Source organism: Periophthalmus magnuspinnatus, chromosome 15, assembly GCF_009829125.3.
Source record: "Periophthalmus magnuspinnatus isolate fPerMag1 chromosome 15, fPerMag1.2.pri, whole genome shotgun sequence".
Lineage (NCBI taxonomy): Eukaryota > Metazoa > Chordata > Actinopteri > Gobiiformes > Gobiidae > Periophthalmus > Periophthalmus magnuspinnatus.
The window spans coordinates 7,508,241-7,796,598 of NC_047140.1; the positions used below are offsets into that span (position 1 = coordinate 7,508,241).

The 288,358-nt window shown below is 39.1% G+C and overlaps 3 protein-coding genes and 1 long non-coding RNA gene across 4 annotated transcripts in view; all 4 read right to left on the reverse strand.

Annotated features, from left to right (window-relative positions):
* bean1 (brain expressed, associated with NEDD4, 1) overlaps positions 1-37,046 on the reverse strand; it is a 69,939-nt gene extending 32,893 nt beyond the window's left edge. The window contains exons 1-2 of the mRNA XM_055227258.1: positions 36,985-37,046; positions 19,620-19,749 (exon numbers count right to left, since the gene is read on the reverse strand). Coding sequence (XP_055083233.1) covers positions 19,620-19,644 — 25 coding nt within the window. The 5' untranslated portion in view covers positions 19,645-19,749; positions 36,985-37,046. The remainder of the gene's footprint in view (positions 1-19,619; positions 19,750-36,984) is intronic.
* Positions 37,047-54,487: 17,441 nt separating this feature from the next.
* On the reverse strand, positions 54,488-81,557 carry LOC117382892 (SID1 transmembrane family member 2-like). The gene is made up of 20 exons (XM_055227469.1): positions 81,288-81,557; positions 79,906-80,027; positions 78,747-78,902; positions 78,089-78,134; positions 75,442-75,543; positions 74,291-74,374; positions 72,477-72,626; positions 68,425-68,463; positions 66,519-66,647; positions 66,372-66,445; positions 62,631-62,754; positions 62,064-62,181; positions 60,455-60,591; positions 60,276-60,381; positions 59,942-59,976; positions 59,798-59,844; positions 58,242-58,347; positions 58,054-58,164; positions 55,602-55,715; positions 54,488-54,660 (listed from the first exon to the last, which is right to left on the reverse strand). Exons 1-20 carry the CDS (start codon positions 81,489-81,491, stop codon positions 54,598-54,600), a joined length of 2,067 nt encoding a protein of 688 aa, XP_055083444.1. The 5' UTR covers positions 81,492-81,557; the 3' UTR covers positions 54,488-54,597.
* A 2,324-nt stretch (positions 81,558-83,881) lies between these two features.
* On the reverse strand, positions 83,882-192,426 carry cdh5 (cadherin 5). Its single transcript, XM_033980261.2, has 15 exons — positions 191,695-192,426; positions 159,919-160,125; positions 156,884-157,163; positions 152,412-152,531; positions 150,766-150,933; positions 149,906-150,084; positions 145,748-145,855; positions 144,657-144,799; positions 143,230-143,363; positions 138,495-138,604; positions 134,473-134,575; positions 111,383-111,513; positions 110,494-110,608; positions 97,758-97,890; positions 83,882-92,233 (listed from the first exon to the last, which is right to left on the reverse strand). The coding sequence occupies exons 2-15, from the start codon at positions 160,123-160,125 to the stop codon at positions 91,852-91,854; spliced, it is 2,313 nt and encodes a 770-aa protein (XP_033836152.2). The 5' UTR covers positions 191,695-192,426; the 3' UTR covers positions 83,882-91,851.
* Positions 83,882-222,449, reverse strand: LOC129456861 (uncharacterized). The gene is made up of 2 exons (XR_008648985.1): positions 222,419-222,449; positions 83,882-85,566 (listed from the first exon to the last, which is right to left on the reverse strand). It is a non-coding gene; the product is annotated as an uncharacterized LOC129456861 (long non-coding RNA).
* Positions 222,450-288,358: the final 65,909 nt, after the last annotated feature.

Sequence of the window (288,358 nt, forward strand, 5' to 3'; positions counted from 1 at the left end):
AGTAGAGTGTCTGCAATTCTTGTTTCCATGGAGATGTTACTCTTTTGCCTGAAATGTTCCACAGTATCAGGTCAGATCTGTGGAAGGACAACACCACTAAAGTATTTTAAATTTTTTTGTCAATGATAATAATAATAAATAAATAAATTAATTAATAGTAAATAAATAAAAGTAATAATAATAATAATAATAATAATAATAATAATAATAATAATAATAATAATAATAATAATAATAATAATAATAATAATAATAATAATAATAATAATAATAATAATAAATACAAATTGGAAAAATGCAAGCCAGATGGACATTTCTTCAACTTGGAATATGTGTTTTATTCTAATTTGTGATAAAATGAACTGAAATGTAATAACTTGCAATATTAATGTAAATCCGCTAGCCTCCTGTTTAAATAGGCCACAAATAGAAAGCACAGGCCTCTAGTCCTGCCCCTCTCTCACACCTCCCTCTGCTCCACCTGGCTGACCAGCAGGTTACACAAGACCGGGTCAGACCAGGGGAGCGTTTGACCCTCTGCGAGGACAGAATCAACATAACCATCCATTAGTACTGCACACAGAGCCTTCTGCTGTCCACTGCTCTGGAACAATGTCCACAATTTGATTATGTCACAATAGTGTTAGTGTGTGTAATTATGATATTAAAATTTCAAACTCAAATTCAATATAAAGGAATATAAAGGAATAGTCTCCACAATGATAAAAAAAAAACCCAACATAATTTCTTTAAACAAACGTGTGACTTTCAGCATTAAAGGGATGATATTATATTGTTTTCTGATCTATGTTATAATATTTCCTCATCACAAACAGACCTGGAGTTGTGCTTTGTTTCATTCACAGTTAACTGAGTTCTTCTCTCAAACAGAAAAACAGTTGTCCAGGTAGGTTCCATAGTGGTCCATGGGTCTGTGTGTCTTATACTTGTTCTAATACAAACAACCACCCAAAGTTTTTGTAACAGCATTATAACTGTTATCGCTAAAAGCTATATTTATCTGCTCATGGAATTTAAAATGAAAATCTTACAGACAATTCCTTTAGGTCAACCAGATGTCTCTATTGTTTTGAGCCATGTGTTTCATGTGTTTCATGTTCCAGCAGATTTATCCAAAACCATTGATTTGTCTCAGTTTTACACAAGAGCAGTAAAGAAGGGAATATATTGTCATGTGTTTAGTTAAAATACAAAAACTGAAAAAAACCTGAAAAAAAACGAAAAGAAAAATGCACCAACATAAGTCCCTCTTCATTATTTTCACAATTTTATTTATACCAACCATCCCAACCCGGGTGTGTCCCACTTCTGAATTATTGAAAATCTGGTCTCTCTACTTTAAACTATCAGACAAATGAGTTTCATGTAAATGGTCCCTGCATTTTGAATAAAATTTTAACTCACCATGTCATCTTTTATTGTTTTGAAAATGCTATATTTTATAAGTTTCACTTTTGTTTTTGACGCTCTGATTTCTCTGCTCTCTTCCCTAAGTCACTCCCCCCACAGAGCGCTATCACGACACAATCAGCGTGTAATGAAACTACTGCACAACACGTCAGGTTTGTGAAGTTGTCGTGTACAGTTTTATATTGTGTTTTTGAATATTTATGTGGAATTGTGGTGTGGGAGCATGAGTGACGTCATCTTGTGGGCGGAGCCTTGCACAGAATCTTAAAGATAACCATAAGGAGGGTTCGAATAAGGCCTAGGAGAGATCACTAAAATACTCAAACAAGCATGGATGACATCTAAAACCTCTTCATGTTTTTGATGATGGAACAATGTTATAACATGGTAGAAAGCTAAAAAAAAAAAAAAAAAAAAAGAAGCATGAAGCATTTAGCATAATACCGCCTCTTTAATTTTAAACTGAGGGATTCATTACTGTTGTGATGTCACCTATAAGAGAATAATCTATGTGCTCTGTGTGTGTGAGTTATCAGCACTCTGGATGTAGGTCAGAATACATCACAGTTCACAGTAATCTGGGTGTCCCTCCCCAGTGGGACGGAGAGCACGCCTCCTGGCCCACATAGCAGCGCCTCACCACTTTAATCATCCAGCGCTCGCATTCATTCATATGTTTGTACAGGCCGAGGATACTGCGCAGCGCTCGGGTACAACAGCTGCTAGCATAAATGGGTTGCTGACAATTAGCGGCAAGGGTGACGAAGGATTAGCTTTGGGTGTTGTCATATTTGAATTCTTATGAGCAAATGATCCATATTAAAATATTTTAATGAGTACTGCTGGGTTTCAGATGACATCGCAACATTCTGTAGACCCATTATATTTAAAGCAGACCTGTTACGCAAAATCAGCTTTTTAGAGCTTTTAACCAGTGGTGGATGAAGTACTTCATTTTGTAACTTAATGAAAAGTACAGATACTCAAGCAAAAGTATCACATGAACAAATCTACTTAAGTAAAAGTATTTAAGTACTTGTTTAAAAATGTACTTTAGGAATAAAAACAGTGTTAAATGTAGTGATATAAATAAAAAATGATACATATTTTGGTCAACGGTAACAATACAAATCAGTTTCTTAATTTTCCTCATGAATTTTGTGTATTTATTTTTGTTTGCTCAAACCTGAAGCTGAACTCAAAAACTTAAATCAAGATGTTACCACAAACATGGTAAAAATAACTTCTCAAATAATATGAAAATTGCTTTTTACTTTTCTGTCCTGTTAAAAAATAGTAGAAAGTAGAAAGTACAGATACTGCTCTAAAATGTAGTGAAGTAAAAATAAAAAGTACCCACTGTAAAACATACTTAAGTAAAGTACAGATACCTAAAAAATTTCTACGGTGCTTTGCAATCTTGTACTTTGTTACCTTGTACCACAGCATTTAACCATGTTATAGTAGTTTCGTCTCACTATTTACTCACCTAAAGTTGTATTTGGAGTGATTTGTGAATGTTTGAGAAATCTTTAATCACTTATATTTACCGCCACATACTTTGTTGTGATGACGTTTACGGCGATATCAGTTCTCATTGGTGTCAGGGGACTTGTTTCTTTTATTAAATCGTTTTAGATGAATATTGTGACGTAAAATGTCCAAATTATAACATCATGATCCACGGGTGTCTGAGATTATAAGTATAGAGCAGACACAAGCACGATAGATCATCTTTAAAACTAAGAGATAAGATAGATGACATAAAATAACAACACAATCCTACAATGAATTTCCAAAAGTAGCGTCATTGCAAAAGTTAATTTCAAGGAAACAACAACACTGCAAATAGTCCAACCCCGATTTGAACTTTTAAGAATCACCCACTTTCCTCCTGCATTCTATTCTTATGCACGTGGACATAAATAACCACGTCCCACCTCACGTTGACAGTGTTTATGCAGGTGCACATGGTCAGACTATGTTTACCCCCTCGGACACTTTTAGAAGCCCCGGCTCTATTCTCGGTTTGTCCATTGGAATCGGCACAGCTGCCTCAAACCTGGTGAGAGTCCAGCACAGGGAAGCCTAAAGAACAGGTGCAGTAGAGGCTCCTGGATACTCCTTGTTCTAATTGTGTCAGTGTAGTCGCGCAAGGCCTAGTTTTGTGTGTGATCGACTAGAAAAGCTCAATATGGCAAGAATCATAGAAATTAAACGGGCTGTTTTGTTTCTATGGGGTTTTAACCGCTAACACATAACATATTTAGATCACCATGTTAGCTTGTACTGTTTAGAAAACGCTATATTTGCCCAAAACAACATATTAACATGTTTAATGTTTAGTTTTATTTTTTGATGCTCTCTGTGTTAAGTCACTTCCCCTTCAGAGCACTATCACAACATAGCACATCACATCCGGTTTGTGAAGTTGTAGTGTACAGTTTTGCATCATGTTTTTGTATATTTATGGAGAATTGTCATGTGGAAGCATGGGTGACGTAGGCTTGTGGGCAGAGCCTTACACAGAATCTAACAGCTAACCGTAAAGAGGGGTCGAATAAGGCCTGTAAGAGATCGCTAGATTATTCAAACATTCAGGCATGTTTTTGACGAGGTAACAACATTATAACATGGTAGAAAGCTCAAGAAAATAGATTCTTAGCACAATACTCCCTCTTTAAAGTGAAAAATACATCTTGTGATAAGAGGTGCAGTTTGCTCATGTACATTTACTTGCGTAACTTTAAAAAATGTACTCAAAATAGTTTTCTGACACTACAACTCTACTCCTACTTGAATATATTTGACAGTGTAATGGGCTCGACGTCGCTCGCTCTCCGTTTATTTTCAATGGTCCCTGTGTGACACTGTGAAAATCGCTCATCTCTCTCACCTCCGTGACAAGCAAAAGTCGTGCACGTGAAAACCTCGCGCTCCTCGCGGGCCTGCGACGCGACTAATGAAAGTTGAAAAATGTTCTACTTTTATCGCTGTCGCCTGCACAACAGCCAATCAGCGAGAGTTTGATTGACGAGCCAATGCACTGTCCACTTCAGAAACATCATGGAGGAGAAAATGAGACTCACGGTGTCGGATTTCCCAATTCTTTTTGTCATCTCAAAGAGACGACCGAGATATATCAAAAAAAGCAGCTGCCTGGGAACTCGTTGGTGCCAGGGTGAATATGAGGGGTAAGTTAACATGCACAAATTTGTTAATTCAGATACATTTATGGAGGCTAATAACCAAATGTATTAAAGACTGATTCAACATTTAAAAAATATATTTATTTAAGGTTTTTACATTAAACAGAAACTTTACGAGATTTCATTTTAGCGTCTTTTCCCATCTACCGCTATTAACCTCAAAATTCCCTCCAAATAAACAGCCAATCAGACGTGTAGGAGGCTCGCGATCTGCTCTGAAACAGAGCGCGACGTGACAAGCTGCCGCTAGTCGCTGCAGTTTGTCGCTGCCCGTGTGTTCGATTTTAAAGCCTCTGCGATGAGTGTCACTGCACACTGTCGTTAGTCGCTCCCCGTGTGTCGAGCCCATAACACTCTTACTCAGTTAAAGAAGTTTTTAAAGTTTTAGTCACTCTTGCCACTACTAATAAGTCTACAGCTGACTGTATTAAATGATTTGAACATTTGTGTTTTTTATATGATTTTTATTTTTCAAACCTTTCAGAATTTCAGTATTTGGTGCATTATTTAATGTTTTGTGTTTACAATTTTTAACTTAACTTTGTGGACTTTGTACTTTTACTTAAAGGGCAAATATTGCGCTAGACAGTTTCATTATTCAAAGTCCCACAACACATAAATACCAAGATGAAGGCGTTGGAAGTAGCCAGAATAATGCATGATATAGGACCTTTAAATTATAAGCCTCTTAGCGTAGCAGTATGTTTGATGTCCTTCACTCTGCCACAACTGGCTGAACAATAGAAACCTTTTTGTCCGTCCTCTCTCTGCTCTATTTTATCTGCACTTCGGTCCGTCCTTTGAAGAAGACGATATGGAGGGAAAAATAGACCGCGCTTCACGGGGAATTACCGATGAGAGGAGAAGAAAGGCCCGGATCTCCCAGGGTCAGTGAAGTAGACGCCATGTGTTTAATGTTAGAAAGGCAAAGGCCTGTGATATAATGATATAATGTGCTCTAATGCGTTATTTATGGGCTCCAGCCTCTCCGTCTGACCCGGCGCAGCGGTGAGCAGGGGGGGAAAAACATCATTGAAGCCTGGTATGTAAGAATAATGCAATAAAACAAGGCAATGCAATTTCAAAGTTATAAATTGTACTGTGAAGAGCAAAGTAACTTTTTATATCGGCAGTCGAACTCTATGATAGGTTGCTGGTTTGAAATCCGCTTGTCCGCATGTGCACACAGTACTGGTGTTGTGTCCATAGGCAAAACACTTCATAATCTACTATGAGTATCAGTTTCAGGTGGAGTAGGCGAGAACTTTATTCATGTAGAAGTACTGTTACACTATCAAATATATTACTCAAGCGGGCATGAAAGTATGATGTCTGAAAACGAATCCTATTGCAAAGTGACTTAAATAAATGTGCTTAAGCAGGTCTGACTATTAGGATGCTGGTTGTGAGAGGAAGGGCATCTGATGTAAAAATCTGCCAGACGCTATGTCTCTTCTTGAGTATGGAAACAAATGGTACGTCTTGGATAAGGTTTCTGGGGACTATAAACATTATTATCAGACACAAAAATAACCCACATATAATTGCTAATCTCCGTAGCTGAAGATAATTCCATTTACTGCAATTAACCTCGGAGTTGTCCTTGTATTTTTCATTAAGTGATCAGTTTGCCTGGTGGAGTACGGGTGTGAGTTGTGCAGGGACTATATGGGCAGGGTGTGGGACTGGGGATCAGAGAAGAGGCCTCTAGATGTGAGTCATTTTGTCCCTAAGTACAGCTTCGGTGGTCTCAACATGCACCCGCGCTAGCAGTGCAAAAAGCAATCAGGACGGCTGCGTGTCACGGGGAATAGTTTGGTGTGAATATAGCTACTTACGATGTACTCCACTACAGTAATACTGCCACCAATGATTAAACATGTGGTCATTTAGGTTAGTTAAGTTAAGAAGTTTATGTTTATTAGCAGAGAACAGCACTGTGTTTGAAGTAGTCTGTAAGGGACTACTTCAAACACTGCCAGAATACCTCACCTGCTTGTTAATCATTGATATTGGAACATTTAATACCAGATCACATGACTGCATAAGGCTAAGGACGAGCTGCACCAAAACTGTGAAGGAAAAGAGGCTTTTAGCTGTTTTACTTCACAAAAATAGAATACACTCCAAGGACTAGCAAAACTGGATACTTCGACACTTTAATAATCTGGTAACAAACTTTTATGCACACACATGCATCTGTTTTTAATGTTTTTATGGACTGTTTTTCTGCTTGTATTGTATTTTAAACAGGACGCCCAAGAAAAAGAGAGCTCAAGTGCTCTCATTGGGTTCCCCGGTATAAATAAAGATAAAGAAATGAGAAAGAAAGAAGAGAAAAAATAAAATTGGGAATCCCTCAAGGGTGTGTTAACTCCCCTTTACTTTTTACACTGCACAATCTGCCTGATAAACACATTATGAAGTTTAAGTGACATAAAATTTGTGTAAATTTAAGATTTATTTAGGCATCAGATCTAGCTTTTTAGTTGTTGATGCTGGACATTTTTTCCCCAATATCAGCTGATTTAATTATCCAAAAAGCAGATCATATTACAGTTTCCAATACTTAACTTGCTGATTTTTAAATTTGATGTTTTTAATTAATCTAGCCCTGATACCTAAATTAAATAAAACTAATTGAGACATTGTAACTAATCACTGTTGAAAAGTCCTGTACGTGATTTTTATTGTTATTTAAAATGTGAACTAAAAATAGCTAATTTTAAACAGTTTACAGTGGCCCAAAGTTATTCCTCAAAGTTATTCCTACCTTATGAGCATTCTAATTATTTACCACAACAGCAACTACCATGCTACCACACACTTCCTGATTACCTGACAATAACACGTTGTACGATTAGACGCAGACAGTACACAGACATACCTCAAGAGCTGCTTATAAAATATATAAATCTGTACTGGGGCGAGACACATTTTGCTCAAATACAATCACGCATAATGTTCTAGACCTGTCCCAGACCACACATCTTTGTAAAGTATAAGGAAAGCTGGTAAGTCTTGGCTCTCCAGGCTATGAATTTTTTTTTGTGTGCATTTATTACAACCCAGAGTTACAGAAGAACATAATGCAATACGTAGTTGTCCCACTCTCTCAGACTGAAGTATGCAGAGGTCTGGCTTGCTCAGACAGATTAATATGAGCGCTCTGGAGCAGGTGGTTGGTGCATATTAGGGACATGAGCTTCCTGTTTTTAGTGCCCTCCAAACCCCAGTGCATCATGGGCTTAGAGAACATAGCAGCTGGATCCAGATATTTCCTATTAGAATGCTCTTTAGAGGAAAATCTTTTAATGTACCAAGACAATGTTGTTACCTAACCCTACTATTGGAAAAACACTGGTGCATTTGTCTACCCTGAGCAACAGCTGGGAGATTTTTAGAGATTTACACCCAAATTGTATGTTCAAGGTAATTTATAATGACGAATGCACCATCTCAGTCACATGTTCTGCTTGTGTTTTGGTAAGGTACTACAGTTTTCCTCATAAACCTAAAATGTGCAGGGTTTTTTGAAAAGAGATTGATTAAAAATAGTAATAGGTAAGTTTACTTCTATGTGAACAACTTCAGCTGACCAAAGTGCTCCACATAAAAGTCAGCAAAAATAAATACGCAGATAATACGATGCATAGAAAACACCAATAAAACACAAAGATGTCCTGTGTAGCTCGTATTAAATGCCAGGGAGAAGAGGTGGGTTTTTAGTGTAGTCTTAAACTGTGTTAAAGACTGAGAGAATCTGAAAGGCAGAGGTGAACAGTGTCAATATAGTGGTTTTATTTAGTCTATAATCTTTATTATTGGAAGAATTGTGACGATGAAAACGAAACTAAAATATTTATTGTACAACCACTTGGGCTGGCAAATAAAAATTGTGATCTGCTCGGCCTTTAGAAAAAAATAAAATGTACTGAAGGGAAAATAGATTCTTTGAAGATGTTTGGGTTTTTTCAGTTTGTTATGGTACAGTGTTGTATGTTTATGTTTTATGGATTTGTTTTACATTTGGAAATAATAATAATAAAAAACTCTGATTTCATCTCTGTGTAAATGTGCTTTTTGTAACATTAATTTATACTTACTGCAGCTCTACGCTCAAATACAGACATTTTCCTCAACGACTCCTCCTGTAGTTCAGTCTTGTTCATGCTCTGAGTGAATGACAGGTGGATTTAACCAATCACAGTGAAGTATGAAGTCCCTGAAGCAGCAGATAGCCTTAGGTACTTCTTAATAACGTATAGTTAAAAAATAACAACTTGAATCAAAATTATGATTTTTGCTCTGGAAAATCCTGCCTACCCCTAGTTCCCTCAAGTACCACAAGAAACGTAATGTCACTTATTTACGAAAAAATGAGATGTTCTGTAGGATTTATCAAACTGTACTGCACATATTTCAAACAGTCCAGTCTGGATGGGTTCGTGAGGCGGCTCCATCCTCCATGCGCTGGTTCCAGGAGGGGGCAGGGGTTTGGAGAGTATACTATTCTGCAGTATGTCCGGGCGGGTCGGCTGTCCTGCCTTCCGTACCCTTGGGCTCGGCTGGTTCTAAGGTGGAGCAAAGATCCAGACTGAAGCGCGGATCCTTTCTGGTTCATTATACCTCATTATGAGCTACTTGTCCCTGGAGAAGCGCTGCTCGGGACATGAATACTTTGGGGCGTTGATTTTCAAGGGTCACATTTACCACCAATGAATTTACCACCGTGAAACATATATACTGTACACATGTTTTTATCTTAGAACAACAATCTCCATCTCTGAAAGTCAAAAGCTGCTATAGTTCCACAATATATCTTACCCATGCACAATGCTACCTCTCCACCGGCGTGTCCCTGCACTCCCACTCCACAGCCCTCCCCACGGCTCATTTGCGTCTCCATCTCCCCTCTCTCTGCTCTGTGCCCACCCACCCACGCCTCATCACCTCCGCCTCATAGATTTCCCATTGACCGACCGTCCGGCAGATAAGATGGAGCTCTCCCGTACTTTGTTTTCAGCGCACCTTTGCTCCCCTTTAATTCGCCCTGCCCCGATGGAGAGGTTAGCCAGGCGGAACAACCTTGGTATTTTCCTGACCCTCGCAATCACAGTTTCAATAGATTCAAATGAACGGGATAGATTGGGTTATGGTTACGGTGATAGGCGGATTCACTGTAACAACAGCTGTGAAAATCAGGTCTTTTTCTCCCGTAACTTTCCATACTGAGGTGATTGATGGCGCGGAGATGGGAAGGCGAGAGATGCATAGATGATGTGGGCAGTCATGGGGAGCAAGGCAGATCCTATTTCAGATGGCAAATATGGAGATTGTGTCGCTTTTATCTTTTGCATGCATATGAAAGGGGCGGGGCCTAAGACATATATGCTATAGGCTCTTCAGTACGCGGCGAGGCGGTTGAATTGAATGGATATGGATTGCGTATGCTAGGTTGGTGTTTTGTTATTGTTGACAGAAATGAGTTCAGCAGCAAATAAAGATGCAGTTTGTTGACAGAAATGTTTTAATTTGAAACGTTTGGGCATGAAAATGAATAAAATTCTCTTTTCAAATCAAAGGTCTTAATGTATTTCATAAGAGAGCCAAAAATATGTATAGGAAAAGCATAACCTGTCTTGTTTGTTTGCTAATTTGCCGCATTTTCTGCTTATGAAGGTCTCCAACAATGTCCAATTTAAAGGGCCTATGTTACACAGTAGTTTACTCGTCGAAAACATACATGGAGTTGTGTTTTGTTTCATTCACACATGTTTAACACACAGACCCTGCACATTTAGTTCTTCTCTCAAATAGAAAACACTCTGTTCCACCTTGTGATGTCATCTGATAATACAGGAAGTGCTCCACTGTGTTTTAAACTCCATACACCTTCATTAGAACCATTTGGATAATTTTAGCCCTGGAATTTCCAATCAACTGGACAAAAAGTAAAATGTAGCTGTTAATTTGAAAACTACTGCTGCATGACATCACAAGGTGGAACAGAGCATTTTGAGCTTTGGAGGTGTAGATGTAGATGACTGATAAAACAGGGTTACTCAAATATGAGTCAGTTGAAACAAAACACAACTCCAGGTCTGTTTTTAATAAAGTAACAGCTTTAAGATGGCTTTCATATATAGACTCGCTTTAGTAAAATAAAAGTAAAGAATTTAAGCCACCAGTTTAAATGGATAATTCTCTGTAGAGTCTGTTTAAGATCTTCCCTGACAGGCTGCATTAACACTGTAGGATGGGTCAATGCAGATGTCAGTTTATGCTATGGCATTGAAGCCTATCACAAGTTTAGTTAAGCAACAAATTATAATTGTAATAGTTCTGCTCTTCTGAAGTTACCACAGAATGATGATACATCTCCTGCCTATAAAGTCTGTGTACTGGCCTCACAGACCCCTGTCTCTACTGTCCAGGAAATACACACCTCCACACAATAAGTCACTGACGCCAGGATGGATTTAGACTGTTGTTTAAATGGCAGGTGTGAAATTAGAAGTCTTGCAGAGAAATACAGGGAACCATATTTTAATATGCTAATGCTAACTCAATGCACTGTAGTAACTCAACACAAGTTAGCATGCAAATTAGTTTGAAAATTGTTTGTTTTTTTGTACACCTTAACTGCTTAAACACGTTATTTATGTATACCTTTAGCATTTAAGTTACTGTATACTTACAGGGAATGCCTTCCATTAACTTATTACAGAGTAATTAACATATCTCAGCCAGCAGAGATTTTTCTGCTTTACTGCATGCACTACCGCACATGACCTGTAGGGACAATGTCCGTTTTTTTTTTTGTTTTTTTTTTGTAAAGCGACAAAAGAGAGACTGACACAGACAATAGACAGGTCAGAACAGTCTGATATGAACTACTAAGTCAATCGTATCTAAGCAGTTGAAGTAAATGATGGGGTCTTGTTCAAGACTTGTTTATAATAAAAAAATAATACATTCACTTTTATTTATATTGATCTCCACTCAGGTTGGCACACATTGTGGCGCAGATGTTCCCGTGATTACATAATTTCCAAACATACTGTACGCCAGATGATGTTTGTGTGAGCATATGGACGCTCACTCCCATTTTAGCCTTCAGGCTTCTTCAGTCATATGTCACCTTAAAGTCATTTTAAACTCACCTTAAACTCATCTTAAAGTCAGACAGCAGCCAGACTGGAATGACATAATCAGTGTATATTCAAAGTCAATCTATATTTTGCTTTTATTCAAACAGACATATTGTGCTTGTGTTTATTATACAGTTAGAATCTATGACACCTGTAGATAATTATGTTATAATTTGGATATTATTAATTAGATATTAATAATTAAGAAACAAGTCTGCAGACTTCAGGGTTGAAAAATATACTATGTGACGCTGCCAAATCCTACATGTATCACAAATTAATAAAATTAAATTGGAGAACAAAATAAGTACACCTCAGTGGTCGTGTACTGGTGGAGGTGATAATGGGGGGAGATCGGAGCAGACGTCTTGAATACAGAAGAATAAAGATTACTCAAAGATGCATAAATACAACTTTAAGAGAAACAATTATAACATGGCTAAAAGCTTTGAAAAGTGATTTTACACATTATGTCTCCTTTAACATATGAACTTATCTGCATGTGATCTCTTTGGTTGCCTGTTTTGCCGTTCTAAAGCACAGCGTCAAATGTCAGCCTATGCCAGCCCCCTGCAGAGACAGCCTGACATATCCACATAGAGCCTTATCTTTCTCTTCTTTTATTCATCACTTTATATCTTATCCCACATGGATGTCGGATTGTCAGAGGGACCATGAATGCACCATGGCAGAAGAGGGGTTTGAGAAGGAAAAAGTCTGTGTAGAATGAATACAAAGGCAAGTAAATATTGGACGATAAAAAATCCAACCAACGAAGAGGAAGTTTCAGCTATTTGTAAGTGTCAGCCAATCACAGCCCGCTACCTTCACCCCTCAACCAATCACCTTTAAGGTTAATCATATAAATGCACCCCTCCTTTATCACTTCTATGTTGTAACCCACCTATGATCAAGGACAGCAGTTACAACAGCTAATCTGGAGCTAAAGTCCATATGTGGAAATCTGGGAGTGCAATGAAAAAGCCAATCAGGAGCGAGGTTATTGAAAACGCGCATCCCTTCCCGCCTGATATGATAGCCGTCAATCAAATCTGCTGCTAACGCTAACAGGAGCAACCTTGGGGAAAGAAGGCATCTGATTTATTTATATTATATTTATATTTTGATTTACTGGTACAATCATGAAATGAAAACAGCAGGATCATGTAGAGCGGGTTAATACGAACAGCTAAGGTCAGAAAGAGCAGCAGTTACAGAGAAAAGGACAACAGTTTTTCAATAGAAAGTGAATTGGTGCCAAAGTTGATGGAGCTAAATGTGACTTGGTTAGCATTTTATCAAGATCATTCTGTATTGCTTATAATATTTTAGAACTGATTGACTAAAGTTTGAATCATTTACTTTCCTGAAATTTAGAAAGAACCTACAATATATTTGTCAAACTACCCATTCTGAATTCAAATCAATATACATTTTGTCTCCAGTGCACAAAGAAGAACATGACGTGATGTTTTCTTAAAAGATGAGTGTGATGTGACAAAGACACATCTATGAAAGTGTTGAACTTATCCGACCAAGCTCCCTCCATCTGTCTGTCTCTATTTGGTCTCTGTCTCTGTTCTGTTTCTGTCTCTATTGTCTCTATTCTGTCTCTGTCTCTGTTCTGTCTCTGTCTCTATTCTGTCTCTGTCTCTAGTCTGTTTGCTGTCTCTATTCTGCCTGCTGTCTCTATTCTGTCTCCGTCTCTATTCTGTCTCTTTTGTCTCTATTCTGTCTGCTGTCTCTATTCTGTCTCCGTCTCTATTCTGTCTCTTTTGTCTCTATTCTGTCTGCTGTCTCTATTCTGTCTCCGTCTCTATTCTGTCTCTTTTGTCTCTATTCTGTCTCTATTCTGTCTCTGTCTCTATTCTGTCGCTGTCTCTATTCTGTCTCCGTCTCTATTCTGTCTCTTTTGTCTCTATTCTGTCTCTATTCTGTCTCTGTCTCTATTCTGTCGCTGTCTCTATTCTGTCTCTGTCTCTGTTCTGTCTCTGTCTCTATTCTTCTCTCTCCCTCTCTCTCCATGTGTGCTCTCTCCTCTCTCTCCCTCTCTCTCCATGTGTGCTGTCTCTTCTCTCTCTCTCCATGTACGCTCTCTCTCTTCTCTCTCTCCGTGTGTGCTCTCTCTCCTCTCCTCTCTGCCTCTTTCTCTTCTCTCTCTGTCTCTCTCTCCATGTGTGCTCTCTCTTCTCTCTCCCTCTCTCTCCATGTGTGCTCTCTCTCATCTCTCTCCATGTATGCTCTCTCTCTTCCCTCTCTCTGTGTGTGCTCTCTCTCCTCTCCTCTATGCCTCTTTCTCTTGTCTCTCTTCTCTCTCTGTGTGTGTGTGCTTGCGTAACATCTTTTAGTGTGATTCCATAAATACATGTTGAGAGGCCAAACAGTGACCTGCTAAAAATACACTGAGGGAACCCTGGCCACAATAATGGACAGAACAAACAGAGGAGAGGAGTGTCTGAGGGAGGGGCTCAGATGATCATAACCACTTTACGACTGCACTGTAATTAGCCTTAATAAAACATGCACAAAGACCCAACTCATAATGAACAAACTGTTAATTACGAAGGATTCAGGCTCAGCATGTAACTACTTTATTAAGTGTTAAAGGTTATTGTTTGGAAAATGCTATATGCGCACACAACAACTTATTAACATGTTTTATCATTTTCAGTTTTGTTTTTTAATGCTCTGAGTCTTTGCTCTCCTTGCTAAGTCACTCCCCCTTCAGTGCACAATCACAACACAATCAGCGTGCATCCTGCTAATGAAACTGCTGCAAATCGATTCAGGTTTGTGAAGTTGTAGTGCATTCTTTTGTATCATGCTTTTATATATTTATGGAGAATTGTCATGCGGGAGCATGGGTGACATAAGCTTGTGGGCGGAGCTTTGGACAGAAACGTACTGCTAACCGTGAGCTTTCAACATATAACACTGTCCCCCTCATCAAAGGTTTAGTTATTTATTAAAGGCGATAAAAAGATTTGACTTGTTCATAACTCCAACAAACAGAAAGAAAAGTACACCAGAATGATGATACCAGTTTTTTTGGCTATTTCAAATTATGTCTGTGTCTCTCAGTTGTCCAGGTCTGATCCATAGTAAAAGGCAAAGTTAAATCTGTCAACTTTAACGTTGACAGATTTAACGTTGGCTTGTACTATACTTAAAATTATTAATGTTATAAATTAAAAATGTAGAATCTATAGAAGCCCTAATGTGTTCTGTAAGTATTCAGTAAAAACTTCAATGATACAAGCAACAAGAGGGAGTACAACTACAATGTTGATACAGTATGTAGAGATAGACTGACATATCGGTTGGCCTTAAATCTCCAGCACAGGCCGATATTTTGTTTTGGTCAATTTGCTGTTTAGAACATACACACAAAGTTTTATACTAACATTTTAATATGAAAAGATGCACAAAACATGACCACACAGCTCTCTCTCTCTCATCTTACTGACCTTATTCAGCCCTGACACTTTTTCAATAAATGCAACTAAACCGTGTTTTCTTTCGGTGAAAAGAATTCTTATGCGGGGATCTTGTTCCTTTCAATGGCCAATTTGGGAATAGTTTTGACACTAAAATGTTCTATAAAGTACTGTTGATTTGTGTCAAATGTTCAATGCTTATGTACAAGAACAAGCCAACACTGCACTGATTCTCTGGGAAGCTTCAAAACGACTCTGTAATCCATATACAACTTATTTACTGTCAAGATCGGCAGACTCATGCAAAATAATACAACCTGAATGACGATAGTGGCGCCCACGGCAACTTCCAGAAAAAGGTGAATAGGTTTGTGGTAAAAAAAAAGGCTTGAGGGGTGAGTTTGTAGCAAATTTAAAGGGCACAATTTAGGGAAAATAATTAAAATCGGCCTTACAACAATCTTTGCCGACATCAACCATGAAAAAAAATGTATCGGTCGATCTCTGTTTATATGGTGCAAATACATGTTTCTTGCCCTTGGACACAATAGTACACACAACCTGTACAAGTGTATACCTGAGCCCCTCAACACTAAAATCCCCCACAAGAAACCATGTATTAAACATGCCACACGCTCCCAAGTACATCAGCCTGTCTTTTTTTTAACAATATTGTAAATTTAAAATAGTTTTTGTGGTGTAAATCTACTGTTGTGTTTCGTGTCAGTGGCATAAATTAGTTTCACTATTATCGTTTATTGTCTATATTTACTATATCGTACTTCACAATGTGTTATCGTGACAGACCTAGAAACGAGGCATGGCACGATATTGAAATTTAGTGTCACGATTATCATGCCCAAAATAATTGCAATTAACGATTATATCACGATAATTATTAAAGTTGCTGACAGTTTAAAATGTTATGGATATGAGTAATTGTAATTTTAATCTTATGAAGACGTTCCATGTTTAAAGAACTTTTATAATGTTGTACTTTGCCATCAATAAAAACAACTACAAGTGGAGAATATTCTGGATGAGCAGGGCCGTCAACTCAAATTTAGGGGCCCGGGGCAGGAAGTCTCACATTGGCCCCCCTCGAATACAATTTAAAAGGAAGACAGTTCAATTCCAGGCCCCTAAACCCCCGGACAACAGACCCGTTTGTCCCTCCCGTCGACTCCCCTTGGATAAGTGTTTTTTTTTTAATCTTTCTTATCTTTGTTGGTGATTATCATGATTATATAAATGTCCCACGAACTATTATTGTCAATGCTTTTTATCACGATAAACGATATTACAGTTTATTGTCCCTAATAGTAAACAACTACAAACTCCGCCCACGCCAGCTACACCAGACGCTTATCAAGAAACTGTGATCAGGTACGCCGCTGCCTCTAGACGCTATTCAAGTTTTAGCCAAGGGCGTCTCACACGCACCAACACAGAACACCAACCTCTTTAATACGAAAGTCAAATCTAATCTAAATTGTAGCGTAACCTTTAAGAGCTTTGTAACATAATAATAAGTTGTGTTGTGGAGTTGTGTTTTGTTTTATTCACACATATTTAACACACAAACTCTGCATATTTAGGCTGAGTTCTTCTCTTAAACTGAAAACACTCTGTTCCATCTCATGATGTCATCTGATAATACAGGAAGTGCTCCACTGTGTTTTTAAACTCCACACATCTTCTATAGAATTATTTGGATTATTTAATCCCAGGAAATGCCAATTATTACTGAACAAAAGGTAAAAAAAGTAGCTGTCATCTTGAAAACCTGAGTTTCATGACATCACAAGGAGGAACAGAGCATTTTGAGCTTTGGAGATGATAATAAATTTACTCAAAACAATGAAACAAAACACAACTCCAGGTATATTTTTGGTGAGGTAACAACATTATAACGAGGCTTAAAGCTCACAAGAGTCACTTTTGTGTACTATAGGACCTTTAAAGAGAATATGTGATGACACTATTTGCCTTGATTAACAAGCCAAGGATATGCACAATCGTTCTAAATGAGAGGGTACAATAGGAAAACACTTGACAATGCTGTGCCCAAGGTCAGAACAACAGACCACAAGGACTTTTCCTGCAAACAGCAAAAGCACCAACAGCCCCAAAGGACATTATCATATGACATTAGACACATAAGGCCTTTCTTTTCCTATGGGAGGGCACAGACACTTAAAGAGGTCCTATATTACACAAACATAACTCTTGAGAGCGTTTAGCCATGTTATAATGTTGTTACATCATCAAAAACCTATCTGGAGTTGTGTTTGTTTTAACGCTTTATTATTAGTCTGTCTACATCTCCAAACCTCAAAATGCTCTGTTCCGCCTTGTGATGTCATGAAGTGGTAGTTTTCAAGTTAACAGCTACATTTTACCTTTACTTCAGTAGAGATAGTTAATTCCAAGGCTGAAATCATCCAAATGATTTGAGTGAAGGAGTGTGGAGTTTAAAAACATAGTAAGGCACTTCCTGTATTACCACATGACATCACAAGGGGGAACAGAGTGTTTTCAGTTTGAGAGAAGAACTCAGCCTAAATATGCAGGATTTGTGTGTTAAATATGTGTGAATGAAACAAAACACATCTCCAGGTCTGTTTGTGACGAGGAAATAACATTATAACAGATCAGAAAATAGTGTAATATGGGCCCTTTAAACATCACCTGGTCTGGAGCACCTCACCTCCATAAAAAGTCGTTAGCTCCAAAATGTTCAGTTGAGTTAACAGCGTCGTATGCAGACTTGAACATAAATCTGCCTTAGAACTGACATACTTTATCTAGTGGCAAAACATTACAAATCAGTCGACCACAGCTGCCCTAACTTTCCCGGGGCCATGATGATCGAGGTCATGTCTCAGGACCCCAGAGGAGGAGACAGAGCGCCAAAGAGAAACACTCTGGATTCTAAACAATCGGTAACGACATTGGCCATAAAAAAAACCAAAAAAACATATCGATTGATCTCTTACAGCGCTGTTAACGTCATATTTTTTGGTGATGATGTGTGCTGTGTAACCTAAGGGAGGGATATATTGTTGACTACACTCCAGTCGATACAGAGCAGTTCTTATCTATTGTGTTTTAGGGAGCCATTTTGTCAGTATACTTTGATTTATCTGTATATATGTGTATAAAGGTCCAGTTTGTAATCGTATGATGACTCCTATAGGGCGACACCTCGTGAAGGTTCAGTGCGCCTCTGCCATTTTTGTAAGTTTGGATCATAGACTGTATAAAGAAGTGGACTGAGTGAGTGTGACGTCACCCATAGTGTTCAGCTCCAGTCAAATGAAGCGCATCGAGGCTAGAGCAGTTATAGCGGCGAATTTGGACCTATTTCCGACCGCGAGTATCATAGCAACAAAAGAGCCAATCAGGAGCGAGACTGTTGAAGGTAACGCCTCTTCCCGCCCGTACCACAGGCTTAGAAGGTAGCAAATGCTTAACAACGCTGTCAATCAAAGCTGCTGCTAACGCTAACGGAAGCGACCTCAGGGAAAGAAGACGCCTGATTCATCTGTTATTAATGTTCATATCTTGAGCTACGGACACAAAAGTAAAATAAAATCACCAGGATCATGTAGAGCGGGTCAATAGGAACATTTTAAGACCAAAATCACAGAGAGAAGGGCTACAGTTTTTCAATGTAAAGTGGATTGGAGTCAGAGTCAATAAAGCAGGACGCGAGACCATGATCACTACCTACCAACGCGGCGGCTAGCAGGTTAGCTACGTCCATTTATATGTACAGTTAACAGGTTTTAATCCAGTGCAGCACTCCAGTATCACTTTTTTTTTTTAAACTACCGGTAAGCAGACCTATTCGTGCAATTAAACAAAACGCAAATATTTCTGTTAAGTGGTAAGTTAAACATTACATCACACCGGAAATAAACAAAATTTTGACCTAGTGTAGTTTGAATTGTGTTGTAGAGTCTGACTTATATTCCCTAGTAGCAAAATAAATCTTGGGCATGTGCTGCTGATCGATTGGCTCTGAAAACTGTTACGTGTCTGTGTGTATCTGACTCAAACTGCACTGACAAGGCTAAACCTGCAGGGGGAGTTCATGCAAAAACTACTATATATGCAGAAACTAGTACTAGGAAACAACATATTTATATAAACACAGATTAAACTTGTGAATCATGAATTTAATCTGCCTTTTTACAATATAAATAACAAAAATTAGCAAATTTGCTGTTGTCCGTTTAATCCACTAATACAAGATTTGACACATTAATGAAACAACTAAAGGCCAACAGCCCCAGTATTCACACATAAAATACAAAATAAAACATAAAAAGTATAGACAGGTCAAATAGATAAAAGCACAAGTTAAATGTTGTGTTCCTTACCCGAGCAGATCAGTTTCATCAGCATCAACCCCCGTGTGTGAAACGCTCCTACAGGCACATCTCAGCGGACCACACGCACACGGCTCCTTCTGCTCCTCTGCTCCTCTGCATGAGCTCTTATAGTCCAGAGCTGTGGAGAGAGAGAGAGAGGGAGACGTGAGAGAGGGAGCAAGAGAGAGAGAGAGGGAGACATGAGAGAGGGAGAGACGTGAGAGAGGGAGCAAGAGAGAGAGGGAAGGATGAGAGAGGGGGTCTACTGCTCCTCTGCATAAGCTCTTTTAGTCCAGAGCTGTGGAGAGAGAGAGAGAGAGGGAGGGAGATGTGAGAGAGGGAGCAAGAGAGAGAGAGAGAAATGTGAGAGAGGGAGTAAGAGAGAGAGAGAGAGATGTGAGAGAGGGAGAGACGTGAGAGAGGGAGCAAGAGAGAGAGGGAAGGATGAGAGAGGGGGTCTACTGCTCCTCTGCATGAGCTCTTATAGTCCGGAGCTGTGGAGAAAGAGAGAGAGGGAGACGTGAGAGAGGGAGCAAGAGAGAGAGAGAGACTACTGCTCTTCTGCATGAGCTCTTATATTCCGGGACTGTGGAGAGACAGTGAGAGACAGAGAGTGAGTGAGAGGGAGGGAGGAGGGAGGAAAGAGGGATTCTATTGCTCCTCTGCATCTGTGTAAGGGTTAGTCTGGGACTGTGTGGAGAGAGAGGTGAGTGAGTGAGGGAGGGAGTGAGGGAGGAATGAGAGAGAGAGAGAGAAAGAAAGACAGAGACAAAGAGAGAGAAGGCAGTAGCGGTGGGGGGTGGCGGGGCTTCTGCTGCTCCTCTGCATGTGCTCTTATAGTCCGGGCCAGGGGGTAGAGAGATGTCGAGGTAAGTGTGAGGGAGCGAGAGAAATGGAGCGAGGTAAGTGAGAGAGGGAGAGACTGAGAGAGCAGGAGAGAGGGGGAAGGAGAGAGAGAGATCCTGAATCTGAGAACAGAGAGGGAAGCGGGACCTGCGACTGTCTAAAACACGTTTTATAAAGCAGGAGTTCAGACGTCCTCACATACACAAAAAAACAAAACACACCAGGACTGTCCCTGATTGGCTAAAGCACCTGTCAATCATCCCCATCTCAACAATAATGGTGATAATAGTGAACAATACAACTGATTCACCACTGACCACACTCAAGTTTTTAAATACTGGAAAAGAGTGAGAGACAGAGACAGAAAGTGAGAAGAGAGGAAGAGAAGAGAGAGAGAGAGAGACAGAAAGTGAGAAGAGAGGAAGAGAAGAGAGAGAGAGAGCGGGAGACAGAAAAAGAGAGGAGAGGAAGAGAAGAGGGAGAGACAGAAAAAGAGAAGAGAGTAAAAGAAGAAAGAGAGACAGAAAAAGAGAAGAGAGGAAGAGAAGAGAGAGGGAGACAGAAAAAGAGAAGAGACGAAGAGAAGAGAGAGAGAGGGAGACAAAAAAAGAGAAGAGAGAAAGAGAAGAGAGTGGGAGAGAGACAGAAAAAGACAGAGAGGGAGAGAGATGAAGAGAGAAAGGAAGAGAGAAAGGGGGACAGAGAGAAAGGAAGAGAGAAAGAGTGAGAGAGGAAGAGTGAAAAATAGAGAGAGAGAGAGGGAGAGAGGAAGACAGAGAGAGAGAGAAGAAGAGAGAGCGGGAGTGAGAGAGAGGGAGTGAGAAATAGAGAGCGGGCAGAGTAATAGAGTTGCTGGTTGGACGCCCGCGGCCCTCTGTTTGTGTTACATCTGTTGCATCCACTACATCTGTCTCCATGGCGACAGCTTGGTGTTGGGGGGAGGGGTCAAATGGCACAACACAATTTTTCTTTCTCCAAATTGTGATGCAGTGATAAAAATCCAACCACCACCAAGTTATTTCCAAACAGAGTTCATGCAGTTAATCACATTTGGATGAAATTCAAATTCTTTTAAATATTTGGAGGAAGAAATGTGGCTGTTTTTTGTGTTAAACTGATCTGATTAAAAGTATGTGTAGTTTATGTACAGGAAATTAAGTCAAAGCCATTTTTATTAGTTTAATGGGACAGAAAAAAATAGAAAAGTCATATTGCCCTGGTTAATATTTTAATTTATTTATTTTAGCATGGTGAATAATTAGGATGTTCAGAATGCATAAGGTAAGTGAGGAGTAACTTTAAAACACTGCAAACTGTTTAAAATGAACTAGTTCTGATTTTCACATCTTTATGATGGTAAAAATCAGGTACAGGGCCATTATTTAATACATTTTTTTACTTAATTGTCAAAAATATGTTTCAACTGTTAATTAACAACCAAGCTCAATAAAAACAAGCAGCTTTTCCCTCCTTATCCTCCTTTATATTGACGTGTTTAGATCGGACCATCCTCTGTCCTCCATTAAGTGTAATGAATGTGTGGGTGGGTATTTATCACAGTGTGGGGACTAAACTCTATAAACACACACGTGCATCATGAGGAGACTTGAACACTGATTGTCTGTACTGTGGCTGAATGTTTTTTAAACTTAAGGATGCCGTCGTAGACCCGCTACAACATATTAATCATAAACAATGTATTAACAAGTTTTATAAGCTTCATTTCAATTTTGATGTTCTGAAGTGTCCCCTTGCTCTCTACGTTGAGTCACTCCCCCTTCAGAGCACTATTACAACACAGTTAGCTGCATCTCGCTAATGAATCTACTGCACATCACATCAGGTTTGTGAAGTTGTTGTGTACAGTTTTATACAATGTTTTTGTGTATTTATGGAGAATTCTCATGTGGGAGCATGTGTGATGGGTTTGAACAGGGCCCAGGAGAGATCACTATATTACTGAAACATGCATGGATGACATTTGAAACCTCCTCATGTTTTTGATCAGGGAACAACATTGGCAGAAAGACTGAAAATTTTTGCATACTACCCCCTCTTTAAAATTCTGATATGGGTTAAAATATGTTAAAGTTTGGGTTTAGGTTCATGTTTAGGTTAGTTAGGGTCAGAATCTGTCTCCAGGAAATGAATGTAAGTCAATGTCCCCACATTTGTGCATCTGTGTGTGCGCAAGAGTGTATATATGTGTGGGGGGGGGTGTATATGTGTGGTTGTATATGTAGGGGTGTGTGTGTATATGTGTATATGAGTGTTTTTATGTGTGCAGGTGTGTGTGTGTGTTGTGTGTGTATGTATGTATGTATGTATGTATGTATGTATGTATGTATGTATGTATGTATGTATGTGTATGTATATATATATATATATATATATATATATATATATATATATATATATATATATATATATATATATATATATATATATATGTGTGTGTGTGTGTGTGTGGGGGGGGGGTGTATACGAGTGTGTGCATGTGTGTATATATATGTTTGGGTGTAAATATGTGTGTGTCTATGTGTGTGTGTGTGTATATATGTGTGTAGGGGTGTGGGGGTGTGTGTGTGTGTGTGTGTGTGTGAGGTAATATTGAGTAGAGGAGCAGAGGCCTGGGGTCATGTCCCTCCAGAGCCATAACACACAATCAGAGCAGTGTGGGTGGACACAAGACACATGCAGCACTCTGTGTCCTCTGCCTCTGTTAACAGCTCTACTGCAGCACCTCAGCAGCACACAGAGACAGGACGCTCTTTATTCTGACATTTTTACTCATGTCTGTGCAAACATGTAGTGCACCTTTACTTTTTGTTTTCTCTGTGAAATAATGGGTATTGTGCTATATTCCATGTATTGTCCCTGTTGTGATCTCATTTCCAAAATGAGTGTTTCATGATGTACCCTGTCTGTCATTAACACACACTGTCCCAATCACATAAATACATCAATAAACACAAAGTGCCCCCTGTTGTTGACGGTCAACCTATGGATTGTTTTTTCCATTTGTGGCTATGGGACACATGTAAATGAACACATGTAACAGTCTTAATTAATAAAGCCCCACTGCGTAGTGTTAAAAAAAAAAATGGAAACAAGCTTGTTTGACTATAAAATTTATCTATCTCCATGGAGAATGTTCCAAAGTATGGCTTTAACTTTCTATGTAATTGATAACATGCCACCTCCAGAAATGTATGTACTGTTGCTATTATTAACCTATTCTTTTTAAAGCTCAACAAAAACATACCTGGAGTTGAGTTTTGTTTCAATTATGCATGTTTGAGTAATCTTACATATAGTAAGTCTCTCAAGACCTCTCCAAAACATTCCAGTCCACCTTGTGACGTCATTAGAAAGTGCCCTTCATGTTTTTAGCCCACACCTTCAGTGAAAAAGCTTTTACATTAACAGCTACTATGTTTAACCTGATTTGAACTGTTCATTGTTTATCTTCCTCAAAATTCCCCATCCGCGCTCTTATGACTCTTATGTCCTATTGCCTGACTGGGTTGATTATTCTTCAAAACACGAGTTGTCTGGACACTTGTGAATAAGCTGTCAGGTACACTGTCACTGTCAAACCCAGGCGAGAAATCACAGCGTACTTCCTGTTTTTGGACCAATTATATTACGAGTCAGAATCCTTACTTCCTGCTCACACTTTTGGACATTTGGCGTGTGCGTGTGACTCATGGTGCACAGATCCTGGTTGTGTTCTTACATAACTCTCCTCTCTCCTCTCACAGATGTACAGTTAAGTTTCACTGTTTTATTGTAGGCAAGAGATTAAACTGCATTTAAGAGGAACCAAAACTGATTTAATCTTTAAAGGACATAGAAAATGTTTAAATCATGTGATAAATGCTCTCCTCGAGATAAACGCACCTGAAGCATTCATTAATCCTTGTTTAAATCTATTACCATGGGGACAATCAAGCAATGCCATCAGGCCATGGTACTGTAGTCAGATCTGTGGAGAGGCGCTAATGTGTATGTTTCATTAATCAACGACTATAGACCAGCAGTCCTACTTAAAATGATTCTTATTTTGAATACACACTTTTGGTATACGTATTTAGTTACTTGTAAATACTTTTAAATTGGGGTTGTATTGAAAATCAAATACTAATTTATATTTACTTGAATATCAAAACTAGATAATTTGAGCTGATATCACAAATTCTCATTCACAGGACAGAAATGAACCTTTGAATTTCTCTTTGAATGATCTTGAGCTGTATCAGAACAAATATAAGGCTCATAGACTAGTACACACCCCTGGACCACTATGGTAATATAAGTACTTTGATTTAATGTGCTGTTGTCTAAAGAATGTGTGTTTTTATTATCAGTGTGGTATCAGAATCAGTATTGAGTCTATTCCTAAGTATCATGGTCAAGTTTGAAATTTTAGTATCATGACAATACCGAAGTTTTGACTTTCTCTTTTTATTAAACAATGACATGCAGCACCACAAGGGGGCAGTATGACATTGTAAAATTATTGCATTAAAAACACTCCCACTTAATTTTACAGTAACATTTATTTTGTGAAAAACCTTTCTTATATATATACTGTGAGCACACATATTTACAACAACTAAACTGCACACAGCTCAGTCTCTTCTCTGAGATGCTCAAATTTTTTCTTAGGGGAGGGTTTTATCAGAATATCTGCACTTGTATAATCTGTTACATATGTTGACATACTGCAGCTGTATTTGTCCATTTTGCACATGTTCACAAATGTAGTGATAGCGACTGTCTATGAGTTTGGTTCTTGCATGATTAACAGGCTTCTTTGCTCTTGTGATGACTTCTTGATTGTCCTCCAGGATCACAGTTGGTGTCGTCTCTATTCCAAAGTCAGTTAGTACACGTCTCAGCCAAGTTCCTTCCTGTGCAGCTTGGCTTAGTACAACATACTCAGCTTCTGCAGTTGAAAGTACTACAGTGGCTTGTTTCTTACTCAGCCAACACACTGCTCCTCCAGTAAGTACAAAGATGCTTCCTGTAGTCGAGTGTCGATTGTCCTCATCACCGGCCCGGTCTGCATCTGAGAGTCCAACCAAGGTTTTGTGTCTCAAGATTCTTTTGACATCGTCCTTTTGAAACTTGACATGTGTTTCAGCTGGTGTTGCCGCTGCCTTGGCTCTGTCCATTCTGTATTTCTGTGTTTTGAGATACACTCTTTGTCTTTGTCTTGAACAGCAGAGATGCCCAGGATGTAGCACAGCTCATCCATGTTCTTCATTTTTTTCAAAAGTCTCATCATAGTCCTCACCATAAAACTTGGAGTCGCCCTTAGCAACGAGTCTACGCTTGTACCTTTCCCCTCGTCCGTCACTGTGATGCTTGACTTTAAACACTCACTTTGATCCTAGTGCTTTGTGATCCTTTGGTAACTCAACCAAGTCCCATGTGTCAATTTCCATCATCGATTCATATTTCAAATCAGCCGCTTCCTCCCGGTCCTTTGCATTTGGACTTACCATGGCTCAGAACCTTACTTTTTTCTTTCATTAAGTAAATCTGTCTCTGAAAACTGTTAGTAATGTTGAAGTCTTATACTGTACATATAGATGGACAAAGCTAACCTGCTAAGTGCCACGTTCCAAAAAGTAAGTGAGCATGGGCTCGCTTCCAGCTCCATCGATTCTGGCTCCAATTCACTTTACACTGAAAAATTGTCACCCATCTGTCTGTAACTGAAGCAGTGACACTCATCATTTTGGTCTTAAAATGTTCGTATTGACCTGCTCTGTATAATCCTGGTGTTTTTCTTTTGCTAATGTGTCCGTAAATTAAGATATGAACATCAATAAAAGACAAATCAGGTGCCTTCTTTCGCCGAGGTCAGGTTTGGCTCTTTGGTTGCTATGAGACTGACTCATTGTTTGAGTCAGTCTCCTTTTTGTAACTCACCGTCACTTGAGTCATTTACCACAAAAGAACCTCCACATGATCCTTGTGCATCGTACGTTGGGTTTGTTGTTTTAAACCTGGACAGTCACGTGTGAGATGTCCTTCTTTCCAACATTTGTAACATCTCCAGGTGTTGGGACTATCTGCTCCCACTGCTCTTGACTTGTCCTGCAAATTTCCACGCACTTGTATTGACATGACTGATGCACCACCTCACACCGGGATCAGGCCTGTCACGATAATGACTTCTCGTTCAAAATATGAAATCTTGAACAATATATTTTGGGCCTCAGCATTTATAGTATTTTTTCTTTGCCAAAATTAGGAGATTTTAGTGGCAATACGAAAAGATTTGAGCTGTAGAGGGTTGAATAAGTCACTCTTATGACTAACTATTGGCTCATTTAGCTATTTATTTGTTGCAGCTCAGGTCTTTTAATGAAAAAGTCTGTTTAAAAATGGTTTGCTGGGATTATCTTGCTTTATTTTAGTCTTAATCAATAACATAAAGTAGTTTCAACATTATCGTTTATTGTAACAATAACACATTATCTTCAAAATGTGTGACAAGTTTAGCCACGTTTAGCACATGTTTCTCCATCTCTTTGTTGTAAAAAGTAGTTTAAAGCCTCCAGTCATCGTCACCTCGACGGGCTGAACGACACTGAGCGTGCACGCCCTTCATGTGTGCGTTCTTGTTATGTTTAAATTTGACCTTTTTCATTTGTTTGAGAGATTTAGTCAGTTTCTCAATGTCGTGGCAGAGTTTTATTTCAAAACTCGTATCATCTTTTCATCTCCTTTGTGCACAATGGTTTGCGTTGCTTCGCCAATGAATGATGATTATGACTGCACTGCATTTTGGCCTCTGCTATTAACAACTACAGGAGATATAAAGAGCTTTTATTTAAAACTGCTAAACATTTGTTCTTGAATTCTATACTGTAACTAGCAAAGGATGGAAGTTTGTTTATTCTCAGCCCCTGTGGGATCATTTCGTCTCGTCAGTAACCTGAAGCTCGAATTTTTTCTCTTTTCCCGTCAGTTTCTTCAGCTCTGTGTTTAAAATGTGTAAATCGCTGGTAGCACTTGAGACATTGACATTGAGACATCAGAAGTTAAACAGTTTTTGAAGAGTTTTTTCCACTTATTTGGTTTTATACGTTGAACACTGACATTCTTCTCCGTCTCCACTTCAGCTCTCCTCCTTCTCCATAAGATCAGAGCAGTCGCTGGACCATGTTTTCAGCCTAGTTATGGGTTTCATCTACCTGTTATACGCAACATTACAAGGACTTTTTCCCATTCAAAGACCATATTTTGTTTTATATTGTTAATTGCTATGGAAACAGTCCTAATTTTTCATCATTCTGAAGTCCACGGATGTACAGTGAATGATTTTAAAGTACATGCACTTCCATACAAGATAATAGATTGGTGTCTACATCACCCATAGCGTTTGCCAAATGAAGCTTGTTGAGGCTAGAGGTTATATCGGCGAATTTAGAGCTGAGTTCCATATTAGGAATTAAAACTGTGAGTATCATAGCAACCAAAGAGCCAATCCGGAGAGATGCTGTTGAAGGTAACGTCCCTTCCCCATCTCCTACACCGCTGGTTTAGCAGGCGGCAAGCTCTTATCAAACCTGTTGCTAATGCTAACGGGAGTGACCTAGAGGAAAGAAAGCGCCTGATTTGTGTCTTATTAACGTTCATGTCTTGATTTAGCGAGCAAAATAAAAATACCGGGATCATGTAAAGTGGGTTAATATGAATTTTAAGACCAAAATGACCTGACAGCAACAGTTGCAGAGACAGTTTTCTAATGTAAAGTGAATTGGAGCCAGAGTCGATGGATCCACTCACTTCCTATTTGAAATGTGGCGTGCCTGGTGGAAAGCTTTAAAATTAACCAGTTCTTCCACAGCACCTTGTAAATACACCCCCATCTGGCACAACCCTGACTTTCACATGAATAGTTCCCCACTTCACTATCACACATGGGAACAAAAAGGCATCGCTCACCTTCACCACTTATTCCACAACAATAAATTCATAACATTTAGACAACTTATGGAACAGTTCGAAATCAACAACAATAATCGCTTTCAATATTTACAAATCAAATCCATTATCCTGGATCCTCCTCAACTATTAGAAAACATAAAGAATATCAAGAAACCAAAGAAACTCATTTCCAAACTATACAAACTTATCCATTCAGACAATATAATACATACACCACAACACAAATGGAACACAGATATAGATACACCACCTACATACGAACTCTGGACAGAAATTTGCAAAAATACGTTCTCAATGACATCGAACACTAATCTACAACTTATCCAATACAAAGTTATCCACAGGACACACATCACCCAATACAAGAAATTCAAAATGGGACTAACAGACACAGACACCTGTTCACAATGCACCATGGGAGTCACAGACACTTATTTACATGCACTCTGGGAATGTTCACCAGTTCAGGGTTTTTGGAACACAGTCACACATAAACTCACAGACATCCTGAGCTGCAGAATTCCTCCCTCCCCATCTCTATGTTTAATTGGCATTATTACAACTTTCACCATACCACCTAAATATAAAAACAGTTTGTTCACATCTCTAACTATCGCCAAGAAAATAATTCTACAAAACTGGAAATCAAAACACTCTATAAACATCAAACACTGGTCTAACTCTCTCATCCATCACATTTCAACCTCTCACATGACAGCATACTTTTGAGGATGACATACTTTACTCTTACTCTTTCATGGAAACCTGGACACCATTCATAAACCACTTCAATATTGTTTTCAATCAGTCATCAATATCAACAATATAAACTCCACCATTAGACTATTATAACACCATTAACATTGTAATTATGAGAATGCCACGCACATTCCTATACACACCCCCATTCCTACAAAGACACACACACACACACACGCCACACACACACGACATTATCTAAACTTTATTACAATAATTGCAATCATACCACCACTATTGCTGTATACCACTATTATTGTTGTGTTATTGTTTTCATTGTATGTACATGTTTCTATTGTTGCTGTCACTATTATTATTGTCATTATTACTATTCCCTCATTCATTAACTAATTTATTTATTGAATTAATTTGTGGTTCTGATGGAGATAAATAAATGAATGAATATAAACACACATATTAAATATAAAAATAAATAACATGAATTATTAAATAATAATTGATATATATATATATATATATATATATATATATATATATATATATATATATATATATATATATATATATATATATATACAATAATAATAATAATTATTAATAATAATAAATTAATTATTAATCAATAATAATATATAATTGACAACAAATACATAAAAAGATTAGGGCTAGCAAGGAATGGGCCTGTTGCTAGGGGGTACTGCCCCTTGAGTGCGGGCTCACCAAAACCTTGCCTCTTTTAATGCATTGTACAGGACATGCACACACACACATCATACATTTAAATCTAAATAACCAATACCACCATTAGGACCACAAAACTAACATAGAGCAATATTGACCAACCATTGAACACTGAGTATGACAATAATAATAAAACCTGTTATTGTTATTTTTACTTTTATTATTAGTATTATTTTATCTCCACTCACACACTCACACACATATTTACAAAGAAAACCAAGACAGAATAATGCAGGTACAACACTTTCACACAACAACACAACTTTCTCTGTAAATAGTAAGCTGTAAATATTGTATGTTTTTCTAGGTCACTGGGTGTTCTTCAATAAAAAAAAAAAAATGAAATGTGGTGTTAGCTAGCAGGTTAGCAAAGTCTATTTATGTATACAGTCTACGGTGGACACGTTTGCAATAACTCTACATCCAGTCCAAATTTCCCGCTGTCCCCGGTAGAATAACAAATACAGACTTTGAGAAACTGCCCTACCATTATTCCGGTGTATTGCTTGGAGAAATATTTAGACAGAGAGAAAGAGGAGGCCCGGAGCTGAGGTCACGAGCAGGTTTGCCGAAGACATCCACCCTGAAAGCAGCCTCCCGTCCCCTCCTCTGTCCTGAGGGGGTCCTCCTTAGCCCTCCACCCCCCCTCACCGTACCCCGCTGTCCCCACTCTCATCCATCTCCCCCTCCCCTCCTCTGACAGCCTATTTGGCCCACACCACCTACTCATCTATCCACCCTGTCACTCCTATGGCAGGGCCGCGCAGACACACAGCAGAACCCGGCTCTCCGTGCACGCCCGTGGGTCCCGATCCCTAATGGTTCGGTCATAGACTGGCCGGTACATCCAGGAGGTCGGAGGTGGGCCACGGTGCTGCGCGGATGTCGTTTTGCTATTTTTAAAGATGCGAGCGTGCGCAGAGGGAGGTCCAGGTAACTGTTGCAGCGCCAATTGACCATCTTTTCATGGTTAGTGTCAGGATGAAATATAGCCTACATGCTATTTTAAGACAGCACTGTTCCGCCTACTTTAAATGTGATTTGAGCAAAACATTGTATTGATTTGCTGAGAATATTTTGCATTTGGAAAGTTGGTAATATTTGCTCTGTTTTTTTTTATACAGATTGATATCAGTCCCCATGTCCCGTTGTGTCTCAAGCCTGGTCAAATGTGATCGTGCAATCAAATGTATTTTTTATTTTCATTATTTTTCAGTGAGCCCATTGTGTTATTTAAAATGCAAAAAATGAAAGAAAAATATTGACTAATATCAGTTATTGGCTCAAACCTTCCCAAAATATCAGTATTGGCCTCAAATTTCCATATCAGTGCGTTTGAGAGAAGAACTTTAAATATGCAGAGTTTGTGCGTTAAACATGTGTGAATTAAACAAAACACAACTCCAGGTCTGTTTTTAATGAGTAAACAACATTATAACACAGATCAGAGAGTAACGTAATATGTGCTCTTTAAAATCTCAAATCATTGCTGTGCCTTACGGACTTTCAGCGGAACATTTTGATATTCTAGCCTTTATTTATATGATATTCTTTTCTTGAGTATTTTTAAAATGGGAATGATGTAATTTCTCCACAGACTTGTAAGGCTCTGAAATCTAACTTTACTGCCAAATCCTCCCATGGCCCTCAGAGGTTTGAGCTGCTACACTGAACGATACACTTTTGTTTCAAGCTCTCCTCATTATTTCACTAAATATATTTTAAATAAAACTGCGACCGCTCATACAAATACATGAGGTTCTAAATGTGAAGTTTCGCCTCAGGCCTCTTGTTGTAATTACTGTACAACATGTGACTTTATAGTGTTTTTTTCAGGCAAAAGAGGCAGTTCAAGTCAGTATTAAACGTCTGTGAAACACTATTTTAAGTAGGAATAGACTTGATACTCAATACTGATTCAGATCCCACAATGATAATAAATAAACTCTTTAGATAGTAGAAGATAGATATATGTGTAATCCCTCAGTCGTCCAGGTAGGTTCCATAGTGGTCCATGGGTATAAACCATAGACTGGATATACAAATGGACATAGCTAACGCGCTAGACACCATGTTCCAAATAAGACGTGAGCATGGACGTACTTCCAGCTCTATCAACTCTGGCTCCAGTTCACTTTACATTGAAAAATTGTCAAAATATTTGTTTAACCAACTCAACATGATCCTGATATTTTTATGTGGGTATTTTGTCTGTAAATGATGATATGAACATTAATAACAGATGGGATTGGCTTTGGCTATGATACTCGTGGTCGGAATTCCAAACATGGATCTCTGCTCCAAAATGGCCCCTATAACTGCTCTGGCCTCGATGAGCTTCATTTGACTGGGGCAGAACGTTATGGGTGACGTCACACTCACTTAGTCCTCTTCTTTATACAGTGTATGGGTCTATACCACTCTATTTGTCTTATACTTGTTCTGTTAAAGCTCAAGATCATTCTACAGATATTCAGGAAAGGTTCATTTCTGTTGATAGTTCAAATGAGTATCTAGTTTCGGTACTAGTTTTGAATTGATATTTTATTCGGTCATTACATTCAAAATCAAACATTATTCAACTCGTATAAGGTTGTACGTAACATAACTACCAACTATCATGACTGAAAGTAAAATTTACTTATAATGCCTCACCCTATTTAATAATAACACACAAAAATTCCAAGAAAAGCAGCATCAGTTCTACAACATATGACTCAATATGTATGAAAAAGAAAAAAATCCAAACCACGGCAGTTCACATGAATCACTCTTGAGTCCCGTAATTTTCAAAAAGTAGTGTTTACCTCTTTTTAAATGCCTCTATTGTGGAGGAGCTTTAGTATTGATTAGTATCTGATTTTCTATGTTTGCCAGCCCTAATTGTAAGCATATCAGGAACACCATATGTATGTCACCATCTGTCTGCGTTCCCCCATCATTCCTCAAACATATACACTACGTAACTTTTCTATTGGAGGGTCTGTCTGTCACCTGCTTGTCTCCAGAGTGACATAGAAGTAGTTTACATTCCCACACAGACCACTTCAAAATTAGGACTAAACCAGGCTTAGCACAGGGCCAAAGCAAGTCTACATCAGGATTAAACAAGGCTCAATCTAATAAAAGTCACTCGTATTTTCACACCTTTTTGTCCTGTTTTTGGTCCCACTGTGGACTCATTGTTGAAATATTAAAGTTAGACCTGTCACAATAATCACTACATCGACTTACCATTCACTATGAAAGCTGGAACTACATATTTTGGGGCTCAGTTCTTATCGTGGATACTTTTTCTTTGCAATAGTGGAGAGATTTTTGCCATTTTTATGTAATAATGTAAATTTGAGCTGTAGAGAGTAGAATAAATAACTGCTGTGGCTGTAAACAGTTCATTCTGCCATTTATTTGTTGCAGCTAAGGCTTTTTAATGAGACCGTCTATTTAAAAATGAGTTCACTGGGATTATCCTGCTGTGCGTTAGTGGCATAAAATAGTTACAATATTATCGTTTATCACAGTGTTCGTCAGTAGCGATATATCGTGCTTCAAAACTTCATGACAGGCGTAATTGTAGTAGCTTCATTTGGTGCAGATCAGGTTCTCACCACATGTCAGGTCAACTGAAGGGCTAAACGTGTTGGGAAAAACATCTCATTGTCTATGCATGTATAGTTTGACTCTAAATAGTTGATAACTGCTGATGGTAAAACAAAATATATTTCAATGTATTCTGATGTTGTAAATGACACCATTATTTCTCACTTTAATCATACACTGCCCCTCTCCTGCCCCTCTCCTGCCCCTCTCTGCTGCTGACGCGGCCTGCACCTGCGTAGGGTCCCTCTCCTCTTTTATATTACACATGGGAGCAGATCACATGGAGCTTAGTGATGGAGTGGAGGCCTATTAAAAACACTGCACTGGCCTGGATCCTGCACTTCACAGAGGGGACTAGTGTAGTGTGTAGGAGGCAGCACGAGCACTACCCAAACTCACTCTGCTTCTGAGGGCTGATGGGAGAATACACAGGGGTAGAGAGTCCTCCTTTTGGTCACATTTCAAAGCAAATATCATCAGACAGAGAGGGTATGGCTTTCTACAGCTGCTCACAACACAACGCCAGACCTCTTCAGCCTAAATGTAGTTCTTTATAAATAGTTGCATGGATTAGTCTCAAAAACTTTAGTGTCATTTCATTCATCATTCATATTTTCATTTGCCTAAACAGATCCATAATTCTCCACAGCCCTGATATGCAGATATGTCTCTCACTTTCTTACTTTAATTTAATTAGAAATGTTTTAAAATGTTTCTAAAGCTTTTACTGTTGACCTATTTAAACTTCTACAAACTTGAATTTGATATATTTCACTCCTTTTCACAATATTCAATTCATCTTTATCCCAGTAACTCCACATCATAAACTGTATATAGAAGTGGACTGAGTGAGTGTGACGTCCACAGGCTCCGGTCAAATGAAGCTCATCGAGGCTAGAGAAGTTATAGAGGCCAATTTGATGCGGAGTTACAAATCTGGAATGCCGACCGCGAGTATCATAGCAACCAGAGAGCCAATCCAGAGCGAGGCTGTTGATGGTAACACCCCTTCTCGTTCACACCACTGGTTTTAACAAGGAGCGGGCACGTAGCAACACTGTCAATCAAACCTGTTGCTAACGCTAGCGGGAACGACCTAGGGGAAAAAAGGCACCTGATTTGTTTGTTATTAATGTTCATATCTTAATTTACGAACACAATAGCGAAATAAAAATACCAGGGTCGTGTAAAGTGGGTTAATATGAACATTTAAGACTAAAATGACGAGTCTGACAGCAGCAGTTGCAGAGAGATGGGCGACACTTTATCAATAGACAGTGAATTGGAATCAGAAGCGCACCCATGATCACTTCCTGTTTGGAATGCAGTAGAAGAGTATTGCACTAAATCTTCTGTTTGTTAATGACATTATAATTTCATTTTCTGACTTAAGCCTGCAAATAAATCTGTACATTAAAGTCCTTAGTAGGTTGAAAAGTGTTCACTTAAAGCATCTCAGTGTCACTTTTCAAGAACGCACATAAAGAAAAAAAACACCCACAAAAAGTCATAAGCCCCCGGCAGCCAGTGAGTCCAGAGGAGTGTACAGATCTGTAACATAAGATTTAAACAATATCAGCTTTACACCATCAGGACAAGAACCAAACTTTATACCATCAGGACAAGAACCAAACTTTACACCAACAGGACAAGAACCAAACTTTACACCATCAGGACAAGAACCAAACTTTACAACAACAGGACAAGAACCAAACTTTACACCAACAGGACAATAACCAAACTTTACACCACCAGGATAAGAACCAAACTTTACAACAACAGGACAAGAACTAAACTTTACACCATCAGGATAAGAACCAAACTTTACAACAATAGGAAAAGAACTAAACTTTACACCATCAGGATAAGAACCAAACTTTACACCATCAGGGCAAGAACTAAACTTTACACCAACAGGATAAGAACCAAACTTTACACCATCAGGACAAGAACTAAACTTTACATCAACAGGATAAGAACCAAACTTTACACCATCAGGACAAGAACCAAACTTTACACCACCAGGATAAGAACCAAACTTTACACCATCAGGACAAGAACCAAACTTTATACCATCAGGACAAGAACCAAACTTTACACCATCAGGACAAGAACTAAACTTTACACCATCAGGACAAGGACCAAACATGCAAGAGTCTTTACCTGAGCAAACAATTTCACTTCTGTGCAACACATTACAGCTGAAGTAAAACTTGAGTGAGCACAAAAAACAACTTTAAACCAAAAGCTCAAACCTTATGTACACCTTAGAAACCTCTGTAACACATACCACAAGATGTTTACGCTAACAGCTTCAGCTAACAGAAAAATGATTGTACAAATTGTTTTTTGATCATTTTCATAATTATTTCTTTACTTATAAATGTTTAAAAATCCTTTAGTCTGCATATTTATTTTAACCTTTGTTGTTATAGGTGTATTTAGATAAATCTCAGTGTATAATTGAAATAATAGTTTGACTAGACAACAAAATAAACAAATACATAAATACAAATAATAATACATCACTCCACTACTGTATGTTTGTCCTTATGGGCGTACACAGTATATCTCAGCCTCCTAATACTACAGACATGTTTAAACACATGATGGAAGCTCATAGTTTATCTGAGTATTATAACTGTGATAATCTGTTATTAATAATGCACAAGATACTGCTTAGAAACTATGTGACAATACAATGTGGATGTGACAGGTGCTAAAAACTCTCCTAACTCATCCATCTGCTCCAGACCACATGTTTTTACAGAGAGAGGCCTGGCTGTAGACCTCTCCATTAAAAACACAAAGCCCATCACTGACAGTTAGAAATGACTCTGTATCGATGCAAATGTGCTTAACAACACAGCTCTACGAAAAAAACATCTAAAAGCACATAATAATAAGTTATGTTTTGTATTTGTATAGCCTATTTTCAGTTATTTCCAACAGGTGTTAGTTTGAAATGAGAACTGCACTGTGCTTTCTGTGGGGAGGGCATCAGAGGGCACCATACTGATACTAAACTTTATCTTTCATAAACTATTCCAAATGATTATTCCCAATTCATTCGTGTTTTTTTAGACTGATACGTCGAGAGCCATTCCCAACACCCTATTCCCGTTTCCCAGGTCACATCCCAACACCGAAACGAGTCCCTGATTAACCTGGCACAGTGCGCACTCATCTTCATTACAGCGGTGTGTGCCAAACGTGACCATCTTTACGCACACGCCACCTGGCATAACCCTGCACTGCACAAGTTCCCCAAACTGCAGCAGTCCCGGCATCCTCTCCTCTGCCAGTGCACCACTTTCCCTCCGCTAATATCATTATGTAACCGCGCGTCCACACCGAGAGACGCTTTTCTTTTGCACCGTAGCCCATCCTGCAGCCAACATCATCCTCCACAACGCGTCTGAACCAAATAACTAACATTTACAACGCTATAAACGCGCATCTAATCACACAAACGCTGCTACAGATCGGTGCTTACTTGCTCCGGTGGAAGTCAGTGTCCTTCTCCATGCCTCCTCGCATCCTCTCCTCCTCGCCTCGGTCTCGGACACTTCTCGCCTCCTCCTCCTCCTCCTCCTCCTCCTCCCTTCTTTCCTTCCCTCGGCTGCTCTGGGGACTTGGCTCAGTGTGGTGTAATAAAGGCTAGAGGACACATAGTGCATCTGGTGCCGTGGCGTTTGGAGCGGCCATCTTGTGAGTGTAAGAGCAGCACATTAAAGTAAGCGGCTAAAACAGTGTCAGGATGTGAAGAAATAAAAGGGTTTAAAATGAGCGGTACATTGGAGGAGCTAAGTAGATACTCCATAACTGTGGTGAGAGCTCCTCTGGACCTCAGTCTGCTGTACATCTCCCATCTCAAAGCCACTAACCACTCCTTTGAAGACAGTGAAGTTCAGATCTTAGCCAGAGAAAAGAAATGGTTTGAGAGAGGAGTTAAAGAAGATACTTTTTTTTCTTTCCCCCATCTATAACTCCACCCTTAGACCCAAAGCAAACAAAGGGAACAAAGAGAACAATAGAGCTGCCAGGATGGTGTAGCTCGATAGACCGAGCCTAAATACAGAAACTGTAAATGAAAGTTGTTTACAGTTTCAGTGTGGTTAGCCTCTCCCTTCAGATATAAGGCAGTGTCCACCAGTATTCTGACCAGAACTGAAGTGTCTTGGATGATCAGTGAAACGTCTTCACTCCTACAACGATTTGTCCAGTTGACAGATTTAACTTTGGGCTTTAATGAAAGGGTTTAAACTGATAATTGTATATTTTGGTCATTCTTACAGTGCATGATCTGTACCTGTCTCTGTCTGAATGTTCACCCTGAATAAACAGTGTTGTCAGGGTGGTGTCCTGGGCCACATGCAGAGTTACATTGCGGCAAGAGACTACACCGTATGAACACAAACAACTACTAAGCATTAAGCCTGCTATAAAGGAAGAATATATGACCTGAAATGGAAGATATTTTTTCAATATTTTCTCCACATGTGCATGGTGGAGCTCGGGCTTTAGATAAAATAGGCTAATAGCTATGGACAAGTCTAACCATTTCATGAAAAAAGAAAGGTAAAATTATACTTTGAAACATTCTTCATGGAGACAGAGAAAATACTCAAGTAAAAGTAAAAGTATCACATGAAAAAATCTACTTAACTATTGAAGTGCCTGTTTAAAAATGTACTGTAAGAGTAAAAAGTAAATAAGTGTTTCACACAGATTTTGAGTCCGATTTATTGATTTTGATAAAGATTTGTGCTGAATTTTGTTCAGTAGAAACAATTAAATGCATTGTTTTCCTGGGGTGTTTCTATTTGTATATTTTTCATCTTTCAAACCATGAACAAAAATAAACCTTTCCAGTAGGTCTCAAATAATAATAAAATATTTTTACTTTTCAGTTCAAACAAGTTTTGCCCCATGTAACAAACTAAACAATAAACTAAATACATTTAAATGAAAGATGTTATTAAATCTGTCTCTAATTAAAAGTACTTCTCTGTTAGTGTGAGTTCTTATCACAGCCAGAACATGGCGCTGCACCTGGACGTGTGTGTACAGGTTGCCATGGCGATGGTTTCTCTAGACTCTATTATAGCTCAGCCCTGTGGCCCACCGTCCTCAGAATAGCACCGTGCTTCAACGTCCCGTCACGCGCACCATGTCTCTGCTCCTGGGGTCAGCTCGTGATAGTTTTGGGGGTGAGTCTGGAGTGCGCGAGGACCGGCGGGGACAGTGAGGAGCACAGCCCGGGAGAAGTGTGTCGTGATCGGAGCAGGGCGCACGGGTGAAGGAGGGGGTCCCGGGTGCTCGGGGAGGACAGGAGCAGGGCGCATGGGTGAAAGAGGGGGTCCCGGTGGCAGATGTGACAGTTGCAGAGGAGAGCAACATGATGTAACTCCAAACTGAAACTCTGCCGGTCCAGTGGATGCAGTAAAGTGCATTATTGATACTTTGCAGCTTATGTAATCAACAATCCCTGAGGGTGTGATGCTAACTGAAGGCTCTGCTCTGTCTGAAGCTCTGTTACTCAAGTTAGACTTTAATCTGAGTTTTGCTTTAACACAAACCAGAAAGAACTGACTTAGCTGTTATTACAGCAGGTGATCTGGTTTGTGCTGTTAAATAAGTCCCTCTCAAATAACATCACAGTCACAGCTGCATCAGACAACAGTCCTTCAGTCACTCTCACCTTGTAGTTGAAGTTCAAACTCCTAAACAGGACCACGCCCATGTTTATCACAGGCTCCTGAAAATGTGTTGTTTAAATCAATTTATTTATTTATTTATTTTATTTAACCTTTATTTTACAAGGCAAAACATTAAGAACAAGTTCTTATTTACAATGTTGGCCTGGGCCAGAGCAGCCAAAGGAAGGGGAAGGGGAGTTAACACAATTAGACACTCAACATCATTTCATTAAAACACACAACAAACATTTACATTTGTTTCTAAAAATCTCCTTTCGTATCATTAATTTAGTAGTTTTTCTTTAGTTTTCAGACAATCTTAAAACTTTTTTGACAGTGCTAATGTACGCATTGTCTCACCATGGGAACTGCTGAACATTCTGTCATAGACATCCTGGCAGAACGCCCCCACTGCGATGTCACTCCAAAGTATCAATATAGTCCCAGCCTAATAAAAGTGGAGTTATGCAAATGACACAAACTGAACGTACAAAATTAAAGTTGCTTTGTGTAACTTTTCAGATGGAGGATCCACCATCGTCTCCTTGTGTCCATGTTATTACCGCGCCTAGAGTGTTCCACAGTATGGCACTACTAGGCCACGCTACAGGTCAGATCAGTGGAGAAGGGAGCTCACTCTCAGAATGCATGTTTTTCAACTGTACAATATAACCCCCTGTCAGTCAGAGGTTTAAACACTGCTGTAAGTGCACGCTGTTACTGGCAAGACACTTAAACCAAAGACGGAAAGAAGTTTACAAGTTTACAAGGCGTTCCCAGACCAGCCAAGAGACATGGTCCCTCCAGCAGGTCCACCCCCGGGACACCTCCCTTGGGGACCTGTCCAGGAGGCATCCTGAACAACTGGCTCCTCTCGACGTGGAGGAGCAGCAGATTTACTCTTTTGGCTCAGCTCCTTCACCACAACAGTCCAAACAGCGACTGCATCACTGCAGATGCTGCACCGATCCGCCTGTCAATCTCACACTCCATCCTTCCCTCACTAGTGAACAAGACCGGAGAGGGCAAACCACCTATTACCGGTCGAGAGTCATGGTCTCGGATTTGGAGGAGCTGATTCTCATCCCGCTTCACACTCAGCTGCAAACTGCCCCAGTGCTGCAGGTCCCTGCTCGATGAAGCCATCAGGACAAGATCATCTGCAAACAGCAGAGATGAGATAATATTTAAATATTATATGACATATTTAATTTACTGATAACATGTGTACAAATATATTTAACCTGTAACAGCCTACATTTTGTGTTTGGATCTCAATTTGATTGTCCAATCAGAAAGCAGAATGAGCTCCTCACTTTTAGTTGAGAGATCCAACAATTAAAACCAGTTTACACTAAACCCCAAGTGATTTTTGATGCTGTTTCCTTGTGTATGACAGCTGAGGGCATCCCAGCTTCAGCTGTGACTAAACCAGCAGGAGCACACGGGGTTTTCTCCTTCATGTATTTTTTTCTCTGAGTTAGCCGCTACAGCACAAGAGCACAGGATCTGTGGTGTCCTACAGGGACTGGTGTTTCTAAGCAGTGTAAATGAGCAGGGACAGAGCACTTTAGTGATGGAGTCTCCTGGGGACATTACTACATCCATGTCCAGGCCTGTCCTCATGTCCCCTGGGTTATGATATTATAATGAAGAAATGTGCTGTTCACATAGAGCAGAATGTTTGGTTTATTTAAACAACTCATCTTTCTTGCAACTATTTGACATGGTGCCAATATCAGGGGTGTCTCTGTCTCTCCAGTGGTCTGGTGTGGAGCTCAACAGGCTGCTAAACCTTTGATAATTTTACCATTCATTTTCCCCATAGATTTTCCAAAAATACTGATATTAAAAGTTTGAACTCTTGCTCAGGGATAATCAGCTACATGGTAACTAATGACCAAAAGACCTAGAATACACATTTACAAAAATATGAGTCTGATCAGTGAATTGCCCTGTTTTCAAATGAGTGTGATTGACAGGTGGATTAGCCAATCAGAGACACTGACACGCACTGCTGACACGGTCTCCGCGCACAGAAAATCTGTGCTGCGCACAAAAAAATCTAACCGGAGTTGAAAATAAAATAAACACACAACAATTCATTCTGCGCTATTTTTCAGTGTGAGTCAGTGAGTGTGACCGGTGACGAGCTGCTCCAGACAATTATGTGATTCACATACATATTTGCGCAGCTTATCCACGTCATTGACAGGCTCCTCATGCGCCGCTACCAGAGGCCGTGTCTCAATTTGCCAAATGCACCTTTTGAAGGGTCCCTTCGAAGTACTCCTCAAAGTGTAGTTTGAAGGTTCCGGACGAGAATGTGTCCTCCTCAGTGTAGCCGCCATCTTGCTGAAGTGGGACAGGCCTATACCACGGACCGCACTTCCACGGCTGTCTTTGAGCGTACGATACGTACATTACGTACGTTATTTTTAATGATTTATTATTTAATAGAAGAAAAGTCAAGATGTCGTCGCCATAGCCGTTTCTTTTTTTAGATTGAATATCAATAGGCAAATATAACGTTCAAGGTGATTTTTTTCTCATTTGTAGCTACTTCATAACTTTAAAGGGTTAAGAAAATATACCTTGTGAAAACTTAATAACAGAGACAGAGGTAAAAATATAATTTTCACATTCATAGTCCATAAACTAGAGAACACTGATTAGTTACATATAGTGGGATATTGCAGTTTAACAATTGGTATTTTGGCCAGTGGCTACACTCTAATAACAGCAGAGGGCGCTGTTTCCCTTTTATGCCACGCCAGTTATTTTCATCTTATTATTGTAAAGTATTTTCTAGCAGTGCAGCGCTACATCAAGCTCGTATCTTGATTTACTAACACAAAGGTAAATGACACGTGCCCACCAGGGGCGCAGACCTATGGAATGTACCGGAACTCATGAAGATTTTGTGCACGTCTCAGGACTCTCTTCTGTCCTTTCTGGAGAGACCGTTGCTTCATTGTTCACATTATCTGTGTGGAACTCATTAAACCTTCTGACTTTATGTTTCAGTCTCTTGGTTTTTGACGCTTACAATAGAAACGAACCAACTGGTACCAACTGGAGGTCAGATCTGTGGAGAGGTGACCCTACTCACAGTGCAAGGTGTTTTTGAGCAATAAAAACATATGCAAATGAATAAATGTTTGATAGATATGTTTAATGCCCAGCTGTGTAACATTGATGGCATAGTACATAATAACAAGCAAAATCAAAGCTAAATACTACTACTACTACTACTACTATTACTACTACTACTACTACTACTACTACTACTACTACTACTACTACTAATAATAATAATAATAATAATAATAAGTACATAAATAAATACATAAATAAATAACTCATGTTTGCTTGTAAACTTTATTCATGTATGTATTTGACAGTGCATGTTACTGGACAGACATGATACAACATGTAAACACACTAGATCATAGCTCCCCTTCCCCCAAAGTAATAATAATAAAATCTATATGTGATATAGACGACTCATGTTCTGGCACATCTGGATTTGTGTGAAAAAAGTGAGATTTTAACTTGGCTGCAGTAGATATTTTGACCACATGGGGGCGACACAACACTGCTGTCCATTGTGACTATTACACGGGACACTATTATTTAGTTTATGGGATGATATAATAATCTCACTCACACAGGCTGAAGTGCAGTCATGTATGTTCTGTAAACAAATATGTGACATTTCATGAAGGACATTCTCTAATGTTTATGTTTCATTTCACCTGTGTAGTAATGAATGTAGGACTCACAGTATGATCTCACCATCTGTTCTGTATGTACTATATATGTAGACCGACTTAAGTAAAGCACCATTAAAATAAAATTAGCATAATGTATAATGTATCAAATATACACAAGAGTAGAAATGTCTTGAAAGAAAAAAAGTGCAATCATGGACAAATCCAGGTATTATCTTAAAGTGGGGATATTATGCAAAATGGACTTTATTGATCATTGTTCCCTCACCAAATCTCTCTCTCTCTCTCTCTCTCTCTCTCTCTATATATATATATATATATATATATATATATATATATATATATATATATATGTATGTATGTATGTATGTATGTATGTATGTATGTATGTATATATATATATATATATATATATATATATATATATATATATATATATGTATGTATGTATGTATGTATGTATATATGTATGTATGTATGTATGTATGTATGTATATATACATACATACATATGTATATATATATATATATATATATATATATATATATATATATATATATATATATATATATATATATATATATATATATATATTCACTCTTGTTTGATTGAGTCCTATTGACTAAGTATTCAAATAACAATCTAATTTTAATTTATCAAGATTGTAAACAAATGTCTGGAGGTCTCCTGTGCTGTTTTGCTGTTTTCAGGTCCATAAATCAAAATGTGAGGATTTCTGCCATCAAATTGTATTCCTTAGAACTTGCTTGCTCGCACGCTTCTGTTAGCAGGAAAAGGTGGCCAACCCTATCTGCTGTGTTTTTTTCAAAGGTAATTCCACCTAACCCTAGTCCCACTATTGTCCCAACAACAATACAAATAATGTATAGTATTTGTTCTTTAAAGTGGGGGTTTACTTCTATGGGAGATAGTTGCTGAAAACCACATATTAATACATTTTAGAAGTTTCATTTTAGTTTAGTCATGCTCTGAGTCAGAAGTCACTCCCTTTTCACAGCACTATCTCATTACAATTGGTGAGCGTTGTGCTAATGAGAATACTGCACATCAGGTTTGTGAAGCTGTAGTTTATTTTTTTGTATCATGCTTTTGTATATTTATGGAGAAATGTCAGGTGGGATCATGGGTGTCGTTGGCGTTGGACAAATCTTACAGCGAACCATGAGGAGGATTTGGATAGGGCCCTTGAGAGATCACTAAATTACTCAAACATGCATGGATGACACATATGAGCACTTCAGACAACGTTATAACATGGTAGAAATCTTTAAAGAAAACTCTAAAAACATCACTCATCCAACTTGAACATTGTAAACATAAAGCTTTTGTCACACATGCTAAATAACCAAAACTTCAAACAACGTACACTCTAAAAATACACATTTATACACACATTTTTGCGTAGTACTATTCCATACCTCTGCCTCCACAGCTTGTCTAACCCAGTACCTCTAATTCGGCTGACCCACATATGTGCCTGAGTGATCCGGGACGTGTCTGGGGTCTGCTCACATGTTTGGTTATTGTAGCGGTGGGTTTGAAGGCCCTTTGTGATGGTTGAGTGGCGTTCTGTGCATACCGTTTATATATTGGACATATACTGTATATAAACGCTATGTGAACGTGGGCACAGTTCCAGTGGGCACCATACTGCAGTGTTTGGTTAAGGCTGCTAGCGTGACTTACACTCCGGGAATTGAACCAGCAAATGTGACAATGGCACGCTGTCACACAGACATACCAAAGTGTGAAGACAGAGATAGATTGTTTTAACTACGAACATGTTTTGTACTGTAGAAACAATAGTTATTGTTTCTGTTTTAAAGAAAATAATCCTTCACATACTTTACCAGAGACATTGAAAGAAAAGTTGTGGAGTGATAAAAAGAAATATGTTTTATATTAGGATTATGTCCAAGTAATGTGCAACTTTCAACATGTCTTTTAGTTCCACCTTCAAACTACTCACTATAGACTACAAGGCCCTGTTCATGTTTAACATTTAAAGCTTCAGTATGTAACTTTCTGGTCATCTTTCATGTCCTCTCCATGATCCCATTGAAATAGAAAACTAAAGCCATACTTTCTCCACAGAGATACATGTGTTTTATGCCATACTGTGGAATATTATAGCCAAAAGAAAAAGAGTCAGGTTTGTGGAGATGCAAGCCCCGCTCACAGTAAGGAGGCATGTTTTTTTCATTGCAATAAAAAAACAACCAAAATCAAAGAAACATTTATTTTAATTTATTTTCTGGGTAAGAATCTACGCAGTGTGACTTTAATTTTTTTTCTTTGGTTATACAGGAGGAGGTTGTTCATGTTGCTTAGATATTACTGGAAAAGACAAAATAGAGTTGTTGCTCAGTATAACAACAACTGTCAGACTTCCCTCTCCACAGACGCTTCTTTCAGCTCCTCCGGTGGGACCCCAAGGCCTCCCCGTCCAATAGACATAGTCCCTCCAGTGTGGACACAACAGCATCAGTGTACTTTACGATTACATTCATAAGTAAGGTGTGTGAAGTGTCTTGATCAAGGACACAATGGCAGAATGTACTTCAGGGCAGGAGTGGAACTGCCAACCTACGAGATGGTGGAGGAGCACTCTACCCTTTGAGCTGCTGTCACTCTCAGAATGGTCTGCACAAAAGAATAATGTACAATCTATTTTTTGAAAGAGCACGTATGATGCATTATTTGTACAGTTGTTGGCCTTTAAACACGCTTTTTGCTTTGATATTTCATGATTTAGAACTTTTAGAACACCTTATTTCTATAGATGTGCGTCGTATACTGGGGTTACAGTGCCATCTACTGGTAACGGAGAGAATTAGTATTGGATAAAGAAGATGCTCTTTTAATATACCATTTCTTAGTACATTTTGTTTACATAGTAGGTTTTGCATGAACTCATTTGCAGCTGTAGTTTTGTGATAGATAATTAGTCAGATCGTAGATACTGAAAAACTTTTGCCACACCCCGTTTTAGTCAAATAACACTGGTCAACACTAAATTTATTGTCTAAGATTTTTTAGCTGATTTAGGATAATTTTGATGTGCTGAATCCAAAAATCACATTGGTTTTGCTCAATCAGGTCAACTTTCTGAACTAAGCTACATATTTGTTTTTGGATGATTTTGTTTACATGTATGAGTATTTTCACATCATATGATGCAAAATTCTGTTATATTTCTCGCTATAAACAAATTCTGAAGATTTTGCATGTGCCAATTTATGACTAATTGTTTTTTTTATATTACAAGTGAATGAAATGGCTTCGACTGGAAGATCTTGCAAAAATAAGCCTGACATATTCTGTGGTGAATACACCAATGTTCCTAACAGGAATCAAGTCACAAGTTTCATAAAGCGTGCTTACCATGCTTATTTTGGTATTAAACTTGGTGACCAAGATAAAGCTTGGGCGCCACACTCGGTGCACGCAACTCATGCACCGTGTATCTGCGTCAGTGGACTAAAGGCAAGAAGAGTTGTCTGAAGTTTGGAATTCCCATGGTTTGGAGGGAGCCGACATCAATAGCTACTTCTGGGCTATTGATGTGACTGGGATCAACAGAAAGAACCGAAGCAGCCTCAAGTATCCTGACCATGAATCAGCACGTCGTCCTGTAGCTCACTGTGATGAAATTCCAGTACCTGTCTTTGTAGAAGTTCCTGACATCAGTGACAAAGATTCCTCCAGTGTGGTTTTAATGATGATGCTCCACGTCCTTTTTCCCAAAAGGAGCTAAATGTTCAGGTTTCCTGAGAATCTGGGATCACTGAGTGATGAGCAGGTGGAGAGATTCCATCAGCACATAAAAGAGATGGAGACCAGGTATCAGGGACGCTGGGATGCAGTCATGATGGCTGATTACTGTTGGACTCTGAAGAGAGACATCCCTGCTGCTGAGCATTCAAGGGGTTCATAGAAACAGAAGTTCATGTCCTGAATTGATAATGATGATGACGTAACGTTCCAATTTACATGTACTTACCTTTATCAATTAACACAACGTAACATTTAATTAATACATTCTGTTAGAAAACTATTTTTTATCTCCTAAAACATTTTTTGGATGAGAAATATTAAAGAAAATCAACTGATAATGTCACAAAATTGTAATCAATTTAGTCAGAAGATCGGATTTTTCAAAATCAAATTAGCATAAAAACCTGACCTGACTGAGAAAAATGGATATCATTTTTGGATTCAGCGGTGCAAAATGGTACTAATTCAGTTGAAAAAACACAGACAGCTTTCAAAAATGTTTTTTTTGTAACCCAGTGTAATCAATCAGCAGACTGACCTAGACTTACAGGTCCTATATTACGCAAACTTGACTCCTGTGAGCTTTAAGTCATGTTAGAATGCTGTTGCCTCATCAAAAACAGACCTGGAGTTGTGTTTTTGTTTCATTCACACATGTTTGAGTAACATTTTATTATTTATTATTAGTCTGTTACATCTCTAAAGCTCAAAATGCTCTGCTCCACCTTGTGATGTCTTGAAGTGGTAGTAAAAAGGTTAATAGCTACTTTTGCCTTTTGTTCAGTAAATGTTGGCAATTGCAAGAGCTTAAATTATCCAAATTATTCAAGTGCAGATGTGTGGAGTTTACAAACACAGTGGAGCACTTCCTGTATTACCACATGACATCACAAGGTGGAACAGAGAGTTTTCTGTTTGAGAGAACTCAGCCTAAATATGCAGGGTTTGTGTGTTAAGTATGTGTGAATGAAACAAAACACAACTTCAGGTCTGTTTGTGATGAGGAAACAACATTATAGTAGACATAGTGTAATATGGGCCCTTTAACTGTGACGTAACTGTCCTGGAATATTCCAAATTGCGTATCACTTGAGTGTTCAGAGGCAGCGACCATAAACTAAACAAGGTTCATCAAACAAGCATGATTAAGCTGAATACAACTCCAGGTATGTCTAAAAGCTCAACGATTTTGTCAATTTTGCATAATAATTAGATTTTTAAAAAATAATGTACGATAATAGCCTTGAGGTCGGAAATGAACACGCTGATCTGAAATGCTGGATTTGAAACCTGAACACTGAATAATATTTTCTCCACACATCCTGCACTCTGCTCATTATTTTTACACAAACATAAATAAATGTGTGCAGAAAGCCTCCAGAGAAGTGATTTATTCTGATGGCGCCATTAGCATTAGCACGGACATGTAAACTGGTCTTTCTGTTAGCATCACTCACACATGTTGAGAGTCAAACATGTCAAATAAAAGCTCTGAACTACAGTAAATGTACCAAAGACTGACAGAACATTTGTATAAAACCTATCAAATTTACAAATGTGGAACAGACTGAGGACGCAGACGCTGTACAAGCTAAAAGAGCATATATCGTACTTGACAAACTGGACAGACATCGCAAATTGAAAACTAATTTGTAGCGTGCAACCATAAAACATTTATAGGATTGATTCAAATCTTCACATCAAAACCTTTTACTGTGGGCTACAAATCAGATATGTTCTCATGGCTCAGTCTTCTTACACTATCAGTCAAAAGTTTGAACCATAGACTGTATAAAGAAGTGGACTAAGTGAGTGTGACGTCACCCACAGCGTTCAGCTCCGGTCAAATGAAGCTCATCGAGGCTAGCGGTTATGGGGCGGATTTGGATAATGTTCATATCTTGATTTACGGACACAATAGTGAAATAAAAACATTAGGATTATGTAGAGCAGGCCAATACGAACATTTTAAGACCATAATGACGAGGCTCAGCAGTTACAAAGAGAATGCTGACAGTTTCTTAATGTAAAGTGAATTGGAGCCAGAGTCGATGGAGCCGGAAGCACATGATCACTTCCTATGTGGAACGCGGCGACGAGCAGGTTAGCTACGTCCATTTATATATACAGTCGATGGTTTGGACACACTTTTTCATTTCACTTCATTCATGTTCAAGTGCTTATGACAGCTTAGATTTCTCATTTCATTTTAGCATAATTACCTTCATGTAAGACATTGCTTTAAAGAATAAAAAAAATAAATAAATAAATAAATAAATAAATAAATAAATAAATAAATAAATAATAATAATAATAATAATAATAATAATAATAATAATAATAATAATAATAATAATAATAATAATAATAATAATAATAATAATAATAATAATTTTGGTTAAATTTATGATTTCACTTCCTCCTTGTCCTGGTTCATGGTGTGTAGCATATTCCCGGTGTTAGTGGCCTTCATGACAATACTATACAATATAATTCATTAGAGGAGAGATGAAGATCGTACTGAGTTTTTTTTTTTTTACTATAATAGGACCAGTTTTTGAGGTTGACTGTATGTTTGAGCTTGTGTAAAGGTGAACTGTGTAATTTTTCTAATGGAAGGTCCATCGCTTGCTTGTCTCTATGGCGATGTTATAGTTTTCCTGGGACGTTTCACAGTATTGGATTAAATTTGTCTATCTCAATGGAGACAAGCAGGTGATACCACTAGACCAAATTACAAGTTAGATCTGTGCAGAGGCATCCCCACACGCAGTTTTTCAAGGTATTTTTTTAAAACAATAAAAACACCTGTAATTGAATAAATGCAAAGTTGATTAAATGCCAAACTGTGGAGCATTCCTGGCAAAGCTTGTTTTCTTTTTTTTCCTTCAGATTTCTAGATTGTAATGATGTCATACTACCAGATTGAAGGCACTTTAGCATGAAACACCAAAAAAGCTTACGTTGAAGCTGATCTTTTCTATTAGTGACTAGACCCAAGAACGTATATGCCTCCAGAACGCTGTCATGTCTTTCAAAATCCAGCCATAATAGCATCTCCACGGAGACAAGCAGGTGGCTGTCAGACCCTCCACCAGAGAAGTTACATGGTGCATCTTTGAACATCTCATACATAAACAGATATAGATATCCTCTGCCTGCTCTGCTCCACGTTTCTCTCCACACTCTAACTGTTTGTGACTCTAACCAGATTACTCCCATGGTCCATGTAAACAGCTCCCGTATCAGGTCCTCACCATTGTAAACACAACAGTACAGACCTGCTTTGATCAGCCTTCAAAGCCCTCCATTGGCACACTGCATGTAATCGTATTGGACCATATAAACCTCTTTAATGGAGACTAGCTTGTGGAATTTGAGCGATTCGTGATGTCGTGCGTGTTGCCGCCAGCTGGGTCCGATCGTTCTCCTCACAAGTGCAGTTTTTTTCTCCAACGCGATCTGGAAAAGGTTGGACGAACTTTTTTGCTTTTAGCTGTATGTTAAAGACAAGGACGGACCCTGGAAGTTGCTATTCCATGAAAAAAAATAGATGACTGACAACAACCCGTCTGAATGCACGTTAGCGACAGTAAACTAAGACAGATTTTAAGATGGCAGCTGCTTGGGTCACGTTCACTCAAGAGTCTTGCGTGTTTGTCCTCTGATGATCCGAAGGTTGCCGGTTCAAATCCTGCTCTAGACATAAACATCATCGGTGTGATTCCAGCTCACACAGATGAATCGCGTCATTGTATCTTTGGGCAAGACACTTAACCCAACTCACACCCAGTGACTGTGTACACTGCATTGATGCGTGAGTAAAAGTTCTATGTTTTGAGCAAATCGAGCTGTGCGAATCAAGTGTAGACGTGAATGGACCAAACGGGCAGATGACTGAAGCAGAGAATATGTCAGAGTTGAAACTTTTGAACTTTCTGCGCCTAACCAATCAGGGATCATGTGAATAGTATGGTTTGCAGGTTTGAAATAAATCATATCATTTAGGTAAATATCTGTCCTTTGGGACTGGTATATTGTGAAATCGTAATTTATTTTTTTGGGTAGTGTACAAAAAAACCCTTATATACAATTAAACATTATAAAATTTTGTCAAATCAGCACTTATGAATCAGCACAATCCAGCAATTAAAAAGAGATGACATCTAACTTAACCCACTGGAGAGCGCCGTATGACTCCTGTGGTCTTCGACTCTACTGACACAGCTCGGTTCATTTACGTAAACTCTAAAATTAATATTTTTAAATATACACATATGTATTAAATGACCAATGTGCGAAGGTCAAGTAAAAAATGATGTTTGCTGAATGTAGTCCAAACCCGCCATTTTTCAAAATGAAAATGGATGCATTGCGCTGCTGCAGTTGATCTTTCTGGAATGTAGAGAGCGTACAGAGCCAAGTTACTCACGCAACCAAATTCACAAACTTGAGTGTCTTTGATGCGTGAATGAAGTGAGTGACTTAAAAAGTGTTCAAGTAGGGCCGTTTGACGCTCTTGGACCAGCTGGTTACTGTGGTCCAGAGTGTGACCGTTTGGTTCACACTGGCCCAAGCACCGCTCTCGGACTGAATGTTCTTTTACATTGACCTCATTAGTAGTAGTGCGAAAACGACCTTACTTCTGCTTTACTGTTTTGAAATGCTGACATTTTAAAAATGTAAGTAAATAACATATTTCAGAATGAACTATAATCATCATTGTTTCCCTGTGGCTCTCATGCAACAATATCTGTGATTGGATAAAATTGTCTGACAAGTCTTTTATTTTTCATAAATACGTTGGTGCTTTTACAATCTACTGCAAAAGTTTTGTTTTTTTCCTGAACTAGCAGTTATAAAAGTTAGGCAGAGGCCCTTTAATGTTGATATACAAGTGCTCTCATTGAGCCAGACACATTTCAGAGGTACATACTAATTTACTACAATATAATATAATAATTATCTGCAGTGGTGGAAAGAGCAAAAAGTAAAATAGAGTCACATGCCAAAACATGTACTCAATTAAAATTACAAGAACTGCTGCCAAAATTGTACTTAAGATAAAGTATAGAGTAAAAAAAAAAAAAAAACTACTCAATGTACAAGTTGCTAGAGTTACCTTTTAGCACAAAACGTTTTCTCAGTAACTTATTTAGTTAATAGAGGTTGGAATATTGCACTTGCTAATGTACTTTATTTAAGCCATGTTCGCTACTATTGGTATCACTGATATGGTGTCTCTGGGCAAGACACTTCATCCTACCTGAGTTAATGTGTCTGGATTCTGTTTAATGGTGATTATTTCACTTGCAGAAAGGCAGCCGTGATTTTATCAGTCTGCCCTAGGTCAGCTGTGGCTTGTAAACTTCCCAGTCTGATAATATCTTGAGACGTTTCATTTTATTAATTTACCTTCAAACTAAAGACTAAGATTCTAGATTTGCCTTTGGGTCCTTTTTTTTTTTTTTTCATCGCTTCCATGTGGCTGAGGTCATGCACGTTTCTCTGTAAAACGATCCTCAGCTCTGATCCTTGACACCTCAATCCCTCAATACTGCAGCCAAGTGTGAACTCATCACGGGGGGGACATATAGGTGGGGGTCAAGCATCCTGATGCCCGTGATCACATCCATATGAGACCTGCTGGTATGTTCAACACCGGCAGAAAACATATTAGAAATAGCTTTGATTTTAGTAATGTTGTTTATGGAAGTGGTGCAATTAGACCAGTCAGGGAAGTAACGCAAGACCGAGGTTGAGCCTGGTTTCAAGTCCGTATCACTTAACCATAGTCTGTATAAAGAAGTGGACTAAGGGAGTGAGATGTCACTCATAGCGTTCCTCACATCGCAGCAGTCACCTTCAACACCTGACACTTAACGGGTGTAAAACTATGATATATAATTACCATGGATACTATCCCACCAAACCAAGTCATAATTATAAAGCTGTGATTATATAAAGCTAAATTCTTCTAGCTTTAATTGGCATTTAATCATGCTTTTGATCAATATTGGTATAGCACCCTTTCTAATCTTAAGGACATGTATTATACAAAATTTGAATTGTTATATTGTTGGCCCCCTCATCAAAAACACGTGGAGTTGCATTTTGCTTCATTCATGTTTGTTTCATTAATCCATTAATCTAATGTGGTCTTCTCTAAGCACTCAAAAATGTTCTGTTCAGATGCCCAGATTGTTGCGTCATAGGTAAAAATCCAAACTTCTTCTGCCAAGTTTTTAAATCCATAAACCATCGGTGGACTCATTCTATGGTCAAACTGTGTTTGCAACAAATGTATGGCTCTATTAGCATAGCATTCGCGGGGGATAAGGACTTCAATGGTTAATTTTCAAATGATTCATTCTCATTGCTGACAGCAGAGGGTGCTCAAACACTTAAATACCTCATTGGAAATGGAGGTGTAGTTTATTAAGTGTATTTTCCAAAAGCAGACAATACTTATCCCAAGGTGTTAAAACATTGTTCCCTCATCAAAAACATGCCTAATGAGATTGTACATGTCATCCATGTATGTTTGTGTAATCTAGTGATCTCTCCTGGACTCTGTTCAAACCCTCCTGATGCTTAGCTGTACAATTCTGCCCAAAACCCACAAGCTTGGCTCCTGCACAACAATTTGTTATATACAATATACAAAAGCAGGATACAAAACACTACACTACAACTTCACAAACCTGATGCAGTGTGTGGGAGTTTTATTCACAGGATGCATGCTGATTGTGTTGTGACAGTGCTCTGAAGGGAGAGTTACAGAGTGTAGAGAGCAAAGGGAGGCAGGGTTTAGAGCGTCAAAAACAAAACTCAAACTTATTGAACACATTAAAGCAAGGCAAGGCAAGTTTATTTGTACAGCACAATTCGTACAAAAATACAATAAACCAATCAATCAAAATCAATCAAAATTAAGAGTGCAGAATAAAATCCTTTCAGTCATATGCACAGCTAAACAGAACTGTTTTGAGCCTGGATTTAAACATTGTCAAAGTAGAGGCCTGTCTCACATCTTCAGAAAGACTGTTCCAGGTTTTAGCCGCATAAAACACAAGTCAGGGACATTTTATTTGAGACACATTTTTCTAATTTCAAAAAAGTACTCCCTGTCTTCTAAATAGTACTTGAACCAGTTTAGTGCCCTACCAGAGATGCCCACCTAGTCTCTCCCTTGTTCTACTTAAACTGTGGTTGTACATGTGCATCTTTTCTCTGTAAATCTCATAATGAACCTGGAGCTTTGACTTGCTTTATTCCCGCTCGGCCCTCCGGCACTCACTTTTCTGTGCCCTGACCGAGTCATCATTCCTCCACTTTTTGCTTATCTTTAACCATTTTAATCTTCATCGGGGCAATGGTGTTCAGAACATTCCAAACACTTGAAGTTACAGAACATGGGGCATTTTCAAAGTGTATCATTTCCATGAACAGTGCACCTGTTTTATCATTTACGTGTCTCCTTCGAACAACTGCAGGACCAACCGCTGGTTTGGGAATAACAGACAGGTCAACAAAGACACAGAAAGGCTCAGACAGAGCAAAATTCATCACATTGACATTTGAAATATTTACGCCTTTTGTGATGAGCAGGTCCAGAGTGTGTCCTCTGTTGTGGGTGGGCTCGCTGACATGCTGAGTCAGATCAAAGGTTTCAAGGACAGAACTGAGCTCTTTAGTGTTTCTGTCAAACACATTATCCACATGTGCATTAACAGCACCTGTAATGACTAAACCATCAATGTCTGTGCATATGACTGAAAGCATCTCAGTAAAATCATCAATAAATTTTAAAATAATAATTAGAATTCTCTGAATGCATAAGGTAAGTGTGGAATAACTGAAAGGAGGTCACTTCAGAAAACGGGGATATTGTCTCTTTTGACCGTGTCGAGGTCATCGTCTACGGTCAGCAGGACCTATGAATGAAGACAGAACACACTTAATCATTTATATTACATGAATTCAATATCTCAAATGGAGAATCATTCCTCAATTTAAGTGCAGTCGAGAGATGTGGGTAGAGTAGACAAAAATTGTACTCAAGTAAGAGGAAGGTTACTTCAAGATAATATTACTCAAGTAAAAGTACAAAAAGTGGCCCAAGAAATTACGCAACTAGGAATAAGAATGTATTTGCGAAAAGTACTACTCAAGTAAGAGTAACCTAATGAGTAACTGTCAGGACTTAACATTTGATTTAGAATTTAGGATTTAGGACAAAACACTAAGTAATGGATACATGCAAAAATGAGACAAACTTAATCATGTGTAAAGAAGCGGAGCAGAAGTGTTCAAATCATTTCATTACTCACTTGTAGAATTACTCAGTGGGAAGAGTCACCAAAACGTTTACTCAAGTAATAGTACTGTTAGTTCAATAAAAAATATTACTCAAGTAGAAACAAAAGTATGCTGCTAGAAAAGTACTCTGAAAAGTAATATTTCTGTCAAAAGTTACTCAGGTAAATGTAACTGAGTACATCCCACCTCCAGCAGTCGGGGGTTCATGTTTGCTCTTTTTAGCATTAAAAAAAAAAATCTCAAAGTTTATATTTAGGAAGTAGTAGGCTAGGCAAAAGTATTGAAAACATATATAATTCCAGTGGTGGCTGAAATACTCTAAGATTCTGGAGCAGAAGATTACTCAATTAAAAGTACCACATGAATAAATCATAAATCTAAAAACTACAACTATACAACTTAGCAACACTGTCAATCAAGCCTGTTGTTAACGCTAGCTTTTCTGATGGAGGGTTGACCACCTGCTTGTGTCTGTGGAAATGCTTTGCCTGTAATGTTCCACAGTATGTCATGGAGACAAACAATACATTGTACTAAGTGTTTTGTAAGTTCATACCATAAATGATCCAAACATGGCGATGGAGGATAGGAAGTGCCAGATGTCATGATCATCGAAGAAAGACAATAGGATGCAGTCTTTGTTATTTTCACGTGACTCTGCTGGAGTTTTCTGAATGGGGAAAGAAGAAATGCATTAAAGAAGACATATTGTGCTTGTGTCTATCTAGTGATAATATTTAACACCCGTGGATCATTATATTATAATTTAATATAACATTTCAAATTGCAACATAACATTTCAAATTGCAACTCTGATCTGCATCCATCTTCTTCCGCTCATCTGGGGCCGAGTTGTGGGGGCAGCAGCCTAAGCAAGGACTCCCAGACTTCCCCCACCCCAAACACTTCCTTCAGCTCCTCTGGGGGGACCCCAATGTGTTCCCAGACCAGCCGAGAGACATAGTGTCATTAATGTGTACTGGGTCTTACCTGGGGTTTCCTTCTTGTGGAACATCTCCCCACCTCTTTCCAGCTTCCTCCTCTGTCAGAGGATCCAGCTCACCACCAACTGACCGTGGTGATCAGTTGACATCTCAGCCCCTCTCTTCACCCAGGTCTCCAAGAAATGTGGCCGAAGGTCAGATGACACAATAACAGTCATCGTGCTTCATCGAGGGTGTCCTGGTTCCACATGCACTGATGGACACCCTTGTTCTTAAACATGATGTTCATTATGGACAAACTGTGACTAACACAGAAGTCCAAAAACAGAACACCGCTCGGGTTCAGATCAGGCCGTTCCTCATCACCCTTCTACAGGTGCCACTGTCACGTCACATGGGCATTGAAGTCCCCCAGTAAAACAACCAAATCCCTGGATGGTGCACTGTCTAGTACCCCTCACAAGGACTCCAAGAAGACCAGATACTCTGCACTGCAGTGTGGCCCATAGGCTGACACAACAGTGAGAGACCTGTCCCCGATTCAAAGGCACAAGGACACACCCCTCTTGTTCACTGCTGTACACTCCAACACAATGCCCAAGGGGAGAGGCAGCAAGCTCATCTCAGCCATTTCTCCCCGTGGGCATCTCCATAAACCTGGCGAGCCCAATCCCCCTAGAGGAGTCACTTTCCAGAGCCCAAGACATGGAGGTGAGGCAGACTCTATCCAGTCGGTAATGCTCAACCTTCCACACAAGCTCAGGCTACTTCCCTCCAGTGAGATGACATTACAAGTCCCTAGAGCCAGTTTTTGTGCCCAGAGATCCGGTCACCAAGTCCTCCACCTTAAACTGCCATCCAGATTTCTCTGCACCGGCCCCTTACGGATCTTTCTGCAGGTTGTGGATCCATGGGAGGATGACTCCATGTCGATCCTGTGGCCTGTCACCTATGACCTGTTTTCCATGGGTGACCCTACCACTGAGTGCTCAAACCCTTCCATCACATTAAGGTGGCAGTTCAAGGAGGGAGCAATATGATCTAAATTGACTTAATAAAAGAGACAAGTCCACTGATTTCTGGGTTGAAAATTTGCAGAGCTCAGTGAGAGCAGACATCGCAGTAAACAATGGGCCATACTGTTGGCACATCCTATAAATAGATAAACTGACTTTTCTGAGTGTTTAACCGTGTTATGAATGTATTTTCCCTTCATTCATGCATGTTTGAGTAATCCTGTAATGTCCTGCATTTAAAACTTGAGAGGCCTTATCCCTGCCCACTGCTCTGTATTTACCAAAAAAAATACAAATGTAGGTTTCAAAAATGTCACAAAGCCATTTTTTTAACAATAAAACACAGAGTAAATGGAAGTTTAGTCTAGGTGTTTTTTTAATTTATTTTTGTATTTAATGTATTTTACTAGGGCTACTGCGGCTTTCATTCATGTTGTCTTTATTCTATTCTATTCTTGAGTTTGCTAGTAGTCTATTACTATGATGAAATGTCACTATAAAATTAAATTAATTATTTCCTATAAAAATATCATTATGTAACCCATTAACATTTATGAAGAGTTTTGTAGAGCACGTGGTCTATTTTGTCAAACACACTTTCCAGAGCACAGTGTCAGCCTCAGCCTGTCCCAGCGCTCTCAGTATGGGCCACTGTTACAGCCCTGCACCTGGTCACAAGTATTTCTCATTTAATGTAATGTCTACATTTGGAAAACACATATACAAACTACACCTCTGTTTCCAATGAGGCATTTAGATGCTGGAGCTCCCTCTGCTGTCAGCAACAGGAATGAACAATGGCAAAGGAAACACATGAGGTCCTTATCCTGTGTGCCTGCTATGCTAATAGAGCCATGGGTTTGTTGTGAATACAGTTTGACCACAGAATGAGTCGGGTGATGGGTTATGGCCTTAAAAGCTGCGTAGGAGAAGTCCAGATTTTTACCTGTGACCCAGCTAAACTGACAAAATGCAAATAAAGCATTTTTGAGGCTTGGAGAACACGACTTTGGATTAAAAGGTCAATTTTTTTGGGTAAGAAACTAACCTGCCACGTGGTGAGACCTTGGAGGAAAAAGGAGATCGCACACCCCCAAAAGATCAGGGTGAGGACAATACAGACGATGGCCAGCCTGGTGATCCTCTCTCCATTCCACAACTGAAAATACACCAAAAATACAGTGTTTGCCCAGTATCACACCATAGACCATAGGAAGCATTCAAAATCACATTTACCTTCATGAATATGTAATAAAAGAGATACAACAGCAGGTTACAGATGGCGATGGCCAACAGGTGCGTGTCAAAGTCATTTGGTCTCTTAATGACTCCATAGCCAGCTCTGTCACAACAGTTAGAATGAAAGAATACAGTTTTTGTCTCATGTTGTCAGTCAAAACTTCAGTCAGTCACTTTGTTTACATGCACACCAGGAAAACTGGCCCAGTCCAATATAAATAAATGTTTCAAAATACATGTAAACCTGACAACTACAACTGAGGTGTTGTATGTTGAATCTTAAAGATCTTAATAACACATATAGAGAAGCCAATACATATGTGGATGCCCACTGCAGGTAACAGCGCAGTTCGATTTACATTAGATGCAGAGGCATTCAACTGTATGAGGTAAGAAACAGTCAGGAAAGTATTAATTATGTGTTTGCACATCATTTCAGTCAGTACTCATTTGTTTTGGGTCAGCAGTGATGACTATAATACCTGTACTGCAGACAAGCACATGTTTCATTGTTTGCTACGTTTGACTACGTTAAAGATAAAGTGAAAACTTACCTGAGCTTCAAAGTTCAACGTAAATGTCAAATGTGAAGTTTTATTAGCAATATTAGCAGCAAAGTTTTAGTGCTCAGGTTTAATTACTAGACACCCCTGAATGTCTCATAGCCGTTCACACCTATTCCATCCTTTGACCTGCTATAGACTTTGACAAGAGTGGTCTGACCAGGTTTTATTGCAAAGACGATTTGAATTGGGTTGTTTAGCACACTCGGAGTTCTCTTTGCATGTAAACTTAGTAACTGTAAAGACAGCTGCCCGGGTCCTGACTTGAACCAGGAAGTACTTCACACATATGTCCTGTGCTCCGGTCTCTGGCTCCTGTGGCTCAGAGAATAGACTTTACAGCATCTCTGCTTCTGAACAAGACAAGTTTGTACAAATGCACAAATGTATAGAATTGTACAGAATAAGAAAGGTGTTAAAGTCATAATACAAACAAATCAAAAATATAAATAATCATCATAAAATTGACATTAAACGAGAAAAATGCAGAATAAAAACCTTTCAGTCATATGCACAGATAAACCGAACTGTTTTGAACCTGGATTAAAACATGGTCAAAGTAGAGGTCTGTCTCACATTTTCGGGAAAACTGTTACAGGTTTTAGCTGCATAAAACTGAAACACTGATTCCCCATGTTTAGTCCTGACTCTGGAGGCTGGACCTGAATTAGGACTAAACCAGGACCACAGCAGTGTTCTGGATCTGCAGCTGTCTTACTGCTTGTATGGAGAGACCAGTGAACAGGCTGTTTAAGTGTCTCCATGGCCTAGCACCAAGTACATCTCCAACCTGTTAGTGCCACATGAAACATCTCACACTCTGAGGACTTCACCGGCCTCGTGCTTTAGTCCTGTGATTACAGCAGGATTGTGATTTTAATGTCTTTCTTATTCTGTAAAGCACTTTCAACTTCTTTGTGTATGGATTGTGCTACACATATAAACCTGCCTTACTTTAAACCTGAGGATTATAAAAAGAAATCTACTTACAGACAGAAGTTGCCAACATTTGCCACCACAAGGAAAACCAATCGATGCTAAAAGAGACAGCACAGTATTCCAGACAGTGGCATTAGGAGATAAGGAGTCCATTTCATTAAAAGCAATGAATATTATTCATTTCAGTCCACTTACTATGTATATGGGGCAGGTACACTGTCTGATACAACCTGTGTAAATATATAGTCAATACAGCCATCAGTGCAACAGAATACAACATCAGAGAAAAAGAACTGTGCTATTGTAATGTTACATGGCCTTTATGTTTTACTTTATTAGACCTGTACAATAAGAGATTTCTACTCAAAAACAACTATAAAAACAAATGGTGTGCTGGACCTTTTAATGTATTATTTTCTTTTAAAGACTTTAATAATTGGACTTTTTAAAGGACACATGCAAAATAGCATAATCCCAGTTCTTTAAAGTTTTCATGATTTTGAGTACACAATAATATTAAGTATTGTACCTCTCCATGTGTCTGTGTAGTAGAGCTGTGCACTCAGAAAGAGAGAGGCCAAAATGTGAATGAGTGAGAAAATAATCCAAAATGTTATGCTGTCCTTTCCCAAAACCTGCCAATGTAAAGCAGCACATTCAGAAGGAGTCCATGTACTTGATGTGCTACAAGTGTAATAGTGGACTGACCACTCCGATTACAGAGACGAAGACGACCAGAGCCAGGCAGCAGTACGCAGCATGAGCGTTTTCACTGATGTCCGGGTGTCTCTTCTGGTACAGCTGGAGCATACTCAGCCCAGCGATCATGTACATGAAGGACGTGTCTGCAAACACAAGGACAGCATCACATACAGCTGAAGCCACAAGTTTACATACACTACTACTACTACTACTACTTTTTTTTCTCACTGTCTGACATGAAATCAGACTAAACCTTTCCTGTTTTAGGCCAATTAGGATTACCAAAATTATTTCTATTTGCTTAATGCCAGAATAATTTTTCATTACTTTCTTCAAAGTCAGATATTTACATACATTTCATTGGTATTTTGTACTATTGCCTTTAAACTGTATGACTTGGGTCAAACGTTTTGGATATCCTTCTACAAGCTTCTCACAATAGTTAGCAGGAATTTTGGCCCATTCCTCCTGACAGAACTGATGTAACTGAGCCAAGTCTGTAGGCCACCTTGCTCACACATGCCTTTTCAAATCTGCCCATAAATGTTCAATAGGATTGAGATCAGGGCTTTGTGATGACCGCTCCAAAACACTGACTTTGTTATCCTTAAGCCACTTTGTAACCAGTTTGCAGTATGCTTCGAGTTATTGTCCATGTGGAAGACCAATTTGTGCCCAAGCTTTAACTTCCTGGCCAATGTCTTGAAATGTTGCTTCAGTATTTCCACATAATATTCTTTCATCATGATGCCATCTATTTTGTGAAGTGCACCCGTCTCTCCTGCAGCAAAACAACCCCACACCATGATGCTGCCATCCCCATATTTCACAGTTGGACCAAAAGTGGCCAAAATCCTTCTCTCATTATTCTGGCATTTAGGAAATGGAAATAATCTTGGTAATCCTAATCCTAATTGACCTAAAACAGTAAAAGTTTAGTCTGATTACATGTGAGACAGTGAGAGAAAAAAGCATATCTGTCTTTTTATATAGTGTATGTAAATTTCTGGTTTCACATGTAAGTAAAACAACTACTGTCATCATTTCAAGAATTAAGATATAAAGTCCTTAAGAACAGTTGTTTCTTCATTTGCCTGCACTGAAACAGAGCAAAGGATCATAGCCATGGTCCCTCTGCATTTAACTGTTGCTGCAATAAAACAATGTGTTTAAACGAAGGAGCTTTTATTTCATTTATGTTGTGCCATACCATAGTATTGTTCTGAGACGTTTGACAATACAATATCCCAATATTTCTGTGTGCAGTCGGTGTTTTCACTGTTCTAAAAGAGGGGCTACAATCAAACCCGTGTGTCCAGAGCCTAAACCTGCAGATAGAGGACACAGACACATTTTTCATTCTCACTTTATGAACAGACCCCATGTGAAGCTCAGAAACTCCAGAATTCATTCACTGAGCTGCAGAGGCTGCACTAGCACTGACTCATGATCAGGTGCTGGGGTTTAAGTAGTGACCGTTCAGATCACAGAGAGTCCATTTGGGTTTAACCCAACTGGATTTCAGCATTGGAACAGGAAACCGGCAACCCACATTCCTGTAATGTAACAGCCCTACTGCATAGTGTAACATAGTGTAGTGTAGTGAAAGTCTTACCAAACTGAAAGTTGGTGTAGTTGGGGCAGACGTGGTAGCAGCCACTGAGCACACCCTCCATCATGAGAGCCATGCCCAGAGCGTAGAACAGGCCAAAGTGTTTTTGGATACCGTTCTCCTGTAAGAAAGATAGAGCTAAGATAAAGGAGCATTGTGTCAATTTTCAGATGGCGGGACCACTGCCTGTTGGTCTCCATGGAGATACTAATGCCTTGACTGGAATGTTCCGCAGTATTCATGGGCTTCAGACTCCTGTTATATGCATTTTGAGGACTTCTTCCCATTCAAATTCTCAATTAATTTAATTTTAAATATGGCAATGGTCCTAATTTCCCTGAAACCCATGGACTGCATTAATCATCTATTTTATTGCTCAAAAACACCTTGAAAAACATGCATTCTTCAGTTAAGTGTTAAAAATCAAATTAAACATTAAAGTCTAACTTGAGTCATAGAACATCAGACATCAACCCCCCATGTTGATGACACCAGCTGCAAAGTATCAATATATGAGACAATACTTCTTGTTAATTGATAATAAATATGAAAATTCAAATGTTTTCTTACCAAAGCGTTCCTGTCCTTGCAGACCAGAGCTTGCCTGTGTGTGATGGCTCTCTTAAACACAATACAGAGGAATAAGAAACCCAACAGTCCATACCCGAGATTACTCAGGATGTTGTTGAAAGAGCTGAGAAGTGAAAACATGCTTTCATTAGTACTTAGCACAGATTTTTATGGCTGTCGACTAAAGAAATTCTTGTTGGACTAAAGACATGTTCTGTCAATCGATTGGTGATTCAGGATCAGGCAAAAGCTCTCAAAACTATTACGTATCTCTGTATCTAACCCAAACTGTACTCACAAAACTACACCATGCAAAAACAACTATTTATGCAAAAAAGTACTAGGAAACAATGTTTTTTATATAAAGACAGATTCAACTTGGAATCTAATCTGCCTTTTTACAAACAGATACCAAATCTTAAACTCACTCACTTCTCTCTGCTGTTGTCCCATATAAATCCTTATGATCTAAATAAAATGACTAATCAACTAATACAAAATTTGTTAGACTAAGACTACATCAGCTGATTAATCGACTAAAGGCACAGAGGTGTACACATGTTAGATCAAGTTAAAGGTGCACTCTGGAGCACTTCTGATGGAGGGTATGCCACCTGCTTGGCTCAGTGGAGATGTTAGTGCTTTGCCTGGAATGTTCTACATTATGGCATTCTGCTTATCTCTTCTTCATCTCCATGGAGGCAACAAGGTGGCGCAGCTGGGCCAAGTTACAGGTCTTATCTGTGAAGAGGTGACCCCTCAACCAGTAAGAAAGTGTATGATACAGAGTTTCCTTTAAGGCATAAAAACACTATAATTGAATAAACTCAGATAGATGCATTTGTAACTCAGTAAGCAAAGCCATGACATCTCCATGGAGACCAGCAGGTAGTGGACATGTGTTTAAGCACAAGTTGTCTTGCCCCAGCACAGAAATATTGTATAAGCAGCGCTTAAGGTCAAAATAAGTCTACTGTGTAAGTTATAAAGTTATATAGCTTTTGTCCAATAATCAGGAAGTGCGCTATTAGAATGCTAGTGGTTGTTAGATTTACCCTAATGGTGAAAAGCACTCATCATGGTGAATACAGTGGTCCCACACTATATTGCTGTTCACCTTTCTCGGTCTCGCTGTTTCACAGAATTTTTTTTGATGCATGCTTTTTTTTACGACGTATGAACGTGCATTGTGTTCTGAGTCCTGATTGGGTAAGGGACTCTAGACCATTGTCAATCAATCTCCTCCGTGCAGTGTTTCAAGTACAGTACAAAATGTGTTCAGCCATATTTATGTAACCTTTGATTTCTTTGACGTATATTATTTACAGTGGCGGGCTATGCATTTGACCCTTGGGCCTTCAGCGACGTCCCACTTACACATTAGTGCAGTTTTAACTGAGGTGACTTCAATGCGTCACGCTATTATTAACATTATAAACTCACTTTCACTGTGGAGCTCTGGCTCCCTGCGTGTCACTGAGCTGCTCCAGTGTCTCCAAACTTTTTTAAATGCACTGTAGCTTTCAGTGCCCAGCCGCACAAAAACAGTACAATTTGCAGCTTTTCTCAGAAGGTGTGACTACGGGTAAGGTCATGGTTGCTCGTCTGGAAATGACGGACAAACCCTCTTCCTTGCTGGGACACGTTAGTTAGAGCAGGAGTTGGCCGACCTCTTCTCATAATATCCAGCTTTTATTGAAAATGACATGGAAAGTATATCTGCAACCAGATCAATCTCTTCTCCTCCTTCAGTCATTATGGGTTATAAATACAGCAATAGCTGTTGGATCTCCAGGTTTAGTTTGACATTCTGCAAACTGCCACCTTTCACACTATATCCAATGTGTATGCATATGTGTATCCAATCACAGGCCACGTGCATGTCCAGTTTGTGTAAGGCCTTCAAGCTGACCCTGAAATGCAGAATCATGATCTGATTGGCTATTGAAACTGACTGTGTCTGTGTCTTACAGTGGACAGGGCGTGCTCTGTTTACTCTGAAGGCCCCAGGAAAATGAACTTTACCTGACAACATAAGCAGCTGAAATATAATTGGATAAAAACTCTCCCACAATAAACATCATTGGAAGCCACTCAACTAAGTGGATATAATATGACATAAAGGGAACAAGGAATATTTTTGTTTACATATTTATGAAAATAAAACAAAATACATTCACTTTTTCTGAGCATGTTTATGCCAGCAGAGAAAGCCTTACTGGCCCTGATGGCCCACCACTTTTTTGTATTAACATTTATTTGGGTCATTAGTATTTTGTTTATTACTTTGTACTTATTTTATTAACAATGAATATTATTTATTATATTATGTTGGATACATTATTTACTTTGTTCATAATATTGGTTCCTACTTATTTTTGGGGTACAGCACATTTGAGGAGCGCTGTCATGATCCCTGTACTCCTGTTCCATGTTTTACCTCCTGTTCTGCTCCTTCCCCCCCTCACCTGCCTGAGTCTGGAGCTGGGCGGAGTTCCTGGCTCCTCCCGCACGCACCTGAATCCCATCAGTGCAATCATCGCCACCTACCAGGGATAAGAGGAGCCAGGACCAGACACTCGGGGCCAGATCGTCCGCGTGTCCACATCCTGTTTCCTGGACCGTCCCAGCTCTCTCGCTCCCAGCTCTGCTCCGACCCTGCGTCCCAGCCCCGGTGCTGTCTTTTCTTGTCTTGTCTCTGCACTCCACGTCACTGGACCCTGCCTTGCACCCTGCTCCTCGTCCTGGCTCTGATCACCGTGTCTGCGTCCCTGCACTCCACGACGCCAGACCCTGGCTCGCACTCTGCTCCCTGCCCCGTTGCTGCTCGCACCGTCGTCTCTTCTGGCTCCACGTTCCACCCCTGGATCCTGGCTCGTAACTGGTCCCTGCTCATCATTACCCTCTACCCTCGTTACTGTACATTTTGTCACTTCTGTATATAAACACTGTAAACCTTCCCCCGAGTTCTGCATCTTTTGGTCCAATTTGCCTGCCACGCACAGGGCGCGGATCGGATGAGATGAGTTAAGTTGTTGCATAAAGACGAGCCATAACAGTCCTGCCGTGTTGGTCTATTTAAGCAAAGAAGACATCAAGAAAATACATCATATGAAATCTAACTGTGACCCACCAAACCACCGCCTGAAAAGACTGCAGAGGACAATATATTAGGGTCACATTTACATAAATTTTCGATCACAGTGTGACTCTGAAGTGCTGTATGTTTGCAAGTTTTCTCCCCAACAAAACCCACAATGTCGATGAAACGTTCTGCACCGACAAATTTCAGAAACACTTTGGACTTAAAAGTGTTTCTCTGCACAGAGAGACGCCTCTGTGGATACCACTGGAGCAGAGACATGTGAACAACACATTTAAAGTGATCGTCAAGGAAGAGGGAAGAGATGTATGAAGTTTTGAACTTTGAGAGTGTTTAAACAATTTTTAAAAAAATGTGAGAAAATATTAATGTCTGTCTGAGAAAAGTGTATAAAGTTTGTGGTGAGGGGTTTTACAGCCTTAAAACTTATATAATAATTGTAAAAAATAAAGCTGACTACTTTACGGATTTCGCTTATTGCGGGTTATTTTTAGAACGTAACGCCAGCAATAAATGAGGGACCACTGTAATTAGAATTCTCTAAATGCTTAAGATCAGTGAGGAATAATGTTGGAACACTGCAAAATGTCTAAAATGAGTGTTTTTAAGAGAGCAAAAATCAGGTCAGCTTTCCTCACCTCAGACCTAATAGCGGATAGGCACATAGGAAGTTGTAGTAGCAGATATCTTGTTTTCCTGTCACATTTGCAAACTAAAATAACAAAAAATATGTAGGTATTATTCTGTACATTGTGTTGATTTAGTTAAAATGTAAAAATCATGACCGTTTGATAAGTGATGACCAACTGGAGCACAGGCAGAGCATAGAAGACGGCTATAGTGGCAATGTTCCTAAAACAGAACAAATATGAAAATCTGTCCCAGTACGTTTCAGGATTACTACAGGCCATACTCTTACCAAAGATAAGTTAGACTCGCTTTGCTGAGGACCTCTGGATCCTTCGGAGCCAGATCATACAGAGAGAGACGAAACAAGTCAGTCTTGGGTCACTCTGGCCTTTCTGTGTAGAGTTTGCATGTTCTCCCTGTGCCTGGGAGGTTTACCTCATCAACCCAAAACATGGACAACAGGTAAAACCCTCCAGCTAATATACAGTGGGGCAAAAAAGTATTTACTTAGCCACCAATTGTGCAAGTTCTCGCACTTAAAAAGAGAGGCCTGTAATTTTCATTATAGGTTCACTTCAACTGTGAAAGACAAAATGAGAAAAAAAAATCCAGAAAATCACATTGTCTGAAAGAATTTCTTTGCAACTTATGGTGGAAAACAAGTATTTAGTCAATAACAAAAGTTCTTCTCATTACTTTGTTATATACCCTTTGTTGACAGAGGTCAAAGGTTTTCTGTAAGTCTCCACAAGGTTTTCACACACTGTTGCTGGTAGTTTGGCCCATTCCTCCTGCAGATCTCCTCTAGAGCACTGATGGAGGTTACCTGGCCCCATTCATTCTTTCCTTTACATGGATCAGTCATCCTGGTCCCTTTGCAGAAAAACAGCCCTACGCATGATGTTTCCACCTTCATGCTTCACAGTAGGTGTGGTGTTCTTTGGATGCAGCTCAGCATTCTTTCTCCTCCAAACACGACAAGTTGAGGTTTTACCAAAAAGTTCTATTTTTGTTCCATCTGACCATATGACATTCTCCCAATCCTCTTCTGGATCATCCAAATGCTCTATAGCAAATTTTAGACAGGCCTGGACATGTCCTGGCTTAAGCAGGGGGACACGTCTGGCACTGCAGGATTTGAGTCCCTGACAGCGTAGTGAGTTACTGATGGTCGCCTTTGTTACTTTGACCCCAGCTCTCTGCAGGTCATTCACTAGGTCCCCCTCGTGTGGTTCTGGGATTTTTGCTCTCCGTTCTTGTGATCATTTTGACCCCACGGGGTGAGATCTTGCGTGGAGCCCCAGATTGAGGGAGATTATCAGTGGTCTTGTGTGTCTTCCATGTTCTACTAACTGGTCCCACAGTTTATTTCTTCACACCAAGCTGCTTACCTATTGCAGATTCAGTCTTCGGGGCCTGGTGCAGGTCTACACTTTTGTTTGTGGTTCCTTTGACAGCTCTTTGGTCTTGGCCATAATGGAGTTTGGAGTCTGACTGTTTGAGGTTGTGGACAGGTGTCTTTTATACTGATGACGAGTTCAAACAGGTGCCATTTATACAGGTAACGAGTGGAGAGAAGAAGTTACAGGTCTGTGAGGGCCAGAAATCTTGCTTGTTTGTAGGTGACCAAATACTTATTTCACTGCAGAATTTAACAATTAATTCAGTACAAATCCTACAATGTGATTTCCTAAATTCTTCCCCCCCATTCTGTCTCTCATAGTTGAAGTGAACCTGTTATGAAAATTACAGGCCTTTCTCTTTTTAAATGGGAGAACCTATACAATTGGTGGCTGACTAAATACTTTTTTGCCCCTCTGTAGTCTTTACCAAGATTAGCTCAAAATCTGGGGATGGGTCCAACTGCTCCTGACAGCTCACCTCAGTTAAACGTTGCACGGTTTACCTTTAATGTCATAGTCTCTCATTATGTAAAAAGTTGTTGAAGTGTAATCTAAAACATTTGTATTATTATAGTAGTTTCTGTCAGAGCAGAACTTAAGAGCCACATAAAGGCATCGATGAAAAAGTAACAAATAAAAGATCTCGTTAACTTCTTACCACATCGTCCATATTCATGGGTTGAAGCTGGAGACTTTCCTGGAAAGAAAAAAAAAAAGAAGAAAATATACAATTGTAACTTAAACCTTAACATTCAAACAATTACAAACTTAACTTTTTAAACGTGCATTAGCCAGAGTATTCATTTTGCTTTAAATGAGTAAGCTGAATAATTGTAAACTAGTATCAGATAAACTGTTGGTTCATACAAATGTTTCTTCATGGGCTGGAGGCGTCGTAGAAATGCTATTTCCTCTTTTTTCTGTAAAAAATAAAGATCACTGAGTAAACTAAATTAAAAGACAGTTAAAGTGTCTTGAATATTCCACAGTATGGCATTTAACTTATTCAGTGGCAGCAGAGGGTTAAAGTGCGCCTACAAAAGGCTTTTATATTTTGTGTGTAGTTGACCATGTCTGTTTGCATATTTATTTTATTTTTAACTGTGTATATTAAACATCTGTAACTACATTGTAAATATACCATATAGTATTAAACACTATGCACATTTCCATCTGTTGTCCACATAGACTGTACATATAAATGGACATAGCTAACCTGCTAGCCACTGCATTACGACTCCATTGACTCTGGCTCCAATTCACTTTGTATTGAGAAACTACCCCCTCTCTCTGTAACTGTTGCTCTCAGGCTCATTATTTTGGTTTAAAATGTTTATATTTACTCGCTCTACACGATCCTGGTATGTTTATCTCACTATTATGTCCATAAATGAACAATCAAACCTGTTGCTAACGCTAGTGGGAGCGACCTCAGGGAAAGAAGGCGCCTGATTTGTTTGTTATTAATGTTCAAATCTAGATCTATGCCCAAAATAGTGAAATAAAACCACCAGGATGTAGAGCAGCTTAGTTTGAACATTTTAAGACCAAAATGACGAGGCTCACAGCAGCAGTTACAGAGAGAGGAGCCACAGTTTTTCAGTATGAAGTGAAATGGAGTTGATGGAGCTGGAAGCACGCCCATGATCACTTACTATTTGGAACACGGCGGCTAGCAGGTTAGCTACGTCCATTTATATATACAGTCTATGATAAACATAGAACAAAGAAAATAGAAAAAAAACCTACTGCTTGTGAAACACTCCACCACTACAATGGGCACACAGATGAACAGGAGTAAACCGATACAGAATACGACCATCACAACTGCATACAGTCCATCTGTGGAAGACAAAAGTGCAGTAATGTTGATATTATTAAAAAATATATATTTAGCTCACCATGCTACTTTTTACTGTTTTGAAAATGCTAAATCCCCCCAAAACACCATATTAACAGGTCTCTCTACCTTCAGAGCGCTATCACAACACAATCAGCATGCATCCCACTAATGAAACTACTGCACATCGCACCAGGTTTGTGAAGTTGTAGTGTATTGTTTTGCATCCTGTTTTTGTAGAGGCTATGGATGACGTAGGTTTGTGGGCCTATTGCTTAACAGTGCTGGGCGATATGACAATACATATTGTGGCGACAATAGAAAAGTGTCTATTGTGCCATTTCTCTTGTATCATTTCTATTGTTTCTAACCTAATTTTATCAATTATTACAGCAAATATATCATTAAATAGCCTGCGATGATTGTATTAGTGTTGTCTTGTCACTATGCATACTCTAAGTTTATATAAGTGAAAATAAAGAAGAATAAAAAAAGAGAGTTTTCACAAAAAAACTGTGTCTTGTGGTTTTGCAGCATGACGCTGCTTTAGATTCTTTGATTCTCATACGGGTTTGCTGCTTTACGTTACTGACCTCACGAGTGCTGAATGAAAGATGCGCAACAGGCTGAAGTTTCATGTCTGGAGTTGCAAAAGACAGAGACAGGCACCCAAGCAGTCCAAGTAGAAGCACTTTTACCAAAAAGAGGGGATACATCTGTGATTTGGTTACATTTTGGGTTCAAGAGGTCCAACACGGAGCAGAAGATGGCTATATGCAAACTATGCTACGAGACTAGCCGATGCTAACAACCAATACAACAAACCTCCTCTATCAGATAAAGAAGGTCCATGAAAAAGAATACATAAGAATCCAAAAAATCTGCACTAAACCAAGTTGTGGAACAGTGGGGGCAAGTTGGGAAAAGAAAAATTGTAGCCAGCCGAAGATAAAGCAGTCTTTCACACGCCGTATGAGAAAACGTCCCAGCGCCATAAACAAATCACATGAGCCATCTCACGCTACATTTGTAAAGGCTTCTGTGTATGTAGTTGAGAAGGACAACTTTCAAGACCTCGTCAAATTCCTTGATCCATCTCTGCAATGGAACTAAATGAGTGGGAATGGCTACTGTAAGTAAGTACTGTACTGTACCTGTACTGTACCTGTACTGTACCTGTACTCTACCTGTACTGTACTGTACTGTACCTGTACTGTATCTGTACTGTACCTGTACTGTATCTACACTGTACCTGTACTGTATCTGTACTGTACCTGTACTGTACTGTACTGTACTGTACTGTACCTGTACTGTATCTACACTGTACTTGTACTGTATCTGTACTGTACCTGTACTTTACCTGTACTGTACCTCCGCCACAGCTGTTTTCATTCGATACATTTATACTGCTGCACTAAAATGTATGCTTCCCATTTGTGACAGTTCAGTTAAATGTCACTTCAAAATAAAGTTGGAGAAAAGTAAGCAATGAAATTTTTGTCTAACTTTTCAGAGAATAACTGAAAACATACTTTATTCTGGCATATCGTGATATATATTGGTATCATGATATAAAATAATCCATATCGTGATATATGATTTTTTCCATATCGCCCAGCACTATTGCTAACCATGAGAAGTTTTTGAATAGCGCCCGGGAGAGATCACTAAATTATTTAAACATGCATGGATGACATCTAAAACCTCTTTAGGCATGTTTTTAATCAGGGAACAACAATTTTGACCTGCTAACACAATATATATATAGACTGGAGCAAGAAACATTTTGCCCAAATACCTGAAAATATATTGGTACCGGCCCTTTAATATCACCATGTGGATTTATGAAAGTTCTGATATAAAATGACACCATTCTAAAAAAAAAAGTTAAAGGGTTCATACTACACTATTTTATGATCTATGTTTTAGTGTTGTTTTTGCATACCTGGAGTTGTATTTTGTTTAAAACATAAATCCTGCTTATTCAGGCTGAGCTCTTCTCTCAAAAAACAAAAAAAAAACAAACAACCAAATAATAAAAAAATCACTCTGTTTCACCTTCTGATGTCATGTGGTGATGCAGGAAGTGCTACACTGTGTTTATAAATTCGATACATCTTCACTAGAATCATTTGGATGATTTCAGATCTGGAATTGCCAAACTCTGCGGAACAAAAGGTGAAATGTAGCTGTTAACTAAAAATTATCACTTCATGACATCACAAGGTGGAACAGAGCATTTTGAGCTTTGGAGATGTCGACAGAGTAATAATAAAGGATTACGCCAACATGTGTGAATGAAACAAAACACAACTTCAGGTCTGTTTGTGAAGCGCTAACATGATTATAATACGGCTTAAAGCTCACAAGAGTCAGTTTTATGTAATATAGGGACTTTAAGGAAAGGTCAGATTTCCTATTGTTTATTTCTTGTATCATTTCTCCATTTCAAACTTAGATACTGGTTTTAGTATTGATTGGGTGTTGATTGTCTGAACAACCCTTAGATCATAGATATTAGAAAGAAACTGTAAAATCACAAACTGTCACATCCTTAAAGAGCCGGTACCCAATTTTTTCCCATTTTTTCGGGAAAATGTGTCTTGCCTCAGTACAGATATATTGTATAAGCAGCTCTTGAGGTCAAAATAAGTCTGTGATGTACTGTCTGCATTAAAGTAGAAAGCTTTTTATTGTCCGATAATCAGTAGGTGTGCTGTTTGCATGCTAGTTGTTGTTAGGTCTCTCGTGGAAAGCGGTTATAAACTCATTGGAATAACTTTGGACCACTGCAAAATGTTTAGAATGGACTAGTTGTTTTTCAGGATTTTAAGACACAAAAAATCCAATGCAGCGCCTTTAAATCTTGCCTTACTTTGGGGTGAAGGGGACACTACGACTTCCAGGACTTTGGTTCGGTCTGTGTCCATCGTGGAGGAGTCTGTAGAGTCACCGCACACCGTGTCCTCAGATTTGACCACCACCACCACATAGAAGCTGTTACCGGGAAAGTCCTTACGCTGAAATAACATAGACTATCACTTTATATTTTTATTGTGATATTAGAGACAGTACAAAGCATGAGACATTTTGACTTGAGGGAAAAGGGAGTGCATACATCCAGGTTTAAAGGGAGTGACAAGACAGTAAGAATGGCATCTGTTCTTCTTATATGGGAGTGTAAGTGTGTGTCAGTTGGTAAGTAATAAAACAAATAAAGAAATCTAAAGAGATAAGAGGGAAAGAGGATTTTTTTAATATATATTCTTCCTTTTCTCTTCTGATTATGACTTGGTTTAGTGGGATAGTTTACAAATTTCCATCTAAAACCCAGAACAATTTACAGGAGGAGCACATATTTGTGACAGATATAATAATTATTCAACAAAATAAAGGTCTTCTGGTCATTTATTTTTATTAGTCTATATTATACTTATGCTTTTATACTGTTCTGTAATGTAGACAAGTATCAGCACTTGTTTACATCTTGGTAGTGATGTGATGTTGGTGAACGAGTCGGCTCTTCCTGAATGATTCCTTGAACAGTTGGATCTGGAGCTCATTTTTGAAAAGAGTCAGATCTTTCTCTTTCTAATTTGTATGTATTTTTACACTGATTAACACTGAACCAATGCAACAATCAGCTCAGAAGCAAAGCAGGCGACATGAGTGAGAGATTTGTGCACAAAAACATAATTGACATCATAATAACACTTAGTTTTTAAGTGATTATTATTGTAGTGCAACATTTCATTTGGATTTTCATAATTCCAAAGGGTAAACACACTCCCACTCTCAGTTTGAACCATTTAAACAGATCTTTGCCTTGGTCGTTCCTCTCTGTGATTAGTCTGTTATTAAAATTAGTTCTCACATTGGCTTCTGTCATATAAATAAATAAATTCCATAAAAGAGCCGAGAGTCCCATCACTATTGCTTGGTAATGGTTATGCATATCTGTGTATGTCTTGTATGTATGTATATATCTGTGCCTGTGTCCAACCAGGAAGTAAAATGATAAATGTCACTAAAGTCAAATCTTTAGTTTAAGTGTAATGAGCTGTCTAAATTCTGCCATGATGCACTGGCTCGGTTGTTATTGGCCTTCAAACATGCTTTTGAGAACATTTGCTTTGGAATATCTTGTTTTGTAACTGTATAACTGTTGCATCAGTCTGTGTTCCTTATGTGGATTTAGTGTTAGCACATCATCTTCTGTAAGCCGGAGGGAATAACCATGAAAAAAAACAAGCAAAAGCTACTGATTTTTGCAGCTTAGCTAAAATGCTAATATAAACGCAGATGAACGCAATTTGACGGAAGAATTGCTCAAAACAAGTGCAGCGTTGATTTATGGACTTAAATGCAGAGAACAGGAGAGCTCTGGATCTTGACTTATGACATAACAATCTGGGCAAAATTGCTCAAAAAAGCCAATTTTGCAACATGTGTCCTTTGATAATTTTGAAAGACTGCCATTTCAGAGTGAGAAATCATACATCTTTGACTAATTAAATATTTACCTAAGATAAGTAAAATATGTTTGGAATCAAAACAAAAGGAAAACTGGATCCATGTCCAATTAGACTGGTACAATTTTCCAGTAGTATGTTGTAAATGCTCTTTAAGCCTCAATGTGAATGCAAATGTTTTTTCTGTTGACTTTTTATGAATAAAATCCTACCTGAACTGTAATTGCACCCAGTTTTGTAATAGTCTGGAACATCCCAGTGAAGTCCACATTGTTGTCAAGGTCATACACAGGGCACTGGAAAAAACAGGAATCAATATAACAGTGTTAACATATTAAAGAACCCATACTACGCATTCTTGTAGATCTAATTCCCCTTTAAACATGCTATTGGATAAGTATTTCACATGTTCTAGTTTAAAATAATGTCTGCATTTGGAAAACACATTATATAAACTACACTTCTGTTTCCAAAGAGACGTTTAAGCATTGGAGCTCCCTCTGCTGTCAGTAAGGGGAATGGACAACGGGAAAAAAATAATAAATAAAGCCCTTAAAATGCTATGCTAACAGAGCAATGTGTTTGTGGGCACAATTTGACCACACTATGAGTCTGGAGATTGTTCGTGGGCTTAAAAACTGTGTAGTCTGGATTTTTTTCCTGTGACGCAACAATCTGAGAAAGATTCAAACTGAGCATTTTTGAGTGCTCAGAAAAGACGATTCTGAATGAAGCAAACTACAACTCTAGGTGTGTTTTTGATGCAGGTACAACAACAAAAAAGTCAATTTTGTATAATATGTGTCCTTTAAAGTGGGACTAAACACCCAAACTCCGCCCACATTTCAAATAGAGCTGCTAAACTGGGCAGCACCTGGAGGACTAAACAGGAGAGTGTGGGGCGGGGTCTGGAGGACTAAAGGGGAGAGTGAGGGGGGAGGAGTGGTGGAGTCTTGAGGTATAAGGAACAGTGTAATCAGTCTAACAGATAGCCACACTTCAAACTGCCCCTTCAGCCAGGTATTTGTAATCAGAAACACCTGGCTGTATCCAGGGCAGTCTTGCGTGATGTCACTAACTACTTGAAATGGCAGAGTCCATTGAAGGCAGCCCAAACTTCGATTTAGAAAAGCTCAAAAAAGCTCAAAATGTACCTAATTTGTTGCTAAAAGTTGCCAAAAATGACTAGGGACAGTAGATAATGCTAACCATATACACAGTTTAGTAGTGTGAAAAAGTATATTTAGTTTAGTTCCACTTTTAGTTTCACTTTCTTGATGAATAAACTTATTCATGCCCTCTTGTGGTGTTGGGGTGTTCCTACATGTGGACCACAGTATCACAGGAGGTAGTAAAGTTTTACCTTTATGTCTTGAATGGACAGGACAGAGCAGGGAAACTTCATGTGCGAGGTGACTTTGACAATAACCCTGTCCACTCCGTCAGGAAAAACATACTTGAAAAACTGGAAAACATGAATTATAACAATGTGACGTTTGTGACATTTTGAACGGTTCCTTAACGTGAACGTTTGGTCTGAGTTTTTAAAAGAACCACATCTTTTTCTTTCTCATTTTTATGCATTTTTACACAGATTAACATTGAACTGACAGAAGAATCAGACCAGAACATAGACTGTATATAGACTCTGTGGCACAGGAGCAGAGCAGGCGACAGGAGGGAGAGCTCTGTGCACAAAAAGTCACAATAGCAGTTTTTAAATTATTATTATTGCGCAATGTTTTATCTAGATAAAATTTATATCAATGGGTAAACACTCTCTGTGATTAGTTTATAGATAAAATGAGTTCTTACATTGGCTTCTGTCATACAAATAAATAGCAAAAGAGCCAGTCTTTTGAACGGCTCTTTGAAAGGAATGGATTCAAAAGATTTGGATCCCATAAAAGAGCTAAAAGTCCCATCACTAATGAATTATAGTTAATGGTATAAAAACTAAATCTAGGAACGACAAGCATAGAAGTGAAAGTTTATGTAAGGTTAAACTTCCTCAATTCTTGAGCAATTTCCGTTTCTCACTTAGTCAGCATTTTGTAGGATTGTGCAACAAGTAAAAAGAAAAAGATTGAAATGACATGGTACAGTCCAGGGTACATCATCAGTCAAATGTCAAAGCTCATTGAGGCTCGAGCAGTTAGAGCCTCTAGTTTAGCAGTGGACAGAGGAACGCTGTCAATCAAACCTGTTTCTAACACTAACGGGCACAACCTCATCTAAAAAAGGCACCTGATTTGTTTGATATTAATGTTCATATCTTTATTTAAGGACACAATAATGAAATAAAAATACCAGGATCATATAGAGCGGGTTAATACGAACATTTTAAAACCAAAATGGCGAGCCTGACAGCAGCAGTTACAGAGAGAGGGGCGATGTTTTTTCAATAGAAAGTGAATTGGAGCCAGAGTCAATGGAGCCAGAAGCACACCCATGCTCACTTCCTATTTGTAAGTGGCTAACAAGTGCTGGTTTCTGTTCTGTTGTGTGAAGAACAGGTGCAGAGGGACGGGAATCGTTCTGTAGATTTTTATTGTCGGTTATACAGTTGGATTAAAGGCGGCGTCCAGTAAAATTCAAAGCAGAGTCTAAAGCAGAGTCTAACAAGGTGAGATTGCACCTGTGTCTTATAGCCCACCCAAAGTGGGGGTCACACATTCCTTAACCAAAATGACCAGAACATAGTTCATATATGGTCACTGCTGCACGGGATACAGAACTTTTTGCAAAGTAAACAATGTACATTAGACATGATGTTCATGTTTTACATTTGTATATTGTCCACACAAGTTAAATATGTTTACAGTTTATGTTCCTTCCTGCAAAGGTGGGTAGAATAGCCAGAAATTGTACTCAAGTAAAAGTTATGTTACTTCAAAATAATATTACTCAAGTAGAAGTACAATGTACTTGTAATGTAATTACTCAAGTAAGGGTAAAAGAGTATTTGGGAGACAGGAGGAGACAGGAGGAGAGAGGAGCAGACAGGAGGAGACAGGAGAAGACAGGAGCAGACAGGAGGAGAGAGGAGCAGACAGGAGGAGACAGGAGAAGACAGGAGCAGACAGGAGAAGACAGGAGGAGACAGGAGGAGACAGGAGAAGACAGGAGCAGACAGGAGAAGACAGGAGGAGACAGGAGGAGACAGGAGAAGACAGGAGCAGACAGGAGAAGACAGGAGCAGACAGGAGGAGACAGGAGCAGACAGGAGGAGACAGGAGCAGAGAGGAGGAGACAGGAGGAGAGAGGAACAGACAGGAGGAGACAGGAGCAGACAGGAGGAGACAGGAGCAGAGAGGAGGAGACAGGAGCAGACAGGAGGAGACAGGAGCAGAGAGAAGGAGACAGGAGCAGAGAGGAGCAGAGAGGAGGAGACAGGAGCAGACAGGAGGAGACAGGAGGAGACAGGAGAAGACAGTAGGAGACAGGAGCAGACAGGAGGAGACAGGAGCAGACAGGAGCAGATAGGAGGAGACAGGAGGAGACAGGAGCAGATAGGAGGAGACAGGAGCAGACAGGAGCAGATAGGAGCAGACAGGAGCAGACAGGAGGAGACAGGAGCAGAGAGGAGGAGACAGGAGCAGAGAGGAGGAGACAGGAGCAGACAGGAGGAGACAGGAGACGACAGGAGCAGAGAGGAGCAGACAGGAGGAGACAGGAGCAGAGAGGAGCAGACAGGAGGAGACAGGAGAAGACAGGAGGAGACAGGAGCAGACAGGAGGAGACAGGAGCAGAGAGGAGGAGACAGGAGCAGACAGGAGGAGACAGGAGACGACAGGAGCAGAGAGGAGCAGACAGGAGGAGATAGGAGAAGACAGGAGCAGACAGGAGGAGACAGGAGACGACAGGAGCAGAGAGGAGCAGACAGGAGGAGACAGGAGCAGAGAGGAGCAGACAGGAGGAGATAGGAGAAGACAGGAGCAGACAGGAGGAGACAGGAGGATTTGCGCTCACACACTTTGTTTAAATGAGTGAGTGGAGTGTTTGTTTACCTGGGGCTGAGAAGGAGACGCTGTGAAGTTGAGCTTCTTGTCTGTCCTATAATGAATAAGTCTGATAATATTGTCATTGCACATGTACATATCACACACTCGTACAGTCGGAATCAGAAGGACCGTTATTTATCACAAAGGGGAAATTATTCTTGTTACATTGACATTAAATTGACTGGAGAAAGAAATAAGTATCAGAGCTGGAGGCATCACTCAAATGTGTTACTTTAAGAACAATGTAACCTGTACTCCCACTGTGATACTACAATCACAACTGAACCTGCGTCACCAGTGCTTTAACCTGAGGACACTGAGGACACTGAGGACACTGAGGACACTGAGGACACTGAGGACACTGAGGACACTGAGGACACTGAGGACACTGAGGACACATGCAGGTTCAGAGAGAGAGAGGTCTTTCAGTGCTGATCACTAAACCCCAGTAAAAATGCAGTGATAGAAATATACTGTCATGTTAGAAATATAATGCAGAAGTGCACATACTCTGCAGTTTCTCTCAGGATTAATACAGTATTGACCTGTCATCTGTGTACTAGTGATGGTGACATATTGGTTTTAGTACCATTATTGATCATAAACAGGAGGACCACATGTTGAATACTATGGTAGTATCTTGTATCGTGTAGCTAATACTCACCCCAGTGTGAAGTTGTCCACACGGCTGACCCTGAGCTGGTACTGTGTACTGTGGCTCCTTAAACTCCACACATCCACAAACAAGGACTGTTCCTCTGAGTCGTTCACTGTGGGAGGAGGGCACAGCGTTCTCTCCACATGGCTGTACTCATGCGTCCTGGGAATTTTAACAAACTATTACCTTAAAGGAGACATATTATGTAAATGAGACTTTTATAAGCTTTTAAAATGTAAGTTAAATTTTAATTAATTAGTGTGGGGTTTGTCTTTTTTAAGCTTTTATTTTGAAACAGTTTGTTTAGTAAATTAAAACTTTACAACAGTAATACTTTACCTTCAAAGCTGGCACACCATCAGACAGTAGTAACACAGACACCATCTAGTGGTGATATGTGAGAATACAACAGCCTAATTACACAGGGTAGCTTTAAAGGCCCTGTACCTGATTCTTTTCCCATGTTTGTATGTGAGCAAAAGTTGTCTTGTCCCAGTACAGATATATTGTATAAGTAGCTCTTGAGGTCAAAATAAGCCCTCTGTGTACTGCCCGCATCTATTAGACCTTTAGAGTCAGTATATAAACACACTAAAAAGCCTCTAATGACCCATCACTGTAACATCTGGGAAAATGTAATATGGAATTGTGTGTGTGCCTCTGTGTGTCTCTATATGTATGAATGTGTGTCTCTGTTTGTATGAATGTGTGTCTCTGTTTGTATGAATGTGCGTGTGTCTCTGTATGAGGGACTATGTCTCTTGGCTGGCCTGGGAACGCTTCAGGATCCTCCCAGAAGAGCTGGAGGACATGTGTGTGGAGAGAGTAGTCTGGGCCTCCCTGCTCAAACTGCTGCCTCCGCAACCCAGACCCAGACAAAGTGGAAGAAAATGGATGATGGGCAGTGTCTGTGAACAAGGCCGATCCAAAAGTGACGTAAACAGAACAAAATCTAGTGTGCACTGGGTGGGTCCACAGAGCGCTCATGTGTGAATGAAACAAAACACAACTCCAAAAATGTTTGTGATGAGGAAACGATATTAAGTATATTGCAAACACTGGCATCAAAATACCATATACACACTGCAATAATTTCCAACACTGTGGAGCTCTAGTTGAGGTGTCTGCTGATGAGGCATTGTGTGTAGATCAGATGTGTACTTACAGGCCTCGTATTATCAAAGGCACTGGGAAAGACATTACAGAATGCCTCTGACGAAGGACAAACTGTATGGGACTGTGTGAGACATTAGACAGGACATTTACAGACACTCGGAGGCCCTCTGTCTGTGAACACAACATGCAGAGGATATGAGGTTACAATGGAACAAGCTTTGTATAGGCACTGAGATGCACTTTGGCTCATATCTTACCTACCTCATATTGTTTAAGATTGTTAAGATTTTTTTTAAATTCCATAAACCTGACCTAACTGTGTCCCTAGTTACTCGGTAAATGTGTTCAAATCAAATAAAGCTTTTCCTGATAACAATTCTTATGCTGATTTATTCTTAATTATAAAAACATGATTTGTGATGTAATTTGCTCTGGAGGTTCTGAGCTTCACATGAGGCCTGTCCATAAACTGAGAAAGAGAAACATGTCGCTGTCGTCTATCTGCAGGTTAAAGCTCTGGACCAGGGGTGGGCAAACTTTTTGAGACATGGGCCACAATAGGTTCTAAAATTTGACAGAGGGGCCGGACCAGGATGTATACAGTTAAATATTAGATTAGAGATTTGGCCTGTAACATGTAGCAAAGCAAGAATAACTTACTTTGGTACTTTGATTGGATTTTGATGAAAAAATATTTTGCTGTCCACTCCATGTTAAACACTCAGCGCTCACTATCCATTTTTCTTTTCTTTGATAAGCCCATTTTTACAAAAGGGCTGATAAGAGAATACGAGTAATACAAAGTTGATGTAGCTGAAGTGCGCCATAATTTAGGCACATTTGGCGGGCCGGATTAATAAGCCCAACAGGCCGTATGTGGCCCCTGGGCCGTAGTTTGCCCATCCCTTGCTCTGGACACAGGTTCAGTTGTCATTGTACCTTTTTGACAACTTTTAAGTTATCTCCTCAAAAACAGACCTGGAGTTGTGTTTTGTTTCATTCACACATGTTTGAGTAACAGTTTATTATTAATCTGTCTACATCTCAAGAGCTCAAAATGCTCTGTGTGATGTCATTAAGTGATAGTTTTCAAGTTAACAGCTACATTTTACCTTTAGTTCAGTACAGATTGGGAATTCCCAGGTTGAAATCATCCAAATGATTCTAGTGAAGGTTTAAAAGTGCAATATTTCAAAAACGCACTGGAGCACTTCCTGTATTACCACATGACACCACAAGACAGAACAGAGTATTTTCTGTCTGTGAGAAGAGGAACCCTAAATATGCAGAGTTTGTGTGATTTGTGAATGTTCTGTGAGTTCTGAATGAAACAAAACACAACTCCAGTCATGTTTTTGATGAGGACACATTATAATATATATAAGAGATTAGCGTAATATGGGCCCTTTAAAAAAAAGTCTTGGATCGTACCATTTTCCTGAAGAGTGTGTAGTTGAAAGCGTAGACGGTCTGATTGTTGCTTGTAACAGTGTCTTCGTAAATCACATCAAACTCTGCCTCTCTCAGGAGCACAGTTTTGGTCTCCTCCGACAGCCCATAGCCACAAACAAGCCGAGCCACACTCATCCAGATCAGGAGAGTAAACCCGGGAACACGCCCGCCACAAGGCCTCATGGGAACACCTTGATATTGAGATCTCCAACTATTCCATAAAATTTAGAAAGTCCACCTCATCCGACTACTTCCCCTATGGAAGCCCGTTTCCGCCATGAAAAAAAAAATAAAAGCCCCACAGAAAGTCGAAATTACGAGTTTTAAACTCGTAATTATGAGTTTTAAACTCGTAATTATGAGTTTAAAACTCGTAATTATGAGTTTAAAACTCGTAATTATGAGTTTAAAACTCGTAATTATGAGTTTAAAACTCGTAATTACGAGTTTAAAACTCGTAATTTCGACTTTTAAAACTACTAATTATGAGTTTAAAACTCGTAATTAGGACTTTTAAAAGTATGAATTATGAGTTTATAACTCGTAATTTTGGGAATGTAACATTTACAAAAAGTGAACCTCATCAATTTTGATTAAATGAATTTGGTATTTTAATAATTTCCTCAATAAACCAGCGGGGTTGTGACCAGCTGGCACTCTGCTCAGACCAGGAAAACGAGCGCTCACAGACACAGAGCACAGCTCATGAGTGGTCAGAACAGCACTCAGGGCCCACTGATTTGTTCAAGACGCCAGAAACTTTACTGGAGCTTAATTTATTCATTTTTTAAAAGTATGTAGGTGATAAACATAACAGTCCTCCTCCTGTCTCCTCTGCTCTGTACACTCAGTTGCAGTGTGCTACAAGCTCAATTAAGACTTTAAAAGTTCTAATTACGAGTTTTAAACTCATAATTAGTAGTTTTAAAACTCATAATTACGAGTTTTAAACTCATAATTAGTAGTTTTAAAAGTCGAAATTACGAGTTTTAAACTCGTAATTACGAGTTTTAAACTCATAATTACGAGTTTTAAACTCATAATTACGAGTTTTAAACTCGTAATTTCGAGTTTTAAACTCATAATTACGAGTTTAAAACTCGTAATTTCGACTTTCTGTGGGGCTTTTATTTTTTTTTTTCATGGCGGAAATGGGCTTCCATAGAAACGGGCTTCCATACAAGACTGATCCAAAAGTGACATGAAGAGAAAAAATCTAGTGCGCACTGGATGGGTCCACAGAGTGCTCTAACACGTGTAAAAATGACCCAGCATTATCTTATCAACTTTATTAAACGTTATTATTTATTAACTAAGTCCCTGCGATGGTTAGGGATGTTTGTGTGCCTGAAGCGCCCGTTGTCTCCCCCTGCTGGCTCTGGGCAGAAAACCAGCCTTGCAAAAATGTCTGACTCCAACCCGAAGCGAGTTAGTTATATTTTTTGTATGTGATTACAGTTGTCCCTCGCTATATCGCAGTTCACCCTCTCTGTTTTGTAGATTTTTTTTACTGCAATTTTACATGTTTTTGCAGCGTATGAACGTGCATTGTGTTCTGCGTCCTGATTGGCTAAAGGACCATTGTCCATCAGTCTCCTCCGTGCCGTGTCTCCTGTACAGTACAGAATGTGTTCAGACAAATGTACATAAATGTTGGATCGACACTACTGCCGACCAGGGCCAGGACGAAGAGGCGCGGTCAGAGGAACTGTGAAATACACCTGAGTCACTATTAATTAATTAAACAAGAGAGAAATGTGAGAAAATGTTAATGCCTGTGTGACAAAAGTGTATAAAGTGTGTGGTGAGGGGTTTTACAGCTGCAAAAAATATAGAATAATTGTAAAAAATAAAGCTGATTACTTCACGGATTTCGCCTACTGCGGGTTATTTTAGAACATAACCCCAGGGATAAACGAGGGAGCACTGTACCCAGCCTTATTTCAATAAAGGAAAGAGAAAAAATAAACACATTTTAGTTTGTTCTATGACAGAGTGTTCTCACAAGGGAGTGCTATAGCTAATGGTTACTATAGTTCTGCTTTATGATTATAGTGTGTACTTAATATAAATGGTAAATGGTCACATTTTTATACAGCGCTTTTCCACTTTCAAGAAACTCAGAGCTCTTTACATCAAGGAACTGCTCACACATTCAGACACACATTCATCCACCAGTGTACACAGACACTGGGGGTGAGGTGGGTAAAGTGTCTTGCCCAGGGACCCAACAACAGCATTCATCTGTGGGAGCTGGAATCACTCCACCAACCTGTGGGTCAGTGGATCTGACCGCTCAACCGATGATGTTTGCCAACCTTTGGATCAGTGGACAAACACTCAACTGAGCTCCTGTCGCCCACATATACCTAAAACGGAATTAAATAAGCACAGTACTTAGTTTAATTAATCTTTATTTTACACTTACAAAAAGTCTGGTACAAAAAGTCCATTTATACACCATAAAAACAATATAGAAAAACATCGTGTTCACCGTCAAAAATCACTCACATTTTTGTCATTTTTTCATCCAAGTAAAGGCACACGTTTTGTTAAAGATCCTTGCTTTTATCTTTTTTTTTTTTTTTAAACAATATTTACTGCTGCTGTTTAACTCTACGGGTGCTCAGTCGCCCATAGATGCATTTTAAACAAAAACATCACCAACTCACACACAAATGTAATAAAAAATGATTCTTTTTACAGATTCAAGTGAGCCTTTTTAGAACTATATTTTAGGCACATGTTTCTGTACACACTTGTGAAATATGCGATATACAATTATGGTATTCCAATAGATTCAAACATTAAAGGTGCAGTGTAGCCCTTTGGCAATACTCTACTGGCAACTTTGGGAATTGCATTTGTGAGCCAAGACATGAACATTCAAGGGTAGACGCCATAGTAACGCCATAGTAACAGAGTAATAGATAAGTTAAAGAACACATATTATGCATTTTTGTAGCTTTACTTCCCCTTTAAACATGCTTTTGGTTACCATGGGATACGTATTTCACATTTTCTGACTTAAAATATCATCTAAATATGTAAAACAATCTCAACTTATAAACTACACCTCTGTTTCCCATGAGGCATTTAGACATTGGAGCTCCCTCTGCCTATGATGGTTTGTGGACTTAAAAAACGGCAGGAGAAGTTGAGATTTTTACCTGTGATGCAACAATTCAGGCAAAATGCAAACGGAGCATTTATGGGGCTCAGAGGGGATGACTTTGGATTAACAGATTCATGAAACAAGCGTGAATGAAGCAAAATGCAACTTTAGGTTTGTTTTTGAAGAGGAGACAACTTTATAAGATGGTTAAGTTAAAAGCTCCAAAAAGTCAGTTTGGCACATTGAGCGTAGATAAAAATGGACATGTCTAACCTTTCTATTAAAAAATGTTTGGGTGACATCACACTCACTTAGTCCACTTTTTTATACAGTCTATGGTTTTGCATAATATGTGTTCTTTAAAATCAACTTGTCTGTTAAATGTAATTCGTATATGGTTGTTGATAAGTTGTGTATTAGCTTCTTTAGATAAGTGTCTTTTGACATGTTTAAATGCACCTTTAAAATGAAACAAACCAATGTGGCGCCTAACAATAGCCAGTAGTCAGACTTTGATTGAGTTGAGATTGTTTGAGTTTGAGATTCTAGCTACACATTTTTTCTCCAGATACAAAAATGAAAATAGTATAGACAAAAACACACACATTAAAGACAAGCTGATCCGGACAAACATGGCACTTAAAAATAGTCCTTTACAATCCTTTACATTGCATAAAAAATAAGTAAATGTGCATTTTTTTTTTACATTTTTATGGAAAAAAATGTTAAACTGTTCAATCCTTCGTGTAGTTTTCTCCTTATTGCTTTAAAAAGTACGTCCAGAAGGCAAGCTCACGCAGCCCGCCGCAATGTCTGAAAGAAATTGTCTTTGTTTGATAAAGCTCCAACAGTAAAAACAATGAGAAAAAAAAGCGTTTTAACAGTTCCATTTTCATATAATTTTAAAGAATATTTCCACCAGGATTATGGGGAGGAGCGATGGCATAATTTTCTTAGTTCCACCCGATACCGCCATTAAACTGTCAAAACATCATCATCAGTCAGTGTAATTCCTCAGTCTTGGGACATGTTCATTTAACATTTTTCACAAAAAACTTAATTCTCTTATGGAAAAAAAAATGAGGGGAGTGCTTATTATCACTTGAAGCACTGTCTATCACACTCTAGTTTGTCCTCTTTAAACTTAAAGGGCCCATATTACGCTACTTTCTGATTTATGTTATAATGTTGTTTCCTCATTACTAACAAACTTGGGAGTTGTGTTTTGTTTTATGTTTAACACACAAACATTGCATATTTAGACATATTTAGTTCTTCTGTCAAACTGAAAACACTCTGTTCCACCTTGTGATACAGGAAGTGCTCCACTGTGTTTTTTAAACTCCTTACATCTTCATTAGAAAAAATTTGGAAATTTGGATAATTTCAACTTTGGAATTTCCCATCTCTATTGAACAAAAAGGAGCTGTTATCTTGAAAACTACCACTTCGTGACATCACAAGGTGGAGCAGAGCTTTGGAGTTGTAGACCGACTAATCATGCAGGATTACTGAAACAAAACACAACAACAGGGGTGCAGCACCACATTCTGGGCCCTGGGTAAATAGTACCTATTGCCCCTCAGTCCGATGCCCCTGGGTAACAACATTATAACACGGCTTAAAGCTCATAAGAATCCCTTTTGTGTAATATGGGGCCTTTAAAAAAGTCAGATATTTATTCAAAAACTTGAGATACCTTTGTCCCTTTGTCCTAGTTTGTCGACTTGTGATTGGTTCTTGAAAATGCCCTTGCAGAGACCAGGATGTAAACAACACTCGGGAATGCTATGCTAGCGTCTTTGATTCAAACGGGGTGGAAATCTCATCACGACTCCACATTGTTCTCACCATCTTTGCTTTTGCGTTCCTCTCTGCCTTATCCGGCCCGCCGTTTCCCACTAGCTAACAGGAAGTCGGCACAATGAGGCAGATAAGGTGGACAGGAAGGGGCGGGGCCAGAGCCGGGCAGATGGCAGAGGGGCCACGTTGTTTAGTTTAACTGATTAGAGCAGTCGGCCTGGACATAAACACCGATGTATGCGAAGTGCACAGGGAAAAGCGTGACGCCACTTCCTCCTATTGTGTACGAGGTTTAAGGAAAAGAGGTTAGCGCCAAGCCAAATAGAATAAACGGGAGGATAAATAAACACGATTGGTCAATTTGAACAAGATTCTCAAAACAAAGATGGCTGTCAGTTATAATGGATGTTTCGGAAGTTAAAGGAGACCTATACTTTTATTTTTAACATTTGAAAATCTTTGCAATGGTGTTAACCCCAAAAAACACAGTGAACAGTTAGGTTAGCATCTGCACACTCTGCTAGTGACAGTAGGGACTAAATTATGTTAAAATTAGCACATTTTAGCCACATGATGCTAGCAGGCAGATAATTTAATTAACTTAAAAATTGGGTTACATTCTGTTTTTCTACTGATTAAAGTCAATAAAAAATATATTTGTGATGAGGAAACAACATTGTCAAAACTGAATTTAAAGTAACTTTTTTGGTGGAGGTTGCGCCACCAGCTTGTCTCCATGGAGATGTAGTTAAATTGTCTGGAATCTTCTACAGTATCGCATTAAACTCATTTAACTCCTTATAGACCAGCTATTAGTGTCACCAGGAAAAGGTACAGTCATATCTGTGGAGCGGCGAACCCGGCCACATTAAGACACAGACACATAAGTTTAACATCATACTGCGGAACATTCCAAGCGAAGCAACAACATCTCCGTGGAGACAAGTGGGGTGCGTGGACCCTTTACTACTCGGCTTTACAAAACGCACAATATGTCACATTTAAACGGAAACTTCAACACAAAGCTAGCTAAAATTCAAGTAGCACGTTTCCAAATTCAGCCATATTTTGTGACCATGCTATGCTAGGTGTGGGTGTGCCCGGTGAAAAGGCTGGCACTGTTGATTAATGATCAGCTATTAAAACGGTGACCTAAATGAGGCGCTGTTCTAAATGCAGAGGTAGAGATTTATCTGCACACAGCACTGGCCCGCAGTCGTAAATTCTACCAAGTGTTTAAACAATTGAAGGTCAAAGGTCAGCCGGTCCATGGAGCCATTATTCAAGGTAATTACACTCAAGGTAAAAAGGTTACAGCATTGATCATTTAGCAGTTGAGTTTGTCTTACAAGGTGCTAAGATTTGATTCATATATCTACAACGTTCTAAAAGTTAGCTTATAATTGAGTTTGAAAATGTACGCGAGTGCCATAAAGTTAAATGTCCTTGAATGTAAAATGCATATATTTTTCATTCTGGTTTCCTGTTGCAGCCAGCTATGTGAATTGTGAATTTTCTGGGAAATATGGGTGAAGTGTCTTGCTCGGAGGCACAAAAACAAAAACATGGAAATGAGGTTTGAACAGGAAACTTTCCAGATAGCGGGTGAACGCTTAATCCACTGTGGCACTGTTTGATAGGCATCTGGGTATATAGTCGTCTAGATGGATTCTTGCGAAATGTTTTGTTTCACAGTTTATTAGAATTTGAACTTTAAAGATATGAAAGATAAGTTCCCCAGATACCGGAACACAAAACATCTCCAGATACATTTTTGTCATTTTCTTTTCTTTTTTTTTTTTGTGATAAATCCTTTGAATGTCAGACCACCATTTTGTGTTTATCTTCCTGTTGCTTTGGCCTAGTTTTCATCACAAAAAGACTACACTTTCTACCCTTCCTGAAGTCAGAACATTTTGAACAGATGAACATTTCAAGACTGGTTTACCTTTGTTATGTATTTCTAAAGGAACCCCAGAAGGGACATAGCATAAAGAGATAGCAAATAAGGCTACACATTTTATAAACCACAAATATAACGTCTTCCTAAGGCTGAAATAAGTTCATTGATTAATCGCAACTAATCGATAAATAAAATAATCACCAACCATGATGTTATCTGGACTCCAAACCGTGCAGTGAACTGAGAGAACTTGCACATTTTCTATTTGGCCTGTAAATACACTTCATCACTTTGGCTTCATCTGGGTCAAATGAAAAAAAAAATCTTACGGAACTTTTAGCAATCTTCACGACCAACTCATAGTAACGGATTCCCCAAAAACCCTTCATCCAATTTAACAAAATGCAGTTTTCGAGCACACGTGCACAATGACCACATGAAAATGGAGACTAAACTCGGACTAAACGTGGAACCGAACCAAGACTAGATCAGGACGGACTGAACCCGGGCTAGAACAGGACCCAACCAGGATTGAACCAGAGTCATTGTAGTTCTAGGATGAGTTCTGTAAATGCACAACGACAACATCAAAATTAGGACTAAACTGTTACTAAACGTAGAACCAAACCAAGACTAGATCAGGACTGAACCAGGGCTAGAACAGGACACAACTAAATCTGTGCCCAAAACAGGACCACTGGAGGACAAGGCTTTATAAAAACCTGAGTCACCTGGACTTTTACGTTCAGACGAGTAGCACTTTTGTGTCGGTCCGCCAAAGGGGATGGGAGGTTAAAGCGATCAGAGCCATCCGCTGTCCAAATATCTGCCTTTAGTCACTGTGCGTTTCCTGCATGACTTCTGTTCTAGTGGGCCTTAGGGATTTGGAGCTTACATCTCTTTGAATGACCCTGATGATGGGTTGTGTCAAATAAAACCTATGAAAACGTTGTAATTCTGTCCATGCTTCTCCGCTACCGTTTCCTCTGTCGGGGTAGCTATTGTCTTTTCATGGCTAAGAGCAAAAATAACAGGGAAAATTGGGCATTTAGAGGCACAGAATGAGTCTTTTACACTAGGACAAAGGGTTTCCTGATGAGGTTGCTCAAGTTTTTCTCATGTGAAAACCATTAGGGATGCACCGATATCAATACCAGGATTCCCAATTTTCCAAAACTGATCCGATATTCCAATTAGCCATTTTGAGATCACATTTTTACCAACTTCAACCCAATAACTTTTGACATGTGATACCTCATAATCAGGACTGATAGAATTCTCTTTTCGCATTTACGAAATAGATTAGATGTTATTATAATATTAACAATTCTTAACATTTTTTGCAACATATTGAAGTAGTTTTAAGGTAAGTAACCCAAAATCGGTAGATACTGGGAATCAGGACATACACAAAGCCCAAGTATGGATATCGTTACCAGAACTGAGAAAGCCAGATTGGTGCAAGAAACTTCCCCGATATTTCGCGCCAATATTTTTTCAAGTCTTGTCTTTATGTTGTGACGGCTTGTCTGTTTAAACGGATTAAAGCCTTACAGTGGAAAAAAAATACACATTAAGCCTAAAATGTGGCTGTATTTTTACATTATCATTACAAAAATAAAAATAAAAAAATATGCTGTAAACCATTAAAATTGATGTTGGGATAATTTTAGCCAAAGTGAAAGTAAAATCGTGAACTTTACATCAACTCGTGGGAATTGCTGTAGAGTTTGAATGATTGACGCCAGCACGATCGGTTATTGGCCACAACAGCAAGGTGATTATCAGATAACGGTATCGGTTGAAACGAAAAATATCTATATCAGACCATCCCTGTTATTTTGTATATGTTGATGTGACTGGATTTGTCTTTCATTTACAGCAAAAAAGTTGTAGTTTGGATTCTTGAAACAACAAAGCGAGGACATCTGGCTGATCAAACCACACCCGCTCTCTTTGACTTAAAACTCTGGTGGCTGTTCAAAAGTTTCTCACCTCAAACAATAAAAATCCCTATTTACAAATCCAATCATCAACTTCTGGATCAAAAAAAAAAAAAAGAAAGAAAAAACACCTTTTGTCTCTGGTCCTTTGGTTTGAAAGAAAAAAGTAGGAAACATCAAAGATAAAGATGATTACAGGCTAACAATAGAAAGCTCGAGAAAACAAAAGTGAGCAGTGAGTTGGTTTGACATGCGCAATTTCGAATTCAACGACTTTTATTCATGAGTATATTTAAATCAGACATAATGGTGTTTTTAAGTCAATTCATGAAAAACGCATTTTTACAGTAAAACATATCAGCATTATAAAGTGTATCTATTTTCATCCATTTTAAGAAATTATATGGGTTTTTATGCGTATGAAAAATGCCACAAGTCGTATTGTAAAAAGATACGACTGATCATAAATATAAGCAGACGTGGTTCGCTAACTATGACTTGGCTAGCTTTTAAAGTTTGGGGAGTATGTTTTCTGTTAGGCACATATGTTGAAATGTAACAGATTTTAGATTTTACTTGTAATCCATCAAAATAACTTCAATTTTTATTTTTCCCCACATTGGAGTTACAGATGAGCTACAACTACTGATAAATTAAAGGTCCTATATTACACAAAACTGACTCTTGTGAGCTTTAAACCATGTTATGATGCGGTTACCCCCTCAAAAACAGACCTGGAGTTGTGTTTCATTCACACATGTTTCACTAATCCTGGTTTATTAGTCTGTTTACATTTCCAAAGCTCAAAATGCTCCGTTCCACCTTATGATGTCATGAAGTAGTTTTCAAGTTAACCCCTACTGTTTTTTACGTTTTTTGTTCAGTACAGACTGACAATTCCAGGGCTGAAATTATCTAAATGATTCTAGTGAAGGTGTGTGGAGATTAAAAACACAGTGGAGCACTTCCTGTATTATCACATGACATCACAAGGTGGTATAGAGTGTTTTCATATATTTGAATTTGACATTTTGAAAAATTGTTATTACTTATGTTTCAGCAGAAAAATAAAATCTTTTTTTGGTCACTTCAGCTGGTAACTTTTTGTCTCATTGGTTAAACATAAAACAAAGCAACTCCTAAATATAGTTACAGTCTAAAGTACAGAGTGTATTTTTTATATTTCAGTATAATTAATGTGGTCCACTTTTGCTTACTATCATTGCCATGTCAAACCAACACTCGTACATAGCATGAATGTTAATGAAGGGCTAGTGGTTGTCATGGGAATACAATTTTCCAAGATGGACACTAATTGCCTCTAAGAACCAAGAAAGAAAAAAAAAAATCTTAGGTACAATAAAATAATAGGCTTATATCTTCACTTTTCACTTGTGGAGTAGATATATATATATAAAGACACATCATAGTAGCTGTCTTAACTTTCATCTCTTTGCTCGTCTGCGGTCCCTTTTTGCCTGCTCCCGTTGAATTGCATTTTGATGTTACTCGTCAACACCCGCGAGAGGACGGAAAGAGCCATCAAAACCAAATCAGGGGTCCTTTGATTCAACAGGAACCCGCTGCCTTCGGATGGCGCTCTAATTGGGAGAGAACAGACCGGGGCTAGACAAGACAAGACAAGTTAACAAGCTAACTCGATGATCAACGGCCAGTTGCAAAGAGATTGGATGTTTTTTTTTGTTTTTTTTTCGGCAGTTGAAATCTTATGGCTCATTTTTACCACCGTTTTGAAATGTGTTTTGTTTTTTTTGAATCTCAATATTGGTGGTAATACTCGTGGTTGTTTACTCCGTACAGCTCAGCGAGGGTTCTGAAGCGAGGTCCCCAGTCGTTGAGGAAATCGTAATCCAAGTTCGAACCGCTGGATGAGCTATCGAGCGAGCTAAGGCTACCGGCTAGCGACTCAGGGCCCTCATAGCCGTAGATGTGTAAGGTGTCGTAAGGGAAGCCGTCGCGGTCGTGGTCGGCTTCGAACTTCTTGTCCTCGATCATGGCGGCCATGTCTCCCTTGCAGGCGTTAGGCTGGTGGGGGTGGGACTTCTGGACCATGGCGTAGAGGGAGGGGTGGGGGTGGTTGTCCGGGTGACGCAGCAGAGAGCCGTCATGGCAGGCTGAGGTGAGGATGGAGACGTCGTAGCTGTGAGAGAAAAGAACAAGTTGATTATTTTTGTATGAGTAAAACTGCACTTTTAAATTACATGTGCATTTTATAGTACGATGTTATCAAAGTATAACCACAGACTGTTTAAAGAAGTGGACTAAGTGAGTGTGACGTCATCTACAGCGTTCGGCTCTGGTCAAATGAAGTTCATCAAGACTAGCAGTTAGAGCGGCGAATTTGGAGTTGAGTACCATATCTCGAATTCCAACCGCGAGTATCATAGCAGCCACAGAGCCAATCTGGAGCAAGACTGTTTAAAGTAATGCCTCTTCCCACCCACACCACTGGTTTAGCAGGGAGCAGGTGCATAGCAACACTGTCAAACCTGTTGCTGTTGCTAACGCTAACGACCGGGGAAAGAAGGCGCTTGATTTGTCTGTTATTAATATTTATATCTTGAGTTACGGACACAATAGCGAAATGAAAACACCATGATTATGTAGAGTGAGTTAATAAAAACATTTTAAAACCAAAATGACGAGTCTGACAATAGCAGTTACAGAGAAAGGGGCGAAAGTTTTTCAATAGAAAGTGAATTGGAGCTGGAAACACAACCATGATCACTTCCTATTTGGAACACGGCAGCTAGCAGGTTAGCTATGTCCATTTATATATATGGTCTATGGGAACAACCCTAGAAGTTTTTGGTTTTTTTTTAGCTAATTTTCTCATTTATATTGAGAAAATTCTGCTATCCAAAAATACCATGATTTTTTTGAAGAATAAGTAAGTAAGATGAGTATTTAACGGAACATTTTCACAATCAAACACAACACAGGTAGTCCTCAAAAACAGGACTAAACTAGGACTAGAACAGAACCAAAAAAGTCTACATCAGAACTAAATCTGACTCAAACCAGCACAAATATGAGTCATTTTTAAGTAATTTCTCCATTTTGCTACAGTGAATCCTTTAATTTGCTGACATTTGAGTTCAATACGATGATTCAGTGCATTGGGGGCAGCTATAGATATTCTTTTGCATGTCTTAAAATGTGTGAATGTGAGAACATCCTTGGCATTTTCACCACGTAAATCGCAGTAATTGGAAGAAGGAAATGTTAATATTGGCCATCAGTGAGCCAGTTTTACATTTGTACAGTCTATACACTGTTACTAAATAAATGTGTGGACCATTCAAATATATTGTATTTAGAGGCAGTATACGTTCATAGGTACAGCTCCTGACACGCAATTCATCAGATTAGACTCATAATTGTAATAAAATAAAATAAAATCTATTCAGCAGCTCCCTTTTGTATGTTAGCTAGACCCGGCTCTCTGCTGCCAAAAGATAAGCCATGAAGAAAATGTGTTTATGTTGATCGTTTTTGAAGCTCATTCAGTTCCAGCTAATTGCTTTCACGTAGTAAAGATCAGCTTCTACTCTGCAGACGCTGTACAGCACAGAAATCAATATTATTACCACTACTCTAATCTAGTTTAATCATCTCATCTTAATGAACGGGGACATTCAAACATGACTTGTACAGCATGTTTTCCTTCTGTGAACGGGCTCGCCTCTCCACAGATCTGACCTGTAAGCCTGCCAAGGGATATAGATGTTTAATGCCATGCTGTGAAACATTCCAAAGGAGCACTATATAATTTTCCCGTCATCATGGAGACTGCTTTAGCTGGAATGTTCCACAGTATAGACTTAAACATTTGTGTCTTGCATTCATTCAGTTACAGGTGTTTTAATGCTCAAAAATATCTCGAACAACCTGCAGTGTTCCCTTCACTTCCCTTCAAATGGTGTTACTTTGCCTAGAATATTCCACAGTATGGCATTAAGCCTATCTATCCCCACTGAGACAAACATGTGGTGCCAACAGGCCAATTTACAGGTCAGATCTGTGTAGAGGTGCACCCACAAAGTAAAATATTTTCCATAGTATGTTTACCATAAAGACATACAAAATAGATAAGTCTAATGGCATACTGTGGACTTTTCCAGGCAAAGCAACATCTCCATGGATACAAGATTTTTCCATCAGAAAAGTTCCATAGTGCAACTTCCGTAGTGTGTTCCGTAGTGTGTTAATGAACTGTAATTTGGCTTAGTGGTGTGTCATCTTTTGGTATTGATTACTTTAATGCCATACAGTACAACATTCCAGGAAAAGCAATACAAAACATCTCCATGGAGACAAGACTTTTCCACCACAAATGTTACAGAATGCACCTTTAAAGGACTGGTATTAAAATATTTTCTGATCTATGTTGTAATGTTGTTTCCTCATCACAAACAGACCTGGATTTGTGTTTTGTTTTCATAGGTTTTATTTGACACAACCCATCATCAGGGTCATTCAAAGAGATGTAAGCTCCAAATCCCTAAGGCCCACTAGAACAGAAGTCATGCAGGAAACGCACAGTGACTAAAGGCAGATATTTGGACAGCGGATGGCTCTGATCGCTTTAACCTCCCATCCCCTTTGGCGGACCGACACAAAAGTGCTACTCGTCTGAACGTAAAAGTCCAGGTGACTCAGGTTTTTATAAAGCCTTGTCCTCCAGTGGTCCTGTTTTGGGCACAGATTTAGTTGTGTCCTGTTCTAGCCCTGGTTCAGTCCTGATCTAGTCTTGGTTTGGTTCCAGGTTTAGTCCGAGTTTAGTCCCCATTTTAAATATTGAGACTGAGTTCTTCTCTCAACCTGAAAACACTCTGTTCCACCTTGTGATGTCATCATGTGGTAATACAGGAAGTGCTCCACTGTGTTTTTAAACTTCACACACCTTCACTACAATCATTTGGATGATTTCAGCCCTGAAATTGTGAATCTCTACAGAACTAAAGGTAAAACGTAGCTGTGAATTTGAAAACTACAGCTTCATGACATCACAAGGTGGAACACAGCATTTTGAGCTTTGGAGATGTAAACAGACTAATAATAAAGAGTTACTCAAACATGTGTGAATGAAACAAAACTCAACTCCAGGTCTGTTTTTGAGACGATAACAACGTTGCAACATGGCTTAACCCTCACAAATGTGCATCATATAGTTTGCGTAGTACATGACCTTTAAATCTACAACACATATTCAAAAGTGAGCCATTATTTTCTTTATATGTATCAGCACAAATTACTGTTAGACATTTTGCCGTTACATTTAACATAACTGAACACATACAGTCCTACACAGTGAAGTGGTGGAAACTATATCTTCAAAGTTTGCTCAGCTCTCAGCCCATCCGCGTTTCATTAGAACTGATCTAGTCCAGATTTGTTCTTTCAATGAGGAGCGTCTGCGCTAGCCTCTCTATACATCACTATGACAACACACGCAGGCTGTTTTTATGTGGAGAATAAAAGACCGTGCTCGGTTTTAAGATCAGATTTAGATTACATTAAAGTTTAATGTATTGTTTTGCATAAAGTGGGTCACCGTATCTGCAGTGTAAATAAATATGGAGGAGATTAACATAGGGAGGGTCTACAGGCTGCGTGAGTAGAAGAAGAAGGCATGGACCAAGATGAAAAAGCAGTATAATAAATATTTAAGTGCGTGCTTTGAATTGAATTAGCAAAGTGGTTTATAAGGGCGTTAAAACAACTTACTGCAGTTTTTCAGTCAAATTTGGATTGCTTTAATGTTATGGGTGAGAGAGGAGTAAAAAAAGTGCCATTAAAGGCTCTGTACCCGATTTTTACTGTTTTAAAAGTCACGTGAAAAACAAAACTAGTTCATTTTAAATAGTTTGCAGTGGCCCAAAGTTATTCCTCACTTATCTTATGCATTCAGAGCATCCTAATTAATCACCAGGATGAGTTTATAAGAGCGCTCTGCCAGAAAATTGTGTAAAAACATCTGGGGTTAAATAATTGCTAGATACTATAGGTAAGTTTAATGCTAAAACGTGGCACATTTAAGTCAAAGCAATGACATCATGGAGACAGCAGGTGGAAAGTTACATAGTGTCTTTAAATATGAAAGTTGCACAATCAGATAAAGGGAATTTGAGGTAAGGATTCTAAATAAATAGCAGGTGGAGGTAAAACCGTCTCTCGTCTCTGAACTGTAAGTGTTTGTAGAGTCACATTTTGCATAAACAAAGTGATTAAGTTGAAGTAGTTTGCACTTTGAGTCTTCAGCGACGCCTTTGATGTGTTAAGTCTGGGCTACACTCCTTCTCTCGCCTCCCCTTCTTCTCCTCTCCTCTTCCTCCTTTCCTTTGTTCTCTCCCTCCTTCTCTCCCTCTTCTTCCCCTACCTCCCTCCTTTCCCTTCTCTCCCTCTTCACCCCCCCCTCGCTCCTCCTCTCTCTCCTCACCTCTCTTCCTCTCCTCTCCCCCCGGCTCCTCCTCTCCCTGTTCCTCTCTCCTCCTCTCTCTCTTTCTTCTCTCCCCCTCCATCCTCCATCTCCTCTTCTCCCTCCTCCTCTCCCCCTCACTGTCTTTCTCCTCTCCCTGTTCCTCTCCCCTTCCTCCCTCTTCCTCTCTCCTCTCACCTCCTCTCTCTGTTCCTCTCCTGTCCCCCTCCTCTCTCTGTTCCTCTCCCCCTCCCTCCTTGTCTCCCCTCTCTCTCCTTCTCCTCTCCCAATCCTCTCCCCTCCCTCCTCCTCTCTCTCCTTCTCCTCGTCTCTGTTCCTTTCCTTCTCTCTCTCCTTTTCCTCTCCCCCTCCCTCCTTTCTCCTCTCCTTCTCTCTCTCCTTCTCTCTCCTCCTCTCTCTCCTTCTCTCTCCTCCTCTCTCTCCTTCTCTCTCCTCCTCTCTCTCCTTCTCTCTCCTCCTCTCTCTCCTCCTCCTCGTCTCCTCTCTCTCTTCCTCCTCGTCTCCTCTCTGTCCTCCTCTCTCTCTCCTCCTCCTCCTCCTCCTCTCTCTCCTCCTCCTCTCTCTCCTCCTCCTCTCTCTCCTCCTCCTCCTCCTCTCCGTCCTCCTCTCTCTCCTCCTCCTCCTCCTCTCCTCTCTCCTCCTCCCCTCTCTCTCCTCTCTCTGTTCCTCTCTCTCCTCCTCCTCTCTACTCCTCCTCTCCTCCCCTCTCTCTCCTCTCTCTGTTCCTCTCCTCCTCCGTGCTTCTCTCTCGTTGATGTGATGTAAGTACAGGGCTGCTCTTACACAGACACACAGACAGTGGTTTGGGGTGTGCGTGTGTGTATATATGTGTGTGTGTATATATGTGTGTGTGTATATATGTGTGTGTATATGTGTGTGTGTGTATATATGTGTGTGTATATGTGTGTGTGTATATATGTGTGTGTCTATATATGTGTGTGTATATGTGTGTGTGTCTATATGTGTGTGTATATATGTGTATGTCTATATGTGTGTGTCTATATATGTGTGTGTATATATGTGTGTATATGTGTGTGTTTGAGCTTGAATGAATGAAATGAAACAAAATTCCAGGTCTGTTTTTAAGGAGGTTACACCATTTTAACTAGGGTTGAAGTTCACAAAAGTCAATTTTTTTGCATAATATAGAACTTTTAAAATGTGTGTGTGTGTGTGTGTATATATGTGTATGTGCATTTGTGTGTAAATTGTTTGCACTGACCCGTTGGTGTCCATCTCGCCTCCTCCCTCCTCGTCGTAGGTCACCAGCTGCTCATGGATCTCTCCGCTGTGCTTCAGACTGGACAGGTGCTCCTTTTGGTAACGCTTCCTTATGGCAAACAGGATCACGGTCACTGCACACACACACACACACACACGAGGAAAACACATGTGAACAGTGGAGAAGCATTCACCCATAAGCCAGGAGGTAATCGGTTTGAACTCCACCCACATGTACATACAGTCATAGTGTCTCCATTCAAATGTAAAAACACTTCATGATAACTACACCTTTAATATCCTTATTAGTACAGGAAGACTGTATCATAAATAGTTAAGTGAAATAGTCGGTTTAAAACACACATGTCAAACTCAAGGCCCGGGGGCCAAATGCGGCTCGCCATGTCATTGTATGCACCCCGCAACAAGGTAAATTTAAATGTATGACTGTCTTAAAATGTCAGTTTATCAGGAGTTACTCAGTGACACAGACATATTTTTTTATATCTTTGCAAATTAGAGATGACCCATTTTGCTGATGTGGCCCTCGGTGAAATTGATTTTGACACCCCTGCTTTAGACTTAGTAACTACTTCATTAAAACCATAACCTCTTAATTAAAAGTACAGTACATCACTTTCTGGAGGTGGCATGCCACCAAATAAGAGCTAGGTTTGTGGAAATGCAAGCCCTGCTCATTTGATCTAATAATGAATCAAGTCTTTGTTCATGTTTTATTAAGACTAATTAAGGTGTAATTATTATAAACTACCAACAACTTTTTGTAATGGTTTGAAATGCAAAACAGGTTCACCATAACAAGCATAAAAAGTGAGCTATAATAATATACGACTTTGGGGTAAATTCTCCACCTACATGTTTCCAAAGTCTCTATTTACTTATTCATTTCATTATATTCCAGTTTTAAAATATGCATTAAAATATATTTGATGACAGTCTGGTATGTAGCCTATAAGTCAGCCCCGGTCTTGTCATATCTCTTTGTATAATTCAGGTGGCAGAGTTCATATTGGTGCTGCCCCATACCAACATTAATATTTCATTTGTTCTTAATATCACGCAGCTCGGTAGTTTCAATACAAAGCAGCTCTCATCTGGAAAGGCCTTATAGCTCGCTTTAAGGAATTGGACTACAACGCGAAAAGCAATACACTTTTTTATGTATTTGATTTATAAAGACACTTGAGTTTATGGACCATCTAACTCTGTGGGATTTAGTATGTTAGTTTGTGCTCGTAAGGCTATTAGCGTTTATAAATCAGGTGCTCTATGGAAATACTCGTACTTTGACTGAAATGTTCCACAGTATGGCATTACATGTGTCTATCTCCGACCCCCATGTGACGCCACTAGGCCAAGTTACAGGTCAGATCTGTGGAGAAGTCAGTCCACTCAGATAATTTGACTTTAAACCGGGAGGAGGGGACTTTTTTACTGTTACACACCTGGGATACTGTCCGGAAGAAGTCGGGCTGCAGATGGCGCTGTCTTCCTGGTAGGAAGACAGCGCCATCTGCAGAAATATGGTTAAATGAGCTGACCGGACACGTCACAGCAACATGGTATGAAAACAAACTAAACCTTAATCTGTAAAATGTAAATAAATGATTAGAAAGCCAGATGAACCTCGTTGGACTATTTGCCATTTTAAAATATTACAATTAAAAGTTGTCAAATTTATTTCTAGGAGATACATTTAGCATTTACTGAGATATTCAAAGTTTGCAAAATCCCTCGGCACCATCCCACACTTTAAACTGACGGAGCTCTGATGGAAATGGAATAAACTTGATGTGTTTTATGAAAAGTAGAAAAAGTCCCTGTCTTCAATAATAGGCTGTTTTTTACTGCAAGGTCTAAACAAATTATAACAATCCATCATCAGCTCCAACTTTATGCCGTTCCTGTGAGCCAAAGCATCTCAAATATTTAGAAGAGCTTGAACTGATTTAGTCTCTGTAAAAACATATGTCTGTTGTCGTGTTGGACAGACCTCTTCATAACAGGACGCAGTAACAGTATTCTTGAGTAACAATTCAGTAAATCACAAATGTTGAATCTGATAATTTCTGTAAGTGACTGCACCCTAAAATCCACTATTTTACAAGAAAAATCTACATTTTAACTGCCCCACATCTGCATTAAATATTACAGTGGTCCCTCGCTATATCGTGGTTCACCTTTCGCAGCCTCGCTTTACAGTACAGAATGTGTTCAGCCAAATGTACATAAATGTTCGATTGACACTACAGTGGAGCAGGGCCAGGACGAAGAGGCACAAGAGAGAAATGTGAGAAAATGTTAATGCCTGTGTGAGAAAAGTGTATAAAGTGTGTGGTGAGGGGTTTTACAGCTGCAAAACATATAGAATAATTGTAAAAAATAAAGCTGACTCCTTTATTTTGCCTGTTGCAGGTTATTTTTAGAACGATAAACGAGGTTGTGATGTCATTTGAAACAGCAATTCATGTTTTGTTCCTTCCTATGGTCTCTTTAAGAAGTGACTAAGGAAAAGAGAATAAAGGAAGAAAGGAAAGGAAGGAAAATAAAAAGGGAAAAAAGGAAAAGGGGAAAAAATAAATTAAATAGAATGGAAACTGAATGTCAAAACTAGCTTTAACTTCATAACTATACTCACTCATTCATTCATTTTACCTGCTCAATAATAAAACATTAGCTTATTGTTAGTAGCCCCCAGCCCACCCCCTCAACCCGCCCCTTCAACCCGCCCTTAGCTCTGATCATTGTTTTATTTGTTTCTTGTCCTTTGCTTTGTACCAGGTTTATCATTTTCTTGTCGGTTTCTTTGTCTCCTTTGCATGTTCCTATCTCTTGTCAAGTCTTGCTATGTTTTGTATTGTACTGTCTTTTTTTTCTCATAAATAAAATTAAAAAGCTAAAATAAAATAAAAGAAGTGACATGTTTAGACCTGTTGTGCACACAGCCTGGCACTGGTGTTAAAGTCATATCTCATTCATTTTAACAGGACAACCAAATAAAAACATGCAACTATGTAACTTCCAGCTCCACTTTCTAAAGTTCACTCATCTATGCAGGGTTTGTGCTGCTTTAAGAAATAAAACTCAAATTTTACTGTCAAACTGTTATGACCTGCTATGTTTATGGTGCATTATTGCCCACCGTGGTCGTTAGCATCTATGGTAATTTCGGCGTTAATTGCTAATGTTTAGTACGAGCATTTGGAGCGCCGGCATTCTGTTTACAAACACTGGAAGGGTCTATAACATTAACTTCTTGAGTATAGCTTTCAAAACCTAACTTTAATACTTGAATAATACTTTTTGCAATATTTTTGTCTACTCTCCCCACCATCCCATCCAAGACCAACAGTTTCTATCCACCACATGAAAAGATGAAGATAAATGAACCCCAGCTAAAACTTGCATGTGAATTTTTCCTGCAAAACCACATCAGAATAATTACCAAGTCCCAGCGAGGCAAAAGTAGAGCAATATGCCCCCAATCTGGCATCTGAAAAATGGGTGAAAATGAGCAGCTTCTGTTTGAATGTTTGTGCCAATGCCATACCTGCCCCCAAGCCTTTAAAACCTCACTGAAAAAAAACAAAACAAGAACAATCCCGTCGATCGCGCAGGCAGCGAGGTGCAGCGAGCAGGTGCAGAGCAAACCAAGGTTACACACAGCAACTCGGGCTAAAGTAAACTAAGTGAGAGTTTGAGAAAGACTTACAGAGGGAATCTTCATCATCATCATCTTTGAGCACCTCCGGGTCTCACCTCCAGGCCTCACCTCTGGGTCTCACCTCCGGGCCTCACCTCCGGGCCTCACCTCCGGGCCTAACCTCCGGCTACAGTGATATTCTTAGACAAAGCTTCTTCTGTTCTCTGCTTGTTAAACCATATAAACTGACAATGTACTATCCAAACGTACTCTGATCAACACCTTCAATAGAATCATCTGGATGATTTCAGACCTGGAATTGCCAATCTGTACTGAACGAAAGGTAAAATTTAGCTGTTAACTTGAAAACTACCGCTTTGTGACATCACAAGGTGGAACAGAACATTTTGAGCTTCGGAGATGCAGACAGACTAATAATAAAGTGTGACTCAAACATGTGTGAATGAAACAAACACAACTCCTGGTCTGTTTTTGATAAGTGAAGAACATTATAACATGGTTTAAAGTTCACAAGAGCCAGTTTTGTGTAATATAGAACCTTTAAAATACTGTTCTATAGCTCTATATAGTTATGTTAGTTTCCTCGTTCCTCGTGTTAGCCCCATTTACACTAATTCACTTCTTGTCTGCGTGCTGCTGGCAGAGTCAGGAGTGAAGATCAGTTTTGTTGAGAAAGTCATTTTCAAAACATAATAAGAAAGTTGATTTTGCCGTATATATGTCCCCTTTAAACACATGAGGTAGACTGTATACTCAATTTCCTGTGTTATGCAGAGTGCTAAATCGACACACATGGAGAGCTTCATAATGTATGGGCAAATATAGACTTTATCTGGCACAAATATGTCTATATATCTACTTATGAGCCCGTATGGTTTCTATTACGATGTTTTATTTCAATATATGAATTCTGCAGCGCACCTCCCTGAAGCGATCGTACTTAGAGCGCGTCTTTCTCTGGAATTCTGTTTGACCCGGCTCTCGGTTCAAACAGTGCGGTTACTTTGATACTTGAAGCTAAACAAAAAAGATCTTCTGGTGGGATCACATACAAACTGCTAATGCCTTTGTTGAAATGATGGTCATGTTCAAACTAAAAGTTTTTGGTTTGTGTTCTGGTCAGATTTCATGGAGCGTGGGCTGGGAGGTTACACGGAAAGCTTTGAAACAAGTAACCATCGAAATGTGTTCTCCACTAGAGTTGCCAAAAAAAATCGATACCCAGACACTAAATGATATTAAAACTAGTATTGAAAAGCTGGTAAAGTTTTAGAATAGTCTGGATCTAGGGTTATACTGCATGGTAATTACAGACTGTATATATAAATGAACATAGCTAACCCGCTAGCCACCGCATTCCAAATAGGGAAGTGATCACGGGTGCACTTCCGGCTCCATGAACTCTGGCTCCAATTCACTTTAGATTGAAAAATGATTGGCCCTCTCTCTGTAACAGCTGCAGTGAGACATTGAGTCATTTTAGTCTTAAAATGTTCATATTGTGTTTTTATTTCGCTAGTTTGTCCGTAAATCAAGATATGAACATTAATAACAGACACATCAGGTTAGCAACAGATGTGATTAACAGTGTTGCTAAGCGGACAGTGCAGGCGGGAAGGGGCATTACCTTCAATAGCCTCGCTCCGGATTGGCTCTTTGATTGCTATGATACTTGGAGCCATGGAGCTGAACGCTGTGGGTCACAGTCACTTAATCCACTTCTTTATACAGTCTGTAATAGTAATACCTAAAAATGAACTAAAGTTGTGTTGAAAATGACATTATATTTGCCAAAAATACATTGCTGTGGTATTGAAATCAGTATCGAGGTTTTCCTAAGTACAAAAATCGAGCTGGAAATTTTAGCATCTGTGACCACATGACCACATTTCAACTAGAAAACGACTGATAAATTGTCAAAAATTAATGATACTTAACCTGCAGATAGAGACACATGCAAGTTTTTCTCATTCTCAGTTTATGGACAGGCCTCATGTGAAGCTCAGAACCTCCAAGATTCACTCTCTGAGCTGTAGAGGCTGCACTAGCACTGACTCATGATCAGCTGCAGGTGCTGGGGTTGAGATAGTGGCAATTGAAATCAGAGAGAGGCGTTTTAGTATTGAAACTGACAAACAAAATGTAAAAATATTTCTGAATGTAAGAATAAATCGGCATCACAGTTGTTATCATTAAAAGTTATATTTGATTTGAATGTTTACCTTGTATCTGGGGACAGTTAGGTCATGTTTATGAAATTTGAAAACCAAAATCTTACATACATTTCTTTAAAAAAAACTCATCCCATATCCACCGCAGCAGCAGAACCACCAGTCTCCTCAGCCTGTCTGTCTACCTCATCTGTGTGTAGTCCCTGGTTAAATACTGTTGGGGTATCCTAACTTAATTCAGCCATTTGTCTGCGTCTATTTAAATCTCTGAAGAGCTGAACCATAATTTTCATCTTTCGAAAGCGAATGAGATAAAATGTTAGCAAAAGAGTTTGGAACGGAAAAGAGGTGCACTAGCCAAAAGCCAAAACAGCTTGTAAGGTGAACCTATGATTGACAAGGGCGCGTTAGCAGATACCAAAACCCCCAAACGCGCCGCCAACAGATGTAGTATCAAATCCGGGATAAATAAAGTGGTTAAATAAAAGAGAAAATCTGAGGTTAGCCATCTGTTCCTGCATCATCAGACTGACAAATAGTGCTAGCTTCACGCCTAGCACACTGTGGAAATAATTGGAAAATACAACACAGTTTTGTACTTTTAGTTTGGTTGGAAACTTGCTATATTTATCAATTGTGGGTTGTTTTTCTCTGTGAATTTTGCATAGACATAAACATAGGTGGACGCTTTATAATAATTACACTTTAAAGCCCAATTACGTACCTTTTAGCCAAAAAATATAATCATGTTTTGGTCCCGTTTTTCATTTTGGTCATTTTTGTGCTATTTACTTGAATGGCAGTATGTGATTTGGCTAAAGTTTGAACTAGGTAGCTTCACGTTAGTGGGTGATAACTCAACCCACTACACCACTGCCATGAATTAATTTGACAATGATTTCTATAATAATGTGAGAATCAGTTTTCATACCCCACACACATACAAGAAGAACATATTTAGAAGGAACTATGTTTAAGAAGAGTTTTGGAGGCTCTTAATCACATGTGTCAAACTCAAGGCCTGTGAGCCAAACATGGCCCTCCACATCATTTTATGTGGCCCTTGACAGGTTAAATGAAAAGGTATCATGGTCTTAAAATGTCATTTCATCAGGAGATACGCAGTTACACAGCCATATTTTTACATCTTTGCAAATGCATATGCAATATTTGTAACTTGAATAAGCAATAAATACAGAAACAGTTAATTAACAAGTTTAAAAAGTAGCTACATTTATTTTGCTTCTGGCCCTTTGACAGCAGTCATTTTGCTGATGTGGCCCTCGGTGAAAATGTGTGACACCTCTGCTCTAAATGATGTAATGGTTATGCTGTTTTGGAGACTTCAACATTGATGGTAGGCTGCTTTTTTTTTTTTTTATCCAGATGCCCTTCCCATCAGAACGAGCCACATATGCACTGTGACTGAACTGGGCAATGGGGAGAAGTGTCTTGCCCAGGGACACAACTAAAGAACAGACTCAGGACCAGCAACCCTTCATTTCTCTGACAACTACTTAAATCACTCTAGCACCAAAACCCCCCTATATTAAAATCGACTTTTTGGAGCTAACATCGTATAACGTTGTTCCTTTATTGTTCTGAAGGGGGAGTGACTTAGCACGGAGAGCAGGGGGTTTCAAAAATGAAACGGAAACTAATGATACATTTGAATACATTGTTTTGGGCAAATATAGCATTTTCAAAACAATAAAATGTAACATGGTGATCTAAATGTTATGAGTTAGCAGCATAGTATAATAATATAATACCCCCTCTAACTTTTTACAACTTTTTTTTGTTACATTTTTTTATTGGGGCGCTTAATAAGACTCGGCGGCAATGTAGAGACAAAGCTAACGCAACTTTGTGATGTGAAGGAGCTAGCAAGGACATTTTGGCCACGCTGCCTCAGTCCTGATATGAACCCCCCATTAGCCACGACTGTTAGCATATGCCCCGTTAGCGAAGCCACTCAATCCGACTTTAGCATGGGAAACCAACCTTTTAATCTTTTACAACACATGCTCCCTACCCTAATAAGCTAACCGCGATATCTGGCACGAAATAAGACAGCCTTTCTTTGGTGACTGGGAAAAACGTCTTCCTCTGGCATGTCCAATTCTCGTCGCGGTGAGAAAATGCACGTGCTAAATTGCTCTGGGCCGCGCTAGATAATGGCGGTCGCGTTGAATAGTTAATCGGTCCCGCGTTGGAGGTGTGTGATAAAGGGAGGAGAGGGGCGACCCAGGGGGAGAGGAGAGATAGTGCAGTGTATTAATAGTTAATAATGTTTGGTGCCGCTCGATAAGATAAACTTCTCATTAGAGCGCAGGCCGTTCCCACAGTTTCCCGGTCTCTAGCCTCCTTTGTGAGTCGAAAAGGGAGCATTAGCATTAGCGTGGTTAGCCCGTGTGGTTTCATCTATTTTCCACAAGTATTCAAGCTGTTTTTTTTTTACATGTAGAGTTTCCTAAGTGGGGTACTGAGCTGGGGACAGTGGCAAAGCGCGATATAGGTTATTGAAAGTAATATATTTCTAAAATGAGGTCAAATCACACAGCAAACGATTCAATTTAAAGGTACAGAGAGTAGCCCAACTGGAGGCGGCACATCACCTGTATGATTCCATGGAAATAGAAAGGTTAAAACCATACTTCGGAACATTCTCCATAGATGTGTTTTATGCCATAATGTGAAAGATTAGTCTAGCCAACATTTCTATGGAGACAAGCTGAAGGATGCATGGTTTTTGTTTCTTTTTTTTTTTTTTTTTGATTTTTCAGTGCTACAAACACAACTGAAATAAAAAAACATGTGGCTTTAATGTAAGTAAACCGATTTTAATTGTTATCAAGCTCTAATGGGCAAGACGCTACTTCATCCCGCTCTTGGCATACGGTAAATATACAGGTTGTCGGTGCGATTCCAGCTCACACAGATGAATACTGTTGTTGTGTCATTGGGCAAGACACTTAACCCACCTCTCCCCCAGTGTCTGCGTACACTGGTGTATGAGTGTGTGCGAGAATAGGCAAGTTTCCAAAGAGATTTCAGTGCCTTGAAGGTGAAAAAGCGCTAAATAAAAAGAAGAAAATTTACCATTTAGTCTTCAAATAGTCTCAGTACAGGACTAACTGTTCTCCCCAAATTGCAGTTTTCTGAATCTTGAATGAATATGAATCACTTCTGTACAAACATGAAACACATTTTAAAAACTGCTGTGGCTCAGTGCCCATTGATGTCCACCAACACGAGGTCGACTATGACGCGCCCCAAGCAGCCTACACTACATCTTTGGTACAGGATATGTTTTCTATATGCTTTTAATTTATACAAAGTGAGTGGCCATGGCCTCTAGGTTGTTCATGAGCACTTTAAACATCATGAATAATGCATAATATGTAGGTTCCTGCCAATTCTAACTTGTAAAATAAAGCTTTAGCTAGATTCGACGGGAACCTATAGAGTGCATCTACACATGAACCTTACAGCGATCTCCAGATGTTGTATAATTTGACTTCACTCCCTGGACTATTTCTCTCATATTACGTCTCATATATAAATTCAACCAGGAAGTGTGTATTTCCTTCTTATTCCTGTCTCTGTCTGTAAGTTTCAGAGCGTTATCACAACACAATTAGCGTTAATGAAACTATTAAACAACGCATCAGGTTTGTGAAGTTGTAGTGTATTGTTTTGTATTCTGCTTTTGTATATTTATGAGACATTGCCGTGTGGGAGAATGGGTGATGAAGGCTCGCGGGCTGAGCGTTTACTGAATCACACTGCTAACCGTAAGGAGAGTTCGAACAGGACCTGAGAGAGTTTGCTAGATTACTCAAACATGCATGAAAACCTCTTCAGGCATGTTTGAGATGAAGGAATGATGTTAAAACACGGTTGAATGCACCAAAAAGTCGATTTTGCATAATATCCCCTCTTTAAACAATGTTTTTTATAGCAAATGTTGTATTTGAGACACAAAATACAATTTTTAAATCTTTCAATAATCAACATTTTTCTTTCATTTTTGTCTTTGCCGCATTAGTTTGTCTATAATATTCTCTGTCAAAACCTGCAACAATCAGAAAGAAATCAGATTACTCACTTATCATGTCATTTCAATAATATCACTACTCCATAAAATCCGATAACGATCATATTTTTTGTGTTAAAGGGGGGATATTATGTAAAATTGACTTTTTTAGAGCTTTCTTGTTGTAACGTTTCCTCATTTTAAAAAAAACTGTCTATAGAGGTTTTAGATCATCCATGCATGTTTGAGTAACCTAGTGATCTCTCCTGGGCCTTATTCAAACCCTCCTTATGGTTAGTAGTTCGATTCTGTCCAATGCTCCGCCCATAAGCCTACGTCACCCATGATCCCGCACAACAATTCTCCATAAATATACAAAACATGATATGAAACAATACACGACAACGTCAGCTTCCACTTGAAAGAGGAGTGACTTAGCAGCAAGAGCAAAGGGAGAGGAGACTCAGAGCATCAAAACCAAAGTTGAAACTTACTGGAATGTTGTTTTCTGTGAATATAGCATTTTCAAATCAATCAAAGCTAACATGGAGATCTAAATATGTTATGTTAGCAGTTAATACCCCACAAGTGTAATAGCTCCTCTTTAACACAACCACCAACCAACCAGCCAATCACAGCCCTCTACATTTGCCTCTCAGTCTATACACACTATCTCTCCTCTACTTATTCCAAACATTTCAGCAAGAACTTTCTTTCACCCAATCTCAACCGCAGCAGCAGAACTACCAGCCTCCTCAACCTCTCCATCTCCTCCTCTTTCACCCTTTTCGAGTCCATGCTTATTCATTCATTGCACCCACATTATCTCTCCAGGTTGAAATTGGATCTTTTCCCGAATCTTGTTTCCATAGCGTCTCCAAATTATCCCAATTTGACCGGCAATTTCCATTCGGTTTCCACCCCAGCTTGACGGAATCTATTTTTCCTTCTGCCATAAAGCGAGCGAGTGCGGGGGGCTAAGGTGTGGAATCAAAGAGAATGCAGAGCTCGCGACCGACGGCATTATTTCCACATCCGTTGCTGCATTATTCATAAAACTAACAACACCAGGAGCCAAAAAACTTCTCTGCAAAAATACTAACCATATTTATAGCAGGGCCAAAGTGGAGCGTCTGTGTAATTCATTTCTTGTGTTAGCTAAGAAGAGCTATAGCAGAAAATATCATAGTGGAAAGAACGATGAACCTTTGGGATGTTTTAATAAAAGCGTGTTGACGTATCTACTTTCAATTATAGGTGCACTGTGTAACTTTTTCCGGTAGTGGAATTGTCACCTGAAGTGTTTCACAGTATGGCATTAAAGTTAATCCCTCAGTCGTACAGGTCTGATCCATAGCAAAAGACAAAGTTTAAATCTGTTAACTGGACAAATTGCTGACGTAATCTCTCACAGATCTATGATTCCATCCTCAGACCCAAAGCAAATAAAAAGAAATAAAACAAAAGAGAACAATAGGAGGGCCATTAAAAGGTTGAATAGTGCTGTTAAGGCTGAAACTGCAGACAATAGCTGTTTACAGTTTCAGTGTAGTTAGCTCCTCCCTTCAGACAGATATAAGAGAGTGTCCAGCAGCAATCTGACCAGAGAAGCAGAAACATCTTCACTCCTACAACAATTTGTCCAATTGACAGATTTAAACTTCATCTTTTACTACGAGTATGACATTAAACTTATCTATCGCTATGGAGAAAGCAGATGACACCACTTACAATACAAATCAATTTTTGTTTGTTTATAGTTTTTTGTGTCTATGCCTTTACAAAAACACTTGCGACTGAATACAGTCAAGATCATTTTGTACTGAAGAATATTCGTGGCTAACAATAAGACTATGAAGGACCTTGTGTGATGGTAACCTTGCACAGTCAGATGAATTCTCCTGATTTTTTGGAGTTCACAAACTCTTGTGAATCCATCTGGTTAGGCTCCAGCTGAATCATTGTGACTGGTCCCATGACCAGTCGTGGGGCAGACCTGTGGTGTGAGCAGAAGCCAAAACCGAACAAACCAATACAAACATGGCAACGGCGAGAAACTTCAGCTTACTGCAGCGGAAATACAGACTGTTTGGGTTCTGAAAAATGAGCAGAAGGAAGCGCTTTGTGCATGTGTGGATGGGTAAGACGCCTGTGCTTTTCTGTCAAATTGATTTTTACTAAAGTTTGATTTTTAGTTTTTTTCTGCTGTAATGACACTTCAAACAATCAACATAATTGTTTGAATGGTCTAATCATTAGTTCTGATCCTTTTAGTGAGATCCATTTGAGATTTATGTGATATGGGCTACACATATCAAGAGCTAAATTAATGTGATGGACCCACAACTGGAAATGTTACATACTGCACCCTTAAAGATAAAAGTGTATTTCATTTATTTACTAACAAATACTTATAAATATATCAATATTTTAAGACAGTCAGATGAAAGTTTTTTATCATTATTGCAATATGTATTTTACAAACATATGTGGAAATTGTGCTATCACGCAGTTGTGTCCTTTGGCAAGACATTACACTAACTTTGCTTTATATTATATTTATTCATGAGGGTGATTGCTACACTGTTTTTGAAGAGTTAATTTGCAAAATGTGCCATAAAAAACAGCGCGGCTAATTATTTTCTCTTAGCTTAGCAGTGTTTTTAACTGCCAAATCTTCCCCCATTCATTATATTTACTTACAAAATGTGAAAATACCACAAATGTGTCCAATGAATTTCAAATAGCAGGCATAATATTTCTCCTTTATCTCTGCAGCCAAGAGCATAAGAGACTTCATAAAACAACCAAATAAAGTTGGATATTTCAAGATTTAGCTTACCGAGGATGATGAGAATGCAGAGCAGGATGGCGATGAGGGCGTGCACGCTCACTCCCACCCTGTGCCCGGCCGCCTTACACTGGGTGGGCACTCTGCGGTGGTCACAGCTACACGCCTGCAGGACGGAGCATGTGTTATCAGGCGAGGAAGTAAAGAAAGAAAATAAAAATAAAGAATAAAAATCACTGGACAAATGTTTTCACCAAACTCACATGATATGACTTGAAAAAGCACTTAAAGGGGCATTCAATGGGTACGTGACTGGCTTGTCTCCATGGAGATGTGATTGTTTTGCCTGGAATACTCCACTGTATGGCATTAAACTTATTTTTTATCTAATCTCCTTGCAGTGGTTAGAGAACCGTATTTTCTGGACTATAAGTTGCACTTTTTTCATAGTTTGACCAGAGGTGCGGCTTATACTCAGGTGCGATTTATACGTGAAATATATGTTTTTTTCTTCATTATTATGCATTTTTGGGCTGGTGTGAATTATACTCCAGGAAATATGGTGTATGTCAACCAACCTGAAGGTCAGAGGATTCTGTTGTTGTGTCCTTAGGCAGGACACTTTGCCTAGTATAAATCTGGTGTGTGTATGTGAGAGAGATTGGTGGTGGTGTAAGGGAACAATGACACACTTTACCCCAGGGAAGCTATGGCTACAATAGTTCACCACCACTGAGTGTGAAGAAAATGAATAATGATCACATTGTAGAGGTTTGAAAGGCTATTATTAATGCCATATTGTGACATATTTTAGGCAACGAGACCAAGTATTAAAATCTCCATGAATACAAGCTGGGAGGCAGTCATTCCACCAGAAAAGTTACATAGTGCATTTTAAAAAACTCAGATTCATACAGGTAATAACATAATGCAGACTGACCTTGATGGTCACTTGGGTGGTACTGGTGCGCAGCGGCCTCCCTCCGTCGCCCACCCTCACTGTCACGCTGTAGTCCCGAGAGTCATCCAAGCTGAAGGGGCCCTGCTTCACCAAGATGTCCGCCGAGTTATCTGAAAACACACAACACAAACAGAATGAGCCGGCTCCCCCTGCACCAGATGTAGCTCTCCTTCAGCACAGTGCATGTCTAATTTGTCTGAATCATCACGAGTCCCCAGTGGAGCAGAGCGAATGTTCACCTGCTTAGACTGTGAAAAGAACCCAGCTATTTATAAGAGAGACTGCACACGGAGCGCCAACACAAAATGATTCATTTGGGGGAATTAGTGTTCCAAAAACCACATGCGAAACTTATGCTTATGCAGAATCTGAGACGAGGAAATATCTGCACGAGGATGGACTCGGGATGTGTGGGTTTAGGAATATGATATTTCAAACAACTGTCAATTTTTACAGTGAATAAAGCGGAGGATCTTAAAGTACCACCTAAACGAAGGATATTCAGGTACCACCAGTTCTATAGCAGGACTAACCCAGGATGAAATTTGGATTTGAACCAGATCTGAAATATGACCATAGCCTGTGTAAAGAAGTTGCCATGACAAAACACTGTTAAAGTCCACTGTTTCCAGAGAGGTGTGTTCAACATAATGACACTAAAGACTAAACCCTTTTTCTTACATTAACAATTACAGATTTGTGCCTTATCTTAACCAGACACAGAGTCTACGGCAACACATTTATGGACAAACTACATCTAATTTGCCTCATCACTATTACAGGGCCCATATTAATCCATTTACTGATCTATGTTATAATGTTGTTTCTTCATCACAAACAGACCTGGAGTTGTGTTTTGTTTCATTCACACATGTTTAACACACAAATTCCACAGATTTATGAGTTCTCATCTCAAACTGACCACCTTGTGATGTCATGTGGTGATACAAGAAGTGCTCCACTGTTTTTTTAAACTCCATACACCTTGACTAGAATGGATCAGCCCTGGAACTGCCAATCTCTACTGAACTGAACGTACAAGGAGCTGTTAACTTGAAAACTACTACTTCATGACATCACAAGGTGGAACAGAGCATTTTGAGCTTTGGAGATGCAGACAGACTAATAATAAAGTGTTACTCAAATGCGTGAATGAAACAAAACACAACTCCAGGTATGATTTTGGTGAGGCAACAACATAACATGGCTTAAAGCTCACCAGAGTTACTTTTGTGTAAAATAGGGCCTTTAATAGATAATGAACGAAGGCAACAACTGATAGAAAGTGTAATTGAGTTGTTTCTTAAGTAAACTAACAGTGAGGCGCATGTCGGTGGAGGTGCAGGGTCCTCTGGGTGGAGGTCTGCAGACAGACTCTCTTGAACTAGTGCAGCAGAGGAAGGTCAAACATCAGAAAGAATATTAGCAAAATGCAATTAAACTAAAGTATTGTATCTAGGGATGTGCAATTAATCACATTTTAATCAAGAGATTCATTGATTCAGTTATTTCTAATGGTCAGTGATGAGCTTGGGTATTTTTAATGGGGAGGTCTGCAGCCGGTCCTCTGTCAGTGAAAGCAGGTGGTTTGGGGCAGATGGAAAAACTTTGGAGGGATATATTTGACTATTTTTGTATTAAATGACACTGATTAAAATGATGTATTGTTAATTCATTTTGCAATTCATTTTTGTTTTAGATAAGACCATAGACTGTATGAAGAAGTGGACTAAGTGAGTGTGACGTCACCCACAGTGTTAAGCTCCAGTCAAATGAAGCTCATCGAGGCTAGTAATTATAGCGGCTAGTTTGAAGCCGAGATCCATATTTGGAACTTTGATTGCAAGTACCATAGCAACCAAAGAGCCAATCTGGAGCGGGGCTGTTGAAGGTAACGGCCCTTCCTGCCCACATCACTTGTCTGCTTAGCAACGCTGTCAATAAAACCTGTTGTTAACGCTAGCTGGAGCGACCTCGGGGAAAGAATGCGTCTAATTTGTCTGTTATTAATGTTCATATTTTGATTTGGGGACACAATAGGGAAATAAAAACACCAGGATTATGTAGAGCGGGTTAATATGAACATTTTAAGAACAAAATGATGAGGCTCACTGCAGCAGATACAGAGAGAGGGGTTTCCAGTGTAAAGTGAATTGGAGCCAAACTTTATGGAGTCAGAAGTGCATCCATGGTCACTTCCTGTTTGGAACATGTCGGCTAGCAGGTTAGCTATGTCCATTTATATAAACAATCTGTGGATAATAAAATCAAATTAAAACTGTCATTGCTCTAGTTCTACGCATAAAGGTTGTGTGGTACTTTTCATTCAAACTCTGTTCTATGTGAGCTTAAATTAATAATAAAAATTATTTATAAAAGCGACACTCTAACCTCCACCTTTCGTATGTCACAATCACCAAAGCAACGTAAGTGTATTGCCCAAAGACACAACAACAATATGCAGTGGTCAGAGCTGGGATCAAACTTTCTGTTCTGCAGTCTTGGCCATCATCATCGCCAAAAATCATGGATCTAAAATGGGTCTGGCTTTTGTCACGTTTTAAATAAAATCTCTACGTGGTAACCAATATTTTTAGAAAGAATAGACGCGTTTAAGAGCAGGCAGTGGCTCCGACAATAGCCCCATTTGTCAAACCCGTCGAGGCGACCGTATCCTGCCTGTTGAGCGCTGTATGCACAACGTCCTGCTTCGGAGGTTTTGGACTCGCACACAATGACAGGAAGCAGGCTTGTGGACATTTGAACATACCTCAAGACAGGACAAAGCTCCAGGACAAAGGTTAAACTTACAACTTAGGAACCTATGTTTAGTACTGATGCCCGTTTCTTGGTAAAATAGTTCAAATGATTGCATAGATTTATTATGTTATGTATGATTTGACCAGTTTCCAAAAATCTCAAATAGGTTTCAATACATCTTTATTCGACCATGGGTGTCACATAAATGGCTTAAAATTCAGAATATTATAGATATGTAGCCTGCATTATTTAGCCTGTTTCAATGTTGACAAAATTATCTGCTAAAGAATGACTTTTTTTCAAATTTTAAGTGCGCTCACTGAAACGAAATTGATATATTCACATCACTTGAACCAGCAACCCTCTGGTGAAAAGGCGAATACTTACCAACTGCCCCAAAGTTACCCCAAATCTATATCTAATCTTGTCCTTATACATTTTTTTTTTCATCTCATCCAAAAACTCAAATCGAGAGAGAGTGAATTCCCGTCATTTTAACGAGCTACTCCCTTCTGCGACAAGCTCTCAGAAGACGCGGACTTCATTGTAACTTTTGATGTTCTTATGCATGGCGTGTAGTGCTAAGCTAACTCTTATTATTTAGCACGCTTCACTATTGCATCTCCAGAGCCCACTTCAGATCAAATCACACTGGAGCGCTCTGTATGCAAATAAACAAGCTCCTCAAAAGGCTCGCCAATAATGACTGGCGCTTTCATCTCCACTTCCTGTGCTACTCGGGACACAAATTAACTGGCCCTCCACAACACTCAATCTTCTGCCTCTTTTTAAATGACGGCGAATTGATTTCAGTTATGTAAAGCAGGAACGCCGCCACAATGGGACAATGGGCGCACAGCTAATAGGCTAGCTAGCGTGCACGGCCATGCTAATTCTGTTTCGGTGATGTGGAAAAGAGTTGGTCGGGGATTGGATTTCCGCAAGGGCAAAGTGGAAAGACAAAGTAAGCACGAGTTCTGAAACAAATAGATTGAGGCTATGTGACTGTGCTGTTCAGAGGATTCGAGACACGTTTCATGCTAAGCAAGTCAAAACAGAAACTTAACAAAAATAGTTTCATTTTATTTGGAAACTGGCTGGTGTTTAATGGAAAGAATCATGGCAAGAATTGATTCCAGAGCCAGGTGAGAAAGTAGATGTAGTAAAGTACTTAAGTATACATTTGAGGTATCTGTCCTTTACTTAAGTACAATTTTAAGTGGATGCATTTTACTTTTACTGCTTTATACTTGAGAGCAGGTATCTGTACTGCATTATTGTTTGAGACCTGTTGAAAAGGCTGAGAGGTCAACTTCATCCACAAATTCCATATTTCAGGGGTGTAGCACCAAATTTTGGGCCCTGGGTACAAATCATCTTGGTGGGCTCGCACATGGCAAGGCAAGTTTATTTGTACAGCACAATTCATACACAAAGTAATTCAAAGTGCTTTACAGAATAAGAAAGACATTAAAATCACAATACAACAAATCAAAACATAAATAATTTGTCTAATGAAAAATGCCCATTACAGACTTTGTAAAGGGCCCCTCCCTGCACTGGACTCTGGGTAATGTCAGTTTCTGTTGCATGAAGAACAGGTGCAGAGGTACACGGATCCTTCTGTAAATCTTTATTGTCAGTGGCAGCAATACAGTCGGGTTAAAGGCGGCGTCCAACAAAATTCAAAGCAGAGTCAAGTGAGTAGTGTCCTGAGCGGTGTCTGAAGTAGAGTCTAAACAAGGTGAGATTGCACCAGTGTTTTATACTACTCCCACTGTGGGGGTTACACATTCTACAGATAAGAAATTTAAAGCAAAGTCGAACAATGTGATTGCATCAGTGTCTTACAACCCTCCCAGAGTGGGGGTCACACATTCCTGAGATGAAAAGGGCCACAGATAAGAAATGTGGCCTGAACCAAAATGACCTGAACATAGCTGTTATCTTCCCTTAAGCAATGTGTTATATTTGTAAATGTAGCAGTCTTATTCCTCACTTTGTAAGCACATTCCTATCATCCTAATTATTCACAGAGATGACTTTATAAGCACTTTATACAACTTGTATAAGGCAGAGTAGAGGTTTGTCACCAAGCCACTGCCAACTAAAGTTAACAGTGCACGAGTGTTACAGAGAATGAAATGCATAAAGAGAGGTATAACACTTCTAAGGGGTATTCACTGTTAACACCACATATTTAGATTGCCATGTTACCTTCTATTGTTTTGAAAATGCTACAAAAACTACATATTACAATGTGTACAATGTAATTAGAGTCAGTTTTTGCTCCTCGTCTTTCCTCATCATCAATCCTTCAGAGCATTATCACAACACAATCAACATGCAGCTGGCTAATGAAACTACTGCACATCACATCAGCTTTTTGAAGTTGTACTATATTCTTTTGTGCCCTGCTTTTGCACATTTATTAAAAATGGCTGTGCATGGAAGGGTTTGAATAGTGGAGAGGGAAGATTAATCAAAGGTATACTGTCAAAACCAGACTTAGAGAGCCTTATCCATGCAATTGTCTCCAGTAGGTTAGACTACTGTAACATCCTGCTCACTGTAAGACAGCTGCAGTACATCCAGACACTGCTGCTCAGGTCCTGATTAGAACCAGGAAGTATGAGCACATAAGTCCTGGCTCCTGTGGCTCAGAGAAGAGACTTCAAAGCAGCTTGTGAACAAGTCTCTCCATGGACCAGCACCAAAGAACATCTCCCTCATGTTAGTGTCATATGAACCATCTCACACTCTGAGGACTTCAGGGACCGGCCTCCTGCTGGTGCCCAGAGTCAGGACTAAACATGAGGAATCAGTGTTACGATAATTATTTATGTTTTGATTTGTTTCTATTGTGATTTTTTCATGTTTCTTATTCTGTAAAGCACTTGCCTTACTCAAACATGCATGGATGACTCCTAAAACCTCTTCAGTCATGTTTTTGATGAGGGAACAACGTTAGAGCATGGCAGAAAGTTCCACAAAGTTTCACAATTAAAAAATGTCTACCGCTGTGTAGAGTGTGACCTCTATGGAGCATCCATGAATATACAGAAGTTGGCAAGGGAATAAAGTTGAAGAAGTGTCCTATTACTTGGCAGCACATGACATTAGCCCTAGCCTGTAGCGACACACAGTATGAATAATGCAGGTTAGCAGCAGCGGACTCAGACAGGTCCAAAGTCCATTCACACCTGAGCAGGGACTATCCGCTGGGTCCACCTCTGAGTAGGACACACTGTTACTATGACAAGGCAAAACTTTGGACCAGAACCGAAAGGTCAAGAAAAAGGTCAGGGAGGAGAACTTTGAAAAGAAAGAAACAAGCAGAAGCAGGTAAAGATAACAAGAAGCAACAAGTAGACTTCCACCAAAGCATTGTAAGGAGCAAGAACATTCCAGCAAGTTCAATTTCCAGAACGTTTAAGGCTCTTTACGCATTTTTCCCCATGTATTTGAGCAAAATGTATCTTCTCCCAGTGCAGATATATTGAATAAGCAGCTGTTGAGGTCAAAATAAGTCTGGTACATGCCGTCTGCCTCTGTTTAGAAAGTGTTTTATTGCCCAAAAAACAGGAAGTGTGTGTTGGTTTTTTGGTTCTTCGACAAAATAGCCATCCTTTGTTTCAATCTCTGCTTATCACACTCTTGGAATTTCAATAATGAACCCTGGCAAAGCACAGCTGTGGAGTGAAAACCATTTCAGGAGACTTCATTATGAAGCTCATTGAGAAAAGGCCAAGGGTTTGCATCGCTGTCCTCGGGGACTGAATCTAAATAGCAATTTGAATGGACGCAATCAGCAAATCAAACAACAAAGTATCTTGTATGCTATGTGCTAACCCTGTAGTTGAGATCTGCACAAATGTGTTCTGAAATGTGATTCTTGTATTAGTTTGTCAGTTCATATTTCAGTCTTTTGTTAATCCATCTGGGAGCATTTGTAATGTGAACTTTGAAGAGAGTTGTATTATTAAAACATAACTCCTGTATTTGTCAGAAAAATCACAATTCTATATTTTTCCTAAGCTGTTCAGCCCTGCTGTTGATAAAGCAAAGGTCGACTTCTTTCTAATCTTATCTAATCTATAAAAGAAAAAACAACAACATATATTTGGAGATATTTCACTTTGTATCTATACTACATACAGTTGAAACCAGAATTTTACATACACTATACACTATATAAAAAGACACATACGCTTTTTTTTTTCTCACTGTTTGACATGAAATCAGACTAAACTTTTCCTGTTTTAGGTCAAATAGGATCAACTAAATTATTTCTATTTACTTAATGTCAGAATAATTAGAAAATTAATTTTTTAGACAGTTTTTCATTACTTTCTTCAAAGTCAGAAGTTTACATCATTAGTATTTGGTCCCATTGCCTTTAAACTGTGTGACTTGGGTCAAACATTTTGGACATCCTTCCACAAGTTTCTCACATTAGTTGGCAGGAATTTTGGTCTGTTCCTCCTGACAAAACTGGTGTAAATGAAAAAAAAAAAAAAAACAACAATCCTTCGCTAAGTTTTCTGGCAATTCGCAAATAAAAATAATTCTGCTAATCCTAGTTGACCTAAAACAGAAAAAAGTCTCATCTGATTTCATGCCAAACAGTGCGAAAAAAAAAAAAGCGTATGTGACTTTTTATATAGTGTATGTAAACTTGTGGTTTCAGCTGTAGTCCATACATCTCGCTCTATATATAACACAGCTTCAGTATGTATCTGTGTACAAAACAGTAAACAATGAATACCAAGATGTGTCCAAACTTTTGACTGGTTAAGTATTTCACACTTCAAAACTTCGGGGGCCACTTTCTGACAAGGCAGCTACAAAGTTCGCCCTGACGGTTCTGCCGATAAGGTGAGCGTGGGCGGACAGTACAGACGGCGGCTTAACTAACTAAATAAAAGATTCAAAATGTCCTCCTGTTTTCCCTTCACCCTGCCTATCTCTGCGCGTCTGTTCACAAGCGAGCCCTCTACGGATCCTATTGTTTATCTGAATGTCGCCTTGCCTTTTCATTTGAATCTCATTATACACCGGTACTTGCCATTGTCTGCGCGGCATTAATACAGCCAGCCCCGTCTTGTCCTGTCACTTCAGTGTCGGGGTACGCTTCTTAAGTCTCTGGTGGTGAATGAAAGCATCGCCGTGTTGTGTTTTTTTTTTTTTTTTTTTTTCACAGGTTTTTAAAAAGCTGCTAGGATGAATTTTTCAAGAGACTTCACTTTGCAGCTGTATGTGTGAGTTTTTGGCAGAAGGGAGGGGAAGGTGGTGGGGCGGTTGGTGTAGATTTGGGTATTTTTGGGGTGTGGGCAGTAGTGGTTGGGAGAGGCACGTCGGAGACAAGTTCACACTGTCGAAACGTATCAGAGCGAAGTCCGGTTGAGGCTTTAGCACCTCTGTCTGTCGCCCTGCCTGTGTCCATGTTGTGAAAATGGTTGAGCGTATCTATATCAGTCTGCTGTGTGAGGCACGTCCCAACTATGACCCCGGACAGTGTTTCCCAAGCAGGGGTACTGGACTTTGAATGGCATTTGAATGTAAAATAGTCTTTGTTGTACATCCTTGAGAATATTTCTGTAATAATAATAATAATAACGCCTTAGTCTTATATAACACTTCTCCAGACGCTCTAAGTCACTTTACAGTTTCGTGCATTATTCATTCACTCCACACTTGATGGTGGTAAGATACTATTGTAGCCACGGCTGCCCTGGGGGAGACTGATAGAAGTGCGGCGATCCAGCCATCACAGACACCCATGCTCCACCTTCATAAGAAGCGATGTAGGTGAAGTGTCTTGCCTCAGGACACAATGGCATTTTTTTGCAACTAGTACTTTGTATTCCCAGCAGTCTCCCATACAAGTACTAATCAGGTCTGGCCTTGCGTAGCTTCTGAGATTAGATGAGATCAGAAGAGTTTTACAAATAGGTAGGGTCATTTCGGCATGCAGTTTATTAAAACAAGAAAATATAGTAGTTATAATAAAAATAAGAAGCTCCGGTAGCGTCAATAGAGGGTACTCAGAGTGAGAGACAAAGCTTAAGAGGTACTCGATAGACAAAAAAGGTTGTGAACCACTGGCCTCGAGGATAAATACTACCTGGGATCGAGAATAGAAAACACACTTCAATACTTTACAAAGAGTCTGGTGACCTGCGAATCTCTGTTTTAAAATAATAATAATAATTGAAATAATAAATGAAACAAATGTCACAGGGGCTGAAAAACATGAGCTCCTTTGTTTCACGTGTGTCACTGAAAATAAACATATCTGATTGGATGATCATGTTTGGTTAGTCTTAAGACACAATAGAGGCACAACTATAACCTGTATATTTAACTGCAAACAAATGTACCTTTATAAACCCAACATTGAACATTTTAGTGTGCCCTGACTGAGTAAAGGTCTGGTAACTGAATCTAAACTTTGCTAAATGCACTCATGTGAATTATTCCTTGTATTGCCTCTCTATGGCTCCATCAGTGCTCTGCTTCATCTGTGTTTCAGTGTGAAGTATGTATTTTCTCAGTGTCACGAGTCACATCCTCCAGTTAAGCTAGTCCTGACCAAGATTAGCTCAAGATCTGGAGATGGGTTGCTGACAGGTTGCCCCAGCAGCGTGGGTCAAATGTGGACACATTTTCCTTTCGGGACATCTTAAAGGGCTCATGTTACGCTATTTTCTGATCTATGTTATAATGTTGTTTCCTGATCATGGAGTTGTGTTGTGTTTCATTGACACATTTAACACAAACCCTGCATATTTAGGCTGTGTTCTTCTCTCAAATAGAAAACACTAATACAGGAAGTGCTCCATTGTGTTTTTAAACTCCATACACCTTCACTAGAATCATTTGGATCATTTCAGCCCTGAAATAGCCAATCTCTACTGAACTAAAAGTAAAAAAAATAGCTGTAAACTTGAAAACTACCACTTTATGACACCATGAGGTGGAACAGACCATTTTGAGCTTTGGAGAAATATAAAGACTATATTAAAGGGTTCTCAAACATGTGTGAATTAAACAAAACACGACTCCAGGTATGTTTTCTCGGAGGAAACAACATTACAACACGGCTTAGGACATTATATACGAGCATTAGAAATTTGCACGAGCTCTAAATCCATTGTAGCTAAATGTATAACTTAACTTTCTGTCATAGCTAGTGTTCTTTGTGCTATGATTTTCAAACCTATTTTGCAGAATTGAAACTTAACAGAGAGCTGAGACTTTGACAGCTTTTTTCTTTGGGTAAATGTGTCCTTTTATAACGGTGACAAGAGCGGCGACAATGCGCTGCGCACATTCAAAAGTATAAGGCAATATTTGGAGAATACAGAAAAGCCTGGTCTCTTGCTTTCTCTCAACTTACAATGGTCCCCTATAGCAAATATATTAAACAACAATTTGAAGTGTTCCATATTGCATTGTGGGATACATGTGTGCTTGAGGTCGGGGTTATCTGCTGCCTATCCCAAACGTCGGGATACACATTGGAGTGGGGCCAGTTTAACAGCTTCTAGACAGCTTTTCAAAGACACATTTTTACACATGTCTAAGGTCATTGTTTCGTCCATCTAAAACACGCTGCCTCATTTGCTGATAACTAAACTGCAACATTTTTTTCAGTATTTTTGTAGTTAGGCATCAATCCTTCAGCGTTTTAAATATATTTTTTGACACTTTCACTACTTACGCAACAGCTCATCTTAAAAAGGCCCGTAGCTGATATTAATTTCTGGTTCTGGTTGAGATAAATGACGTTTTTAATATGCGGTGTATTGTAAATGCAGATAACTGGGAAAAAATGTGTCAGGATTCAGTTTTTTTCTGTGTTTTCTGTGCCGTCTTCCCCGCTTCCTTCTGTGTCTGTGCCTGGAGCTGGGCGGAGTTTCTGGCACCACCCACTACACACCTGCAGCTGATCAGCAATCATGTCTCCAACCTCTGGAGTACAAAGGGGCTGCTGATTGCTACGCACGCTGCCAGATCATCTGTGTGTCTTCAGTGTAGCCTCCCTGGTACAGTTTTGCTTGGCTCAGTCTGTTTTTTTTTTTTTTGTTATGTTCAAAGTACTTAGTTTGTTTTTCTCATTTTTCGCCAGATCCCGTTTTTTGGCCCCACCTTGCACCTCCCCCTCTGACCCAGCTTCCTACAACCAGCCCCTCCAACCAACATTCACATTCTCTCAATTGTAATAAACTCTGTTAAACTTTTTACTCCGAGTTTGTGTCTTTGATTTCCCAGATGTTACGGCAAATTGAGACTAAAAGACATAACCTTTGCATTTTACAGAGAATTTGTTGGCTACTAACCACAGACTGTATATATAAATGGACATAACTAACCTACTAGGCGCCACATTTCAAACAGGAAGTGATCATGGGTGCTCTTTCGGCTCCATCGACTCGGTTCACTTTCAATTGAAAAACCCCTCTTTCCTTAAATGCTCCTGTCAGATTGTCATTTTCACCTTAATAGGTTCATATTAACCTGCTGTACAAGATCCTGGTATTTTTATTTCACCATTTTGTCTATAAATCAAGATATGAACATACCTGACAAATCAGACGCCTTCTGTCACTCTTACTAGACTTAATAGGTTTGATTGAGACTGTTGTTAAGCACCTGCTCCCTGCTAAACTAGATGTGAAAACAACTGCACAACACTCACAGACAGTTGTTTTTGTGTCATGGTGCAATATTACAGAGCCAGAAGGGACTAAGTGGGTGGGGCTACAGCTCACACTCAAACATGTTCCTCAGCCAAGGTTTAAAATAAGGTACAGGCCCTTTAAAAACATTTTCATGAATCCAAAAACACTGTAGTAGTTGTTAACGTCAAAGTTGGCTAGCTGCCTAATGAAGTAATGGAGCTAGAGTAAATTCAGCCCAGAACTTAACTTTGCTCCCGTCTACCTCACCGCTTCTCCAGAGTTTACCTGCTCCTCAGCCTTCATCATCTTCTCTTATTACTTCTTCCCACTCCTCGCCGCACCTCCTCTTTGTCCAAGCAGGGCCCAGTCTTCCTAATTTAAACCCCCATCGCAGACGCACGGCCGCTTCAATTTGCGCAGCGCCCCACCTCCCCAGCACCCCCTTCAGCTGCGCATCATCTCATCATCCCCTTCACTCCCTCAGCCTCACCTCAACCACCACCAGTGTCCAGACCTCGGGGGGAAGACATCTCCTAAATGTCATGTAACTGGCCATGCCCTTCATCACAATGTCTTCTGCCGGGGTCTGGGCGCCAAAGAAAACTCAATAAAGTGTCTGGTATCAATATGAGTGTTTGATTTTCCACAAAAAGGGAGAGTGTGACCAGCTGAAAAACAGGTGGTTAATGTTAGCTAGTGCCTGTAATGTTATTTGAGAGGGACTTGTTTAAATGCACAAAGCTCGCATTTAGTCGTTCCAGCTAAGTCAGCTCTTTAAGACCAGATTGTGTTCAAACAAAGTTAACTTGAGTAACAGAACTTCAGCGAAAGACACGTTTCCACTTAGATTTACCTCAATGTTGATGACGTTACTCGAAAACTATCAACTCATGTGTTTCATCTTCCTGTTATATGCAAGATTTTGAGGACTTTTCTCGTTCAAATGATATAATATTTTGTTTTAAATTGCTATGACAAAAATCCTCAATATTCATCATTCTGAAACCAAGGATAGGATCTTTAAAGATGCGGTATTACACAAAATCGACTTTTTGGAGTTTACTACCATGTTTTAACACTGTTCCCTCATCAAAAACACACCCGTAGAGGTTTTATGTCGTCATCCGTCAATGTTTGAGGTATCTAGCGATCTCTCACTGACCTTATTCCACCTAGCCTCCAGTGTCTGTGTACACTGGTGTATGAATGTGTGTGTAATGGGTGAGTGGTTCCTTGATGTAAAGAGCTTTGAGTGACTTGAAGGTGGAAAGCGCGATATAAAAATGTGACCTTTACCATTACCATTAACAACTTCACAAACCTGATGCGATGTGCAGTAGCTTCATTTCACACCGATTGTGTTGTGATACTGTGCTGAAGGGGGAGTGACTTAGCGTGGAGAGCAAGGGGATGGAGGGGTTTCAGAGGATCAAAAACAAAACTGAAATTTAGCAAACATGTTAATACGTTTTTGGCGAGTATAGCATTTTCAAAACAATCAAAGTTAACACGGTGATCTAAATATGTCATGTGTTATTCATTAATATCCCACAGAAGTATCTTTGAAACGCTCTGACCATTACATCATCACCAGCACACCACAGCGCACCTCTGTATGGCGTGTCTGAGTCCTTACACACTTACTCAGTGACGTCTCTCCCTCCCGTCAGGACCTACGCTCCCAACTTCACCCATTCAACAAACCATTCTCATTTATCTATGTCTCCTTAAGTCCCCTGGTCCAAAACCCTCTGATTTTCCTCTGCTTAAAAGCTCTTTTTTTAGTCAAGAAGAACTCAAAGCTTCTGAGCCCAATCTTTTGAAAGCCTGCGGAGATGTGTGCTGATGTGGAAGAAGGCTAACACTTTAGTAAAACAAAACAACAAAGTCTATGAATGCGTGTGCTGGTTTACGGGAGAAGGCTAGCAGAGTGCATGGAAAAGGTTGGCTGCCTGTAATTATTTTGTCAGTCAAAGAACACGGGCGTCCATTTAAAAACTTGTGCCGGCAGCGAAATCTGCTCTAGCGCGAAAAATACAACATGTAATTTATCACAGACTTTGATAGGACCCACCACAGCAGCAGCAGCAGCAGGTTTCTTCATAAAAAGCTCCTCTTTTTAACAATGAGATAGACAGAATTTGGGAACCTAAACAAAGTGATTATTAAAGATGCACTGCGGAACTTTCGAATGTGGGGTCCCTGCCAACTATCTGCTCTCTGTGGACATGTCAGTGCTTTGAAAGTTCCATTGTCTAGCTTTAAAAGTGCCTCTAGCATTTCTGTCAACTCTTTATAAATGTGAGTAGGGTCGCCTCTCCGGAAATCTGACCTATAAATTGGTGTGGTGAAGTCACCTGTTTGTCTCCATGGTAGTTAAGTAGTTAATTTTAAACGCCTTGTGGTTAATCCTCACTTACCTTATGCATTCTGAGCATCCAAATTAGGCTAATTATGCTAATTATGTGTTTATTCTATTCCAAATTTTCAAAGGCCAGAGTGGAGTGTTGCCATGACGATAATTCTAATTCTTCTAAACAACTAACTCGCTAATTGAACTGTGGAACATCTCGAGAAATAACATCTCCATGGAGACGAGCACCAGAAAAGTTACATCGTGCACCCTTAGCAATGTAATAATGTTTTCTATTATTTGAATGTTAATAACAGACATACTTATTCATGCTAACACTTCTACATCTCATAACTTTCAATTCTACTTATGAATTTTAAGCCAGTCCTTCATTTTCGCTTTAAATCGAAACTAGCGAGCGCTTTCTCATTATGTGAACACAATCTATCGACGTTGTGAGCTGAAATGGCTCTGGAATTGCTTCTCCTCTCGACAATTTCCGCTCGGAACCAAGAAATGCTTTTGGACCAATCGAAAGGCTTCATCCGGAGTTTGTGACACTTGCATCAGACGGTCAATAACAACTTATGGGCTCTGTCAAAACTCAAGGTGAGAGTCAGGCGAGCGGGCAGGAGTTCACCCCGAACGGCTTCTAATTTCCCCTACGGCGGGTTTAGTGTCAATATCATTCAACAAGCTATTACTGCACCGCCGCGGTATATGCTAAATAGTTGTCATTAAAAAATCTATGTATTTATTTGCTACAACTTCACTTTTCACTTTTTGTGATGGAGACTTGATTAGACTATTTCTGGGTATTGGTTTTCTGATATATGCTGTATTTTGAGGACTTTTCCCCATTGAAAATATATTTAGTTTTATAGAGACATATTATGCATTCTACTTTTGCAGCACAAGCCAGTTAATGGTTTATGGACAAAAAGTGCCCAGGAGTAGTCTGGATTTTTACCTGTGATGTAACAATCTGGGCAAAATGCAAATGCAGCATTTTTGAGCGCTCAGAGAAGAGAAGACAATTGGATTCGTTGATCAATGAAAGCGTGAATGTAGCAAAATACAACTCCGGTAATGTATGTGATGAGGGATAACAATATAACATGGTTAAAAGTGCAGAAAAAATTCAAACTAGTATCAAAATTAGGTTAAGTTGAGCAGATATCAATACTAAAAAAGTGAACCCTTCCTGAATAGCTTTAGAATGATCTTGAGCTGCATCAGAACAAGTATAAGACACATAAACTAGTACACACCCATGGACCATTATGGAACCTACTGGATGACGAAGGGATTACACATAAGACCACGTCACATTCTATTGTCTAATGAAAGAGTGTTTTTTTATTATCATTGTGGTATCGGAATCAGTATCAAGTATCAAGCCTGTTCCTTAGTTGTAGAGCTGTATTGTGACTAACACTATTTTGATTATATGTGTTGTTTAATTAAAGTACATGCTAAATTGTCACCATTATAGGTTTCCGCTTTCTGTTATAGGCAGCAGAGGACTTGTTTTCCATTCAAAACATATAGTATATTGCTTTAAATTGTTAATTGCTATGGCAACAGTCCAAATTTGTAATCATTCTGAAACCCATGGATAGCTGTATCATTTGACAATTAAGAATAAGGTTACATGCTTTAGGAAAACGTGATTAAATATGTGGAGTATTGACATTTGAGACTACACTCAAGCATTACAAATTATGTGCATTTCATAGTATGTTTGTAGAGGTTTAAACTATTTTCTGTTGGTGTGTCCTTAGGCTAGACACTTTACCCAGCTTACCCCGTACGGATGTGAGGGGCGAGTGGTTTGTGGTGGTCCGAGGGCAAAGATTATTTCTATATCTTTCTTCTGAAACGTTCTTGGCTATATTCACCCATCACTCAAACATATTACAGAAGTTGACCTACCCGTTAAATTTCTAAAAACAATAGCAGATAGCGCCAAAGTTGCTAGCTACACCATGGAAGAAATTTGAGCTCTGTCTGAAATCATCAAAACAAGACAAATGTATGGGCTTTAGAAACACGGGGTCAAGTGTTCTGCTTTGTACCCATTTTTTTCCACATGTATTTGAGCAAAATGTGTCTTGCCCTAGTACAGATATATTGTATAAGCAGCTGAAAATATGTCCACTGTGTACTCTCTGCGTCTAATTATAAAGGATTTCATTGTCTGAAGAGCAGGAAGTGGGCAGGTAGCATGCTAGTTGTTGTTAACATTACCATGACGGTCTCTCAAAGTTAAACTCATTGTGGTGAATAATTAGGTTGCTGAGGTTCCATAAAGTGAGCGAGGAATAACTGCAAAGAGTTTGAAATGAACTAGTTCTGTATTAATTCAGTAAAACTCAAGTACAGCCCTGTTAGAAGCACTTTTGTGTCACTCCAGTGTTAGTGTAAAGCACTTCAGTACTTGTACATCGCTTTAAGTGCGTGTAATGACAAGTATTCATGCTTTTCATTTTTGCTTGTTGGAATAGTACCTCTTTTAAATATTTGTCATAGTTTTACACCAGTCAAGTGGCAGTTTATGATAAAAAGTAAAAGCAGGAAGTAGCGCTGTATCTGTATGATTCCATGGAAATAGACAGTTAAATCTATACTTCGGAACATTCTCCATGGACATAGACAAGAGACAGGTTTGTGAAGATGCAAGCCCACTCACATTCAGGATGCAAGTTTTTCAGTACAATTAACACAACCAAAATAAAGGGAAAAAAATCCTTTAATTTTGGTCTGTTTATTAGCACTGTGTAAATTAGATGAGCTTTGGCCTTTGCTAATAATATTGCTGCTAAGTAATAGTTATGGTGTTACCTTCACAGCTACTGCCCAAAATTATAACCCACCTAAATATGCTCTGTGCACAGGAGCACGCTAGCTAGCTCACTGTGTCTCAAAGCTATTCGTCACTTTTATTAAAATTGGAAAACATAAAGTAAACAACCTATTAAAATTATAATTAGTAAAATAAAGACTACCCAATTATTTTTACATATACAATACACCAGTTTGTGGTGTGTTATGCCTCAAAATTAGCATTAGCGCTAACATTAAGACACAAACATCTCTCTTTCTAAACACAGAAGTGTCTTCCGGTGAAGTATTTTTTTTATTTGTGTAGTTTTTAACATGGTGTCAGTGGCATCCACCTGCAGCTTCCTGTCACTGCCTTATCTTTAAATATTTATTCATATTAGTGTGCAAAAACCTCATAAATTGGACAGGAAGTAGTGACGCTAACAGAGCAGTTGCCAGGCGCTATTTTACACAGAGCTTATTGTCAAACTAGGGAAAAATAAGCAATATTTTTAGCTAACCTTAACTACAACAATGTTAACTAGTGAAACAGGAGGCCAGTCGTATACAGTCAGGTGCTTTAATCCTGTAGCCGCGTGTCAGATAGTGATGTATGAACGTTAAAATGCGATAGTGCTTGGGATGCAGTTTGTTGGTGGGCGTGTGTGTTTTGTATTCGGCGCACAGCTTCATTGTTCTGTCTCTGCTCCCGTGTCGTCTCTCACATCTCCGCTCTACTCCCTTGTTTACATCTTCTTATTATTCTGTCTGCTTTTATTTAGCCCTCTCATCCGCACAGAGACTCAAGCAGAACTAAAACAGGTGTACATTCAGACAGGTATAAAACAGGACCAGAGAGAGGACAAAAGCCAGCACCAGGTAGAACTAGAGTACATGTAAACCAGATAGGGCAGTCAAAAGTGTTGAAAATCAGATATTAATCGATACTAAAACTGGTGCTGAAACTAGATACTCATTTAAACAAGTGTTGATGCTAAAAAAAGACGGAAATTACCCTTTCCTGAATAGCTTTACATTAGAACTAGTACACACAGATCACATAGACTAGTATACGCCCATGGACCACTACGGAACCTTCCTGCACGACTGAGGAATTACACAGATATAAGACCACATGGTAAGAAGAAAGTACTATTTTTTATGTTGAAAATCCTATTCTATCATCTAAAGAAAGAGTGTTTTTACTATATATTCCTTTGCATCGAAATTGGGTTTCAATTTTTAGCATCACGACAACACTAAAACCAGTACTTAACGAGACGAAACAAGGACTATATCCAATTTAAACTACTAAAGCAAGTCTAGAACTTACGAAGGTCTGTACCAGGACCACTACATCCAAATCAGGGCTAAACCAGGACTACACAAGGTCCAAACAAGGTCTACAGCAGGTCTTTATCAAAACTTAACCAGAGCACCATCATGTAAACCAAGCTCAAGATCTGGAGATGGGTTCTTGGGTTCAAAAACACAACTCCATATATGTTTTTAATGAGGTAGCAACATTATAACTAGGTTTAAAGCTCTCAAGAGTTAATTTTGCATAATATACGACCTTTAAGCAGGTCTAAACGAGGTCTATATATACCACAGATCTTATAGAGTCTGTATATGTCATAAATTGCGTGTACAGCCTGCATCCATCCTTCCTAATCTCCTCTGCTACCTCCTCCTCCATCTCCGCTCTCTCCTTTCCTACCCCCGTCCCCCTCCTTCTTCCTCTCCTCCCCCGGGCCCCTGTAAATGTATGAGGCGCGAGGGGCCGTTTCTCCTCTGTTTATCTCCCCTCGCGCTGAATGAAATAGTACGACTCCAGCTAAATGTTTCATCCCGGGCTTTCATGTGCGAATATTTGACTAGCACGCTCGCTAACACCCTCTCTGTACGACAAGGTTAGGGGCTGATCAAAAGTGATGAAAAGTGTTCTGCCACTACTGAGGGAGAGTGGGTAAATATACAGGCAGGATGGTGCAATACAGACGGGAGATTTGGTGGAGTGGCTGGGAACAAAAGGGATGAGCTCTTAAAGTTGCGAAGAAATCTGTTTTTAAAATTTGGGGAGTTGGTGAAAAAAGAGCAAAAGCAAACCAAAAAAATAATAATAATAAAAAAAACACTGGTGGTTGGTGTTCAGTAAAGTCATTTATTATATCCACCTGCCACTTAAAGAAGATTTATTGTGTTTGTGTCTGTTATTTAGGTATAATCTACGACGTCTATGGATCGTTCTGTTATAATTTGGACATTTTAAGTTGCAATATTGATCTCAAACGACTTAATAAAAGCGAGTATCACAGATTAAGAAAATAAAACTGGAGAACAAATAAACATTGCTCAAACATGCACGAATCTCTCTGAATACAACTTCTAGAGGATAAATGAGAAGGCTAAGTAACTATAACATGGTTAAAAGCTCGAAAAAGACGATTTTGCATAAAAGGATGCTGCATTAAGGACGCTGACCTATCCATTATAATGTCTAAAAACAATAGCAGATAGTGTCTAAAGCATGGTACTAAAGCATGTCCAGATCTAGACTAAACGAAACCATTTACTACAGGCATGCCCAAAGTGTGGCTTGAGGGCCACATTCGGCCCTCAGACCAATTTTTCTTGGCCCTCAAGCTTCCAGGTGAATTGTCCCATATTACCTTAAACAGTACTTTTTACTATACATTTCTGAAAATCTACTTACTGTCCATATCAAATATTTAATGTGTCCCAGGATGTAAGCATGAATAAATGTCTAGTGGTTCAGTCTAACTTGTAATAATAACACAGATGAAGATGACCAGTCTATGGCCCTCAATCGGCCCTCAGCTTTGTCTGTGTTTTCATATGTGGCCCTTAATGAGAAACGTTTGGACACCCCTGATGTACTAGGTCTAAACAGGACTAAAATAAATGATGTGAAATGTCTAAACATCTAGAAAATATAAAGAAAAGTCTATAACCATATTGCAAGAAAATAAATACTGGAGGTAAACATTTCTTTGGAACTTGTGTGCAAATCCTACAGGAAAATCTGAAATCAGCCGTATATGACCACTACAAGACAAAGCCACATCATGGACTGGAATAATACCAGCATTATACCAGCGTCATCCGGGCTAAAAGCAACAAACACCAGCACGGGACCAGAGAGGCTATCGAGATTTACAAACGAGGAGCATAAATCGAGACGAGGGAGCGTACACCTTATCACGCACATGGGATGCAGTCCTGTAGAAGGTGTCAGACAGTAGAGGGCGTAACCAAGTAAAGCAGCCAACAAGACACGTCACTACCATAGACTGTTTAAATAAATGGACATAGCTAAACCATTAGCCACCGCGTTCCAAATAGAAAGTGATCATAAGTGCACTTCTGTCATCTCTGGCTCCAATTCACTTTACATTAGAAAACAGTTGCGCCCCTCTCTCTGTAACTGCTGCTGTCAGACTTGTCATTTCGGTCTTAAAATGTTCATATTTTGTCTGTAACTCAAGATATGAATACTGATAATAGACAAATCAGCTGCCTTCTTTCCCCGAGGTCACTCCCGCTAGCGTTAGCAACAGGTTTGATTGACAGCGTTGCTAAGGAAGGTTAACGGAAGTAGCCAAAACATGTAAAGCAGGTAAACAAACTCTCCCGTCTGACAAAAAGAATCACTATTTTTATCTCTCTTCACTGGTATCGGTTCATATCAGGTATTGGCAGATATTTAAAGCCATCTTCCCGTATTAAAATATTCCGATTGTCACCAGAATGGATGTGAGTTCAACATAAGGCCCTGTATATTTATAACACGACTATACTTAATGAAGTGTGGAGTTCATATATTGTAATGTATATGGCTCTTGTAGCAGCCAGCACTCTGCTCTAAATGTACGATCTCTCTCACTTGGAACATACTGCAGATTTGGACGCCAGTGTTTTCAGTCTTATAATATATTTGGGTTTATCATAATGTGTGCAGTTTGTTTGACTTGGCTCCTATAGCACACTGAACAGACAGCCTCTAAATCATAAAAGACCTGATGTATGGGGTTTGTACAGGGACCTACAGCCAGGAGTTATACATTTGAAGGATTAAAGAGCACAATATTTGCTGAGGTTTAAAGGGCCCATATTACGATGTTTTCTGATCTGTTATTATGTTGTTTCCTCATCAAAAACATATCCAGAGTTGTGTTTTTTTGTTTCATTCACACGTTTAACACACAAATCTTGTATATTTAGACTGAGGTCTCTCAGGCAGAAAACACTCTGTTCCACCTTGTGATGTCATGTGGTAATACAGGAAGTGCTCTGTGTAGATGTAGACGAATAATGCAGGACTTTTAAAGCAAGTTATGTTTTATTATAGAAAAAGGAAACCTGGAGATGTTTTTTGTTGCATTCACATATAGTACATCTTCATCATTCCATCGTCTCCTTCTGAAAAGCTCAAGACACTCCGTTTCATCTGATGATGTCACAAGGTGGTGCCATCTTTTTCCAGTGCTTCAAAGTGCTTCTCTGTGTTTATTAAGTCCATAGCTTCCATTTTTCATCTGAAAGCTCACATTGCCTTCACTTCAAAGATAATTAGTAAATATCATATTAATATTCACTTAGTCTCTCCAGTTTATACACTCTGATGCTGAATAAATATCTTTCCAAGTTGTTAAAAAGGGCTGCGATATTAAAAGGGAGATATTACGCTATTTTCTCTCAAACAGAAAACACTCCGTTCCACCTTGTGATGCCATGTGGTAATACAGGAAGTGCTCCACTGTGTTTTTAAGCTCTGCACAACTTCACTAGAATCATTCGGATAATTTGAGCCCTGGAATTGGTAATCTTTACGGAACTAAAGGTAAAAGGAGCTGTTAACTTGAAAACTAGCACTTCGTGACATCACAAAGTGGAACGAGTATTGTGAGCATTAGAAATGTAGACAGATGAATAATAAAATGTTACTCAAACGTGTGTGAATGAAACAAAACACAACTCTAGGTAGGTTTTTGATGAGGAAACATCATTGTAACATAGATCAGAAATAGCACAATATGAGCCTTTTAATCATTACTAGGGTTGTTAAAAGTATCGAAAATCAGATGCTAATATATACTAAAACTGATCTTGAAACGACCTGAACGAGTATAAGGTCACATAGACTAGTATACGCTCATGGATCACTATGGAGAGTAATATAATACTTTACTTGTTGAAATCACATTCTACTGTCTAAATAAAGACTGTTTTATTATTATCAGTGTGGTATTGGAATCGGTATTGTCCACTCAGGAGTCCATTCCTTAAAAGCAGAAAAAGTAAAATCTTATTCATCTTATTAAAATGTGATGTTTTTTACTACCTACTTTACTTATATGAATCTTCTATGCACTAATGAGTAAGGTACGACAAATATTTGAACTGATGCCACACACTAGAACGGCACTCCAGCTGGTCGCTCTTATACTTAACAGAGTGTGCTAACATGTGCTGCTACATCTGCACCATCAGGAGCAGTGTTAAAGCACAGTCTGGAGTTAAACCTCAGCTCCAACGACAGGGACCAGCACGTAGCTATAGCAACGAGCAACAAGCAGCAAGAGTGACAAGGTAAATGTATGTAAGGAGCAGAGAGGGAGAGAGGGAGACTGACAGAGAGAAAGACAGAGGGAGACTGACAGACAGAGAGAGAAAGAGAGACTGACAGAGAGAAAGAGAGAGGGAGACTGACAGACAGAGAGAAAGAGAGACTGACAGACAAGGAGAGACTGACAGACAGAGAGAGAAAGAGAGACTGACAGAGAAAGAGGGAGACTGATAGACAGAGAGAGAGAGACTGATGGACAAAGACAGAGACTGACAGACAAAGAGAGAGACTGACAGAGAGAAAGAAAGAGAGAGAGACTGACAGAGAGGAAGAGAGAGAGAGAGACTGACAGAGAGGAAGAGAGAGAGAGAGACTGACAGACAGGAAGAGAGAGAGAGAAATACAGACAGAGAGACAGAGAGGGAGGGGGACTAGCACAGGGAGAGAGAAGGCGCAAGAGAGAGCAAAGAGAGGACAGGAAAAACAGAAAGACAGACAGAGAGAAACAGAGAGAAAGAGAGACAGTCAAAGAGAGAAAGAGAGGGAGAGAGACAGGCAGAGAGAGTGACAGAGAGAGACATATGGGGAGAGCGAGGGAGAGAGACTTTGACTTTCCCATGCATTTACTGCAAGATCATTCTAGCCACGTGAAATGACATCTAAAAGCCATAATTAAGAAATATTAAAAATTCAGGAAAAAGGCTTCCATTTCTCACTTCACACAAAACCTCTCCCTCCGCACACCCCCACAAAGCCCTCCAGCGCCCCCATCAGACGGCTGCACACAAACGCTACTCTGAGCTGGGAGATAAAGAGAGAGAAAGAGAGAGAAAGAGAGAGACAGCTTGCTTACTTCCGTGGTCCCGGACAGTGAAGTTGGAGCTGGGGCTGGCCAGGCCGAAGCTGAACCTGGCTGGCTGCTCATCCTTATCTGTGGCTCTCAGAGTCCCCAGCACCTGAGGAAGAGGAAGAGCGGAGATGAAGAGGGAGGGAGGGAGACAGAGGTGAAGAGAGGTGAGGAACAGAGGAGTGAGACAGACAAGAGACAGAGAGAGGAGAGGTCAGAACATCTGAAAACTACATCAAACCAAATGTGTGTGTGCATGTGTGTGTGTGTGAGTGTGTGGGGGTGTGTATGTGCGTGTGTGGGGGTGTGCGTGTGTGTGTGTTTTTTATGTTGAATCCACAGGGATAAACATCATATACAATAATTACCATAAACAAATGATGCACTTGTGCGAGAGCTGAATGTAAAGACAGAGGCTCAAACTCACAGTGCATAAAGGCTTACTTTGTGCACTTACCTGAATTTACCTCAGTCTGAAATTGTTAATATAAACACCAGCTAGAAGTTAACACAACTGAAGTGGGGATTATTCAGGTCACATTATAATCATCATTCCAAACATTTTAGAAACAAAATTAAGTCATTTTGTTTCGATCTTTACTCCCAAAACATGAATCCCAATGTGAAGTGCTTTTATCTGGCATCTTGGGCAGCTCTTCAGTTTGTGGGTTTGCTTCATTTAGAGTTCATTTTATCCACTTTTCTGTCCTACTTTGGATAATTTCCTGTTTAGAACTTCAATGGAAATCATGTAGTCCACTTTTAGACCTGGTTTAGCCTGAGATTAGACCTGGATTAGTCCTGTTATAGAGCAGGTGGCACTTGGAAAACCAGATATTTTCTTTGGTGGTACTTAGGGGTGGCACCGGGGGGGCTTGAGGGGGCATGTCTCCCCTTGAATGGCCCATGCTTTCTCATAGATCACCCACTTTCAATGTATTTTGATGATAAAAGTGCTAAAAACCTAAAACTGGAGATCATTTAAAGGACGTACAAGTTGTTTCCTCATCACAAACAACCTTGGAGTTGTGTTTTTTTCCATTCACACATGTTTAACACACAAACTCTGCATATTTAGATTGAGTTCTTCCCTCAAACTGAAAACACTCTGTTCCACCTTGTGATGTCATGTGATAATTCAAGAAGTGCTCCACTGTGTTTTTAAACTCCATACACCTTCACTAGAACCATTTGGATCTCTACAATCTCTACTGAACCTAAGGTAAAAGGAGCTGTTAACTTAAAACAGTACCACTTCATGGCATCACAAGGTGGAACAGAACATTTTGAGCTTTGAAGATGTAGACAGACTAATAATAAAGGATTACTCAAACATGGGTGAATGAAACAAAACACAACTCCAGGTCTGTTTTTGAGGAGGTAACAATGTTCTAACATGACTTAAAGTTCACAAGAGTTAATTTTACATAATGTAGGACCTTTAATGCGATATTGTGAAACATTCTATCTCTAGACCAGTGGTTCTCACCCTTTCCCCACCATGGAACCCCATTTTACCCATGGATACGTTAGCGACCCTATACATCCTTCTCCTACCTGATAAACTACACTAGGGTAAAGAACAGAACTGATGAAAACATACTTCATGTAAATGTATAAAATGCCATCCCTTTATTAAAATTCAGTCAATCTACTTTGGACCTCTTTTCTAAAAACCCCAGAGAATCTTTGAAGAGTCAAATTTAGGTCCTGACATCCAGGTCAATGGCGTCAAGAGTTGGCAGAAAAGTTACACAGTGCTTCTTTAATGTCAATAACCAACATGTATATTTTTGTTTACTAAAAGAAAAACCACTAGAAGTTGACATGGAGCAGAATTAACATGTTTTTTTGCATTAGTTACCCTGCTGAAGAGACATTTCATATAAGCACAAGTCTAATGTTTTGAGTCACCAAGATGATTGTTAATGTCATTTTGTGATAAAAACACACTTTAATTACACATTTTCTGTAAGATAATGTTACGGTTCATTTTGCTAATGTGTAAGAGCATGGCATTTGGCATTTACACAATGTGTTATGTGTTTCTCCAGCTCTTACGGTGTATTTGAAGATTTGGTGCCATTAAATCTTAAGATAAAAAGATTGTTGCGCATATTTTATTTCTAGAGCCGTTGGAGAGGGTGTGTGCGTAAATAGGCAAGGCAAGTTTATTTGTATAGCACAATTCATACACAAAGTAATTCAAAGTGCTTTACATAATAAGAAAGACATTAAAACTACAATACAAACAATTCAAAACATAAATCCTAACCATTATAAAATTTACATTAAAAGAGGAGAGTGCAGAATAAAAACCTTTCAGTGATATGCACTGCTAAACAGAACCATTTTAGGCCTGGATTTAAACATTGTCAAAGTAGAGACCTGTCTCACCTCTCACCTCTAGATTTCTAGCCAGATTTGAAGGTTTTAGAGAGAAAGACTGCTGACACTTTCTCTTTGTTTCTGTGGGCCAAAGATGATGACTTCAGTCTTGTCTGAGTTTAGCTGGAGAAAGTTGTTTCACATCCACACACTGATCTGTTGGATGCAGTGGCAGAGTGAATCCACTGGTCCATATTCACCTGCTGCCAGTGAGATATAGATCTGAGTGTCATCTGCATAGTTGTGGTAAGACACATTATTGTGTATATTAACTGGGCTAACGGCAGCATGTAGAGACTGAACAACAGGGGTCTCAGGATTGACTCCTGGGGCACCCCACAGGTCAGGGACATTTTATCTGAGACACATTTTCCAATTTCGATAAAGAACTCCCAGTCTTCTAGATAGGACTTTAACCAGTTAACTGCAGTACCAAAGACGCCCACCCAGTCCTTCAGTCTCTGTAAGAGGATCCCATGATCAAAGGCAGCACTTAGATCTAACAGGATCAAGACTGTACACACACCTCCAGCCTTTTTGTTGGGTCGTGTTTCAGATTCAAATTTGAAGTTGGGTGGAGTTAATTCCTCTAGAATTGCGTTACCTGTGTTTTTGTCGAGCCATGTTTTGGTTAAAACATAAAGTCAAGATTAAAAGATGAAATAAAATCATTAATTAAAAAGGATTTGTTACATAAAGATCTGACACTGAGCACAGCAAATTTCAGATTAGTTTCAGTAGGAAACTAGCATACAGTATAAGTACATCTTCTTACAGGGAATGTGATTTATTTATTTTTTCTGTTTGTATTGCATTTAAACAGGGTGCCCATGAAATGGAGAGCCCGAGTGCTCTCATTGGGCTCCCCTGTATAAATAAAGATAAATAAAATAAATAAATACATTTCTCTGATTGGACAGTGTAACTGTTAATCAGTCTACGAGGTGTAACTGTAGATACAGCTCCATCACATGACTGTATGTCCTGGGACAGCAGAGCCCTGTGTGTCCTACCTCTCGGTGATAACAGCTCTGGGGGAAGGCAGGGAAGAGGAAGCAGGGCAGAATTTGGGTGAAATAGCTGGGAGGGCCTTTGGTGGTGAAATGGGCACAGTTTTGTGCAAGAATAGTTCAGAATAGTTGATGCCAGAACTCATGATCATTAGGTGTGAGGAAAGACTCCCAAACTCAGGAACATTGTGCTGATGAAGGCCTAGTTGCCAAAACATTGTAGCTCCACTGTAAATAAAGTTCACTTTTTGCAAAATATTTTTGATTTTTCCATTTAGTCTGAAAATCATCAGTATCAACCGTCACTCAGGGGGGTTGGCTACATTCAATATATTTTTAAAAATCTCTTTATTTTAGTTGCCATATGCATCTGTCCTATAGCATGACTTTGTTACACCAGCTTTTCAAAATCAGACAGCAAATGTAGACTTGTGTATGTATAGAGGCACAATTCCCACAGCTCATTATCACCACATGCATGTCTTAATAGTTTTTCTCATCTAAAGATATGCTCTCATACCAGCTACTTAAGAAAATAAAGGCATACATTTGTACTATAACATTACCTAAGGCCATGAAGCTGATAAACCACATTGTAAACATATTTATGGAAAGTGACTGGGTGCTTACCGTATTAGTTTGGTCGTTTTCACACAAAAATATGTCCTCGGCGATCAGCTCTGGTTTGTTGTCATTGATATCCTGAACGCTGATGTCCACTTTGACAAATGTCTCCAAACCTACAGAAAAACACAACGTAATTTGTACCAATTTGGAGAAGTTTTCAATAAGACAAGGTTTAAACAGGCATGTATCAGTAAAATGCAAATTGTTTATTGAGTGAACTTTGGTGCTTAGACCCTGGCAGGTAGAGATGTCAGGTAGAGAAACAATAAGAAGAGGAAAAGGAGAGGCTGATGGTTGTGCTGCTGCGGTCAGTATGATAAAAGTTACAGACATAGATAAATGAGTGAAGAACAATGATTAGTCTATTGATGGAAGGAACTTTGCTTTTTAGACCCCTGCAGGTAAGAAGTTAGCATTGCAATATTCAAGAAGAGAAGCAGAAGCTGAAGAAGTTGATGATTCTGCTGCTGCAGTGGAATTAGAGGAGATACCAACATAGATACAGGAAAAAATATAAAGATGCGATGAATAATTTACAGTGGATAAACATTTGTGCGTAGATCCTGGCAGTTAGAGATGTCAGTGATGAAGAGGAAGATGAGTTCAATCTCAATGACAAAGACTCTACAGCTACAACTGAAACTCCAAACGAGCCTATCAGACCTAGACGCCCGCACCCGCAGAAATAATATCCAAATTCATGGGATTGTTGAGGGGGCTGAAGGGACCAATATACAAGTATTTGTGGAGGCCTTTCTGAAGTCTGCGCTCCTCTGTGCTAATGCTACTTGAGCCGTACAGCGTCGTCACTGCTCTCAGAATGAAGTAAATGTTTCTCCGCTCTGCATGGGGTAAATGAGTTATTCAGTTTAATGGAAGACGTGTATATTTTGACTAAGACTAAACCAGTGGCATCCTTTTCAATATCAAAGCTTACAACCCGTAAGGAAGATGCTCAAAGAGATGGGAAATCACGTCCAAACTTTGTACCCAGCTAGAGTCCTCGTGTTCTACGACAGGGGCAGTGACGCCGACAACATGGAGGAAACCACAAACGACCTGAAGAGGAAAGGGCTTTTGCAGCAAGAGCGGAGGGCGCAGCGACTTTGGTTACTTTTCCCAGACCAAGAAGACATGTGTGCGAATCTGCACCTGTGACTAAAGGTTGGAACAGGTAGTTGACAAGATGCATCCAGGAAAAGGTGGGGGCATTTGAACGAGGCACCACCTGAACCAGTGGACAATCTACTACACAGTGAAAGAGGGTGATCAATATTACATCTGATAACTGAAACACTACATCTGATTGGCCATGAGGGAAACTGCTTCCTCACTATGCGCTGCCACGATGGACACGAGATGGAGGGTGGCAGAACTACGAGGGGTTGACTTCCCAATTCTGAAGGTTGGCTTTTTGGATTTCATGTATGTTTTACGTTCTGGTGTGTTCTTGTCTTGTATTTTTTTTTCTGCAACACTTTTTTCTACCCATGTGCGTTAATCAGAGCATCTAGATATACAAGTGGTAGTGTAGTTTGCACCTTTCATTGATGGTGGTTAAGCAGCAATTTTCAGTGATCACTCTTAATGTAAATGATTTGCATAACATAAAAGGAGCAAAGTCGTTCGAAATGAAAAGAGAAGAAAATGATATGATTTCTTTTGGACAGAAACTCATTTTTCTCCCACAGAGCATCAAAAGCAAAATGGGTTTCAATAATATGTACTGCTCATTATTTATGGTCATTCTAGAGGAGCCGTTCTGTTACCAAATAGAGTGAACTTTCAACGCACATCTCAGACTAGTGACAAGGAAGGGCGTTATATATATTAGTATATTAGTTAAAGGATATATAGACGATAAAGAAGTGACTTTGTTAAACGTGTAGAGACCTCCAGGCAAAGTCAAATGCATGATTAAGAACATTTCCCATCTCGTTGTAACAGAAATATCAGGTGTGCTTATAGGCCGACGTGATTGGAAAGCTCGTCTCAGCCCTTTTATAGATTCCTCCAGTAAAATCGGCTCTGTCTAGATGTTTTATATTGCTTGTGTTTTGAATGCAATAAAAGTTTGAAAATGCTCATAAAAATAAAAGTTTGGAAAAAAAAAAAAAGTAAAAGGAGAGTGGTGAAATGAATAATTACACAGATAAACTTCAGGCGCTTAGATCCTAGCAGGTAAAGGCTTTTAAAACAATAAGAAGAGGAATAGAAAGAGATAGAGATGCTGGGGAGGCTAATGATTCTGCTGCTGTGGTGAAGATGCACAGAACACATAATTATAGGTTTCAAGGTCCTGTTATATGTAACATTTTAAGGACTTTTTCCCCATTCAAAAGATTCATATTTAGTTTTAAATTGTCAACCGCTATGGCAACGGCCCTTATTTCTCATTATTCTGAAACCCACAGAGCGCTGAAACGGCAGACAGTGTGTAAGAGGGGGCAGAGAGTGCACTAATATGAATGACCAAAAAGTAATGAGGAAATACAGCCTTCCTTAGATTTTTTTTTTGGATATAGCAAGTACATAAAAGGTTACTGTCTCCACTCTAGGTTAGAATGAAGTCAGCAGAAAAAATCGGGGTGAATTTGGGGGGCTTATAGGAACTCAAGATAAATTACCCTGGGAGTGTTTTTCTTTGCTTTGTATATTTCTTTTTATTGGCCAGAGACCCGAGGAAAATGTTCGACAATTTCCCCAGCAAAGACAGTCGTAAAAACAGGTATTAAGGTGATTTATGTGGATCCTAAATGGTGATAAAGCATTCTGATGTGCAAAGTCAAACCATAAATGAATGACTGTGTGTTAGAATGAGACTTGCAAATGGCTCAAACTGAAATGAATTTTTACGAAACTCAAAAACAACATAAAAAGCACGTTGTGAGATATAAAGGTTTCCTGCTTTTCTTAAAGTGTATGTCCTGGCAGGGCAGCCATTTTGTGGGATTGTAAAAACATTTTTCAAATTTAGTATTTCATAAATTGAGCTGCAAAACAGACAACGTACTCTGCCCAAGGACAAAAGTAAAGTATCAGTAGGGGTTTGAACTGATACATTTCAGGTTGTCATCCAATTGTTCTAAGTTGAGACAAATCTAACAGCCCGGTTCACATTTATAAGCAATAAGGTTTTATATTTTCAAGAGGGGGTATTATGCAAAATTAACTTCATTTGTTTTAGCTTTCTACCATGTTATAACATTGTTCTCTCATCAAAAACACACCTGAAGAGGTTTTAGATGTCACCCATGCATGTTTCATTAATCATGCCGCGGGCCATGTGAAAGCTAAGCTAATAGAACCATGGATTTGCTGTGGCCACAATTTGACTTTAAAGTGAGTCCGGTGACCATTTTATGGGCTTAAAACTGTGCAGGAGTATGGATTTTTGCCTTTGATGCAACAATTTGGGCAAAATGCAAACAGAGCATTTTTGAGTGCTCAGAGAATGATGACATGAACAAGTTTGAATGAAGCAAAATACAACTCTAGATATGAATTTGATGAGGGAAAACAGCTCATACATGACAAAAAAAAAAAAAAAAAAAAAAACTTTAACATGAAATAAATGAGATCGCAATAACCTGATGTAAGTGAACGCTGGTAATCTCAAAAGGTTTATATATGTTCTTCTACATAAGTTATTCTATATTCAAAAGTTATTCTTAACACAATATTTGCTAAGATCCTTCAGATAAGCACCACCCACGTCCATATCTTTATAATGCAGTTTGTGCTGAGAAGATGTTCTTGATGATCAAGTCAGATTTGAAGATTTAAAGAGGCTATTCGTTTGCGGCTTGTCACGTTCTCGTACATTGGCTTTCAGATCTGCTTTACATTGATGTTCTTTTGCAAGTGCATCTTCTTGAACTCTATCTTTAGCTCAACAGAGACACTGTATACAGGGACCTTGTCAGATTATGGTTCTGTTCCCTAAATATTAAGGATTGAAAATAGACTACTCCTAAAACAAGATTTATGTGGGTGAAAGCAAATGCAATGCTTTACTTTAAACGGTAGATCAGGGCAGAACGATAGATATTTACTGGAGTGGCATGTAACGTTTCTGGTGGAGAGGTTGTTTCCATGGAGATGTTGTCATTTTGCCAACAATGCTCCACAGTATAGCAATAAACTTCATACAGACAGCAGGTGATGTCTTCAAACTATTACTCCGCACAGAGGAAGAATGCATATTTATCAAGGTATTTGCAAAAAAGATTAACTTAAGGCCATACTGTCGAACATTCCAGGCAAATCAAATAGCATTACCACAGAGACAAGCAGATGGAATCTAATTTTTGGATACAATATTCTCCAAAAAAAAACTAAAACGTATGAATGCACCCTAGTCAGATATAGGCTGGACTAATATCTTTGCGTTTTAGATGGATTTATAATAAAAAAAAACATCCTTCATAACACATTTTTGGTTTAGTCCCTGATAATGCTTTATAATGGAGGATGCTTCATGATTCTTTTAACAATTCTCTGTATAAATATAAGTAACACTGATAGAACAAAGCGCCCTGGTCATATCCTTGTCTGTGCTTCCAGGTACTGAGGCAGCGTGAGGCGTTTATAAAATCCCTGCTAATACATTCCACTCTCTTTCCATAATAAATATGGGCTTGTTGTGAACAGAAAGCAGATGCTCAGAATGGGAGTGTGAAGATCTATTGTCTGAGGAAGTGAATTCATAAAAGCTATGCGCCTTTGGGTGACGTACCGCTCCCATCCTCCTGCGCTTTGACTTGAAACATGTGTGTGGCCTCGAGCTCGCGGTCCAGGGGCCTGACAGTGGACAGCACACCAGTCTTGGGGTCGATGGAGAACGGGCAGTCTCGATCCAAGATGGAGTATCTAAAAATGATAAACAGCGTGGCGATTGGTTTAAAGCAGTGGGAGCATTTTTATCGTATGTGCTTCTAGGGATTCTGTCATACTGTGAGTACCAGCAATGTTATGTTGTTTATAGACAAAAGAATCATATATCTGCCGTCGACGTCTCGCTGAGGAACCAGGCAGTTCAAATGAGGCCAAAATTAACAGGTGGTCAGTTGAGATGGATCTAAGAGTAGCAAATTAGTCCATTATTCAACTTCTTAAAAGAAAACAAGCTAAGTAATTATAGGGGTGGAACATAAGTCATTACAAATACTCACATTACTGTAAATGGGTAAGTCTAACTGTATCTTTTTTGAGTAGATTTTTATACTTCTAAACTAATTCTAGTCATGCAACTGTGATTAGTTACATTCAAAATATGAGGTCCAATCTTCCCAATCCACATCTGTCTCTACTTCTTCCTATGGACCTACTTTTGCCCTAAATGTGACTAAACTGCTCTTTGCTTGTGGTGGAACTTCCGGTTAAGCGGGAATCCCATTCATTTCAATGGAGAATATGATATAAAGTAGCACCATTTGTGTAAAACGTTCAATGTTCATGTGACTGCACTGCACTGATTCTCTGGAGGCTTTAAAGTGGCTCTGTCCCTATAGAACTTATCTGCTCTTAAGATCGGCAGCCCCATGCAAAATAATACAACACGGCAACTACAAACACATAAGATCACTGGACGCCTGCTCTGATTGGCTTGAGCTCAGAGAATATGTGGATTGTGGTTTAAAATGTTATACTGTTCAGTTCATATAAAATACTGGAAAAAAAAATGCTATTATTCTATTAAAAGTAACTACTACTCTGAGTATTATTTCATGTGTATTTACTTAATTACAATTTGGAAGCAGTACTTGTACATTTTTTGCCATGTAACTACTTTTACTTGAGTACAAATTTGCCATACTCTTTCCATCATTGACTAATTATAAGACTAAATAACTTGAAGACACGATGAATTTTTCCCATCAGGTCATTCTCTTGTTTCCACATGGTTCCCACAACAGCGTCTTTGACTGGATTAAATTGATTGTCCCTGGCAGTTGTTTCTTTATTGTTCTCAACCAACAAAATGCTTATAAAATTTATAGGCAATTTCATTCAGGCAAATAGTTTCCAAAATATGTCTGAAGTAAAATTTGTTTTCCTTTAGTGGAAGAAATACAGTTCAGATTCAGGCCAGTTAAAGTGCAGATTCCCAAGTACTCTCCTGGCGTTCCCATACACGTTCTTTTTGTGATAATAGAAACTTACCGTATCGTATTCTTAGCCCTGTCTGGGTCAGTGGCTGAGACGGTGCCGATGTTCTGCACGATTTTTTCCTCCTCCACAACAAAGTTATAGCTGGACCTGGTGAAAACTGGTGGCTCGTCCACGTCCAAAACATGTATGGTGACCTGGTAAATACATAAATAAAACAATGTGTGATCCCTCAATCGTCCATATGTATACAGTTTACAGTTTATAAAAGCAAGTTTTTATGTATCAATGCTAATGCTAACACTAATTTTGCAGCATAATAAAGATTAAAATAACGCCACAAACTGAAATATTCTACATATAAAAGCAATCATTACCTAAATCTTTTTTTTTTTTTTTTGTGAGAATTATTTGTTATAATGTTGTTCCCTGAAGAGGTTGTAGATGTCATCTATACATGTTTGAGTATTTTAGTGATTTCGCCCGTGCCCTATTCGTAACCTTCCTTATGATTAGCTGTAAGATTCTGTCTAAGGCTCCGCCCACAAGCCTACGCCACCCATGCTCCCACACGACAACTCTTCATAAATCTACAAAAACATGATACAAAACTGCACAGCAACTTAACTAACCTGGTACACACTGATTGTGTTGTGATAGTGCTCTGAAGGGGGAGTGACTTAATGCAGGGAGCAAAGGAAGGGGAGACTCACAACTCAAAAGTGAAAGTGAAACCCATAAAACATGTTGATAATAAAAGGTAATATGGTGATCTAAACAAGCTATGTGTTAGCAGTTAATACCCCATAGAAGTCAAATAACCCCTCTTTAAAATGTGTTGTTTATTTCAAATTTTACGTTCGTACGTAATAAAAGTTGGCATAAGGTTTGAGACACAATGAGCTAGCCAGAGGTCTATTGTGCACAGAGCTTATAGCTTCTTCAGTTCTGACATCTCACTGCCTTATATCTGTATGAAGAGAGGAGCTAACTACACTGAATCTAACACACCCTGGTTGTTTACAGTAAGGAGATTCATAATTTAGTCCATCACCTGAGTCATATTTTGCATACTCAGTCCTGCGCATAGCATGTGACTTGAAATATGACATTCATATTATTTTGTTAAAAAGGATTGTACTTACCGTTGCCGTGGTGATGGCGTTTCTGGCGTTTTCGGGAGGGCGTACTGCCAGTTCCTCATGTACCTCCACAACGACGGTGTGTATAGGCGTGGTCTCGTAGTCCAATGGCTGAAAAAAACACAACAAAAACCAAACATCATTAAACATCATGTCCAATCTGCATTAGTTTGTCCTATTAGGAGACTGACTGTGCCGTAATTATAGAGTAATGTGCTCTCATCATTCTGCCGCAGGCTCTCAAATCCCACCAGCCCTGAGAGAGAATATATTTAAACATTCAAAAGATTCAAAACAAGACAACACAGCTCCTGATTGCATTATTCATCCTGACAAACAAACACATTCAATGTCATGGCGGTGCTGGGTGCAAATGAATTGAAACTTTGTGTACGGTAGGAATGCATACAAACTATGGCACGCTCAGTTTGTGTGCATTCATTTGTCCAAATCGTAATTCTGTGTAAACAAGACAGTCTCATAATACTAATTATTATCCGGACACCCAGGCATGTAGCATACCAACAAAAATGTCTCATCAAAAATAAACTTGGAAAAACTTTACTTTTTGTGAATTGTTGCTGAAAGACCGTGAGCTAATTGACCAGAATACATCAACCCCATGAATAAATATATATTGGGATAGTAAACATTGAATAAGCATCTAAAACAGGCTGTGAACTAGTAGGGTTTTCAAAAGTATCAAGAATCAGATACTAATTGATATTAAAACTATACACTCATTAACTGCATTTACACCCATAAAAAATTAGCATATTTCCAAAATACACATCAGAAAAGCGCATAACAAATGTGACTTTATCCCTGTTTCCATTAAAGCGATCACGCACATAACGGGGTGTTAGGGTTAGCCACTCCATAAGACAATATATCAACACCATTGTGAGAGCTCGGGACTCCAGTCTGCTGTACCCCTCCATCTCAAAGACACTAACCACTCCTTTGAAGACAGTGAAGTTCAGATCTTAGCCAGAGAAAAGAAATGGTTAGAATGGGGAGATAAAGAAGATTGTTAGGAAAGACAATCTTTCTTCGAACAGGAATGGGGGCCTTAGACATCATCTATTTGCTATTTATGACTCCATCCTTAGACCTATGGTACATCTAGACAAAGCAAACAACAGGGCTAGTCAGTATGCTAATAGCCAGTATGCTATGACTCGGCTACAGTTCACACTTAGTGTAGCTCATTAGATCTAACCAACAAACAGAAACCGTAAACTGTCTGAAACTCCACACTTGACTCTGATTGGTTAAATCCACCTGTCACTCACTCAGAGCCTGATGGAGGCTGACCAATAGGAGAAAAGAATGGTGGAAAGTGTCTGTTGTTGACCATAGAAAACAATTATTCTAACACCTGCACCTGTTTTTAATGTTTTAAATGGACTTATGTTCTTATTTGTTTTGTTATTCGTATTGTTCTATATTTGAACAGGGCGCCCATGAAAATGAGAGTCTGTGTGTTCTCTGTGGGCTCTCCTTGTATAAAGAAAGATAAATGAAAGTAGAGGTGTATTAAACCAAAAATCAGGGAATCACGTTGTGCCAATTTGACCAAAATAGCAGATTGTCACAGGGATGATATCACGATTCGATTTTTATGTCCACACTTCATCTATAAATTGAATTATCTTGCACCTTTGTCTTTTTCACGTCTGACAGAAGACACTTGGAGCTGCTCGTTTTCAATAAGTGGCCTCCAATTCATCTCAATCACTGCAACAGCCATTACCTGTTCCCCACTGTGCCCTGCTCATCCTCCACATTCACACCTGTGTGTTCTCTGACAGCACAGGTGTAAAAAGGCTTTAAATGTCACGGCTCCGCTCCAGAAGATAGCTAAGACTCACGAAAAACACCTCCCCTTTCTTCTGTGCTAAACATGTTAGCGCAGCGGGAGGACGGCACCTTCTTTTGACTGTTTCATCGGCACAGTCTTTTGGAGTTGTACTTACACTTTCATGTCGACAAATATGTGCCAGGAAGCTGTTCTTACTGTCACATCTCGGCCGGGATTAGCGTTCCGATCCCTGCGCGCTAAAGGAACGCCGGAGATAGCTACATTGTGTGTTCATACGGGGCAGCACAGGTAGAGAGCCATATTCAGCTAACGGGATTATTCACGCTAACAGGGGTACCGCGGCGCAGGCTATCAAAGGCAATGTGTAAACAGCTTAGCCACAATAAGACCTCCACCGGTGTGTGACCGATAGCAGGTTTACTCCAGCATGTAAACACTCCGCTGTAGAGAATGAGAGAGGAGCGGCTCGCTATTTGGAGCCTCTACTGGTGCAAGCTATTACACACTTGATTTGAGCTTCTTTTGGATGGCCCAAATATTTGGATTCAAACTATTCTAAGTACACAAGTTATGTTTTTAAATATAAAAATAAACTCACGCAAAAAAAAACAGCAGTTTAATATTGCTGCTCCATGAAGTAACGTAGCATGTGCAGCTGCCAAAAGTAAAAAATCAGAACTAACATCGAAACTAGATACTCATTTGAGCAAAAATCGATACTGCAAAAAAAATCACATTAACAGGACAAAATTATAGCTTTTCTGAACAGGTTTAGCTTGAGCTTTATCAGAATAATTATAAGACCTCATGTTAAGATAAATAAAGTACTGTTATTTTGTGTTTTATTGCCATTGTGGTATTGTCATCGCTACTGAATATTCAGTCAGTTCTGTAGTATTGAAATCAAGTGTGAAATGTTAGTATCGTGACAACACTAGAAGCTTGTTATACCGAGCCCGGGAACAAACGTCAAAAACGGCGTCACTGGCAAGATGTCCCAAATGTCCATAGAGACTGTAAACAAAAGAGCCATGGAACAACCCCATAAGCTGCTGGCTCACTACTGGTAAATACATTCATCACAGTATTCATGTGTTTGAACGTTCTGCAAATACCATTCGAAATTTAGAACCTTTTGTTGCGAAATTCTATGGCAACGGTGCTAATTTTACAACACTCTGAAACCCATGGACGCTAACTATGTTCTGTTAACTGGACAAAAAGTTGTTGGAGTGAAGACGTTTCGCTGCTTCTTCAGTTCTGAATTTGAATTGTTTCTTTTACTACGCTAACGTTAGTATTTCACCTATTCAAATCTCCATTGGCTAACTAAAAATTCTATGATGCAACCCTGACCTCTACAGAAGGTCATGGAAACGCTTATTAGAGCTAAGCTAAGTACATCAGACTCTTGTTGGAAAAAATATCCCACTGAATATACATTACGGCCTGTCAACAGAACGCATGACCCCATTAGCAAGTGTCAATAACGTTTTTTGACCTTCATTTGAGAACTGCTGTTGTCATTCTCCGGACTTCATCACTGCTCCTTTGGTGCATTTATACTGAAAACATTATGAAATTTAAAAAAGGATATTTAAATACGAACCTGAAGACCTGAATAAAAAATAAAAAATGACTTTATTTTAATAATTTTGCAGTGGTCCATAGTTATTCCTCACTTTCCTTATACATTCAGAACATCTTAATTATTCGCGGCACGCTTTTCAAAAAAACAAAACAAACTAGCATGCTAACACGTACGTCCTGATTATCAGTTCAATACAACGTTTCATAATTAGACGCAGATAGCACGCAGTGGACATATTTTGACCTCAAGAGCTGCTTATACAATTTGTCTGTACTGGGGCTCTGCAGATTTAGGATGAGTTCTTCTCTCAAACTGAAAACACTCTGCTCCACCTTGTGATGTCATGTGGTAGTACAGGAAGTGCTCTACTTTGTTTATAAACTCCAACTACAGCTTCACTAGAATCATTTGGATAATCTCAGCTCTGTAAATGCCAGTCTCTACTGAACAAAAAGTAAAAGGAGCTGTTAAGTTGAAAAATACCACTTCATGACATCACAAGGTGGAACAGAGCAATTTGAGCTCTGGACATTTAGACAGACTAATAATAAAAGATTACTCAAACATGTGTGAATGAAACAAAACACAACTCAAGGTATGTTTTTGAGGAAATAACATTATAACATGATTTAAAGCTCACAAGAGTCTTTACCTTTACATTTTTCAAAAGCACCACTATTACTACAACCCACTGTAACTTTACATCCAGTCAATTGTTCTGTATAAATTAGAGTTTGCCACATACCTGTATGAGCATGAGGTTGCCGTTCTTCTCCTGGTTGATCTCCACTTTGAACATTGCGGAGGACCTGCTGATGGAGATGCGGGGCACTTTGTTGGGCAGTTCGTCCTTATCCTTCAGCTGTAAAGTGGTCATCTTCTGATTCAGCTTGTGATTCTCAGGCACGCTCACCTCAAAAGCATCTGCAAACACAATACCACGTTACGCCTGTCATGCTAACACATTCTGAAGAGTTATATATAGCAGAAATAAATATACACGATAACTGTTAATACTGAAACCAAACCACACAGCAGCATTATTCAGAAAAAAGTATTGAAAAGGTACAATGTTGTGAAGAAAAAAAACTTGAGCTAGAATCAGTAAACAGCAGAATGAAACACTTTAGTAATTAGTTTGTATCTATAATGAGTGATAGAAGTGATTAATTTAATCATCTACAGCTCAAATCTTATCCTATTGACATAAAATTTAAAAAAATCCCAGTACTACAAAAAAAGTACACACGATAAATGTTGATCCCCAAAAATTACTGTTCTATTTATAATTTATTGAACGATAAACCGATAGTAATGATTGTGACAGGCCTACACCATATAAAACAATGCTGCTAATCCTGCTTTCTCTAGTGTAGACAGTGGTGGAAGGTCACACAGTAAAAGTAGTACTGTACTTAAGTAGATTTTTACAGTGGTTACTTTTACTTCACTACATTTGAGTGCAGGTATCTGTACTTTCTACTGGTCTATATTTTTGATCAGGATCTTTTTTTGAACAGGACTGAAAAGTAAAAAAGTTTTGATTTCAAGCTTTGGCTTTGAGCAAACAACAGCTCTTTAAAAACAGTGTGAGGTCAGACTCACTGGTGGTGAAGGAGGCGATGTTGTCGTTGATGTCTGTGATGCTGACGGTCACTGTGGTGGTGGCAGTGCTTCCAGCAGGTAGGCCCCTCATGTCCTGAGCCCGGACCACCAGAATGTACTGCTCCACACTCTCTCGGTCCAGATCCTTTTTGCTGCAGCTCACCATGCCTGGAGAAACACAATCATTGTCAAACATTGTCAAAGTAGAGGCCTGTCTCACATCTTCAGGAAGTTCCAGGTTTTAGCTGCATAAAACTGAAATACTGATTCTCCTTGTTTAGTCCTGACTCTGGGACCAGCAGGAGGCCGGTCCCTGAAGTCCTCAGAGTGTGAGATGGTTCATGTGGCTCTAACATGTCAGAGATGTACTTTGGTGCTGGTCCATGGAGAGACTTGTTCACACAGAGCTGCTTTAAAGTCTGTTCTCTGAGCCACAGGAGCCAGAGATCTGAGTGCAGGACACATGTGTGAAGTACTCCCTGGTTCTAGTCAGGACTTGAGCAGCAGTGTTCTGGATGTACTGTTCTGTCTTAAGACTCGTTTGTAGAGGTCAGTGAGCAGGACGTTACAGTGGTCTAACCCACTGGAGACAAATGCATGGATAAGTCTCTCTAAGTCTGGTTTTGACAGTTTACCTTTGGTTTTTGCAATGTTTTTTAGGTGGTAAAAAGCTGCAGATGTTATTGATTTGGCTGTTAAAGTTCAAGTCTGAGTCCATTATTATCCCTAGATTTCCAGCCTGAAGGAACTCCCCATTGCCCTATTAAGTCGGTCAGTTTGTGTGTGGAGACCAGTGAGAGTACGTAACAATGGAACTTTTGGAAAGGTTTTTTTTTCAAATGCAGTGTTACTTTGTTTCTTTTTCTTTAAATGTGTTAGGTAGAAAACATTTCAAAGGTAGTCATCTGGACCCTTTTTAATAAGCCTGTCACAATAACACATTTTGAAGAACGATGTATTGCTACAGAGAAGATAGACAATAAACGATGATATAGAAAATATTTTATGCTACTGACACAATAACCATACAGTAGAATTTCGCCCCAAAAATATTCTAAATATACCATATGGTTAAAAACACGAACTACAATAAGCCAACAGCAGAATGAAATGCTTAAGTAGTGATTTTGTATCTATAATGAGTCATAGAAGTTATATTCAGCCCTCTGCAGCTCAAATCTAATTATAGTGCAGAAAAATAACAAAAAGCTCCCAATATTTATCAAGGGTACAACAAAAAGTACCCTTGATAAATACTGACCCCTCCAAAACTATATTATTCCATCTGTCATGTTTTGAATGATAAGTCGATATAGTAATTATCATGACAAGTCTATTTTTTAAGAAGACGTTTCAACTCGCATCCAGAAGCCATTTTTGATTTGATAAAAACTGATCAGGGTTGCCAGATTTTCAGCAAGGAAAGAGCGACCAAGCAAACAAGTGATCCAAGAAAGCTCAGAACCTCCAGAATTCACTCACTGAAAAAACACAAACTTCACGTCATCACGTCCATTATTTTGTAATTAAGAGTAAATCAGCATTACAGTTCTATTGAGTAAAAGCTGCATTTGATTTGAACATGTTTACGTCGTATCTGAGGACACAGATAGGTCATGTTTATGGAATTTAAAATAAAAATCTACCTGTCAACTCATCAATCTGGAATTTTCCGTCTCCTCCGCGGACCAGGGAGTAGCGCAGCTCTCCGTTGGCAGTGGTGGGGTCGTCGGCGTCAGTGGCCTTCACCTCCACGATCTGAGTCCCTTTTGTTCAAAATAAAAAGAGCACAATATTGAATTAGACTGAAATAAGTGAAGAGCTCCTCAACGCTCCAATTTTTACTTCAAGCTTCAGCCTTAATGAGTGAAAACAGTTCAGATGCAAAGCCAAAATATAAACACAAACTGATATTTCTCATGCTATAAGCTCATTATCATTCTATACCATGTAAATCTATTATCATTTAACAATCAATAATCATTTTGAAAAGTTATGCATCTCCACATTCCAGCCATTCAAGTTTTTGGTTTTTTTTGCACATTGACACACACAGGGGCATTGCACGACTCCTGTTATAGTGAAACCTGTTGCTTAACAAAGAATCCTGTGTGATGTTGATAATATGCCATTCAATTGTCACCTTTGTCAGTTTCCCGTTATCACCTGTGCTGCTGTGATCAGTCTGTGTCTCACTCAGTAAGTGCTACATATCGCACTGAGGCAAACAGCACTTGGTAATTTAGAGTTATAGCCAAATATCGCCTTCTTTTTCCAGGCTGACTCTCTTAGCTGTTTTGTAGCTTCCATATTATGAGCCATTGTTTCTAATTATTGGTTAGAGTATTCAAATACCTTTATTATAACTTTTATTTGACTCAGATCACACAATAAAGTTAGTTAGAAGTAAGGTTTTCAAAAAAATCGGAAATCAAACTTAAAAACACTAAGACTAAAACTAGAAACAAAACTAGATACTCACTTATTTGAGCAAGTATCGATACTAAAAAAGTCACATTCACAGGACAAAAATGAACATTTCCTGAATAGCTTTGAATGAACAAACAGAACAAATATAAGACACAGACTAGTACACACCTATGGACTACTATGGAACCTACCTGGACACTGAGGGATTACACAGATATAAGGCCACATGGGAATATCAGAGAGTGCTTTTTATTGTCATTGTAGTATCAGAATACTTAGTATCAAAATCGACTTTGAAATTTTAGTATCACGACAACACTAGCTGACAGTAACATCTAGTTGTATGAATTAGCTCAAACTGTATTTAAAGGCCTTGCACCAGATTTGACTGACTGCACTAAACACAGAGTGCCTTGACAGCTGCTTCTGTATCATTCTCATTATACAAAATGTGTTTTCCAATGCTTGGGACATGGTATCCTTCAGTCCAACCTGGTGGCTGCCCCATTCCAAATACGCTCCAATTCACTTTACACTGAAAAACTGTCGCCCCTTTCTCCATTCATGCTGCTGTCAGGCTCGTCATTTTGGTCTTAAAATGTTTGTATTAATCCGTTCTGTATGATCCTGGTGTTTTAATATCGCTATCATGTCCGTAAATCATGATATGAACATTAAGAGACAAATCAGGCGCCTTCTTTACCTAATTCGCTCTCACTAGCATTAGCAACAGGTTTGATTGACAGTGTTGCTAAGTCTGGAATCTGGATCTCTGCTCCACATTCATCCCTCTAACTGCTCTATCCTCGATGAGCTTCATTTCACTGGAGCCAAAGACTATGGGTGACGTCACACTCCACTTCTTTGTACAGTCTATGCTCATTCACACAGGAAAGTGGGTGAAGAGCATTGTCCAAAAACACAACAAGTGAGTGCACTGCTCAGAAATAGGACCAGATGATTTGCAACATGAAGAAGCAAGATTTAAAAAAAACAGAAAAGCACTGTACCTCTTACACCTGGCTGCATAAAAGGCTGTGAATGACCAAACTGGAGCATAATCCAAGATTTCCATTAAACTAAACATTTTCAACTGGGTCAACTTACTATTTCAATCTTTTGCTTCTTGCGTTCATTTTATTCCTGTTGGCGTCTGTCACACTCGGGTTGGGCTTAAGTTCTAAATATATTTATTTGGCTCGGTTTGGAGAAAATAATGATGTGTGGTTTCAATGGATTCTTTTACAGTGTTAAAAGTACCATTTCTGCCAAAAACCCCAGAAGGCATTGCGTTCCCCCCAGCCTGCGCTGAGGGGATGTTTGGGGGTAACGGCAAATCTCACAACTAAATTTAGACCCGGTCCCAAAGCTCTAATGCACTATAGATTCCTCCGGAGGTTTACAGTTCCACGGGGAAAATTGGAGACCGGATTTTCAGCTGCAGAGGCGAGGTAATACGGAAGCCCCGAAGGTTCAAAATGAAAGAAAAGTCACAAACAAATAAATCCACAGGAAAAGTGGCCTGTTTTATTTGTCCAGGTTGGTGCCACTAGCAATCTTTTTCAGAGGAGTGTCCTATTTTTTCCGAGTAAAAAAAAAATAGGGAAAACATAGAAGGACCAGCTACACAAATATTAGCTACACGATAACAACTTTTCAGAGTACTCATTAATGTTACATATAAAATAACTGAAAATATATAATTTTGGTGTTAAAATGTTAAAGGCAATGTACCAGATTTTTACGGTCTTAAATGGTTTGCAGTGGTCTAAAGTTACTCCTCACTTACGCAGTCTAAGCATCGCAATTATTGACAGCGATAAGTTTGTAAGTGCTTTTCACAACTTTCAGAGACTAGAGCATGCTAACTGTGCAGTTCCTGAGTATCAGACAATAAAATGCTTTATAATGAGATTCAGACAGCGGACGAAATATGACCCTGAGAGCTGCTGATTATATCTGTACTGGGCCAAGACAAATTTTGCTCATGTACACATGAAAGAATCGGGTACAAGGCCTTTAAAATTATCACCTGTACTGAAACACAGTCTTAACACAATAATATAGGAAATTATATATTTTTTCAAATATTCAAACCATAAACTGTATAAAGAAGTGGACTAAGGGAGTGTGATGTCACCCATAGCGTTCAGCTTTAGTCAAATGAAGCTCATCGAGGCTAGAGCAGTTTTAGGGGCCAATTTAGAATTCCGACCATAAGTATCATAGCAACAAAGGAGCCAATCTGGAGCAAGGTTGTTGAAGGTATTGCCTCTTGCCGCCCGCACCAATAGTGTAGCAGGAGGCAGGCACTTTGCAATGCTGTCAAACCTGTTGCTAAGGCTAGCAGGAGTGACCTCAGGGAAGGAAGCGCCTGGTTGGTCTGTTATTAATGTTCTTATCTTGATTTACAGGCATAACAGCCATATATAAACACCAGGATCATAGAGCACGGATTAATATGAACAGTTTAAGACTAAAATGATAAGGCTGACAGCAGCAGTTATTGCGGGAGGGGCGACAGTTTTTCAATAGTGAATTGGAGCCGATGAGCCTATAATTGTGCCCATGCTCACTTCCTAATTAGAGTGTGACGGCTAGCAGGTTAGCTATGTCCATTTATATATTTTTATGCACAGCAGTGACAGACCTTTAGCAATTGAGCAGTTTTTTAAAGATGCCTTTATACCAGTTTCTATTGGTATCTTTTTTTTTTTCTTTGGGAAAATCTATAAAACCTAAAATGATAACATTCACTCTTAGGCTAGCTTACGGGCTATAATGAATCTGAAAGAACTACCATTAGCCCAACTATATCACTACCAGATGCTATGTGTTTCAGCACAATCAGTAGAGGCTGTCACATTAATACAAAACGACAAGGTTTAGGAAAGATAATAATGATCACGTTTTTAAATTAAAAACACCAATGAATGACTATAAAACCTGCATCATTAGTAAGAACTTGCAATGAATATATATATTCATTGCAATATATATATATATATATATATATATTCAAAAGGGGGCTGGATGATAATTTATGTAGCTCTGTTTATTGCAATTATTTTTTGCTTTTCACAGCAGTAAATGGGAAGATGCTATAGCCTATAAACCCAAAATGTAAAAGCTAGCATACAAAAACATTTATTAAATTACCCCCGTAAGAAATGCTATTAGTTTAACACAAAATAAAGTTACCAGGCTACAGGGTATAAAGGTGCTTATGTTTACTGTCTTAAAAGATGTGAAAGTTCATTTTAAACAGTTTGTAGTGGTTCAAACAAACTCCTAGCATGATAATTATTCACTCCAAAGAGTTATAGGTGCTTTTTACAACTTTCAGATACCAGAACAGAGTTTTGCCATTATGTTAATGATAACAACAACTAACATGCTAACACATCCTAATTATTGGACAGTAAAACTCTTTATAACTAGATGCAGACTCATTTTGACCTCAAGAGCTGCTTATACAATATATCAACTGCCCTTATTCCACCCTGCCCAAGTTTTGACGCTAAAATATGATATAAAATAGGACATAAGATGGATACTGAGTCTACAAATTTCAAATACAAATTGCAAATAAATGCGATGTAATTATAGAAACCTTTACACTCTGGCATATGATGAAATCTCTTTGCTGTGAGTGTGTGTGTGTGTGTGTCCTTATTTTCACCCTTACCTACTGGGGACCTCTCCAACACTGATCCGTTGAAGCCTTTGGGGAAGACGGGAATGTTGTCGTTGATGTCATTCACGACGACCTCAAAGTTCCCCGAGTCCTCCACCAGCTTGTTGTTCCCGTCGTACATCTTAGCGCTCAGATGGTAGATGCTCTTCTCCTCCCTGTCCAAAGACCTGGTCACAAACAGGTCCCCCGTGGGTCCCACCGTGAAGATAGTGTTAGCTCCTTCTCCATCTATGCTGAACTTCTTGACCTCTACAGGCAGGGTGGACTTCAACTGTAACAAAAACAGACAAATTAAAGTGTTAGAACGTGTCTGAACGGGAGGGGGAAGCGGTTTTGGGGCTAAATTGTTGCGATATTCTTCAAAGAGCTGATTTGCACAAGCTAAACCCCAGGGTGTGAACTATCAAAGTGAATGGAAGTGACAAGATAACATTTTAACTAGAGATATTTGTAACCCACGTGACTTAGCGGCCCCCATCTCTACTTCCTGTTCCGGTGAGCCCCTTCAGTATCACCTGGGCCAGCCCCCGTCACTTTCTGTTTGCTGCTCCCTGCTGCTCACTGTGGTGCTGGTTGCTGCTGCTGTTTGTGCTCTGGAGTTGGCGTCCTAACTTTTCCGTGGCTCATTCTTCCTCAATTTACCGTCCATCTAATCTTCCGCTCATCGGTGAGTCACGATATCATGTTAAGTTGTCGTTGTTTTAGTTAAACAGTTAAACACACGCCACTTTACCGCTATCTTGCGTTTGAGTATTCAAAACTCCTTGGAGGCCGCAGCTAATTCGGCTAATGCTAGCGCGTTATTAGCGCGACCTATTAGCGTGTTTATTGATTAAATACGGACATTATTGGATTTATTATTCCTGCCGAATTAAAGGCCAAACCTTTAGCATTTAAAGGACACTTTCATTTATGTTATGTGGGCCCGTTTTAGTGTCCGTTTTTGTAATTTTGAGTTACTCTTTCGGCGGCCATGATAGTTTTCTACTGTAATGTATTATGAATGAATGTAGCTACATTTTTTTTTTTTTTTTTTTTTTGCGCAAATGAAAGTGAATTTGATTTGAAAATATTTGATAAGCTTTTAAAGCTATTCATGAACTGTAAGCTTTACAGCTAATTTTGATTTAAAGATGCACTTTGACTTGTTATTGAACTCCGTGTTGTCAATATAACAATCTATGAATTTAATTTCTAAATTTATTGAACATTTAAATTTATGGCATTTCAAAATAATTGCTAATTTATATTTATGTCATTAGTTCGGAGGCTTACAGCTCTAATTAATGATGTGAATTTAATTAGTTTTTTTTTCCTTTGACCATGTGCAGGTCAGGTTTTTCTTTTCCCCTCTTCAACTTCTGGTAAAAGGATATTCCACTCTTCAGTCCCGTGATGGCGAGCTAGAAACACCACATTGTGGTAGGAAATCGAACTTTATTTATTCTTGGATTGAACTTTGAACTTTGAAACACTGTTCAAAAGACATGGACATATTGCAAAGGAATGGACATTCAGTAGTTTCACGGGACTAGAAATATTTGGCACTCCTGAAGTTGTCCTTTTGGTTTGATTTTCATTTCATTCATTGCATATCTTCCTGTCTATAATATATATTAATATACATGTCTATCATATACACACATTGCTGTTGTATCTGTTGAATATTATTGCCTACCTGGTTATATGTATATGCACATTGAAAAATCTATAATATATTCATATTTTCATTTTACCCTGTGTTCGCTTTTCATTCATACAGTTTATGGCTCTTTTCCGAATTTAGTTTTCTGATCACCTCTACAGTAATACAACATTACTCAACTTAAGCAGTCAGTCCGCCTAGCCTACTTAGCATTACATATTTGTAGCATCGAAACTGTGTCGTATTCACAGACTGTATAAAGAAGTGGACTAAGTGAGTGTGACGTCACCCATAGCGTTCAGCTCCAGTCAAATGAAGCTCCTCAAGGCTAGAGCAGTTATAGGGGCCAATTTGGAGTCAAGTTCCATATTAGAAATTCCAACTGCGAGTATCATAGCAACCAAAGAGCCAATCTGGAGCGAGGCTGCTGAAGGTAACTCCCTTTCCTGCCTGCACTTCTTGTTAAACAGGGAGCGAGCGCTTAGCAACACTGTCAACCAAACTTGTTGCTAACGCTAGCGGGACCGACATCGGGGAAAGAAGGCACTGGATTTGTCTGTTATTAATGTTCATATGTTGGGTTACGGACACAATAGCGAACTATAAATACCAGGTTCACGTAGAGTGAGTCAATATGAACAATAAGACCAAAATAACGAGCCTTACAGCAGCAGGGAGGAGCGACTGTGAATTGAAGCCAGAGTCGATGGAACTGGATGCGCGCCCATGAGCACTTCCTATTTGGAATGTGGCGGCTAGCAGGTTAGTTATGTCCATATGTATATATACAGTCTATGGTTGCATTTAAACATGTGTATCGTACGGCCTTGCAATCATGGCAGATGTCGTTTTAATTATGTTTAGTGTACATTTATGCAGCTATCTCTGTGTATAACCTTCATTACTAAACCCATAAGTCCTGTAAGCGAAACATTTGTGCCTTTTATAAACTGGCATATCATCAAAAACAACATTACAGAGTTTTGAATTTTAATGTTCCCTTATACAAAAATATAGTAAACAACCTTGAGTGGCCTTGTCTCATTGTATTCATTGGTTAAATCCATCAGTCCTCATATTGGTCAGCCTCTGTCAAGTGAAGTACGAAGTGGGGGAAAGTGTCTGTTTGAGCATAGAGCTATACAAAAATAGTACGTTATTTCATGCATCAGATCACGTTTAGTACATCATCTACAACACTGAAACTAACACACTCTAGTTTTTTTACAGCAAGAACTATTTGTTAAGTCCACTGAACTATCAAAGGTGTGAACTGTAACCAAAGAACAATATATGACTCTCATTACAGTTCACACCTTAGGGTAGTTCAATTTCTTCACACCTTAGGGTAGTTCAGTTTGTTGCATAAATATGTACTCACTTGTCCTATCTTATACGGGATGGGCGCTGGCTTCTCCTCTTCCACGTACAGAGAGTTCCAGATCCAGGCTCTCTTCTGCCGAAACAGAACCGGGTGGGACTCGTTCTTCACTATGGCAATTGCTTTTAGCCCCGAAACTGCTCCAAAATCAACCAGCGTGAACCAGAGAGCCAACAAGGTCCATAACTCTGGTCGTGCCATCATCATCTGGAAAGAAACAGAGAGGGGGAAGAGGAGAGGAGAAACATTAACACAAAAATGGTGACTATCCTCATATTTTAGCACAGGTCAACATTACAGACATTAACATTACAGATGGGGTTTATGTATTATTTTAATTGCAGAGATGTTAAGGCAAAATTGCAAAAAGAAGGTTAAATATGTAATTTCGTTTATTATCTATCTTTTCATTGAAACACTAAAATCCATTTGCAGTATTCGCTCAGTTGGAAGAGCGCTTGCCCACTGACGTAAAGTTAAACAGTTCAATTCTCACTTTCATCTGTCAACTATTTATATTTACCATATATTTTTACTAGGGATGGGCGATATATCGGTTCCAATACCATTATCAATATCTAACGTTTTTTTCACAGAAATCACTAATGGTCGATAATTGGTGCAAATATTAAAGGTCCTATATTACACAAAATGGATTCTTGTGAGATTTAGACGATGTTAATCACCTCAAAAACATAGGAGGAGTTGTGTTTTGCTTCATTCACGCATGTTTGAGTAATCCTGGTTTATTAGTTTGTCTAAAGCTCTGAACCTCAAAATGCTTGTTCCACCTTGTGATGTCATGATGGTGTATGGAGTTTAAAAACACAGTGGAGCACTTCCTGTATTTCCACATGACATCACAAGGTGGAACCAACTGTCTGAGAGGAGAACTCAGCCTAAATATGAAGGATTTGTGTTAAATGTGTGAATGAAACAAAACGCAACTCCAGGTATGTTTGTGATGAGGAACTAACATTACAAACTAGATCAGAAAACAGGGTAACATGGGCCTTTTAAGATAAATTTGTGGTGGTATCAGTTCAAAAAATGTATTGAACATATTTTAGAATGTTGCTTAAAAGGTAGTCAGTGGAACTTTTCGGGAGGGAGGAGTGAAAGGGGAGAGGAGATCACATTAAAGCCATTTATCAGCAGCGGACAGAGCGTAGCAGAGTGCCAGGGTGACAACCAAGGACTTAGCTGCCTATCATTCAAGACCAGCCCTCTTAAAGCTCTGCGTTCTGGGACCCCGATGAAACATTTAGCCCCTCTCATGGTGGGATGGAGCGGAAAGGGTATAGCGCAGTGCTCGGGATGGGAGAAGGAGGGAATTAAACATAGATTGTGACCTACTTTGTGACCTGACCCAAGGGTGCAGAGGTGTGGGACAGTGAGAGATGGAGACAAGAGAGGACAAGGGAGGACAGGGCCAAGATGTCTGACGAAATGAGGGTAAACAAGGACTATGTAAGTGTTTGTAACTATGCAGGGTCAAAGGGTCACTATGTAACTTTTATGGGGTTCGCTACTTGTTTATCACCGTGGAGATGTCGTTGCTTTGCCTAGGGGTGTTCTGCAGTATGGCATGAGTTATCTACCCCCATGAGGACAAGCAAGAAGAATGCACGTTTTTCAATGTACAATACAACAATAAAAAACTGCTAATGAATGATAGATACTGTATGTTTAATGCCATACTGTGGAATATACCAGATAAATCAACATGAATTTGTGGGAGCTACGGATCAGTGGACAAACACGACCCGCTGAGCTGCTGTCACCTCATTAATAATAGCATTTCACGACAAACAAGAAATAAACAACACTAAAACTAGTATGGGTGTTGACTTTTTGTTCAAAGGCGCCATTTTGAGGACTTTTTTTTTAACCAAAATACATCATATTATTTAGTTTTTAATTGTTAATTGCTATGACAAATGTGCTAATTTTTCATCACTCAGAGAAAATAGTCCATCCAATCAGAAAAGTTACCCAGTTCACCTTTAAACCTCAACCCAGACATTAACAGGCATATTTTAGCACGTTTTTGATGGAGAAAACCAGGCTCACTTCATAAACAACAACAGCAGCTGCCGCATAATTCCAACTCATTAACAGTGCATTTGAATATTAGCCTTAAACCTGATCTTAATTAACAACAATAAATCACACTGGATTAATTAAAGATCATTTTGGTTCTCTTGTCTGCGAGTAACCCAGAGGCCAGCAGACAGGACAGGACATTCTACAAACTATCTTGGAAATAGTACTGACAATGACCTTTTAACCAATATACTGTTGTCTGCTCATCTAGTTGTATTTTTGCTTCATTCGGGCTTGTTTCATTAATTCATTGATCTAAACTCAACTTTCAAAATGCTGTGTTTGTATTTTGCCTGTTCAGTTGCGTCATAGGTAAAACGCTGACTGAATCTATTAGTTGTCCAAGTATGATCCGTTCAAATCTGTCAACTGGGCAAAAAGTTGTAGGAGTAAGGACATTTCTCTGCTCATCCAAGCCGCTTCTTCAGTTCTAGTCAGATTACTGGTGGACACTGCCTTATATCTGTCTGAGGGGAGGAGCTAACTACACTGAAACTAACACACCTATTGTTTACAGTCTGTGTAATTCTGCAGTCGTCCTGGTATTTAACTACTTTCTAAATGTTTATTCCCGTTGCTGACAGCAGAGAGAGCTCCAACGCCTAAATGCCCAACTGGAAACGGACTTGCAGTTTTCCAAATATAGTTATTTTAAGTTAGAAAATGTGAAATAATAATCCCCAAATACCAACCCAATAGCATGTTTATAAAGAAATTAAAGCCACAAGATGCATAATGTGTTCTTTAATTTTAAATCAAAGTTGTATCTAATCTCATATTGCTGAGTGTCTCACCAAAATCATGATAATAACAGAATAGAAAAAGGCAGATCTTGATTTAATCTGGATTAAACTATACAAAACGCTGTATGCACTAATCCAACCCTGTCTCCTGAAGTGATGTCAATAAATTGAATTTCGCAAAAGCCTACCTCCCATTCGGAATATTGCTTCATTCAAAAACGAATTTCTTTTGTTTGGGCTTCGGGCCATTTGACAAGTTGTTCCTGGCGCATATAGAAAGAGTCAGATTGGTCGAGGTAATATTATTCACATGTCAGACTGCAGCTCACCATATTTAAGTGCATCTACTGAAGGGAGGAATGGGAAACACATGTCGTCATCTGGCAGTGGTTACTTCTGACCCCAGAGCCATGAATTTCGACATTATCCATAATGCACTGCAGCGGCTTATCAAAGGTGTCACGTAATTGGAAATATGTTCTGTGTATGAATGTCAAGTGAATGTCAGGTACGGTAATGTGCGCGGTATAAATGAGATGTGAAATGTAGGCCGATATTACAATATGATGTGTCAGAGCAGACCACTCACTTGAGCCAAATGCATTTTCTGTCCCTGAACCTGGACACAATCTCACACATATTCAAATTCATGTGTTATTCAGCCCAGAATAAAAGAAAGTTACAGTGTGACTTCGAATCTAAGATTAGTTATGCTGTCAAGCTGTAAATTCATGTAAAAGTGTACCCATAATTTCAGTGTTTTGTGTTAAAAATAAAATAATAAAAAGTTTTGATTGCTTGTTTTTCAAGGTGTTTTCATTTTGCCTGGGATGCGCCACAGTATGTGATTATTTGTCTTGCGTAGATGTGTTTTTAGTGCAAAAATACCATAAAAAAACATGCGTCCAAACTGTGGGAAGGGTCATCTTTTCACAGATCTGACCTGTAACTTGGCTTGGTGGCATCCTTGGCTCGTCTCAAAGGAATGGATAAAAGATAAACTTAAAGAGGGGGTATTTTTTCAGCTTTCTCCCATGTTATAACGTTGTTCCTTCATCAAAAACATGCCAGAGGTTTTAGATGTCATCTGTGCATGTTTGAGCATTTTAGCGATCTCTCCCGGGCGCTATTTGATCCCACCTTTTGTGCAATGCTCAGCCCACAAGCCGACGTCACCCGTGCTCCCACATGACAACTCTCCATAAATATACAAAAACATGATACAAAACTGCGAACAACTTGACAAACCTGAGTGAAGGGGGAGTGACTTAGCACGGTGAGCAAAGGGAAGGGAGACTCATTAATACGTTGTTTTTGGCGAATATAACATTTTCAAAACAATAAAAGGTAACATGGTGACCTAAATATGTTATGTGTTAGCAGTTAATACCCCACAGTAGTAAAATGCACCCTCTTTAACCCTGTAGCGTCGGATGCTATCGCCGTCGTTAGACTCATGGTTGCGGACTTTCCATTACCGTAACTCTACAACCAATTGTGCTTCATGTAAATTCAAACAGCGTCTCAAAGCAGAGGCATGGGGCTCTTTAAATATGTTACACTCATTATGATAATCTGCTTACGTCGCCCTCGAAGACGACCAATCAGAGCGCAGATGCTGTGGGGATTCTCCAAGTCAGTTATTCAATGCGTCAAAGGAAAAAGGACAGATATGTAAAATAAAGGAAGTTGTATGAAAAAAGGCAAAAGTACATGCTGATACTTCCATTAATATGATTTTTATGGCTAAAAAAGGAATAAAAAAGTCTAGACGAGCTATACTGGTCTATAATGTGCTCAGTTCTATACAGTGGAATCTTCAGGGCAAACATCTCCAAAAAATTACAAACAGCATCAAAACACGGTCGACGTATGTACTAAAATATTAATGAACACCATATTATACTTTGTGGTGGGGGGGTTTGCTTGCAGAGTGGTTAGCTCTCCTACTTCTTGGAAATATTCTTGTTTTTTTCTGACTCTAAGCCTTTATTGATTTGGACAATGGCTGAGTGAAATGATGAGAGAAAGGTTAGAGACACTCGGCAAACACTTGTGCAATATTCTTATCCACTACACCACCGACAAGAACTACACCTGTCATATTTTGCCCACAGCTCAGTGTAATCATGTTCAAACATATTTTCTCAATCTATAACTCACATAATGTAACATCAAACTTTACCAAAGCCCCGCACGGTATAATTTTTGCAATTTGGTTCATCTCCGGAGCTTTTTGAATTGGCTTCGACCCACAGCCTGCTGCCGTCTCTCCAGTCAGTGTGAGACAAGTTGAGAGCGGAGTGGACTATAATTTTAATCAGGCGCATGTACTTTTCACACTAATGAGCGCGAAGAGACCAAAAGTGCCTCTTACATTTGAGATGTGATTTTTACACTGAAATCTCTGACACATGGCCATTCAGAGTACGCAAACTTACATCGTCTTCATCCCTCAACACTGCTCCACCTGTGACAAGCAATAATAAGTCAGTAATATCGGGAATATTAGACTAAAAAGTGAAGCCGAGACGTGACAGTCCCGCTCAAAAGTTGACCCTAACTGGTTGCCATGGCGAGTGTTCTTCAAGTTATGTAGCTTTTCTGGCGCTCAAGTCCATGAAGATGCCACTGCGTTTCCTTCAATGTTCCATAGTATAACTTATTACTGGTATGTAATTTATCTGTGAACACAAGGCCAAGTGACAGGTCAGATCTGTGGAGAGAGGACTCCGCTCACACTAAAAATTGATTTTTTGCAAAGTACTTTTAGCAATAAAACACATGCAATTGAATAAATGTAAGATAGAGAAGTTTAGTGACATACTGTGGAACATTACATGCAAAGCAACAGCATCGTCATGGAGACAAACAACACTCAGAAAGAATCAGAAATATTTTATAGCGCAACTCCAGAAATGACATGAATTTAGGTTTAATAGGAGAATAAATTAGACAAGACAGTTACAGTTCCTTTATAATAGTAAAAATAACACATGTATTATTTGTTATATCACTTGACCCAAAAAAGTAATGTTTTACACTGTAGGTACCTTAGTTTATCTGTTACTTAATTACAGATATGTTTAGGCAGACTGTCTGACAAAAACGTGTCAAATTGATGTAGTAAATATCATTTGTTAAAGAGTTTGTTCAACCTTATGTACTGATATCTAAGCTTCTACATCATTCTTTGCTAGACGCTAATATGCTGCTTCTTGTTGCCAAAAAATTCACCCTATCTTGTGATGTCAAAGATAAAATAAAACCTATCTGCTCATTAAAGCCTGTGTTTGTATTTTTAGATAGCTGCATCGCGAGCAGACAAACACCCTTGACATTAGAAATACAGCCTCCGTCGCTAATTACTTGTCGCTAATGCAGGGTGACCAAACTGGGGTTATCAAAAAGGTGGACACTTAGTTCAGGGGCGAAGAAATTTACAATGTTTGTAGTTTGTAACAGGCGTTTTCTGTCGAATTTAATATTGCAAATGTGTGGTATTACGTGCATCAGGGGGACTGGAGTCTTTCCCAGGGAGATTTTGGACAAACTGTGTGCAATTTGACTTATTTCATTGCGTTTTAGCGGTTTACGAAGCCACAGCTCAATTATATAAGACAATGTATCTTTTTTCTTATGGTTTATTTTTCTGACAGTGTCTTTTCAAATGTCCCCTTTGTGATAGAGCCCTGCCCTTGTACACTTCTCGCAGACTTCAGACGGAGCAGAACAAACACTTGAGGCTTAAGTCTTTATCAGCTCTCTTCGTCTGAACACATGTTTTATCCTGTATTTATCATAAGATGAGCTGAGAGGGTGAGACTGTGCGTATGAATGAGTTCGCGTTGCTGCTAATTTTTTCATCTGTGATTTATGAACGTATCATTGAGTTTGACACATGAAGCAAAGCGTTATGACATCCAACCTCTTGACAATAGCTAATATGTCTTTAAAACATACTTAATAAATGTAAATGGAGGTAATTCTTGGTCTTTAATAAAGTAAGAATGGAAGACCAAACTGTGTCTATAAATAGGACCATGTTGTGCCATTGTAATAACTTTTGTTTTCCTGTTGTTTGACTGTGCATCCTACTTTTATTAACTACTTTTACTACCTGCAACACCAAGACAAAGCAGAAGAAACTTTAGCCTACACTGAAACACAATTAGCTGTAGCACGTAGCTCAGTTTGTTGAGTGTTTGCCCACTGATATGAAGTTTACAGGTTCAATTCTCCCTGTCCTCAGTGCACATTGCCATATCTTCAGATGTTTCTTAAGGGTAAATTATCTAGCTTTTGTATTTGAGGGTCTACTACCATCTCCACTTGTTTACGTGGAGATGTTATCGCTTTGAATGTTCCACGCTGTTGCATTAAACTTGTCTATGATACACTGATATAATTGCAGGTGTTTCTTTTGCAAATAAAGTACAATTGAAACATGCATTCTTAGTTTGAGCAGGGGTCACATCTCCACAGATCTGACTCCTAACCTGACTGCTTGTGTCCATTGATACTAATTAAAGTCATACTGTTGAACATTACAAGCAAAGACATAACGTCTCCATGGAAACAAGCGAGTAATGTATACCATCAACAAGAAAAGTTACATAGTGCATCTAAAACCAGAGGTGGGTAGCACTCAGTTACATTTACTTGAGTAACTTTTAAAAGAAATGATACTTTTCAAATCACTTTTCCAACAAAATACTGTGGCTCCTACTTGAGTGATATTTTAATTGAAATAACAATACTCTTACTTTATGTTTACAATATGAAATGATTTGAACATTTGTGTTTCTTGCACTGCTCCTTCAGATACATTTTGTCCTTTAAATTACATTAACCTTCATATTCAAATTATAAATCAGTTGTTACGTCCCGACAGTTACTGTTTAAGTTACTCTCAGTAGTTTTCACAAATACATTTTTTATTCTCACTTCAATAATATTATTTTGAAGTAATGTTACTCTTTCTCCAGTACAGTTGTGGCTGCTCTTTCCGCCTCTACCACGAACACACCATTTTAATCCACATGTACAACCAAACTTTTAGTCAAACTCCTTGTATTGTTTTGCCTGTTACAAGAAAAACAGACTGGCCAAGCCTCTGTTCTTTGCTTACACCATCGGAATGCACTGGAGCACATTCAGCGCAGAGATGATGAAAACGTGTTGGAAGCTGCAGTCCCCAGCCTTCAGTCCTGAGGGTGTGGTCACGTGTAAGGGTCAAATCCTGAACTCGGGCAGGGCGTTTACAGAGTGCTGTTAATTAAGACCACACGTCATCCCAAATGGGCGTTATTAGGTCATTCCCTAGTCCCTTGTTACAGATTATATTGCCTTCACCTGCACATAAGCCAATAAAATGGTAGAATTCCCCCCCTAAAACTGGCACTTTTCTGGGTTTACGATTTTTGGCTGATTACTGAATTTCAATGTCTTGCATCACTGGTTGGTGCTCCAGAGGCGTTTTAGCACAGTTTAAGCAAAATACACATTGAGGTTATTTTTAAAACTTTTTGCACAGATTCGGAAATATTGGGTTTTCAAAGTGACATTTGTAAGGTTAAACCAGGATTAAAACAGGAAGAGATAAGGTCAAGACCATGATTAAGCGTCTGAATAAACAGTATTTTAGACTAACTAGTCTATGATGGACCAAGGCTAAAACAGCACTGATAAAAGCTTAAATCAGAACAAATGGATGACCTCTTCTTATAAGAAAAGCAGGTTTAAAGATCACAAACCTAGAACAAAACCAGGACTAACCCAGGACTAAGTCAGGACATAACATAATGTCTGTGTAACATAATAGAATCAATTTTTAAAGGGCTCATATTACACGATTTTCTGATCTATGTTTTAATGTTGTTCCCTCATCACAAACAGACCTGGAGTTTTGTTTCATTCACACATGTTTAACACACAAACCCTGCATATTTAGGCTGACTTCTTCTTTCAAATGGAGAACACTCTGTTCCACTTTGTGATGTCATGTTGTAAAACAGGAAGTGTTCCACTATGTTTTTAAACTCTATACACCATCACTATCATTTGCTTTCCCAGTAAGGTCTATTCCAGGGACTGGAGAATCCAACTGATAGTCAAATCTCAGATCCAGGAGGAGCAGTGTGGTTTTCGTCCTGGTCCCAGAACACTGGACCAGCTCTATACTCTCCATCGGGTCCTTGAGGGTTCATGGGAGTTTGCCAGTCCACATGTGCTTTGTGGATCTGGAGAAGGCATTCGACCGTGTCCCTCACGGTGTCCTGTCGAGGGTGTTATGGAGGGTACGGGGTCCGGGGCCCTTTCCTGAGGGCTGTCCGGTTCCTGTATGACCGGAGCAGGAGCTGTGTTTACATTGCAATAAGTTTGACCTGTTCCCAGTGTTGGTCTCCTCCAGGGCTGCCCTTTGTCAGGTTCTGTTCATTGTTTTTATGGACAGAGTTTCTAAGCACAGGCAGGGGCTGGAGGGGGTCTGTGTTTGGAGGCCACAGGATCTCATCTCTGTTGTTTGCAGATGTTTCCAGGTGAGTTACCTCCGCAGGGTGACTGAGTGGCTGGCTCAGCCATCTGTTCGCCTCCTGGACGCCTCCCTGGGAGAGGTGTTTACGGGCATGTCCTACCTAGTGGAGGCCCCGAGGAAGACCTAGGACACGCTGGAGGGACTGTCTCTCAGCTAGCCTGGGAACGCCTCAGGATTGCCCCAAAAGAGCTGGAGGAAGTGTGTGTGCAAAGAGAAGTCTGGGCGTCCCTGCTCAGACTGCTGCCTCCACAAAGGAAGAAAATGGATGAATGGATAGAATCATTTCGATCACTTCAGCCCTGGAGTTTTCCATCTCTAAACAAAAGGCAAACTACTACTTCATGATATTATAATGTGGAACAGAGCATTCTGAGCTTTGGAGACGATGACTAATAAAGATGTGAATGAAACAAAACACAACTCTGGGTATGTTTTTGAGGAGGTAACAGAATTATAACATGACTTAAATCTCACAAGAATCAATGTTGTGTAATATAGGGCCTTTAACGATTTTCAGGACAGACTAAACCAGCTTAAAGCAAGATTAAACGAAGACTTAACATTTTAAATAATGGATGTAGGGCTGTGCAAGTAATACAATTTTAATCAAGATCGAGATTCTGTCATTGCTCATCATCAATGATGAGCCTGGCTCCTTTAATCCAGAGCTCTGTACAGCCACTCCTGCCACCAAGACATTTGGGGGAGGAAATGGACTATTTTTTATGATAAATGACAGTTTACATTCAACATTATGTTCAAATGTATCACACTTATGTTCAGGAAATTACTGAAATATTCTTGTTTTGTTGCTGTCATATGGCACAGCTGTAATTGGATGATATTAGACTAGACTTAGATCTAAATTAGGACAAAGCCGTGTGAAAATCGATCAATTACAGGACTGAACCAACTCTACCAAGACTCCACAATAGCCTCCATATACTCATTTCGCTAATTCCTTGAGAGCCAGTGGTCTTTTGACAACAGTTAGCCACATTAGCTAGCCTCTTAAACCTCCACCCCCACTGGTCCCTATCTAATAATACAGAAATGCCAGGCTATAATCTGCTAAACATTTTTGACTCCCTTGCGCGCGCCGCTGGATCCCTCCCCGTGTGCGTTGTCTTCTGTCGGCCCTCGCTCGCCGGATTAGTCCCTCTTATTGTCTTGGCCCTATTAGCATCAGGGAGGAGAAAGAGCTAGCGATTACGTCCGAAAGGATTATACAGCACAAAGTCGTCTCCCTCTAATGGCCTAATCTCGTATAGCACTGACCTCCACCGACCTCTTCACACTGCGCCAAATCCACTCAAACAAAAACAATTTCAATTTCCTTTCGAAACATATCAACGTAAAATAACAACAAACCTTTTTTTTCTTAGAGTAATTTACCATGTAATTAGGAATGAATGGAAGATTTGATAAATGTTAGCAATGTTTCCTCAAGCTACACAAAAAAACACGACATAAGAGCGTATTCATTATTTCCACGCGAATCAGAGCTGCGTTTAAATCCAACCGAAGAAAACGGCTAATAAGGAAAAACATGACTTATAATGAACAGGGATTTTCAATACCAGCCTATTAGCTATAGAGGATTCTTAAATAACGTGGTTGTTTGCAGATTTTGAAGCTTTGTATCAGTCTGGTTGAGCCGGAGGTACACAGGGTGGATGGTGCGTTCCAATTAGGTGCCACACAAGATAAAAAGAAGCTTGGTTCAAAGTCGAACTCTGGTTAAGCCTCGAGGTTGTTCAAGTTTGTACAGACGAGTCACAGAAAAATCTGTCTGGTCCATATCAGTCGCTTTGAGAGAGGAGGAAACAGGAACAGGAGGAAACTGTTGGATCAGTTGTGTTTTTCTTTTGGCATAACCTGTAGCGACGGGTGGATAAAGACCAGATATCTACATCAGCACTGACTGAGGTACGGAAATCAAACAAATCAATTCTTATGCAATATTATTATTGCTTAAACGTGTTTTTCTTAGTTTTAAAAATACATAATTTATATTTTAGTTTATCTGCACAAATATTACATTCTTAGATCCGCTCAAGCTGGAGTGGAGCAAAGGCACAGAGAGAACATGTTTAATGCTACACAAACGCAGGGAAAACTTCTGTGTTTACAAAGGTAAGTCTTTGTTGGTTGGGGCTAATGCTAATGCTAATTTAGGAGCCTAATAAATATTAAAATAACTCCACAAACTGAAATAATCTACACTGAAAAATAATCAGGGAGTCTTTATCACAAATCCAATCTTGTTATTATGTTAGATGTAATGTTTTGATAAAGGTTAGCATTAGCATTGAGCTAACTAATCATGTGTATTTGGTTTTACGTGCATGTTTTTGCTGCACAATATGAGAAAAAAAAATATGTTTAGAGACATATATATTAATTGGATTATTTTATGTTATTTATTTATTTTTTAATTTATATTTTATATTTTTTACTTTAATAAACCTTTTGATATAATAAATTCAATTAAATAAATAAAAATGTACGTGCCTTAATTTACTCATCGAACTGTGTCAAAATAAAAGCTTAACAGACTAAATCAACACCAACCCAAGTCTGACAGGGCTTAAGACAGAAAATTATGAAGAAAATCTGCCTTTTGGTCCAATTTACCATTAAGAAGAAAAAAAAACAGTACAGACTTTTAGATACGATATAGATATTTTAGCGATATACTGGACAGCTCTATTTGCTAATACCGGGTGAGTAGTTTGGTTCCAGCTGAGTCTCTGGACGACTGCTCTGGCCCTGTCCACATCTTGTTTGTTCAGACGTTCTTTGACCTGATCTGAGTGCCCTGAGAACACAGCTAAGTTAAAGAATAAGAGTTTCTTCCTGTTCTGTGTGTGTCAGCTGCATCCTTCCTCCATGTCCTGCACAAACATCCTAATCAGAGCCGGTCTCCTAAAGAGTCGACACAAGAGGGTTCTACAAAGTCTCCAAAAGTACGGCAGCAGCTCAGTCGATGAAGACCCACAAGCCCAAAGTACTCCACAGAGATAGTATCGGAAGAGAGTGGTAGCCACATCTCTCACTAAAAGTTTCTCATTGGTTTCATTTTGAGGACTTTTCCCCATTCAATTAGTTTTAAATTATTAATCACTCTGGCTAATCTAATTCTTCATCACTTTGAAACCCATCAATATCGTAAAAAAATGCGTCTAAGGGCACTAATTCCACTGGGGTTGTCAAAAGTATCAAGAATTAGATGGTAATTGATGCTAAAACTACTATCAAATCTAGATACTCATTTGAACAAAAATCGATACTGCAAAAAAAACACAACAGGACCAAATTTGAGCTTTATCAGAACAAATCTAACACCCTCATGCTAGAAAGTACATTATTTTGTACATGAAAACTACTTTCAAATAGTTTGAAAGTTCAGTATCGTGCCAACTCTAAATCCCACATAAACACATCAGCTAGAATTAAATGATCCATCACCAAATAAAAAGTTTAAAGGCTCAAGTTCAACCAGTTTTCTTATTTCTATGGAGATGTTATTGCTTTGCCAGGGATGTTCCACAGTGAAGGTGCTGCCAGTAGGCCAAGTTACAGGTCAGATCTGTGGACACACAACTTTATTCACAGTAAGAGTTACTTTTTACCACTAGTAATTGAATAAATGCAAGATAGATGAGCTCACGGCACATGTGGAGTACTCCAGGCAACGCAATCACATCTCCATGGCGGCACGCAGGTAGCTTGTTACATAGTGCGTCTTTAAGCTTACAAAGAAATCACTTTTTTCCCTCCCCGTTGCCTTGTATGAATTGCTTCTTACAGAGTTTATTTGCTTTGACTTCAGTACATAAATGAAAGAGGCTAATAGACAAGCTGCCCTCCCCCATCGCTCCCATTGTATAAATAATGAATCGCATTTCAGAAAATATGGAAAAATAAATCTTTCCTCGAGTGGATTTATATTTGATTAGTAACCTCTAAATGTAGCAAATGGCACACTTATGTCAAGATGAGGTACGATCAGAGACACTTGACGTTTGCTCAGCCCTGGTTTAAAGTGCAAATCATTTCCCTAAAAGATAATTAACATAATATTTAAGATTTGAAGAAAAAAACTCAACTTTTCCAAGTTTTTACAGTTTCATTAGGTTTATACATTTACTTCCTGGTTGGGCAGTGGATAAAACAGTGGATTTGCAGTGATATCACGGTAGGGGGTTCTGCCTGTATATCTATGATGGAATGTTCAGCGGTTTCCATGGTGATATGATGCAAACATTAGCAAACACTGCCAAAAAAGTTTTAAGATTGTCTGAGAACTCAAGAAGAATAAAATGGATTTAAACAGCGCATTTTCAGGAGCCTGTGATCAATACGAGCATTAGTGCCATTCAGGTGTTTGATTTTCAACAAAAGAGGTGAGAGTAGCAAACTGGGAAAAAAACAACTGTTAGCTAGCAAGCTTGCAACTGTAACGTTATTTGAGAGACTTGTTTAACAGCACAAATCAGCTCATTTTTTGTAGTTCCAGCCAAGTGGGTTCTTTCTGGTCAGATTGTGTTAAAACAAAGTTCAGATTAAAGTCCTACTTGATGAACAGAGATTCAGACAGAGCAGTGCCTCAAGTTAGCTTTACCCACCCAGCAATTGTTGATGACATCAGCTCCAAAGTATCAATAGGTCATTCCAAGATTTGCCTACAACCACAATGTTAGCAAGGGTCAAAACGTGTCTACATTTTTGACATGTCCAACGTTTAATAGTTGTGATTCGATTTTTGGACTTTTCTTTTCAAAATTTTCTCCACAAACAGCCACATAACTGATTTAAAACTATAATAAATATCGACCACAAGCACTGTCCCTCCATAATAATATAATTAGAAAAACACTCAAACCTGCCGCATGCACTTTAAACTAGACAATGACTCACACATCTGTATTCTGTGTGAGACAAACCCACCGAGGACCAGTCCCGAAAAGGGCATTTTTAAACTGAATTTCCGTCTCCGAAGCCAGACGTTCTTCTACTCTACTCCCATTTTATCAGGGGCAGGAAGTGTAAACACAAAGCCTTCTGGGAAATGCCAAGCTCTGATAATGAAGGCTGCTGATCAGACAGAGCACACACCCTTCCTGCTATTCAAACTGGGCTCGGGTCTGAGGGTCTTTGGTGGACCATGTACCTCCTCACCTACCCCATGAAGCACAGTTGGAGTGCGTGACAGGGCTAAGAAAGCGTAGAGGAGGATTTTGGAAAGTAATCAAATTGTGATTTTTCTGAGAAGTGTGATTAGATTTGCGATTTCAGAGTCTGTTTGCAGACGTCTAAACTACAGGTACAAGACTTTTCTATTAAAAAACAAGATATTTTGATCTTTGCAGTGGATATTACATTCATCTAAATAATTCCAGGTTTTGCGATGTGATATTTGCGTCAACTCAGATTATGATTTGTATTCAATTGCGATTAACTGGCTCTGTGCACAATGGTAGCCGGCTAGTTCCAACCAGAGGTCCATTTCCGGCGTAATGTAAGGTCTATGAGCTTCTTGTCGAGTCGCTGTAAAATCGATAAATCTAGACAGATCCGGTGGTCCACGGGGAACTGCAGGTGTCACTGACAAACTTCACCAGAGGACTCTTCTGTGTCAGGGCCAATGCTAATGTTAATTTCGGAGCCAAACAAATATTTATAATAATAATAATCCCACTGACTGAAATAATGTACACTTAAAATTTATTAGATTGCCCTTACAACAAATTGAATTAATAGATGTTACATTGAACGATGTGATAGAAGTTAGCATTAGCATTAGCATTTACACACAAAGACATACCTTTCTAAAAGCAGAAGTGTTCTACGGTGACGTTTTCCTCACATTTTTAAAGCGTTTGTGATTTTGTCCAGTTGACAGTATCAAATTTTTCTTTTACTTTGTCACGATTAGTCGTTTAATCTTGCGGCATCTTTTTAAAGCTGACCTATTCTGCAAAATCAAAGTTGAGTGATTCGTGCATGTTTGAGCAGTCTTTAATCGCTTATTTTCCAGACGCCATATTGCCGATCAACCCGTTTTCACCGCCATTGCACACGGCCACTGCTCTGTGCTTAGTTCGTTCTCCAATTTTATTTTCTTAATCGGTGATACACACAGGATTGGGCAGCGTCGTGTAGTCATTTTGGTACGTATGGAAAAAAAAAAATCCATCCTATCCATAGGTGTTGTGACGACATTTATGGCGATATCAGCTCCCATTGGGCACCACGGTTTTGTAACGTGGAAGTCAGTGTCGCTATTTCTTTTATTAAGTCGTTTTAGATGAATATTGAGATTTAAAATGTGCAAATTATAACACAATGATCCACAGAATTAAACAGACACAAGCACAATATGTCTTGTTTAAAGATCATGTTAAATATGCTTTAGTGATACGCATACTCTAACTTGTCAGATCAGGTTTAAATCTCTCCTGAGCGAATTCAACTTGTGAATTTGGTTTGCTGCAAAAACCTGCCTCATGTGATGTGTGTGTGGTGTTATCTGCGGGGACAGTTGGTACATCCGCTATCTAACTGGCCCTTAGTCAGTGTCACCTCGCGAGCCGCCATTGCACCTCCACGCCGTGTTGATTCCTTTTATTGCCGGCTGTCACTCCCGCTCTCCTTCATGTGTCTGCGCTGCCCTACGTGTGTGTGTTGTGTGTGCGTTTACAGATATTTGTCACAGTGCGGGGACCAAAAATCAGGTTCTCGTGGCGTAAATCTTATGAGGTCATTATCGGGCTCGGTAGCTCACTTTGTCCACTGATACGTTGGCGTTTCGAATCCCGTTCGCGAAATAAACATCACTGGTTGAGCGGTCAGACCCATTGACCCACAGGTTGGCGGTGCGATTCCACCTCCCACAGATGAATCCTGTCGCCGTGTCACTGCGCAAGCACATCAAAGTCTGACAATTTTTGAAGAAGTACCGGAATTTCCTCCACAAACAAAATATACTGTGTTATTCTGCATAAGACCTTCTAACCCCCATAGTTTAGATTCATTCATATTTGAAAATTCTTTTGGAAGAGTTTAACAAGATTGCAATGTGTGTCAGGGGGAAAAAATGCAATTAGATATTAGACAAATGAGTCTGCCTTAGTTATAATACAGAAATGGGTTAAAATAGGTCAAGGTTAGGTAAATAACGACTAGAGTTGTCAAAAATATAAAAAAAAATCTGTTACTAATCGTTACTAAAACTAGATATACATTGGAGCAGGTATCGATACTAAAAAAGCCACATCAACAGGGCAGAAATGAACCTTTCCTGAATGTCTTTAGAATGATCTTGAGCTGTATCAGAACAAGTATAAGACACAAAGACTAGACCTATTGACCACTATGGACCCTACTGGACGACTGAGGGATTACACAAATATAAGGAAACATAGGAATATAAAAGAAAGTACTATGATTTAATGTACTACTACCATTCTGTTGTCTAAAAAAAAGAGTGTTTTTTTAAATTATCATCGTGGTATTGGAATTGGTATTAAGTATCCAGTCTATTTCTCCTTATCCTGGTGACTATGGTTAAGATTTGCACCAGTCTTCTGAAAATGAATGCAAGTCGATGTAATGTCCCCCTGAAGGACGACAACACAACATGTGCGTGTGCGTGTGTGTGTGGATGGGGGTATTGGCTTGTTTTCCCTCACTCTATTTCAGCCTGCCTGACTTTCACAGCACCTTTCGCTTTTATCACCTTCCCCCTGTCTCCTTGTGCGCTCGCCTGCCTCTGTCTCTTCAAACACCTTCACAAATGCGTCACTGCTTGATTCACCTATAACTCAGCCAATTCGCACATAAATGAAGCAGACACATGTTCAGCCGACAGTGATAACAAATCCCATCCAGTTGCAACTCTTTTTTTTCCATCAGAGGTTACATATATCGAATGTCTTTCCCGTCGCAACCTGTCAGATTACGATGTCTAGAGGAGGCCAATGTGATGCTAGTTTCTTGCCCATAGACTGTATATATAAATAAACATAGCTAACCTGTTGGCTTCCGCGTTCTAAATAGGAGCTGCTCATGTTCGCGCTTCTTGTTCCACTGATTGAAAAAACAGTCACTCCTCTTTTTGCAACTGCTGCTGTCAGACTCGCCATCCTTGGGTTTTTATTTCACTATTTTGTCTGTAAATGAAGATGCAAACATTAATAAGAGATAAATCAGGCGCCTTCTTTCCCCGAGGTTGCGCCCGCTAGCGTTACCAGGTTTGATTGACAGCGTTGCTAAGGGGCCTGCTAAACCAGAGGTGTGTTACCTTCAACAGCCTGGCTCTGGATTGGCTCTTTGGTTGCTATGATACTCGCACTCAGAACTCTGCTCTAAATTGGCCCCTATAACTGCTCTAGCCTCGATGAGCTTCATTTGACTGGAGCTGAACGCTGTGGGTGACGTCACACTCACTTAGCCCACTTCTTTATACAGTCTATGGTTTCTATTTATATTTTTGAGCAATAAAAACACGTTTAATTGAATAAATGGTTCCTCCCACACACACCTGCAGCTCATTAATCTAGTTGCACCTGTGAGAATAAAAGGACTGAAAACCCGACACTCAGGGCCAGATCGTCTTGTCATCTTCCGGTATTTCCACTAGCCGTTCTCTATGTCATGGTCCAGTTTATTTGTTTGTGTATCCACCGTGATCCAGCTCTCCTCGACCGGTACGAGCACCTCAGCCTCAGATCCAGCTTGTCTCGACAGGTACGAACACCCCAGCCTCTGACCCTGCGACCCACGACCTGCTCCAAGACTACTGCTTACGGCACTGCTCCCAACTGTCTGCTGTTGTTGGCTTCACCGCTTTTATGACAGTCAAAACCTTTTAATAGTATACTGTGGAACATTCAAAGCAAATAGATAGCAGACAGCCCCACCAGAAAAGTGACATAGTGCATTTTAACTCAAAAAGTGTCAGTCCAATGCAAATACGGCTTGACGTTGTACTGAATGTCCACACTATTCATTTTACTTTTATTAATTTACCTCTTGTACAAAAACACGTTACCTCCCTCTTTTTCATCACTGGCGTCTTTACCTGCCTGCGTTTAAGCAAGTGGTATTTCTTAAAATCCTAATCTCACATTAACATTCTCCACCTAATTTGACTTGATCAAATTTGTTTTAATTAACTCTAGAGAGGATTTTCCATCTATTGCTTAACATTGCAGTCTCTTACAAGTACCCGATTAGTCTCACGCCAAATCTTCAATAATTAACAGCGCATTTACTTATATTTAGAGCGCTATTATACTGCAATACAGTAAAGAACAAAGGCACAGCGGGTCAAGAGTTTACCACCAACCACAGGATCACCAGTTCAAATCTGATATACAAAAACTAAAACATATTCCAAAGAGGTAACAACATTCTATCCTTGCTTAAATCTCACGAGAGTCAATTTTGCGTAATAAAAGACATTTAAGACTAGCATTTTGCATGAATAAACAACCAAATAATTACAAAAGGTTACAGTTACGTTTGTATACATTTTAATCGTCCGTTCTTTCTCATCTGCCCTTGAGTGACATGTTGATGCAAGAATTCTTAAAAACGGTCGGTAAATCTTATCTTAGAGGGGATATGAACAATCCAGCACAGAGCTCCAAAATGGACTCTAAATCTGCCGTCCCACTAAGTTGCGACGTTCATCTCTACGGCTAAAAGCTTGTCATTTTTTGAGTGCTTTCATGTACCCAGCCACAACACCCTTTTTTCCGCTGAAAATCTCATCGTTTCATCCACACAACCTTTACCTCCGCACAGGAAAAGTCACAGCATGGCTTTGTTTACAGTTGATGTCCCCAGTAACCTCCCTTAATGCTTTCTTCGACCCAAGAGTCACGGCCAGGTCTGCCTTGAAGATTTTATACTATTTCTTGTTCCTTAAAGGACCTGTATGACACAAAATATTATAATGTTTCCTCGTCACAAACAGACCTGGAGTTGTTTTTTGTTTCATTCACACGTTTAACACACAAACCCTGCACAGTTAGGCCACGTTTTTCTCTCAAACAGAAATACAATCTGTTCCACCTTGTGATGTCATATGGTGATACAGGAAGTGCTCCAATGTGTTTTTAAACTCCACACACCTTCACTTGAATCATTTGGATCATTTCAGCCCTGGAATTGCCATTATCTACTGAACTAAAGGTAAAATGTAGCTGTTAATAATAAAGGATTGTGAATGAAACAAAACACAAGTCCAGGTCTGTTTTTGATGAGGTAACAGCATTATAACAAGGCTTAAAGCTCACAAGAGTCATGTTTGTGTAATACAGAACCTTTAAAGAGAATATGAGATTAGACAAATTTAAGTAAAACATAGTTAGTATATTTAAAATGAAGATTTTAAGATTGTATTTTGGTGAAGTTTATCATTTTACTTCCTGGTTAGACATGGGCAGCAGATATGATGTACATACAGGTAAATCCGTGACTGTTACCTAGCAACCAACATTTAACAAGAGTGTTTTGTAAGTGTTTGTAGAGAAAAAATACAGGAAGTAGCAAAGAGTTTTAAAATACAGTACCTCGACCTAAACTACGAGCAAGGAAGGCATTTTTCTGACCATTTAAACCTTAATTTAATAAACTGAAAGTGTTTTGTATTATCATTTGTATTAGTTTATTCATGACAATTGACATAAACCTTTGCTAACATTATGGTTGCTAGGTAACTGAACTCTAATTATCTCTAAATATGTCATATATATTTATAAACTTCACCAAAAAGAACCTGGAGAACAGAACTAGTTTATTTTAAACTGTTTGCAGAGGTCCAAAGTTATTCCTCACTTAAGGACCATTCTAATTATTCACCATAATGAGTTTATAAGCGCTTTTACAAGAGTGTTTGCCGGTAAAGCTAACAACAACTACCATGCTAACTGTGCACTTCCTTATAATTAGGTGCAGACAGTACACAGCAGACTTATTTTGACCTCCAGAGCTGCTTATACAATATATATATTTACTGCAGCAAGACAAAAGTTGCTCAAATGCACAGGGAAAAAAACTGCGGTACTGGCCCTTTAAATATACTGATGTTAATTATGTTTTAGTGAAATGAGTAGTCAAACCTGTCATTTGCGTTTTAAATCAAAGCCGTCTCGCGGGGCTATGGAGGATAAATACGTTCCAAGAATATCTCAAATTCTCATCTGAGCATTGTCCGCGGGCGTCGCAGATACAGTTGTCAGTCTAGGACGCGTTGAGTGGCAGGCGAGTTTGACCCAGTTTCACATTGTGTTCGGAGCAGATAAACACTAAACAAGACCTTAACACACGCATAAAGAAGGAGAGCAGCACCGCAGAAACAAGTATATGTGTTTTGATAGACAGTTTCTCATTTGACTCCCTAATGGCTCCTGCAGACAGAACACTGGCAGAGCTGCTGAGGCTGAACGCGGACTGACATTTGGATTTATGTACCAGTCTGAGTACACTGCAGTGGCAAAAAGACAAGTTAAGTGTTAGTATTCACAACTGTTCATATTAAGATTATTTAAAAGTGCTATACTGCGCAAAACTGACTCTTGTGAGCTTTGATTCATGTTAGAATGTTGTTACTTCCTCAAAAACATGCTTGGAGTTGTGTTTTGTTTCATTCACACATGTTTAAGTTTGATCTCCAAAGCTAAAAAGATGGTCTGTCCCACCTTGTGATGTCATGAAGTGGTAGTTTTCAAGTTAACAGCTACATTTTACCTTTTGTTTTAATAGAGATTGGCAATTCCAGGGCTGAGATCATCCAACTGATTCTACTGAAGTTGTATGGAGTTTAAAAACACAGTGGAGCACTTCCTGTATTACCACATGGTGACATCACAAGGTGGAATAGAGTGTTTTCCGTTTGAGCGAAGAACTCCTAAATATGTAAAGTTTCTGTGTTAAACGTGGGATGGGGAAACAACATTATAACATAGATCAGAAAATAGCGTAATATGGGCCATTTAAGTCGGACTCATTTGGATCATTATGTGTTTCTCGCTGATTCTGTCTTTGTTTTGTTATGTTTTAGACCAGGTTAGTCCTAGTTTAGTTTTGATGTAGAACTGGGTTAGAAGAACTTCTTTAGTCCTCTTTTCAACATGGTTAATCACATAAGTAGCACTCTGTTATGCAAATGTGATTTCGTAGAGACTAATTAAGTAATAGACACACTTATCACATTATTAACGACCCAATTACCAAGTTAAAAGAATATATATTTTTGAATGGTGAAAAGTCCTCAAAATGACACATATACCATGGAATTTCTTTGTCTTAAATGTTTCACAGTATGGCATGAAACGTATACTGTATATATTGCATTTATTTAATCACATTCATTGAAAAGCCTGCATATAAATGTTTAATGCTATGCTGTGAAACATTACAACTCCATTACAAGTTATTCTATCTCTATGGAGACAGCAGAAGGATATGTATATGCATTTAAATCATGTTCACTGGCAGCACTTTAATTTCATTTAATTTTTACTTTTGAATGCTTAGTGCCATCTGCTGGCAAAAACAGGAAGTGAATCTGTTTTAAATTGTGAATTAGCAGCCTGGCGATTATCAACAAGATGCTAAAAATAGTTTTGAAGTGATTTGAGCGTGAAAATGATCAAAATTCCAGGTTTGTTTCTCAGCTGCCAACATTACACAATATTTACACCAGGTTTCAAGCTTATGCCATTTTTATCTCACATGTAATACATTACTCTGGAACCTGTTACCCTCATTAAGCTAAGGTACATTTGGTTTTACAGAAATGCGAGGAGAGCGCTCGGGGGCTGTAATCTTGTCAGTACATATCTGTCCTTAACACATCACCTCATGTATGTGACATCATAAATACTGCAGTGTCCTTATGCAGAGGCTGTGGTGGGATCGGCACATGGTTCATAGTGTGAGCGTCACCATATGGAGTGTCGAGCTATCTTTAAGTTTATGCAGTTACTGTCTTGAAGTACTTTTTGAATCTGAGAGGTTTAACTATAATTATGTCCTTGGCAAATACTCCTTGTGTTTTTCACGTGTTGCCTTAAAATTAGCTTTAACTTTTTCCCTATTCTTAATTTAAAAACGCAAGTGTAATTTTTTGGCAGAGAGCCTGCTGTGCTTCCTCCACAGTCAGCCCAACTAAGTTACAGGTCAGATCTGTGGAGAGGCAACCTCGCTCACGAAGAATGTTCAGGTATTTCAAGCAACAGATGCAGATGTAACTGATAAAGGTACAGTGTGTAAGCTTCTGGAGTTAAAGTTAAAACCTTACTTCGGCACATTCTACATGGAGATAGGTTTTATGCCATACTGTGGAAGATTACAGCTAAAGGAACAGACTGTGGCTTTAATGCAATGCTGTGTAACATTCCAGACAGCCATAGCCTCCATGTAGATGTTGTTTTGCTTGGACTGTTCCATCACATTTATTGTGCATTTAGTTATTACTGGTGTTTTTATTGCCTCTCCACAGAACCGACCTGTAATTTGGTTTGGTGGCATCGACTGTTTATCACTGTAGAGGCAGATGAGTGTAATGCCATATTGTGAAACATTCAAGCCAACACCGTATCATCAGAAAAGTTACATATTGTATTTTTAAAGGGCGTATATTACAGTTTTCTGATTTATGTTATAATGTTGTTTCCTCGTCACAAACAGACCTGGAGTTGTGTTTTGTTTCATTCACATGTTTAACACACAAATCCTGCATATTTAAGCTAAGTTCTTCGCTCAAACGGAAAATACTCTGTTCCACCTTGTGATGTCATCATGTGGTAATACAGGAAGTGCTCCACTGTGTTTTTAAACTCCACACACCTTCAGTATCAGATTTCAGGCCAGGAATTTCCAATCTCTATTAAAACAAAAGGTAAAATGTAGCTGTCAACTTGAAACCTACCACTTCATGACATCACAAGGTGGAACAGACCTTTTTTTTTTTAGCTTTGGAGATCAAACAAACTAATAAACCAGGATTACTTAAACATGTGTGAAAGAAACAAAACACAAGTTGTTCATTGTTTGTCACTTGTCACTTGTTTCTTTCACATATTTGACTAAAGCTGCAGCTAATAATGCAGCGTTAGTCAAATATGTGAATGAAACAAAACACAACTCCAGGTGTGTTTTTGGTGAGGTAAAAACATGACTTAAAACTCACAAGAGTCAATTCTGCATTATACACATCCTTTAAATTGAACTCAGTTACAATAAGTGCAGCATAGACAAGTTTGAAGAGGATGTATTATGTGAAATTGACTTTTTGGAGCTTTCTAACATGTTATTACATTGTTCCCTCATCAAAAACATGTCTGAAGAGGTTTTAGGTGTGATCCACGCATGTTTGAGTATTTTAGCGATTTCTTTTGGGCCCTATTCAAACACTACTTACAGTTAGCTGTACGAGTCTACATCACCCATTTTCCAAAAGTATGACGCAAAACAATCCACTACAACTTCACAAACCTTGGAAATTTCAAAAACGAAACAAAAAACGACGTGTTAATATGTTGTTTAGGGCAAATATAGCATTTTCAAAGCTAACATGGTGATCTGAATATGTTATGTTAGCAGTTTATACCCCATAGAAGAGTAACACCCTGTTTTTAATGCCATACTGTGAAACATTCCAGACAAAGCTATCATCCTGTCACATCATAGACACAAACAAGTGGCGTGCCCCTTCACCAAAAAAACAAACAAACAGTACGCTTTAAATGCCATTATATTTTCATGTTTTTGTTTCTGCCCGTGTAAACCCTACGAGAGTCCGGCGTGCTCCTCTGACACACTTCCCTAATTCAGTTTGACCTGTCTAAACGCTGTATCGTGTTTATTTGTGTTTCCTCCTCCAATAGATCTCCCAACCTTTGCCGCGGCGCTCCCCAGAATCGTGTGGTGTGCCGGTCGCCGAGATTAAAACAAGTTTAATTACAGAGCTGCCTCAAACAATCTGTCTGCCACTGAGTCACCCCACGTGCGCGCGTACAGCAGGGGCGTGCACGTGGCCGTCCTCTCCGACTTTCGGTCATGTTGCCGCTGTCCTGATTGGTGCCAGAGAGAGGTGCCAGTTAATTTTATTTTCACACACAATCAGACAAATCACTTTTACGGGCGGGAGTGGCCGGTGAGTGATACGACACAGCTGTGGAAGTGACAGTAATGAGCCAGTGGAATTTGGAGATTTAAACCACAGTCTGCGATGTACAGTGTCGGGGCTATAGGGTACATGGGGGTGTACTGTACCGGGATGGACGTGGTTTGGACTGGGCAAGGTCAGAACAAAGACTAAACCAAAGGTAGAGTTGTCACGATAATGAAAGTTCAAACCCGATTTTGATACTAAGGAATAGACTCGATGCTCAATATACCATGATACTACTATGATAATTAAAAACATGACTACTTTAGACAATAGAATATGATTTTCAACATTAAATCGTAGTACTTTCTTACCTTCTATCTGTGTAATCCCTCAGTGTCCAGTAAATTCCATAGTGGTCCATGGGTGTATACTAGTCTATGTGTTATTCTTGTTCAGATACAGCTCAGGATCATTCTAAAACTGTTCAGGAAAGGTTTAAATCTGTCTTGTTAATGGGACTTTTACTAGTATCGATGCCGACTCAAATGACTGTCTGATTTTCAATACTTCTGACAACCCAAAACCTCAGTCTAACAAAGGATTGAAGGACTGACAAAGCAATTATGCAAAACAGTGGTGGACTTAATCAGATCTAAAGGTTCTACGTCAAAATTAAAGCCCCGTTTGTAAAAGAAATGAAGGGCCAAACCAAGATAAATAAAAAAGAGCTAGACAAAGACTAAACCTGGTCTAAGACAGGAGTAAAACAAGACTAAATCAGTTCAAAGGTATTTTTTATAAGACAGGACTACAGACGTTCTGAACCAGGTTTATTTAGAAATTTAACTAGGACTGCACCTGGGCTAAAACTGGTCTAAAACAAGAATAAATCAGTTTTGACCCAGTTCTACATCAAAACCAAGCCTAAACAAGGACTACGCCTGGTCTAAAACAGGATGAAATCAGCTCTGAACCAGTTTTGCATCAGAACTAAACCAAGTCTAAACGTCTTCTAAAACAGGAACACATTTGTCATACAACAGAACAAAACCAAGTCTAAAGTGGGACTAAATGTGGTCTAAAACAGGACAAAAGTGATTCTAAGGCAGTTTTTATATAAGAACTTAACCAGGACTACACTTGGTCTAAATAGAAAATAACTAAATCAAGTCAAAACCCGGTCTAAACCAAGACTAAAACTAGACCAAATCCGTTCTAAGCTATTTCTATAAGAAGAAACAACTCTAAACTACGACTAAACCTGGTCTAAAACAGGACAAATTAAGTTCTAAACCAGTTGTACATTAGATATAACCTGGTCTAAAACAGAATACATTTTGATGATAATTGGGACTACACCATGTCTAAAGCTGACCTACCTGGATTAAACCATATCAAATCCTGGACTAAACCAGTTTGTAGCCAGAACTAAACCATGTTAAACCAGAAATTAAATTAAACTGAGCCAGAACTAAATGAAGATTCTAAACCAGGCCAAGAAATTATACCAATATTATGACCTCACTCTGCAAAAAATACCAAGTTGTAAAGCTGTCAGCCATGTTTTGGTGGAGCAGGCTAATTTATACCACCTCAGTATAGAGAGGCCATGCAGTGAAGAGTCAGATTTCTGTTTTCTTATGCTCGTTTTATAATGCACACAATAAAGTACACACTAGATTGTATTATACACTGCAGACTTTTTAACAACCACATGTGTAAGTGATGCCAGCTGGCTCCAAACACAGCCATTTAAAACTGTGTACTAAGGTCTCATGACAATAAGAAGTGACAAGACCTTGATTAGCTACATTTTTTGGGTTGTTTTTTTGTCTGGGAGAAAATAATGTGTGGAAAAAACTCTGCGGGACCACTTTTGACTATTTTTTAAAACCTTTGCAGCCAGACATTGTGACATAAGCAATGATGTCTGTCCCTTACTTCCAGCTTTTATCTTCGAGGTTGGTAACAGCATTTATTGATTTTCATGTTGGTTAAATCACCAAACTGCAATGAAAAGTTGATTTTGAAAACGTCAATGTTGTCCAAAGAGCTTCAAGAATAAAACATATAAAACAAAATCAAGAATCGTTTTAGAAGATCTGACATTCCCTGTTCAATCTTTAAAGAGGGACTATCACGCAAAATCGACTTTTTAGAGTTTTCTACCATGTTATAATGTTGCTCTTCATCAAAAACATGCCAGAAGAGCTTTTAGATGTCAGCCATGCATGTTTGAGTAATCTAGAGATCTGTCCAATGCCCTATTCGAACCCTCCTTGTTTCATTAGTGGAATACATGCAGATTGTAATGTGACTGTGCTCTGAAGGGGGAGCGACTTAGCATGGGGAACAAAAGTACGGGGCCCTCAGAGCAGCAAAAACAAAACTGAAACTTATAAAACATGTTAATACATCGTTTTCGGCAAATATAGCATTTTCAAAAGAATAAAAGCCAACACGGTGATTTAAATATGTTATGTATTAGCTGTTAATGCCCCATAGAAATCTAAAAAGGCTGGATTACTGCATTTTCCATATGGCTCTCATCAAACCAAAAAAGCCTTTTCAAATGTGTATAGGTGGGATCTTTTGGTCTTATTTTGCTCTCAAAAAGCTGCTTATACTGTACATTACACTCCCTGGTATAATGGACATACACCTTAAATAGAAGAAATAAATCCCACGTGCCTCAGTAAAAGCAGTGCTCATGAACGTCTAAAAGGAGGAGAAAAGGGATCCTGACATTTTAAAAGTGTGAAGTAGAATCAGAGGAGTATCCAGGCAGAACTCCCTGAAATACAATATTTATTTTACCTTATAAACACATATTTTTTTGAAACTTTATCCTGCTATAGTAATGATGCACCACTTTACAATTACTAGACTTTAATTAGACTTAATAAAAAATTAACAACTTATACTCATGTTACTCGTATTACACATATTGCCTTTTATTGCTTTGAAAATGCTATATTTGGCTAAATCAAGGTATTACGCTGTTTGCTCTCCACGCTAAGTCACTCCCCCTTCAGAGCCTTACCGAACACACTGATGAGGGAACAACGTTATAACATGGTTTGCCTAATAACCCTTCAAACTACACAATCCAGTGGTAAGCAGGTATTAAATAACAAGTTATAAACCTTAATCTGTCTTAATAAACAATTTGTTCATTATGAATTAAATCTTTATTGATGCTTTATTAAGACAGTGTAACCAGTAATGTTAACTCATCAGATTAACGTGGGGGTTACAATCCTAGAAAATGAACAAAGTAGATCTAATCTGAAAATGTATATGTCAGTTGATAACCAGGCCAAAATGTGGTAGTTCAATTCCTGCTGCTTGCACTGAACACCACGCCATTTTGCTCTTGGGCAAGACACATAATCTTCTTTTCTATGGTCAGAGAGGCTATTTCTACTAGTCTACACCTGGGCAGATGTGGTTAGTAAAGTAGATTCTCACCAACACTATTATTAAAAGTGTTTAAGGGCCCACATGATGCTATTTTCTGATGTGTTATAGTGTTGTTTTCTCATCACAAACGTACCTGGAGCTGTGTTTTGTTTCATTCACACATGTTTAACTGATAACTGATCACAAGGTGGAACAGAGGCTTTTGAGTTTTGCAGACGTAGACTAATAATAAAGAGCTACTCAAACATGTGTGAACGAAACCAAACAAAACTCAGGTTATGTTTTTGATGAGTTAACATTATGACTTGACTTAAAGCTCACAAGAGTCAATTTTGTATAATATAGGACCTTTATTATTATTATTATTATTATTATTATTATTATTATTATTATTAGTTTATTTAAGAAGTTGACAGTGACAAATGCAGTTCATACAGGTCAGTAACGGAGCTGTAAAAGTGGGTCTCTCAGTCGTAATCACAGACTTGAAGCCGCACTAACATGGGCACAGCTGGACAGCTTGTCAACCACAGACATATCTGCCTGAATGAATGGCTGTAATCATCAATGGTGTGTGTGTTCAGTGAGGGTCTTAGGAGGGCGCGCGTGCCGGCCTGAGGGAGGGTGAAGTCTCCCAGATGGCTACGGATTGTCCCTGATCGTTGCCTCTCCAGGAATTAGACCACTGGCTTTGGTTGCATCAACGGCTTTTCAGAGTAACAACCAAATCAAATCACCTCTGTCCCTCTGAGCCATGAACTAAATCCAAGTACAGACAAAATCGAGCTGAATGGCATGTCACTCCAAAATCGTATTATTCAGTGTGTTTGAAGGGCCCATATTACACTCTTTTCTCATCTATGTTATGTTTCCTCATCACAAACAGACCTGGAGTTGAGTTTTGTTTCATTCACATGTTTAACACACAAACCCTGCAGATTTAAGCTGAGTTCTTCTCTCAGATGGAAAACACTCTGTTCCACCTTGTGATGTCATGTGGTAATACAGGAAGTGCTCCACTGTGTTTGTAAACTCCATACACCTTCACTAGAATTATTTAAATGATTTCTGCCCTGGAACTAAAGGTAAAAGGTAGATGTTAATTTGAATACTACCACTTCATGACATCACAAGGTGGAACAGAGCATTTTTAATTTTGGAGATGTAACAGACTAATAATAAAGTGTTACTCAAACATGTGTGAATGAAACAAAACACAACCCCTGGTATGTCTGTGAGGTGGTAACAGCTTTATAACATGGATTAAAGATCACAAAAATCAAGTTAGCATAAAATAGGACCTTTAATGTCTTATTTTAAAGGTATAGTATCTAACTTTCTGGTGGCAAGAAAATGACATACTGTGGCAACACCATGCTGGGCTAATACACCTGTCCTCCGTCATCTTTCATTCAAAAACACATGAAAGACATTTATTCTAATCAGACAATAGGTACAAACTATTGAAATCCAGGTGCAAAGTGCTCTATGTAACCTTTTTGGTGGGTCACTCATCTCCATGGAGACAAGCAGGTGGCACCACCAGTATCAATGCATGTTTTCAAGATATTTTTAAGCAACTGAATAAATAACTTTAAAGCCATACTGCAAAACCTTTGAGGCAAAGCAATAACATCTCTGTGGAGGCAACAGGTGGCAGACACTCCACCAGAAATTTTACAAAGTGTTCCTTTAAAGAGATTTACATATTACAGGCCAGTGTAGCTACAAACTGTGTCTCACAAAAAGGCCTATTGAAGTAACTTGTTATTTTTCACATTTTAATCCAAAAAAGTAGGTTTGAATCTCACAAAGCTTCACTGTGTGGCTCAGGGGCAGAGCTGTTAAAGGTCCTATATCACACAAAAATGACTCTTGTGAGCTTTAAGCCATGTTGGAATGTTGTTACCTCCTCAAAAACAGACCTGGAGTTGTGTTTTGCTCCATTCACGTATGTTTAAGTAATTTTTTATTATTAGTCTGTCTACATCTCCAAAGCTCAAAATGCTCTGTTCCACCTGGTGATGTCATGAAGTGGTAGTTTTCAAGTTAACTGTTACCTTTTACCTGTTGTTCAGTTGAGATTAGCTCTACTCAAGGCTGAAATTATCCAAATGATTCAAATGAAGGTGTATGGAGTTTAAAAACACAGTGGAGCACTTCCTGTATTAGCATATAGTGACATCACATGGTGGAACAGAGTGAGAATTCAGCCTAAATATGCAGGATTCATGTTTTAAAGCATTTGTGAATGAAACAAAACACAACTCCAGGTATGTTTGTGATGAGGACACAGTATTATAACACAGATCAGAAAATAATATGTTCCCTTTAATGTGTGCACCTGCTCACTCCTCCATTCCCTGGGCTTTGACCTTTCAATAAAGCCATGTTGCCAGATACATCTTTCAAATGTGTCTCTGAATGATGAAATCAACCTTAATGTGGCTACTATCCTTTAGCATTTTGATTCCTCTGAGAACAAATGATCAGTAAACACCATCAGCTTTGCACAACATCATGACAAGTCTGAAGATGGAACGCTCCCATTTTGCAACAATCGATTTTGTCTTTCCACTGATAATAAAGCTCACCCTTATGCATTTCAAACCCCGTCTAATCTCCATACACGAAATAATTCAATAGAAAACCAGAAGAAAGCTAAAGCAATCAACATTTTTGTGATAAGAAATGAAACAATTAATATAAAATGCCAACTTGACAACTCGTAATCCAAAATGTACATATGCAATTGTTTGAGGAAAAAATGAATATTGTCAGAAGAACTCAGTAATCATCCCTCGGCACACACCCGAAGTAACCCAGCACACCAAACACGCTCGGAGCTGACAAAATGTCACCCTGCCACAGATCTTCCCTCTTTGGAAATAATAAATGCTGTCATCAATACTTTATACCCACGCCAGCCTCACGTCAACCTGACACCCCGACGGTAGAAGAAATACACCCTATTTATATATTTTCCTAGTATCTTCCTGAGTACTTCTAACACATAGGACCTATCATCTCAATGGTCACCTCTGTCTGTCTTAAAGTACGACATTTTAAAGGGCCCATATTACTCTATTTTCTGATCTATGTTATAATGTTTCCTCATCACAAACAGACCTGGAGTTGTGTTTTGTTTCATTCACACATGTTTAACACAAACCCTTTAAATTTAGGCTTCTGAGTTCTTCTCTCAAACAGAAAACATTCTGTTCCACCTTGTGATGTCATGTGGTAATACAGAAAAGTGCTCCATTTTGTTTTTAAACTCCATAAACCTTGAATCATTTGGGATCATTTCAGCCCTGGAATTGCCAACAAAATGTAAAAAGTGCTTGTTACTTAATCGCTGCATGACATCACAAGGTGGAACAGAGCGTTTTGACCTTTCGAGATGTAGACAAACTTATGAAAATGGTTACTAAAACATGTGTGAATGAAACGAAACACAACTCCAGGTCCGTTTTTCGAGGATGTAACATTATAACACGGCTTAAAGCTCACAAGAGTCAGTATTGTGTAATATAGGACCTTTAACACACCGTACAGAATCAGCAGTTTCATCACTCAAATCTCGACTTGGATGTCCGTGAGCGCTAGTAACATTATCCACTGACAATATTCTAACTTATTCCCTCAGCCTGGGAGACACTTCAACAGATATTATGAACGATTCGCTTGAACGGCTGTGAAACACGCTTTAGGCGTTGTTGGCAGGATCTAGGTTACGTCGCAATTAAGGGCAAATTTTTATTCATGATCTCAACACTCTTTAAGTAAAGCTTTCAACATCCTTTTATGTCAGGACAAAAAAAAAGTCAACTTACCACTTTCAAATGGAAATCGGGAATATGTTAACGTCTCTGCGTGCTACTCCCGTTAATTCGATAGACCGTGACAGCAGCTAGCAGTAGGTGATTGTTTGCTCATTAGAGGGTGAAATGTCCCGGTGATTCTGATGTCTAGTCCGTGCTGTTGCGCTGTGCTGCTGTCAGCTCCTGGCGAGAGCAGCAGGTGTTCTGCGCTATCCCCGGGGCGTAATTTAGCCAACCCTTCGGAAACCAACGCAAGAATCCTTAACGGTAAGATTTCGGAAGTTCGTCAAATTGTTAAGAGTCAAGTGTTGAGTCAATGTTTGCTGGGTTGAAATTCAGTTGAAAATTCTTGATGCTTGTTTTTTCTTAATTATCTTGACGATTTTCTGCTATTCCGTAATCCCCAAAAGCTTTCCCAACGCACAAACAAACAAAATTCCAGTGAAACTCTCGAACAGCATCCAAGAACTATCAAACCTCAACTGACCACTTTGAAACCGCAACTCTTCTCTTCCACTCCTGAAGCTCTGCCCATTTCCTTTTTCCTGTTGTTTTATGGAATTTTTTTTGTCCGCTTGGGTCCGGGAAGAGTGTGAGAGAGAAAGAGGAGAGAGGAGGGGTCACGACAACAGAGCAAGAACACAAGAAGAACCTCCGTAGAGACCAAGCACGAAGCATATGTCTGAAGAACTCCGGAGTCGCTTACGGGAGAAAGAGGGGAGCGGAGCAACAGCACACGGCGCGTTGTTATCGCTGGAAGAGGATGGAGTGAGAGTTAGATGGAGGAGAGGAGAGAGGGAAAGCAAAGGGGAGGGGGCTGTAAGGTGAGAGAGGAGTTACTTGCGAAGAGCGTTCCCGGGTGAAACGCAACAACATCGAGTAGAGGAGGGGGTTTTATTATTCATGTGTGGGGGATAAGGATTAAGTTAAACAGGTTATTGGGGATAATCCGTGGAGATTTCCCCACATGAGGCTAGTAAATATTTCACCGGGCGGACCGTGGCTCGGGGCGGTGTGCATGTGTGAGCCTATCTGACGCAGGGATCTTGACTAAAGTCGGTAAATTAGACCAGAGTGACACCCGGCCACCCGCACGCTCTCGGACACGCCAACTGTAGACATGATACTGCGACCAGGCAAAGGGGGATTGAACTGTATTTTAATATGACACTATATCATTCCTAAGGGTTTGTACTTTTTTCAATATTCTAGTCTTCAACAAAGACTTTGAAGAAGCAAGTCCAGTCTACTAAATACGAATGTTTCAAATGGAATATTTTCTTTCATTTTTCACGTATATATACTCGCATTTATTTAGAAAAAACTCAAAAAACAGTGAGAAAGAAAAGAAGGCTGCACATGTGAGACGTTTTTGCGAATAAAAATGATTGTACTTAGAAGTAGTAGTGTGTAGTTTTATTGAAATACAAAGTTGTATTTAGACTACACAGTATTTCTCTTCATAATTCGTCCTATTGGATAAAATTATACCATTGGCTTCTTAGTTAGTAAAACGATATTTATAAAGAGCCGGTCTTTTGAACAACTCTCGCTCAAATCCGCCTCCCATTTAAGAGTCGAAAGTCTTATTACAAAGCCTATCCGTAACCGTAATATAGTTACCTGTCCAGCCAGAACCGCACGCTTTGACTAAACTTTACAAAGACGAGTGGGTCTGGAACTGTTTCCTGTCTCCAGAGGGCGTGATTAACAGGCGGATTAACCAATCAGAGAGATGTATGGTCCACTCCGCTGAAAACAAACATGGTGGTTTAGGAGTAAAAAGGGAAAAAAGAAAAAAAAACACAGGAGTGCGAAACAGAGGTGATTTATCTCAGGTATCTCATTATGTCTTCTAGATTTGAGATTGGATTACAAATTAGCAGCCGTGGTTTGACCGTCCCACAAATGTTTTTCACTCTATGGTTCCAGGCCCTTCTGGATCAAAAACAAAATGTAAAAGGGATTGGCCCGTCAGGCAAAGAATACAGAGTAAAAGTTGATACAATGTAAAAATGTCCTAATGTTTCGATAGTATCACATGATGACCTGATAGTTTTATGTTACATCTTGATACTTTCACCAGTCCCATATCATAGCATGAATTCAGATCAATTTAATCTAGTGACATTTCTGGATCATTGATGATATAACGAATAGCCGTATAATTCCCAATAAAACCTTAAATCAGACCTATTCTACAAAATCAACTTTTTATACCATGTTATAGTTGTTTCTCTTCTCCTTTATCCTTTTGAAGGTGTATTTGGAGTGATTCATGCCTGTTTGAGTAACATTTACTCTCCTGTAATCAAGATGTCATTGCTCCGATCAGCCTCCACTATGACGTACTTACTTAATTCTCCACTTTTATTTTCTTAATCGGTGATACACGTAGGATTCAGCAGCACCATGTGAGTAATAGTTTTTATGTTTCATTTGTACCAAACTGAGTACAAGTGTGATGTGCAGCTGTTCATAGGAGGGACCGACTTTTCGGTCCCTCCTATGAACGAGTCATTTTAGATCAAAATAGCGATTTAAAATGTCTAAATTACAACATAATGCAAAATAGGTCTGATTTAACACAACATAGATTCTAACAATAGCACAGACAGAAAGTACAGGAGGTCTTCTTTAATCTCCATGTGAACGTAATGTATTTCATGCTGAACTGCTTTTTTAGGATAAACTTAATTAACAATTTTAATTTTTTGTAAGACCTTGGTTAATTTCTGCTGGTTCATTATAAAGCCAGCGCTGTTTGAATACACAAATCATGTTAGTTTTATAAAAGAATCACTGCAATATTTTTGTTCATTGTTATTGATTGCCTGATGTTTTGTCTTCCAATTCTTGTTAACTTCTTTAATTAATTTTAACATTTAATTTTTAATGAAGCCCTCATTTATTTAGTGACTTCTAATACTTGATTCTTTTTGAAACAGACTTCTTTGTTGCGCCATAAAAAATGAATACCACAATGCCTGCCTTTTGCCTTTACTGTTTCATCTTCATGCAATGTTTTCATTACAGCTTACTCACAAAAATCCACTTCTAGCCTCATTTGTTCAGCGCTATGCTTTTCGTTAAGGAGAGCGTATTATGCAAAATCAACGGTTTGAAGCTTTCTACCATGTTATAATGTTGTTTCCTTACCAAAAAACAAGCCATAAGAGGTTTTATATGTCATCCATGCATGTTTGAATAATCTAGCGATCTCTCACGGGCCCTGTTCAAACCCTTCTGACAGTTAGCTGTAAGATTCTGTCTTGGCTCCGCCCGCAAGCCTATGTCACTCATGCTCCCACATGACAATTCTCCATAAATATACAAAACAAAATAAAAAAAAATAATTGATTGGTTTATTTAGCACAGTTACACCTAAAGCACATCTCACAATCTGTTCTTATACAAGCTCGAAAAGGAGTGGGAAGACTAAAACTTATCAAGTCCCACCCCTATCTTCCATCAGGACACAAATCAAACACTTTATTTATGCTTCCTCTTCATTAACAACAAAATACAAACCTGATGCAATGTAGTTTCATTAGCGGAAAGCACACTGAGGTGGTGACAGATTACACATTATTATACCTGTTCATTGTTTTCAGTGATTATAAAAGCTAACACGATGATCTAAATATGTTAGCATGCTAATTATTCACACCAAAACTGCGTCTTGCCTTCACAGTAATGCTAACAACAACTTGCATAGTAACAGCGCACTTCCTGATTCTCTGAAGATAAAACGCTTTAAAATCAGACACAACAACTAGTGTGGTAATAGCATACTTCCTGATTCTCTTAGGATAAAACGCTTTATAATTAGACGCAGAGTACGTTGCAGTTTCGCTTCTAAAAACAAAATTTGCTCAACTACGCAGAAAAAAAATGAGTCACAGCTGCTTCACGTACTTGATCTGTGCTAAAACCCCATTGCCCTGGATCCAATTATAAACATGTGCTTACGGTTATGAAATGGACACGCTTCAAAGGGACCAATGTCACGACCAACTCAAAGCTGTCTCTTGAGTGTTAAGATCCCCGCGCCCCCAGTCGTACAGCTCCGATGACCCCTCACGTGCACTCCCCCTCCCACGCGCACGCTCGCAGACAGCTGACCTACCTATGGGTCTGGTCACCTTCACCTAAGCACACGTCGCTTCGCTCAAAACGGCCTCGCATTATCCTCCGTGACAGGCGGCGTCTTGGCTGTGGAGCTAAACATACTGCGTCTCTGAGTCACACAAAAACAAGAAATATTCGCTGTCTTTTGGTTGGTGTTTTTGTGAAGTGAATCATGCTAGGTAATTGTTCAATGTCGAAATGCGTTTTAGAAAGTCTACAGTGTTCAAGGGCTCCGTAGAAGTAAAGGAAGGTTCGCTCTGTATTTGTGTTGCATACAGGTTTTTGGAACATATCAAGGCTACAGTTTTTCAAAGGTGATATAACTTTCAAAATTTTATCATTGAAACATACCTGGTTTGTTCCATTCGCACTTTTAAGGTTTTTTACTTTTTAACACCTATGTGAAAAAGTTGGTTGGCCATCGCTATATATCATAAGAGAACGACGATGAGAAAATGTGGAAAATGTACTTAATTACTTCATAGACTTGCAGAATGTCTGACTTACTATTTAAATATTTCATAGACTGCCTGAACGTGCTTGTTTAACTTTGACACTGGAACTTTTAATACAAGATCTCATGATTATCTACATCTAAATTAGTCACACTAGAACTGAAATGGGGAAAAAAAAAGCTTTTGGTAATTTTGCTTCACTAAAATGGAGTACGCTTCAAGGAACTGGATACACTGGTGCCACTAATGCACTTTAATAATCTGGTGATAAACATTTATAATCACACCTGCTCCTGTTTTAATGTTTTAAATGGAGCTATGTAGTTTGTTTTTGTTTGTATTTTTCTGTATTTTAAGCAGGGAACACCCATGAAAAAGAGAGACTGGTACTTCCTGTATAAATAAAGATAAAAAAGTGATTGAAACCATTAAGTGCTCTGTGTGTGGACGGCATTACAGGCATAACACTAACAGAAGCTACATAAGGGAAGTCAAGGATGAAACAAACAAATCAGATGAAGAAATCCATTCCATAATTTGCGAATGTGAATGGCATAATGCTGCTTTTGTTCATCAAAACAAATGAAACTGTGTCATCAAGTATTTTAATTGTCGCTATAAACAGATACATGTTGTGTTAAATCAGACCTATTCTGCACAATTGACTTTTTAGAGCTTTTAATCATGTTATAGTTGTTTCCTCTCACCATTTACTCACCCCAAGTTGTATTTGGAGTGATTCGTTAATGTTTGAGCAATCTTTAATCGCTTATTTTCAAAACGCCATATTGCCGATTAATCCCCTTTTTCACAGTGACGTACTTCATTCAGTTTTATGTTCTTAATCGATGATATGTATAGGATTCAGGAGTGTTGTTTAGTCGTTTTGGTACAAATGAAAAAAAAATCCGCAGCTGTCCATAGGAGGCGCCCACAGCTACACGGCTCTTTGTTGTGATGACATTTACGGAGACATCAGCTCCCGTTGGGCACCGCGGTTTTCTAACACGTAAGTCAGCGGACATGTTTGTTGTTTTGTTTTCTTATGAAGGCATTTCAGATGTATATAGTGATGTGCAAATTGTATGGTAATGATCCACGGGTGTCATAGATTATAAGTATAGAGCAGACACAATCATCTTTAAAAAACATGAGTGAAGAACATGAACTGTTAGCCACGCCCACTTAGTCCCTTCTCCCACTTTGATGTTGAACCATGACAGAGGAACAACTGGGACAGTCACAGGCAGTTGTTTCCACATGGGTCTCATCCAGCGTGTCTGATTGAATTAAGCAGTTTGTCCCTGGAAGTTGTTTTCCTGTAGTTCTCCATCAAGAAAATGCATGGCTTTAAATATGTACAAACACTATCACTCAGCCACATTTTTTCACAAACAGGTTTTATTTGAAGGTCCCATTTTACGTTATGTTATAATGTTGTTTCCTCATCATAAACAAACCTGGAGTTGTGTTATGTTTCATTCTTATATGTTTAACACGCAAACCCTGCATATTTAGGCTGAGTTTTTCTCTGAAACAGAAAACACTCTACTCCACCTTGTGATGTCATGCAGTAAAACAGGAAGTGCTCCACTGTTTAAACTGGACACACCTTTACAAGAATCATTTGGACAATTTCAGCCCTGGAATTTCCAATCTCTACTAACCAAAAAGTAAAACGTAGCTGTTAATTTGAAAACTACCATTTCATGACATCACAAGGTGGAACAGAGCATTTTGAGCTTTGGAGATGTAGACAAGTGAAGTAATAAACCAACATTACTCAAACATGTGAATGAAGCAAAACACAACTCCAGGTATGTTTTTGATACAGGAACTACACTATAACATGACTTAAAGCTCACAGGAAAAGATATAAACATTTTCTTAACTAGACTTAATACAAGTTGGATACTGGGCTTATAAAAGAATTAAAATGATTAATCTGCCCAACCAGAGGGGAGTGTTGTAAAAGGGAGGGGACACAACACCCAGTATCTACACCCTAAACGCTCTGTGTGATTGGAGCGCACAGTTTGTCCTAGCAACAAAAGAGATGTGTGTCCATCATCCCAATGGTCCCACACAATCTCATTGCTTACCATAATTTGATGAACTCAGAATTTATAGCCATGGATATAAAAGCCTCAATTCATTCGCAATACTGGAATTACAATGATGTCAGACAGTGAACTCACAGCAGGAAGGTTGCGAGTTTGATTCCTGGATGCGGGGTTACACTGAAGGATGGGTCAAATGCAATGCACATCAACCAAGACACAGTTTACTGGAATAATCTCAGGAAAGGTTTGAAAAATGTATTTAGTATTTAAGTATAACATACGTAGATGATTATTTGACTTTGTTCATTGAAAACATGGAAGTACAAAAAGATCTAAAAGACGAACCAAAGATGGCAGCGTATTAACTTCAACGGCCTGTGCTCGTTGGCGCGAAATGCCCAAAAAATCGTCTACATTACTTCCTGAACACTGGCCTAACGCCGCCCAACGTGTGAAATATAGACTGTATAAAGTCAAATGAAGCTCATCGAGGTTCGCAGTTATAAGGACGAATACGGAGCCGAAGTTGCAGCCAATTCGGAGCGAGGCTGGTGAAGATAATGCCTCTTTTCGCCCGCAACGCTGTCAATCAAACGTCTTGACAGTGACAGGCCTACTCAAGCCTTGAACGCCGGCCAACGTAAGACTACTCAACCAATCAATGCGCATACAACTTTGAGTAACCTAATGATGAAAGAACGCCGCTACGACATGGCGAACAATGTCGTTTTACCCTTGTAATAAGATCATAATGGTTCTAATCGGTCACAGTGAAACATGGTAAAACATTAAAACACTACGCATTAGAACTTTACCAATGAAGAATTAAATAAAGGTGCGCACGAGCTGAAACTGAGTGTCGTCTGGAAAGTTGAAAAATCCTGTCTCATTCAAGTTTGAGGTGGTTTGTCATTGAGCGTCTTATGGGTTTCAAATAAGCGTTCGTCCTTCCTCGCACATTTTATTCTCGCTCATATTTTTTAACCAAGTGTCTGTACTCCTCGTGGCGCCCTTGTGTGTTTTTGTCACTCCTCTGCAGCTCCTTCTTGTGTCTATCTTTGAAAGTGTCTGATTCCAGTTTTCGCCTCCCCACTGAAGCGCTCTTCTTCTCAGCACAACTTTATGTTCCTCCTGTCACAGAACTAACATTTAACTTGAGGGAACTCGTCGATGTAACTGTCAGTTTGGACGGATGAAAGACGTCAGCGTGCGAGGTGACAGGGACGCGTCTGGGAGTCTGTATGCTGCAGGGAAGGCATTCAACCTGGTTTTTTATTCAAATAAGCCTCAAATCCCATCTAGACAAATAAGCCAGATGAATGCTGCGAGTGGTGCGTGTGCTGTTATTAGGCTAGCATTTGGAGCTTTTTAGTGGCAGTGAAAGGCGCTGCATTGTGGTGAGTATGCAATTTATGTAGCATAATCCCCTGGCAGAGATAATAGATGTAAGACTACTTTGATGTAATCCTCTTTTGCAGCTGTGAATTGAAGATATTTTAATGACAAATTAATGCTTTTGTTTAAAATGGCCCAAAAAGAATATTATTATATATTTCAAGTCTAGTCTAACCACCAAGTTCTTAGGCCCGAGTGTTAGAAGCTGACGTAGGGCCTATTTGTTTAGTAAAGCTCTTATTTCGCACGTTATATTGTTGCTTAGAAACTTAATATTGGCCTTTACGTATCTTAATGCCAAGTAGATGTGGCTAAAGCAAGTCTCTCTTAGTTCATCAAGTTACAGCTGCACTATGTAGCTTCTTCTGGTGGAGGGCCAGCCATATGCTTGTCTCCACGGAGATGTTATTGCTTTGCCTGGAATATTCCGTAGTATAGCATTAAAGGTCCGATATTACGCAAAATGGATTCTTGTGAGCTTTGAGCCGTGTCAGAATGTTGTAACCTCATCAAAAACAGACCTGGAGTTGTGTTTTGTTTCATTCACACATGTTTGAGTAGCTCTTATTATTAGTCTGTCCATATCTTCAAAGCTCAAAATGCTCTGTTCCACCTTGTGATGTCATGAAGTGGTAGTTTTCAAGTTAACAGCTGCTTTTAACTTTTGTTCAGTAGAAATTGGCAATTCCAAGGCCCAAAATCATCCAAATGATTCTATTAAAGGTCTATGAAGTTTAAAAACACAGTGGAGCACTTCCTGTATCACCACATGACATCACAAGGTGGAACAGAGTGTTTTCTATTTCAGAGAAAAACTCTTAAATCTGCAGGGTTTGTGTTTTAAACATGTGAATGAAACAAAACACAACTCCAGGTCTGTTTGTGAGGAGAAAACAACATTGTAACATAGATAAAGAAATAGCGTAATGTGGGTCCTTTAAAGTGATCTATCTCCATGGAGACAAGTGACACCACCAGGCCAAGTAACAAGTCAAACTTTCTTTTGCAATAAAAACACAGAGGTTTAGTGCTTTATGGAACATTCTCAACACGGTAATCACATCTCCATGGAAACGGATAAGTGGCAGACACCCCAGTGCGCCTTTAAAGGTATAGTCCATTTATTTGTCACCCTCATGTTTTTGAAATGAAAACCAAAGCAGTGTATGAAACTAATACACAGACACAACACGTAGAACATGCAAACTTCACACAGAAAGGCTTCATACTGTCCACCAACTGAATCCTGGACCTTCTCGTCATGGGGCGCCGCCATCTCTCCGCATCATTCCAAATCCCAGTATTAATATGACACCGCCCCATGTTCTGCAAGGTTAGACTGTTCCTGCTTCCTTGCGAGCACCCTGCACAAGACTGCTTCATGTCCCGTGAACAAACAAACTGAATGTCACACAAATGTTAGCTCTCCGTCTCCTCTGCGTCGCCCTGTCATCTTCCAAACTCCTGGCGCTCTTGGCCTACTTTCCTGAAAAAAAGGAAAAACTCAGCTCTAAAAATTGCATCCCCGTGACATGTAAGGAAGCGGCTGATGTTCGCCCCGGTGCTCCAACTTGAGAGGGGCCAGTGGGGGACGACATCAAGGGCCAGAGAACGCGCGACGCAGATCCGGCAGAGGCTACAATGTGACGCGCCTACAGGGCTAGCTTTCATCATTAACACCTACTACGCTAGCACCACTGGAGGATCATGGGACACGCAGACAGAGATAACCAAATCACCTAGCTTCTTTTTTTTTTTTTTTTTTTTTTAAGGTGAGTCTTCAGAGGATACCATCAAGGTCACCGTGTGATGTTTTAATGAGGACATGGGTAAATGAGGTGCTGTTGCTAACGCGTGTTTGTTCCGTGGTAGCGCACTCCTAGAGGTACTTGTTACGGCTCTCATGAATATATTCCAAGGTACAAGCACGCACATGTATTTTTGGTCTTAAGTCGAGATAGGTGGATCAATGCTAAAACTTTAAGATTTTGCAGGCTTGGTTCGGTCCTCGTAAACATTTGTATGCAAATTTTAAGGGGTCGTGACCGTTTTTTCCCCCTTCAAGTAGCAGAGAAAAATATGTAGCCTCGTAGTAGTAGGGTGAGTGGTTCCTTGGTGTAAAGCTCTTTGTGTGGCTTCAAGGTAGAAATGCGCTGAATAAAAATGTGACCGTTGGTAGTAGAAGGCTGTATTGCACAAGCAGATCAAAACCAGGCCACTATGACCCGTCTGCAAGTATCTGTAAGTGAACTCAGAAGAAACTGCCAGGCTAACAAGTACAGGTCTATTAAAACTGTGCTGTTGTCTTGTTTTTGTTTTGATTTGTTTTGGGGTTTTTTTACAAAGTTGGATTTGCTTTGAAAATCTCTTCGAGCTGATCCATTTGGCAGATAATAGCTACAAAATAAAAAAAAGCAAAGTTACAGTGAGTGAACACAGACATTGGTCAAGTCAATTCTCAATTTCCTCTACTATTGAAAGTTTGTTTATCATGTTTTCATTTCATCCCAAAGAGTGCAAAAAGAAAGAAAATTCTGAATAAAAAACAATTTCCTGTAACAACTTCATTGAAAGCCAAAAATCTCAAAGAGGTTGGAAGAAAGAAAGATGCAGGACCATTATATCAAGATGGCCAGACCAGCACTTCCAAAGGGTGCACTTTTGTGGGGTTACCACCTTGGCATTTCTTTCACTTCTTTAAAAGGTCTCACCGGGGCAGACCAAATACCCATTTAGGAGATGGACCTAAATTGCTTTGCCAGAACAATTCAGTTTTCTTAGCTAAGTGAAGTGGCTGTGCAAACCTAAAGACTGTTGGAAATCACTCAGTAAAAGTCAATGTATTTTGTTGTTTCTCTGTTAAGTCAAATTTCAGATTTTTTACTATTTCAGTTCAATTTACATTAATTAATTTTAATTTGTTATGGTCTGGCTTTATTGTCAAGGCATGTCCTCATTAAAGGCGCTGTACCTGATTTGAACTTTTCTTAAAAACATGCAAAACAGTTCATTTTAAACGGTTTGCAGTGGTCTAAAGTTATTCCACACTCACTAAATGCATTTCAAGCATCCTAATTATTCGCCACAATAAGTTTATAAGCCATTTTCACAACTCTCAGAGACCACAGGGGAGTTTTGTCGTCACTGTAACGCTAACAACGACTAGCATACTAACACGCATTTTTGATTATCGGACAATAAAACGCTTCATAATTGGATTCAGAAAGCATGCAGCGGACATATGTTCACCTCAAGAGCTACTAATACTTATCTGTACTGAGGAAAGAGACATTTTGCTCAAATACATACAAAAAATACAAAAAACAAAAAAACACAGGACGTTTAAAATTAGGTTTAAGAGTTTAGTCCAGTTTGACCTGGATGAGCCTTGTTTTTCAGTATGAGCAACGCTGCATATATGAAAATTGTATATAAGGTATAAGACCCACATTAAGGCGAGTTATGGCCAGGTCAACACTTTTAGCCATTTTTAGCCTTTAGCAAGTCGAACTCCACTTAACACTCCATGTATTTATGCCCCACATGCGCCTGCCTTCCCCTGTGGTGGTTTATGTGCTGAGGCTCCGAATGAAACAACAATGCTGGAGCAGCGCAGGGCTCCTTCTCAGGCTTTCAAATGTCACGTTTCAATCCTCAGAGTGCCATTGGCCTTTAAGTGAACTGACCTTTTAAAGCTATTTGTGATGACCTATTTATAGCAAACTATTGGATTCGGACTTTTCTTCGTGCCGTGGCGTGGACTTGTGGATTTAAGAGGCATTTACTTTATCTAAAAGCTCTCGTGTATGGTTTTCCCCGATCTGCCCTGTTAAAAGGTGATGTATGGTTGGCCTTTAAAACGAATGTGTTGCTGTCAGATGTAGAAAGTGACTAAGTATGTCCGTCGAAGAACTTGTGTTGCTATCATCTTGCTATGCTAACATTTTAAACGCATAACTGTTTTTTCTGCATCAAAAAAGTAGTGGGACTTTTGTTTTTTTATTCACATGAGTTTGAGTAATCCTGCATATTTTTTGGCTGCCCTCCCTAGAGCTCAATACTGTTGGACTACACTGCATGATGTCATTAGGTGGTAAATCAGAAGTGCTCCTATGTGTTTTTAAAGTCCAAAAACTTTAATAAGAAGTCTCTACGAAGCTAACCAACTTCAGTGCTGCTGGTTTTGGCTTCTCACTATAGTCTGGAAATTACTACTGGCCGTTTATATATAAAAAAAATAAAAATAAATCTGGAAAGAGAAGACTAATGTATTGATGAGTAGAGACAGTAGTTCAGTTGGAGGGTTTGTCCACAGATCTGAAGGTTGGCGGTTCAAACCCCGCTCTTGACATAAATATTGTTGGTTGAGCGGTCAGACCCACAGTTTGGCGAGGTGATTCCAGCTCCACAGATGAATACTGTCATTGTGTCTTTGGGCAAAACACTGTGTACACTGGCGTATAAATGGGTGAGTGGTTCATTGACGTAAAGTGCCTTCAAGGTGGAAAAGTGCTGTATAAAAATGTGACTGTTATATTTGTTTAAACAGGTTACTGGTTTCTGGTTAGGTGGTTGGGACTAAGTTAAGCAGAACTTCCTGAATGAAAACAGTTAAACGCTGATCTCTCTCAGGACAGGGTCAGTATTCACAGGTAAACCACAAAACCACAAAACAAGCACTGATATCAGATGGGCCATGTTCACTTTGTTTAAACAATCAGGAAGTGCTCCGACATGTTTCTAGTCACTACAACTTCACTGGACAAACTTTTCTTTTTTTTTTAATCAAGATCTCTACTTTAAAGCTGCACTATGTAACTTTTCTGGTGAAGGGTCTGTCATTTGCTTTGATCAGAATGTTCCACCGCATGGCATTAAACTGTCTATCCCAATAGAGATGCCGCCATAAGGCCGAGTCACAGGTGTGAAAAGGTCACTCACAATAAGAATGCAAGTTTTAGCTTTTAAAAGACTTGTTGTTGAATAAATGTCACATAGATAAGTTAAATGACATACTATGAAAATGCATTTTGAGCCAAAGCAATAATATCTCCGTGGAGACAAGCGGATGACAGACCATCCTCCAGAAAAGTTACATAGTCCATATTTAAAACAAGCAGCTGTTGTTTTTAGCCTCATTCTGACTGTGTATTTCTTCAAGGCAACGGGAAAATTTGAGGTTTTGTGTCTTATATTTAAAGGAATCAGATCTGGAGTTTTGTTTTGTTTCATTCACACATGTTTAACACACAAACCATGCAGATTTAGGCTGAGTTTTTCTCTCAAACGGAAAACACTCTGTTTCAACTTATGATGTCATCATGTGGTAATACAGGAAGAGCTCCACTCCACACATCTTCACTAGAATCGTTTTTAATATTTTCAACCTTGGATTGCTCATCATGACAGTAGCTGATATGTTAGAGTGTTTGTCTACTGATCTGAAGGTTGGTGGTTCGAATCCCACTCTCGACATAAACATAACAGGTTGACAGGCTTTGCGATTCCACCTCCCACAGATGAATGATGTTGTCACGTCCTTGGGCAAGACACTTAACCCACGTCACATCTAATGTCTGTAACTGAGTGAATATTTCCTTGATATTTTTGGAGTGCTGTGAAGGTGGAAAAGCACTATATAAAAATGTGGCCATCTACCATTTAAAACAAAAGGTAACTACATGACATCACAAGGTGGAACAGAGCATTTTGAGCTTGGAGATGTAGACAGACTAATAATGCAGGATTACTCAAACATGTGAATGAAACAAAACTCAACCCCAGGTCTGTTTATGAGGAGGAAACATTATAACATGGCTTAAAGCTCATAAGAATCCATTTGTATAATATAGGACCTTGAAGTTGTAAAACACGAGATGCCAGGCTAATAGTCCCTTCTTTCACCTTCTTTAACAGCGTGTATTTATTGGAAAAAAACATAAAAACCTGCATCTAAAGACCTCTAATCGTCTTAACTTTTGATCAGCCCCATTGCACTCTATTTGAACACAGATTGCAGATTCTTTCTCTCCATCTCTAATCCTGCTAAATACATTCACATTGGCTTTACAGGTTGCCTCCCTTTTATCCAGACCGTCTTCAGGTCCAGGGCTATGGGATTATGAGCGCGTCTTGCTGGAGTTTGACCAATGTTTACATCATCACGTGGAGGAATTCGGGTGGTGGAGCGGTCTTGGCTGTAAGATGTACACAGAGCAGACATGAAGAAGTGCCGTAATATGACAAAAGTGTGCAGATAAGAAAGAACAAGCATCAGACGGAGCACGCAGAGATGAGGAGGATCCACACTCCTCCGTGTGTCCTTGGGAGAAACTCACCAATGAACTCATGCCTCATATGAAAGGGCTGGAGACGTGCTGACGCTAGGAGTGGTCCGGGAGCTATTTTTGGGTTGAAACAGGGCTTTTCAAACTCAAGTGTTTTTCATTTTAGCCTGGAGCATGTACACTTTTATTCACACCAGTCGTGGTCAGTGTTATTTAATTATAAATGCATTAGTCTCATGTAGTGTTTTTTAGCCAAACCACTTTATTTATATAGCACAATTAATAACAGAGTTGAACCAAAGTGCTTCACAAACAGAAAAACAAAACATAACACAATACAAAGATATAAAAACAACAACCAGACATTTGCAACAAGATAATAGTGAAATAGTAGCTCTAGTTAAAAGCCAGATGAGTGTTTAATGGAGTTTTAAAATGATCAATAGATGTGGCATTCTGTACATGGATCAGGAGCTTATTCCAAAGTTTCAGGACTATGACGGAGAAGGACGTATCGCCTTTGGTTTTGAGACAAGATGGAGGAACACTCAGTAAGTGCTGTGAGGTGGATCTGAGTAAGGAACCAGCAGATCTGATGGGTAACCTGGAGCTGCATCATTAAGACCTTTAAAAACAAATAGTAAAATTTTAAAATCTAGCAGCCAGAGGAGTTGAGCTAAAACTGGAGTGATGTGGTCTCTTTTTTAGTACCTATTAAAAACCTTACACACTAAAATCCACAATTTCATGTGTTATTCTTTCACTCCTCTGTCACACACTGTGCCAAGTGTACTGCCCGGGGCACCACAAAATTATGCACTGGTGTGAGAGTGTGACTGGTGTCAGTGTAACTGGTGAGAGAACATTCACCTGTGTGGTATAGTTTAAGCCTCAGTATGTAACTTTGTGCCGGAAAAATAAAAGCATGGTTTTTTTTACATTTTGGTTGTTTTTTGTTTGTTTTTTGTTTTTTTTGCACTGAAAATCTTAGAAAAACATGCATCCTTACTGTGAGCATGTTTGCATATCCAAAAACCTCTTATATGGCCTGTGGGTTTCCATGGAAATATTCCTCTGGCTATAATCGTCACTGTTTGCCATAAAGTGTATCCATCTCCACTGAGAATGTTCTGAAGTATGCTCTTAACGATCTGTTCTCATAGACGTGAACGCAACCATAGACTGTATAAAGAAGTGGACTGAGACGTGTGACGTCACCACAGTGTTCAGCTCCGGTCAAATGAGGCTCATCGAGGCCAGAGCAGTTATAGGAGCCAATTTGGAGCCGAGCTGCATATTAGGAAATCTGACCGTGAGTATCGTAGCAACCAAAGAGCCAATCCAGAGCGAGGCTGTTAGCAATAGCAGGAGCGACCTTGGGGAAAGAAAGCCCTTAATTTGTCTGTTATTAATGTTCATATCTTGAGTTATAGACACAATAGCGAAATTAAAATACCAGGATCATGTAGATGGGGTTAATATGAACATTTAAGACCAAAATGACAAGTCTGACAGCAGCAGTTACAGAGAGAGAGGCCACGGTTTTCCAATGTAAAGTGAACTGGAGCCAGGGTTCATTGTGCATCTGCTCCCCAGGTTAGCTATGTCCATGTATATATACAGTCCATGAGTGCAAATTATATTTTAAAATTCACCTCTATTACAGAATATTTCATGTCGGTGTCTCTGGCAATTTAATTAAATAATAAAATAAGTGAGTAAAAAAATCAACATCATGTCTTGAACAAAAAGCGAAAAAAATAAATGTTTTCTAAAATGTAGATGGAAAGATTTGGTAAAGACCGAAGTTCATCTGGAAACACAGTCACATTTGACCCTAAAGGTGTAAGTTCACTGTTTGAGTGCAGGATGGTGAAAGAACAGCTAAGGACTGAAAGCTCTTTTCAAAGGTCACCTACTGCATTCTTATGGATGCCGCATTCTGCCCGATTTTGCAGACTTCTGTTGTATTTTTAAGCAGTACTATTCTTCATATATGGCTCACAATAGGTTATAGCACAAAACCTATACTGCAAAACAACAGAAACTTGGCATTTTTCCCAGAGATTTCTTACTTCTTGGCAACCTGACTTGAATTGTTACTAAATGAAAAAAATGCATAATGTTTTTTTTAGATTGAGACAGAACATTGCTTTGATAAGACAGTGGATATATTGTTGTCAGTGTCTCTGTTGTCAATGCAGGTTTGTACTGTAATTGCAAATACTCTGTTCTTAATCACAGTTACTGGTAGTCAAGGTGATCACATTTGTTCTTGTGTCACTCCGAGCCTTCGTCTCTTTTGAGCAGTTTTCAATGCTGACAGTCAGCCATGATGTTCAGTACTTCCTCGTTAGCCTTGCAACTGAAAGCTTTGACATTCAAATGCAGGACCTGCAGTGTAGCGTCACTCTACTTTATACAACTTTTATGACCTTATTTTGGTTATTTCTCTGTATAGGTTTTAGACATGACAAAACAACTACAATTATTATAACAACTTACAAAAAAATATAACAACAACAAAATATTATATACAACTTATATTATAACTTAATATTCAATTTCATCATTAAAATACTTCTTACTGCTCTAAACTGTAGAGAAGTAAAAGTATCTGTACTTTCTACTACATTACATTTTTGAACAGGACTGAAAAGTAAAAAGTACTTTTCATATGATTTGAGGCATTTACCATGTTCATGGCAACATCCTGACTAAAGTTTTCAAGTTCAAGCTTCGGCTTTGAGCAAACAAAAATAAACACACAAAATTCATAAGAAAAAATAAGTCTTTCTTTCGCCACCCTGCACTTAAACAGTGAACTTACACCTTTGGTCAAATGTGACTGTGTTTTCTAGGTGTATCATTTTTAATTAATATCACTGCATTTACATTGTAACAAATGAATAATACTTCTGTGAAATACTTTTACTTTTTTCCTTTATAGTACATTTTTAAACAGATGTGATCAAATTTTTAGTCAAGTATTGATCTTGTCTGCAGTTATAGAAGTTACAGTTTGATTACATTTTCCCCATCCCCCCCTTTTTAAACCCCACACCTCCCACCAACTTTCGATGGGCATATACAAAGACAAAAAAATAAATACGATATAAGGATTAAATATATATATATATATATATATATATATATATATATATATATATATATATATATATATATATATATATATATATATATATATATATATATATATATAATTTTATTATTATTATTATTATTATTATTATTATAGTAAAGTAATACAAATAATAATCCCATCCAGGTTTTAATTCCTTCTATGCAGTAAACAACATTTGTATCATTTGTATTTGTATGATTCTAGACAAAAGATCATTTCGTTAGAATTTAATCAATAATTCTTGGAAGGGGATTGCCAGAATCTTGGGAAAAGAAGAAGCAAAAGTGAAGAAATGCTGGACTATACTTAGGGCCAGATGTGTCAAAGCAAAAAAGGAGCAAAGGTTAACAGTGGGAGAGTGCAACAGTAACTGCAAATTTCCTCAATCTAAAGACATCAGCAGAAATTGCATTATACTGTATGTACTATACATAAAGAAAGAACTGAGCGTAAACATATTGTGTATCTTTGTGAATATACAATTTGATAAAAGCATCCCAATAACACAAAAAACAAATATATTCAGATCTCGATTTTAGTCAGTTGGACCAGCAGGAAATGTTTTTGGCTTTTGCTCCAATGCATTTGAGTTTTTAAATACATTTACTGAAGTAGATTTTTTCATGTGATACTTTTACTTGAGTAACGTTGTACCTCAGTATCTGTACTTTGACTGTACTTCATCCACTATAGCTTTGACATACAAAGCTTGCATACAAATTCTTATTTTGCCAACTTGTCTGAACAAAAAGGAAAACATTACCTTTTTCTCAACTTCCAACAATCACAGCGGATCTCCTGGGACGTAATTAATCTTGCATTTAATTACACTACCTTTTCATTATTACAGAAGGCATTAGAAATAGCTGCAGGTGTCCGCTAGCTGGTATACGTTATGTGTTTGACTTGGCTCGTGCTGCGCGGTCATGACATAACCAGAACACTTTCCAGCACTAAAATGTTGTGAAAACTCCACCGGGGCTAAATCAGCTAACTAGCATCGCCCAAGCTAAAATACGTCAACTCTAGTATTTTTTCCTGACTTGATTTGACACACTTTGGATCATAACCTCCGAACGTAATGCTCGCTTCCTACTGTAGTAAGTGTAAATAGACAAGGCATCCCCCAGGACACACAAAAAGGCAATGATATCTTGTGAAGTGTGCCCTTTAAAAATAGCAGGGTCGCTGTCAACATCACTCACGTCTAGGTACGTTTTTTTTGTTTTTTCGCTTTACGCTTAACGCATTTACGCTCCGTGGACTCCGGCAACGTAACACATACATACCGTAAATTCTGTTTACGTTTTGGGGGGACACGTTTTCGCCATTACGGTCTGTCAGATTGTCATAACGCATGGCTAAGCTAACGGTGGTAAATACGCGGTCGCTAATACGTGCGCGCGGAGGAGGTGCAGTTACGGGAGCGGCAGTGACTGATGTTCATGGTAATGTGGAATAGCGCCCGGGGGTAGTGCTGAGACAGACACAGCTAAAGCAGAGGAGGGGGCCATGGCGGAGACGACGACGACGACGGGGTGGGGGTGGGGGGGCGTGGAGATAAGGGAGCATGGCGAAACAAATAGCATTTACATTACGCTCAGGAGAACAATGGAGATGATCACTGCAGCCAAAAAGTGTGACTAAAGGTAAGCTTCAAAACATATGGCAGATTTATATTTGTCACTTGGCTCAAAACTTATTTCAATCTGGGTTACGACACAAGAAGCAGACGCGATTTCCAACAGAGTATCCTCCCGTTTCTGGGTAAATCTGTTTGACTCACCCAGATTTAATCAAATTTAGGTGTGATACTATGCACATTCCTAGTTACATCCTCATCTTGATGTTTTGCAGATAAAATAGGCCTAACTCTTTACACATACTAGGCCTATTTGAGATTGACCGGGATTGATTTGACACCTAGGGATTAGGGATTAGGTAATACTGAGCACAGATTAATCATAATTGTATCTAAAGGAAACATAAGTGAATATTGACAAATTAAAGTGCCATTTACTTTTAAAGAAGACACATTTAATCCATGACACCCGTGGATCATTGTGTTATAATTTGCACATTTTAAATCGCAATATTCATCTAAAATGACTCAATAAAAGAATCAAGTTTGCTGACTTCCACTGCGGCGCAAAATGGGAGCTAATGTCGCCGTAAACGTGATCACAATAAAGAGTCGTGTAGCTGTTGGCGCCTCCTATGGACAGCTGCACATCACGCTAACAAGTAGTGGATTTTTATTTTTCATTTGTATTAGAATGACTACGCGAATTCTATGTTTATCACTGATTAATAAAATTAAATTTGAGAATGAAGTGCGGACCTTCCAGTGGGCGTGTACTGGTAGAGGTCAAAACTTGAATGCAGGAGAATAAAGGATACACATGGAAAAACATTCTGAAAGATCGATCATTCCACAGGTTTTCTTGTTTTACATTACCACAAAAATAGGGACATCACTATGATAACATGGGTACAGCGTTTCAAGAAAACACAGGCTTTTCTCATTGTCTTTTGGTAATGTCCAGGCTTCCACCTCCCCAGACACTTCCCACAGCACTTCTTTCTGGTTGTAGTCCAGAGCTGAAGCATCTTGCCTTGTCCAAAGCCTGATGACCACTGAACATTGTACAATAAAAATACATGCTGTAGTTTTGATAAATGCATTTCTGAACTTCATTTATAGCAGACATTCTTCTTGTGTAATGATGGCAGTTTGAGGCTGTTTGCAATCAATGTAGCAATTCTTCAGTGTCTTCCCTCTCCCCAGACATCTCCTTTAACTTTCAGTACCATTTTTCAAGTCAGTGCAATGGCTTAACTAAAAAAAAAAAACTATATACCAGCTTCTTTATGGTGATTATGGTCAAAATTCAGAAGTGGAAGTTAACGAAGTAAAAGTTGAATTTTTAGGTATCTCTATTTATTTAAGTACATTTTAGAGCGGATACTTTTTACTTCACTACATACTTTCACCACTAAATGCATTTTCATATGATTTGAGGGGTTATTTTTACCGTGGTAACACCCTGACTAAAGTTTTCGAGTTCAGTTCACTTCAGTTTTAGGCAAATAAAAATAAATGCACAAAATTCATGAGAAAATTAAGACATTGATTTGTATTGCTACTGTTGACCAAAATATGTATTATTTTTAATTAATATCAATATCACTACATTTACACATTGTACACAAACAACACTTCAACAACACAAATCAGAGTGAAATACCTTTTGCTCTTAAAGTACATTTTTAAACATGTACTTTAATACTTACAAGTAGTTTCATATGATACTTTTACTTTTACTTGAGAAACTTTTTACCCCTGTATGTGTACTTTTACAAACTTGAGTGCTTCATCCTCCACTGTCAGAATTACTCCAGGGTGAATTGTCAGACCTTGCAGAAAAACTTGGAGAAAGAAAACAACATTTGTATCATTTGTATTTGTATGATTCTAGACAAAAGATCATTGCTTTAGAATTTAATCAATAATTCTTGGAAGGGGATTGCCAGGATCTTGGGAAAAGAAGAAGCAAAAGTGAAGAAATGCTGGACTATACTTAGGGCCAGATGTGTCAAAGCAAAAAAGGAGTAAAGGTTAACAGTGGGAGAGTGCAAAAATCTCCCTCCAGTTCTGAAAGCATCGGGCTGGACTCAGTCTTTATTAAACACTGAGAAACAGTCACAAATATTTAACACAAAGGCAGTGCAGGAAGTGAAAGGACAGACACCAGGGCAAATAAATAGAAAGTAAAAGTTTCACATGAAAAAATCTACTTGAGTACAAGCATTACATACAAGTACCTGTTTATAAATGTACTTAAAGAGTAAAAAGTAAAAGTATTTCATGCTGTTTTTGCGATCTTATAAAGCTTCAAATGTAGTGACTTTGATTAAGATTTGTTCTGAATTTTGTTTAGTTGAAACAATTGAATTAACCTTTTTTTTCCTATTTTAGTTGCTCAAATTATAAACGTGTTAAAACTAAACTCCTCAGCCTTTTCAGCAGGTCTCAAAAAATAATGAAAAGTACTTTTACTGTCCAGTTCAGCTCTAAAATGTAGAGGAAGTACAGAATACAGATACCAGTGAACTTAATACACGAGAATTTTTTTCAGGTATAATGGTGGCAATTGGAGGCTGTTTACAATTAATGTAGCAATTCTTCAATGTCTTCCCTCTCCCCAGACATTTCCTTTAGCGTCCTATACCATTTATCAAATCAGTGCAATGGCTTCATAAAAAAAAAAAAACCAAAAAAAAAACAAAACTTGTCTTTATGGTGATTATGTTCAAATTTCAGTGGTGGAGGTTAAAGTACAATGTAGTGAAGTAAAAATAAAAAGTAACCACTTAAAACGTACACAGTGTAATGTACAGATACCTAAAATGTATTCTTAAGTACAGTACAGTACTACTTTTACATTCCATCACTGCAGAAAGTTTTTCTTTTTAACTTTATCGACAATTACAGCATATAGAAGTAGCCTGCAGTTATTCTAAGGCTTTGAATTTTTTTTTTTCCTCAAGAACATTTGTATATAGCACAATACGTCAATCCACCCTCCTGAACGCCTTCAGATTCTCTGGAGAAACAGCTTCCTCACACTTCGCTAAATCAAGTGGTGGCAAAGGTGACAGATAGCGTTAGTAGTTCTGAGGTCCTGATTTAAACCAGTTTGTAGTCAAAGTCTAAAGTCATGTTCCCTAGTACAGTGTCATAATGCTGTCTGGAGTACTGATACATTGAACACTGTATATAGTGAATTACTGTTGTATCTTTCCACTCCTGCTTCTATCACAACATCTCAGAGCATCAGAGGTTGAAGGCCCAGAGTCAAAGGGAAGAAGGGCGGAAAATGCTGTGCTGGACTGAGACAGAACCAGGGTCGAGGTTTGGATGTGTTGTTGCAGACCTACGAGTGAAGACTGCACCAGAAAAAAAAATAACAGTGCAGTTTATAGCAAAAGACGAGGTTTAAATCTGTCAATTTTTAGAGACGTGTCCAATTGACAGATTTAAACCAGGATGACTGTGGGATTACACAGACAACAGTGCAGTTTAACATGTTTACCTAGTTCATGATGCAATTGAGTCTAATACTTAATAGAAGTTATCAAATTTGAGTTCATGCTATGGATTTTTTACGATGTTAAAGTTTGGAGAGCATGTGCCGTTTTGCACACAGTATTGTTATTCCCGTGGTTACACTGGCAATAAAACCCAGCATTTGGGCACAATAACAGCAAACTGGATCCTATATTAGTCCAATGAGGTTCATCTGGTCTTCCAAATCAGCCATTTCTGACTATTGGCCTTGCACCAAAATACATCTCCCACATGTTAGAGCCACATGAACCATCTCACACTCTGAGGACTTCAGGGACCGGCCTCCTGTTGGTGCCCAGATTCAGGACTAAACATGGGGAATCAGTGTTTCAGTTTTGTGCAGCTAAAACACTGGAACAATCTTCCTGAAGATGTGAGACAGGCCTCTACTTTGACAATGTTTGAATCCAGGCTCCAAACAATTCTGCTCTTTATGATGATTATTTATGTTTTGATTTGTTTATATTGTGATTTCAATGTCTTTCTTATTATGTAAAGCACTTTGAAATACTTTGTGTACAAATTGTGCAATAGAAATAAACCATTGTAAAAGCAAGAACCACATTATAACTGGGACAGAGCGAACATCACTGGGACAGAGGACAACAAACATCGTCGCTGGATTAAGAAGGCAATTGAAATATGGAAACGTGCCCACAGGACTTTAAACCGGGACGTGGGGGCCTTTTCACTCTCACACACCTGGGATACTGAGACAGCGCCAAAACCTGTTTAAATCTTGATATAGCAAAAAAATACTAGGATCAAGTAGAGCGGGTGAACATTTTAAGACCAATATGATGAGGCTCACTGCAGCAGATACAGAGAGAGGTGACAATATATCTAATGTAAAGTGAATTGGAGCCAAAAGTGCAGTCCATGATCACTTCCTATCTAGAACGCGGCGGCTAGCAGGTTAGCTTCATCCTTATATATAAAGTCTATGGTGTTAGGCCACAATAACAAGTAAAAAATAGATAGCTCTGATAAACATAAATATTAATATGTGCAAAATAGTGCTAAATACTGTCGATAATAAGGTCTTAGGCACTTGTGTTCCCTCATAAGATAAACATCCTTTATTGAAACAGGGACAGGTTAAGCCCACGCGTTTTGACAAGCTGCGTCGAAAGTAGGACCGCACCAGCTGCTGCGTTTCAAAGCCAATACATAATTTACACATTCAGTTTGGATTTAGTTTTGTTGACATCAAGTGAATGTGATCTACTGTAAGTCAAAGGTGCATATTACACTATTTCTGATGTATGTTATAATGTTGTTTCCTCATAACAAACAAATCTGGAGCTGTGTTTTGTTTCATTCACGTGTGGTTAACACACAAACCCTGTAGATTTAGAGTTCTTCTCTCAGACAGAAAACACTGTTCCACCTTGTGATCACTTAAAGCTCACAAGAGTCAAGTTTGTGTAATATAGGGCCTTTAATATAGTTCTGACAATACTATGTTTGAATTGACCATATTCCGCCCCATCTACTGCACTTTCTTTGGGGTGATGAAACTAAAATCTGATATAAAGTAGTGCTGATTTGTGTAAAAGTAAAATTTTCATGTGACCAACAAGTCGATACTGCTCTGATTCTCTGGAGACTTGCTTTGCCGTCAGGATCAACAGCCTCATGCAAAATAATACAACCCGAATGACGATGGCGGTGCCCATGGAAACTTCCAGAATAAGGTGAATAGTCTTTATTATTGTTATTCTAATATGTAAAGTTTTAAGGTGTAATTTAAATGTATGTACTGACTTACATTGTCCTTTACAGTTTCAGGAGAATATTGACTTCAGTAACTAGTGTTTTGTTTTTGTTTTATATATATATATATATATAATAGCGTAGGAGATGTATTTACGTGTTGACATGTTTTGGTGCTCGGTGCCTGAACTGTTGTTATAAAAGGTGACAACGTGATGTGGTAATGAGCAGTTCAGTCCAAAAAACTTTTAGTAAGAATTCCATGTCACCTGCTTGTCTCCATGAGCATTGATATGTTTAATGCTCTACTGTGGAACATTTCATGCAAAGAAATACCACCGTGCCAAATAAGATTAATGATGAGAGAGAGAGAGGTGGTGAAAACTGTTTAAGGAGGTACAGCTCACTAAGAGTTAACACAGACACAAAAGAAGGTAAAACTGGTACGTAATTACTGCAGTGTTTGAACTCTTAACTCAGGTTTAGCAGATGTAGTACCATCGTAACCGGCCCAGAAGCACTTTTGAAGTGATCCGAGAATATTTATGGCAGCTCCTTCTGTCTGCAGAAAAATCATTTTCCTCTGCACCTTTGGTCATGACCCTCAGCTATAAAAAGTAGGAACATAAATTAAGAACTTATCTTACTCCCAAACAAACTTAAACTTTGACCACAGTGCTGCAGGTGTTCTCAAATCTGCTTTTTAATCTCTTCTATCACAAGTAAGAAAAACATATAAATATATTCTTTTTGTAAACATTTCAGAGAAACTCCAAAGACCACAGATCTCATTGGAATTTAAAAGATGATGAAACGACATATGGTGCTTTGAACAAAAACAAGGCAAATCTATTCTTAAAGATTGCAATTTCCCCTTATTACATTCCTTGTATTTAAAAAGGAGCTATTATGCAAAACCGACTTTTTTGAGCTTTCTACTATGTTATAAAGTTGTCCCTCATCAAAAACATTTCTGAATCTCATTTTAGACATCATCCATGCGTGTCTGAATAATTTTACAATCTCTCCGGGGGCCTGTTCAGACGCTCTTTACGGTTAGCCTACGTCATCCACGCTCCCTACAACAATTCCCCATAAATATGCAAAAGCCTGGTACATGTGGATTGTGTTGTGACAGCGCTCTGAAGGGAGAGTGACTTAACACAGGGAGCAAAGGGAGGGGAGACAGACCCTTAGAAACGAAAGTGAAACTTATAAAACATGTTAATAGGTTGTTTTCAGGAAATTTAGCATTTTTAAAGGAAAAGTTAGCACATTGATCTGAATACATTATGTGTTAACAAGTTAAAACCCCCGTCTTTAATATGTTTCAATCCCTTCTCAGTTTTGACATATGTAAATTATAGACAGAAGTGGGTAAAGTAGTCACAATGTACTACAGTAGAGGCCAAGTACGATTAAATAGCATTGGGGAAACTACTACTCAAGTAAGAGTAAAGTGAGAGCAACTGGACATAACGTATGATTTATAATTTGAAGTAAATGTATTCGGAAGGACAAAACAATATATAATACCCAAAATGTGTTATTTTCGAAGGATAGACACAAAAAAGAGTCAAACTAAATCACATCTGGAGGAGCGGTGCAAGAAACACAAAAGTTGAGATCATTTCGTACTGTCGACATAAAACTTTTGTCACTTTAGACTTTGACTCGAGTAAGAGTACTGTTACTGCAATAGAAAATATTACTCAAGTACTAGTTAAAGTATGCTGCTAGAAAACTACAATACTTGTCCACGAGAGACTTTTCAGACAGACCTTTAAAGCTGGATGTATAAAACTTTTTGGGTGACCGATTTGAAAAGTGCGACGTACGTGATTGCTTCTTTAATTCTGGTGTTGTTTTGTCTGAAGTTTGATTGACAGCCCTGACTGACAGCTCATTAACTGCAGGGAGGCTCTTAGAATAGTTGAACTGATCCCCCGTGACAGATGGCTTATCTATACGTAAATAAAAGACGTTAGCGACTTAGCGTATCCGCGGCTCGTGTTAGCAGCTCGCGTAGCATCTACCGGGCGTATTTTGTTATGTTCGGTGTGTCTGCGTTTGCCTGCGTACCTGATCTTTGTGCTGTTAACATAATATTTGGGCGTTGTAGCGTGGGCGGAGGGTTTGAAATGTGGAATGTTCTCACTGTAAACAACATGAAGCAGGCTACGCGGTCCAAACAAGCCGCGATGGCACAAGCTGTTTCAGTATTTATGCATTATTTATTACACTGCCTTCCTGAAATGTCAATAAGTAAATCATCTGTCTCCACCTTTTTGAAATCCAGCAGATGTGTAGGCAGAATATGCTTAAAAAAAAATACTACTCAAGTTTATCTTATAGTTAAATGCAGCGTCTGTCCATAAGTGTGGGAGGAAACACCCACGAATCCCACAATTTGATATAAGATCTAATGTTGAGTCCACAAGAACAAGACAAAACCGGATGAAATGGACGGCGTACCAGATTTTTCCTTTTGTTAAAAAAAGTGAGAAACAGATTTAGTTTATTTAAAATGTTTGGCAGTGGTCCAAAGTTATTCCTCATTTACCTTAAGCATTCTGAACATCCTAATCATTCACCAAGATAAGTTTATAAGCACCTGAAACTAATACTGAAACTAGATACGCATTTGAGCAGGTATTGATACTGCAAAAAATCACATTAACAGGACCAAATTTGAGCTTTCCTGAACAGTTTTAGTATGATTTTGACCTTTATCAGAACAAACATAAGACCTCATGCTAACATAAACAAAGTACTATTATTTTGTGTAAGAAAATTGCATTCTAGTACTAATTATTTACTTTTTTTTAATCTTCTTTCTGGTATCGTAATTGGTGTCTAGTATTGAGTGTGTCATGGCATTCTTTATCCTCAATCTTTACTTGTGTTGTTGTGGATCTCTTTGACCTTTGTGATACTATCTGTTACGCACGGGTCTGTGAGCCTACGAGACGATGTGTCCAGCGGCCTCGAGCCACATGGACTGGACTAAACGGGTACGGTTGTGTTGATGGTATAAATACACTGTTTGTATGTTCATTTGTGAGCTGAGGGCGAGACGACACTATTAGGGACAACAGCTCTTTGACGATTGTGCACAATTGATCCAATAACTCTGACCTTTTGATTCAAGACAACTTCTCTGTTGATTTTATATTTTTAAAGGTTTTTACTTCTAGAAATTCCACAACAAGTGAATTCCTTAGTATCAATCAAACCTACTTTATACAATTGGATTCATCAATATTAATTCCTGAAGGTTGGCAGTTCAAATCCCGCTCTCGACATAAACATCATTGGTTAAAAGATCGGATCCACTGACACAGAGGTTGGCGGTGCGACTCCAGCTCCCGCAAATAAATGCTTTCTGCGCCGTCGTACGTCGTACATGGATAAAGGAGTTTTGCCCTGCGACTCCACAAAAACTGATTGCATTTTGGAGCGCAAGCACAAATATCATCGATTTTAGTTTTGTTTTATTATTCAGTATTCAGGAGCAATACAAATTTTGCACACATCTGAAAGAACATTTCTCCAACACAATAAAATAACTGCCAAATTATTTATTTTTATTATCATGCAAATTAGTAAAATGTCTTTGTTGCAGAGTGACTAGGTTCATATGCATCTGCTCCAGAGGTGGGTAGTTACTAGGCCTGACACGGTAATTACTATATCAGCTTATCCTTATATATGACAGATGGAACAATACTTTTTCTTTGTACCAGTGGGGAGCTTTTTGCCATTTTTCTGTATATTATAACAGTTCAATTGTGGAGAGATGAATAAATTACTTCTGTGACTCATTGGTGTTTCATTTATTTAATGCAGCACATGTTCATTCATGCTGCTTTGCCACATATAGAATTATTTTTTGTGGTTTAAATCTGCTCTTGGGCTTTTGTGTCAGTGGCATAAGTTAGTTTCAATATTATCGTTTATCGTCTATTTACTTCAGCAACATATCGTACTTAAAAATGTGTTATCGTGACAGGCCTTGTAGTTACAGTACTCAGTGCGTGTTCAGATAGATATAAGGCAGTGTCCACCAGAGCAGCGAAACGTCTTCACTCCTAACACCTTGGTGAGGGTAACTGTGTTTACGCCGGTGCAAGGACCCGACATAATGTAAATGTAAGACCACTGTCACCAACTGGAACACGTTAAAATCCAGCAGAAACAAAGAAAAAATGTCTAGAATTTTCAAAATCTTGACCCCCCCTCATATGTTTGTGTGCTGTTCTTGTGACTATAGTAGTTGTGACATTCTGGATGTTTTCAGTCTGATGATGGTCACATAAACACAAATACAGTTGGTCAAGGTGATGAGAGCAAAGTCAGAATGTTCTCAAATGTGAATCGTCAATAGCTGAACCAGGAGGACCTGCTGTTGGGGGCCACAGTGACAAATTCATCTTAGGGCCCCCTGAAAGCTAGAGCCAGCCCTGACCTGGACGACTGAGGGATTACACAGACATTTCTCAGTTACATTTACTGAAATTGTACTTTTCAGAGTACCTTTCTAGCTGCATACTTTTACTCCTACTTGAGTAAAAGTAACAGTACTCTTACATAAGTACATTTTTTGACTACTATACCCACGTCTGTCTGCTCACATCCAGGTGCAGAACAGCTGACAGTACTTCTTCAGTCTGGTCTTGCCGAATGTGACATATTGGACATAATGATATCGAGGCGGCGCAGACTTAAATCACGCTGGGAGAATTTATACACTCCGCCCTCCTCTGTTAAAGCGGAGATAAGTGCACCCAAACGTGAGTAAGCGGGCGCGCTCTGTTCCCCTCCCCCGCTCCTAAACCACCTGTCTGTCCCATTACCGCTGCCTTTCATCACTCCAGATCCACACACTAAAACCTATCACAGGCCCGATCAATGGCCAGACGGCTCCTGATGTTTTTAGATGCAAATAGAGGAGACTGTGTACGTAGCATCTCATTACAGGACGGCGCGTCTTTAATGTCCTCCTCTCATCTCCGTCTCTGAAACATATCAAAAAGTCAAAGATGGTGTCTGGTAATGTGGGCCTGCTCGCACTGTAAATGAATGCCAATGTGAATTTAAATGACATCGAATTGCAAGTTTTCAGTTTTTCGTTCGTTTTCTTTCATTTTTCTGCATTACTTTCAAGGTTTTTCTGCGTTCAATATGTTTATTTGTTTGTTTGTTTGTTTGTTGTGGCTGACCAATCACACGGCAGCATGGTGGTTTGGACGGAAGTCAACACCGAACGAACCAAAACAAATATGCGCCGACAGACATACTCAGATCTATTTTAGCGCCTATGGATATAGCTAACCTGCTAGCCATCCTGTTCTAAATAGGAAGTGATCTGACTCCATCGACTCTGGCTCCAATTCACTTTCTATTGAAAAATGGCGGCTCTTCTTTCTGTAGCTGCTGCTGTCAGACTCGTCATTTTGGTCTTAAATGTTCTCATTAACTCGCTCTTCTCCTGTTATTTTTATTTGACTATTGTGTCCATAAATCAAGATATGGACATTAATAACAGACAAATTAAGCACCTTCTTTCTCCGAGCTCGCTCCCGTTAGCGTTAGCAACAGGTTTGATTGACAGTGTTGCTAAGTGCCAGTTCTCTGCTAAAACAGCGGTGCGTAAGGTAAGGGGTGTTACCTTCAACAGCCTCGCTCCGGATTGGCTGTTTGGTTGCTATGATACTCGTCGGAATTCCAAAGGTGGAACTTGGCTCCAAATTCGCCCCTGTAACTGTTCTAGCGTCGATGAGCCTCGTTTGGCTGGAGCTGAACGCTGTGGGTGACGTCACACTCACTCAGTCCACTTCTTTGTCTATGGGACATATGGACCATTTTGCTGGTGGAGAGAAGCGCTTTGTGTATTTATGGACGGATAAGACGCCTGTGCTTTTCTCTGAACTGGATTTAATTAAAGTCTGATTTATCGGCTAGTTCCGCTGTTGTGACGCGTCGACCAATCATATTAGTTTGAACTTTCCCATCACTGTTTCCAATCACGAGATCCGTTCCAGATTGATACGTGAACTCTATTCAGAGGGCTGCACACATCGGTGTTAAATGACTTGTTCATGGGTGAAATTTTTGCACAAATTGAAAAACATGTATTCTCACTGTGAGCGGGCTGCCTCTACAGCTCTGGCCTAATTTCGAACTTGGCCTGGTGGTGTTGCCTACTGGTCTCCGTGGGATTAGTTTTTCCACAATACTAAAATTCCAAACTCAATTTCGATACCAAGGAATTGGCTTGATTCTGACTACGATACCACAATGAAGACAAAAAATGCTCTGGGTTTAGTCATTCATTCTATTATTTAATGAGTTTCATACAATACTGACAACGGAATAACCCCACGGTGAAGCAAGCGAGTTATAACGTGCACATTTAAAGTGCTCATATTACACTATTTTCTGATCTGTTATAATGTTTCCTCATCACAAACAGACCTGGAGTTGTGTTTTGTTTTATTTACACATATTGAACACACAAACCCTGCATATTTAGGTTCTTCTCTCAATCAGAAAACACTCTGTTCCACTTTGTGATGTCATATGGTAATACAGGAAGTATTCCACTGTGTTTTTAAACTCCATACGCCTTCACTAGAATTATTTGGATCATTTTAACTCTGGAATTGCCAATCTCTACTGAACTAAAGTTAAAATGTAGCTGTTAACTTGAAAATTACCTCTTCACGACATCAGCATTTTGAGCTTTGGAGATGTAGACAGACTAATAATAAAGGGTTAACTAAACTGTGTGAATGGAACAAAATATAAATCTATGTATGTTTTTTAGGAAGTAACAATGTTTTAACAACATTTTAACTAAAAGCTCATGATATCACATTTTACATAATATAGAATCTTTATCTTTTAATCAAATGTAACAAACCAAAGTCAGAAATACAGTATAGAAAAGTAGATAAATACTAAAATCTCTACAAGTAAGAATTATTCAGAATTCAAGTGTTTAACTCTATTGACAACAGTTTTTCGCAGCGTGCTTGTGTAGATGCTAGCTCGCAGTTGCTAAATAATGCATAGCTCCGGCGAAAGGCTCTCCTCCCCGAGACAACATCCTGATTAGTGATTCGGGGTTTGAAAATGTTAATGCTTTTAACACAGTCACTCCTCGTTGGCGTCAAACGCGGCACAAAGGCGTGTAGAGGAGCTAGTACACGGACGCGCTAGCACATTTATGCCAAAACATGAGCAGGGAAACAAGCGCATGTGGGTTAGCAAGGTCACAGAGGGAACGCTGTCTTTGTTTATGTGTGCAAGCATGTGTCAAGGGTAATAACCTGTAACCTTTTTATTTGTTTAAGCTGATTTTTAAGGTGGTGTTCGTTCACAATAACAAGCTCATGAAGAAGGAATGGGACTTTCAGCTTCTTTATGCGATCTGAATCTTTTGGATCGGTTCTTTTCAAAGAGCCATTCAAAAGATTGGCGCTTTTTGTATTTATTTATGACAGAAGCCAATGTGAAAACTTGTTTTAACAGCAGACTAATCACAGAGAGAAACGGCCAAGGTTCAGATGTGTTCGAAATGGTTCAAACTGTGAGTGGGAGTGTGTTTACCCTTTGAAATGATGCAGAATTTAAATAAACTACAATAATAATAATAATGATTCAAATTGTATTATGATGATGCCAAATCTGTTTTAGCTAAAATCTCTCACTGCTGTTGCCTCCTCTGCTTCTGAGCTGATTCTTCTGTTGGTTCAGTGTTAATCAGGGTAAAAATGGATACAAATTAGGAAGAAAAAGATTCAGTTCTTTCAAAAAATCAGATCTGGATCCAATCGTTCATGTTGAGGAACCATTCAAAAGAGCTGACTCACTCACAAACATCACATCTTTATCGATCGCTCATTGTACTTGCTAATTATATAACCTGGAGATGAACCGATGTTTTCATATGAAGGCGACTTAGGATTTCGAAACAGTCATTTCATAAAGTTGGTTTTAGGAAATGCTTGTATTTTGTATTTCACCCTAACCTATTACCATATAGCCCTATTTGATGCCATAAAGTAAAGGTCCTATACTGCACGAAATTGACTGTTGTGAGCTAGTGAAGATGTAGGGAGTAAAAACACAGTGAAGCACTTCCTGTTTTACCACATGACATCACAAGGTGGAACAGAGTGTTTTCAGTTTGAGAGAAGAACTCAGCCTAAATATACAGAGTTTGTGTGTTAAACATGTGTGAATGAAACAAAACACAACTCCACGTCTGTTTGCATTACAACATAGATCAGAAAATACAATAATATGAAGAGACTTGTCTGCCTCAAAACCGCTTCTTTAATAGTTTGAAAACCAAGAAGTAATACGGGTGTGTAAAACTCTATTCTCCTCTTTGACAGTTGTGAAAAACACTTATAAACTCCTGGTGAATAATTAGGATGCTTGGATTACATTAGCAACATGACGAATAAGTTTTAAATGCTTCAGTTACATATGTTTAACACACAAACTCTGCACAAACTGAGAACACTCTGTTCCACCTCGTGATGTCACCATGTGGTAATACAGGAAGTGCTCCACTGTGTTTTTAAACTCCATACATCTTCACTAGAATCATTTAGATAATTTCAGTCTTGGATTTGCCAATTATAAAAAAAATAAAGGAGCTGTTAACTTGGAAACTACCACTTCATGACATCACAAGGTGGAGCAGAGCATTTTGAGCTTTGGAGATGTAAACAGACTAATAATAAAGTGTTACTCAAACATGTGTGAAACAAAACACAACTCTAGGTCTGTTTTTTAGGAGGAAACAACATTACAACTTTAAACTAAACTAATTAAAGCTCACTAGAGTCCATGTTATTATGCTTTTTTGTATGCGTGCAAATCTGAATTATTTATACTTGTTCCCTTCATGTTATTTTAAGTTGTAAAAGGTAGAATTTCAAGGCTAACTGGCTAAGGTGTACAAAGTTCAGAATTCCTTAAAAACCCATGCATAATATAGAGCCTTTAAATAATTGATCTAATAGCCTTGACTTGACACGTGCCATATTTCTGGTTGTTGATCACAGGTGGCTCCAGCATCGATGGCATCTCATATTTTATGCAGGAGAAATAATGTCATAGATTTATTTTATTTATAGTGGAATCCTACTTTGTGGTATTTTGGCTTTTTTAAAGGGCCTATATTACACCATTTGTTGATCTGTTTTGTGACGTTGTTTCCTCATTAAAAACATTCTTGAAGTTTTGTTTCCTTCACACATGTTTAACCACAAACCCTGCATATTTAGGCTGAGTAATACTGAGTCATTTAGGCTGTAATACAGGAAGTGCTCCACTGTTAAAAGACCTATATTATGCAAAATGAATGTTGAGGTATGGTATGTTGATATAGATCAGAAAATAGAGTGATATAGGTCCTTTAAACTCCATTCACCTTCACTCGAATCATTGAAATTGATTATTTCAGTCCTGGAATTGCCCATTTCTACTGAAAAAAGGTCAAATGTAGCTGAAAACTACCACTGCATGACATCACAAGGTAGAACAGAGCACTTTGAGCTTTGGAGATGTAGACAGACCAATAATAAAGGGTTAATCAAACATGTGTGAATGAAACAAAACACAACTCCAGGTCTGTTTTTGATGAGGGAACAGAAAACTATGTTCATAACTTTGCCTATAACAAGTCTGTAAAGCCCAACATGAGCCTGTAACACTCCCCAGACTATTTACATGTTTCCTACCACTCCAGATTGACTGTATGTTGTCCTAGTCTGAATTCCTTTGGCCATCTGAGTATTCCGTCTATATTTAGTCTTACGAGGGTCAATTTCCAACCTCATTGCAGACCACCGAGTGAAAAAAAAAGCACTGCACAAACTAGGTTAAGAAATGAACATTTTCTGGCACAGGGGGAGGCACAGCAGTTTTGCCTGGAATCAGAGCGTCTCTATGATTCATCACCGGGTTTAGTTCTAATGAAAACCACACACAGGAATTCAGGGAAATGTAATCCATGTTTTTACGATTTGTCCTCTCCCCCGTACAAGGACTGATAATGTTTGTTTTACAGATGCACTTCGTGATAAAAGATTCTGGTGATTTCAGAGCGCTCCACACGTTGACACCGGTGGGGTATTAGAATGCCAACGTGAATCCGTTTGTCTCGTTCAAGGGTGATGAGTTATGAGTCTCAATAAATTCTACTTCCTGGAGTAATTTACAATCTAGTTTGTATTTTTCATGTAGTGTTATCTTTGAAGTAACTGATTAACTGGCTACTTAACCAACAAAACACAGTCGCGTACAGCAGAAGCGTTTGGTTATAAAAAGTCAGATTTGGCTGTTTCTGTTCCTCCTTGTGCCTCACATTGTTTTTATGTAAATATAAATTTTTTTCACAAATGATTAAAGGCCCTGAACCTGATTTCTATGCGTTTGAGCTAAATGTGTCTTGCCCAGTACAGATATATTGTATTAGCAGCTCTTGAGGTCAAAATAAATCTGCTGCGTACTGTCTGTGTCTAATCAGAAACCGTTTATTGTCTTGTCATCAGGAAGTGCGTGTTACGTTAGCATGCTAGTTGTTGTTATATTTACTGTCACAGCTAAACTCCTCTCTGGTCTCTGAAAGTTGTAAAACGTGCTTATAAAGTCATTGCGGAGAATAATTAGCATGTTCTGAGTGCATAAGGTAACTGAGGAATTACTTAAAGGCGGGATATTTCTCTTCTATGGGGCATTAACTGCTAACACGTAACATATTTAGATCACCACGTTACTTTTTATTGCTTTGAAAATGCTAAATAATGTGTTATAAGTTTTACTTTCATTTTTGAAGCTCTGAGTCTCCCCTCCTTTTGCTCTCCGTGTTGAGTCACTTTCCCTTCACAGCGCTTTCACAACACAATCAGCTGGATCCTACTAATGGAACGACTGCACATCAGGTTTGTCAAGTTGTTGTGTCATGTTTTTGTATATTTATAGAGAACTGTCGTGTGGGAGCAGGGCTGACGTACACTTGTGGGCGGAATTTTGGACAGAATCTTACAGCTAACCGTAAGCTGGGTTTGAATAGGACCCAGGAGAGATCGCTAAAATACTCAAACATGTATTGATGACATCTACAACCACTTCAGACATGGTTTTGATGAGGGAACAATGATATAACATGGTAGAAAGCTCAAAAAGTCGATATGAACTAGAGAGTAAAGATCAGGTACGACGCTTATATTTTAACACTGTATTTTATTGTATAGCACTTGAACTTTTATTAACCATCGGGGTTCATTGTAAAGAACAGTATTTGATCATCTACAACTACAACTAGCATTAATTATTCACAGTTTTATTGTTGTAAATATTTATTTTTTTGCCCGGAAGCTCATGATCCCAGTCCAAAGCCAAAGTGCGGCAAACTTAAAGCAAAGCAAAAATAACCTTTATGCTACCTACACTACAATGTTTTTAGTATTATTGTTTTTACCAGGGCTCTTCATTTTGTTATATCTTCATTGCACCCCAATAAATGGTGAAAAATCCTATCTCTGTCATCATTTTGAAGAGTGCAAAACTTATAAATACTTACATACTTTACTACAACTTACTACTACTTTAACAAAACTACTAGTAAATAAATACCGCTCTGAGCTTATTTGCATTATCCACTGAGTTAAAGTCATATGTTTGAATGAAGTCTTTTTTCTACTTCATATTATGAGTATTTCTGAAAATACTTTGGTTCCATCTTTGTCCAACACATGCTAAAAGACGGCATTGTGTGACAGAGTGGAATACATCGGCGTCAGGAGACTACATGTACCCATCTGTTTGAATGTCGAAGCAGCATTGAGCAAACAAGGTGAGCGCGAAAGGCCTCCGGATCGGCCACAAAGGGAGAGTGACGGGGTGCGACTATAGACTCTTTCTCAATTGACTGCATTCAAATGAAGTGACAGAGCAATGGAATATGTGTTCAAATGAAAGAGCCGCGAGCGCTCAGGGAGGAATAAACATGCCGGGCACGCACTCCTCTGCTCCTCTGCTGTTTTTCTGGTCCAAAAAGGAGCAGAGCTAGGGAGGTTTTTACATCTGTGCGCAATTTAAAACACGCAAAACAATACTCTCACTGAAGGCATTTGTTTGGATCGGTTGGAGGACGCTTGAGCTCAGATATGTTTAGGTTTCACATGCAAATGGTGCTTAAGGCTGTTAGGCTAGCTTTAGAAAATGGATTAGCATGTGGGTATAGATATGTCAAAGGGAGCTTGATGTCTATCTTAAGGAGATAAATTATGCAAAATTGTCTTTAATCCACTAAAGAAGGATGAAGAAGGATGGCTTAAAATGGCAGCTGCTAAATTGGTTAGCTTCACAGTGCAGATTTGTGCGCTGATGAGATTAGAACAAGATTGAGGAAGTGAATGGACTTTAAAAATGTGGAGGAACACTTTGGATTAGGCGTGTTTTAATATGTTATATTACTGAAGAACATGTGATTGGAGCACAATTCCACACAACGCTAAGGTCTGATTATGTAATATAGCTCAACATTGGACCTCTAAGTAATGTCACATCAGCAGGTGCACATCTGAACATGATCTGTAATGGGGTGCTCCAGTCATCCTTAGAGGATGATTTTCTGAGTTTTGGCTTATACATAGTATAGATAGTCACTTTCCCTCTCTCTTCTCACTGTCTCTCACTCTCTCATTTTTGCTCACTCACTCTCTCACTCTCTGTCACTCACTCTGCTACTCACTGTCTCTCTCACTTTCACTCACTCATTCACTCACTCACTCACTCTTTCTCACATTCTCACTCACTCTCTCAGTCACTGTCTCACTCTCTCTCTCTCACTGTCTCTCACTCACTCTTGCTCACTCTCACTCACTGTCTCACTCATACTCAGTCACTCATTGTCTCTCTGACCGACTCACTCGCTCTTATTCACTCTCACACTCACTTTTTCTCAGTCACTTTCTCTCACATTCACCTTTTCACACTCTCTCTCTCTCTCACTCACTCTCACTCTCTCACTCACTCACTCACTCACTCACTCACACTCACTCTCTTACACTCACTTTCTCACACTCACCCTCTCAGTCACTCTCTAACTCATTCTCTCACACTCACTCTCTCACTCTCTTTCTCATTTACTCTCACTCACTCACTCACTCTCTCACACTCACTCTCTCACTCTCTTTCTCACTTACTCTCACTCACTCACTCTCTGTTACTCACTCTGTATTCATCCCTGATAAGGAAATGACAATGGGAAGGCTTTGCGTTGTCTGAATTTCTGCTGGCAAAGTCTGAGAACATTTCAGAGCTCGAGTTAGAAAATCCAACATGGCTGATCCTTGTATTTGGTAAAAATGAAAAACCTGACAGTCCAAATATTGATAGTATTTGTGTTGTTCTCCCTTCAGTTGCTCCCTCCTGAACTTGCTCCTGTGTAGCCTTTGAGCCTCTGCAGTTATAAATGCTGTTATGCTAATGTTGCTAACGTGTACATAGAGCTAACGTTAACAAAAGCAGCACACTGGTCATTGTTTTTCTGACTTAACAACTGGAACGTGCATCTTATGTTTAACTCAGAGATTATGTCATTCCGAGTTCAAACCTCCGAGGTCGAGGACTAAACTCTGAGCTATGGTTCGACAACAGAGTGAGATAATTCATTATTTATATTTGAATACATCTACAAAAAGGATAAGTTCAGTGTCATACTATGAACCATTTCAGGTACAGTTTTGATTTTTATTGGACATGTGTGGGCTGTCCCCAGACGTCCAGGAAATGATTCAGATTGGGTTGGGACGATAGCTAAATGACACAATGCACTTTAAATATTTTCACTTTCTCTCTGCAGACTGACTGATAAGTTTAAAGGGCCGGTATTACACAATTTTCTGATCTGTTATAATGTTTCCTCATCACAAACAGACCTGGAGTTGTGTTTTATTTCATTCACACATGTTTAACACACAAACCCTGCATATTTAGGCTGAGTTCTTCTCTCAAACAGAAAACACCTTGTGATGTCATCATGTGGTAATACAGGAAGTGCTCAGCTGTGTTTTTAAACTCCACACACCTTCACTACAATCATTTGAATGATTTCAGCCCTGGAATTGCCCATATCTACTGAACTAAAGTTAAAATGTAGCTGTTAACTTGAAAACTACCACTTCATGACATCACAAGGTGGAACAGAGCATTTTGAGCTTTGGAGATGTAGACAAATAATAAAGGATTAGTCAGACATTTGTGAATGGCAAGACAAGGCAAGTTTGTATAGCACAATTTCTTTACAGAATAAGAAAGACATTAAAATCACAATAAGAAATCAAAACATAAATAATCATCATAAAATTAACATTAAAAGAGAAAAGTGCAGAATAAAACCCTCTCAGACCGAATGAATGAAACAAAACACTACTCCAGGTATGTTTTTGATGACGTAACATTATATCACGGCGTAAATCCCACTCCATTTTGTGTAATATGGGACCTTTAAAGCTCCTCTGTGCACGTGCTATAGATGACGTTATAGTACGCAGTTGTTGCACTACGTTAGCTTGCCTGTCCCGTTAGCGAGCGGAGGGTGGTGAAGGTCAGGAGTCTGTGATGGCTGCGTGCCGCTCTGATCCGCAGCGATCTACATCAAGGTTAAACTGTTTTGAAGCGAGAGCAGGTGATCTCCAGCCCGACACCGTCTGATGATGCAAGGTCCCCTCTCCCGTTACCCACACACGCTAACACACGCTAACCCGTCTGTACTTACTGTGGCTCCAATCTGAGTGTACTTTTATATTTGTATTATTTATTGCTTTGCTCTCAGCTCAGACAATGCAATGAATCGTGCAAGTTAGACGTATTCAATTTTAAACTTTCAGTCAGAAGTGTCAAAATACTGCAGCATTATATTGTAATTATAGTGTTGCATCAAAAACAGATACCTTCATGTTTTGTTTCACGTCTTAATTCTTTCAGCGGACTAATTTTGTTGCTAATTCGGAGAAAGACACCATCAGATTTGTGATTTTTATGGTCCTGTATCACATTTTCTACATATATGTGAGCAAAATGTGTCTTGCCCCAGTACAGATACATTGCATAAGCAGCTCTTGAGTAGAGATAGAAAGATATCTCAGGCTCATATTTGCTCATTTTAAAGTATCGGCCTTAAATCTTAAAAACAGCTGCCTCAAAAAATATGCATAAAGCTTTATTTGGACAATCACAAAACATGACTACACACTTCTCTTATCCAGGTGGTAGTAAAACAGGGTTGTGGATGAGTTTGAAGTAAATTTAAATGACAGAATTTGGGGAAAATAATACAAATTTGTCCTACATAATAACTATATATATACTAAAATATACTAAAATATTGGCAGAACTGATCAGCCATCGGTTTCTATGGATTGACAAATTATCTCAAATTTAAAATAATCTCCTATGTAAAAATAGGTCTTTTGTTTGTTTGTTTGCTTTGGGTTTTCTGTGTGATTGTGGTTGTCTTTACTGCCTGTTCGTCCTTACTTACATTCTGTTTGAACACAGAAAGGTCTAGGGCTTCAAACGTCCGTCCTGACATTAGGCGGTCCAATCACAGATGCTGCTTTGTGTCACGTCTCTCAAAGGTAGAAGATGTCTCCCCTCCAAAATTCCTTAGAACAATCAGAAACAAAATATATGACTCCTTTGCCAGAGATAACAGTTATAACAGCTGGGTGCTTTCACTGCTGATTCTGCAGAAATCCGTGCTGTTTCTCAGTCATCTGTGTTGTTTTTTTCCTCTTTGTTATGTGTAAGTCGCCACGTTTATTTTGACACGAACAGACCATGTGTTTTACTGTCAGTCACACCCTCTGGACTCAGGAGACAGGATACAGCTCCAGATCCACTCGTTTTTGTGAAGTTTGTCAAAGCCTGTGGTTCTGGCCTGGTAACATCATTATTGAGAGGGCTTGCATCCACAAACCTGACTCTGATTTGGCCTGGAGGACCTGCTCCTGCTCGTTTCCATGGAAATGTTGTTCCTTTGGCTGTAATCTTCTACAGAATGACATAAAACTCGTGTATCTCCATGGAGAATGTTCTGAAGTATGTTTTTTATTTTATATTTCCGTGGACATGTGCAGGTTATGTGCCAACGCCAGAAAGTTACATACTCTACCTTTAACACACACACACATAAAAAATCAACAAGAAAAATAAATAAATAAATAATAATAATATATTCATTTATGGTCCACATGCTGGCACCAACGAATCAAGAATCATCCAAATAAAATGTCTAAACATTTGGCCAGTACCATCCATGCTCTATATGGCAGATGCTACTCCTGGCTCTAACTTGTCCAGTACATATGCCCGGATTAGCCTAAACGTTAGCGTTGCCAAAATGTCACAACACAATAGTACTTATCTATCCCATATTTACCGACCAACGAGTTCTCCCGTTGATAAGAATAATGCACAATATTTTTACACAACAAACTGAATTTATTTGATAACCCAGTCAGCCATAGGGGTCACAAGCCAGTGCCTGCTCGAGCTGGTCCTATTCCCAGAAAGAATTGTATCCAAAGTCAAACCTATGCCAAATTAATTATGCAAATGAGCAAAATTACATACTTGAACGGCCAAATATAGATGGAGGCAGGAAAATCACTGGAAGGGAATATGTACTTTTATACAAATACTGTTACTAGTCTAGTTATCTAATTGAAGAAAAACAACTCCATATTTAGATATAAAACCTGAAACACTCTGAAATACGTTTGGTGCCAGTTAGATATTTTGGCTTTTAAGAAAAAAACTAACTTTGACTAATGAAAATGAATGAAAAATATGCAGCCTTTTCACTTTTCATGTGAACTCTTGAATTTGGTGCGAGGACACATTTTCAAAACAGAAATTAGCAACATGACATTTTGATATAGAGCGCTTTTCCACCTTCAAGGCACTCACCCATCACCCATTCACACACATTCATACACCAGAGTACACAGAGACCACCAACATTCGGATTAGTGCGACCAACTGACCAACTGAGCTACTGTCGTTACTGTATTCTAATTAAAAACGCAAACTGACATATGCATCGTGGAGAAGGCAGTTGGAGCGCTGGTAAGAGTTACAGATGCAAGTAACAGTATTACTACCTCATAAATTACCCTATAATACTACAAAATGATATGTTCAAATTACTTTAAAGGTTGCACGGTCAGCCAGTCCTTTCTACATTCTGTTTGAATCCAGAACGCTCTGAGACTGGACCAAAGAGCGTGAAAAACCTTGGGACGGTCCAACCACAGCCACTAATTTGGACCATGTGTCTCTCAAACACAGACCACATCTCTGGAAAGTCTCATATCAGTCAGAACAAAATGTATAACTTCTTTAACTTGAGGTACATAAAGGTGCTTTGATTGTTGATTCTGCAGAAATTAGCTGTTTCCCAGTCCTGTTTCGTTTTTTAACATAAGCCGCCATGTTTGTTTTGATCCGAACGGCGCATGCATCTCTCTGATTGGTTAATCCACCTGTCAATCACTCCCTCTGAAATTGGGCAGACAGGATACAGTTCCAGACCCACTCGTCTTTACAGTTTTGTCAAAGCGTGTGATTCTGGCTGAACAGTTAACATTAAAGGGGCAATATGTAACTTTTCACTAGCATGCTAACGTGCAGTGCCTGATTACTGGACATTAAAAAGCGTTATAATAATGCAGACAGGACGCAGCAGACTTATTTTGACCTCAAGAGCTGCTTATACAATGTATCTGTACTGAGGCGAGACAAGTTTAGCTCAAGTACATGGGAAAAACATCATGGCGGGGGATTTTGCATGTATGTCTATAGCGGAAAAGTTAAGCAGTTACCATGGTGACACAACGTATACGTTAGCAAACACATTCACCCCCCTCTCCAGGAAGGTTGATGACATCGACTGCAAGTAAAGCAAGTAAAAGAGAAAAAATGTCACTCCAATATAAGAAGAGGAGAAAAATACTTTTAAAAATACAATAAAAGAATATTAGCCGACAGCAGCTAGCATAAAACCAGTGTTAGCCGGGTGTTTGTACAGTGCACGTCCTCTGCTGTCAGTGAAGTCCACAGCTCGTCCTAATTACCATCTCCTCTCTGCTGTTCTCTGCTGCTGATTCCTGTGTCCTCCCTGCGAGCACCGACCCACTGACGGATCTGTTTATGAACAGGACTCACACGCACCAACCTGCAGCTACCACGGACCGGAGAGACGGAGGGAGAGGGAGGGACGGAGGGAGGGAGGGGAGGGAGAAGAGAGAGGGGGAAGAGGCAGAGAGAGGGAAAAAAGTCAGGGAGAGGAAAGGATGGGATAGGGGGAAGCGGCAGAGAGAGGCGAAAAAGTCAGCGAGAGGAAAGGATGGGAGAGGATGAGAGAGGAAAGGAGAGAGGGGGAAGGGGGTGAGAGAGGGGGGAAAAGAGGGATTGAAAGAGGGATGAGAGAGGGAGAGGAGAAGATGAGAGAGAGGGAAGAGTCAGGGAGGGGAAAGGAGGAAGGGAAAGAGGATGACAGAGGGAAGGAGAGAGGGGTAAGAGAGAGGAGGAAGAGATAGAGAGAGGGCAGAGTCAGGGAGAGAAAGAGGATGAGAGGGGGGAAGAGAGAGGGAAGAGGCAGGGGAAAGGAGGGAGGGAAAGAGGGATGAGAGAGGGGGGATGAGGATGAGAGAATGAGGGAAGGGGAATGAGAGAAGGAGGGAGAGAGGGGTAAGAGAGAGGAGGAAGGAAATGAGAGAGGGAGGGAAAGAGGATGAGAGAGGGAGGGAAAGAGGATGAGAGAGGGAGGGAGGGGTAAGAGAGAGGAGGAAGGGGATAGGGGGAAGTCAGGAAGGAGAATGGAGGGAGAGAAAGAGGGATGAGAGAGAGGGGGAAACGAGCTAGAGAGAGGGGGAAGGGGATGAGAGAAGGGGAAAGAGTGGATGAGAGAGAGAAAGGTAGAGAGAGAGGGGGAAAGAGGTAGAGAGTGTGAGGGAGAAAGGGAAAGTGAAGAGAGAGGGTGACAGGAAGAGAGAGGGAAAGAGGCAGAGAGAGGGATTGAGGGGGAGAGGAGAAAGAGGCAGAGAGAGGGAAGGAGTGAGAGAGGGGGGAAAGGAGAGAGAGAGGGAAAGATGGAATAAAAGAGAGGGAGAGATAGGGAAAGTGTTGTGGAAAATGTAGTATATCTCTTGAGTGAGTAATAATCCTTCATCCACCAACAAAGGCTTCTCCTGGAGGATGAGTCTTCACACAGGTTCATGTCTCACACTGACACAGATCAAACACATTTACTCAAAGACACATGACACACATCTACATCACAAGAGGAAAAGAGAGAGGGACAGACAAAGAGACGGATGGAAAGACAGAGAAAGGGAGAGAGACGAGGGAAAGGGGAAGACACAAAGTGAAAGAGAAAGACAAAAAGGTGGGAGAGAGAGTGAGGAAAAGAGAAAGGGGAAAGGAGGGAGAGAGAAAGAGTAAATAGGAGGAGAAGGAGAATGAGGAAAAGTGAGAGGGACAGACAAAGAGACGGATGAAAAGGCAGAGAAAGGGAGAGAGACAAGTGAGATGGGGAGAGACAAAACGGAAAGACAAAGAGAGAGAAGGAAAGAGGCAGAGACAGAGAAGGACAAACAAGGTGGGAGAGAGTGGGGAAAAGAGGAAGAGAAAGGGCAAAAGAGAAAGAGGGAAAGAGGAAAAGAGAGAGGGAGAGAGGGGGAAAGATTAAAAGAGAGGGAAAGATAAAGAGAGAGGGAAAGACAAAGAGGGATAGAAAGGCAAAGAAAGGGAGAGAGACAAGAGAAAGGGGGAGAGACAAAAGGAAAGACAAAGAGGGAGAGAGAGAAAGACAAAAAGGTGGGAGAAAGAGTGAGGAAAAGAGAAAGGGGAAAGGAGGGAGAGAGAGAAAGACAAACAGGGAAAGGAAGGAGAGGGAAAGAGTAAAAAGGAAGGGAAGGGGAAAGATTAAAAGAAGGACAAACAGAGGCAAACGCAGAGAGAGAGGGAAAAAAGAGAGGTTAAAAAGGAAGACAGAAGGAGGGAGAGAGAGCGTGAGGGAAAGATGGAGAGACAGAAAGAGGAAAAATTGGCCGATCAGGAGCGTGGTAATCAGAGTGGAAAACAGACACAGGATTTTTGTGTTTTTTCTTCAGTAAACAGACTTAGGCCATACTTTCATGTCGTCTCCAGTTGACACAGATCAAGCCCGTAATTGTGTGTGTCTGCAGCCTTCTCCTCCTATTTGTTCTGCACATCCAAACTAGACCTTAGGAAACACGCGACTAAACCTTCCTCGAAAAGCCCGAAACAAGTGGAAAATCAGCTTTAAAACGAAATATATTTGATTTTATAGAGAGTAATAAAACGCAGCGAGAGGTTTGATGAATGGTGTCAGAGCTCATTAGTATGTGAAATGTGTGCTTTTGTCAATGACTTCTGCCAAGGGGGCTGTTGGGCTGTTTGTCTGCGAAAAATACTGAATGAGAATTAAAGCTTGCCCCTAGGCTTTTAATATTATGGTAAATATTCAAACATTTTAAAGGTGCATTGTGTCACTTTTCTGGTGGAGGGGTCCGCTACCTGTTTGTTTACAATGTTCTACTGTATGGCATACGCTTATCTATCTTGTGTGTATTCAATTAAAGAAAAAAAAAACATGAGTGAGCTTACATTTCCATGGACCTGACCTGTAATCTAGGTTGTGGCCCATCTGCTTTTATTAAAATAGACATGGTTACTGTGGAACATTCGAGGCTAAGCTGTTACATCTCCATGGAGACGAGCAGATGGCAGGCAGCCTACCAGAAAAGTAACCCCCAATTCACGGACATCTACACCAGCTACACGTCGCTCAAAGGATCGGTTGGAGTTTTCATTTTTCAGCATCATCGGAGCGTCTCCAGGATTTTCAGCGGGAAAAACACAAGAAACAGGCATGTGGTGTCAAAATAAACTTCCGATTAGTGATGCGTCATGTGTGAACTCTTTTGAACTGTTCTATAAGGTGAATGATTGGAACCGGATCTAATTTTTTTAAAGAACCAAATATTTTTTATTTTTTATTTTAATGGATTTTTTTACTGATTAACACTGAACCAACACAAGAATCCACACAGAAGTGAAGTACTGTAATCCCATCTCTGTATTCTCTATGGAAAAGTACATTTCGTTGTTAAAAGAGTACAGCGCTGTATTAAATGTATCTATAATGGACTACTTCATAGACCGTCACCATCACTACTCCAGATGCCCTTTCCAAATAAGTTCTCTGAAAACACTACAGTCTCGTGGTACCTGTCGCTGTAGCTCCAGGGGTAAAGGTCCACCACGTCACTGTGCTCGTCCCAGCGGCATTGAAAATGGGTCAAGTGCTTGATGAAATAAAAAGAAACAATACAATACCGTGCCTTTTTATTAGTTTTTACCTTGCCTTTTTATTAGTTTAGTTTAGTTTGTTTGCCTGGTACCTTATATCGGAGCTCAAAGGAGTACGCAGAAGTACAGAGAACTTATTGAGTCCTACTGTACTTTTGTCCAGAGTCGCTTCACTTTGCAGTTTTGTTACTATTTTTATAAGGCAAACGTATCTAAAGGTGCATTATGTAAGGGTCCACCATCCGCTTGTCTCCTTGGAGATTTTATTGCCTGCAGTGTGCCACAGTATGGCTTTAACTGTCTTGCAACATTATTGCTTAAAAAAAAATGTGGATTGTTACTAAGAGCGGGATTGCCTCTCCATAGATCAGAAAAATCATAGTGTGGAACATTGCAGACAAAGCAAAACACTATCAAAATGTGCGTTTACATTTTTATAAACAGTAAAACGCCTCGACTTGTTTCGTCTCTCTTCCACCGAGGCAAATATTTGACTTGATGAGATTAACTAGCATTACATTGCATTCTGTCTTTGTTTACATTTCTACGACTCATGATTTGCACCTTAAAATAACTGTTAAAAAAAAAAAAAAAAAAAAAAAAAGAAGAAAGAAAAAACACGCCCTGACTCGTAAATGTTCCAAATTCGTCGCTGTAAATAGAAGCACCAATCTTTCCCATTTCGCTCACGGTAGCTGTGATTTCCGGCGCGCTGAATCAAACGCGCTGTTCAGACTGCGAGCCGTGTTGTACGATTAGCATTCCTACCTGCTCATCAATTTGCCTTTTCGCGAGTGTTTTTTAGTCAGAGCCGGGGGGAGCGCTGCCTTCTCCATTTGCATTTTCCTCTCCTCCGTCTTATCTCTCCATTCCGCCCGGCGCTTTTGTCGATTTAGACGCCTCAATAAATATTTCCTCCGCTTTTAGCAAACAAAGAAATTTGGTTGTTTTGGCTGCGTTCTCAACAGTTTCTGCAAAGATTGTTATGTAGAAGAGTAGTTTTGGTGCTAGCGTGTGTGCGTGTGTGCGTGTGAGTATGCGTGTGTGTGTGGAGATGGCGGGAAGGTTATGATGAAATTCGAAGGCAATTTTGAAGAATCCAATCACTGCGGGAGAAAAAAGGAAATAGGGAAAAAATGGATGAAATAGCTGGAAAAGATAAATCAGGGCGACTGAGGGAGTGCAGTAAAAACACTTAGACAGAGCGCAGAATATGGCCTGTACTGGAGGAACACAGCGATTCTTCTGGGTTTTCGTCATGTAGGATGTTTTTCTTACAACAGATGCTGTACCACTCGAAACCAGCTGTGCATACTGGGACTGGCATACAGTGACAATTTCAGTGAGTAGAAACGTCACAATTTTACGATTTCTGCACTGTGACCAATAATTGTGAAAGACAGTAGCTCAGTTGGTGTTTGTCCGCTGATAGTTGTCACAGACCCACAGGTTGGTAGTGTGATTCCAGCTCCCACAGATGAATGCTGTTGTTGTGTTCTTGGGCAAGACATTTAACCCACACTTAATGAAAGAATGGCTCCTTGATGTAAAAAGCTTTGGTATGGTCTGCTTTTATTTGGACAGGGACAGTGCACAACAATACAAAATAAAAGTGAAAAAGTTTGGTGTAGATGGATGAAAGACCTGTAAACATATTGTACATACATCTAATACAACACCCTTTGTCACCCTACATACTTTGAGTGCCTTTAGGAGGAAAAGCCCTATGTAAATATGTGACCATTTACCATGTTTGATTTTCTTGTGTATTAAGTGTATGGCCAGCTTCATGAAATCACACACAAACAGCCATATAAAAACAACTTATAATATGGATCATTTCAATCACTTTCTATGTTTATGATTTTATATTATGACCAGAATAGTTACAATTATTTCCAGTCCTATTTTACAGTACAACTCTTGTCAGGTTTATTGGATTAAAGGAACTGCATGTACTGCACTTTCACAGTTAAAAAATAGGTCCTAAAATCACAACTGAACCTGTGTGTCCAGAGCCTTAATCTGCAGATAGAGACACAAACAAGTTTCTTTCATCCTCAGTTTATGGACAGGCCTCATGTGAAAGATCAGAACCTCCAAGATTCACTCTCTGAGCTGCAGAGGCTGCACTAGCACTGACTCATGACTGGCTGCAGGTGCTGGGGTTTAAGTAGTGATTATTTTTGTTAATGTTTTAGTTTGTATGATTATATTATGATCTGGCTAATTTCAGAGGGATATGTATTTGATAGATTCTATGGCTTAAAGCAGGAGCGTCAAACACATTTTGAGGGCCACATTAGCAAAATGGCTGCTCTCAAAGGGCCAAATGTAAAACAAATCTAACTAATTATTTAACCTGCTAATTAACTGTTTCTGTATTCATAACTTATTCAAGTTACAAATATTACATATACATTTGCCTAAACGTAAAAATATGGCTGTGTAACTGTAATCTCCTGATAAATTGAGATTTTAAGACCATCATACCTTTTAATTTACCCTGTCGAGGGCCACATAAAATGATGTGGAGGGCCATATTTTGCGCGCTTAACCATTTTTAAGACCCATGTGAGGCTCATTCTGCTTTTTGATTGGATAAACCTCTTGAGAAACAAAGCACCAAATGAAAACATGAACAACTTGCCATCATGACCAGTGTTTTATAATTAACAATAAATCAGAATTTGAACATCTCTATCTTGGCACATGGGTCATATTTATGGGATTTAAAATCTCACTTACAATTCCTTTTAAAATGAGAAAGCATATGTGGAACATTATGAATCAGAAATACTCTAAATCTGCACTCATTTCAAGAGAAAACTGAGTAGCTGTATGTAGAAATAGCTCCGTTGGCTGGGCGTCAGACTGAAGATCTAGAGATAAACAAGCATCTTTAGTCATAACATCTTTGCATTTTCCCAGTTTGAATCTTAAGGAAATGACATTGTTCTTCCCAAAAACTTGACAAACTCCTTGAATGAGCCATAGTAAACATGTCACACACAGCAGAAGACGCGGCTGTTTGAAGTGCGTCAGGTGCTCCATTGTTGTGTGTTTCCGGAGGGGAGTATTTCAGCGTGACACAACCTCAGTGACCTCACTCTGTGCTGGACTCGACCGCCAGCCGCTCCATATAAGGACTGCTCTATACAATCAAGTATCAGGGCTCACAATGTTAAAAGATAAAAGTATATTTTGGTACATTTATACAAGAAGGAGCACTGACATTGAAAAACCCTGTTACAACTTGCACCGGCAATTGTTTCCATGGAGATTGTTAAGAATAAATTGTATTAGCCCGAGAGTTGAAGAGAAGAGGCACAGCGCTGGAGAAGGAGATCCAGGACCCGGAGACATGACCCCTCAGCACACGGTGATAGTACTGTCCAGTCCAGTCTGACTATACTTCTATTGTAGGGAGTATTATACCTCTGAGCACGTAGGCCAAAATGAGGCCTGAGCTGGCAGTGAGTGCTCTGTATGTGTATGTATGTATGTTATTGCTTTGCCAACAGTTTTCCACAGTATGGCATTCTCCATGGAGACAATTCAATTCATTTATTTTTGTAACGCCCAAAATCACAACAACAGTTGTCTCAAAGGGCGTTCATGTTTTGGTTGATGGGGAAACCGGAGTACCCGGAGGAAACCCATCCAGACACGGGGAGAAACATGAAAAACTCCACAAGCAGGTAGTTACACTTGGGCAAGTTACAGGTCAGCTCTATAGACGAGCCCGCTGCACTCACATTAAGAGACATGTACTAAGAACATCATCAACGAGACAAACTGGTGTGGCAGTCCACCTTTAGGAGACATAAGAGATACATGAACTTTTTATTAGTGAATTGACTGAGAGCCGTATTTTGACAGAATAGATCTCTTCATTGGTCATGATTGATTTAACATGGCTTATTAATTGATTCTGCTGGTGTGTCCATTTGAGCTGATCAATATACAGTGAACTATTGACAATATCAAAGAGTTCTCAAAACCTCAGAGTATTTAGTCTACCATCTATAATTAAAACAAGAAAAAAGATGGGTACAAATAAAATAAACTTTTAATTTATGTCAACATTGCCTGTACCCTTTGGATTTTAAAAAAAGCTTTGATAATCACAGCCCATAATCAGATCTGTCCACCTCCTCTTGTTTCCATGACAACAACCCTTGGTTTCCTCCCTACACCTGGTAAAGTGCTGTTGTTCATGCATGTTTCACTCCAAGGCCTATCTGACAATGATAATAAGAAGTCGTAGCTTTTCAGAGCCAAGGTTCTTCTAAGTAATTCCAAAATGTGAAAAATGTGAAATCACAAACTTTGGATGAAGTTGTTGTCTTTTAAAAGAATAACTGCACTCGAGGCGCTTTAAGTTGGCCCTGACAATAAAACTTACTTATAAATACACAAACACATAAACACAAAGAGTGTGAATGCAAAATATATGACTCATCCACAAAACCTGCACCTTATGAAATCTGCTGCTGTTCTACACAAAAAACAAACCATCAGGGACCCAAACACAGCCCTGGTCTCTCTCAGCTATAAGTGACTGAGATGGAGACGATGGTCATATTGTCCTGTATGATAAATAGTCAAAGTAAAACCGTGCATTTTAATATTTAATAGTACGAACCTAACCTTGTATTCTCTGGATGTTCACAAACTCACAATAATCCATCTTGAGATACTTCCACTGTAATGTTCAAATTCACCCAGCAGCAGCAGACCAATCACAGAGCAGCACTGAGGTCTGTGCAGGAGCCAAAGACAAACATGGCAACACAGTACTACAGTCTATCTTAGCCAAAAGTCACACTATTTTGTTCAAATGTGCAGAAGGTAAGCACTCAGATTCAAATATTAGTCATGATGTTCTGCTTCTTCCCGATCGACGAGTGTGGAGCTTTCAGTTTAGAGTGCTCCACATATCAATCTGTCGTGAGCTAGGTTAGCAAAAAACCTTAAATACAGAACCCTTTGCCTGTTATTTATTTTTGTATAGATTGAGTTGGCTTGGGATGTATAAACTATCACTATTTTTTCCAATATCTTACCCCAAGTGACCAGATCCACTGGACTTACTGCGTGGATAGTGTGTGGGTAAAAGGACCAAAAAGTAGGTTCAGTTTTGGTTTGCATCTGTCAAAGGTCACAGACTAGCCGTGCTGTCTTAAAACAATATACATTTTTGAATCGATTCACGCAACCATGAGCAGAATCTGTATGCTCAAGAGACTGATCCCTGCACCAAGCCTGAATGTTAAGATCTGATTCGTTCATGAGGGGCCCACTGCAAAAGCAATTCACTCTCATTTGCATACACCAGTTTTGTGGCAGAAATATTGCCTCAAAAAGCATTCATTCATAGAGCTTGTAGCGCTGCACACAAATGTTTCGCAGCCTGTGCACAAATCTACCTCTCCTTGGGACCAGTATATGTGCTTTTGTGTGTTAAGTAATAATTAGAGCTAAACAAACCCACAAGCCCATATGTGTCCCTCTGCTCACATGGACAATGACGTTTGGATTAGGTTCTGTTCTGAGTTCAGCTCTGAGTTCACTTTTCTGATCAGTGTGTGAGATTAAGTGTATTTGTCCAACACATAACACAGACACCTAAAGAAGTGGGAGTGTGGGAGTCCATATTGTCTCTGTATTGAACCAAATGTCATTATTACTTTTTTTCTACTATCTAATAAGAAAATCTGGACCCCTGATTTCTCTCAGTACAGGCATTTCATTGTCCAATTTCCCATAGGGTTTGCATGCTTTTAATATATTCCAGGTGTAATGATGAAGTCTATATTTGGCAGTGTTAGAAATTTCCACTAAGCATGACGTTTGCAATCTATTAATCTCAAATTCGCCTGATTTGAATTATTCTGCCATTGTTGTACTGCAAATCCAGACTGATATCTCTCTGTATGTTTTATATAGATTGATCTCAGTCTGGTCCCTACATCCTCTGTGGCATCTCAACACGGGTCAAACGTGATCATCTAATCAAATCTGTGTTGTTGTTTTTTTTCAGTGACACATGTGAAGCAAAAGAGCACATTGGTAACCTGTGATTTACAAATAAAATCTCATTTATTTCACCGCACTTTTGTGTTTTGCTCATATATTCTACAGAAATCCGCAATTTTTTTCAACCCCCTGTGATATTTTTTTTCCTTCATTTTTTGATAAGGACAGACCGTGCCTGTCCCTGATTGGCTAATCCACCTGTCAATCAAGCCCATTTGAAAACAGACAGTGACTAGAGATCGACTGATACGTGTTTTTTCATGGCCAATGCCGATACTGATTTTTTTGAATCCAGACAGGTTTATTTGTATGGCACAATCCAGAGAAACCGATAGCTGATATTTTTTGGGGGAGGGCCAATATATAGGGCCGGTTTTGATTATTTTCCTCAATTTATGTAATTTAAATTTGCTACAATCTCTCCCACAGCCCCCTTTTTATCACAAATATTTAAGAGAGCTGTAGTCATGTTTTCTGCAGTTATTGCTTTACACGGTTCACATAAAAGATCATGTGTATTCTTTAGGCAACAGGTTGACCAAAACACAACATCACTCTGTGCTGGTGATTTAAGGCCGATAGCTGATACGCTAAAAAGTGCAAATATCGGCCTGATATATCGTTCAACCAATAGATCGGTCTATCTCTACCAGTAACCAGACTCACATCTTCGTAAAATATCGAAGAAGTGTGTATTCTGAATCCCAGGCAAGAGATGTGCATTAGACATTTTATAAATTGGGTACTGCCATTCCTCAACAATTCTTAGCTAAATTAAGTGTTTTAAGGCCCTGTATTATACAAGAGTGTTGTTACCTCCACAAAAACATACCCGGAGTTGTGTTTTGTTTTATTCACACATGGATTATTAGGCTGTCTGCAAAAATGTTCTAAAATGTCTATCTGCAAAATGTTCTCTTCCACCTTGTGATGAAGCAGAAGCTTTCCAGTTCGCACCTGCCTTTTACCTTTAGTTCAGTAGAGATTGGCAATTCCAGGGCTGAACTGAGCCAAATGTGAAGGTGTATGGAGTTAAGAATGTATTACCACATGACATCACAAGGTGGAACAGAGTGTTTTCAGTTTGAGAGAAGAACTCAGCCTAAATCTGCAGTGTGATTGTTTTAGGATGTGTGAATAAAACAAAACACAACTCCAAGTCTGTTTGTGATGAGGAAACATTATAACAGATCAGAAAACAGCATAATATGGGCCCTTTAAGTTTACTTCTAGTTCCTTTGTTACCTCAGATGTATTTCATATCCATCTGTTAAATGCTGACTAAGATCTGACCCTGACAGGCTGCAGCAAGCCTGTCCTGTGAACGCTGATGCGCCAAGCCCAGTCTGCAAATGTGACCAAGACTTCATCAAAACCTGCCACTCCCCCAAGGACGCGGGGCCTGTCTTCAAAGCACTGTCTTTATTATTTCACCTGCAGCTGGACCTATAGCCACAGTAGCTACAATCTATGTAAGGCCACTGTCTGAGCACATCTTATTTCTTGGTTAGAAACATGAGTGCTTCAGTGGGTCAATCAAGTGTCAGCTCTTCAGAATTGCAGTGGAACGTCACTTGACAACAAACGAAAAATCCGAGGCATCCGACTGCATTAAAAGTTTGCATTACGTGGCCATGCTCTATGTGGCTGGGGCGGTTTAGCTTGTCTATGTGCAATCTATATTTCATCATGCTTCTTTTTTTTTTAATACATTTTCTTCAATCACTTTCTAATAAAAAAAATAAAGAGCTGGGCCTATTCTGTACATCTAATTTAAATATCTTCTTCTGCCTCTATATATAAAGAATAAGCGATGTTATTCAGGTTTTGTGACAGCGTTTTTTAAAGGAGACTTGTTTTCAAAGTTGTATTTAGAGTGATTCATGCACGTTTGAGTGACCTTTATTCTCCAGTAATCAAGACGGCATTGCTCTGATCAACCCCCGTTTTCACCTCCACGACACATGCTCACTGCTTTGTACTTTTATCCCGCTCCGTAAGGTTAGGCTCCGTAATTTTCTTACACTTACATCTTGACTTGTTTTATTAAAGTGGAGGTATTTTACTTCTGTTGGGTATTAACTGCTAACACATAACATATTTAGATCACCGTGTTGCCTTTCATTGTTTTGAAAATGCTATATTCACCGGGAACAGTGTATTAACAACACGTTTAAATTTATTTTTTGAGTCCCGCTTCCCTTTACTCTCCGCACTAAGTCACTCCCCCTTCAGAGCACTATCACAACACAATAAGTGTGCATCCCGCTAATGAAACTACTGCACATCACTATCTGAAACTACTGTAAGTGTAGTGTTCAAGAGAGATCGCTAAAATACTCAAACATGCACGGATGACAAACGAAACCTCTTAAGCGCTGTTTTTGATGAGGGAACACTCTTTTGGAGGGTTCAAAAAGTCGATTTTGCGTAATACCACCACTTTAAGCTGTTTTGTTCAATAATCCTATTTAAAATGCTCCAAAAATATAACAAATGATCCATGGGTGTTATAGAGTTTAACTGTAAAGCAGCAATATGTCTCTTTAAGTTAATGACCTACTGTTGGGACTGGACCAAAGAACCAATGCCTTTTCTTCCAAATGAGTCTCAAATAAAAGGACTGGCTCCAAAGTCATCGTTTTGTTTGTTTGTTTGTTTACTTCAAAATTTTTCTGTCTCTTTTTTGTGACCTTCCCTCATTTTATCCAGCACATCCCCAACATGATGATAGTTCGTATATTGAAGCTGAACTTACCATTGTCCAGCTGTGGAGCGGTCAGTCGTTTCCATCGCGCCTACCGGAAGTCAAAGGTCATGGGGTCAGTGAGTTTGTGTGAGTGTGTGTGCTGCTACTGTTTGAATGGGAGGAAGTGTGTGTCAGCCTAAACAGTACAGGAAAGTCCTCCCTGCTTCCTCAGATTTCTACAATGTGACAAATAGACGTTTAACTCTTTAAACAACCACCTGCTTGGACACAATGCACTTCTAAAGAATTTGTGACTAAGACATGGATGATGCTGACAGATGTGGGAATGTTGGACTGCAGGCTTTTGCTATGTTCATGCAGTTTAGATTCCTGTTTAAGCTGCCATTTTGAGGACCTTGGACCTTTCTAAATGTAACCTAGGCTATGTAAAAAGCAGTAGCATGTGGTGACTTTTATGGGTAGTCGATCAGTTTTGGGTCGGACATCAATATTTTGTCGATAACAGTTAATAACACCACTTTTTATACAAACTACATTGCAAATTAGTATATTTATTTTTACTGACATGTTAAATGTATATATACGAAGACATTTTGGAGTCAAATTACAGAAACCCAGACCTGTAGTTTATTAATATTTGTATATTGTTATAGATAATTGTATATAATTTATAACTATTTAAATATATTTTTGACACATGAAGATTTTAGATTTTACTGAACAAGCACTACTTGCCTTGATTGCTCTGACCACATCCCACCGGTAAATAAGGAGCTTTTGATTGTAATGCTAACAAACACTAATTATCAAGCTAGCCTGGGTCAGTTACCTGTCATTTTTCCTATAGCTGTTAGCACTAGCCCTAGTCTCAAATAAACTTTTTATTTTATTTAAAGAGGGGGTGTTACACTTGTATGGGGTAACAAGCACTAAAAAGTGACATATTCAGATCAACACCTTTTATTCTCTTGAAAATACGGTATTTGGTATATTAACATGTTTAATAATGCACTCTCCCTTCAGAATGCTAACACGTTACAATAGGCATGCATTCCACTAATGAAACTTCTGCACATTGCATCCGGTTTGTGAAGTTGTAGTGTATTGTTTTGTATCCTGCTTTTGTGAAAAATCGCCGTGCAAGAGTATGGGTGATATAGACTTGTGGGCTGAGCTTTGGTTAGGGTCTTAAGCGCAAGGACAGATCACTAGATTATCCAAACATGCATGGATGACATGTAAAACCTTTTTTTAAAAAGGAAGAACATAATTATAACATGGTAGAAAGCTCCAAGTTGACTTTGCATAAATTAACAACTAGTGAGTAAAGTTGACATGTGAGATAAAGGTTAAGTATTAAAAAATTCAGCTTTCTGCTTTTGTGTGGTTTTGTTGCACTGGATTCTCCTTTCATTTGTATGTAACAGAGCGTTTGAAGATACGTAGCTCTGATTAGCCAAACATCAGCATTGTAGCAACATGCAAAGATGCCAAATTTATGTATTTGTAAATAAAAAGATACAATGTTACATTTTGAAATATGAATTATTATAACTATGGTCTCATATTTGTGTGACCTGAGAATCGTATGAATATATGAGTTTAAGCCTGAGGTTCATGAGTATTCCCATGCCTTGTATTTTGTGACAGTGCCGCACCCAACAGTGAAAAGAACGTAATGACTTCATATTTTTCTTGTCACGTTTTGGTTCTGGTGTGTGGCCTGAGCTGTGTCAAGAGTGCAGTTACAGTTATAAGGTACAGTTTACATGTGAACCCTGAACACTTCTCATTTAATCATATCTAAAGTTATAATAGAGCTCGGGATTGTGACGTCACACCTCATTGGAAAGTATTCTGACACTGTAGAAAGATAAATGCATTTACCAATAGTGGCTCTGCAGTTTATTAGGTTGTTCCACCAGCTTTTGTTTACATTTTAACGTTGTTTTGGCTTATATATCTCTATGATCATTTTGCAATACTGCCACAAACATGCTGGATTTCCATGGTAACGGATGTTTTTAGGCATTTCTTGCTGAACACAATATAAATCTATACACCGCAGCTGCATAACTCAACCTCTTCACCCAATTGATCTTCTTTTCACCACAACTAAAAAGACTAAAGGCAATTTAAATAACAACCTTTTTTGCTGTTTTGCCTTGCTGTGATTTTACTCTGCTTACCATGAACATCATTTGGTTTATGGTGATATTTATTTATTAGCCTTTATGTAACAAGGTGAGAAAAAAGAAACTGAACTTGAAATCTCTTTTTCAAGGGTAATCTCGGCCAGAGTGAAACCGCAGCACGCATTATGAAAAAACATCTATACATTTGCGCTAAAAGAGAAATAGCATAAATGATTTTAAAAGGACTGCATTTAAGAACAGGGACGATGTTCATAGGATTCTCGCTCTTTGTTTTTTAAAAGAGATAGTTGTATAATTCCACCAGGACCCCACTGTCTCGAAAACAATCTAAAAACACATTCAGTTGTCCCTGTGCGACCTTCACAGAGCAGGTGAAAAATTTCAGTGAGGCATAACATCATTTTTCACACATAACAAAATGAGTTAGTATTAAATTAGCAAAACTGCAAAAGAATAACATTTAAGCAATAAACAGAATATGTAATTTATTTGTTAACGCACTGTTCACTAGTGTTGTCACGGTGCTAAAATTTCAAACTCAATTTTGATACTAAAGAATAAACTTGATACTTAATACTGATTCTGATACAATGATAATAAACACACTCTTAATATCTGATTTTGTTTTTTTTATCTGATACTTTTGACAATGCTACTGCACATTATTTAACATTTGAATCTACCATAAGAAGATATGTATAAAAAAACACTAAGCCTTATTTCCGCTGACAACACAGACAAAACAACGTGCCCTAATGGATCCCACCAAAGCTGCTAACTGGATTACACTAGCTCTTTGTAAATCTCATAAAAACCTGTCTTCTTAATGCAAAAATGTCTCTGTGGAAGTTCTGAAGCATTGAAGCTGTGAGCAGTGGTGTGAAACAGACAGATGAAGCAACAAGATTACCCCCCGCCCACACACACACACACACACACACGCATATTACACATATACAAATGAAGAAGAGGGGGGCCACAATCGATCCCTGAGGAGCCCCATCTCCACAATGCACTGTTTATATTAGCCAGATAAGAGCTCCTCCGCACATCTGTTTAAGATTAGTCACAATGGCCTAGAATCATTGTTTTTATGCGTTTAGGATGATATCTTTGGGATCTATTCCTGTCCACGTGGGAAACACCTCTTGGATTATTTACACTGGAGGATAAGGAATTTAAATTAACAGATTGTAAGTGAGTGATTTATATAGACATTTTAGGGCAAATGAACTGTAAAAAATATAATATAAACATACAAAAAATGTAATTATGTTTGAGTAATTGAGTTGAACGTTGTGATAGAGTTATTTTAGTGACCACATTGTAACAGTGAAATATGGTCATGATTAGAACAGTGACATTATTGGAAATATATGAGTCGATGGGGCCCTGGTCTGGAATCGTGTGCTGTTGCCTGCTTTTCTCTATGGAAATGTTATTGCTTTTTATTGAATGTTCCTCAGTATTGCATTAAATAGGTATGGGACAAGATCAAATTGCGCACATGAGAAAAATGATTGAAAAATGAGTTTTTTCCCCATGTGTTTACATTACGTACTGCCTCCTCTTGAGAAGCTGTAGGTCCGAAACTCTTACAATGACAGCAGAAATATATGATAAATCCAAAATTGTGAGATCAGAATTGTGAATTGGACCACACGATTAACATAAATAATTTCAAAATCTCATTGTGTTATTCTTGTGGACCTAATCTCTGGAATTGTTTCTCGTCCTACCCCAGAGCATTAAAGGTCCAATCCATTCACACATGTTTGAGTAACATTTTATTATTAGTCTGTTTACATCTCTAAAGCTCAAAATGCTCTGTTCCACCTTGTGATGTCATGAAGCTGTAGTGTTGTACTGTAAGTTAACAGCTCCTTTTACTGTTTACTGTTTACTGTTTACTGTTTACTGTTCAGTAGAGATTAGCAAATCCAGGACTGAAATCATCCAAGTGATTCTAGTGAAGATGTGTGGAGTTTAAAAACACAGTGGAGCACTTCCTGTATTACCACATGACATCACAAGGTGGAACAGTGTTTTCAGATTTAGAGAAGAGCTCAGCCTAAATATGCAGGTTTTGTGTGTGAAAAATGTTTGAATGAAAGAAACTCCAGGTCTGTTTGTGATGAGGAAACAACATTATAACATAGATGAGAAAATAGCCTCATACTGGACCTTTAACCTTTTGTATTTTCAAGGGGACATGATTACGCCAAGTTTCTGTTTTTTCCATCCAACCAGCAGAAAAGTTATACAAGAAACTTAAACAAAAATGATCCAGCTACATTATTGTTGGACTGTGACGTGCAGGTAAGGTCACCAAGTCCCACCAATCGGACATCGATCATTTTGGCCAAACTATCTAATAGGCGTTCCATTCTTCTAAATCATCCAGATACGAAGTCAAATCCAATTATACGTTTTCCTCAAAAAGTAGCACAAAATATCTTGCTAAAACAATTGTGGTTTCGAATTTCCAAACCCTAATCACCACCACAAGTAACACATGTTGTATAAGGTGTTTATTTTGATACATTTCCAATCTTCATCTAAATTTGTGGCCACAGATAGACCATCAACCACGTCTGGCTCTCACTGCTGCTTCCTCTGTCTATTTATGCAGCTGAGTTCACTTAGGTATACTAGCGTCAGTGGATGTCTCCTCTGCCAGAGCGGGACTGTAAAAAGAACTATAAAACACCTGAGATCCTAAGCCAATTCTGACCTCCTCTTGGTGCTTTGGAGATCCTTGTCTGAGCATGAGGAACACCCCAGACGGGATTTGTCTTCTGAAGCGGAGTGGACCATGTATATATCTTTAAATCTCTCCATTACCACGCACAAATCCTCTTCTCCATGTCCCTCTCTCTTGTTCTTCTAATGTTTGAACAGAGGGTTTGGGCCAGCTGGAATCAAGCTAAAGGTTTAGGTGCATTTATTTACACTGAGTTTAAAATCAGGACAAGTTTTGGGATGTTCTTGACGTTAAATAAATACAGATGATCATAACAGACGAAAAGGAAGTTCATTGATTAAAGCCAATGTTGAACCCAATTTTCTTCTTGTATTTGAGCAAAATGTGGTTTTCCGCAATACGTATATTTTGTTTAAGCAATTCTTGAGGTCAAAATATGTCCGTACACATTTGTAAGTTATGTTAGCATGCTAGTTGTTGTCAAAAGCGCTTATAAACAATAATAATGCACAGGTTAAGTGAAGAATAACATTGGACCACTGCAATTTAATTCTGTTTTACACTTCAGATACAGCACCTTTAAGCAGGGCAGACCACCACCAAGGCATTACAATTCCACGTTAGTAACATGTTGGGGGTGTAGCGCTAGCATTTGTTTCATATTGAATGGGCTTGGGCGTCTGATTTGGAAGTCCCCTTGATGACTTTGTGGAGAAATGTTCTGTGGATAACCTTCGATCTCAAAGGGTATATGGTGAGTGAATCTGGGCATGTGTGCTTAGACTGGTGCCCCCGCAACCCTGGATGAATCAAAGAAGATGGACTGAAATTAGCAAACATGGCATGACTGAATATGCTAATTGGCTGCTTTGGCTAGTCCTTTCCAAGTGTAGCAAGCAAATTGTTTCCGCTATGAGACAGTGTGTGCTGCGTGTCATCATTTTTGGACTATTACTTTATTTTATTGTTGGATTACGATGACTGAATACATCAGCATTGTTACGGGCCACGTTGCTCTTGTGATGTAATCTGCTGCTCCTGTATTCTCTTTGCCCTTGCCTTCGCCTGTGCATGCAAATTGTGTTAGCGAGCCGCGGATCCTGATTCACTGATTGGTAGGAGTTCCACCTGATGAGGCACTGTTAGCTGTTTGTTAAACTTAACTAACTGCACTGACTTTTCTAATGTTTTTCACTGAGACACTTGATTATTGTTATTATTACAAACTTTGTGTAATTAGTTAGAATCCAATTTATTTAAGCTTGAGTTATTCATTAGTTTTCTTTTGCAGAATATTATTTATTTCATTTATCTGTAGAAAATATATTTGAACAAATTTTGGGACATTTTTGGTGGTAATTATTTTTATCACCTGTTTTTTTCTGTTAAATAATTAATTATAATTTGAGTTAACCTTGTTACTTCCTCTTTCCTCGCTGAGCTGGTCGTAACAAGTGAAGCATTTTAATGTCAGTTCAAATGAAATACAGTTCAGCTGACGCAAGTTACCAGTGAGAGGGTGTTAATTTTAGCGTTTGTTTAGTATTAAAGAAGACATTTTGTGTTTGTGTCGCGATATAGTTATAATCTATGACATGCATGAATCGTTTTGTTATAATTTGCACGTTTGAAATCGCAATATTCATCATAAACTACTTAATAAAAGAAACAAGTCTGCTGATTTCCGCAAACATCATCACAAAAATGCTGCATAGTTGTCAGCACCTCCAATGGATACCTGTCAAATCTTATGCATGTCACTGATTAAGAAAGTAAAATTTGAGAAAGGAGTAAGTACAGAGCAGTGAACGTGTAGGGGCGGTGATTGATCGACAGTATGGAAATAAGTGATTAAAGTGCCTGTAACCTCAATTTAACTATGCGTGAAGAACATGTATCAGAATTAACTGTTAGCCCCACCCACTTGTCCCACTCCGATTTTAAACCATGTTAGAGACAATAGCTTTGAACAGGACTAAGCAGCTGTTAAATCACGGTTCTCATCAAACAGCAAAATTGTCTGCTCCTGGCTGCTCATTCCTTAAGGTTCTCATTGAACAAAATGCGTTTAAACATGGGCAACATTATTCAGTCTCATTTCTTTCATAAATAGCTGTTTTTACATTACATTACAAAAGATTTCAGGAAAAGATTTTCCTGAATTATACAAATAAAAATGTAAGTTAAAGGTTCATTGTGTAACTTTTGATGTAGGAAGTTTGCAGCCTGCTTTTCTCCATGGAGATGTCATTGCTCTACCAGGAAGGCTTCACAGTATGGCATTAAACCTGTCTATATTTTTATAACAGATTTTTATTGCTGAATATCTTGATAAACGTGCATTCTTACAGAGAGTGGGTTCACTTCTCCACAGATCTGACCTGTAACTCGGTCTGGTGAAGTTGTCTGCCATTCGTGTCATTGAGATAAGTTTAATGCCATGCTGCGGAATAACGCATTAAGATCTCCATGGAAACAAGCTGGTAGCATGCCCTCCACCAGACTACAGTGCACCTTTAATGTCACGCAGTACTGCCAAACAAATATATAATTTCACTTTACTTTTTTCGCTTAACAGTTGTCTTGTCGTTCTATTTGCAGGTTTGATAGTGTGTTAGATTTGGTACCAGCTGGCATGTTTAAACCTGCCCGTGATAAACAAGGTCCAGGAGGTTCTACTGTTATATTAATAGACTCCGAAGTTTCACATCTGACACACGAGAGTTGGATGTTCTGAGTTCAAAGTGGGTCCAGAGCGCTGTACAAGTGAACGCTCCCTCCTCCTGTCCTCACTAAACATCTGTGCACTAACCCCTGGAGTGCCCTTAAAACCAGCACAAGTTTTATTAACACATGGAAATGTATTATGAAGCGAAACTAAAAAGATCTATAATACATATAAAAAGAAATGTAATAAAATGCAGCCAGTTTATGGTTACTGACTGACAGAGACGATACTTCAACAAGGATTAGGGTCAACTGAGATTTAAAGACTCTGTACCTGGACTTTTTCCTGTGTATCTGAGCAAAATGTGTCTTGCTCAGTACATATATATGATATAAGTCAAAATATGTCTGCTTTTAATTAGAAAATGATTGTACGATAATCAGAAAGTGCATGTTAGCTTGTTGTTAGCACAGCCTGTATATATAAATAGACATAGCTAACCTGCTAGCCGCTACGTTCCAAATAGGAAGTGATCATTGACTCTGGCTCCAATTCACTTTACATTGTAAAACTGTCACCTCTCTCTTTAACAACTGCAGTGAGCTTCGTCATTTTGGTTTGAAAATGTTCATATTAACCCACTCTACATAATCCTGGTGTTTATATTTTGCTGTTTCATCTGTAAATCAAGATATGAACATTAATAATAGACAGGCGCCTTCTTTCCCCGAAGTCGCTCCCACCAGCATTAGCAACAGGTTTGATTGACAGCGTTGCTATGCACCTGCTCCCTGCTAAACCAGAGGTGTGGACGGAAAGGGGCGTTACCTTCAAAAGTCTCACTCCACTTTGGCTCTTTGGTTGCTACGATGCTCACGGCTCCAAATCGGCCCTATAACTCCTAGTCTCGATGAGCTTCATTTGACTGGAGCTGAACGTTATGAGTGATGTCGCACTCACATATGTGGACACATTTTGCGTTGTCTAGGACACAACAACGACACAAATTTTTAGAAGAAGAAAAACAGCAAACAAGAAACAAGAACAGCAACAATGCAAAAATGTTCAATTTAGAATATTCAGAATATGTTTATTTTTTATTTTTATAAAGGCCTATGTCTCCTGCTCCCATCAGCAGCTCTTCACATGAGACACATTGTTCCAAGAGGCACAATTGTTGTTTCTCATTTTGTTTTTACTCAGGACAAATGTTGCTGTGTTCAGGGTCTTAATAAATAGTTTTTTGAAAATCATTATTCAAATGTTTTGTCAAAATGATTAAAATGTCCACATATGAGGATATTTGTTTCACATCACTTTTCTCAGAAACCACATAATGTAAAAAGAAAATTGTTTGTTTTTACACTCATCAGGTCCCAGCCAGCCCAACTAACAAAAAGAAATTAATAAAGCATGTCATGCAAGAGCTCCGGTCATAGGAGGATACACTGGAAATACTGTCATTGATTACATGCTAAAAACACACTTAAGAAATGTATTTTAAAGGTTCACTATGTAACTTTTCTGGAGGATTTTCTATTACCTTCTGGTCTCAATGAGGTTACTGCTTTTCCTGGAAGGTTACACGCTATGGCATTAAACTCATTTTAGAAGAGCAGGTTACAGGTTAGATGCATATGTTTTTGAGAAGTAAAAAAAAATATAACAAATAGATTAAATGCCATATATAAAAGCAGAAATACTGTACATTTAAAGAAGATTGGATGTTAAAGGGCCCATATTACACTATTTTCAGATCTATGTTATAATGTTGTTTCCTCTTCACAAACAGACCTCTCAAATATAAAACACTCTGTTCCACTTTGTGATGTCATGTGGTAATACAGGAAGTGCTCCATTGTGTTTTTAAACCCCATACACCTTCACTAAAATCATATAATTTCAGCCCTAGAATTATCAATCTCTACTGAAGAAAAGGTAAAAGGAGCTGTTAATTTGAAAACTGCCACTTCATGACATCACAAGGTGGAACAGAGTATTTTGAGCTTCTCAGATCTAGACAAATAATAAAAGGTTGTGTGAATGAAAGCAAACACAACTTCAGGTATGATTTTGTGTTATGCAGGACCTTTAAAGAATGAAGTTACAAATATTTTCAACAAAAAATACAGGCCAGAGAGTTTCATTTATTGGAGATACCTTGTTTTGAAGTCGGCAAAATGTCTCCAAGATTCTCTCGAAGATACTTGGATGGTTTGTTACTTGGTTTGTCATGACAACAGCACTCTTCAGCGTGCTCTTTCTTAAGGGAGGGGCCTGTGACAGAGATGAGAGGTCAAAGGTCGGTCCGTTTCTTATGTACCTGTCATATTCTGTTGCTGGTGACATATATAGGAGCTCAGGACAGTCATGATGATGTGATTTATGCATTAAAAATAAAGCTTATGATTAAATATTCACCATCATAGTGTTGAAAATAGAAAAATCCCATGCTAGTCTACCCAGATATGTTTAGATTTATTACTCTATTCATACTATTTTAAAAAGACATCACAACTTTCTACTGGTCAGCAGCTTAATACAGATGAGGAGCAGCTAAAATGAATATTGTTAAAATCTTGTACTCATAGACTGTATAAAGAAATGGACTAAGTGAGTGTGACGTCACCCATAGCGTTCAGCTCCAGTCAAATGAAGCTCATTGAGGCTAGAGCAGTTATAGGGGTGAACTTAGCAACGCTGTCAGTCAAACCCGTTGCTAACGCTAGAGGGAGTGACCTTGGGGAAAGAAGGCTCCTGATTTGTCTGTTATTAATGTTCATATCTTGAGGTATGGACGTTTTGGATATTTTTATTTTTTAAGTATAATGTAAACAATAGGAAAAACTGGCTCTTGCCCCATCTGACAGTCTGACATCATCACATCCCAAACACTACCAATAAGATCCATTGTGTAATTTCATCACATCATTTCTGTGGAGACAAGGATGTGACACCAACATGTTTTTAGAGGGATATTTGAGCAATAAAAACAGCTGTTATAAAAAAAATTAAATAAAAAAAAAATGCTAAAGCCATACTGCGGAACAGTCCAGGCTAAAGAATAACATCTGCATATAGACAACCAAGAGATCAGAAAAGTTACGCAGTGCACCTTTAAACAATTACAAAGCAACAGTAATTTAAAATAAATCTGTGATGTGAAGCATATTTTTGCCTTTCCTCTTTAGATAGAAAATTAATTAATCCCAAAGGAAATTTCAAAGCGGCCAGCTGCTTTCATACAGACAACAACATTCCAGTCATTAGATAAATAATTCACAAGAAAAACATTCAAACAGTTTGAAGGTCTTTAAAGGTACATTATGCAACTTTCTGGAGGTGGCTCGTCCACTGCATGATTTCAAGGAAATGGAAAGTTAAAACCACACTTTGGAACATTCCCTGTGGAGACCGACAAGTTAACTTTGGAAGATGATAGCCAAATGAACAACATCTCCATGGAAACAAGCAGGAGGGGCCCTCTACGACGCCAAGTAATAGTTAGGTTTGTACTCACATTTCACATTTTTCAGTTCAAGAAAAACACCCAAAAACATGCTTTTATTGGAGTCTATATTTGACTGAAAATGGACATGTGTGGCTTTAAAACAGACCTATTGTGTTTGTGCCTGCTACACAGTAATAATCTATAACACCTGTGGATTATATGTTATATGTTATAATTTGCACATATTAAATCGCAATCTTCATTTGAAAGGACTTATTAAAAGACACAAGTCCGCTGACATTTTGCATTAGAAAACTGCCCAATGGGAGCAGACTTTGAAGACAAAGTGCGCACGTCACAGTGGGTGTGCACCGGTGGTGGTGAAAATGAGGATTTGAATCAGCAAAATGGTTTCTTGAAAATAAGCAATTAAAGATTACTCAAACATGCACAAATCACTCCAAATACAGCTGTGAGAGGATAAATGAGGAAACCACTATAACATGATTAAAAGCTCTAATGGTTGATTTTGCAGAATAGCTCTAATTTAAAGTTACTAGTTAAACGATCCTAGTCACTGCTGTGCTTCTGATTCTCGCCTGTAACATGTTCAGAATGATACTTTCCCTCAGATGTGGCAGAGCAGCATGTCCTTTTTGTATGGACCTATTTGATTGTCTGCGCTTGTGAAGCAATTACATGAAAATGCAGTGTGGTATTCTAGCATTTGTTTAAGGATGTGGTTGCCGTAGTTACCTGCTTGAATTTTTCTTTATATTGAAACCGGGAACAATTTGTATCTTTGCAGGAGCTCTGTGCATGTTGTGTTTGGCTCACACTCTCAGGGCTCGCCTCGGTGTTTGTCTGTACGAGTTTTCAGAATGGATGTGCTCACAGACAGCTGACAGAATTAGGTTAAAGTAACAGTCATTTACTCCCCACTGGAATCAGGTTATTAATGCAATATTGAGGTTGATCCGGTATTTTATTGTGCTTTCTATTAAACATTCTTTTCTAAGTGTCTAATGTTTATTTTTATATGAAATGAAAGCTCGCTCAAGAATAGTGTTTTCCAGTGGTGGAAGGTAACAAAGTACAAGAGGTAAAGTACTGTACTTAAGAAGAATTTTTAGGTATCTGTATTTTACTCAAGTATGTTTTGCAGTGGGTACTTTTTAGTTTTACTTCACTACATTTGAGAGCAGTATCTGTACTTTCTACTCCACTACATTTTTTAACTGGACTGAAAAGTAAAAAGTACTTTCCACATGATTTGAGGGGTTAATATCACTACGTTCACACTTTAAGACATTAACAACACTTGTGTGGAATATTTTTACATTTTACTCTTAAAGTACTTTTTAAAACGGGTACTTAAACACTTTTACTTAAGTAGATTTTTTTCATGTGATATTTTTATTTGAGTAAATTTTGTCTCTGTATCTGTACTTTTACTTAAAGTAACAAAATGGAGTCAGCACTGGCAGCCAATCAGAGCCTAGTATGTCAGGTCTCTTGACCAATCACCTCTCAGGTTTTTTATATGGATACACTCTCTATGTCCTCCTTCTTTCCATTTCAGCTACATGCATATACCCTTTTCTGTCCCCCGAAACAGCAAATCTACAGCCTCCTCAGCCTCTCCATCTTCTCCCCACTACCATTCTCATTTACTTTATTGCAACATTAAAGTGAAACTTAACACTAAATCAACTTTTTGTTACTGAATTTGTCTTTCCCCAGTACAGATGTATTGTATAACTTGTTTAAGGAGCTCTTGAGTTCAAAATAAGTCTACTGAGTTTTATTGTCCAAGAATCAAAAAAATGCCTCCGCCAGCATGCTAATTGTTGCTAACTTTACCATGATGGCAAAACTCTGAAAGTCTATGAAAGTTGTAAAAAGCATTTATAAACTCATCTCGGTTAATAATTAGGAAACTCTGAATGCATAAGGTAAGTGAGGAATAACTTTGGATGACTGTAACCTGTTTAAAATTAACTAGTTCTGTTTTTCACATTAAAAAAAAAGTAAAAATCAGGTACAGCCCCTTTAACTATTTTAATGTACCACACTCATTATTTTGTTATTTTATTTCCAGAAAAATCTTATCTCACATGTTTTGACGAGACGCGGGCTCTGAGGGTATTTAGTGGGTGATTGACAGAGGTGAAAGGTCATCCTCTGATCGACCACTCCAGGTCCTGTTTCAGTTACAAAAGCAAACAGAAACATGACGAGGACCAGCGGCAGCAGAAATCAGGTTAGAATAACTCACCTCTGTGTGTCTCAATCAGAGGGTTACGTGATCAGCTCAAATGTCCACTCATTACATCTGCAGAAACTTACTGAAACTTGCTATATTGTTTTGTCAAGTTACATGAGGAGTCAGTGTCAGTGCGGTAAAGTCAGGCTATGAAATATGAATTAATGAGAGTAGTGTCAAAATGGGCAAAATTTGAATTTGTATGGGTTTTTTTGGACTAGTAGTTCACTCACATATTAAATAAAATATTATAATTTCCCATCTGTTAAACTTTTTATATCCAATATGTCAACAAATAAACTGATATCTTTAGGGAAGTTTGTTTGTTACCTTTTCCCCTTTCAGACTTTTTCAGTTCACTTTAACCTTAGCATAACCTTTTTTTCTTTTTCTTTGCTTGCTAACGAGGTGCCACACTATATAAATTCAGTGCATTATTATTATTATTAAAGGGTCATGTTAACGTATAAATTAGCCAGCTGTATATCCGTGTAACTAGTGAAACATCACGAGTAACTCAATCCTCCAGCTAGCTCCTCCAGATCAGTATCCCAGCTCAAGATTTGTATATTTGTCCCATGATACTACACTATAGTCAGCCATTGCTCCAGACAGGCTGCATAGGCGTCACACAAGGACGGGTCAAACGCACAGATCAAATATAATAACACTGAAGAATACACCCACCTCTGAAGAGAAAAATAACCCAGACAAAGTTACAATGTTTCTCTTTTATCAAGCCACCATCATAAACCCGCCAATGTCCACACATCGCCTCCCTTAAAGGTCAACACAAGCCTGCAGGCAGAACTATGGTGTCCGGTGATAACGCCGAGCCAGCGGGAGGGGGGGGGGGGGGGTCTACCACGCAGTACCAACCCCCATCTCCACAGACACCGCGGGCGACAGCAACATCTGGCCCCCACGCGGGAGTTAATCTGCATGGGAGAGAGACCGTGTGCATGTGCTTAGAACGCTCGGATCATCCAACCTCCCATCCCAAAAGTGAAGGGAGGGAGGGGGGTAAGCTTGTTATTATAGTCTTAGGAAATCCCAGAGTACAAACCTGATTGTGTCAGCGCGGAGAGAAAGTTCCATGTCCCTCTTGGCGGATCGCTCTCCCAGTGTTTAACAGACAGCAGCACAAATGGATGGGGCAAGTTGTGACGGGGATAAGCCATCGCTGTCCACGGCTCAGAATGGAAGAAATGGGATTACAGTAAAGTGCAGGACAAGCGGGTTTGGACAAAAGATAGGTCAAAAAGGGTTAAGACGTAAAAGACAGTTCTGGATTTTGATCTGTTAGAGCCTATTGTATGTATTATTGGACACGGTAAACCTCTCGTCTTTAAAATGCATTTGAGTCTGAAGTAGCCTACATGAAAAGTGCATTTGCCGTGTTCATGTTCAGAAGAGTGTAATAGAAAGCAGGCCAGAAAAACAACAGCTATTTGAACCAGCACGTACGTTTTTTTGGGGTATTTTTAACGTTTTTTTTTAACAAAAGGGCAACCTCAGTTGAATGAATACTTCAAGCTGATTGAAGTGTCACAACAATGGGTCAAAGCAGCACAAAAAGTAAAAAAATCTTACTCCTTATCTTCTGCACATTTCGCGAAATAGTCCGTATTTTTGCTAAAATAGGCTGAAGTAGATCTGACGGTGCCGCCATGCTTGTTTTAGTTTGTTGGAAGATGGATCTATTAAAATAACTGGATAGGGTATTACTAGATAGAGCTGTGGCAAGTTGGATTAGTGGCCACTCATTGGTACTACAACGAAAAAATACCTCCTGCCCGAAAGGATTTTTCTCGTAGAGCACAATGTAATCATAAACTGTCCATGTTTGGCTGAGAGGGCTCCTACAACTTTCACAAAGGTTGAATTTTGTGGCGATTTTTACCAGTTTTTAGATAAATAAATTTTTCATATCATTACAAACTTTTTCTCAGCTCAAAATCATTAGCTTCAGTTACACTCTATGTCCGCTCTAGCTGAGCTCAAGAGCTGATTGGTTAGAGTGGTCACGTGGTACGACCTAAACGAGCATGTGAGCGATGTAAACAACTGTCATGAGCCACCCACAGGTTTAAAAGATGGTTCAGAAGCTCCTGGAGACAGAAACATTATAATTTATAATTTATTATTTATTATTCCCTTGCCTCCTTTGCTCTCATCGGGAAGGGTCTCATGGGGGACTCAACTGCCGCTAAAGGCTAAAGACACTACATGTGCCATTGAGCACGGCCCATTGACTTCAATGGGCGTCCACGTTTAGGCCCCAGGGCTTGGTTTGGGCACTTCACTTTGGCTTCTGCATAAACCACAATACTGCTCTGTAATTGGTCGATTCTCCAGCCCATCCTATCGCACCAGCGGGAGAATGTTACGATGGATTCTTTTGAGTTTCTGAACTCACAGATATCACGAACAACCTCAACGAAAACTTAGACCATTTACACATAAATATTATAATCTTAACAATAGTTTGTAGCATTAAAAAAAAACTTTTGTCACAGGAAGTGGCATATCTTACCTGCTGGAGGCAATAGCAACCATAACTGATGGATGGTTCGCTGTCACCATTTGCTACATGTTATGTCTCTTGTTTAAACAGACATAACTAATATAAAACAATTATAATGAGAAAAAGGAATCAAAAACAGATGTTCGGATATTTTATTCCAGAGCCAAAACACTCTTTTTTACATAAAATGGTGGGAGGTGGCACGTGCCAGGTGTGCCAACAGAACAAAATCAAAGTATAACAAAACTGAATGGCCTGGACTAAGAAAGAAATCAAAAGCCTAATCTAACTAATCTGAAAAAGGCTTTGATATGATAAAACAACAAGAGTGGCAACAACTGAATAAACAAACCTATAAATAAACCTACATGATGTAAAGTGTATTGGGTACATACTAACCTGAACCAGCCTCTCAAACAAAATTACCGAGCTAGCATCCTCTAACTTTGACAGGAAAAAGAGATCGAGAGCTCGCAGAACACAGCTCTCCTTTTGAAAGTCCCCCTCCTTCCTCTGATTGGCTGCCAGCTCGCCAATCAGGGATCTCCAACCAGGTCCCACCCACTTAACCTTCACAGGGCAGAGACGCTGAAACTTATTACTGAAATTATTAAGCATGATTAGTTCACTTACTTTGTTTTTTGGGTTTTTGGTTTTTTTTAGAAATTTGACAAATAATATTTTGCCAGGGTCATAGCTGCTCAGTTAGAAAAGCATTCATCCACTGATCCAAATATGAATGTTTCAATTCCACTTCTCACCAAGGCATACAGTTGTTATATCCTTGGGCAAGACACTTAACCCACTATGCCTCCAGTGAAGTTGCAATCTGTTCCTGTTTTTATTTCTCATCCAGATATGGTCCATAAAAAGGTTTACTCTAAATATATTTACCCCTCATCCAAGTAGCTCATATAGTAACTAGTATGATTTTTCTATTTATTCCTTAGTTTGGTTTGGTTTGTACCTGTACTAAATATTTATCATCATTTTACATTTGTTAGATGGCAGTTTGTGGAAAAACGTTGAAAGGAAAAGTACAAAAATACAGAAAGCAGCGGTGATTTTTGAAACAGAATACATCTTTCTATGTCACTAATATGGTCATGAAATCACCTCTATGTACGTCATATTTTGTGCCCGATATAAAACTACAAACTTCACCACACCCGTAAAACAAGAAATAACAAGGCAAGATTTTTTCAGACCAAGGTTTAGTTTGTTTTCATACCTGGCAGTTTCGACTGCTCATTAGCGCTTTTCATCAGGACAACAAACATCGTCACTGGATTAAGGAGGCAATCGAAATACGTGCCCACGGGACTTTAAACCAGGATGAGGGGGCCTTTTTACTGTCACACACCTGGGATACTGTCCTGAAGTGAAGTCAGCCTGCAGATGGCGCTGTCATCCTGCCAAAATCAGTTTAAATCAGCAGTCCTGACACATCACAGCAACAGATGAACCTCATTGTACTGTTAATTATGTTTGAGCCACTTTAAATATCTTTATAAAGGTATATTCTCCTATTCTAGTTTCCTATTCTCCTATATTCTCCTTAAACTTCCTTGTAACCATTTTGAGTCATAAAAACTGAATAGCGTCTCACTACTAAACGCAGCTAGCCATGCGCGGTGACGAATATGTTCATTTAGCTGCTAGCGCCTGAGGATATCTTCACCTATAATGGCCGTTTGCTGAGCGGCGGCTAACTATAGAAGCAGGAGGATTGGATTTGAGCGCCCAAGCCCAGTGTCTCCAGGCTTGCCCCGCAGCTAAAGGCTAATCAGCCACGAGAGACCCAAGCAGGAGAGGACATAGAGGGGGGAGCGCTGAGGCTAGCCCCCCAAGACATGGAGGTATGGTTTTACAGTACACTGGAGTTTGAGCATAGGGACTTACTCATACGCTAGCGGACAGCACGATTAGTTAAATAATCTGCAGTCCTACTCTATGTGGATTAATTGACTATAAATAGCTAAGAATAATCTACCATAGAAATAATGACATTAGGATCATTAAGATTAGACTACAAGTTTCCCACACTACTTTCTGACAACTTTTGTACAGTGGTTTGCCAAAAATGGTTAAGTTTGAGCCAAGAAATTATACGTCTTCCAAATGAATAAATATGTTGTAATTATCATTGCCGTGTTGCGTTCAGTTCTGGTCGTCTTCCAACGGAGCATAAAGACATCGTTTTGTTTTGCATATTTACTTTTAAACATTATTCCAAATTGTGCCAATTCACAACAAATGGAGGCTTGGCCAAGATTAAAATGCAGGAAATGTAGAACAACATTTCCTGTCAAAGCCTCACTCATGTTACTTATTATGTGTTTGACTTTTTATAAATGATAATCCTTTTATTTCATCAGGACGCCAAACAAACCAGTTGCATAACATTTTGGCATGTTTTTACATCAGATGCCCTTTTTGCCATAACCGGCTGTGGACACATGATACGTGGTTTGAATGGGCACAGAGAGTGATGTGTCTTGCCAAAATACACAACAACAGTGTGCACTAGAGTAAGATTACAAAATGGTGGCTTGTCCGTGATTTTTTTTTTTTTTTTTTTTTTTTTCATGTTATACTTCCAAAAACAAAGTGGTACAAGTCCATGGATATGAATAAAAGAATATGTTAAGACAGAAATCAGCCCCTGTACGAAAATAATACATGTAAAATTATATGATGGTCTTTGATTTGAACATGTTTACCTCATATCTAAGGACACATTTGGGGCATGTTTATGAACGCGAAAATAAAACTCTTTCACATGGTTAATTTAAAGAGGAGGTATTATGGAAAAATCTACTGTACTTTTTGGAGCTTTTACCATGTTATAATGCTGTTTCCTCATCAAAAACCTGCCTTAGATGTCATCCATGCATGTTTCAGTATTTTAGTGATCTCTCCTGGGCCCTATTCAAACCCTCCTTGTGGTTAGCCATAAGATTCAGCCCACAAGCCTCTCCGCACTTTGAATTCCTCATAGGCCTTTATCATGTGCAATATTAACCTCCAAGAGTGGCTTTGAAAACTACTCCTGCTAAAACCCTGCAAACATTATGTCAGAAAACCATTATTCTGCCATTATAGTGAGAAAAAGGAGCTTTTGCACAGCCTTGACAGTTACATGACAGAAGGAGGCAGCGGAGGTGAGTACAGAGCACTTATGTCTCTATGGTCTGTATGTTTGTGTATATGGACATGACAAGTACATGAGAAGCACATTCCTGCCTCCTCCACGTGCACACTCATGGCTGCTCTCCACCATTCACAAGCACGCACTCAGCTCTACTTAATTGATTCAGAAGAAAAATGGTCCAGTTACAATAGTTGAGGTGCACAATAGAACATAGAAAATACAGAAAATAATGCAGGAATTATGCAAATATAAAAAAGCTTAAAGTGGGACTAAAAACCCAAACTCAGCAGTACTTGGAGGACTAAAGGGGAGAGTGAGGAGGGAGAGCAGGGGTGGGGTAAGGAACAGTGATTGGTCTAACAGGTATACACACTTCAAACTCCACCCGTGTAGTCAGGTATTTGTAAACACCTTGCTGTAATCAGGGCAGTGATGTCACATAGTACTTGAAACTGCACTTATATTGGAACAGTAGACAACGTTATTAAAACACCCTCATCTTCCTCACTCGTCAGATACAAGCCTTCAGCTCTTCTCCTCTTTTCATGTGCACACTCTTACTCCCCCACCCCTTCACGTGCACACCCCTAGCTCGTCTTTTCACGTGCACACCCTCAGCTCTCTTCCTCCCTTAACGCGAACACCCTTAACTCTTCCTCACTCTTCGTGTGCACCACCCTAAACTTTTACCCTGTCTTCACATGCACGCTCTTACCCTGACCCCCATTCCCTCTTCACGTGCACACTATTACAGCTCCCCCTTCCGCCGCACCCTCAGCTCTCCTTCTCTCTTAACGTGCACACATCCTCTCCTCCTCTCTTCACGTGCACACCCCTAACTCTTCCTCACTCCCCCCTCCCGCATGGACACTTCTCCTCCACCCTTCATGTGCACGCTCTTAATCCCACCATCCACCCTTCACGTGCACGCCCCAGCTCCTCGCTCTCTTGTTCACTGTAAACATCTATCTCATACCAGCCCCTTGTTATTCCAGCTGTGCTCTGCGGGCCAGTCTGGAGCAGGACGGACAGTGTTTCCATGTTGTCTGTGTGAATGGAGCGCTCCGGTTTAAGTCATAAATAACACACGGTATAATGTTGCATGTGATGATAAAACGCATGCTTTTGTGAGAGGTACTATGTAATGTAGTGAGCGTTTATGATAATATGGCTGCTAACTGCTGGAGATCACACTGTGTTTGTTTATTTAGTGCGCTGCATTCGACAGACTCCCATAGAGGCCATTTATGAATCGAAAACGCACACAGCACAAGAGTGTAATTTATTCATGCTTTTAATAAATTGCAGCTGGGATATCACGGTGAAGAGGGTTTTGCATTAGCTCATCAATTTGAAAGTAGCAAAAAATAAATACGTAAAGTTTAATACACAAGCTGCCTGTCAGTACACTAAACAGATCGTGTTCCTGTGAAACTTTTTTTCCTACTTTTGGTTTGCGTTGGGTTATGTTCTATTAGCAATCAGCAAGATCAGCAAGCAAGAAGAAGTAAAGGCCATGCACGTACGATATATTGCATGTATAAGCAGCTCTGAAGGTCAAAATAAGTGTGCTGTCTGCATCTAATTAGAAAAAAATGTATCACCCAATAAACAGGAAGTGCACGTTAGCATGCTGGTTTATGTTAGCTTTACTGTCAAGGCAAAGCTGTTCAGTGAGTAATAGGCTCTGTTCACAACAGCGCCCAGCAGCCTCACTGTTAGTGTCACTACTTCCTGTCCAGTTTTATCTGTATGAGGTTTTTGCTGAGTCACGCTAAAATGAATAAATATTTAAAGATAAGACACTGGACAGGGAGCTGCAGGTGGATGTCACTGACAACATCTTAAACACTACACAAATAAAATGAGAACTTCTGTGTTTAAAAAGAGAGATGTTTGTCTTAATGCTAATGCTAATTTTGAGGCATAACTAAGATTAAAACAACATCACAAACTGAAGTATTCAACATATAAAAAATAATTGGGTGTTCTACATTTTTATTAATTTGAATTTTGATATGTTGTTTATTTTATGTTTTTTGATTTTAATAAAAATGACTGATAGTTTTGAGACATAGTGAGCTAGCGAGTGTGCCGCTGTGCACAGAGCCTATTAGGAGGCTCAGATTGCATAAAGTAAGTGTGGAATAATAACACAAACCATTTAAAATGAACTAGTTCTGTTTTTTTAAGACAGTAAAAAACAGGTACAGCGCTTTTAATAAGATAACAGAGGCCCTTCATAATATTATTACTCAAGTAAAAGTACAAAGTAGTGATTGAAAAGTAAGAGTAGAAATGTATTTGGGAAATTTTCTATAAACGCCTATAACTGATTAATAATGCAATATATAAACAGGATGGATCTTTAATGCCATACTTTGGAACATTCCAGGCAAAGCAATAGCAGGTGGCCAACTCCCCACACTGTCAGTAAGCTCCCTACTCCCCCTGGTGGTGACACAGAGCCAGTGCAGTGACAGTCGTTGAGTGGACACATACAGATGGTGCAGTGGCGATTACCAGTTTGACAAAATGGCCTCACATTTGAACATCCTGTGCCAGGTGTCAGGGTGACCTTTACTGCAGTGTGCTGGAGGTGAGCTGGCCTTTACTCTCAGAAACAAGAGAGTCTGAGGAAGTCCATGAATATGAACCTCACAAGCCAATCTCGCTCCATACACAACATTTGGTGTACAAGATGATATAACTGCTGGTTCTTCCTTTTAAACAACACTGTGCAAAATGTACTTCTTCTTTTACTGCTTTTGACTTTGTTTAAATGGCTTTCTGTTAATCTTTACTGCTGTCTCTCTGTGAGCTAAAAACACTTGGGTTGCATTATCTCAGTGATCCTATCCCTCCTACACAAGGGAGCACTAACCAGTCTGTAAGCCCATCCAGTCCGATCTTGTTTTCACATTTTACATTCAGTATTGAATATCACATCAGTTTTAAGTTTCAATTTGTAATTCGCCCTGTTGCATTCTCACATATCACCACTAAATGCTATCTATGTTACTGCTGTCTGATAGTGTGAGGGGGCCAGGTGAGGGAAGGGGTCAGGTGAGGGGTAGGGCAGATGAGGGGACGGGGGAGGTGCCAGGTCAGGTGACGGGGGAGGGGCCAGATGAGGGGTGGAGCAGGTGAGGGAAGGGGAAGGAGGGAAGGGGCCAGGTGAGGGGTAGGGCAGGTGAGGGGAGGGGCCCGGTGACGGGTGGGGGTAGGTGAGGAGAGGAGAGGACGAAGGGGAGGGGCTAGGCCAGATGAGGAGACAGGAAAAGCCATTTAATTATAGAGAACTTAAAACGGGACTACTTTAACATGCCTGAATAAAAAACATGACCGTTGTGATGCGCAGATCTAAACACATGTTCACATAACCGTCATAGGTCCTTTTTACAACATAAGTTCAGAAAAGTGGGTCAGGGTGCTGCATGCAATTAGAATTTGAATATCTTACTTCACTTTTCACCCCGATTTCACATTTACAGCTGTCCTGTCCAAAAAATTACAAATCTCAAAAAGTAGGTCACGATCAAAATCATTAACGGTCACACTCATTCAGACACAGTTTTGTCCTACCTTTAACCCCTTACCTCCCCTGACCTCTGACCCTTGCTGTCTCTGCTCTGTGTAGAACATGCCCGTTTCAGACTGATGTTAATAGGCCTCATTACGAAGTGACTCTAATCAGCAGAAACAGCAGAGCGGTTTAGTCTGGGCGCACATGGAGGGCGTTTGACCCACAACCACACTCCCCACCTTTCTCATGATCATTAGATTTCAGGGTACAGGCGTGTGGGTAATTACATATACTGGGGCCCCCGATGCACACACAGACACACACGCACATATACAAGCGCTATGAGGTCATGGCGAGAGAGTGACAGGTCCAGGAAATGAAACACACCTCGGATTACAGCTAAACAACATTAAACTGAGTTTAAAACATGTGCGGGGGTTTGGTCGGACTGAAACTTCTCCATCTTCTCTGGCTTGATTAAAACGTTAACAGAAATGTGTGAAAGTAGCTAGAAAAAAAACATGACACAAGCTCAAAAAGGAAAAGAATGAACAAAGAGTAATTACTTGTTTCACTGCTGACCCCTTGTGGATGGAGTCAGTGTGTATGTCAGTATATCAGTGGTTCTCAAACACCGAGTTTACACCGAGTATCACCAAAGATAATATTTGGCTTTGCAAGTGCCACAAGGTCTAAACCAGTTCTATAATAAACTTAAATGTTCTATATTGCGCAAAAGTATGGACTTTAAAAATACACTGGAGCACTTCCTGTATTACAATATGACATCACAAGGTGGAAAAGAATGTTTTCAGTTTGATAAAATAAGAAACCAGTCTAAATATGTGGGGTTTACATGTGTGAATGAAACAAAACACAGGTCTGTTGATGAGGAAACAACACTATTACATATATCAGAAAAGAGTGTAATATGGGCCTTTTAAGGTAGAACAAAAACCTGGTCCGAAATTAGACTAAACTATGACAAAAATTCTTCTAAATAATGATAAAACCAAACAAGGACGTACATTTCTGTAAGTAAAGCAAATAGAAACTACCATGAGAGGCAGCTCAGCATTCTCCCACTGCTACAGTTTGAGAAATACTGGTATAGATTACCCAGAAATTCTCTGATTTTCTTAAATCCTCACGTCACTTCAATTGACTTTAAAGGTTTAAAAACCCTCAGAGTTCAGTATAGAGCAATGTGATGGAATTGCTAATTTGAGACAAGAATGACAATGTCTAGTTGATTTCAAAACATGTTCATAGAAGCCTACAAGTTTTATGACTAGACTTTGAATAACCTTCCCTGAAATGTGCCACAGTATGGCATTAACTCATCTATGTACATAGATTCAAGCAGGTGACACCACAGGCAGTTTTATGGAATGAAATTACACAGATGGAAGTAATAGAAAGAAGAAAGTACTACCATTTAATCTTGAAATGGTAAAATGGTAAAATTATCATTGGTATTTGAGTATCGAGTCTGTTCCTTAGTATCAAAATCGAGTTTAAATTTTAATATCATGAAAACACTGCTCCATGAAGATGATGAGTGATAGACCATCAACTAGAAGTTACACAATGCACCTTTGAACAATAAAAGAAGGAATTTTACCATGTTTTTCGTGAGATTGAACCAGGATCAGTGAAAACAAACTCAACATTTCTGAAGTTTACAAAATCTCTCACAACTCACAACCACAAGCACATTTTCTCATTTTATTTACCAAGCGCTCGTCCTTCCCTCTTCTCTTTGGGTTCCTCAGACAGAGCACGTATTGAGGATGTTTCAGGCTCCCTTCAGAACAAACCATCTGCTGCTCTGAGTCTTAAAACCACATTTGTCCAGAGATAATCCATCAACGTAAACAGCGAATTCTGCCTGAGTGTTTTTTGTGTCAACACATGAATCAAATTTCTGCGTGCGCTCTGTCAGTCACTCCACATCACAACAGGAGCTCAGTACTGCAGTATACATCGCCTCCTCCATGTTAGTACACATAAACCACTTGTGTACTTGAAGTTCTCCAGGAAAAAGATAAAAGAGGAGTTAGAGAGCTGTGTCTGTGTAGTCTGTCTGCTGCTGAGATAACTGAATGTGCTAGACCTGATTAGGTTGTGGTTTTGTCGGTTTAAACAAGAGTGGAATTTACTTTTACTAATGTGGGATTGTTAACGGCTAAAGGAGAGATAAAAGACTGCCTCAAAAAACAGAACTAGTTCGCTTTAAACGGTTTGCAGTTGTCCAAAGTTATTCTTTACTTATCTTACGTATTCAGAGCATCCTAAGTATTCACAGCGATGAGTTTATAAGCGCGTTTCACAACTTTCCGAAACCAGAGGGAGGTTTTGCCACATTAACCCTAACAACAGCTAACAGCTAACAGTGCACTGTTTATCCTGTTTAGTGGACAATAAAACACTTAATCGTAAGACGCAGACAGTACACAGTGGACTTATTTTGACCTCAAGAGCCGATTATACAATATATATCTGTACTGAGCCAAGACACGCTTTGCTCAAATACATGGGGGTTAATAAACAGGTAGATTATTATTTCTATTATCTACTTTTGTTCAAAATGGCTTAATAATATAAATGTGTCCTGTTCCCCTTCAATCTACATTTTTAAATTATTGCAAGTCTGTAGTACACATAACAGTAAAACTAAATTATTTCAAGTACCCAAGTCTCAAATGCAGGAAAATGCAGGATTTCTCAAACGTGCATGAAGCAATAAAAATAAAATGAGTTTATAAAACGTATTTTGCATCATATTTTTCAATTCAGCAAAATTGTCTCATTTAACATAGGTATCTTTTATTGTCCTTATAATCAAGTGTGGCTCTGTATTTGACCCATTCTTCGTTGCTGTTGGGGCGATCTGTCAGGAGCAGTGCGTCACCGCAGTGCAGTGACACGGGAGCACCTCCAGGACTACCTAGCTGGAGGATTTGTCTTGTGCATGTTTTCAGGTGTAGCATGGCAAGGATGGTCTGTTCAATTAAAGTTTATATCTAAAGCAAGAACAGTAAAACAGTTCCAGATCTACAGGCCTGTTTTGATGCTTAGTCCCTGAGCCACATTCAGAGTTGGCAAAGGGTGAATGTCCCGTAATCCTGGTTCATGGTTCTTTATGTTCATTATTCAATGACAGTGTGAACTTTTATAAAAGAGCGATGTTTCTAACCAGGATAATGTAAGATCATTTCTACTGATTCATATGCAAACGACAAAGGCGACCTTTATCTTTCAAATTAAATCAGATCTATTCCTGAATAAGTCTCCCAGGGAAACATGATTCACTTTTGAAACTTGCTTTCAAAAGATAAAGTGATTTTAAAAATACTTTTTTATTTCTGTGAAACTGAAATCACAATCATTTCTCTTAGCAACCAGAATTAGTCTTTATTGGAGCATTAGAGTTGTTCTGCCAAAAAAAGTCACGAAATGAAACAAAAACTATGTGACAGGTTAAGCATTAAAACTTAAATAGAATCCTACTCAAATTATTGCTTAAAAGTACCAGATAAAAGGACAAACATCTGTCAGGTTTCCTTTAAGATTATTATCAGTAAAAATACATTACTCATGGAATTTGGCAACAGAATAATTTTATTTTATGTCTTATTTTATGTGACACTTTAGGGCAACAAAGTATTTTAAAGGGCCCATATTACACTATTTTCTGATCTGTTATAATGTTGTTTCCTCATCACAAACATGTTGTTGGAGCTGAGTTTTGTTTCGTTCACAACTGACAAACCCTGCATATTTAGGCTTTGCGTTCTTCTCTGAAACAGAAAACACTCTTTTCCACCTTGTGATGTCATGTGGTAATACAGGAAGTGCTGTATTTTTCACCTTCACTAGAATAATTTGGATCATTTCAGCCCAGGAACTGCCAAACTGTAAGGAACAAAGGGTAAAAGGAGCTGTTAACTTGAAAACTACCACTTCATGACATCACAAGGTGGAACAGAGCATTTTGAGCTTTGGAGATGTAAACAGACTAATAATAAAGGGTTACTCAAACATGTGAGTGAACCATAACACACCTCCAGGTCTGTTTTTGATGAGGTAACAACATTATAACATGTTTTAAAGCTCACAAGAGTCACTTTTGCATAATATACTATAGGACCTTTAAGTGAATATGACCTTTGACATTTGTATTCCGAGGCTGTTCAAAATCTATTCAAGGAAAGATAACGCAATTTCCACTTATGTACATATTTTTCAAAACAGCTTCTCAAACACTACACTCCCCCTATACATGTCAGCGATTCATGCTTGTTTTTTTCATTTGGCGCTCTCAGTTTGCATGTAGGCGTCGGCCAGTTGACTGATTGCTGTGTAAACTCCTCTCATATATATACACATACTCCAGTCAATCCGGTCATTCTAACTCAGAACGCGCCGAGGCTAACCGCGCTCCCCGACCACAGAAACAGAAGACGAATCAAGGAAGGGGGGCATTTCAAACAAGTGTAGTTGGAAACAGGCCTGGAGGCAGCAGCAAACGCTAAAGACGGAACATTTGTCTTTTTATCAGGCTTTTGACGTACGTTTAGAAACAAAAACTCATTATACTTACCACAATTAATATCTAGGAGCTATGTCTAGAAGTGTGAATCGAATCTTGTAAGTGAACTAAAAAGAAAGTCAGAGGATTTGTACTTTTTTATAGGGATGGGCCAGTTAGTGATGTATTCTGTTACATGAGTCAATCAAAGTACTGTAATCTGAATACTTAGAATACTCTTACATCAAGTTACATCATATTATAGTGTAAAAACATGACATATAAATACAGTTAGATTTTTGTGATGCATTCATCTATGTCCAATTAGACACTAGAAATCACACATGCTCACACTCTAAGAGCTGTGTTTTCTTTTTTTTCTCATTAATTCTGTGCAGTTCAAAGTCAACATTGCATGATGAAGAACCGCCAAGTGTTCCTTTGATTTTAGAAAAGTAACTGTACCAGAATGCAGTTAATCAGAATTAGTATTCAACATATGTATTTTGGGTACATATGTTTAGTTACTTCCAAACTTTAACCATGTAATGTTCTTCTGTTTAAATTTTGACTCAAGCACAAAGAGAATGGGGCAGCGCCAAAAAATACTGGTATTGAGCATCGATGTCAACCAATACCATTACTGGAACTGATCAAATATTCACCAAGGCAAAGCAAAGCAAACTTTTTGAAAGATATTTTGGGTCAGTTTGTGCCCTTAAAACCTTTTATCAATCCGACTGATTTGACTCAAGATGCCTGGCTAAAAGTTCCCCCTATTTCAAACTGAATCTGTGTGTGGACCCTTCGGCCGGGCTCTTTGTGAAGCTGAGGCTCTGTAGTTTTGGCCTCTGTCTGATCTTCTCTCATCATAAGTGGGAACAGGCTCTGCACAGAGGAAAATCTGATTTCAAATCTCGCCTGGATTTTATTTTTTGTATTTGGTAAATATAAATGGGAGTAAAGCTGCTGTGGGGAGCTATGGACTTTTGTTGGGTCTTGACAATTAGCTTTTTTCACAGCTGAAGCCAAATTCACTAAAACTGAGATTTAGAAACTTGAAATAAAGTAAAAACTCCAGGCAGAATTCATATAAAAGGCCAAATGAAATTTTGTGAATTTTGGCTTTTTAAAATTTGTGGGTTTAGAGTAAAAAGTGATCCCGATTCACCCCAGAATGGTTGAGTTGATTGAAAATAACTGGGTTTCAACTTTCTTTTGATATTTCAGATGCCTTGGAGCTTGATAATTTTATTTTATCGGGTGCTTGATGAAAATAAAATAAATGCAGAAAAATTCAAACAATTCCCTGGACAGGTGCGTTTGAATTTAAGGGGTTAAAGAACACATATTATGCATTCTTGTGGCTTTAATTCCCCTTTAAACATGCTTTAGATAGATTAGGATAAGTATTCCACATTTCCAACTCAAAACATCCAACATCTCTGTTTCTAATGGGGTATTTAAGTGTTGGAGCCCCTGTGCTGTCAGCAACAGGAATGAACAATGGAAAATAAACAAATTAAGCTTCTACAAAATGTGAATGCTATGCTAATAGAGCCATGTGTTCACTGTGAGCACAATTTGACCACACAATGAGTTCGGTGATCATTTATGGGCTTAAGAAGAAGTTCAGAATTTTACCTGTGACGCAACAACTCAGGCAAAATGCAAACAGAGCATTTTTGGGGCTCAGAGAAGACGACTTTGGATGAATGGATTATTAAAACAAGTGAGAATCCAGCAAAATATCAGTTTTGTTTTTTTTGAGGAGCAACAGTATAACATGGTTAAAAGCTCAAAGAAGACAATTTAGCATTTTGTGTCCTATAAGCTTTTACCTGGAAATAAAAAAGGTCTTACTGATGCAATTTCCATCAATTTGTTTATATATTTTTTCTGTCCCAAAGTTGGATTCAAAATTCTCCATAAAGTAGCTCTGACAGACTCCATGTTTTCAGTCATGTCATGGTTTCAAGGTTTTTACACAAGGATGCGTTTGTTGGTTTGTTGAGGTTTAAACTAAGATGTTTTTTGTCAGTAATATCTCGTTTGCTCAAATGCGCCATTTTAAAACTAATATTTCCAAAAAACATTAGCAAACAATAATAATAGAGATACATTTTGTACATTGTTGTAGCATTTAGCATTAACATCTCATCACCACTGTGCTAATGTTGTCATACCCAGACCTTATACATATTAACCTTACACCTCACAAACATTATGCATCTGACTGGATGTAATCACAGTCCTGGAGCAGGTGTTTCCTGTGTGCCGCTGCTGGACACGGCACATCGCACACACCATAAGGTAATATAGTGCAGAGTGTCCCACCAGCCACTAGGGTTGATCAATAGCTCATATACCATTAGTTAGCTTTACGACATTGGTTATATTTTATGCAGTGCATAGACTGTATATATAAATGGACATAGCAAACCTGCTAGTCTCCCAGTTCCAAATTGGCCCCTCTCTCTCTGTAACTGCTGCTGTCAGACTCGTCATTTTGGTCTTAAAATGTTCATATTGTCCCGCTCTACATGATCCTGGTATTTTTATTTCGCTATTCTGTCCAGAACTCAAGATATGAACATTAATAACAGACAAATTCCTGTTAAACCAGCAGTGTGGACATGGGTGCAAGCGGGAAGGGTTGTTACCTTCAACAACCTCGCTCTGGATTGGCTCTTTGGTTGCTATGACACTCGTGGTCAGAATTCCAAATATAGAACTCGGCTGCTATAACTGCTCTAGCCTCGATGAGCCTCATTTGAACCTCAACACTGTAGGTGTCGTCACACTCACTTAGTCCACTTCTTTATACAGTCTATGGTCCAGTGTAGTTGTATCTGTATTTAATAGGACACTTTGCAGAGGTGGGTAGTTGTCAGTTACTTTACTTAGCTACGTTTACTCCTACTTCATTAATACTGTAATGATCTGATATTTTGTGTTTAGTTCAGAGTTGACACCTTTTGTTGCTCTTGTATGTGTTTATGTTGATGCTTTTGTTTGTGACACTTGGTTGCTATGCCGACCTGTTGATGTGACTTTCTATTGGTCAGTCTCCGGTCTGTTTAGTGATCTGACACAGCTGGAAAGGTTCTGTTCCACGTTGCTCTTGTTTTTGACGTGGGTTATGGCCTACAGTAGCCCTTATGATCAGAAAATAAACAACCCGAAAACATTTGCGGTGTTTCCTTACATCAGAACGCTACAATATATTTGACAGTGTAATGCTGTGTTGAGACCAGACTGCATCAAAGGCGTCTGTTTTACATGCATAGACTCTGTAGACGCGTGTTCCACATCAAACGACAGAGCTGAAAAAGCAGAATTTTTAGCGTATTTTGCAGCGTACCGATGTCTTTCAAGCATCTGTCCTCAAATGCAATCACATCCAACTAGAGCCACTGACGCTGTGGCCTGAGCGTGGCATAACAGTAACCTACTCTTACTTTGTCACAAGAGATCCACCCAAAACCCACCTCTTCTCCCTGGCATTTAATTCTAGCTAGACAGGATATCTTGGTGTTTTATTGTTTGCACGTGTGTTTTTTATCTATCTGTTTTTGTTGACTTTTATGTGAAGCACTTTGGGCAGCTTAAATTGTATTTTAAATGTGCAATATAAACAAAACTGAATTGAAATGAATGTGGTACGTTGACAATATTAAACGTTTTCAACATACATTTCTTGCACTGCTCCTTCGGATATTTATTTAATTTTTTAGTATTTTAACGTGATCTAAATTAAACCATGGAAATTATGCTTTTATTCTAGTTTTCGGCTAAAAAGTTTCACACTGAGACTGTGACTAAATTAATCAGAATCATGTTAAGGCCTCTTACCTCTGCTGGTTATTAAAATTTAAAGCAGCTTATTCTGACAGGCACATCTGTGAACATGAAACAGACAATTAGATCATCCGGAGCCATCAAAGAAGTGCTACAGTATGTGTGGGGTGGAGAGGATTATCTAGGCGACGTAATCTCTTTAGATCAACCCGGCCTTTATGCAAACATATAGAGTGACACACATGACGGATTCCACTTATCAGATTCATGCACCGTAAACAACTATATTTGGTTTGTTTATGTTTAGGATTGAGGGCAAGTCAATATGATGGGGGTAGATTTGATACTCAATACTGATTCCAATACCAAAAAGCTCTCTTTCTTCAGACAATCGAATGTAAATCGTCGTACTTTCTTTTATATTCCCATGTGGCCTTATATCTGTGTAATCCCTCAGTCGCCCAGTAGGTTTATAGTGGTCCATGGGTGTTTACTAGTCTATGTGTCTTACACTTGTTCTGATACAGCTCAAGATCATTTTAAAGCTCTTCGGGCAACGTTCTGTCGTGTGAATGTGACTGTTTTTTAGTATTAATACCTGCTCAGATGAGTATCTAGTTTCAATAGTTTTAGTATCTGATTTTTGATACTTTTGACAACAAAAGATGAGAGTGTGGGGACAATTTATATAGTCATCTTTTTAAAGAAGCTAACAAAAAATGAACTTGATTTATGCCAAAACTAGTATTAGGTCATTTCATTATAGTTAAAGCTGCATTACCTGAATTTTCTTTTATAAATAAATGCGTTTTAGAAGAAGAAGAAGAAGACCCTGATACACATTTCCATCTGACAAAGCTGTTCTGAAGCGACTGCCTGGGATCCACAGTTCTTTAATATTTTATGAAGATGTGAGTCTAGTCACTGGTGAATCTTCCTGAGCTCACATGGATGTGATTGACAGGTGGATTAGCCAATCACAGACACGCATGGTTTGTCCCTATGAGAACAAATATGGCTGCTGACGACGAAAAAATAAAGGGAAAATTTATCACAGGGGACAGAAAAACACCACGGATTTCTGTAGAACCAATGAGCGAAGTACCAAACTGTGAATCTGAGGTGAGAGAAATGTCATTTTAGTTGTAAATCATTGATGTCCAAGGAGCTTCTTTGTTTCACGTGTCACTGAAATAAACAAATCTGATTGGACGATCATGTTTGGTTCTGGTTTGAGACGTGACGGGGGAAAGGTGACCAGACGCAGATCAATCTATTCAAAAAATACAGAGAGATATCATTCTGTATTTTCCAGACAACAAAAGCGATGTATGTTCCAGAAAAATGCATGTGAATACTTCCAAGTTTGTTTTCATTATTTCGAAAATTATAATTTCAAGTCTTCATTTGTCTCAAAATTTTATTGTACTACTAAAAGTGTCTTAAACGTATTATGAGTAGTATTTTACATGCACACTTTTAACTTTACTGAAGTACACGTATGCCTGCAGTACTTGTATTTGTAATTGAGTACATTTTTAGCTATGTAACAGTACTTTTACATGAAGTACAAACTTGAAGTACTTTTTCCACCACTTGTAATAGCAGACAGTGTTTAACAGAGTGAGATGTAAGTGCTCAGGTAAAATAAAGTAAATGAAGTATCTGAAGTGCATATACCAGTGCTATTTGTAAGTGGCTGGTTCCTGTAACCATCTTCTTGTTTACTCATGTTTGTTTTTCCGGTCCATAAAAGAAATCAAATTGAAACATGTCGCTGTGTCAAGAAGTCCAACTGTGCCAGGATATAGCAGTTTTATTTATGTGCTCCAAATGACAAATGAATGGAGTGATGGCCAACCAACATATCAATATATTCAATACTGACTGTGGCATCGAAGTATCTACTTTCGTGCAATGTTGTGTTTTTTATCAAATTTTCATGTTGGTGAAGTTGCTGTGTATATTTTTGTATCATGTTTTTGTATATTTATGGAGAACTGTCATGTGGGAGCAGAGGGGCTTGTGGGCTGAGTTTTGGACAGTCAGAATAAGTCCACTTAGCGCTGTCTGCATCTAATTATAAAGAGTTTTATTGTCTGATTTATCGTTGGCATGCTAGTTGCTGTTACCTTTACTGTGATGGCAAAACTCCACTCTGGACTCTGAAAGTTGTAAAATACGCTTATAAACTCATAGCGGTGAATAATTAAACTTTAACTTGATTAGCTCATTCTTTTTCTTGTTAAAGGTCCTATATTACGCAAAGTTGACTCTTGTGAGTTTTAACCCATGTTATAATGTTATCTTGTTAAAAACATAAGTGGAGTTGTGTTCTCTTTCATTCACACATGTTTGAATAATCCTGCATTATTACTGTTTACATCTCCAAAGCTCAAAATGCTCTGTTCCACCTTGTGATGTCATGAAGTGGTAGTTTTCACGCTGCCTTTTAACTTTAGTTCAGTGGATATTGGCAATACGAGGGCTGAAGTCATCCAAATGATTTTAGTGAAAGTGTAGAGTTTAAAGACACAGTGGAGCACTTCCTGTATTACTATATGACATCACAAGGTGGAACAGCGTTAGAGAAGAACTCAGCAGTAAATATGCAGGATTTGTGAGTTAAACATGTGTGAATGAAACAAAACACAACTCTGTGCATGTTTTTGACGGAGGAAACATTATAATATAGATCAGAAAATAGCGTAATATGGGCCCTTTAAAAGTCTCAACCATCATCTCCCTATTGACGTGTATGAATTCAAGCAACACATGACATTTTTAGATACAAAATGTTGCGTTGACAAGTACCATGGCAGTTTCACACACTCCCAGCCGACTATATTTATAACCTATTGTTTAAGTCATGACATCACTGTATCATGTTATTGATAAATATTCAGTACACATTGTTAGCTTCATTTGGTGTGGTTTTGGCGGCTGATTTTGCACATATTTTCTTGTATTTACTCAAGCTTTGATCACAATTTGAGCAAACAAGTCCACTCAGTCCAGAAATTTGAGCTGAAAAGGTTGCCAGATGCAATTTCATCCTCTCCGACGTAAAGCTAAATCTACAAACGTTAGCTATAGCGTGTCGTTTGTTTTGATTTAATACAGATCTACATTTGGAAACGATTGGCTATAAGATTGCTTGGCTCAGATGGATTAAAAGTTGCCAGATTTTAATTTTGATTTGAAGCCATAAGTGTGTCAACTAAGGTAAGTTTTTTTTAGCTCTTTAGCCAAATTGCTACGACGTAGACAGATGTAGCCGGAGTTAGCAGTAAGTATGTCATTATATAGTCATGTAAAATGGGGTGAGTAAGAGTTTTAAACACATTTGTAGCGTGAGCTTCTCAGGCGGACAACCAGACAGATGATTAAGTGACCTTTGACCTCTGGAATATGCTAATTTGTGATGCACATCTCGCAGGTACAGTTAGCTATTGTCTAGATGGAGAAAAGGCACATGTGAGGTTACATTTGCACCACATCAAGATTGGGATTAAACTGGAACTAAACCTAGAATTAAATCTGGACTCAACAAGTACTAAACCAGGACTAGAACAAGACCAAACCAAGTCTACTTTTGGACTCAAACTGGGCAAAAACTGGGACCATAAATGGATCAGTATGAAGGCACCTTAAGTTTGATATTGTTTTGTTTTGTTTTTTTTGTTTTTAATCTCTGTTATAATATTGTTTCCTCATCACAAACATACCTGAAGTTTTGTTTTGCTCCATTCACTCTTGTTATGTTCTTCTTTCGAACTGCAAACACTCCCCCTTGTGATGTCATGTGGTAATACAGGAAGTGCTCAAATGCATTTTTTAAACTCCATACACCTCCGTTAATTATTTCAGCCCTGGCATTCCCCATCTCTACTGAACTAAAGGTAAAAGGAGCTGTTAAACTTGAAAACTACCAGTCCGTGACATCACAAGGTGTAACAGAGCATTTTGAGCTTTGGAGATGTAGACAAACTAATAATAAAGGATTACTCAAACATGTGTGAAAGAAACAAAACACAACTCCAGGCATGTTTTGAGGAGATAACAACATTATAACATGGCCTAAAGTTCATAAGAGTCGATGTTGTGTAATACAGGACCTTTAAAACTCAGAATTGTGAGCAGCAGTGGGAGGTTTTAACTTTTGAAGGTCCTTTTGGCCTGAAAAGTTTAAGAACCCCTGACATAGAGGCTCATAGCAAGAAAAGATGCTAGGTACTGTAGTTATACTTTGCAGCTGATGTCATCAACATTCCCTGGGAGTGTGATGCTAACTATAGGCATGGCTTGTTTGAGGCTAGGTTAGACTGGTGAGATGATTTGTGCCGTTAAACAAGTCCCTATCGAATAACAGTCACAAGCTTGCCAGCATTAGCCAAAAGTTTTTTCAGGAACACAGCTTGAAAGCTTGAATTTATTTGGGTTTTCAGACTATCTTAAACCTTTTTTTTTTACAGAGTTTACTAATGTGTGCATTGTGTCACCATGGTAACTGCTGAACATTCCACCATAGAGATGGATGTGGAACATCCCCACCGTGATGTCACTCCAACTTCAATATAATAAGCAAGGTCCATTTTGCATTACTCTGGATAACAACTCCATCTAGTGGTTGAAAGTAACATTGCTCCGAATGGGCCAACGTTACTGAAAGGTCCTTCCTTTTCTGCATTGCAAATGTCACCTTCAATGACATTTTGAAAAGTTGATTACACACACACACACACACACCCACACACACCCCCACAGACACACACACACAGGTACGCACCTTATGGCTATTTAGAGAAGCTGCAGTCCTTTCATTAGCTGCTAATAATAGATCATTCTGTAAGGGCCAAAACTGGGATGTGGTGTTGTTCCATTTAGGATACAGTTAAGTGGATTATGCTCACTGTCACCACAATCTATTCTAGGTTACAAACTGTCATTATTAGATTTATGTGTACTATAATTATGATTGGCTGGATTATGACAAGGCAAAGTATGGAAAAAGGGCTAGATATAAATTTGCAACGTTTTTGTATATTATAGACCTAATAAGAAGAAAAATGTACTGCACTTTTTTCAATTTTTTATTTTGAATACATTTTCACAGACTATAATTTCAATTTATTCCAAGGCATACTTTGTTTTTTAAAATGGTAAGCTTCTGAAACAGAAGAAATCCATTACCATATCAGAAGTGCAGAGTAAAGTTTCATAGTTCGGAGAGTACAGAACAGTTGTAACAGGGCAGGCTAATTCCCATGTTTTTGTAATTTTAATCTGTGTTTCTTTTATTTGTAATTTATGAATTACATCATTCTAAGAAAAAAAAATGCAATATTACTTGCAGTCACAGTTGAATAATATTAGTGTATCCTGTTTAAGTTACACACCTTTCCTACCGCAATTATGTGGTCTTTATAAAGGGTGAACACTTGAAAGCCATGCTTCAGTTGAGGGACTTCAGAAGCTATAAAGAGCAATACAAATACTGTTTAAGGTATGCGTCAGTATGAGTGTGCAAAACAGTAGGTCTTGTTTATTTAAACACTGCTGTGTATTCTGTATAAGTAAGTTAGAGTTACTTTTGGGATCGAAGAGAGTAGAAACTGAGAGGTGCTCTGGATCAACAAGAAGCAAAAACCCTTCTTTACAGCCTACATAGAGGTGTGATGTGGCTGTCCAGCAAATGACAGCAGGAGTCACTCTGGCCTTTCTGAAAATCTTGTTCTAAAAGAGAAAAATACATCTTGATGTAAAATATCCTACCATGTTTACTGCATTTAGATATTTTTTTTAGAATTCGTGCAAAGGAAACCAAGCTACTTAATGTACTGAGAGAATTTATTTAAAATCTAAAATAATGTATATAATCTAACAGTAACTATGCAAAAATGTATGTGATTCTATGGAACAAGTTCTATGAATGTTTTTATACAAAAGTGTAAATGACTGAGATGCACTGTCTGTTTAAATGAAACAAAGGTGAGCATGACATTAACCACAATGTCTTCTGTCTTGTCTCCTTTGAGGCCTACGATCGCTGATGGAGGCAGCTCAGGTCCATAGTGGCAACGCTCTTCATTGACGCTATGGGAGCTGAGCACAAATCTCTTTACAATGGCACCATCGACATCTGGAAGTTCTACTGGGCTAAAGGAATGAATGACAAAAAAAATATTAGTTACAGAAATTACATTACAGACATAAAATACATGTATGTAATGTAAATAATTACTCAATACACATATTTACCATGGTTTAAGAACATGAAGACTACCATTCCTCTCAATATTCCAAACTGTGAAGGTGGATTTGTCTAAAGCACAAATTTGAAGCCAATTCCAAGGGTTAAATACTAAAGAACATGTACTATTCCCACCACGTTCTTGTTGACAAAGTGGTGTTGCATTTTCCCAATTCCTGTTAAAAATATTTCGATACAAATATGAATCCATTATATTCTATAGAACAAGAAAGAAGAGCTTTTATTTAAGTTAACAACATTACCAGACTGTTATGGTGTAGTCTGGAAGAGAGGAACAGCTCACTAAATATGGTCCACCATCACTTAATGCCAAAGAAATATAGTCGAGACTGGATGATCCTAGAGTTTAAATATAGTATAGTATAATATAGATTTTTTTTTTTTTTTTAAAGTGTAGTTTTCAATGTGTAGAGTACGTAGCTTGACCCATATGTAACGCTTGTAGGCTAGGAGTTTGACAGCGACCTCGGTGAGTAAAGTACAATTACTACTGGCAGTATCAGAAGATTGGTTCTTTTTGGAGCCTGGGGTGTAAATAAAACACAAACACCAATATTCAATTTTTAAAGCAAAAGTGTATTGAAATGTATAAAATAAGAGTAATACAGTGAGTGTGTAGTGTGGGTAGGTGCAATAGTTCAATGTGTGGTTTTATGACTTTATGTCAAAGTTCAAGAGTTCCCAAAGTTCAAAAGTTCAATGTTCCAATTTTGGTCCAGAGTTCAAGCATAAAATGATAGATTCCAGGAGGGTAAATCAGCAGTAGGATGAGTGAATTGGTTTGTCCTACCACATATCTGGGTAGCTCGCCATCAAGACGTTATTTCTGGTTATAGTCCCTGGAAAAAAAACCTGACCTATAAAAAGGTCAAAATAATAAATTAACATTTACATGATAAACAAAACCGTCTACGTTAACAGTAGAGATAATACATTTCATCAATATATACCCTTTAAGGCTATTAAACACAATCAAAATATGTAGTTCTTTAAACAAATAAGTGCACTTTTCTCATATATTCAAGAATTAATCAATTCAGAATTCAATAATTAAGCAGATTCTTAGATTACATTAAAGTTGCGCAACCAATCAAAATAATTGTAGCTACAGTCAAAACAAAACGGAAATGTATAGCTGAGTTAGCGTTCACACAAAACATTATAAAAAGTGGACAAAATTTAGTTAGAAATGCAATATAAAACAATGCTCCTGGTAAATTTATTATTATTTACAATTCGGCTTTACCAAAACTTAAGTTAGTTCTATAATTAATTCAAAATGAGCAATGTTTTAAGAAACTCCAAGCGCTAGTAAACGTCGTTAGTATACACGAGGCTCTAGGGAGTTTGGAATGCGAGCGGTAGCGAGACTAACAAAACAAAACGATGAGTGTTATGTAAACAACATAAATGCGACCGCTAATCTCAAAGTAAAAACGCCGATGTGCACAATAACTCACCGTTGAGAAGTGGAAAGTTTGGAGATCGCGTTTTGTCCAAGACGCCAACCTGAGCATGCCACAGCCACAGTGAGGAGCGGAGGAGGAGACAGGGAAGTGACCTCCGTGACCTCGCAACTTAAAGGCAGAGGGGACCGCAGCACAGGAAGTGGCATCCACAATAAAAGATTTTAGGAAGTGCGGGTTACACGTTCCCCCCTTGAACTCATGGACGTCCCTGTACATGCGACTGGCTGATGGCAGATGGCTTGAGTACTGACAAGGGCAGGTGGATCCTCAAGTTCGTAAGCAGAGGTGAAAGCTGTGCTCAACCCATGAAATAAAGATTGAAGGCTGTGCAGAAAAGGATGACCTAGTCTTGAGTATTGCAGGCGGTCTGGTGGATGGCGTGATCTCATTGGGCGTCGAGCTGGTGGGTCAGCCTCGGGACTTGACAATTCAGGGTCAGCCTCGGGACTTGACAATTCAGGGTCAGCCTCGGGACTTGACAATTCAGGGTCAGCCTCGGGACTTGACAATTCAGGGTCAGCCTCGGGACTTGACAATTCAGGGTCAGCCTCGGGACTTGACAATTCAGGGTCAGAAAGGACGCTTTCTTCAGGTGCCAGGGCTGCAGCATGTTCAGAGTCAGATAGGTCGGTTTCGGGTAGATCTAGTTCTTGTTTCTGATCAGTCATCTCATGTTCGACTTCAGATCTGACATTTCCTTTCATATCTAACCGTGATTGCTGGCCAGGCTGGATCACAGGTGAGACTGAAGACGCAGGTGGTCTTGACGCAGGTAAGTCAATCACAGAAGTGTATCTGATGGGCTCTGAGATGGACGGAAAGAAACCAGAAGTTATCAGTTCATCTTCTGACAGGGTTTCATCATTGTTATTTTCAGGAAGATGTCCCATGTCTGAGAATTCTGGAGTTGATAAGTGAGTCATTTTCTTCTTAACTGGGTTCACTGGAGCAGATAGAAAGCCACAAGGTAGGAGAAGGTCTCTATGCAAAGTCCGGATGGGACGATCCTTAGTCTCAGGTTTGACGGTGTAAACGGGAAGATTGCCAGCCCTCTTGATCACAATGTATATTTCCGACTCCCATCGGTCTGCAAGCTTGTGCTTCCCTCGTATCCGCACATTTTTCACCAGTACACGATCACCCACTGACAGCTCCGAAGGTATAATATTCTTGTCAAATCTTGATTTGTTTCTCTGCATCACCCGTTTTGAATTTTCAGCAGCTATTCTGTAGCTCTCTTCAAGGTGGGCTTTGAGCTGCTCAACGTACTGGGAATGTGTGCCTCGACTCTTCCTCCCCAACGGCAGGCCAAATGCCAAATCTACTGGTAGGCGCGGCTGGCGTCCAAACATGAGTTCATACGGGGAGAAGCCAGTAACGTCACTCCGAGTACAATTATAGGCGTGCACTAATGGTTTCACAAAGTCTCTCCAGTGTGTCTTGTCTTCTTCTCTCAGAGTACCCAACATGTCTAAAAGTGTGCGATTAAAGCGCTCTACAGGATTTCCACGAGGATGGTAAGGGGTGGTGCGTATCTTGCTGATGCCAGTCATCTCGCATAGTTCTTTAATAGTCCGAGACTCAAAGTCAGGTCCTTGATCACTATGCAGCTTCTCGGGAATCCCATAATGCACTAGGAAATTGTCCCACAAACATTTAGCAACAGTCTTAGCTTTTTGATTGGGTGTTGGGACAGCGACGGCGTACTTGGTGAAGTGGTCAGTAATTACAAGTACATCTTTAGTTTTGGTGCGATCTGGCTCTAGTGATAGGAAGTCCATGCATACAAGTTCCAAGGGTCGTGTTGTCTTTATATTGACCAGTGGTGCTGCTTTTTCGGGTTGAGCTTTCCGCTTTACACATCTTTCACAGGTCTTAATCTTGTTCTGAATATCTGCAGACATGCGAGGCCAGTAAAATCGGGATCTGGCAAGATCAAGTGTTCTCTCAATGCCCAGATGTCCCATGTGATCATGCAGCTGCTTGAGGACTTCAGACCGACATTCTTGAGGTAGCACGAGCTGATAGGTTGCCTCACTTCCAATCTGTCTTCTCCTCACAAGAACATTGTTGTGGAGCTCCATTTTTGTCAGTTCTCGCAAGAGTAAAGGTAGGTCTGGAAGCTCAGCTCGTAGGGAGGTAGGTGGAGTCTCTCCTTTTTCCAGCTGTGCAATGACATGCTGTATAATTGGGTCGGTCCGCTGCTTAGCTGCGATGTCGGCAGAGGTGAACACAGGGATGACAGGTGAGGCAAATTGCAAGTCATCAATAAAACTGTCTGGCAGACTGTCTTGAGCAGTGGAAAGGGTCTGGACTAGAGCAGCAACATGGTTGACGGCATTGGAACTGTATACAAGCTGTCGGTCACAAATGGCATGGACAACGTGCTGGTCGATACAAACAGACATGGAGTCGTCGAGGTGCTGTTGGGTGAATCTAAAAATCCGCTCACGCTCCTTCTGGGACAAGTGGTCATCTGGAAACTCAGCATGTGGTCGGCGAGAAAGACCATCCGCATCTGCATTGTACTTGCCTGCTCTGTAGATGATCTTAAATGTGTAGGTGGACAGAGCAGAGAGCCATCGATAACTTGTTGCATCTAGCTTTGCAGAGGTCAATAGGTAGGTCAGGGGGTTACTATCAGTGACCACCGTGAAATGGGTGCCATACAAATAGTCACTAAACTTTTCAGTCACTGCCCACTTGAGGGCGAGAAATTCCAACTTATGTGCAGCGTACCTGGATTCACTTCGGGACAGACCTCTGCTTGCATACGCGACCACTCGGTTCTTGCCTTCCTGTTCTTGATATAGTACAGCCCCTAATCCTGTACAGCTGGCATCTGTATGTAGGATATATGGTTTACTGGGATCGGCAAAGGCAAGGACAGGAGCTGAAGTGAGCTTTTCAATGATTGTCTCGAAGGCGTTTTGGCATACAGTAGTCCAGCGGCCCCCGAAAGGCTCTTTTGGATTCATGTAGTCTTGTGGCTTTATCGACGCTTTGCATTTTTTCTGGTTTGGTGGATAGCCTGAAGTCAGCTGATTCAGTGGCTTGACAATAGACGAGTAGTCTTTGACGAACCGTCGGTAATAACCAGCAAATCCAAGGAATGACCGCAAGTCCTTGAGATTCTTGGGTACCGGCCAGGATGTTAATGTGGCTATCTTGTCAGGATCCGTCTCAACTCCATTCTGCGACACCACATGCCCAAGATACCGTACTGACGTTTGGAAAAACACACATTTCTCCACAGACAATTTGAGGCCAAATTCTCTCAGTCGACGCAGTACCTTCATCAGCCTCTCTTCGTGCTCTTCCAAGGTAGAGGCAAACACAATCAAGTCGTCGATGAAAACGAGTGCCTCTTTCAAATTCAGATCACCCATGCACTTCTCCATCAAGCGCTGAAAGGTACTTGGCGCATTTGTGACTCCCTGCGGCATGCGGTTAAACTCCCAGAATCCTACCGGGCACACGAAAGCGGTCTTGCATTTGTCTGCCTCCTCCATCTCTATTTGATAATAGCCAGACTTCAAATCTAGGACCGAAAACCACTGAGACCCAGAGAGTGCAGTGAATGTGTCTTCCAGCTTTGGCAGAGCATATGCGTCTTTGATAGTCTGAGCATTGAGTTTTCTA

Excerpts from the sequence above, each read along its gene's own strand:
- cdh5 (XM_033980261.2), bottom strand. The coding sequence starts at position 160,125 with ATGATGATGGCACGACCAGAGTTATGGACCTTGTTGGCTCTCTGGTTC. Across the intron at positions 150,085-150,765 it reads CATCGCCTCCTTCACCACCA|ATGCTTTTGAGGTGAGCGTG; the intron begins GTGAGTCTGACC and ends TTGTGTTTGCAG. Across the intron at positions 110,609-111,382 it reads CCACCCAAGTGACCATCAAG|GCGTGTAGCTGTGACCACCG; the intron begins GTCAGTCTGCAT and ends TCCGTCCTGCAG.
- LOC117382892 (XM_055227469.1), bottom strand. The coding sequence starts at position 81,491 with ATGAGGCCTTGTGGCGGGCGTGTTCCCGGGTTTACTCTCCTGATCTGG. Across the intron at positions 66,446-66,518 it reads TGGTCATCACTTATCAAACG|TTTGCAAATGTGACAGGAAA; the intron begins GTCATGATTTTT and ends TTGTTATTTTAG. Across the intron at positions 60,592-62,063 it reads CTACACCAACTTTCAGTTTG|ACACGTCCTTCATGTACATG; the intron begins GTAAGACTTTCA and ends TTGTGTTTGCAG.